The sequence below is a fragment of the Tursiops truncatus genome, chromosome 18 (assembly GCF_011762595.2).
Source record: "Tursiops truncatus isolate mTurTru1 chromosome 18, mTurTru1.mat.Y, whole genome shotgun sequence".
In the NCBI taxonomy this organism is placed as follows: Eukaryota; Metazoa; Chordata; class Mammalia; order Artiodactyla; family Delphinidae; genus Tursiops; species Tursiops truncatus.
In genome coordinates this window covers 17967138-18249389 of record NC_047051.1, presented here as the reverse complement: position 1 = coordinate 18249389, position 282252 = coordinate 17967138, and the positions used below count along the sequence as shown (strand labels likewise).

The 282252-nt window shown below is 38.7% G+C and overlaps 5 protein-coding genes, 1 non-coding gene and 1 pseudogene across 30 annotated transcripts; 5 read left to right on the top strand and 2 right to left on the bottom strand.

The window, feature by feature from the left end:
• The first annotated feature begins 6955 nt into the window (after nucleotides 1–6955).
• MLNR (motilin receptor) lies at nucleotides 6956–11063 on the top strand. Its single transcript, XM_019936595.3, is given in 5 exon segments — nucleotides 6956–7410; nucleotides 7412–7632; nucleotides 7635–7949; nucleotides 8742–8853; nucleotides 8855–11063. Coding segments are annotated over 5 exon segments (1251 nt in total). The 5' UTR covers nucleotides 6956–7063; the 3' UTR covers nucleotides 9111–11063.
• LOC109550222 (uncharacterized) lies at nucleotides 9513–90016 on the bottom strand. 5 transcript variants are annotated; one of them, XM_073795184.1, is made up of 10 exons: nucleotides 89006–89841; nucleotides 50199–50323; nucleotides 34272–34999; nucleotides 33565–33604; nucleotides 23803–24002; nucleotides 22605–22765; nucleotides 19903–20166; nucleotides 19554–19646; nucleotides 13805–16400; nucleotides 9513–10612 (listed from the first exon to the last, which is right to left on the bottom strand). In XM_073795184.1, the coding sequence occupies exons 3-6, from the start codon at nucleotides 34372–34374 to the stop codon at nucleotides 22710–22712; spliced, it is 399 nt and encodes a 132-aa protein (XP_073651285.1). In that variant the 5' UTR covers nucleotides 34375–34999; nucleotides 50199–50323; nucleotides 89006–89841; the 3' UTR covers nucleotides 9513–10612; nucleotides 13805–16400; nucleotides 19554–19646; nucleotides 19903–20166; nucleotides 22605–22709. The 5 variants fall into 5 exon arrangements, 2 of the variants coding, with proteins under 2 accessions (XP_073651285.1, XP_073651286.1); XR_012327657.1 differs by lacking the exons at nucleotides 33565–33604; nucleotides 34272–34999 and adding an exon at nucleotides 38462–47431 and having other exon boundaries at nucleotides 19903–22765; nucleotides 89006–90016; XR_012327658.1 differs by lacking the exon at nucleotides 33565–33604 and having other exon boundaries at nucleotides 19903–22765; nucleotides 89006–89970.
• CDADC1 (cytidine and dCMP deaminase domain containing 1) lies at nucleotides 38641–83160 on the top strand. 4 transcript variants are annotated; one of them, XM_004311556.4, is made up of 10 exons: nucleotides 38641–38771; nucleotides 39505–39602; nucleotides 46028–46102; nucleotides 49740–49917; nucleotides 55268–55837; nucleotides 61747–61796; nucleotides 65022–65191; nucleotides 66886–67075; nucleotides 71253–71313; nucleotides 77406–83160. In XM_004311556.4, the coding sequence occupies exons 1-10, from the start codon at nucleotides 38690–38692 to the stop codon at nucleotides 77477–77479; spliced, it is 1548 nt and encodes a 515-aa protein (XP_004311604.1). In that variant the 5' UTR covers nucleotides 38641–38689; the 3' UTR covers nucleotides 77480–83160. The 4 variants fall into 4 exon arrangements, with proteins under 4 accessions (XP_004311604.1, XP_019792151.1, XP_033699772.1 ...); XM_019936592.3 differs by lacking the exon at nucleotides 46028–46102; XM_033843881.2 differs by lacking the exons at nucleotides 38641–38771; nucleotides 39505–39602 and adding an exon at nucleotides 47226–47322.
• A 9999-nt stretch (nucleotides 90017–100015) lies between the features above and the next one.
• On the bottom strand, nucleotides 100016–200325 carry CAB39L (calcium binding protein 39 like). 9 transcript variants are annotated; one of them, XM_033843698.2, is made up of 13 exons: nucleotides 200214–200290; nucleotides 186631–186778; nucleotides 185938–186013; nucleotides 161456–161654; nucleotides 150861–150967; nucleotides 149036–149177; nucleotides 144205–144369; nucleotides 138584–138702; nucleotides 125147–125315; nucleotides 121143–121202; nucleotides 117523–117588; nucleotides 110535–110678; nucleotides 100016–102047 (listed from the first exon to the last, which is right to left on the bottom strand). In XM_033843698.2, exons 6-13 carry the CDS (start codon nucleotides 149144–149146, stop codon nucleotides 101868–101870), a joined length of 1014 nt encoding a protein of 337 aa, XP_033699589.1. In that variant the 5' UTR covers nucleotides 149147–149177; nucleotides 150861–150967; nucleotides 161456–161654; nucleotides 185938–186013; nucleotides 186631–186778; nucleotides 200214–200290; the 3' UTR covers nucleotides 100016–101867. The 9 variants fall into 9 exon arrangements, with proteins under 9 accessions (XP_033699589.1, XP_033699588.1, XP_019792162.1 ...); XM_033843697.2 differs by lacking the exon at nucleotides 150861–150967; XM_019936603.3 differs by lacking the exon at nucleotides 161456–161654.
• On the top strand, nucleotides 177799–178656 carry LOC101320217 (protein ILRUN). The gene has a single exon (XR_002176639.2). It is a non-coding gene; the product is annotated as a protein ILRUN (transcript).
• LOC101315811 (large ribosomal subunit protein eL37 pseudogene) lies at nucleotides 182863–183191 on the top strand (annotated as a pseudogene).
• A 79-nt stretch (nucleotides 200326–200404) lies between the features above and the next one.
• SETDB2 (SET domain bifurcated histone lysine methyltransferase 2) lies at nucleotides 200405–281341 on the top strand. Of its 10 annotated transcripts, XM_073795160.1 has the most exons (25): nucleotides 200452–201023; nucleotides 206618–206983; nucleotides 212939–213064; nucleotides 214086–214151; nucleotides 217159–217255; nucleotides 227933–228496; nucleotides 232756–232872; nucleotides 233622–233791; nucleotides 235310–235529; nucleotides 236073–236172; nucleotides 237539–237632; nucleotides 240115–240440; nucleotides 244111–244199; nucleotides 244789–244871; nucleotides 256539–256660; nucleotides 265531–265638; nucleotides 269727–269860; nucleotides 273005–273039; nucleotides 273233–273304; nucleotides 274631–274686; nucleotides 275450–275632; nucleotides 276073–276124; nucleotides 276845–276976; nucleotides 278519–278590; nucleotides 280510–281341. In XM_073795160.1, exons 2-25 carry the CDS (start codon nucleotides 206968–206970, stop codon nucleotides 280647–280649), a joined length of 3174 nt encoding a protein of 1057 aa, XP_073651261.1. In that variant the 5' UTR covers nucleotides 200452–201023; nucleotides 206618–206967; the 3' UTR covers nucleotides 280650–281341. The 10 variants fall into 10 exon arrangements, with proteins under 10 accessions (XP_019792156.1, XP_073651258.1, XP_073651259.1 ...); XM_073795157.1 differs by lacking the exons at nucleotides 256539–256660; nucleotides 265531–265638; nucleotides 269727–269860; ... (6 more) ...; nucleotides 278519–278590; nucleotides 280510–281341 and adding an exon at nucleotides 241151–241182 and having other exon boundaries at nucleotides 200422–201023; nucleotides 244789–248416; XM_073795158.1 differs by lacking the exons at nucleotides 256539–256660; nucleotides 265531–265638; nucleotides 269727–269860; ... (6 more) ...; nucleotides 278519–278590; nucleotides 280510–281341 and adding an exon at nucleotides 241151–241182 and having other exon boundaries at nucleotides 200422–201023; nucleotides 244389–248416.
• The last annotated feature ends 911 nt before the right edge of the window (nucleotides 281342–282252 follow it).

Below are 282252 nucleotides of genomic sequence, written 5' to 3'. Positions count from 1 at the left end.
CTATTACAGTTGGGCCGAAGAAGCTCTCCTCTCCTCCAGGCTGATCCTGCACTCCACCTGAGGACCAGGTGGTACTGTGGCCCGCCCCCAGGCACCTGTGCAGGTGCAAGAGGCTGCAGCCTAGGGGCAGCTCCCTAGGGAGGTGAAGGTGAGCGGCAAGGGTCTGCTCAGTGATGCCTCAACCCTACATGTCAGGGATGTCAGGAGGTAACAAGGGCTCCAGGAGCATCAGAGAAGACACTTGCATCCAGATGAGGAGGTGGGGAAACTTGACCTGGAAAGGGTGACATTTTCGGTACCCTTAAAGGGCAATCGGGATGGGCTCTTGAGAGAGAGAGATGGAGCAAAGGCAGGAGTGAAGACGTAGGGACCAGAAAGCACAAGATTTGGCCAGAGAAAGAACTAGATGGGGGCTAGTTTGGACCCAAGGACAGCCTCATTCTTTTGTTATTATTATGATTAATAAGAACTAATAGTTATAGAGAGCTCACTATGTGCCGGTCGCCGAGCTAAGGACTTTATGTTTTCTTGCTGGTACAATCCAGTGAGGTGGGTCCTGGTATTAGCACCTCTATTTACAGATGAGGAGTAGAGACATTAAGTAACTTGCCCAAGTTCACATACTAAGCGGTAGACCGTGCCCCCTGGGAGCACTTCGGCATCCACACTCTTCATCTCTCCGTTCAGAGTTCCCTGAGGAAAATCCCCACATTGACCCCTGCACGGAAGATTCAGGGATTCCCCAAGGACAAACTTCCTTCAATCTCCATTCCATTCCCCAGAAATGCAGTGAGAACACTCATATTCCTAGTTCCTGAGACAGAAAGTTACACCTATGGGGCCCCCTTAGGAGGTAAAACAATAATAAACGATAAAAACTCTGTCCACCTAGGAGATGAATATTGGGGTGAGGGTTGCCCAGAAAACTCTCCTTGTTACTTTACGCAACTCTTCCTTACTGTATGTCCACGGCCACTGTGGTGCTCCGATGGGGCTCTACTGAGGTCTGAAGGGCAGATGGTGTTTTTTTAAACTCGAAAGGAGGGAGGTGGGAGCAGATGACTCAGGGGGAGTACTTGGAGGTGTTTCCAGATGTGCACTTCAAGTCAGTTGCATCATAAACAATGGTTTGAGTGTTCCTTATTTTTATTTTCATCTTTCTGAACATGTTGGGATCTCTGCTACTACAGAGCAGTGAGACTTGTGGCTTCCATCTCCCCGTCTCCTTAATTTGGAGGGCAGCACCACACTTCTAGCAGTGGCGGCTCCACAGCTGTGAGACAGCTGTGTCCCGTGGCTGATGGCTGTGGAAGTCAGTGGAAGATGCCACTGACTCCATCACAGCAGAGAGGGCATGTGAGGGGAGCCTAAGCTGGGCTCAGGTGAGCTGCTGTATTGTGGGAGGAGGATGGTCATTCTTGACCACAGACTGGGTCTTTGCACGTCCTATACCCTCTTCCCATCCACCCCTCACAGGGACTTGCTCCCTCTCTCCCACCCACCTTGATCATCGTGGCCGTGGTGAGCCTGTCTCCCTCTTAGGAGAAATGGAGACCAAGAGGAAACTGCTAAAGCAACAGCTGCAGAGCAATAGGCCCCCAAAGTCTTGCCTTGAATTTGCCCTGCCGTGTCCCTGCTGTGCAAAGAGAAACCTGGGAAAGCCTGAGGCCCCAGCTCCATGCATCCGTCAGGTCCTGGAGGTGAGGTCTGGCCACAGCTGGCCCCTGGTCTTCTCTGTCAGAGGCTCCCCCACCAAGGCCAGCTTTGCCATCTCAGCACTGGATTAAATAAGATGCCGCTTGCTAGCACCTGGAGTCTAGGGGTGTCAGCAGGTCATTCCAAGGAAGCAGGGGCTGGGCGTGAAGCCCACACCACCTCTGTGCAAGCGAGGAGGGCTGCAGGGGGCAGGCACAAGGTGGCCTGTCCACGGGGGCAGCTGCTACTCAGCCTGGATTCCATGGCCTGTGGGCAGTGTGGGACCAGAGCAGATCTTCCCCTTTTGCAAGACAAGCTGGAAATCTGGAACTCCACATGAAGTTTCCCGACTCTAGGAGGTTGGCTCAGAGTGTTATGAGATGTGGGTCAACCGCTGTACAAACTCACATTTCAACCTCTGCCTCATATCCTGCTCTTCTATGGAGAAAAGAGTATAAAACCTATGGAGTTTTTGCAAGTTTCAACAGGTACACTGAAATTTATGGATGTAATGCAATTCCTAACGCCCCTTCAAACCTTCCATATCTTTTCAAATTATGGTTTTCTCTGGATATATACCCAGGAGTGGGATTGCAGGATCATATGATAGCTGTATTTTTAGTTTTTTAAGGAACCTCCATACGGTTTTCCATAGTGGCTGCACAAATTTACATTCCCACTAACAGTGTAGGAGGGTTCCTTTTTTTCTCCACATTCCACTCCTGGGCATATATCTGAAGAAAACCATACTTCAAAAAGATACATGCACCCCAGTATTCATGGCAGCACTATGTACAATAGCCAAGACATGGAAGCAACCTAAATGTCCATCGACAGAGGAATGGATAAAGAAGATGTGGTACATATATACAATGGAATACTACTCAGCCATAAACAAAGAATGAAATGTTGCCATTTGCAGCAACATGGATGGACCTAGAGATTATCATACTAAATTAAGTAAGCCAGACAAAGACAAATGATATGCTTATATGTGGAATCTAAAAAATAATGATACAGATGAACTTATATACAAAACAGAAATAGACCCGCAGAGATAGAAAACAAACTTATGGTTACCAGAGGGAAAGCAGGGGGAGGGAAAAATTAGGAGTTTGGGATTAACATATACACACTACTATATATAAAATAGATAACCAACAAGGACCTACTGTATAGCACAGGAAACTATACTGAATATTTTTTAATAACCTATAAGGGAAAAGAATCTGAAAAAGAATATATATATATATATATAACTGAATCATTTTGCTGTACACCTGAAACTAACACAACATGGTAAATCAACTATATTTCAAATTAAAAAAAAGAAACCAAACTTCCGTTTTCTTCCATTTGTCCACAAAATCTGGTTTCTGGAATCCGAGCTGAAAAACACTTTTCTAGCAGAAGCCGATCACACCAACCACTCCTGAGGTTAGTTGTGCTATGGTCTACATAGCAAGAGGTCCTGTGCCCATGGCCTCATGAAGCAGACAGTACTCCCATTTATTGGCTGCATGACCTAAGGCAGCTTCTCTGTGCCTTGGTCTTCTCATCTATAAAATGGACGTACTACAAGCACCCACTCAAAAGGCTGTTGTTAAAGACTCAACAAGTTACCATATGCAGGTACTTGAAACAGTGCCTTGCGCACAGCATGTGTTAGATTTATTTTTCTCCAGAACATTCCAACCTGTGAGGTCTCCAGCCAGGGGCCAAGTGCCTATTGAGGACACCAACCCTTTGCTTCCAGGTTAACAGGGGGACAGCAAGGCCAGACCTAGACTCAGTTTTGCCCCGCACGATCACCAAGTGTGGAGGTAGAGGAGAAAGGTATCCACACACCTTGGACTACTGAGAACTTCCTCTTCCTCTCCTCAGACGAAGTATGAAGTCATGAGCTGGTGGATGACTTAGAAATACAAAGTACAAAAGGCTTTAGTCATTCTTCAGATGTCTGATCCCGTTTTTTCCTAAAACATGGAAGGCCAAGCCGTTATAATAGGGTTCAGATCTGCTCTAGGGGGCAAGTCATGCTTGAGCCAAAACATAACAAAAAGCCAGCCATGAATCTAATTCTCCATATCAGTATTCTATTTCCAACCAGATTATCAAGGAACACTTGCTGAGCACCCGCTATAATCAGAGTACTGTTCTCAGCTGCTGGGAATTGTAAAGAAAATAATGGTACCTGGTTCTGCAGAAGCTTATTCATTCCCGGAGTTAACAAATATTTGTTAAATTCTCACTTAGTACCAGGCACTAGGGAAAGATTAAAGCCTGCCTCCTGGAGCATGTGATGTCGGGAGATGGAGCGGGGCAGATAACAAACAAAGAGCTACGTAAATTCAATAGTAGGTAATAAGCTATACAGAGAAAAAACAGCAGAACAGGGGAGTGTCTGAATGGAGGGTGTGTAGTACAGAACAGTCAGAGAGGGTAGAGTTGGCATTCGTGAGCCTGATGGTGCAGACACTGTCTGAGCCCCAGTTAGCCTTTCTCAGAGCTGCTGTGGTGGTGGAGAGGGGTGAGGGAGCCTTCAGCAGAGGTGGGCAGGCCACCAGGCCATGGAGCAGAATGGATAAAAGGAAAGAGACTCAGGGGGCTGCAGCCTGTGAGAGCCAATGGGAAGGTACCAGGTGCTCCCAGGAGCATCACTTGAGTCAAAGAAAGAGACCACAAATTCATTGGCCACAGACCTCTGCCTTTGGGTTAGCAAAGCACCTGGTGGCCAAGCGGGAAGGGGACACTGAACTGGAGTCTAGCAAATGCCAGCCTGGTCCCCCCAGGAACTGGTACAAAGCTAGGTACCCCTCTCCCTCCTAGTTTCCTAAGGGCCTTTAAGCCACCTGACCTTCCCTCCCCATCCACCTGGGCCCCCTTAGGGAAAGACAGGGCAGGGGGAGGAAGCCACTGGAGAGGAGAGGATGTTGTTATCCAAGAGGACTGAACACTACCCAGAGGAGCTGTTTAATTCATCCAACTGGACAGTGCTTTACTCAGGCTGGATAATTGCTTCTTGCTACCCAGTAGGTGAGAGTCCAAGGCAAGTTGAGATCAACTAGAGATGGAGAAATTACATTTCCGCTGCTTAGGAGGAGGAGGGAAGGAGGGAGGGAGGAAAAGTGGAGAGAGTGAATGCAGAAACTCTTTTGAGTTTTGCTGAAAACATGGAAATGATCCAGAAGAGGGAGAAAACTTGATGATGCAAGAGAGAGAGAGACTTTCTAAAGTGATTTCTAGAATTTCGAGGAGGCGAATGAAGTGCTGAGGGGCAGAGTTCACTTCAGGCACAAGTACCATCCACTCATTCATCTGTCCAGGGGGTGGACGAGGGGGGTGGTGGTGATGGGAGCATGTAGTCCTCTTCCAGCTGTTTCTATTCTTTCCAGGAATTGGAATGCAAGATCATCACCTGAGAGCGAGGATGGGGACGAGGTCTTGGGGATTAAGGAGAGAGGAGGAGGTACAAAAGAGTGGTTTGGAGGGCGAGAGAGCGAATTAAATAGAATAAGTATGAGGATGGTGGGAGAAAACTAAGCATCCAGCTAGAGGTTGTGAATTTCAAGTGAAACAACTCTAGGTGCTTGGGAGACTGCACAGAGTAAGCAGAGGGTTCCACTTAACCAGGGTTATGGTTGTGCTCTCGTAAGGAGACAAGTATGACAACAGAGAAAAGAGCACGGGAATTGAGGGTGTTTTCCTTGGGGCGATTAGTATTGCTCTCGGAGTTTAAATCCATTAAAGTGGGGAAGCGTGGACTTGAGGCAGGTGAGGGACAAGGAAAAGGTAGGAGGAGAAGCCGAATGGAGGTCCCAGCGCGGTTGAAGGATTGTAGGAGTTGAGGTATTAGAGAAAGTGAGCTAGAAAGACAGAGGGTGAAGGTCAGAATCTGGGAGGGCTGAAATTGAGATGAAGGCGAGCTCCCAGGTACTGGTAATGATAAGGTGTAAGGGATGTACACAGGAACCGCTGCCTGAGATGGGGGGGAGGACAAGACCATTGATAGAAAGGAGAGGCCGAGGAATTGTGCAGGGGTGTGAATTTTAGGAGGAGTGCTTGAGAGAGTGAAGGTAAGGCACCCAAATTCTCAAGAATGAGGGTGAGCGGTGGGGGAGGGGGCTGCAGAGGGCAGAGTGTGAGGAAGTTAGATTCAAAGGTAGGTTTTAGGATGGCTGGGAAGAGCAATGATGAGGAAGGTGACAGGTACCCCTCCTCGCAGCCCATGGCTCTGCTTGTGAAAGAGGACCACGGGGAACGGGGCGGGGATGCGAGGCACTAGAGCAAAGCCTGGTTTCAGTTCCAGAAAGAGGAAGGGAACCTTGGGAAAAGAAGTTGACGATTTAAACCACAGTCGGATGGATGGAAAAACCACTAGAGGAGCGTCTATCCATGAAGAGATTTAAAAAAAACCTCTGTTCTAAGGACTTGAAGATTAAATGGAAAGCACAGCACCAAATACATCCTGAGCTCTCAGTGTCAGCTATTGTCATTAGGACCACAATGAATTGACTCATAAACCAGTTTTTAGTCTTTTCCCCAGAATTTTAGTTCTTTCTGGTGTTGGCCAATACTCTGCTTTATTACATTTATAGCATATTTTGTACACAGGAACAAAACAGCACACGTTTAAGTACGCAGAGGTAAACGTAAATACTTAAGCCTTGTTCTTTAAAATGAATAGACGTGGTCATATCCATAGATTTCAGAGTCATAGACATCGTTGAAATTACTCGGTCAACTCCATCACCGCTTGAAAATTTACAGAAGAGGAGAACTGGCTGGGCAAGCAAGGCTGGGACTGATCCGAGATGATTCGGTTGTTGAGCCGCGACCAGAACCCGGGAGGGGCTCTAGATTCTGGTCTAGTCTCCTCTCCTATTATTGGTATTGCGGCACCTTCCCGAACCGTCAAGACGGAGCCACCAGCCGAGGTCCCTCAGAAGGTTCCCCTCTGAACCCAACCTACAAAAGCCCACGCTCCGCTGGGTCCAGTAACCAACCTCGCTGGGGTTCAGGAATCGCTTCCCGCGTCTGGGTGGGGCTCGTCCGCGGCGACCGCCTCCCGCGTTCAGTTGGTGGGGAGGGAAGCGCCTGGAATACGTGGAATACCACGGGCCTGGGAGCGGAAGCGGGGCCGAGGCAGACTGGGCGGTGACTGGGGGTGGGGACTGCGCTTCGCCCGGTTGACAGCCCTCAAGGCGGACCCTGCGGAGCCACGTTCCCGCGTGCGGTGCCGCTGGACTCGGGCTGTGCAAGCGGCAGGGGTTTGGCGCGCCCAGCGCGCACCGGCCGCCAAAGGAAGCGCTTTTGCCTTGGGACCAGGCGCTAGGCTCCTGGCCCGGCCCGGGGGCGCGGCGCGCCCATGGGCAGCGCCGAGAACCGCAGCGACGGCTCGGAGGACGCGGGGGAGCCGCCGTGGGCAGAGGTGCTGCCTTGCGACGAGCGCCGTTGCTCGCCCTTCCCCCTGGGGGCGCTGGTGCCAGTGACCGCCGTGTGCCTGGGCCTGTTCGCCGTCGGGGTGAGCGGCAACGTGATGACGGTGCTGCTGATCGGGCGCTACCGGGACATGCGGACCACCACCAGCTTGTACCTGGGCAGCATGGCCGTGTCTGACCTGCTCATCCTGCTCGGGCTCCCCTTCGACCTGTACCGCCTCTGGCGCTCCCGGCCCTGGGTGTTCGGTACGCTGCTCTGCCGCCTCTCGCTCTACGTGCACCTACGCCACGCTGCTGCACATGACGGCGCTCAGCCTCGAGCGCTACCTCGCCATCTGTCGCCCGCTCCGGGCCCGCGTCCTCGTCACCCGCCGCCGCGTCCTTATGGTCATCGCCGCGCTCTGGGCCGTGGCGCTGCTCTCCGCCGGGCCCTTCTTCTTTCTGGGCGTCGAGCAGGACCCCGGCCGCTACGCGGTCCAGGACCTTAACGGCACCGCTTAGCTCACCCCCTCGCCCCGCCGCCACCGCCACTCCTCGGGTCCTCGCGGGCGCCACCGCTGTCCCCGCCGTCGGGGCCCGAGGCGGCGGCGGCCGCGGCGCTGTTCAGCCAGGAGTGCCGGCCGAGCCCGGCGCAGCGGGGCGCGCTGTGCGTCATGCTGTGGGTCACCACCGCCTACTTCTTCCTGCCCTTCCTGTGCCTCAGCGTCCTCTACGGGCTCATCGGACGGGAGCTGTGGAGGAGCCGCGGGCCGCTGCGAGGCCCGGCCACCTCCGCTCGGGAGAAGGGACACCAGCAGATGGTCCGCGTCCTGCGTGAGTGGCGCCGCCTCTGTTCCAAACACCCCAACCCACGGTCCAGGCTGTGTCGCCTTCCCCTGGTCTCCCAGCCCTCGGCGCCTCTTCTGGCCACGTTTCATTCTGTCGTTCTACCCCAGCCTCCACCTGCTTCTCCTTCTAGTCTCCAGAGAAAACCATCTCCCGTCCTCCAAGGGCTCTGGGTCACCCCAGGCGTCCCTTGAGAGTGGGATATCCGGGTCCTGTAAACAGCAATTATTTCCCAAAGCCTCTGTGATCAGCGAGCTGGGCTGATCCAAGATGGATAATTGCAGGCTCTTAAGCCAACTGCCCGTCTCTGTTTGATGCTGCAGTTATGGAATTACAGAACCCTGGAGAAGACGGGATAGCTCACGTTAAGATAAAGTTTCTTTACTTAATGTTATGTTATCCTGAAGACTAAAGTGAATCATGCCCATATCAAAAAAATAAAGATTGTGCAGACTTGTTGCAGAGTTCTTTTCAACCGAAAACAGAGAACATGTCAACGAAGTGGGTTTGTGGAAGGAAGCCTGCCAGAACAGCTTGTTAGTAGAAATCACTCCTTCTGGTTTATGTCAGGCCTTGATAGTAAATGTATGAGCCGAATACTCAGCTTTAAAGCTAATATCGATGCTGTCTGCAACCTGGTAGTTTTTCGGGGGTGGGGATTTGGCTAGGCAAGAGTTTTATTTATTTTGCTTTTACTTATTATTTCAGATGGTTTCCTGGGGATGCTTATTTGTTTTCGGATGCTTTGGCTAATTCTGGCGCCTATGTCTTGTTTTGCAGTGGTGGTGGTTCTGGCGTTTATAGTTTGCTGGCAGCCTTTCCACGTTGGCAGAATCATTTACATAAATACCAAAGATTCCGGGATGATGTACTTCTATAGTACTTTAACACTGTGCCCTGCAACTTTTCTATCTGAGCGCATCCATCAACCCCATCCTCTACAACCTCATTTCAAAGAAGTATAGAGCAGCGGCCTGGAAACTGCTGCTAGCCAGGCGGTCCAGACAGAGAGGTTTCTGCAGAAGCAGGGAGGCTGGAGGGGACCCTGGAGGAGACATGGCTGGCTGCACCGAGACCAGCGCTAATGTACAGACACCAGCAACCAGCATGGCCAAACACAGCGCCTCATCCCACAGCTCTGGGACTTAAGGGAAAACAGGTCTGCAGGAAGAAAAGAACTGCGAGGGGGGAACCGAAGCTGTTAGGGAGAATTAGAAAGAGTGGTTGACATTTTGCAAGTTGGTCAGCAACTTAGCATGATTTTTTTTTTAAACAAAGGTATGAAATGTAACTGTACCAGTCTCTCTGGTTTTCCTTTCATGTACCCCCCTGGGGACGTTCATTTTATCCTCCTGATATCCCACATCACAAAATGTTCTCTGGGGAGGTTTTGTAAGTCCTCATTCTTCTACTCTGGGGAAACATGACCACTCATTTTCCAGTTAACAAGTGATCCAGAGAGATGCTCCCGTAAAAATTGTCACCTGTGAGGTCAGAGGTGTATTTTGTTTTATGTTTTGGATATAAATGTGATGGTGCATCTACAAGGAATCCAGGATGATGAGAGTTTTATTCCAAGAAATTACTTAATGCTTATATATGACAGCAAAAAATGTTTAGAAACAAGTGAAAGGAATTCTGGGTAGAGTGCAGTGTTCAGGGGTCCCGCCTCTCTCAGGCTCAGAGCAAATCGTTAAGTTTAGGCACAGTACCCTCTTTCAGAACCTGGGTACCGAAGTCTGAGGGCAGGGAGCTGCAGCAGGATGTAGCTTCCACAAAGCGACTGTTGATCACATTGATAAGAGCTTTAATACGCCTTATTCGCCTCAGCTTGGTGGGATAAGCAATGATGGAACCAAGTCTGGGGTCTGAGTCTGAAAACTTAAGAGCCTTACCCACTCCCACCCCGAGAAGCTGCACTAACAGAAAAAACGAGAGTCAATGGATGTACTCAAGGGTGAGAGAGACTGTGCTGGACATTCTGGCCAACAACTCTGTAACTCTGTTTTAGTTTTTACAGTTTAAAACATAAACCTGTTTTTGGAGGGCTCCTACTGCCTCGCTGGACTCCAAAGGGCCTCAGTCAACCCAGGGTCTTATGAATGGCGCCCCCTGGAGGTAGGCAGGATACAACTAGGTCAGCTGTAAACTACAAATGGTGACTCCATAAACAAGGGTCCGCTCCACACCTGACAAGGTCCTTTGCTTTTTCATGTGATTGACTATGTACAGTGATGCCTTCAAGTCCCCTTGAAGTGTCCTAACACCCTGGCCCTGCCCTCAACTGGTGTGGCAGTGAAGAAGTCCCCCGTCTACACTGTTTCTTCCAACTTGGGGCAGTGGTCCCTAAACTGTGTTCTGCAGATTTTCAGGGAGTATTTGAAAAAAGGATTCTGTGGTCAAATATGGCAGAAGAACAGTGCATGCTGTACCCACCTTCCCAAGAGTCACAACACAAAATATCCCATCAGAGGCTCTGAGAAGTTGTTGCTGGGGACACTGATGGAGGGTCTCACGGTGCAGGTGCCAGCCTTGTGCCACAGCCACTCCCCTGCTTGGTGGCACTAAGTGGGGACGTCCTGGAGATGCAACCACACAGTCTTTCTTCTCTCGGGAGTTCCTCTCTGGGACAGTCAGAAGCGGCTTCTTCCCTGTAGAAAATCATGGCTAAGAAACTTACTGATATGTTATATGTAGTATAATATTTTAGATATAGAAGCAAAGACCTCTCCTTTGAGTTTTCTTGTTCAGATTCTAGAAAAGAGGGATTTGCATCACCCTTTCCTGTGACCTAGGTGTGTTCCCAGGTGTGGGCAGAGAAGGATCATCCTTTCTTGCCACTGGGTCCCTGAGATGGAGTATCTGAATTCCATCCCTCCTGTGGATTGCTGTGCACCTGTTTTCAAAATGCCGACCTTACCCATTAGTGGATTGTGAGATGAGTGGAGTGTGTCACATGTTTCTTTATTGGATTGCAAATAGAATAGAGAATCAGTGCATCATGTGTAGTAAGGCTAACTGTTGTGTTGTGAAACTTTTGTTTCAATTATATATTGGTTGGTATCTTTCATGGTTCGTAAAATAAAATATATTCTCATTGTGGGTCATGGTCAAAAATATTTGAAAAGCTGTTCTAAGGTCTAAAATTGTTCTCTACCACAGAAGAAAGTGTCCTCTGGTGTTGACAACTGGCTATAAAGGGGAGGGGCATCCTGGGAAGACTCGGGGTGGCCAAGTCAGGGATCACTGGAGAGGGATGGCTGGGCTGTGGGCCTCCCTCCACCCTGGGGATGGTATCCTGGATGCTGTGTCTGGGACCTCTCTCTGCCCTCGGACGAAGATGTGTGCTGGGTCCCTGCAGGGCTCTTTCTGTAGGCCAAGTCGCTTTTTTTAGGTGAGGCACCAACCTTGGGGAAGGGTTTGTGTTTCATTCATTCACTCCACAAATATTCACCAAGCAACTGCTAAGTGCTAGACGTGTATGTCAAAATACTCTAGAAACATTAGTACATGTCATGGTGTTGAAATCAATCAAATTTTTAATGGTCTTTTTTGCCTTGAAATGTGTGATTGTTCATCTAGACTAACCTCAGATTCAGCTCACAGGCCAATAAAAGCACTCACATCGGACGGACCTGCAGAATTTCAGGTTAGTGTCATCTACACGACTTCCCTCCACCTTTCTATAGGAGACTTTCCCACTTCTGAAGCAATTGCACAGCACCTCCGAGGACCCAGGAGTCCAGGGGACATGAGAGCAATGTGTTGATGATGTTTGAAAGTCTGAACATGGCCTCTCCTACAATTTCTACCCAAGTAACAGTAACATTTGCTAGTATGTGGAACCATTCACATATAAGTATTAGTGATTGTACAAGTGTTTTAAGTGGAGCTTTAATAAAAGGCTTTTCATAAACTGTGGGGCCATTTTCTATTGTGAGCCAACTTTCTAAAGATTCAGAACTCTAAATATTACAAAGAACCTAGTCAGCTCTGAGCAGCCATCCAAAATCAGCATCCCTGCTCCTAGGAGCACAGGAACCTTTGTCATTGAGAGGCGTGTGCTCTGTGGGTGGCATGCTTTGTGGCAGTCACTCAGCATGTCCCTCACTCTGTGTAAGCTACAAGGAGGTGACAGAGGTAGACTCTACTGGCCACAAGGAGGTGACAGAGGTAGACTCTACTGGCCACCTTCTTAGGAAAACAACACACGCACTTTCGAAAGATTAGCAGACGCTTGTGTCATAAGGGGCCAAAAAGTGCCATCCGGACCAGGAGAGCTGAGTGTGGGCAGACAGTCAGGCAATGCTCTACGTGAATCTTTTTCACGGCACTTGGTCCGTCACGTCTTGGGGACTGGTTCCCAGAGTTTGTAACTTGCTCCCTAAGGACAGACTGTGCTTTATCCCCCTTGGCATCTCTTGCCCACAGGTAGATATGTGTTGAACTCAAGTGGACAGGGATCTTCACCCCAGTGGGTGGACAGAGATGGAGGCTGAGTAAGCAGATGACTGGGACCTCCATTCTGAGCCATCGGTCAGCCAGAGGGAAAGCACAGGACAGGGGCGAAAATGGCACACAGGGGGCGTGGGTGCTGAAGGGAGGAGAGGACAGGGCTCTGAGGAAGAGGAGAGAGGCAAGGGCACTGGTGTAATCAGGAGTTGGAGCCTCCAAAGCAAATGAAGCAGGGTCTGGGAAGGCTGAGCCTGGGAGGCCAGCTGGGACCAGTTAGGTACTGTAATCCAGGCACAGGGCACTCGTGGGGTAGAGTGGTGACACTGGATCAGTAACACAACCAGGTTCAGCACCTCCCATCACCAAGACGCCGGCAACCTCGTGGCCTCAGAACAGGGAGCATCCCTTTCCCCATCCTCAATCCCCAGTGCCAGGCATCCCCACCTTATTTTCCTGCATCTGTGCCTTTGCGCCCCACCCCAGCTCAGGCAGGCCCACAGCATGACGGGTCCAGTAATGACATCTCCTTTCCCTCATCTTTGCAGTGAGTGTGCAGGTCTCGAAAATGTTCCAATAATTCCTATGACTTATGATGATACAGAGATAAAAAAAAAAACTTAAAAAAATTTTTTTTGAAAACCTGCAGTTTTCAAAGTCGTGGTGTCTTAATTTTACTGTAATGGTTATATCTGTTCATAACTGGAACATACATAGGGCTCCACGTGATCTCTCTTTCTGTCTTACTTCCACAATAATTCATTACTTTGTCATTACAGTGATTATTAGCGCCCTTCCCTCAGGCTTTTTATTCCCCTCTGTAATTCTCTACAGCAGTGGCTCCCAAACTTTGGCACGCGTGAGAATCACCTGGAGGGAGAGTTAAAACACAGCTTGCTGGGCCTCATCCCCAGAATTCCAGATTCCGCGGGTCTGGGCTGGGACCCGAGAACGTGCCTTTCTCTCAAGTTCCCGGGTGATGCTGATTCTGATGGTCTGAGGACCACCCTCTGGGAGCCTCTACGTAGATGGTTGCTACAGAAAATGTGAGCCACAGAGCAGTGGCATGCGCATTACCTGGCGTCTTGTTAACATGCAGACTTTCAGGCCCCACCCCGGAGCCTTCTGAGTCAGAACCTGAATTTTAACAAGAGCCCCAGGCGCCTCCGACGCACATTAAAGTTTGAGAAGCACCAGTCGAGAGGCTAGACCGACGGCATCAGAATCTCTGGGGGTTGAACCCAGACGTGGTTTTTACAGCTCCTCAGGCGATTCCAATGTGCAGACAAGACTGCGAACCATCAGTAGGCTCTCCCTCATCGAAATCTCTTCCATTCTCGCTCCACCCTCTTCCCCCGCCCCACCCCTTTCCTCCCTTTCCCCGTATTTACCTCAGGATAAAGGAAAAGATACGAAGCCAGTAAACAAAGATACTGCAGGTGGCTTTGGGCGGTGGATCCATGGGAAAGTCATTTATATTCCAGCAGAAACTGTGGAATGACTGTGGTCCGGCGATGGGTCCCTGACTCCTCAGCCCCCCCGGTCCCCTTAACGTCTCCCGCCCACGCCGAGGTCCTTCCACGCACGGGCCAGGCTGCGCCCACGCCTCCTCGACTGCTCCCTTCTGTCACCAGGCCTCCACCCCGTTTCCTGCTCTTCTAGACATCTTCTATTCTTCCTTTCCCTCAAGTCCTGACTGGCTCCTTGCGCTCTTCCTCCATTCCTCCAGAAAAGGCCTTCTCAGCTCTTCCTGGGGCCTTCTCGGAGGTGAAACCCCATGTCACCTGTGGCCCTGGGGGGCAGCCCCAGGACTTGTGCCTGGTGCTGGTTACTGAGGTCAGCCGGGCGGACGGGCCGGGCTGCGGGTCCCAGGGAGCGGGCCTTGACTCTGCGAAGTCTCAACAAGAGCTTTGCTTCACGCTCCAAAGTCACGTCAGGTCTCCAACCTTTCAACGTTATCGTAACTGAGTCCCTAAAACTCAGAGGCTGACTGCATAGGGAGAAGAGGAAGTCAGAACTCCTACATTTGAGGTCTGTTTGAAAGGAAAGGGAGGCCAGAAGCCCGGGTGCTTGGCGCAACGAGCGGCGCGGGGCGTGCGCGCCGAGGTCTGCCGTCTGCGCCTGCGCGCGCAATCTCTGCGGCGGCCCGGGCCTTGGGGGCGCTGGCCCTGCGGGGAGCCGCGCCCAGTCCCAGCTCCGCTCTCCGCGCGTCAATTCACAGGCGGACGTGGACAGATCACAACAGAAAACGGTGTTGCAGCAGCGGGAATCAGCAATTTTGCACAGGGAGCTTTGAGAGATGTTGCATACTGTAATCTGCCTGAAGTTGGGACAAAATTGAACAAACAAGAGGAGTTTGGTGCTTTAGAAAGTTTGAAAGCTGCTTGTCTGCTCTTCTTCCTCCATCAGAAGTAACTGAAATTAATGAAGCTCTGGCAGAAAATCCAGGACGTGTCCAAAAAATCTTGTTATGAAGATGATTGGCGGATCAATGTGACACTCAGTAACCCTTCAGAACTAGATGAACTAATGAGTGAAGAAGCGTATGAGAAACACATAAAATCTATTGAGTGAAAATGGAACCCCTAAATAAACTAGTATGAAACAATCTAGCATAGTTGTCTTAAATTAGTTGTGGATAGTTTTTTTAAAAAGCAACTTGTAGCAAAGGAAACTACTTGCAACATGTTACCAGAATACCCCCTAACTTCCTAATGACTGCAGATAAACACTATGCATCTTTTCCACAGCACCCTATGATTTTTAGGCTAGGCTCCAGTTTACAATACTCAGAATTCCTGAAATTATCTGTAGTAAAACTAGTTATAAAAATTATGTAATTCAAAGATAACATTGTTATATTAAGCCTTATAACAGTTTACAGTCATCCCTGGATTGGGTCAAAATACTTGATGAGGGCTTCCCTGGTGGCGCAGTGGTTGAAAGTCCGCCTGCCGATGCAGGGGACACGGGTTCGTGACCCGGTTCCGGAAGATCCCACATGCCGCGGAGCAGCTGGGCCCGTGAGCCATGGCCGCTGAGCCTGCACGTCCGGAGCCTGTGCTCCGTAACGGGAGAGGCCGCAGCGGTGAGAGGCCCGCGTACTGCAAAAAAAAAAAACCAAAAAACCCCCCAAAACTTACTGATCTTCCCATTGGAAATAACTGGAGGTGGAGAAAAGTTTTTGTTAGTTGTACAGTGTCAGATGAAGAACAATACTATCTTAATTTTGCAACATACTGTGTTTGCTGGTGCTATTTTTATACAGTGAAGCTACAGCCTTGCAGGAAAATAAGAAAGTTTAATAATAAAATATTCAACTGAAAAAAATTAAAAAGAAATAGGCTGTAGAGGTGGTTTAGCAGGGGACAATAATGAATTCCTTTTTTTTTTTAAATTGAAGTATAGTTGATTTACAATATTGTTAGTTTGAATTCCATTTCAATGCATCTCTTTTCCAGTGACGCCGTCCTGTTGTTGCATCCTCCCACAACCCCTGGGAAATAGGTCCCAATAGTCAAATCTTAAGAAATGCTGCAATACCATGGAAACTGGGTTTTTTTTGGGGGGGGGGTGGGGGGAGAGCAGGGAATTCCCCCATGGAAATTCTTTTTGACCATAGAGCTATGTTTTTTTTTCCTCCCATTTTGTAACATTCCACAAAACACTCCAGTTTGAAATACCAGAGGGAAGTGTCGGTATAAAATCAGGGCTAATGATAAAGATTGGGGAGTCAACAGCTTAGAAGTGATCATTTAAACAAGTGGTTCTCAAACTTTAGCGTGCATCAGAACAACTGAGGGGCTTCTTAAAACACAGATTGCTGGGCCCCACCCCAGAAGACCTGATTCTGTATGCCTGGGTCCGGGCCTGAGAATGTGCATTTCTGTCTGGTTTCCAGGTGATACTGCAGCTGCTAGTCCAGGACCACACTTGGAGAGCCACTGATGTAAGTGACAGGAATAGATGACCTCTCCAAGGAGAAAGCTGAGAGAGAGAAAAGAAGAGGCTTAGGGTTACATGCTGATGTTACAGCACAGGCTGGAGAACTCAACTGAACCAGGCAGGAGGAGCAGAAAAAGGGAAAGTGATGAATTGATACTACCCAAAGGAAGAGAGTTTCAGGGATCAAGTACCCAGAGGATACAAAGAGAATGAAGTAGGGTTATTAGATAAAATACAAGATTACTAGTTCAATTTGGATGAACAACAAATGATTTTTTTAGTATAAGTTTAATAAGTATACAAATGATGTACTTAATCCCAATTTACATGACTCGACTTATGATTTTTCGACTTAATGATGGTGTGAAAGTGGTACGTGTTGTATAGAAACCATACTTTGAATTTTGAATTTGATCTTTTCCCGGGCTACCTATGTGCAGTATGATCCTCTCTCGTGATGCTGGACAGCAAGCCATAGCTCCCAGTCAGACCGTGATCACGACAGTAAACAACCTGTACACTTACAACAATTCTGTACCCAGAAAGCTATTGTTTTTCCCTTTCAGTACAGTATTCAATAAATTACGCGAGATATTCAATAACTTATTATAAGATTGGCTTTGTGTTAGATGATTTTGCCCAACTATAGGCTAATATAAGTGTTCTGAGCACATTTAAGGTAGGCTAGGCCGGGCCATGATGTTCAGTAGGTTAGGTGTGTTAAATGCATTTTTGACTTATGATGTTTTAAATTTATGATGGGTTTATCAGGACGTAACCCCATCACAAGTCAGGGAACATCTGTACTAAAAATATCATTCGTTATTTATCTGAAATTCAAATTTAACTGGACATTGTATTTTTATTTGTTAAATCTGGTATCCCTAAAGGAAGGGTAATGGAAAGGCCCCAGGATTTGGCAAAAGGAAGGAACTTGGAGAACCTTTCAATGGAGTGTTGAGGGCAGGAGCCAGAAGCTGCTAAGTTACAGAGGAAATGGCTGTGGAACAGGGCTGAGGTGGTCCTGCCTTGGGGCTTCCATGAAAAGGGATCCCAGCAGCTGAGTAAAGGGCTTTGCTGCTGGTTCTGCCCTAACTGTACCCCAGGCCAAGAGCCAGTCTCTCTTGCTGTGGCTTGTGCCCAAGCTCCTGGGAGCACGGGGCACTTGTGTGCTGAGTATTTGCAACTCGCACTGATGTTCTTAAGTCACAAAACTGAAGAAATGTGTCTGATTCAGAACCACCTGAAACAGAGTATGTAATCAAAATGTGTTGAACTGAACGCATTTAATTTATATATAATCCATTCCTGGCAACTTTGAAAGGCCTTATTTATTTTTCTTTCTGCAAAGGTGTGGAGTAAAATAAAATTTTGTTAAGTGACCGATTAATTCACAAGGTTGAAGGGGGGGATTCTCATTCTGGAAAAATGTATCTCTGTGTGACAATTGAGACCACAGATAATGAAGTAATATTTAACTGTATGTATAGAATCTGGCACCATGCCCAGCACGTAGTAAGGACTTAATAAAAGTACTTGTATGTGTATAGAGGATACTACACATTTTGAGCAGGGAGAAAGACTGATTTCTTAAAAAGTTAGTGCATTGCAATATTATAATTGAATGTTTAATTACATAATTATTGCAATGTATTTATAATAATAAAATGTACTTGGCACACCGTTCAGCATGCGGTAATCCTCAGTGTGAGCTAGCATTATTGTCCTCAGTTCATATGCTACTAACTTTCCCTCGTTAGAAAGAATCACTCTTTCTCCCTGTCCAGAATGTCCTCCATACACACAGTGGAGCCTGATGGTGGAGTAGTGATGTGGTCAGGTATATATTGTGTCCAGTGAACTGCTTTCCAAAATGAAAGTCCTGCCCACTCAGCTTTTACAGAAATATTCCCAGGGTATCTATACACTCTGCTCTTCATGGAAAGTCAGGGCTTGTTATTGTTATTGCATTGAGAACACCTGAGGAAGACCGTTCTCTTTTTCAACAGTCGCTGCAGCTGCTTATAGGATTTGACAATGTAATAGCTGCCATTTTTAGAGCGTGGAAAAAGGTATACTAACTGAAGGAAATGGGCCTTCTTCAATAGGCAGGAGGATATTGCGCTTTTGAAATGTAAGTGGAGCTCTTGTAAGCCTTTGTTTTATATAAAGACAGTATAAAGAATGACACAGACTGGAGGGAATAGCTTTATAGCTGGTCAAGCATTTGTGCTCTGTAGTATGTTAACAGATTTCTATTTCATTGGTTTCATTTGTCCTTCTTAAAAATGTCCCATCTTAACAAGAGCTGTTGGGGAAAAAAAATCCAGCGACAAACTTCTGGCATCTTCTTGGCAGCCAGCTGCTCGACTACTGTGTCACATTCAAAAATGAAGTGATGGAAAACAGGGAGTTTTATTATGATTTCTGGTTTGAGGAAGCCACAGATTTGGTCACTAAACACGATATTCAAATGAAACTTTGTGGGAAGTTCTGCAGGGCTTGCCAAGGTAACCTAGAATCTCAACTAACCTTTGAGGTTATTATAAACAATGTTCCAACAGTGGAGGACATTATTCAGCAAGTTGGAGAAAGATTCCCAGATCAGCACCTCAAAGCCCTCACATTAAGACACGGATCATCTCCAGCTCAACATGTCAGAGGAGCACTGTGCCAACACGTATAGAGTGACTTACCAATCCTGACACTCTGTGGAGATTCATTCCCAGAGGCTCAAGTGGAAAAAGAGGAAAAGATAAAGTGCTTCTGTCCACAATTTATGATGCTCTACAGCTGCCTGATATTTATGTATTTTTCCTAATGCTTCCGTATTGCTTAAGGTCCTGTGGATTCTTCCCAGGATGAAGATGGAGAGGAAGCACGAATGCAAGCATCACAAAGCACACTCCCAAACACTGACTCAACAGAGGTCAAGTCACGGGGCTTCGTGAACGTAACTCTTAATACAAAACATGATCTGGATTTCATGAGATACACATAGAAAACTCTACACAATGTGTCAGAGCTTCCTAAAGTAATTCAGAAATCACTGAAAATATCCAAGAGAATTTTTAAAGGTGCCTTTTATTGGTTTATTAGGAGGCAAAGTTGTAAGGTACATGCAGGCCACTTAGTCATTGAAGGTAAATTTGCCAACAGGCCTCTCACCAAATCCATCAGCCACTGACCACTCACCTGTTGAACAGCCACAATCTGAACTTGCAGACTTTGAAGACTTCTGTGTTCTCCCAGAAGACGGTATGGAAAGTGCTGCTTTGAGATTCCCCCCTGGTGGCATAATGGCAGGGCTGAAGTCATTTGGGACATGATGTTTATTATCATTGATCTAATGACCAGGATTTGAGTTATCAGTTCTTTGAAGAAATAAATGTTGAGGAGGTAGGGAGTGAAAAGGGAGGAGAACACATTTATAAAGCGCAATGGTGCTTCTGACTTAAGTACATTATGTTTGGAGTATGTTGTTAAAAATCTGTAATGGCTGGTTGTGGAAGTTACCAGAAAGTGACAGAAGCCATGTGCTCACCTGAAGAGGATTTCAGTGTAGGCTTTGTCCTCAAGGGAATGTAAGTCCACCGGACTGGACATCAGCTTTTTAGCAGATGTACCATGAACACTGTTTCACAGGCAAGACAGAATCTGAGTTCGGAGACATTGATGACTGATTTGTCTGGTTTTGCCTGTTTTCCTTTGGGTGTTTTTCCATGAACATATCTGCTTCCTCATCTTGATTTATATGCATAACCAGGAAAACTGGTCTTCTTGCAAAAACAGGAGTTTTGTGGTTTACCTAGGAAGAATACAGAAAATATTGCTTTCTTATTGGTGAAGATGAACAATTTTGCGGTTTATTTCAATCTAATAAAATGTGGATTTTGTTTCAAAAACAAAACAAAAAAGTAGCACTGTAGAGTAACTGTCTAGAGTTCTTAGGCGGGATGAGGTGAGATAGGTGGGATGCACATGTCAGCCAAGAACATTCACCTTTGGTCATACAAGTGACCATCTAAATGTGAGTACCTTATGTTTAAGTTGGTGTGTTAAGATATCACATGTGTTGTTTTCTAAATATGCAGATACCAGCTTCACTTCCCCTTCATCCTCAAGGCACATTGAACTAAAGAATCCTCAAATTTCAACATTCTCTTTTTTTTTTTTTTAGTGAATTAATTAATTTATTTATTTTTGGCTGCATTGGGTCTTCGTTGCTGCACACGGGCTTTCTCTAGTTGCGGCGAGCGGGGGCTGCTCTTCGTCGCGGTGCGCGGGCTTCTCATTGCGGTGGCTTCTCTTGTTGCGGAGCACAGGCTCTAGGTGCATGGGCTTCATTAGTTGTGGCACATGGGCTCAGTAGTTGTGGCTCATGGGCTCATTAGTTGCGGCTCACAGGCCCTAGAGCACAGGTTCAGTAGTTGTGGCACGTGGGCTCAGTAGTGTGGCAAACGGGCTTAGTTGCTCCGTGGCATGTGGGATCTTCCCAGACCAGGAATCGAACCTGTGTCCCTGCATCGGCAGGTGGATTCTTAACCACTGCGCCACCAGGGAAGTCCTGAACATTCTTTTTGATTTAAATGAATTTGTATTCCAAAAAGGACAGGAGACAATTTACAAAAATGCCCCCAAATAAGACAAACATTAAGGAAATGGAGAAAGTAGAAACTAAGTAAAAACTAGTGTAGGTAACATAAGATTATAACACCAGAGAGAAAGTGAGGACACGAAACTCATGCCTTGGTGTCTGGTTAGGAAGGTCACATGATTCACAGGAGACAGGAGAGTTTATCCTGTGGGGACTCCAAGATGACATCCTATAAGCTAGAAAACCGTAATAATCTTTACAGCATAATAATAACCAACAGTAATCCTTACAGCAATCAGCACTGAGTACCATGGGGCTTTTTCTCATCAGGCCAATGAGAAAAGTTATCCCACACTTGGAAAATGATAGAAGGTGATTACTTGATTTTTTTAAATGCATTTTCTGTTATTAGAAAATAATATGGCTGCTTGAGTAAAAGCAGGACCTTGTCAAATGGAACTCTCACTTGATATTCTCGGGGAAGGCAAATTTGTTGGCACGTCTTTTTTTTTTAAATTAATAACACAAATGATAAAAAACAGTGACAATTTATAGCCTGTGAGATGAGAGGTTTGCAGAAACTGATAAAGTATTAGGATTTTATAGCCTGGTAGAAAAGTTACCCCAAAGGTGTTATGGTTTAATCAGCCTGAAGAAAGTTAACTAGGCATATGGTATGGAGGGGGTTCAGAACAGGCTGCCCTAAAAAGTACCACTTTCACATGTGGATTATTTTGAACTGAAAGCAGTCAAGGCCCAGCAGACTCAGAAAAAGCTTTTTACCTCCCTCTTAACTGCCTAAAAGAAATTAGAAAGGGGCCCTGTATGAGGAAGAGAGCTATTACCCAATATCACTTTTTCTTCTGAGAGACTTATCTGCACCTCCGGCAAACATCTGTTCACCAAACATCTGCTCTTCTCCTCTTCCCATGAATGGCCCTCCTCCATTTGAAGGCCCAGACCCTTGTCCCTTTTCTCAGCTCAGGGTGGTATATAAGCCTCAGTTGCCTGGCTGCCTTTTGAGTCTCCTATCTTTGCGGCTCTCCCTTACATAGTAATTAAAATGGTTTTTCTTTTGTTAATCTGTATTTTGCTACAAGGGCGTCTCAGCCAAGAACCTAGAAGAGTAGAGGGGAAACTGTTTTTCCTCCCCTACAGTATGAGCTATTTTACTTAGTCCTCTCCTTTCCAAATGTTAAGATCCCCATTCTTCAAATCCGCTCTGCACTAGGGCATGCTGCCATCACCAGAGGTTCCCTTGGTTCTGAGTTAAAGGAGGGGGAGTTGATTGAGTTTTACTGGAAAACAAACACACTGATTTGTTTACGTACTGACCATGGCTGCTTCTGTGACATGACAGAGACCCAGTGGCCCACACAGAGTAAAATATCTACAGTTTGGGCCTTTACAGAAAAAGTCTGTCAACCCCTGAATTAAAATGGAACTTTGACTCCTGTTCCTAAACTGGTATGAAAATTTTGCTTTTCAATATCAGCTAATGTTGGTAGATGATGTGATGCCAAAAACAACTTATGGAAGCAACTCTACAGAGGGCCAAAATACTGCTGCTAAATACCAGGGACTCAGCATCTCCAAGGGTGGGTGGGGCCCAGGAATCCAGGTTTTAACACGGTCTCTGGGCGACTCACATGCACGTGCAAGTTTGGGACTCGCTGGGCCCTCTGGTCTAGACCGGTGGTTCTGTCCAGATTCTGCCTCAGTAGGTTTGAAGTGGGGCCAAAGATTTTGCATTTCTAACAAGCTCCTGAGTGATGCTGATGTTGCTGGTCCAAGGGCCTTAGTTTCTTGCCTGTAAATTGGAGATGATGAAAATCTATATCATCGGGTTGTTGTGAGTATTAAATGAAGTGATGAACATATATATCCTGCTCCCACCCCTCTCAAGCTGTGTCTGCTTGATCAAGGTACTCAGTGTCTTGGTTCTTATAAGCAGGGATAATAATAAAAATACCCACTTCATAATAAGGTTGCGGAAAGGAGTAAATGAGATAATATATGTAAAGTAGCTAGAACAGAGCCTGGAACATAGTAAATGCTGAGTAATGTAAGATACCATTATTATTACTATCATCATTGTTACATAAGCTGACTGATGCAAGCAGCTATTCCATCAGCATTAGTTTCCTCTCTATTTCCTCTTACCTGTCCTCTCATCCCTACCCCTCCCTCCAAATTCTGTTGATTTCTGACATGTCTAATTAGAGAACCTCTTCAGGCTGCTGATTCAGAAATGCCCAAACCCAGTCCAGAGCATGCCACATTAATGGGGACCCTGACCCCATTTGGACCGTGGTATCAGGCCCAGTGCCTGCCCACTCCCAGGCTGCCTATGGTAGAGTGACCCAGGGTAACATAGGAAGTGGGCTTGCCTGTCCTTCCCATCTCATGGGGCACAGACGTTCTCAGGGTTCCTGGACAGTCTTACTTTGTAGCACATTAATCTATGTGGCACCAAGTTTACTTTTCTGGGGACACCATTAGGGACAATATATGGAAAACCCGAGAAGTCATTTCTCTTTGGCAGCACTGCCCTCCATAACAAAGCAAACGTTCCATGAAGGGTATCTGAATTTTGTTTTGGCTTCTCTTTGCTTCTTTGGGGTTTTAGTGCTGCCAGGAACTGCCTTCCAAGAACTGCTTGGGAAACCTTAATTTCTGGATTCAGGGTGGTGTTTATAGTTACATCTTTGCCTGAAATGACCAAATTAGGGCCAATCCTTTGTACAAGGGTGCACTGGCCACCAGGAGTCCCTATTGGTCCTGTGGCCGCCTTATCTCCAGGCATGCAGAAGACATGGTCACCGGTCATGTGTGCCTTCCACGTACGAGAGCAAGACTGAGTGTGAGGTACATTTTCTTCTACAAGCCAGGTATTCAGTCTCTGCCAAACATCACCAGTATCAACAAATCCAGTATAGATTCTATGTATGGATGATGAGCTCCATGGGACCTCAGCTTGTTTTGCTGTGAGAGGATTCTGTCCAAATAAACACACTGCTAGGACCAAGATTCCCAACCAACAGGACCTAGAATAAAAGGAAAAGATCTGGGTTATCTATAGAGAATAAGCAAATGAAACACAAAGTGGGGAGGGATACTAATTAATGATGCTGAGCACCTATTCTTTGCAGGAGCTGTGCTACTTGGAATCATTTAGTTTTCAAGAAAATTTGTGATAAACATATATCCCTCCCTCCCTTCCTCCATCCCCTCTATCCGTCCCTCCTTCCTTCTTTTCTCCCTCTCTGAATAATTCAGTCAAAAAAACCATTTGACAGGACTTCCCTGGTGGTCCAGTGGTTAAGACTCTGCACTTCCACTGCAGGGGGTGTGGGTTCAATCCCTGTTAGGGAAGTTCCACATGCTGCACAGTGTGGCCAAAAAAAAAAAAAAACAAAGCCATTTGACAACCTCTCCGCCCCTCCTTTTCCCCTCCCTTCCCTTCCGTTGAAGGCAGAAGGGGCTGTAGAGGCAGCAGCACAGGGGCTGGGAAGCCAAGGAGGTAGCCACTGTGCTAGGGAGATTGGTCACATAGTGGGAATTGAGTGGGGGAAAAAAAAACTATATTGAGAATAATGGGAGCCAGGTTTCCTGCTGTTTGGAGAAGAGATTTGCAAGTATGGCAAGGGGGAAGGCTAGAAAAAACCCTGGTGTGCTAGACTGGAATTGAAGGTATTGGTGTGAACTCTTTTAGACAGTTAGCTAGCTAGCTATTGAGAGAGATCCAGTTATATGAGTGTGTGTACATGTATTTATACACACATATATAGATATAAATGTTTTGTAGATCTAGCCTCTCAGAGGGTCTAGTGGTAATGACATACCAGTAGCAATGAGCACACTTACTGCCTAGATCTTAAGTTTTTAAACACTAAGGAGCGGGGGATTGGAAACAAGATGGTGGAGTAGAAGGCCCTTGAGCTCACCTCAAGGTCTCATGACAACATCAAGAACACAACTAACTGCTGAACAGCCATCAATAAAAGAGACTGGAACCTACTAAAAAAAATATTCTACATCCAAAGACATAAAAAAGAAACCAAATGAGACAGTAGGAGGGGCGCACGTGTGATCTAATCAAATGCTATACCTTCCGGATGAGCAACCTACAAACTGAAGAATAATTATATCACAGAAGTCTTCCCACAAGAGGAAGAGTTCTGAGCCCCATGTCAGGCTCCCCAGCCTGAGGGCCTGGCATGGGGAGGATGAACCCCCGGAGCATTTGGCTTTGAAGGTCAGTGGGGCTTGATCACAGGAGCTCCACAGGACTGGGGGAAACAGAGACTCTACTCTTGGAGGGTGCACACAAGGTCTCACATATACACTGTGACCCAGGGCAAAAGCAGTGACTTCATAGGAGTCTGGGCCAGACCTACATGCTGGTCTCAGAGGGGGTTGGGGGGAGGGTGGCCATGGCTCTCTCTGGAGTCATAAAAGCCAGTGGCAGAAATATCAGAGAGTGTTCATCTACTTGAACTCTTGTTGGAGGCAAACATCTTGCTTGGGTAATTAGCACCAAGATCTGGCTCCATCCAGAGCCTGTAGGCTCCAGTGCCTCAGGCCAAACAACCAACAGGGCAGGAACACAACCTATCCATCAGCAGACAGTCTCCCTAAAGACTTCCTGAGCCCACAGCCACATTTAGACATGCCCTGAGACATGGCCATGCCCATCGGAAAGCCAAGAACCAGCTCCATCCACCAGTGGGCAGGCACTGACCCCTCCCACCAGGAAGCCTGCACAAGCCTCTAGACCAGCCTCAACCACCAGAGGGCAGACACCAGAAGCAAGAAAACTACAATCCAGCAGCCTGTGGAACCGAGTCTGCAAAGGCAAGTCAGAACCTACCCTGGGACCAGCTGGTCATTGGCCCTTAGATGACAAGAGGGGAGTGCACTGCTGGGACATATAGGACATCCCCTACAGACGGCCACTTTTCCAAGGTCGAAAACCATAACATTCCACATACATAAAAATACAAATAGAAATTGAGACAAAATGACATGGCAGAGGAATATGTTTCAGATGAAGGAACAAGATAAAACCCCAGAAGAACAACTAAGTGACATGGAGCTAGACAATCTACCCAAGAAAGAGTTCAGAGTAATGACTGTGAAGATGATCCAAGAACTTGGGAAAAGAATGGATGCACAGAGGGAGAAGTTACAAGAAGTTTTGAACAAAGAGTTAGAAAATATAGAGAGCAACCAAACCGAGTTGAAGAATACAATAACTGAAATGAAAAATACACTAGAAGGAATCAATAGCAGAATAAATGAGGCGGAAGAATGGGTAAGTCATCTGGAAGACAGAGTGGTGGAAATCAGCCATGGAACAGAATAAAGAAAAAAGAATGAAAAGAAATGAGGACAATCTAAGAGACCTCTGCGACAATGATAAACACACCAACATTCACATTATAGGGGTCTCAGACGCAGAAGAGAGAAAGAAAGAGCCTGAGAAAATGCTGGAAGAGATAATAGCTGAAAACTTCCCTAACATGGGAAAGGAAACAGTCACCCAAGTCCAGGAAGCACAGAGAGTCCCAGGCAGGATAAACTCAAGGAGCAATACACTGAGACACAGTAATCAAATTGAAAAAAAATTAAAGATAAAGAGAAAACATTAAAGGCAACAAGGAAAAGCAACAAATAAAATACAAGGGAAACCCATAAGGTTACCAGCTGATTTTTCAGCAGAAAGTCTGCAGGCCAGAAGGGAGTGACATCATATATTTAAAGTGATGAAAGGGGAAAACCTATAACTAAGAATACTCTACCCAAGTAAGACTATCATTCAGATTTGATGGAGAAATCAAAAGTTTTACAGACAAGCTAAAGCTAAAAGAATTCAGCACCACCAAACCAGCTCTACAACAAATGCTAAAGGAACTTCTCTAGGTGGAAAAGGCTGCAACTAGAAACAAGAAAACTATGAGAAGACCTAAATAGACACTTCTCCAAAGTAGACATAAAGATTGCCAACAAACACATGAAAAGATGCTCAACATCACTAATCCTTAGAGAAATGCAAATCAAAACCATAATGAGGTATCACCTCACACCAGTCAGAATGGCCATCATCAAACTCTAGAAACAATAAATGCTGGAGAGGGTGTGGAGAAAAGGGAACCCTCTTGCACTGTTGATGGGAATGCAAATTGATAAAGCCACTATGGAGAACAGTATGGAGGTTCCTTAAAAAACTAAAAATAGAATTACCATATGACCCAGCAATCCCACTACTGGGCATATACCCTGAGAAAACCATAATTCAAAAAGATACCACAATGTTCATTGCAGCACTATTTACAATAGCCAGGACACTGAAGCAACCTAAATGTCCATCGACAGATGAATGGCTAAAGAAGATGTGGCACATATATACAATGGAATATTACTCAGCCATAAAAAGGAACAAAATTGAGTTATTTGTAATGAGGTGGATGGACCTAGAGTCTGTGATACAGAGTGAAGTAAGTCAGAAAGAGAAGAACAAATACTGTATGCTAACGCACATATATGGAAACTAAAAAAAAACGGTACTGATGAACCTAGTGGCAGGGCAGGAATAAAGATGCAGACGTAGAGAACAGACTTGAGGACAGCAGGGGAAGGGGAAACTGGGATGAAGTGAGAAAGTAGCATTGATATACATACACTACCAAATGTGAAATGGATGGCTAGTGGGAAGCTGCTGCATAGCACAGGGAGATCAGCTCAATGCTTTGTGACGACCTAGAGAGGTGGGAGGGAGGCTCAAGACAGAGGGGATATGAGGATATATGTATACATATAGCTGATTCACTTTGCTGCACAACAGAAACTAACACAACATTGTAAAGCAATTATACTCCAATAAAGATATAATAAAATAAAAAAAGAGAAAACTATTAAATGGGAAAACTACCAGTAAAGGCAAACATACAGTAAAGGTAGGAAATCATCCACACACAAAAGTGATATATAAACCAGTAATCCTGAGAGAAGAAAAGTACAAATGCAGGATATCTGAAATGCATTTGAAATTGAGAGATCAGCAACTTAAAACAATTATGTATATATAGACTGCTATATCAAAACCTCATGGTAGCCACAAACCAAAAGGCTATAATAGATATACATATAAAAAAGAAAAAGGAACCTAAACACAGCACTAAAGATAGACATCGAATCACAAGAGAAGAGAACAAAAGAGGAAAGGAAGAAAAAAGACTTACAAAAACAAATCCAAAACAATTAACAAAATGGCAATAAGAACATACATATTGATAATTACCTTAAATGTAGACAGATTAAATGCTCTATTTCCAAAAGACATAGACTGGATGAATGGATACAAGAACAAGACCTGTATATATGCTCTCTACAAGAGACCTGCTTCAGATCTAGAGACCCACAGAAACTGAAAGTGAGGGTATGGGAAAAGGTATTCCATGCAAATGGAAATCAAAAGAAAGCTGGAGTAGCAATACTCATATCAGACAAAATAGACTTTAAAATAAAAACTATTACAAGAGTCAAAGAAGGACACTGCATAATGATAAAGGGGGATCAAATCAAGAAGATTTGATTTGGGGATCAAAGGGGGATCAAATCAAGAAGAAGATAACAACAATTGGAAATATATGTGCACCCAACATAGGAGCACCTCAATATATAAGGCAAATGTTAACAGACATAAAAGGAGAAATTGACAGTAACACAATAACAGTGGGGAATTTAACACCCCACTTACATCAGTGGACATATTATCCAGACAGAAAATCAATAAGGAAACACAGGCCTTAAATGACACATTAGACCAGATGGACTTAATTGATAGTTATAGAGCACTCCATCCAACAGCAGCAGAATACACATTCTTTTCAAGTGCACATGGAACATTCTCCAGTATAGATCACATGCTGCGCCACAAAGCAAGCATTGGTAAATTTAAGAAAACTGAAATCAAGCATCTCTTCCAAATACAACATTATGAGATTAGAAATCAATTACAAGGGACTTCCCTGGTGGCGCAGTGGATAGAACTCCACACTCCAGGGGGAGGCTGGGTTTGATCCCTGGTCAGGGAACTAGATCCCACATGCATGCCGCAACTCAGAGTTCACATGCCGCAACTAAGGAGCCTGCGAGCTGCAACTATGAATCCTGTGAGCCGCAACTAAGACCTAGTGCAACCAAATAAATAAATATTTTTTAAAAAATCAACTACAGAGGGGCTTCTCTGGTGGCACAGTGGTTGAGAGTCTGCCTGCTGATGCAGGGGACACGGGTTCGTGCCCCGGTCCGGGAAGATCCTACATGCCGCAGAGTGGCTAGGCCCGTGAGCCATGGCCACTGAGCCTGCACGTCTGGAGCCTGTGCTCTGCAACGGAGAGGCCACAACAGTGAGAGGCCTGCATACCACACACACACACACAAAAATCAACTACAGAAAAAAACTGCAAAAAACACCAACACGTGGAGGCTAAACAACATGCTACTAAACAACCAATGGATCGCTGAAGAAGTCAAAGGAGAAACAGAAAAATATCTAGAGACAAATAAAAATGAAAACATGACAATCCAAAACCTATGGGATGCAGCAAAAGCAGTTCCACAAGGGAAGTTTATAGCGACAAAAACTTACCTCAGGAAACAAGAAAAATCTCAAATAAACAACCTAACCTTAAACCTAAAGCAACTAGATAAAGAGGAACAAACAAAACCTCAAGTTAATAGAAGGAAGGAAATCATAAAGATCAGAGCAGAAATAAATGAAATAGAAATGAAGAAAACAATAGCAAAGATCAATGAAACTAAAAGCTGTAGTGAGGTGGATGGACCTAGAGACTGTCAAACAGAGTGAAGTAAGTCAGAAAGAGAAGAATAAATACCGTATGCTAACACATATATATGGAATCTAAAAAAATGGTCATGGAGAACCTAGGGGCAAGATGGGAATAAAGACACAGACCTACTAGAGAATGGACTTGAGGATATGGGGAGGGGGAAGGGTAAGGTGGGACAAAGTAAGAGAGTGTCATGGACATATATACACTACCAAACGTAAAACAGATAGCTAGTGGGAAGCAGCCGCATAGCAGAGGGAGATCAGCTCGGTGCTTTGTGACCACCTAGAGGGGTGGGATAGGGAGGGTGGGAGGGAGGGAGACGCAAGAGGGAAGAGATATGGGGACATATGTATATGTATAACTGATTCACCTTGTTATAAAGCAGAAACTAACACACCATTGTAAAGCAATTATACTCCAATAAAGATGTTAAAAAAAAGAAACTAAAAGCTGATTCTTCGATAAGATAAACAAAATTCATAAACTTTTAGTCAGACTAATCAAGAAAAAAAAGGGAGGGGGGCCCAAATCAATAAAACTAGAAATGAAAAAGGAGAAGTTACAACCAACACCACAGAAATAAAAAGGACCATAAGAGATTACTACAGGCAACTATATGCCAAGAAAATGGATAACCTGGAGAAATGGACAAATTCTTAGAAACGTACAATCACCCAAGACTGAACCAGGAAGAAAGAGAAAATATGAACAGACCAATTACAAGTACTAAAATTGAATCTGTGATTGAAAAACTCTCAACAAACGAAAGTCCAAGGCCAGATGGCTTCACAGGCGAATTCTATCAAACATTTAGAGAAGAGTTAACACCCATCCTTCTGAAAGTATTTCAAAAAATTGCAGAGGAAGGAACACTTCTAAACTCACTCTATGAGGCCACGATCACCCTTATACCAAAGCCAGACAAAGATACCACAAAAAAAGAAAATTACAGGCCAATATCACTGATGAACATAGAAACAAAAAACCTCAACAAAATACTACCAAACCAAATCCAATGATACATTGAAAGGATCGTATACCATGATCAAGTGGCATTTATCCCAGAGATGCAAAGATTTTTCAATATCTGCAAATCAATCAGTGTGATATATCACATTAACAAATTGAAGAATAAAAGTCATATGATCATCTTAATAGATGCAGAAAAAGCTTCTTATAAAGTTCAATATCCATTTATGATAAAAACTCTCCAGAAAGTGGGCAAAGATGGAACCTACCTCAACACAATAAAGGCCATATATGACAAACTCACAGCTAACATCATGCTCAATGGTGAAAAGCTGAAACCATTCTCTCAAAAATCAGAAACAAGACAAGGATGTCCACTCTTGCCACTTTTATTTAACATAGTTTTGGAAGTCCTAGCCACAGCAATCAGAGAAGAAAAAGAAATAAGAGGAATCCAGATTGGAAAAGAAGAAGTAAAACTGTCACAGTTTGCAGATGACATGATACTACACATAGAAAACCTAAACACATTACCAGAAAACTAGAGCTCAACAATGAATTCGATAAAGTTGCAAGATACAAGATTAATATACAAATCTGTTGCATTTCAATACATTAGCAACAACAGATTAGAAAGAGAAATTAACAAAACAATCCCATGTACCACTGCATCAAAAAGAACAAAATACCTAGGAATAAACCTATTTAAGGAGGCAAAAGACCTGTACTCCAAAAACTATAAGATGCTGATGAAAGAAATTGAAGATGACACAAACGGAAAGATATACCATGTTCTTGGATTGGAAAAATCAATATTGTCAAAATGACTATACTACCCAAGGCAATCTGCAGATTCAATGCAATCCTTATCAAATTACCAATGGCACTTTTCATAGAACTAGAACAAAAAAATTTTTAAAATTTGTATGGAAACACAAAAGACCCTGAATAGCCACAGCAATCTTGAGAGAGAAAAATGGAGCTGGAGGAATCAGGTTCCCTGACTTCACACTATATTACAAAGCTACGATAATCAAAACAGTATGGTACTGGCACAAAAACAGGAATATAGATCAATGGTACAGGATAGAAAGCCCAGAAATAAACCCACACACCTATGGTCAACGAATCTACAACAAACGGGACAAGAATATACAATGGAGAAAAGACAGTCTCTTCAGTAAGTGGTAATGGGAAAACTGGACAGCTACATGTAAAAGAATGAAATTAGAACATTCTCCAATACCATACACAAAAACAAACTCAAAATGGATTAAAGACCTGACTGTAAAACAAGATATTATAAAACTCCTAGAAGAGGGGCTTCCCTGGTGGTGCAGTGGTTAAGAATTCGCCTGCCAATGCAGGGAACATGGGTTCGATCCCTGGCCCGGGATGATCCCACATGCCACGGAGCAACTAAGCCCGTGCGCCACAACTACTGAGCCTGCGCTCTAGAGCCCATGAGCCACAACTACTGAGTCCGCATGTCACAACTACTGAAGCCCACGCACCTATAGCCTATGCTATGCAACAAGAGAAGCCATGACAATGAGAAGCCTGCACACTGCAATGAAGAGTAGCCCCTGCTTGCCACAAATAGAGAAAACCTGCACACAGCAATGAAGACCCAACACAGCCAAAAATAAAAACAAATAAAGTAATTAATTTAAAAAAAACTCCTAGAAGAAAACATAGGCAGAACACTCTTTGACATAAATCACAGCAATATCTTTTTGGATCCATCTCCTGGAGTAATGGAAATAAGAACAAAAATAAACCAATAGGACCTAATTAAACTTAAAAGCTTTTGCATAGCAAAGGAAACCATAAACAAAACAAAAAGACAACCTACAGAATGGGAGAAAATATTTGGAAATGATGCAACCAACAAGGGATTAATCTCCAAAATATACAAACAGCTCATACAGATCAATATCAAAAACAAACAAACAAACAACCCAATCAAAAAATGGGCAGAAGATCTAAATAGACAGCTCCAAAAAAGACATACAGATGGCCAAAAGGCACGTGAAAAGATGTTCAACATCGCTAACTATTAGAGAAATGAAAATCAAAACTACAATTAGGTATCACCGGGCAGAATGGCCATCTTCAAAAAGTCTACAGATAATAAATGCTGGAGAGGGTGTGGAGAAAAAGGAACTCTCCTACACTGTTGGTGGGAATGTAAATTGGTACAGCCACTATGGAGAGCAGTATGGATGTTCTTCAAAAAACTAAAAATAGAGCTACCACATGATCCTGCAATCCCACTCCTGGGCATATACTCGGAGAAAACCATAATTTGAAAAGATATTTGCACCCCAGTGTTCACAGCAGCACTGTTTACAAGACATGGAAGCAACCTAAATGTCCATCGACAGATGAATGAATAAAGAAGGTGTGGTGTGTATGTATATATATATATATATATATATATATATATATATATATAAAAGGGAATATTACTCAGCCATAGAAAAAAGAATGAAATAATGTCATTTGCTGCAACATGTATGGACCTAGAGATTCACTTCATACTAAATGAAGTAAGCCAGACAGAGAAAAACAAATATCATATGATATGGCTTATATGTGGAACCTAAAAAAAAATGATACAAATGAATTTATATACAAAACAGAAACAGACCCACAGACATAGAAAACAAACTTTTGGTTACCAAAGGGGAAAGAGGAGGGGGAGGGATAAATTAGGAGTTTGGGATTAACATATACATACTACTATAAATGAAATAGATAACCAACAAGGACCTACTGTTTAGCACAGGGAACTATACTCGATATCTTGTAAAAACCTATAATGGAAGAGAATGTTAAAAAAAACAGAAGAATATATAACTGAATCACTTTACTGTACACCTGAAACTAACACAACATTGCAAATCAACTATATTTCAATAAAAATTAAAAAAAAAAAACACTAAGAGGAACCAGGGCTACTTGGGGGAATGGTTGATTCCAGGTCTGGGGCAAGGAAGGAACGTGATGAGCCTGGAGCATCTTCTTACACCAGAATGTAAGAAAATGCTCAAAGAATGATAGGGTCACATCAAAAGAGTAAAGGAGTCAACTTGTAGGGGATTTTATCAGCCAAATGTGGGACAATTTGAGGATTAAAATAAATAACAGATTACAAGCCACTGAATGAAATAGGAATTCACAAATCCATACTGACATACATGAATAAACGAATGAATGAGGAGGAGGGAAAAGCTCTTCCTTATAGTAGAATGACAACTACTACATGTAGAAGAAATGATGGAAACAGAAAATCACAATCAGACAACCGTCACGATGGTAGTTAATTCATGTGGGAATCACCAATAGATGTAAAAGTTGGTGCATGTGGGTTTAACATATAGGGTATTGGTATAGTTTTGGGAGTATCTCCCCACAAAATACTTATAAATTACAAAGCGAAAAATAATGACTTTATGGTGTAGAAAACTGACAGGCACTAACTTGCCAAATGATTGAGGTTGGCATCACCAGGGGTAGGATGAGTTAACACAGAGTTGCTTCCTGAAGTCATCCATGGAAAACAGCACAGCATCTTCTGCAGCATTCCCACCTGCGTCTGGTTGTGAGGAAACCTCAGAATGGCCCTCGTTGACAGAAATCTTACAGAATGAAAAGCTTGTACCCTTTAAAACTGTTAATGTTGTGAAACAGAGGGAAGGACTGAGGAAAATGTTCCAGGTTGAAGGAAACTAACAAGATGCAAAACTCAGTGATTCTGGATGGGATGCTGAACCAGAAAGGAAAATGACACGTTGAAACACTTTTTGAAATTTGAAAGGGCCTGTGGGTTGAACAGTAGTGTCCAATCCATGGTGATTTCTTGTTTTGGATGGATGAATTAGCATGAGTTAGAGTCCTTATTTGGGGGCAGGGTGGAATTGAGTATACTGTCTTTAACCTGCTCTCAAATGATTCATAAAAAAGAATGAGGGGGAGTGGTGTGCAAAGGTAAGAGAGAAAGGATTACAAAAGATAGTATAAATGTGGTAAAATGTTGAAAACTGAAAATTTGAGGGGGGAGAAGATATGGGAGCTCTTTGTACTGACAAGAGGTGAAGTAACAGGCAAAGGAGCCATGATTGGTGGGTAATTTAGTAATATGTACAAATTTTGAGAAAAATATAATGTACCAAAAACTGACCAAGAAGAAATAGACAGTCTGAGTAGTCCTTTAACCAAAAAAGAAATTGAATTAGTAGTGAAATATTTTTCCATTTAGAAGACACTAGGCTCAAATGGCTTTTCCAAGAGAATTTTAATAAACGTTCAAGGAACAAATAATTCCAATCTTACACAACTTCTTCCTGAGAAAAGAAAAATAGGAAACACTACCCAACTCATTTAAGAGGTTGCCCTAATCAAGATAACAAAACCAGAGACCATGGTAAATTACACACTAAGCTCACTCATGAACACAGATTCAAAAATCTTAATAGGATATTAGAAATTTTAATCCAGCAATGAATAAAATAATAACCTATAATGACCAGGATGGGTCTACCAAAGGAACACAAGGCTGGTTTAACATTAAGCAATCTTTTAGTATAATTCACCACATCAATTGATTAAGGGAGAAAAAGTATAGGATCATATTATTAGATGCAGAGAATGCATTTGATAAAACTCAACATCCATTCATGATAATAATTCTCAGCAAGACAGTAGAGAAAGGACCTTTCTTAAGCTGATTAGAGGCATCTACCGTGAGCATTTAATAAAGTTCAACATCTGATTAAAAAAAAATAAATAGAAGTGAATTTGCATAATATGATAAAGGACAGCTATCAAAAGCCTACAGCAAAAACCATACTTTAAAGTTTAACATTAAGGGCTTCCCTGGTGGCGCAGTGGTTGAGAGTCCGCCTGCCGATGCAGGGGACACGGGTTCGTGCCCCGGTCCGGGAAGATCCCACATGCCGCGGAGCGGCTAGGCCCATAAGCCATGGCCGCTGAGCCAGCACGTCCGGAGCCTGTGCTCTGCAACGAGAGAGGCCACGACAGTGAGAGGCCCACATAACGCAAAAAAAAAAAAAAAAAAAAAGTTTAACATTAAAATAGTTTCCTCTAAAATCAGGAACAAGAAAAGATGCCTGTGCCTTTATCTCTACTCAACACTTCCCTAGCGATTCTAAAGTGCAGTAAGACAAGAAAATGATATAAAAGGTTTGAAGATTCCAAAGATACAAATAAAATTTTCATTATTTATAGATAATATAGGTTCAGTCTAGAAAACAAAAGAAACTAAAAATAAATAGTATTAGAATTAATAAAATTTAGCAAGATTGCTTAATATAAGATTAATATATAAAAATCACTTGCATTTCTATATATTAGGCACAAATACATACAAATACAACTTTTAAAAAGATGTTATTTATAATAGCAACAAAACATAAGATTAAATCATGAAATATATGCAGAATCTTTGTGGAGAAAAATTTTAAAACCTTTTGAAAAACCCAATATACAAAGTTAACACAGATACACCATGTTCAGGGATGCGAAGCCTCTATATCTCAAACTGATCTATAAATTCAATGCCCTTCCAATCAACATGTCAGAGGAACTTTTTGAGGAATGTGACACTATGATTCTAAAACTTACATGGCAGATTAAAGGGTCAAGAATAACCAAGAGGGACTTCCCTGGTGGTCCAGTTGTTAAGACTCCACACTCCCAATGCAGGGGGCCTGGGTTTAATCCCTGGTTGGGGAACTAGATCCTGCATGCATGCTGCAACTAAGAGTCCACACACCACAGCTAAGAAGTCCACATGCCGCAACTAAGAAGCCCACATGCCGCAACTAAGAAGCCTGCATGCCACAACTAAAGATCTCACATGCTGTAACGAAGATCCTGCACGCCGCAACTAAGACCCGGCACAGCCTAAATAAATAAATAAATATTTTTTAAAACATTAAAAAAAAGAGAAAGAATAACCAAGATATTCCTGAAGAAAATAAGGTGTTTGGGGTGGGTGGTAAGGGGGCAGAGGTGTAATCAACCAATGATATACAATATAGAACCCAGAAACAGACTCATGTGTATATGGATATCTGATACATGACAGAGGTGACACTGTCGATCAATGAGAAAATAGTGCTGGGATAACTGATTATCCACGTGGAAAAAAAACTGGATCCCTACCTTACATCATACACAAAAATAAATGCTAGATGAATGAGGATACAAATATAAAAGGAAAAATGTATGGCTTTTAGAGGAAATATAAAAGTTATTTTTAAAAAATGGAGGTATAACTGACATAGAAAAATTAAAAAAAATTTATAACCTTGGGTAGAAAATGCTTTTTAAAAAGATACAAAACCCATTTAAGAAAATTATTTGTATATTTAGCACATTAAAGAACTATGCACTGAAAAACATCATTAAGTGAAAAAGCAAGTGACAAATGGGGAGAAGATATTTACCGTACACATACCCAACTGAGAATGAATATCCAGGATGTATAAAAAATGCTTACAAATGAATAAGAAATAACTACCAAATAGAAAATGGTTAACAGGTATTTCATAGAGAGGACACATGTATAGCCAATCTATCTAAGTAGAAATCAGGGGGAATCACAACCACAAGATATCATTTTATGCCAACCAGATTGGTAAACATTAAAAGTTTGACAATACCAAGAATTAGTGGGGATATACAGCTATGTAAATTGGCCCAATCTCTCTGGGAAAATTTTCAGCATTATCGGGGAAACTTGACAACAACAACTCAAGAATTCTACTCCTAAGTGTAGTCCCTAAAGAAACTCTTCCATATGAACATAAGGAACATATATAAAAATGTTTAAAGCAGCATTGCTTGCAATAGCAAAAAGCTGGAGATAGTGCAAATGTCTTTTGGCTCAAATACGGATAAATAAATTGTGGTATATGGCTACAATGAAATACTATACAGCAGTGACAATTAATGAACCACAGTCATACCCATCAACACTGAAAATTCTCTCTTTAATCCTTTACAAAATAATGTACTTTCATAATGTTGGCTTTTGCTTTCAGAGTCTCGGAGAAGTTTTTGTGTCTCACTATTTTTAAGTATTTCAAGTTGTGATAGCGCAAGTTGGTGATGGAAAACAGGCTCTGAGTCACTGGTGGAGGGAGTGGTTTCATTTTGAGTCATGCCTAGGACACTTATAAAATAATAAATTGCACTGGGCACAAGTCCACAATGCCAGGTACTTCTCAGATTTTCCAGGGGCCACTTCCTCCTATCTTCAATTTTCCAACAACTACAGTTCTACCTCTTAATGTCTTCATGTGTTTAATAAGAAGCAGAACGTTCCTGTGGTGGTCCCTGGCACTAAGTTCCCCAGGACTGGCCAATCTTTGAGGATAATAACAATCTGGACCGCCCAGCTCCCACCCCGTTTGTCTCCCAAATTCTCCAAGACCTTGACCACGACAGATTGGGCAGGTTTCCATTTCAATTCTCCTTCGCTCTCTGACCAAAACTCTCACGTATGCGAAACCCTCATCACCCTCTGAGAGTCTGCGCAACTTGGGACTCCGAGCCAAGACATCCTCAAGCGACCAGATTTCAGCAAAACCTACGAACAGAGTCAAATACAAGTGTCAAATGATTTATTGTGTTGTGTTTCCTACCCACACGGCCGCCGCCGGAGGAGCAGCCTTGTGTCGCCTCATCCACGCCTCGCCGTGACGTCACACAGGGCGCCGGGAAATGGCCGCCGGGCTCCTACGTCATTCGGTCGCGCAGAGTTGGCTGTTGCTATACAGTTGCTGGGAGGAGGCGACAAGTAGGGTAGCAGGGGCAAAGATCATGCAGGACAGCGAGAGGTTTCCTGGGCAGCAGAGGCCGCTGGGCTGGCGATGAAAGAAGCAGGGCAGATGCAAAATCTGGAGAGCGAGGGGGCCGGACGGTCAGTCAGCACCCAGACTGGCAGCATGACCGGTGAGTGCCCCGAATCCTCCCGCCACTCGCCTTTCGCTCTCCTCTGTGCGTCTCCCGCCGTTTCACTCTGGGTTCCCTGCCTGGCCGTCTTCGCCTGCGTTTCTGCTCCTGGGTGTCCCATCCCCGCCCTGGGCGCGTCCCCACCTCGGTCACTGGAATCCCTTGGCCCGGCTGCACTGGCTTTTGAAGTTGCGCTCACTACTCCCCTTTACTTTTCCTCCCAGGACCTGGAGCTGGGATCGACGAGCCTGAAAATTACCCAAACTGTGTTTTTTATTAGATTTCAAAATTAACCGCACGCGACGCTTTCCTATATTTCAACTGCTTTTCCTTCTAAGGTCACCGTATTTTTAGGTCTGGGTCCTAACCACTGCCCTTGTTGTAACGCTTCATCACAGTCCAAAGTAAAGGTTGCTCCACGATGATCTCAGATGCAAGGACTTTTCATAACTTTTTTTGGAGTGTTCCCATAGCTACGTGTATCAGCTGTACTATTTTTTTCTGCTGGGTGAAAGAGGGCCCAACTTTGGAAAGTGCTGGAAGACGTTGCCGGCAAGGAGGTTGAAATCAGTCTCCTGATAAGAAAGTGCTTTGATTCTCTTGCACACGAATCCTTTTTCTCTGCCTCCTGCTAAAACAGCTGAGCTAAGGCTGCAGCACCCAAGTGGCATTGATCTTAGTTCTTATTTTCATCATTAGTAAAATGTTAAAGTGTTTGCCCTCTCTTTTGCAGGTGAAATACCAAGGCTTTCTAAAGTCAACCTTTTCACTCTGCTCAGTCTCTGGATGGAGCTCTTCCCATCAGTCAAAAGTCAAAGACAAAAGTCTCAGGTATAATTTGTTTCCTTGGACAGTTTTTCCCCTTAGACAAGCGGTGGTCTAAAATTTGATTTTATTGCTCTAGTTTCGGTCACACTTAAACTCAACAAGGCTTCAAATTTGCAAAATACCTTCATGGTTTAGTGTGATACTTGTAATTCATAGCTGTGATAGTTTTTCCAGTCTAAAAGTAGAATATGTAGTTACCCTCTCAGACTGCCATCTGTATTTTCTTTGGTCAGGTGTCTGTTAAGGTCTTTGGCCCATTTTTTAATCAGGTTGTTTGTTTTCTTACTGTTGAGTTTTAAGAGTTCTTTATATATTTTGGAGAACAGTCTTTTATCAGATGTGTCTTTTATGATATTTTCTCCTAGTCTGTGACTTGTCTTCTCATTCTCCTGACATTGTCCTTTTCAGAGAAGTTTTTAATTTTAATGAAGTCCAGCTTATCATTGATTTCTTTCATGCATCATGCCTTTGGTGTTGTAATTAAAAAGTCATCGCCATACTCAAGATCACCTAGGTTTTCTCCTATGGTTATCTTCTAGGAGTGTTATAGTTTTGTATTTTACATTTAGGTCTATGACGCATTTTGAGTTAGTTTTTGTGAAGGGTGTAAGGTCTGTGTGTAGATAAGGAATTCACTTTTCATGATACAATGATATCTCTTGGAGTAGTTTTCTCCCAATACCTATGTAAAATGTTTTATAAATAATAAAACATTATTTAAAATGTTATGCATTTTTATTCCCTATTTTTCAACCACTCCCTTAACCCCCACCCTGGCTCCACATATTATTGATGGCTTTGAGAAAGTTCTTCATTTTCTTCATGGATTTTGAAGTCCTTTATTCTTCCTAGTTATTAACAGCTTAGTATTATTTTATGAAAGTAGAAGACTTCTAAGCTGTTGGGTTTCTTTTTTTTGGTTTGTTTTGGTTTTTGCTAATGAAATTTCTCTTGAAGAGACAGATTAGAAGCAAATGTTTAGAGATTTAAGCCTTTTAAAAGTGCATTTAAAAAGCTGGGCTTTGCAATGGAGTGTTATTCAACCACGGGAAGGAAAGACATCCTGCCATTTGCAGCACTGTAAATGGACCTTGAGCACATTATGCCAAATGAGATAAGTCAGACAGAGAAAGACAAGTACTGTATGATCTCACTTATATGTAGAATCTAGAAAAGCCAAACTCAGAGAGAGTAAAATGGTGGTTACCATGAGCTGGGGCGGGGGGACAGATGTTGTTTAAGGGTACAAACTTATGAGTAATAAGTAAGCCCTGGAGATCTAATGCACAGTGCAGTGAATGTAGAAAACAATATTGTATTATAATCATCAAATATGCTAAGAGATAGAGGTGCTAATTATTATTATTGTTATTATTTTATTTTTTATTTTTTTTGCTGCACTGGATCTTAGTTGCGGCATGTGGACTTGCTGGTTGTGGCATGCAAGCTCCTAGTTGCAGCATGTGGGATCTAGTTCCCTGACCAGGGATTGAGCCTGGGTCCCCTGCATTGAGAGCGTGGAGTCTTACCCACTGGACCACCAGCGAAGTCCCTAGAGGTGCTAATTATTGCTACAATGGCAATCATATTACAATATATAAATGTATCAAATTAATGTATTATACACCTTAATTTTGCACAATGTTATATGTCAAGTATATTTCAGTTAAAAATAAATTAATTAGGGCTTCCCTGGTGGCACAGTGGTTGAGAGTCCGCCTGCCGATGCAGGGGACACGGGTTCGTGCCCCGGTTCGGGAAGATCCCACATGCCGCGGAGCGGCTAGGCCCGTGAGCCGTGGCCGCTGAGCCTGTGCATCCGGAGCCTGTGCTCCGCAACGGGAGAGGCCACAACAGTGAGAGGCCCACGTACAGCAAAAATAAATAAATTAATTAATTAAAAGCTGGGCTTTTTACAAATTGAGTAATAATTTTGAAGAACCTTTTTTAGTATCAAGATTTGGTCTCATTTAAATTCATTCACACCACACACACAGACACACACACACACAGACACACACACACACACACACACACACACACACACACACACACACACACACACACACACACACACACACACACACACACACACACACACACACACACCAAGAATACATCCTGTTCTTTTTCAGCAGAGGCACATTAAATTAAATAAATAAGTCCACTATTAATTGCACATGATGTTCATAAAGTTGATTAAGATCTTTTTCCTATTAAGAGAAGAAAAATGTTCTTTAAGCTAAAGTAATAAATTTGTTTCACTTAAATTATTTATCCTGCTTTTGCTATACAAATTAAGTCACAGAAACTCTAAGATGCAATTTCACAAGTACTTGTATTGGAAACATTGCTTCTGACACTTTACAAACCTTTGTCTTTTTAAAAATAAAATATTTTTATGTGTTATGAAAGTAATACATGTTTATTATTATTATTATTATTTTTTGCGGTACGTGGGCCTTTCATTGTTGTGGCCTCTCCCGTTGCGGAGCACAGGCTCCAGATGCGCAGACTCAGTGGCCATGGTTCACGGGCCCGGCCGCTCCACGGCATGTGGGATCTTCCCGGACCGGGGCACGAACCCGTGTCCCCTGCATCGGCAGGCGGACTCTCAACCACTGCGCCACCAGGGAAGCCCCATGTTTATTACTTATAAAATTGACAGAAGAAAAAAAAATCCCTCATAATTCCACCACCTAGAGACTACTAACATTTTTGTGTTGTTTCTCAATCTTTTTTCTCTATTTTCTTTACTCATTTGATATCATTCAATTCTGGATCCTGCCCTTTTCACTTAACATAGGAAAATCCTCATGCTGTAATACTGTCATAAACACTGGAGTGGCAACTTAGTGTAATGCTTTGGGAGTAGCCAGTGGTTTCGCAATTAGCTTGCCTGGGTTCAAATCCTGGCTCCATCTCTTACTAGTTGTGTAACCTTGCGTGAATTACTTTACCTTTTTCTGTGTCATCTTCCTCATCTGTAAAATGGAGTGTTACTGGTACATACTACATGGAACTTCTATTGAAAAATGAATGACTTGATATTTGTAAAGGTCTTAGATGGTGCTTGGCATATACTATGTACTTTATGTACTTGTTATTTTTATTTTTAAATTCAGTTTATTTAAACTAAATTTTTTTTTAAAGTTCACCAATTTCTCCCACCCCCACCCTTATCTTTGTCAACCACCATTCTGTTCTCTGTGTCTGTGAACTTGGGGGTTTTTGTTTGTTTTTAGATCCCACATATAAGAGAGATCATATGGTATTTGTCTTTCTCTGTCTGACTTACTTCACTTAGCATAATGCTCTTGAGATCCCTGTGTGTTGTTCCAGATGGCAAGATTTCATTGTTTTATGGCTAGATAATATTCCACTGTGTGTGTATGTATATATATGCCACAATTTCTTTATCCATCCATCTGTTGATGGACACTTAGGTTGTTTTCATATTTTGGCTTTTGTAAGTAAATGATGCTTCAGTGAACATTGGGAGTGCATATATCTCTTCAAGTCAGTGTTTTCATCTTCTTTGGATAAATACCCAGAAGTGAAATTGCTGGATCATATTGTAGTTCTATTTTTAATTTTTAGAGGACCCTCCGTACTGTTCTCCATAGTGGCTGCACCAACTTACACTCTCACCAACAGTGCCTGACAGCTCCCTTTTCAGCACACCCTAACCCCAACACTTTTCTAGTCTTTTTGATAATAGCCATTCTGACAGGTGTGAGGTGGTATCTCACTGTGGTTCTGATTTGCATTTCCCTGATGATTAATGATGTAGAGTATCCTTTTGTGTACCTGTTGGCCATCTGTATATCTTCTTTGGAAAAATGTGTATTCAGATCTTCTGCCCGTTTTGTAATTGGATTTGTTGGGTTTTTGCTATTGAGTTGTATGAGTTCTTTATATATTTGGGATATTAGCCTTTTGTCAGATATGTGATTCGCAAATATTTTCTCCCATTCAGTAGGTTGCCTTTTCGTTTTCTTGATGGCTTCTTTTGCTGTGCAGAAGCTTTTTAGTTTGTTGTATTCCCAGTTGTTTATTTTTGCTTTTGTTGCTTTTGCTCTTGGTGTCAGATTCAAAAAATTGCCAAAATCTATGTCAAGGAGCTTACCACCTGTTTTCTTCTAGGAATTGTATGGTTTTTATTATCATTTTATTGTCCTCTTAATGATTGCATAACAGTCCATTGTAGCAATGTAACATGTTTATTCCCTTATTATTGAACATTTAAATTGTCTGTCATTTTTACCAGTCTTATGGAATTATTAACTTCAACCACTTCAGAATATAACTACTATCTGAGTTTTCTATGTTGTCAAATATTCACAGTGTATGAGTGTGCCTTGAGGATTGTTCAGCAAGTTATATATTGAGTATAAAGAAAAAGAATTTTTAATAATCCAGTCTAAAACTAGATAAATGAGTAGGAGAGAAACTATTTATGAGACTTCTGAGTACTTACTTTTAAGTAAGTACTTAAAAGTTTTGAAGTACAAATCGAGTACTGTTGAACATGGCTGTCATTTAAAAATAGTTCTCTCTCCTACTGGTTTATAGTTTTAAATTTCAGTTAAGTAAGACTTACCTAAATTGCCTGAATGTTACTTTAGTAAGAATTAGAATAACTGCATTGTTCCCTCATATTTCTCTGCACATCACATATTTGTCTTTCTCTCCCAGCTCTTCCCATTGTGTCCTCTGGTGTTGTACCTTATCTTTATGCTGAAAGACCTCACATACTTTTCCAGAACAGAAGTAATATAGGATAACAGTGAAGACAATGGATTTGGGGCTCAGATCCTTGCTTACCCATTTATTAGTTATGTAACCATGTTTGAGATATTGAATCTCTATCCACAGTTTCTTCATCTGCAAAATGGGAATAATCATAGCTACTTTTGTAAAGATTACATGAGGTAATTTAGGGCCTGATACATGGCCAACACTCAGTAAATGTTAGGTATTATTATTATTATCATACATATAATCAGCATCACCACTACTACCATCCACACCCCCATAATTACGTTACCAACATAATTACTTCCTCCACTTCCTGTTCTACTTGAACAGAAACCTCATTCCCAGGACATGGCTTTTCTTGTAAATTTCTTAGAGGTTACTCCTTTTCTAGCATCCAGCCCTTGTTTCAGAAAACCAAGAGGTCAGCATACACCGAATTTGTCATTCCCACTTTCAAACTTTCTTCAATTTATTGCATATCACACCTACTTTGGGGCTCACAGGATTCTGCTATTTCATTCTGTCATCTACTTACCTCATAATCACTTTCCTGTGTTCTTAAATCATAAGCTCTGTAAGAGCTGCATCCTGAGCAACTGGCTTTATGGCTGGCACATAGAAAGGGTTCAATAAATATTTGTTGAATTAATAAATGAAAAATAAATCTAAGAAAATTTGTGTTCAAAAACTGGTTGCATGGATGGATGGATGGATGAACGAAATTATCCCCTGGTTCAAAACTTTCTACTTCAAGTTTTACTTTTAGAGGAGACTTATGGACATTCCTATATTAGTGTCAACAAAGCTCATGGCTTAAAACAACACAAATGTATATTTTTACAGTTCTATAGATCAGAAGTCCAAAATGGGTCTCACTAGACTAAAATCAAAATGTTGCCAGGGCTGCATTCCTTCTATAGACTCTCAGGGAGAATCTGTTTCCTTGCCTTTTCCTGCTTCTAGAAGCTGCCCACATTCCTTAGCTTGTGAACCTCTTCTTCCACCTTCAATGCCAGCGATGGCGGGATGAGGCTTTTTCATGTTGCATCCCTCTAGCACTGACTCTCCTGCCTCCCTCTTTCACTTTTAGGACCCTTGTGATTACATTGGTAATGTGATTACATTGCCCAGATAATCCAGGACAACCTCCCCATCTCAAGATGATTCACAACTTTAATTCCGTATGCAACCTTGCCATGTAATATAACATAGCCACAGGCTCCAGGGATTGGGACTGGGAGGTCTTTGGGGGACTGTTATTCTGTTTACCACAATCCATAGTTCACATCCTTGGTACATAGTTCTTCACCTTCCCAGTGCCAGGTAATTTACCTCTATTCCCCTTTTGTCCTTCTTAGCCATGGCCACATTAGGACTTTTCCATTGCTCAAAACTGCCCCAACTCTGAAACCTTAAACTACAGAATTTTATTTTCAGTTCTTCTGTATTTTGGAAAAGTATTCAGGGGTCAGATTATAAAAGCCTTATTTACTAGGTTGAGTAGCCTGAACTTGAACCTGAACAAAGCAGGAAGTCGATACAGAGTTTCATCGAGGAAAAAAATAAATGGCCACAGCCAAAGAAACCAGTTTTTAAATAGGAAATATTGAATTAATCACATCTTATGTACTAATCTTTTTTCCCCCCCTTAATCTGCATTTAATTAGGAAAGGGAGGAAGGAAAGCATGGACCCTTAGGAGGTAATGAAGAGATGGCCAGAGTATCTACTGACAAAAAACAGGTGAATTTTTATGATTTAAAAAAAAAGCATAGGCTCATAATAACAAAGCAAAAGGAATGGTATAAAGTAGAATAAAAGTCTCTTTTATACTCAAGTTCCCCATTCCCACTTCCAAGAGAGTTTTTGTATCCTCTTCTAAAAATCATACATTTACAAGACTATACATGTCTCTCCAAAGGTTGGGGGTGGTGAGGGAGAACAGATGGGATTATGTATTCTGTAATATGTTCCTACATCTTGCTCTTTCTTAAAATTTTTCAAATTTAACTCTTCTCACCTTCCCATATTAGTTTACATAGATGTGTTGAGAAACACTCTTCATGTTCTTTCAAACTCCAACACATCCTGCTGGTCTTGCCAAGAATGCAAGGCCCTAACTGTTCTTTACCTAGGCCATTTCCCAAGAGTTGTGTTTGCCGCAAGCAACCTTGAGGGTTGAGATAATGTCTCCCTCTGGGACATAGAGCAGGTTTGCTCACTATTTGCAATAAAACATAACAGATTCCCGAGCTCAGTGTTCCTCTCCTGTAACACAACCCGCTTCATGTCCAGGAATCCATATGGACCCATCTGCATGACCCCTTGTGGGACTTGGGGGCAAGGGAACCATCACAAACATGATGTCACATGGCTTGCTGTGCTGTGAACCATAAAGTCCTTTGTTTCTGACCCAGGAGTTTCATGTCTTCTGCTAGCATCCATGAAACAGTAACAGGCTAACTTACTAGCTTGTAAGTACGGTAAAATCAAAGCCCAAACCTGGCAAGATGAGCCTTGTTCTTTTTAATATTGCATAGTATTTCCTTGCTATTTTAATCTTTTGAGTTTTCCAGACAGATTCTGATTCATTGGGTGTGAAGTGGAGACATGTATATTTTGAAAAAAGTTACCTTGATGATTCTGATGTACATTCCTGGAGATTTCCTGACTATTTCTGAGAGTGAGTCTCTCAAATGCCCAAAAGAATATAGAAATAATTTATTTTAGAATAGTTAGATGTTTTTAATTATAAGAAAGGCAAAAGGGAAGAGTCGTGAATTGCCATTTAAGTAAATGTACTACTTCATGTACAAACCAGACTGTCCTCTCTTGCCTATGTTTTAATGTAAAACTCTGTGACTAGGATTACATAGACACTTGCCAAGATGTTAGTGAAGTGAAGCAAAATCAGGATCCAGAACAGTGATTCACTGCGAAGATTCAGTCTTCTGGGAGTTGGAGTAAGTGGAAGTATCGAAATGGAATGCAACTTAGGCTTTTATTGGTTTTGTTTTGTTTTCAGTTTGGGATGGAAAAATCTTGGTCTCAAACTTGGTATTTTGGCCTTAACTAGAAACAAAATGGAAAAAAAAAAAGATATTTTCTGAAGTGAAAAGGACTCTAGACAAAAAAGTGATAAACTTGGCAAAGATTGTTCCAATAAAAAAATAAATTGTTGAGTATGTTTCCCATTTTTTAGGAATAATTTTTTTTTAAGTCTTTTGTGGTCAGGGTTTCTGGCTTTATTTCTGTCTGCATAACTACTTAGAAAATCTAAAGCTAAAATCATTTAATTGCAGCCATTTCCATTGGTCACAATTGGTTCATTTAAATAAAAGGAGCTCTAGTCTACTGAGATCTTCTGATAAGGCCTCATCAGTGGCAATTTTTTTAAAAGCTTGCTGGAAGTATTTAGAAGTAGATACTAACATATACTTTATGTTTGAGGAACATAAAGCTCTTAAGAAATTTTGGGATAGGGAGGGGGGGAAGGAGTCAAGGTAAATTTAAGGCTTATTTTAAAAGCCAGTATAGGCAGGTCTTTCATATTTAATCTATGTTTTTGGACATATATTTTGTAAGGGAAGGATTTTTATATTCCTTTTAAATGTCCAGAATGTTTAGGAGATGGTTGATTACCTCTGAAAGGGAATTCTATGAAATCTTCTCTGTTCCTTCACATTTCACAAAGTATCATTCTCCATAGTTTCAAAAATTTATACTCATAATTGAAACCGAAACTTGACTATTTTAGTAAATACAGCTTTGGTCTGATCTTTAAAGTGATTTCAAATGTGTCCTATTGGGAATAACTGTAGAGTAAAATCCCTTTGAAAGGGAGTAGGGAATAATGGACACTGTTCTCAGCCCAAGTCCCCCTCATATTGTAAAATCCCTTATGAACCCAAGGATTAGGTTTACATTCCTTACTTCAGGATCTTTTGCTGTGAAAACAGTGTAGACTGTTTTGTGGCTTATGTAGAACTGATTTTTTTTTTTTTTTTTTTTTTTTTTTTTGGCGGTACGCGGGCCTCTCACTGCTGCGGCCTCTCCCGTTGCGGAGCACAGGCTCCGGACGCGCAGGCCCAGCGGCCATGGCTCACGGGCCCAGCCGCTCCGCGGCATGTGGGATCCTCCCGGACCGGGGCACTAACCTGTGACCCCTGCGTCGGCAGGCGGACTCTCAACCACTGCAACACCAGGGAAGCCCTGTAGAACTGATTTTTAACCTTAGTCTATTCTATCTGATATTAATATTGTTATAGCAGCTTATTTGATTAGTATCTGTGTAAGTTAGGACACTTTAGGTTTAAAGTAACCACTCTTCAGAACTCCAGCCAGTGCTCAGCCTCTGGGGCTTAAAGCAAAGTCGGCCCAGTCCCTTACTGTGGGTGGGAAACTGCTGAGGTAGCTGCACTTTACTGCTTATGCTTTGAGTTCTGTCTTCCTTTCTAACACCTGAGGGTTATGTCTTCCTTTCTTTTGAGCTTGACTATGCATTTTAAAACATTTTTAAAATTATAAATAATCTATATATTTGTAGGAGGTGGGTCCTACCACATTAGGCTAGACTGCCATAGTCCTAAAGATTGTTAGAGTCAATTTTTAGAAAGAAGTTGAGAATTATCTTTATTTTAGTCAGTATTTAAAATATTTAAAAATTTAGTAGATGTAAGCTATCGTATATAGGATGGATAAACAACAAGGTCCCTGTATAGCACAGAGAACTATATTCAATATCCTATCATAAACCATAATGGAAAAGAATATTTAAAAAAAAGAATGTATATATATGTATAGCTGAATCACTTTGCTTTACAGCAGTAATTAACACAACATTGTAAATCAACTATACTTCAATAAAAAAAATTTTTTTGAAAAATTAATATGACCTCTGATTTAGTTCTGCCTTTTACCATCTATGGGTCTTTCAGAAAATCATGTAAACTCTGGGCTTCACTTATTCATGTGTAAAATCACAGGGTTTTCCAAGTTTTTCCTTATTATGTAGAAGCTTAATACTAAGTAGTCTTAGACTAGATTAAGAAACAAGTCAAATCGACTTCATTATTGCTCTTTACTAGGTTAAAATGTATTCATTTTTTACTAGGGTAAATTTATGATAATTAAATGCATAATTGTTTGGTTAGTAAAGTCTAGATTTAGAAAATTTCTGGTAGAAAGTCAACATTAAACTTTCAGAAAAATTTTTGGACCTAATGAGAAATGTGCTTTTGTTCAAACTGTGTTCAGATGAAGAATTAAACAAAACTTTCATTTTATTAATAAATCAAGTATAATCCATGATACGATCATTAGATATTATAACTAATCACATAAATTATAAAATAAATTATTATTTTGTATCTTAATGTAGGTGAAGAGAACTGGTCTTGTGGTGGTGAAAAACATGAAAATTGTTGGTCTCCACTGTTCAAGTGAAGATTTACATGCTGGGAAAATCGCTCTGATAAAACATGGGTCAAGGTTGAAAAACTGTGATCTTTATTTTTCCAGAAAACCATGTTCTGCTTGTTTGAAAATGATTGTAAATGGTAAGTGCAGATAAGGCTTTGTTGGAGATTAATAGCATTTTTCTGAGAACAAATCAAGTGGGAACAAATTGCCTAAATACCACAGAGATAATTTAAAAATATAAATATATATCTGAAGACAGTTTGATGTACTGTAAGAAGAAGAGTCGGAAAACATGGATTCTGGTCTCAGCTCTGTCACTAACTAGTTAGATGACCCTCAGTGTATTGGTAGATTTAATACTAGCTGCTATAACAAATAAACATCAACATTTCAGTGGCTTAATACACTAGATACTTACCACCCATGTAATAGTCCAGTGCAAGTGTTGCTGAACAGCAGACAGCTATTCTCCATGTGGTTGATCCGTGGTTCTAGGCATCTTCTGTCTTGTTGCTACTGTCATCCTTCTGGCCTCCTCTGCATCTAGAGACAGAGAGTAGAGAAGGCATACCTGCTTCTTAAAAACCCTGGCCTGGAAGTCACAGACATCATTTCTGTTCACATCCATTGTGGGAACTGTAGTTTCTGGCTGGGCGGCTGCCTCCCAATGACTACTTTACCCTTTGGAAGGAGGAGAACAAAGTATTAACATATAGCTATCTATCTCTGCCACTCTGGGCTACTCACTAATCCTCTTTGTGCTTATGATTCTATTTTGCACCCAGGTAAGTATTCAGACCACTTTCCTATTTAAAAAATAGTATATCTTTTACATAGGCACTGTGATGATTGTGATTTATAATATGAATTATATACTTAGTCTTCATTCCATTCTGGACACAGAGCAACTAAAATCTTTTGAATTTCCTGAGTGTTAAGAATGAGAAAGGTATCTTTTGTTATTCATAACAAGTCCCTTTCCACCATTACTGAGTTTATGTTAATGAAGTAACTTTTGGGAATCCCCTATGGATGGGGCCTGGTTGCCAGGGGAACCAGCCAGGTGACTAGAGGGTTGGAACTTGCAGCCTAACCCCCACCAGACCTCTGGGGAGGAGAGCCGGGCTATAGTTTGAGTTCAAACACCAATGGCCAGTGATCTAATCAATCATGCCTATGTAATGAAGCTTCCTTAAAACCCAAAAGGACACGGTTCAGAGAGCTTCTGGGGAAAAAAAGGCTAATGTAGTTCCTAATCCTTTCCCTCAAGCTGTTATTTGGGGGCAAAAAGGGGCAAAAACCAATTTAATGTAATACATCATGTAATACCAAATGAGTAATAACAGCTGTAAATGATATATGAGCTCAGAGGAGAGACAAGTGATCTCTGCAGGCTGGCATGTTATAAATAGCTGGGGCTTAAGCTGGACCTTCATGGGTCAGATGTAGAGGAGGAGGAACACATTCCTAGTCAGGAGGACAATGCATGCGGGGTCATCAAGTTGTGAGAAGCAGGGTTCTGGGGGTCAGTGTTCGGGGTGGAAAATTATTCTTGAAGAGAATAGTGGCAGAAGGATTATAATAATAGGTTGGGGCCTTAATGGAGAACTTTGAAAAACTGTCTGGCCTTTGGGCTTTATCTTATAGAACAGAGTTGCTAAATTTGCTTTGAGGAAGAGCTGTTTTTGTTTATATCAAAGTCTTAAGAGTAATGATCAGATCGGTGATCAGGGCAGTTCCCTTAAGCTACAAGTGGAAGCACTTCCAGAAGAAATGGTCATGTGGCTAGAGTCTCCTGGCCTGCATCGAGTATTTCAAGCTGGTAAGTAGGTACCTATGATAAGTTATTAGATTCTGTAGTCTTTCGCCTGCAATTACAAATAGAGAAGGTAAGTGTGATAGTGGTGGTGGCATTTTTTTTCTCCTTTTCCCATTGAAGAGTTTTGAGCAGGATGTAACATGATTAAGATGATTATTTGTTGTTGTTATTGAATTAGAACATGGAAAGATAAAGAGCTTGAGAGCTTGGTTAGTAGACTTGCATTAGATAAGGTGTAAAATAGGGTTCAGGTGGCGGCATTGATCTAGAAAGGAAAGAATGTGAAAGAACCAGACATTTGTCGACTGATCTCTTCTAGAGTCAAGAGAGAAGAATGAATAAAAGTCGTGTTTTGCGCTGAGTTGACTACACTTAAAGCACTCTTAATAGCCTCAGAAGCCAAGAATTAGAAAAATGGAGGAGTACGAGTAATTCACCATTGCTTGTGTCTTTGAGTTCAGACACTTAAACCTTGCAAGAGAGATAATGAAATGTGGAAAATAAGGAAGGACATGCAATGGAAATGCTTTTATGCTGGTATTAGAGCCATATATAAATAAAATTGTTATGTTTGATTAGGCTTATACGTTATTTACTTATCTTGGAAAGGGGCATGGTTTAACCCCATGCTCTAGCTAACTTATTTCCGTTATAATTACTGTTACCTCAGTTACAAAGCAAACATTTCTAAAGCATAGTGGTTCTCAAAGTGTGGTCTGTGACCTCCTCATGGTCCACAAGGTCAAAACTATTTTCATAATAATACTACATTTATGCTAATAGTACTAAAAAAATGTTGAGTAAGACTACTGTTGCAGTTGTATGAATCATGGCAATAGTAGTAGTCATTGTACTCTTACATAGCCACCTATTTGGAGTTTAAAAAAAAGGTGGAGGGTGTGGAGTTTCATGTAAGAATGTCATTGATGAAACAGTTAAAAAAAAAATCAATTTTATTAAACCCAACCCTTAGTACGCATCTTTTTAAGATTCTGTATGAGAAAATAGGAAGTGGACATAGAGCACTTTTGCTATAAACCTAAGTATGAAGTTTGCCTTAAGGAAAACCGCTTATGCAATTGTTTGAGTCACAAACTGAATTATCCGATTTTTTTCATGGAACACCATGAACTAACAAACCATAGTTAACTTAGACTTGGCTATTTGGCAGACATTTTCTCAAAACTGAATGAAGTGAAACCGTCACTTCCAGGAAAACAACTGACAGCATTTATTGCCACTGATAAAATTTGAGCCTTCAAGTGAAAATTAGAATTGAAAAACTCCTGTCTGCCATCATCATAAGCTTACAGCTTCCCACTGCTTAAAGACTCTTCTGATGAGACTGGTGGTTATATTAATGATTTTTTTTTTTAAGTATTGTGAAATCAGTAAACTCTTGTTTTCCAAATGACCAGTGCATGACGCTAGAAAATCATGCGTGAGTGAAAGAGCCATTCTAAGTGTAAGAGAGACCAGAGGACTTTAACAGTACAAAAAGTTTGTTGTGTGACTTCAGATTCCACACTGTTACTCACCTCTAAGAAACTATCCCTTCTCAAAATTTTATGTAGTGTGAAGAATATTCATAATTATTTGAAATGGCTGTTAAAATACTCCTTTTTTAACTGTGTATCATGTGAGGCCGGACACTTTTTATATATACTTCAATGAAAAGCTAAGGCAAGAGGTTGAAAGCAGAAGCAGACTTGAGAACCCAACTATCTTCTATTCAGCCGGATAATAAAGAGATTTGTATAAAGTTTAATGCCATTCTTCTCAACTGGTGTTTGTTTTGGAAAATTGTTATTTTTTATTGAACTATGTTATTTATATTAATTTATGATGGTTCTTATTGCTATTTTTAATGAATTAATTAATATTTTAAAATTTTGTTTAAATTTTCTAATGCAGTAAGTATCAGTAGATATAGTCCACATAAACAAAAACTCTTTGGGGTCCTCAGCGATTTTTAAGAGTGTAACAGAGTCTGAAACCAAAAATTTGAGAACCTTTGCTGTAGCTTCTGCTACTAGTACATGAAAATACGTTTAAACATTGGTCATCCCCTCTTCTTGAATCAAGATTACTAGAAGCAACCAGAATGCTTAGATGAAAGATTGATCATTACTGCTGGTTAGGAAATGAATTATGAGAACTCCAACAGAGGGAAAAAGAAACAGCCAGAGGAAACATTCTGATAGCTTTGAGGCCTTCAAGATTACTTTACAGCCCAAGGCACAGTAAGGGTCAGTAGTAGGAGGGAGTAGATAGAAATGTGTGTTTGTTTAACTCGAATTTTTTAGTTCATCTATATCTTTGAATGAAGAGAACGTGTGGGCCATCTGCCTGTTCACTTCTGGGCACAATTATCAAAAACATAAATGCCTCTCCTAGCAGAAGTTACATGAGACACTAGCAAAGGCGTTTCTTTGTTGTAAAATAGTAACTAATTGATAAACATTTATGTGCTTAGTTTTGTATAAGGCACCTCATCGTTCATTCTCAAACACAAATTAAAAACTTTTTTCATATTTGTTACCCAGTTTTGTTTTCTCTTTTGTAAATTGTTCATATATTTTGCCTCTCTTGGAGGCTTTATTCTTGTCAATTCATATGTGCTCTTAGTGGATTAAAATCTCTGTATATCAAAGATTACTAACCTTTTCTCTGTTACATTTATTGAAAAATGTTCCTTCTAGTTTGTTGTTTTGTCTTCAATTTTGTGGACTTAAAAACAATTAATATTGCTTCCTCTCCCTGCGCTTCCCTGCTGCCCTCACATTACAAATTCTTTGTGCACGTTTTGGATAACTGCATATTTTATTATGAGGAAAACTGTAATGTGTTAAACCATTCCTCTATTTTGGCCATTTAGATTTTTTCTATGTTTTTACTGTTTTAAACAATGCTGCACTAAACATATGCATGCATGAATTTTCTTTTGTCTTTATTTCAAATATTTTCTTAGAAGAGCTTGCCAGAGGAAGAGTTTAGAGTACAGGTACATTTTTCATGTGTGGATGAATTGTTTGTTTCAGGTACAAAACTCTAGCCAGTATCAGTTATGTTATGGTATTTCTAAAAGCTGCCATTTGATTACTTGGAGGACTCTGGTATATAGACCTATCTCTGGGCTTTGGGACCACACTTAGCAGAGGTAGTGATTCCACAGATACCTTCCATGGGTTTTGTTGTCGGCAAACTTTTCCTATAAAGGGCCAGATAGTAAGTATTTTAGGCTTTGCAAGCCGTAGGGTATCCATACAGCCATTCAGCTCTCAACTCAGCTACTCCATTGTAGTACAGAAACAGCCAGAGACAATGTCAAAGATTAGGTTTGTCTGTGTTTCCACAAATCTTTATAGGCACTGAAATTTGGGTTTTATATGATTTTCATGTCACAAAATAGTTTTCTTTTGATTTTCCAACTATTTAAAACTGCGAAATCCATTGTTGGACCTGCAAGCTGTATAAAATAGGCAACAGGACAGATTTGGCCTGTGGCCGTAGTTTGCCAGCACTTGGGCTCTATTATTGGTGACTTGGTAATAGACTTTTATTATATTGGGACCTTTGGACCTACTGCAGTGATATGGTGGATTTATCAAGAAAACCCTTAATTTCAGCATGCATCTGATAACTACCGTTCATATTTTGTGTTTCAGCTGGAGTTAACCGAATTTCCTATTGGCCTGCTGATCCAGAAATAAGCTTGCTTACTGAGGCTTCTAGTTCTGAAGATGCAAAGTTAGATGCCAAAGCAGTGGAAAGATTGAAGTCAAACAGTCGGGCCCATGTGTGTGTCTTACTTCAGCCTTTGGTGTGTTACATGATGCAGTTTGTAGAGGAGACCTCTTACAAATGTGACTTTATTCAAAAAATTTCAAAAACATTGCCGGACACTACCATTGACTTTTATTCTGAATGTAAACAAGAAAGAATAAAAGAATATGAAATGATATTTTTGGTTTCCGGAGAAGAAATGCATAAGCAAATACTGATGACTATAGGTTTGGAGAACCTGTGTGAAAATCCGTACTTTAGCAATCTAAGACAGAACATGAAAGACCTTATCCTACTTTTGGCCACAGTAGCTTCCAGTGTGCCCAACTTTAAACACTACGGATTTTATTGTAGCAATACCGAACAGATTAACGAAATTCACAATCAGAGTTTGCCGCAAGAAATTGCAAGGCACTGCATGGTTCAGGCAAGGTTATTGGCATATCGAACTGGTGAGTTTATACACTTAGTTCATAAATCGGGGCTGCTTGGGTCGTATTTGTCTCAGAAGTAAAGTATTCATTTCATCTATGGTAGCGTTTATTGACTCTTAGATACTAAGGTTTTGTTGGTCATACAAATAAAGAGAAGTTAGTGAGACCCTTGAGAGACAACTCTTAGAGTAGTTTTAGGATTTCTTGTGGCCTATATCAGGTGCTACATTTATAAATCAGGATCTGATTAGGCCCTTTCTGCTTCTTGCTTTTATCATTTCACAGTTGAATGAGCCCTCCGCTAGATAGGACAAAAAGAGAGGGGAGAGAGAACCAGAATTATTCTTTTTTTTTCTTAACTCTTCAATATTCTGTAGGTATTCAGTATTTAGTAAAAACTTAAAAAATCTTTAAACTAAAAATATGAATTCAAAATAACAAATAGAATCAAAGTAAAGGAGATTTTTTCATATTCTTCCAATTTCTGGTATGTCTTCAATCAGCAAGTGGAGAAATCAAACATTTTTACTTTATTATATTAAGTTGTACCTGAGTAAGTATGTGAAAAAGGAAAATATTACTTGGGAATTTTCTCTATCATGATAAAAGGCGGTATCTGTATTTCCAATTATAGAACAGTGTTTTTACATCTCAGCAGACATAACATTTTTCAAAGTAGAATCATGATCACTTTTTTTTTTACATCTTTATTGGAGTATAATTGCTTTACAATGGTGTGTTTCTGCTTTATAACAAAGTGAATCAGTTATACATATGTTCCATATCTCTTCCCTCTTGTGTCTCCCTCCCTCCCACCCTCCCTATCCCACCCCTCCAGGCGGTCACAAAGCACCGAGCTGATCTCCCTGTGCTATGCGGCTGCTTCCCACTAGCTATCTACCTTATGTTTTGTAGTGTATATATGTCCGTGCCTCTCGCTCGCTTTGTCACAGCTTACCCTTCCCCCTCCCCACATGATCACTTTTTAAAATGCAACTTTGAAATAAGGAAAAGAAAATGCAGGCAGGAGGAACAGTAGAGTAAGATTTGGTGAGTAGGCTATAGTAGGAATTTTTAAACTTATCCCAAGAAAGAAGAGAGAAAATCTTCAGAAAAAGTCCATACAAATGCCACTGGTCTGCAGTATATGCTCAACAAAGACCACAGGTTGAAGTAATTTCAGTAAAATGGAGGTTTTCAAATGGCAGCATGTTAGAATCACCCTAGAAACTTTTATTAAAAGTAAGAATGCTCAAATTCTAACCCAGACCTACTAAACCTGGTCCCTAAGGGTATGTCCTAGGTCTGTGAATTTTTAACTTTCTGTAAGGGATTCCAACATTCAGCAGGGTTAATAATCACTTGATTCTTATTAAAGAATTTGATTCTACTATAGGCACAAACTACATGATGCCAAACAACTGTATTCTGTAAAGGTCTGACTTAATGTAAGTATCTTGTATCGTGGGCTCTATGTTAGTCTCTGCCAACTCCAGCTTTATAAAGAATTTTTCTCCCAACCATTCTGGAAGGACAGAAACATAAATGGAAACAGCTGTTACAGCTATACTTCACTAATTCTCATTTGCTAATTAGAATTCAGCAGATTCCAGAGTGAGCGTAAGATGGGAGGTGTGAGTCTGTTTTTTTACTTAATCTCAGGAGCTCCTCTCCTAATACCTAACAATACCGTGTATGGCTTCACTATGCAGTAATGTATAGATATAAATTTGCATATATATTCTTTATTAGATACTCTACTAGTATAGTTATAGTATTGTAAATTTATCTGCTGTTACTATGCAGAGTTTTGTACTTATGCGCTTGATGGGTGATTTAGGTTTTTCAAGGTTAATTTTTTGTCTATGTATGACTTTCTTGCCTGGAACCCAAATCCTGAATAGAATGCGACTCTTATGTCATGTGCTCCTTTCCACTGTGAGCTCTTCCAGGGGAGAGACCATGTCCTCATCATTGTTTTTTCCTTAGCACAAAAGAAATATTTTTATATACAAAGATAAATGGTCCACAGTCCCCTACCCAAAGCTCTTGAAGCCAGATGAAAAGGAATTCAGAATTTTTCAGATTTTAGAAAAATAATAGGTACATGCTATATGTATGTGTGTCAAGGTGTTTTAAAAAAACTTGATATAAGGGATTGCAGATAAGGAATTCTGGACTGATACTCCTCATTGATGATAATAAAAAATTTATTGAGCACCTACTGTGTGTCAGGCACAGAGCTAGGTGATTTATATATGTACCTCACTTAACATTGAGGACAATCCAGCAAGGTAGATATCCCCTTGACTTAGTGTGTTTCTAATAACTCTAAATTTTATGCTGTTCAGCTCACATAACTTTATTTCACTCTAATAGGTGAAGAAATCATTCCGTTAAACCATTTCATTTAAAAATATACATATGATTAAAAAGAATGCCAAAACTTCTAACAGAGTTCTGAAACTAATTGAAAGTAGGTAATTAATAATTGATTTTTGAATGATGAGTAAATAGGATCCACAGAGGTGTCATTAAAAATATGTTTCTAGGGCTTCCCTGGTGGCGCAGTGGTTGGGAGTCTGCCTGCCGATGCAGGGGACACGGGTTCGTGCCCCGGTCTGGGAAGATCCCACATGCCGCGGAGCGGGTGGGCCTTTGAGCCATGGCTGCTGAGCCTGCGCGTCCAGAGCCTGTGCTCCGAAGCGGGAGAGGCCACAACAGTGAGAGGCCCGCGTACGGAAAAAAAAAAAAAAAAAAAAAATGTTTCTAAGCTACTTTGAGGGTAGCAAAAAAGTGACAAAATTTGTTTAGACTCTAGGGGAAAAAAACAGAGATAGGAGGGCATCACATCTTACCTACCTGGTTTAAGTGTGAGTTTTGATTTCTTTTTATGTCCTGTTTCCCATTAGACTAGGCGTTTTCCAAAGCTGACGATTATGCCTTCCTTCTGAACCACAACGCTAATGATGAAAGTAGGTTGGAGTAGCCAAGAAAGTTAACTGTTTCAAATCATAACTCAGCGGTTCTCAACTTTTAGTTGCCTACGAATCAGAGGTGATGCTCATGAGAAGTACAGATTCCTGAGTCTGCCGCCTCCCTTGGAGAGGTTGATTCATGGAATTTCCATGGGAGCCAGGAGTCTGCCTTTGTAACAAGCGTCCAGTCATTCGGATGCAGTTGGTTTGTGAACCACACTTGGACATACCCTGACATGACCACAGTATTGGGAGCTAAAATAACCATGCCTGTGTTCCAGAACCATAGGATAAAGAGTCCTCTGACTTTCAGTGACCGAAGAGTCTCAGGAATTTGGCTCAGTGATTTTAAGTTGACCTTTCCTTCAAGGGTATACAGAGAAAATCCTGTGAATGACCAGATCCTGGGGAGCAATTTACAGACATGAAAGCTTTTTGAGAAACTTTACATAAAAATTACTGATGTGAAAAGATTTTTGAGAAATTACCTCATCTGTCATCCAACCTTGGGGGCTGGGTGAAATCTACTCATCGTATATGGATGAAATTTTATTCTGATTTCAAAAGACATGTAGTAAAGAATATTTTCTTGGTGAAACTAGCCTTAGCTAAGCAGTAGAGCTTTATTTTTGGCTGCGTTGGGTCTTTGTTGCTGCGTGCAGGCTTTCTCTAGTTGCGGTGAGTGGGGTTACTCTTCGTTGCGGTGCGCGGGCTTCTCGTGGCCGTGGCTTCTCTTGTTGCGGAGCACGGGCTCTAGGTGCGTGGGCTTCAGTAGTTGTGGCATGAGGGCTCAGTAGTTGTGGCGCACGGGTTTAGTTGCTCTGCGCCATGTGGGATCTTCCCAGACCAGGGCTCAAACCCCTATCCCCTGCATTGGTAGGTAGATTCTTAACCACTGTGCCACCAAGGAAGTCCCTGAGCTTAGTTTAAAAAATCACAGTTTTTTTCCTCCTGACAAGATTTAGGCTGTCCCTAGACTGAAACAGAAAAAGTGGCTCCTGGACTAAAAAATAATAATATGAAAAATACTTCGTATCAATGGTAGGAAAAGTAGACTCTTGATATGAAGAGTTTCTATTTGAGTTTTTCATTTTCTGTTTCAGATTTATACATGTATTAAGTACAATTTTACTTAAAGGTTTTCATTTATAATATAAATGAAATATAATCTTAGGTTTTTAACTTCTATACTGCTTACCTTAGAAAGGAGCATAAAGCCATAATTATATTCTTTTCCCTTCATGTTGTATTCTGACAATCTTGGAAGGAACAAAACTTTTACCCCCAAATTCCTTTCCTGACAGTCTCCACTCTATAAAGTATGTTTCTCCCATACAGTGTTCCTCAGTATCCTGCTCCTTTCCTTCATAGCCCAGCACAGCACCTAGGTTCTTAGATGTTTCCTTGTTACCATCTTCCTTCTCCATTGGACCATAAGCTTCATGAGTATAGGCACTCAGGTATTCAGTAAAGGGGAACCTTTGTTACAAAATTCTTCACATCGGAGGGAGGCAAGCCGGTTGGGTGTGGAGGGCTAAATTTTAGTCAATTTCTTTGCCTGTTTTCTCATCTAGAAAAGGAAATTTTGTCTGCTTTACCTTTAGGATAAAAATGAGATAATGGATAACAAGTGCTTAAAATAAATTATAAAAATGCTTTGTGGTATAATTTTGAAAACCCAAGCTTGCTTGACCTGAAGATGGGGAATTTCATTATAGTATCATAACTTTCTTTAAAAATTAACTTTATCAGGCATCCTAGTTTTTCATGCATAGGTAGAATAATGTTTCTTTGTACATTTACTAGAAAAGTATTTAAATATGTTATTATTGGAAGGATTATCTTTTAGGAAATTGTGGGGTGAAGCCACAGTTTTGTTTAATCCTCATCAATATGAAAATGCCTGAGGGCAAGTTCACAGATAATTTTCACTTTCTCTGTGTAAATGTACCTACTTAACTATATTGGTCTCTTATTAAGATTTTGATAAATACTATGGTTTTTATAATTTGTGTACAATTGTCCTAGAAATTTTTAACTCACCCTTAGTAGTAGTAGAAAGAAAAAGTCAGTTCTTAATATTTAGAATTTCTATTTTGGTTTTGTATTTTCTGTTGAAGGTTAATAGTTTGAAGAAATACAGCCTTTCTTGTTGCAAAGTAAATAGGTTGGTTCTGCAGGGAAATTATAATGTTATATTTGTGACTTCTGCCACTTGATTTAGAAATGGGCATCATGTCACTAACTTGGCATTCTTTTCCCCTCAAGGTAAACTGTGAAGGTCAGGGAAAGGACATCATTTTATTTAAATCAAAATTCCTTTCATGTACCTTCCAGCAAAAAAAAAATATATGTGTGTGTGTGTATATATATATATATATATATATATATATGAAAGCCCATAAAGATTTATGTTTGTATTATGAGTTTGAACTTTTTTCATAGCAAGAACACTTTCATGAAATGTATTTTCCATGATTAGAGTGCAAAAAATGCTAGAAAACGGATTTGATTGTTGTGAATGGTTATTACACTAAATCCATTAGTTCAGAAACTTCTTTCTTAATTGATTTCATCGTCTATTAGAAATAGTCATTTAAAAACTGACTTGTTGGTGGAGATTCAATAAAGTTACCCTCAGTTCTGGTTACAGCTTTGAAGTCACCTGAGTGCGGGCACTGCCACTGTGTTATCTCTGCACATAGATCACGTGAGATTGGGTTGGTAGTGATACTGTCTATAGTTAGTTCGTACCTAGCTCCCATATAGTCTATGCTTGACAATATTTATTTTCATACTTTTTCCGTAATTAGTGAGGTTGTCAAGGATTGCTGCTACCTTTATGAAGTATATTTCAATAAATACATGTTTATTATTTTTGGAAAAAATGTATTTCTGAAACTAACAAATCATTGATTTTTACTGAGTTACATGCCATGTATCTTTCAGAGGATCATAAAATAGGAGTTGGAGCAGTCATCTGGGCAGAAGGAAAATCTGTGAGTATGAAAATAATTCTTTATAAACATTTAAACTTGATTTTGTTTAAACATATTTCCATGTTAAGTACATGACATTTTGTTGACCCCTGGGGATTAATATTTCTTATTGGTGTATTTATTAAGTTTTATAAACATTTGCATATTCTCTCAACAGTTTTTTTATATAGATTTATTCATTTAGTGAACATTTATTAAACACCTGCCACAGGGTTGGCTCTGTGCCACAGTGAACAATGGGGAGTTAAGGATCACATAGTCCACCCTTCATAGCCTTATATAGTCTAGTGATGGAGACAGAGGTGAAAAAGAGACTGGTGTATAACTGTAATTATAACCTGATACCGTGACAGCACAGAGGAGGCACCTTTACTCTGCTTGGAGAAATGAGTAAAATACTATTAGGGGAGGTCAGGTGCTATTAGTCTTGAAGAATGAGTAGGAGTTCATCAGGCAGAGCAAGTTAGTGGGACTAGAAGGGTAACATGCAGAGGTAGGGCGTGAGAATGTGGGGAAAGGCAAGTAATTTGGCACATTGAAGTCCAGGGTCCTGTGTCTAGCAGAGTAGCAAAAAATTGGGCTGCACCATAAAGAACTCTGTATACCACATGGAGAGTTTAGACTTTATCCATCAGACAGTGGGATACACTAGCACAGTGCTAACCAATAGAAATAAAAGGCAAGCCACATACGTGATTTAAATTTTTTTAGGAGCCACATTAAAAAAATAAAAAGAGGGCTTCCCTGGTGGCGCAGTGGTTGAGAGTCCGCCTGCCGATGCAGGGGACACGGGTTCGTGCCCCGGTCCGGGAAGATCCCACATGTCGCGGAGCAGCTGGGCCCGTGAGCCATGGCCGCTGAGCCTGCGCGTCTGGAGCCTGTGCTCCGCAGCGGGAGAGGCCACAACAGTGAGGGGACCGTGTACCGCAAAAAATAAATAAATAAATAAAATAAAAAGAAACAGGTGAATTAATTTTAAGAATATATTTTACTTGGGACTTCCCTGGCGGTCCAGTGGTGAAGACACCGCGTTTCAACTGTAGGGGGCACGGGTTCGATCCCTGGTTGGGGAACTAAGATCCCACGTGTCACGCAGTGTGGCCAAAAAATATATATGTATGTATTTTACTTAATCGTCTGTCCAGAAATATTATCATTTCAACATGTAACCAATATAAAAATATTTGTTAATGTTTTTAATAAAATATTTTGCATTTGGGGGGAGTATTGATTCTTCACAATCCTGTATGTATTTTATACTTATAGCACCTCTCAGTTTGCACTGACCACATGGTGCTATTGGCTACTATACTGGACAGAGCAATCCAAGAATATTTTAAGTGGGAAAATGATCTGATTAGATTTGCATGTAAAAAATGAAGTGGGGCTAGACAGGAACTAGGGAGGTTAATAAAAAGAGACGATGAGGACTTGGAATTCTGTGGATGGGTTGGGAGGGCATGGAACCAAGAGATACTTCGTAACTATGAGGATGACTAAAAGATGAGTAGGGGGGCCTAAGTGTCCTTCAACAGACTTTATAGCAAGTAATTTTACTATTTGGCTGGATATGTCATGAGCCCCTCAAGTTCAACCTAGCCAATACATTCAGTATCTTCCTGGCTAACCTATTCCTTCACTAGTGGTCACCATCCCATTCCCCATTCCACTTAAACAATCGATCACCAAATGCTGTGAATTCCACCTTCAGACTATCTCTTGACTCTTATTTCTTCCCAAATTGTTAGCACTTATTAGAATAGGTTCCTCTGCCAGAAACTCGCATAGTATTCTGTACAACTCCGTGGTGACGCTCATCACAGTTAAATTTACATGTCCAGTTTCTTATCGTCTCCAGATCAGAAGGTTCATGAGGGCTGGGATTCTCTGTCACATTTACCAATGTATTCCCAGAACCTAGCACAGGGCCTGGCCTATGGTTGGAACTCTCCCTTGGATTTATATAAATGCTCAGCAGCCTTTTGGGTTAACACCTGGTTCTCAACTACTTTTTGGAGAATTTAGGTTTCCAGTTATATTATCTAGAGTGTAGGCAGCATGGTAAAGTGGAAGGACATGGGTTTGGAGTCAAGCAACCCATCCTTGAATTCTGGCTATGTTGCTTACCAGCTTTGTGACTTTGGACAAGTTATTTAATCTCTTTTGGCCTCAGTTTCCTTATCTATACAATGGGAATAGTAATAGTACTACTGTCTAGGATGTTGTGAGGATTAATTAAATGAAGTAACGCATATAAAAGTGAGCATGATGTTTAACCTTTAGTGAATGCTCAAGGATAATTTATTATCAATGAGATAACATATTATTTGTAAGCTTCTGTCGGCTCATCATAACAATGATTTTTACCAAGCTGCTATAGTACTGAGTCTGTTGAAACTATCACATGAGTAACTATGTATAATATATTGAAATTTAGTGAGGTTTATGGCATATTCCAAACTATTATAAACAGTTCTGATTTATAAAATATTTTACTTTTATAGTTGATAAAACATTCATATTGACACCTAATATGCCACTGACCAGGAGAAATAAAAAAACCACTTAAAAAAAAAACCACTTAAGTAGGAAGTTCTATGACACACACACACACACACACACACACACACACACACACACACACAAACACAGTAGAGGCTCAGTAAACATGAAAATTAAAGGAAAGTGCATTATTTATTTTCCAACTATATACACTAGCACATTTTTAGCCCAAAACAGAAATTGTCTGTTCAAAATATTTTTAGGATTTCTGACTTGCTAACCAGTAGCACAACACAGAGCATATAAGGAATTAACAATAATTTATTGTGTACCTGCTGTGTATGGAACACTGTAATAGGTCTACTTTAAGTGGCAGAAAGGAGGTATAAAACATGGTTTCTGTTCTCTAGGATCTTATAACCTATTCAGGGAGAGGTGTCTGAATCAAGTGAAACAGTTTGTGAATTAAGCTACTATTTAATTAACTGCTAAAACAAAGGACTGCCTTGAGATTATATACTAGAGATGATCAGGCTGCCTGAAATTTAACTTTGACAAGACCACACTGTGGCAGGAAAATCTAATATTGTATTTTTCTGATGGCTCAGTTAATCATGGAAAAGTGAATTCATTATAAGTATGATACTAGGCTTTAAAGATACAATGTAAGATGCCTTTTCAGAATGTTGAAAACAGCTTTGTTGGTTTGCTTACTTTTCATAGAGAAATTGTGATGGAACAGGAGCAATGTACTTCATAGGATGTGGTTATAATGCTTTTCCTGTTGGATCTGAGTATGCTGACTTCCCGCACATGGACGACAAACAGAAAGACAGAGAAATAAGGAAATTCAGATACATTGTACACGCAGAACAGAATGCCTTGACATTTAGGTATGAAATTTGTTCGCATGTATTTTCTATAAAATGTAGCAAGGATTAGTTAAAATTAGTTTTCTTTTAGCTGTAATTTATTGCCTTTTTAAAAAATTCCAAGAAATATTCTTTTCAGAAGTATAACTTTGGTCCTACTTGGTCTTTGCTACCTGACCTGAAGCCATTGTCAGGGATCCTGCAGGCTTTCAAATTTATTGAGCAAGTCTTTTTTCCTTTCTTCCTTCTCTGTCCAGTATAAAACTGCTTGAAGTTTGTCCTTAGGGTCTTGCATATTTCTGCATTATATAATCAGTTTTGTTTTCTAAATGTAGAGCCCATATATTTATATTTATGAATATATAGATTTTATTATGAATCAAATTGCTTTAACATAGTTTTTGTTAGAGATTATAACTGGCATTACCTCCTTCTAATGTTAATTTAGATCATTTCCACAAACATTTCTCAGCATTTACCATTAAGTGGGTGATCTTAGGGGATTTAAATCTGCATAAGTCATGGTTTCTGTCCTTGAGGAGCTTATAACACAGTATGGGATATAAGACTGTATTCAACCTAACATGGTCAGTTGTGTGGGAAAGGCCAACACAAAGTGGGTGGAAATTCAGGGGCTGCTACGGATGGAGGGGGAGTGAGAGGGAAAAGCTTTATGGAGAAACTGGCATTTGAGCTGTGCTTTAAAGGTTTGGTAGGATTATGCCATTGGAGATACTTACTTGAAGGGAAACCATTCTTGCTTCAGGCATAGCAGTGGGCTAGAAGTAGGAAAATGCTTGTGTGTTTAGGAACACAGATGTTCCACTTAGGCTGCACCATGGAGCACATGGGATCGGTTGGGACTGACAAGAGAGGACTTTGAGTTTAGACTTCATTTGGTAGGTAGTGGAGAAATTGAATGACATTGACAGAGCCACACTAATGATTACTTAGGTTGCAGGCATATTGTTTGAACAGACTAGATGCATACAATTCTGCTGCCCTAGTACAGGGGAACAGAATGAGAATCTGAACTAAGGACATGGGTGCAGAAGGCTGGTGGTGGGGAATGTAAGACTGAGAGCAGTGTAAACCATAGAACCTAGAAGTACAACTCCTGTATCCTCAGATGAAGCATTCCTTAGTCCTAAACTACCCCCGGCATGTAAAATTTCACCAAACTCCTCTGTTTTTTTTCCTTGTGCTCTTCATTACAGATTACTTGCTTCGTTTTGTCAAATCCAAATGCTTGTTAAATAAAATTATCCTGTGTTAGGGAAGGGAGTAAGGGAACTGTAACTCAAAACAGAACTCTAATATTAATTTATCAATTTAGTAAGCATTATTAAATATCTGTTAGTTACCAGATAAGAGGTAGACCTTTTGGCTACCATGATGACTTAATGTCTAATCACACATGGTACATTCTTAGGGAGGGTGTTAGTTCTAGCCCCTAATTCTGGCATTATAAAGAGTTACTTACTTAGAAAGCATTGTTTTCTCTCTCTCTCTTTCTAGTTTCATTTCCTTTGTAATGTAATACTGAAAATCTTGCCATTGACTAATTCAGCAAGAATAAGGCTTGATCATTATTGTGTATAATGTTGTAAATCTGTTCCTAAAGCAGCTCAATTTTAATGTTTAAAGATTTTTCTAAAACATAACTTACCCTTTTAGAAACTATCTTCCTGATATTTTATATATATTTTTTGTAGGTGTCAAGAGATAAAACCAGAAGAAAGAAGTATGATTTTTGTGACAAAGTGCCCATGTGATGAATGTGTACCTTTAATTAAAGGTGCGGGCATAAAACAAATCTATTCAGGGGATGCAGATGTTGGAAAAAAGAAGGCAGACATCTCTTACATGAGATTTGGGGAACTTGAAGGTGTTAGCAAATTTACAGTAAGTAGATACACATTTTTTCAAATATACTTTTTATTATATTGTTAGGTACTCTGCTGCATATTTTAAATTAGTGATTCTTACCCTTTTAAAGAGTTATCATTGAGTTTATGTTTATGTGCAAGCACTTGCTTAACTACAAATGTTCAGCTTAGGATCTGCCTTATGAATATAGATCTCTATCAAGAGTTGTGCATTGACCTTACAGATCTTGAATTAGTTAGTCCTTTGGTGCCATCTGGTGGCTAACAAAAGAAAATCCTTGACCCACCTCTTCCCTCACCCTTCTTTCTGGATTGAAGTGGTAGACAGAGGTGAAAGTAGTTTAAGATTACCCAAAAGAAGGGGACACGGACACACACACACACACACACACACACACACACACACGTGTGCATTTCTCATGAGAAAAACCAGGAAAAAATAAGAAGAATTTAATATTTGACATTTCCAAAAAAGTGCTGGGGTGGTTTGTGGAAAACTCAGAACTTTAATTCTTTATGCTTTTTTACTACTTTGGTTTCTAAAAACCTTTTTGTTTTTAGAAATAATCTCAAGCATATAGAAAAGTTACAAAGAATGGTTTATAAAAAACTTTTTCTTGGGCTTCCCTGGTGGCGCAGTGGTTGGGAGTCCACCTGCTGATGCAAGGGACATCGATTGGTGCCCCGGTCTGGGAAGATCCCACATGCCGCGGAGCAGCTGGGCCCGTGAGCCATGGCCGCTGAGCCTGCGCTCCGCAACGGGAGAGGCCACAACAGTGAGAGGCCCGCGTACCGGAAAAAAACACAAAAAAACCTTTTTCTTTTTAGAAATAATCTCAAGCATACAGAAGTTACAAAAATACTACAAATAATTTTTTTTTCCAGAACATTTGAGAGTTAAGTTGTTGCTATGATGCCAGATCACTCTCAGATACTTTCTTGTATATTCCCTCAAACAGTATATTATCCTACATAACCACCACAAAACTCAGGAAATTATCATTGATATGTTGCTACCATTTAATCCAGAGTCCAGTCAGGGTTTACCAGTTGTCCCAATAAAGTTCTATACAGCAAAAGGATCCTGTCCAGAATCATATGTTGCTTTGATAATTCTGGCTTTTTTTTTTTAATATTTATTTATTTGGTTGCACCGGGTCTTAGTTGCAGCTTGCTGGCTCCTTAGTTGCAGCACATGGGCTCCTTAGTTACGGCAGGTGGGCTCCTTAGTTGCGGCTTGCCAGCTCCTTAGTTGTGGCATGTGAACTCAGTTGTGGCATGCATGCGGAATCTAGTTCCCTGACCAGGGATCGAACCTGGGCCCCCGGCATTAGGAGCACGGAGTCTTATCCACTGCGCCACCAGGGAAGTCCCATAATTCTGGCATTTAATATAACATTTATATACTGTAGTTTGCAGTGGGTACAAAAGGCATATGATAGAACTGTTTATAAATTTCAACTTTACTTTTCTGTTTGAATCCAGGGTGCCTGGAACATACAAGGCACCTAAAAATTACTTACTAAACCATATATATATTTAAAAATTTATTTAAAAATTAATATAGCAACACAATATTTAGTTTTCTAGTTTGTGTGTGAAGAATCATATATTTTTATCCTTTTTATTTTTGTCATATATTTTTGTTTTTTATTTCCAGTTGTCTTATTTAAAAGACATGATTTTAAAAAGAAAAGGGGGGCACTGAAAGAAGGGAGAGATGGGACAGATGCCTCTTTTGTAAAACTAAACAAGTTTGTATCCATCTAATCAAAAGGGAAATCACCAGTTCTGTATTTTTGTTTTCTGTTCCTTCATTCCTCCTGAAGATTGGGAGGAAATAATTCTCTTTATAAAGTGTAAGTGACCTAGCTCTTCAGGACTGTGAGTGCTGGGTTAAGCGAATTCTGAAATATCTTGCTTACTGGTGGATTTTAGTAGCTTTTCCACCGTAAAGAGAATGAAGAGATCAGAAGAATGTAAGACAGGGCAAGAGAAGCAGGAAAAGACAGGAAGACAAAGGGAGTGAAGGCCCCTTGGGCAGAGATGGGATTCAGAAATACCTGTTGGGCCAAGACCCACCCAGGAGTGCCCTCATTCAGGTACACCTGGTCTCTCTGTACTCCTTCCAGTGAAGATTAGCTCTCCACCCTCTCATCCTTTCTCTCATCTGGGCTGGCTTGCAATATTATGTCAGTGATTTAAACTACTTGGTTATAGCTAAATGCCTAGTTTTGTAAATACCAGTAACTAACACGAACTAGTATTTGTTCGACATTGGAATTTTTATAATGATTATATTGCTTTTAGACTGTCAAAAGTAGCATGAGTACCAGTAAATTTCATTTTTTTAAACATTAAACCAATTAAAATTAATTTTGTTTGAAAATTTTTTTCTTTTCTCTTTGAGGTGTTACCATATGCCTTGAGATAAAAGGTTCTGTTCTGTGGGGTTGTTGCAGACTAGGCTAGGGCTGGGCAACAGTATTTCCAAGAATATATTTTACCTGTGTAAACCCAAGTCCATTTACTGAGAAACTATTTTTTTTTCTGTTTAATACATGTAAATTTTTCTTTTTTAGGTTATATTACTTTTTTTTTAATTGTGAAAGTAATGTATGCTCATTATAGAGGAAATAGAAAAAAGAACAGATATATAGATGAAAATAAAAAAAGAACAGATATTATCCCACAGTTCATAGATACCACTGTTAACATGTTGCTGTATTTTCTGTGTCATTGAAAATTCTTCAGAAATAATTTTTAATGATTACACAGTATTGCAACCTATGGACATAACTTATTTAACCATTCCCTTTTTGTTGGACACCTAGATTGCTTCTGAGTTTTCACAGTTAGACATAGTCTTTTTATGATGATCCTTAAATGTAAATTCAAGGTTATTAGTTTTTACTTTGCCCAAAATAATAGATTTTAATGGTTTGACATGTTTTGAACATGACTTTTTTTTTTTTTAATTTCACATATATCTTCCCATTGCTTGGAAATCCTCCTTTTTCCTGGTGCTAATCCTAACCATCCCATTTCTATAGGTGACCAACCAGTTCTAGATGTCTTCCCCTTCCAAGGACTTTTTTATACATGGTAAAATGTCTGTCTTATATCTCATTCTCCCTCAAGGCCCATGATATTAATGACTTCATCTGATGAACTAACTGATGCTTCTGGAAGAGGCCCACAGGAACTATCCACTTAATTGTGTCTTTCTGGAGAGAGTGCCCTAGTGGGGCCTTTTTGGTTAAGTCATTAGTGTTTCTGATGATGGGGATTTCTAGGCAAATAGGAAAGGAAGGGTGTGCTTTGAGATATTGATTACACTCAGTTTTTCTTATCTGCTGCTCCAGTCTTCCCTGTAATATCTGAGAATCTTCATGCTTCTGTATTTCTTTCTGAATGATTGAGATGGAAAACTATAATCAGAGGAGATGTGATATGATATGATATGATACAATAAATGATATGCTATGATAAAAATAATAGTATATATTATATTACTATATTAAAAGGCAAGATAGTCTTTGTCTTATTTTCATTCTTTCTATGTAGGCCTTCTCTAGCTATTATAAGATTCTGTAGGACCTGGAGCTAGAATATGAAGTGGTAGAAATTCTATAGTATTGGGCATGGGCAGACCCAGGTTCTGGTGCTACTGCTGTCTTTAGTCAGTATGTAACCTTGGGCAAGTCACTATGCTTCTCTGGTCTTCCACTTCCTTACCTGTAAAACGAAGGTAAAGGAGGATTTTTATACTTCCTTCTCTAAGAATATTGATTCTCATTCCAGAAGTCATATCATTCAGGGTCATTCAGAGTCATTATTAGGGCTTGGTTGGTACGGCACACTAACTCTTTTTTCTTACATTGTTTTAAGCTGTTTTGATATTTGAAAGCACAGTGCTGAAATGCTACTTTTTTTTTTTTTTTTTTTTTGCGGTACTTGGGCCTCTCACTGTTGTGGCCTCTCCCGTTGCGGAGCACAGGCTTCGGACGCGCAGGCTTAGCGGCCATGGCTCACGGGCCCAGCCGCTCTGCGGCATGTGGGATCTTCCCAGACCGGGGCACGAACCTGTGTCCCCTGCATCGGCAGGCAGACTTTCAACCACTGCACCACCAGGGAAGCCCTGAAATGCTATTTATTAAACATATAAATAAAATGTTTGTGTCCTTTTACAGTGGCAAATGAATCCATCGAGAACTTGTGTTCTTGAGCAAAATGAGCCTGAAAGCAGAGAAAGTAAGTATTTACAAGTCCTTTACTGAGGTTAACTTTGCTGCTAAGAAGAAAAGAAACATAGTGAATTATAATGATCAGGTGTTGGAAATTGATGTGGTTGGAGATGGAGTATATTCTTTTTGCAGGTTACATTTTTGCCATTCAATTTGTTCACAGACGTTTGTGTATCTACTATTTGCTAGGTGTCATGGAAACTGCTGATTAATGACTAGTCCTATGGGCTCTGCAGTTTAATACAAATAATCATGAACAAATTGAATTTATAAATTAAATTTACATGAGAAAGTAGATGACAGTGCTCTTCTATACCAAAACAAAAGCCTCTTGGGCAGTTAGAAAGGAAAAATACATATAATTAATACAGATGGATCTAGGGCCAAATTATGAGGATATGTACATTCTTATTAGAGTAAAGCCACATTAGCTCAGATTGGTCAGAGAGTGGAAATATTCTGGTTATTTGAATAACCTAATTAAGAGTCATCACAGTTACCATAAATGAATTAGTAATCCTCAGAGCTTTATTATTTGCATATTAACCAGATATTTTTAATGTAATATAATCTTTGGGATATCTTGCAATTCCTCAGGCACATAATTTGGAACATTAATTATTATTAACTGTACAATATTATGTTAAAATATGAGCCATGTTATCTTTCTGTTTGAATTCAATTCAAGGTAAGTAGAAGTTTAGTATAATAAGTAAAATTTTCTTGATAATAACAATGATTTGACTACTCTGAAAAATCAGGAAATATAAGCCTTTATGGGCAGAAGCAAGAAGAACAATCCTGTGGAACAAAAACCACATTCACAGAAAGACAGACAAGATGAAAAGGCAGAGGGCTATGTACCAGATGAAGGAACAAGATACAACCTGAGAAAAACAACTAAATGAAGTGGAGATAGGCAATCTCCCAGAAAAAGAATTCAGAATAATGACAGTGAAAATGATCCAGGACCTGGGAAAAAGAATGGAGGCAAAGATCGAGAAGATGCAAGAAATGTTTAACAAAGATCTAGAAGAATTAAAGAACAAAAAACAGAGATGAACAATATAATAACTAAAATGAAAAATACACTGGAAGGAATCAATAGCAGAATAACTGAGGCAGAAGAACAGATAAGTGACCTGGAAGACAGAGTGCTGGAATTCACTGCCGCGGAACAGAACAAAGAAAAAAGAATGAAAGGAAATGAAGACAGCCGAAGAGACCTCTGGGACAACATTAAATGCAGCAACATTCGCATTATAGGGGTCCCAGAAGGAGAAGAGAGAGAGAAAGGACCCGAGAAAATATTTGAAGAGATCATAGTCGAAAACTTCTCTAACATGGGAAAGGAAATAGCCACCCAAGTCCAGGAAGCACAGAGAGTCCCATACAGGATAAACCCAAGGAGAAACACGCCGAGACACATAGTAATCAAACTGGCAAAAATTAAACACAAAGAAAAATTACTGAAAGCAGCAAGGGAAAAATGACAAATAACATACAAGGGAACTCCCATAAGGTCAACAGCTGATTTCTCAGCAGAAACTCTACAAGCCAGAAGGGAGTGGCATGATATACTTAAAGTGATGAAAGGGAAGAACCTACAACCAAGATTACTCTACCCGGCAAGGATCTCATTCAGATTTGATGGAGAAATCAAAAGCTTTACAGACAAGCAAAAGCTAAGAGAATTCAGCACCACCAAACCAACTCTACAGCAAATGCTAAAGGAACTTCTCTAAGTGGGAAAAACAAGAGAAGAAAAGGACCTACAAAAACAAACCCAAACCAATTAAGAAAATGGTAATAGGAACATACATATCGATAATTACCTTAAATGTGAATGGATTAAATGCTCTAACTAAAAGACACAGGCTTGCTGAATGGATACAAAAACAAGACCCATATATATGTTGTCTACAAGAGACCCACTTCAGACCTAGGGACACATACTGACTGAAAGTGAGGGGATGGAAAAAGATATTCCATGCAAATGGAAATCAAACGAAAGCTGGAGTAGCAATACTCATATCAGATAAAATAGACTTTAAAATAAAGAATGTTACAAGAGACAAGGAAGGACACTACATAATAATCAAGGGATCAATCCAAGAAGAAGATATAACAATTAAAAATATATATGCACCCAACATAGGAGCACCTCAATACATAAGGCAACTGCTAACAGCTATGAAAGAGGAAATCAACAGTAACACAACAATAGTGGGGGACTTTTAACACCTCACTTAACACCAATCAACAGATCATCCAAACAGAAAATTAATAAGGAAACACAAGCTGTAAATGACACAATAGACCAGATAGATTTAATTGATATTTATAGGACATTCCATCCAAAAACAGCAGATTACACTTTCTTCTCAAGTGCGCACAGAACATTCTCCAGGATAGATCACACCTTGGGTCACAAATTAAGCCTCAGTAAATTTAAGAAAATTGAAATCATATCAAGCATCTTTTCTGACCACAAGGCTATGAGATTAGAAATCAATTACAGGGAAAAAAATGTAAAAAACAAACACATGGAGGCTAAACAGTACCTTACTAAATAACCAAGAGATCACTGACAAAATCAAAGAGGAAATCAAAAATACCTAGAGAAAAATGATAATGAAAACACGACGATTCAAAACCTATGGGATGCAGCAAAAGCCGTTCTAAGAGGGAAGTTTATAGCTATACAAGCCTACCTCAAGAAACAAGAAAAATCTCAAAGAAACAACCTAACCTTACACCTAAGGGAACTAGAGAAAGAAGAACAAACAAAACCAAAGTTAGCAAAAGGAAAGAAATCATAAAAATCAGAGCAGAAATAAATGAAATAGAAACAAAGAAAGCAATAACGAAGATCAATAAAACTAAAAGCTGGTTCTTTGAGAAGATAAACAAAATTGATAAACCATTAGCCAGACTCATCAAGAAAAAGAGGGAGAGGACTCAAATCAATAAAATTAGAAATGAAAAAGAAGTTACAACAGACACTGCAGAAATACAAAGCATCCTAAGAGACTACTAGAAGCAACTCTATGCCAATAAAATGGACAACCTGAAAGAAATGGACAAATTCTTAGAAAAGTATAACCTTCCAAGACTGAACCAGGAAGAAGTAGAAAATATGAACAGACCAATCACAAGTAATGAAATTGAAACTGTGATTAAAAATCTTCCAACAAACAAAAGTTCAGGACCAGATGGCTTCACAAGTGAATTCTATCAAACATTTAGAGAAGAGCTAACACCCATCCTTCTCAAACTCTTCCAAAAAAATTGCAGAGGATGGAACACTCCCAAACTCATTCTATGAGGCCACCATCACCCTGATACCAAAACCAGCCAAAGATACTACAAAAAAAGAAAATTACAGACCAATATCACTGATGAATATAGATGCAAAAATCCTCAAAAAACTACTAGCAAACAGAATCCAACAACACATTAAAAGGATCATACACCGGGCTTCCCTGGTGGCGCAGTGGTTGAGAGTCCACCTGCCGATACAGGGGACACGGGTTTGTGCCCCGGTCCGGGAAGATCCCACATGCTGCGGAGTGGCTGGGCCCGTGAGCCATGGCTGCTGAGCCTGTGCGTCCGGAGCCTGTGCTCCGCAATGGGTGAAGCCACAACAGTGAGAGGCCCGCGTACCGCCAAAAAAAAAAAAAAAAAAAAGGATCATACACCATGATCAAGTGGGATTTATCCCAGGGGTGCAAGCATTCTTCAATATACGCAAATCAATCAGTGTGCTACACCATATTAATAAATTGTAGAATAAAAACTATATAATCATCTCAATAGATGCAGAAAAAGCTTTTGACAGAATTCAACAGCTGTTTATGATAAAAACTCTCCAGAAAGTGGGCATAGAGGGAACCTACCTCAACATAATAAAGGCCATATACTACAAACCCACAGCAAACATTATTCTCAATGATGAAAAACTGAAAGCATTTCCTCTAAGATCAGGAACGAGACAGGATGTCCACTCTCATCACTGTTATTCAACATAGTTTTGGAAGTCCTAGCCGCGGCAATCAGAGAAGAAAAAGAAAAGGAATACAAATTGGAAAAGAAGAAGTAAAACTGTCACTGTTTGCAGATGACATGATACTATACATAGAGTATCCTAAAGATGCCACCAGAAAACTACTAGAGCTAATCAATGAATTTGGTAAAGTTGCAGGATACAAAATTAATGCAAAGAAATCTCTTGCATTCCTATACACTAATGATGAAAAATCTGAAAGAGAAATTAAGGAAACACTCCCATTTACCACTGCAACAAAAAGAATAAAATACCTAGGAATAAACCTACCTAGGGAGGCAAAAGACCTGTATGCAGAAAACTATAAGACACTGTTGAAAGAAATTAAAGATGATACCAACAGATAGAGAGATATACCATGTTCTTGGATTGGAAGAATCAATATTGTGAAAATGACTATACTGCCCAAAGCAATCTACAGATTCATTGCAATCCCTATCAAATTACCAATGTCACTTTGTACAGAACTAGAAAAAAAAAATCTTAAAATTTGTATGGAGACACAAAAGACCCCGAATCGCCAAAGCAGTCTTGAGGGAAAAAAATGGAGCTGGAGGAATCAGACTCCCTGACTTCAGACTATATTACAAAGCTACAATAATCAAGACAATATTGGTACTGGCACAAAAACAGAAATATAGATCAATGGGACAGGATAGAAAGCCCAGAGATAAACCCACACACCTATGGTCAACTAATCTATGACTAAGGAGGCAAGGAGATACAATGGAGAAAAGACAGTCTCTTCAATAAGTGGTGCTGGGAAAACTGGACAGCTACCTGTAAAAGAATGAAATTAGAACACTCCCTAACACCATACACAAAAATAAACTCAAAATGGATTCGAGACCTAAATGTAAGAATGGACACTCTAAAACCCTTAGAGGAAAACAGGAAGAACAATCTTTGACATAAATCATAGCAAGATATTTTTTGATACACCTCCTAGGGTAATGGAAATAAAAACAAAAATAAACAAATGGGACCTAATGAAATTTCAAAGCTTTTGCACAGCAAAGGAAACCATAAACAAGACGAAAAGACAACCCTCAGAATGGGAGAAAATGTTTGCAAACGAATCTTAGAACCAAGGATTAATCTCCAAAATATATAAACAGCTCATGCAGCTCAATATTAAAAAAACAAACAACCCAATCCTAATACGGGCAGAAGACCTAAATGGACATCTCTCCAAAGAAGGCATACAGATGGCCAAGAAGCACATGAAAAGATGCTCAACATCACTAATTATTAGAGAAATGCAAATCAAAACTACAATGAGGTATCACCTCACACTGGTTAGAATGGGCATCATCAGAAAACCTACAAACCAAGAAATGCTGTGGAGGGTGTGGAGAAAAGGGAACCCTCTTGCACTGTTGGTGGGAATGTAAACTGATACAGCCACTATGGAGAACAGTATGGAGGTTCCTTAAAAAACTAAAAATAGAATTACCATATGACCCAGCAATCCCACTACTGGGCATATACCCAGAGAAAACCATAATTCAAAAAGACACATGCACCCCAATGTTCATTGCAGCACTATTTACAATAGCCAGGTCATAGAAGCAACTAAATGCCCATTGACAGATGAATGGATAAAGAAGATGTGGTACATATGTACAAATGGAATATTACTCAGCCATAAAAAGGAACGAAATTGGGTCATTTGTAGAGACGTGGATGCATCTAGAGACTGTCATCCAGAGTGAAGTATGTCAGAAAGAGAGAAACAAGCAGGTGCATTTTGTTTCCTCCAGCCTAATAAGAATAACTGTCCCCCCAGAACAGTTTTATGAATTGTTGGCTATACACTGTTGAATGAATCCAGTTTTTAAAAGGTCAGATATTGTGTTACCTGAGTGAGTTATCTAGAATCTGTTCTTCAACAGTTGAGAATTATTTAAGATAAGATCAGTATTCCTTTTTAACTTAAGCATTATTTTGATCTTACAACCTCTGTGACTTTAACAAATAGTCATTTATTTGAAGTGACATTTTTCTGACGTTACATTATTCTTGAACGCTAGATGGTGTGTTGGGACCCATACCCCGGGATGAAGAACAGCACCAAAACAAGAAGCTGCGTCTTGCAAACCACTAAGAAGTCTTGTGTAAACTAGGGTGAAGGCCTCAAGAATTTTTATTGCACTTTTAAAATCCAGCCTTCTTAACTCAGAAAATAAGAATGGATTTTGGATATAATTGAAAAAAATTTTTAAAGAAAGCTAATTTATTACTAGCATATGAATGATATTAATGAGAATATTTTTATTTTAGATTTGTGTGTTTTCCAGAGTATAGTGGTGTGTTTTTTTATTACACTGAATGAGGTATCAATAATTTAATGAGACCCAGTTCAATCGGCCATACAGATTGATTTCTCCTTGTCTTAGCTTTACATTAACCAGTTTGAAAGGGGCTGGTTTATTGGATCACACATCTCAGCAAAGAATTACATACCTTTTCAGAAATATTAATTTTTAAAAATAAATTTATTTATTTATTATTTTTGGCTGCATTCGGTCTTCGTTGCTGCACACGGGATCTCTCTAGTTGTGGCGAGCGGGGGCTACTTTTCGTTGCGGTGCGCGGGCTTCTCATTGCGGTGGCTTCTCTTGTTGTGGAGCAGGGGCTCTAGGCACGCGGGCTTCGGTACTTGTGGCTCGCAGGCTCTAGAGCGAAGGCTCAGTAGTTGTGGCACACGGGCTTAGTTGCTCTGCGGCATGTGGGATCTTCCCCAACCAGGGCTTGAACCCATGTCCCCTGCATTGGCAGGCGGATTCTTAACCACTGCGCTACTAGGGAAGCCCAGAAATATTAATTCTTTTGGATTATGAAGGTGATAATTAGTAAACTACTCCAGGAAAATAAACGGCAACCTGGCCATTTTTAAGTCAGTGTGTGGCTCACAAAAAGTTCCCATTTATACTCAAAGCTTTCTAATAATCAGAATTTACTTAATTAGGATTGAGTCATAAAAATGAAGTTGGTGGACCTGGTCTCCATTATAAAAGTACATTCCTAACAAGGTTATTAATTTTTCTTCAGTCTTTCGATATGTAGAAATCACGATCATTTGTTGGACTAGGGTGTTTTTATATCACTGATTTTGGGTAGCAAAAGGAAGAGAATATAATTCTGAGACAGTATTACTATTTGATATCACTGACTCTTTAAACCACTAACAACAAACTTCAAATTTGGTTATGATGTTAACAGAGAAAAAATATTTTAGTCTGGAATACTGAAACTAGCCTTTTTCAAGTTCCATTCATAAATGCTGCCCATTATTCCCTCCATATAATTAGCACAGAATGTCTCATGGCTTTGAATGGAAAGCCTTATAAAAACACTTGCAAACCTTAAGAATACTGAAAGTCTTGAAAGTAAACGTTATGGTCAGTTCAGTTATTTTCCAAATTGCTCTTCGTGAGTCCTCTCATTTTTATTTGCTGAGAAACTTTCAGAAAATTAGCCCGAGTCAGAGAGGGATTTGCATGGCCTGTGGCCTGCAGGCCTGGGGTGTGACATGCTGAGGAATGACTGCCCTGGTTATATGTGGGGAATCAGGTTCGCCTCTGCTGTTGCCCCCTTTCCAGGGCATCACATATCATCACAAGGCCTCCTATCAGTTTCTCAGAATTTTACACAGGACAGTCCACATGTTGACTGATGTCCCTGCTTGGACAGCAGCGTGCTTAGGTCCTCCGGGGGTTTAGTCATCATACCTGGCAGTTGAGAACTGCTGTAAACATTTCACCACAGATGTAGGACATGGAATAGAGAGGGATGGGAGGAAAGATGCCTTTAGAGGTAATTAAGGCTAATTTGAAAACCAGTGGTTAAGCTATTCTTTAACATTTATCGATATTAAATATTGAGATTTGCTTACATTATGCTTAAGTTCATCTTATATGATGTGTTGTTTTCAACTGATGTCAGCTACATCAACTATTTTGTAAATCAATGAGCAAATGTTTTGCCAGTTTTGTGGATTTATGTGTTGGACATAGTGGGGAATATCAGAAGGGAGAAACATACAAATGGGAAGAGCTATGATTAGGAAATGGAAAACTGGTTATTTCTGTAGCACTATTAAAATGGTCATGATAATGCCATATCTTCTTCTGTACAACTGGCCGGATTTCAACATTTATTGAGAGTTTACCATGTAGTACCAGAAGGAAAGCTCTTTGAGTGTAGGGATGTGTGTATGTGTGTATGTATGTGTGTGTGTGTGTGCGCGCGCGCGCGCGTGCACGCACGTGTGTATTTAAACTGCTGAATCCAGTACCTACAACAGTGTCTGGCACATAACAGGCATTCAATAAATATTTGTTGATTGACTGAATGACTGCTAGACTCTGGCTGGACCCCGTAGATGAGATGTGTAAGAAATGCGTCCTGACCTCAGGAAGCTCACAGTCTAGCGGAAGTTGCAGGCATGAAATCAAGCAATAGAGTGATTCTCAGAAGGGGGTCCCTGGACCAGCAGCATTAGCCTCGCCTGGGGACTCGTTAGAAGTGCAAGTTCTCAGGCCCACCCAAATCTACTGAGTCAGAAACTCTGGGGGCGGGGCCCAGCATTCCCTCCAGGTGATTCTGATGACCCTCAAGGTTGAGAACCGCCCTGTGGATGTAACTGTAGGAACAGTGGTGGCACAAAAGAGGACAAGCATACACTCTGGTGAGTCATGGAGAAAGGGTCTTGTAGAAGTGGAGGTCCTGAAGGGGCTACAGGGTGTTGCCAGGCAAACAGTGGGGGTGAGATGAACTTCTGGGAGAAAGTAATGGAGACAGATGGTCACACTGGGAAGCAGGAAAGGGAAGTGTCAGGGACTCGCACAAAGATTGCTGAGCTGTACCAAGAGCGCCCTGGGGTAGCCCCCTGCCTAAAATCTAGGAATTCACAGTCAAGAGGGTTCATCCCTTAGTGTGAGAAATCAAAATTTACACTTAAAAATACATCATCCTTAATTTCAAAGATGGGGAGGATAATAGTGAATTCATAATTTGAAAAAAAGAGCTCTGCATTTGTTTACTGCCAAGTGACAATATAATATTGCCACCTGGAGGCGGGGTGAGTGTGGGCCTGGCTCGCCACCCAGCTGTCAGGTAGAGTGCATGCAGGTTTACATGTACTGTTTCGTTGCATCACTGCCAAAGCTTTTTCTTTTATTCAGCTTTTCTATGGGTTTCTCTTCCTCAGTTACTTATTGAGTTTGAGAATATACCTTCTCTCATAAATCTTCCTCGTTTTATGCGTGAACAGTTCAGCTTTAAGATCTGCCACAACAATCTGCTTTTGACCCACTTTAGAGCAGTTTTTTGAAGTTCTGGTATTGCCAATAGTGGCCACTTGGCATTTAGCTGAGGCTATTACTGTTGCTTTTTAGGATTAAGCAACAGTTTAGAACCTTCATTTCATGTGTAATATTCTTCAGGGTTTTTTTTTTTTGCTATCATTTAAAATTATAACATTTCTGATATACAAGAAAAGTTAAGAGCCCCATTAATCAGTATCAGTTGAAAATGAGACCCATTTAAAATGGAATACCCTTTAGAACCTTGTCCATAAAAATGTATTTATTCAATGAATTGCATTCAAATAGAGTCAGATTTCAAAGGAACTCAGATCTCATCTGTTTAGAATACTCCTTTATAGTTCTGGAAACAGAAGCATCCAGAAGGTGAATGATTTCTTCAAGTCTAGTTCAGAATGTCACAAGGGCCTAAATCAGTATCAGGGTTTTTTTTTGTCCATTTTCAGTTTTGCTTTTAATGTAAGTGCACATTTGTCCTGTACATGTTGACATGTTGGCTGATTTTAACATGTATATGACAGTAATAAAAGACTTCCATTACTATAAATTATTTTTTAGTAAAATTACACCTACACATTTTAAATGAGCAAATAGTCCTATAAACCTTATTTTGAAACAGTAAGTCTCACGCTGTCCTCTGTATCACCCCACCCCAGAGGCCACCAGGCTCAATTATTTTAGCTGAATTATTTTGTATTTATTTCCAAATCTCCAAATCACATGTTCCTTACTAGTGTTTCAGTTTTAGGTATTTTCTTTTGAATTACCATTATGAAAGAGCTTTCTTTCACCTCACTCTCTCCACCCACTTCCATCTTTCCATCCTCCCCACATTCTTTTATTTTGGTGGCATCAATATTCATTGTCTGGTATTATGACTATGTAAATGCTACTCACAGGTTTGTCATGTTGTGTACTGTGATTACTTTCCCTTTCCTTATAAAATTTATTTTTCTGAATTTAAAATTTGACTTTTTTTGAAGGGGGGGAGCTTGGTTTTCTGTATTTTATTGCTAACCTGTAGCCAAACTCTTCTCCCAGTTGTGTGACCAACTCTTCTCCCAGTTGTGTGACCAACTCTTCTCCCAGTTGTGTGACCTTCTCTCAGTATGTTGAAGCACATTGAGTGTCCTAAAAAGCTCTTCTTATTGAAGAAATCCCTCCTAGAGCCTCTGACCACCTCTAGCCTGGGCTAATTGGTCACTAGACCTTCTGCACTGCTGGCTTCCTGGGGTCTTCCTCCACAGGTCTGCTGGAGGGAGTTGGGGGGCATTCTTCACCCTCTCCTTGAATTGGAACACCTGTTTCCTGGGATCCAGTCTTTTTCTCAGTTTGGTGGGCATATCTTTCAGAAGGGCTCTGAGAAAAGGGTACATGGTGGTGGGATGACTGTCAGACAAGACTACTGTTGGGGAACATTTTCGATGCCATGAGTATCTGCAGATGTCTTTATTCTACCCTCAATTTAATTGATAGTTTGTTGGGTGTAGAATTCTAGATTGGGAATAACTTCCCCTCAGAATTTTGAAGGCATTGTTTCATGATCCTAGTTACACTACTAGAATAAGTTTCAAGGTTTGGGTTGTCAATCAGACTCACAGGAATCAATGAAGGGGGACTTCCCTCGTGGCGCAGTGGTTAAGAATCTGCCTGCCAATGCAGGGGACAGTTCGAGCCCTGGTCCGGGAAGATCCCACATTCTGCGGAGCAACTAAGCCCACGCCACAACTACTGAGCCTGCGCTCTAGAGCCCGCGAGCCACAACTACGGAAGCCCGTGCGCCTAGAGCCCGTGCTCCACAATAAGAGAAGCCACCGCAATGAGAAGCCTGCGCACCGCAACAGAGAGTAGCCCCCGCTCGCTGCAACTAGAGAAAACCCTGCGTGCAGCAACAAAGACCCAATGCAGCCAAAAATAAAAATAAATAAATTTATAAACAAAGAATCCACAAGGGTTACTTGGCAGCAGATGCTTAGAACAATGTAGAACACAGCACAGCCTCATGTACCACAGCAGCCTCCCGAGACCTCACAGTCACAGGCACGGCTTCCAAAATGCCACCATTGAGTCCTCTTTTCTCTTTGTCCTATAAGTTTATGTTTAAAACACAACTCCTTTACTTTCATTTTATGATTTTGGGGGAGAAAAAAGAGGTAAATTAATGTTTGTTCACTTCCATTTTTGTATTTTCTGTAATGTTCTGGCTTTAAGCATGAAATTCCTTTCCCACAGTCATTTTAAACATTTTTATTAATATATTTAGTATAAATAGCCGCCCCCTAATATCATTATGTATCTTTTCCTTGGGGATAAGCCCCAAAGATATTGTGTCAGAGGAGTATGTGTTCTGCTTAGGGCTATTTTTAAGACTTGATGCAGATGAGGAATACCTGAAAACTACGGATTTTCTAAGACACAACCTTTGGGGATAAAGAATTAAATCTTGTTCAACATCATAGCATTTGGGTGTCTTTCTATTTGTTATTTCTGATTGTATATTTTAAAAGGCTTGAAAATAGAAACACTTTACCAGGCTAACCATGTATTTTGGTTCTTGTTTAACTCTCATCTCTGCTGGAATTGGTCCACTAGGTGGCTTCAGGCTCAAGTTTATTTGCAAACCATATATCTGATAAAGAGTTAATACCCAAAATATACAAAGAACTCATAAAAATCAACATTAATAGAACAAAGCACCCAGTTAAAAAAGATGGGCAGACATCTGAATAGACAATTTTCCAAAGAAAACATACAGATGACCAACAGGTACATGAAAAGATGCTCAGCACCACCAATCATCAGGGAAACCCCAATCAGAATCACGATGAGATATCATCTCACAGCTGTCAGAATATTCTGTTATCACAAAGACAGCAACAAATGTTGACAACGATGTATAGAAAAGGTAACCATTGTGCACTGTTGGTGGGAAGTAAATTGGTGCAGCCACTATGGAAAAAAAGTATGGCTATTTCTCAAAAAAAATTAAAAATAGATCTACCATATGTTCCAGCAATTCCAATTCTGGGTATTAAGCAAAAACACTAATTGGAAAATATATATGCACCACTACATTCACTGCAGCATTATTTATAATAGCCAACCCAATTGCCCATCAATTAATGGATAAAGAAGTTACACACACACACACACACACAATAACTGTATGATTTCAATTATTTGTGTAATCTAAAAAACGAAGCAAATGAACATATAACAAAACAGAAACAGATTTGTAAATACAGAGGAAAAAACAGGTGGTTGCCAGAGGAGAGGGGGGGTGGGAGGAGGAAAGAAATAGGGGAAGGAGATCAAGAGGTACAAACTTCCAGATGCAAATAAGAAACAGTCTTGGGTATGAGATTTGGGAAATACAGTCAGTAATTATGTAATGTCTTTGTATGGTGACATATCATAAACAGACTTACTGTGTTGATCATTTTGAAATGTATAGAAATATCAAATCACTATGTTGGGCAACTGGAACTACCAGTGTTGTAGGTCAATTATAGTTCAAAAACAAACTCACAGGAAAAGAGGTTTGTCCTTACCAGAGGCAGTGTGTGCGTGGAGAAGGAATTGGACGAAGGCAGCCAAAAGTTACAAACTTCCAGTCACAAGATAAATAAGTACTAGGGATGTAATGTACAACATGATAAATTTAATTAACACTGCTGTATGTTATATATGAAAGTTGTTAAGAGAGTACATCCTAAGAGTTATCACAAACGTTTTTGCTATTTCTTTAATTTTGTATCTATATGAGATGAATGTTCACTAAACTGATTGTGATAATCATTTCATGATGTCTGTATGTCAAATCATTATGCTGTATACCTTAAACTTGGGTACAGTGCTGTATGTCGATTATATCTCAATAAAACTTAAATAAATAAATGAATAACACATTAATAAACCTAACTTAGGAAGAAACTTTATAGCAAGATTAAGTGAATCCTATGCCAGGACTCCAATGTTTTGGTTGTTAGGAAGTATATTAATATAACTAATCAGCTTACAAATTCAGGAAAGGCATGTGACCAACTTGATAGATACAAATCAAGTAGCATGGTAGAATATTACAGGTAAAAATTATAGAAATAAAGAAGATATTAATGCATATGTACTCAAAGAAATGTCACATACCCACAACACTAGTTCACCTATAGAGAAATAATAGATTAATTTCCTCTAATTGTGAGATCACTAGGAGACATGAACACCTAACTTACTTAACACTTTGAGGTATTAGTAAAAAAAAAAAAACACCACTGGAAAAGGATTAAAATTATCTCCATTTGCAGAGCATATGGATATATATCTAGTAAGCCCAAAGAACAACTGGAAATTTGTTACAGAAAATAAGACAATAAAATATTTTAAAAACTATAACATAAGCATGTAGTACACAGTTCATATAGACATATCGCAAGCAGTTACCAGGTATGTTAAAAGGGAGGCTGCAATTTTTAAAGTATAAAATAAAAATAAGAACACGTGAAAAGCCTACATGAATAAAATTATCATGAACTCCTTATATAGATAATACAGATTCGAAGAAAAGGAAAAATCGATTTCCTTAAATATAATAAGAAATCATATATAGAGAAAAATATACCAATATGCATATGTGTATGTATATATTGTGTGTATATGTGTATGTGTATACATATATATACACACACACACAAGTGTTTTTCTGGGGATAGATAATTTATTTACATAAAATGAGAATATAAAATGTACATAAAATAGTTATTTTATGAAATAAAAGATTAGTTATTAACTTAAATATATTTTATATGCAAGATACTTTATATATGTTTCATGGAAACTACAAAGAAAAAAATCTATTGTAGTTACACAAAAGATTAATCCTTTTTCTTTAAAAAGAATTAATTCATATCACATCAAAAAAAATACAAAGAAACTACAACAACAACAATAACAGAAAATAATGAAAGTCCTTATCAACAATTAAACATTAACAGATGAAATTCTCCAATTAAATGACACAAAGTGGTTGAATTAATTTAAAAAAAGAACCTACAGGGAATTCCCTGGTGGTCTAGTGGTTTCACTGCCGGGGACCTGGGTTCAATCCCTGGTCGGGGAACAGGGATCCTGCAGGCAGCATGGCGTGGCCAAAATAAAAAATAATTTTAAAAAGAACCTACAATATGCTCTCTACAAGAGATTCAATTTAACTTTAAGGACGTATATAGGTTAAAGTGAGAGGATGTAAAAATATATTCCATGCAAATGGCAACCCCAAAGAGAGCAGGAGTACCTATACTTAGATAATACATATTTTCAATCAAAATCAGTCACGAGACAATGTTACTATACAGTGATAAAGGAGTCAAATTATCAAGAGAATATTACAAGTATAAATATGCACCCAACACTGGAACATGTAGACATTTAAAGCAAATATTAACAAAACTACATACAGAAAAAGCAATAAAGTAACAGGGTACTTCAATACCCCATTTGTAAATGTGGATAGATCATCCAGGCAGAAAATTCATGAGAAAACATTGACCTGCACAACACTTTAGAAAAGTAAACCTAACGGAAATATACAGAACATGCCATCCAAGGGCACCAGAAAACACAGTCTTTTCAAGGGCACATAAAACATTCCCAGGGATATGTCATTCCTGGGCCAAAAAGCCAACTTTAACACATTTAAGACTAAAATCTTATCTCAAAGCTTTCCAACCACAATGATATGGAGCTAGAAATCAATAGGAGAAAAGTCTGGAAATTTTACAAATACATGGAAATTAAACAACACATTCCTGAATAACCAGTGGGTCAAAGTAGAAATCGAAAGAGAAATTAGACAGTATCTTGAAAAAATATAAATACAAAATATCACAATTTAGGGAATACATCAACAGTAGTTCTTATGTGCCTACATTTTAAAAAATGAAAGTTTTCAAAAACAACCTAACTTTGCACATCAAGAAAGTAGGAAAATAAAGAATTAAGCACAAGATTAGAAGAAAGGAAAGAGCAAAGATTAGAGGATAAACAATGGATAAAGAGACTAGAAAAAAAAATCAAGCTACGAGTTGGTTTTAAAAAATAAAGCAAACTGACAAACTTTTAGCTAGACTAACCAAGGAAAAAAGAGAAGTCAAAAAATCTGATAAATGGAAGAGGAGACATCAAAGAAATACAAAGGACCATAAGAGTATATTATTAACAATTACATACCAACTAATTAGATAAATTATAATAAATTCCCAAAGCATGAATCTACCAAGACTGAATCATGAAGAGAAAGTCTGAACAGACCAATAATAAATGAGGACATTGAAACAACAAACATAAACCTCCCGACAAAGAAAAGCCCAAGACCAGATGGTTTCACTGGTGAATTCTACCAAACATTAAAAAACTGGACTTCTCCAGTGGCGTAGTGGTTAAGAGTCCGCCTGCCAATGCAGGGGACACGGGTTCAAGCCGTGGTCCAGGAAGATCCCACAAGCCGTGGAGCAACTAAGCCCATGCACCACAACTACTGAGCCTGAACTCTAGAGCCGGAGAGCCACAACTACTGAAGCCCGCGCACCTAGAGCCTGTGCTCCACAACAAGAGAAGCCACCGCAGTGAGAAGCCCACGCACCACAACAACGAGTAGCCCCCGTTCGCTGCAACTGGAGAAAGCCTGCGTGCAGCAACGAAGACCCAATGCAACTAAAAATAAATTTAAAAAAATAAAATAAAAAATTTAAATTTATAAAAAAAATCATTCTCAATGATTTCTCAATTTCATTCTCAAAATCATTCTCAATTCACCAATCATTCTCAAACTCTTCCAAAAAAATTGAGGGAAGACTGCCAAGCTCATTTTATGAGTTCAGCATTACTCTGACACCAAAGCCAGATAAGGAACACTACAAGAAAATAAATCTAGGGGCTTCCCTGGTGGCGCAGTGGTTGAGAGTCCGCCTGCCGATGCAGGGGACACGGGTTCGTGCCCTGGTCCGGGAAGATCCCACATGCCGCGGAGCGCCTAGGCCCGTGAGCTATGGCCGCTGAGCCTGCGCGTCTGGAGCCTGTGCTCCGCAACGGGAGAGGTCACAACAGTGAGAGGCCCGCGTACCGCAAAATAAATAAATAAATCTATAGGCTGATATTCCTGATGAACATAAATGCAAAAATTCTCAGCAAAAGTCTAAATAAATCAATAAGGGTGATACACATTGCTAAAAGAATGAATATATGATCCTTTCAATAGATGCAGAAAAAGCAATTGACAAAATTCAAAACATTTTTATGACAAAAGCTCTCAAAAAATTGGGAACAGAAGAAGCATGCCTCAAAATAAGACCATATAATACACATCCACAACTAACCTTGTACTGTACCTTGTAACCCTGAATGGTGAAAAATTCAAAGCTTTTCCTTTTTAATCAGGAACAAGATAAAGGGTATCCACCCTCACTACTCTTATTAAAGACAGTACTGAAGTCCTAAGCAGAGCAATATGACACAAAAATAAGAAATAAAAAGGCATTCAAAATGGATAGGGAAAAGTAAAGCTTCCTCTGTTTTCAGAAAGCATGATCTTATATACGACCTCTCCTCTCCCCCAATATGGTGAAAATAAATTCAATAAAGTTGCAGGACATAGAACCAACATACAAAAGCCAGTTGCATTATATGCAACAGTAACAAAGTATTTGAAAGAAATAAAATAATTCCATTTACAAGTAATTGTTGTCCTCGACCACCCTAAGGGTCCCCGGGCGTCTGTGACAGCACGGGTCCGACCTCTTTATTCGGCTGAGGCACCCATCCCCCGTCCCCTCCCCCCGGTACTTTATCTAATAGCGGAAGGAGCGCAGAGGCACGTGGCTAAATCAGGAAACCTGCGAGCGCGTGGATGAGTTTTACGCCCGAGAGCTCGAGAGGCAATTAAACATTATTGGAACCCACTGTAAGCGCCGGGAGGGGAGGTTAGGAGGCGGAGTCCCGCCGCAGCGGGTCCCGCCCCAGGACCCCGCACAGACACGCCCCCGCCCCTTCCCCGCCGTCAGGAGGAGGGGCTCTGCACCTCCCCCTCCCTGATTCCCCTCAGGACGCTCAGGTTTCCACCCCCACCCCGGGGCCCAAGCAAGCCGGGCGGAGGTCTGGGGCGAGATGAGGGACCCAAATTCCTCCGGACTAAGGAGGCAGCTCTTCCTAAAGAGCAGTCGCAGCTCCGAGCGAATCCCTGCGGCTCGAAAGTTGGCCTCGCGACCCCCCCGCCCGCCCCCGCAGGAGGTGCAGGGTGCGGGCCAGCTTACCTGGCCCGAGGCCCCAGGGGCGGCCGGGGCCTCAGCGGGCGCGGTCCGTCTTAGCGCAGCGGCCGAGCGGCCATGGACTGGGTCCGCGTCGCGCCGCCCTCCCCTCCGGCTCCCGGGCAACTCAGCTAGGGCGGATGGACGCCAAGAGAGGCCGTGCAGGGAGTTCGGGCTCCATTCCGGGCGGCGGGGCACTGGGCCCTCAGTCACTTGCAGGGCCTTTTATCCGTTCCCTTCCTCGCCCCACCCCGGGCGCTAAACGTCAGGTGCCCCGGATTTAGGGCAGGTGGCGGGCTTCTAGTCATGTGACCCGGCTCCACTCACTCTGCCTCCCGAGCCTGAAACTTCAAAAGTCGGAAACTTCTCCTTGATCCCAGCACCTAACATAACTTTTGACGTAAAGGCTGGGATCAATGACTGTACAACAGATGGATAAGCGAGAACCTTCTGCTGAGGGAAGGGGTGTGGGGACAGGAGGGGGAGGCTCAGATGGAAAGGGAAGAAGGAAGTTGGGGGAAAACTCTCAGAGAGGAAGGGCACAGGTATGAGCACAGCCCACCCACCAAAATACCACCGCTTTTACAGGCTCCACGTTTTACAGGACCACCAGCCCCGTTTCCCAGATGCCAACACCCACGCAGGCTTACAGCTTGCAAACTGCAAGCCCAAGAGTCAAGCCGGGTATTTCTGGGTCCAGAGTCTTGCTTCTGGAGAAGCAAAGGGCAGTCACACCGCAAACAGCCTGTGAGGCTGTCCAGCCACTGGGCCACCTGACCAGGCTGGAAGTGCCCCGTCGGATGCTGAAGGGGCAGACCTCTGTCCTCTGTGTGATGCGAGGCAATTTGGGCCAGAAAGTCAGAAACGCCCGGTTACCAACCCCTCCTCTCTGGGCACGTCCTTGGGGTTCCTCCATCCCCGTCTCCCAGCCTGGCTGGCTGGGCGGGAGCCACAGGTGGGATCCGCCGGTGCTCTGGCGCCCTCTAGTGGCCGTTCGCTCTAAGGCCAACTCTTAGCCCTTCCTCCTGCCTCCCTCCCCAGCCCTGGGGGCTGCACTGACTGGCCTTGGGCACCTGCCAGCCTGATTTTGTTCCTCCTTTCCCTTTAAGCACAATGAAGTGCCCTACAGAGGTTTCGAATCTCTTGAAGAAAGAAGCTCTTTTAGTCAATACACCTTGACCCTGAGAAGGTGGTTTCTAGAATGAACCTGAAATACTGTATTTTTCTCCATGTGTTTCCAAGAAGAGAGAGCTCTAGTTTTCTAAGTCAAAAGAAATACAAAGTTATAAATACGATGTTGTGAGCCAGATGGAAAATCAACATTTTAGAAAGTTTATTCTTTTTGAATGGACCTTTCATTGAAGACAGAATAAAGGATTCCCCTGCAGATTCCTTGAACTGTAAACACATAAAATCCCTCTGGACTTGATTGATTCAGTTGTGACATTTAAAAGAGAAAGCTAAAACTGTGCATGAGCAATTCTTCTTGACAAAACCGTTCGATCAGTCAGCCCCCTTAAATCCCGTGACCCCTGTAGATCAAACAGGCCCCTTAAATCCTGAGACCCCCTTTGATTTATCAGCCCCCTTAAATCGAGTGACCCTTGTTGATTCATTAAGTTCCCTTATATCATGACCCTTTTTGATTAAAATAGCCCCCTTAAATCCTGTGACCCCTGTGTGATCAAGCAGCCTCCTAAAATCCCGTGACCACCGTTAGACCTATCAGCGGCCTTAAATCCCATGACCTTCTTTGATTCAATTAGTACCCTTAAGTCCTGTGACCCCTGTTCGTTCAGTCAGCAAGATAGCGGTTCTGGTTTCACAGGGAAATATCAGGAAGTGTTATCTATCAACAGCACAGTCCTATTTAGGCAAGTTCAGGCAAAAAACAAACAAACAAAACAAACTTTTGAGTTCTGTATACATATCCTACTATTTAAGACTTGCAGACCATTTATCTCTTTTTCCTTAACTTTAGAATTTCCATTCAGCTAAAAACACATTTGAATCTTTTATTCTGGTTGCTTTGCACCTAATGAGGCTTAAATTATGGCTTTAGCATTTTTAGCAAAGTTCTTCTGAATGATAAACGATTTACGATTTTCTTTTGTCCTCAGTTGCTTTACCTGCCTTTCAAGAACCGCTCTCATTTTCAAGAACTTGAGAGTGAGACTTTGTGATTTGAGGAATTCCAGAAGAGGATGCATCCTTATAAGGTTAAAAAGAAAAAATAGTGTCATTTAGTAGTGTACAGAAGTGTGAGGGCCAAGATAAAGGATGAAGTTCCAGCTTCTTAAAAGTGTGGAGGAAGGGGTCTGCTGGTGGCGATAAAGACATGGGTTAGAATGTTTCATGAGGGTCACTCATCACCACCTGGTCCCCCTCCCTCTTCTGGGACCACAAGCCAGTAAAGAAGCTGGTCCCTTTCAAATTGTACACCCGTGTCCCTGAAAGGAACCAGGTGAATGTGCGTGGCTGGATCAGAGTAAAACGCACATCTAAAAGGGTCTGCATTAATGAGGCTGAAGGGCTGGGACTACTGCCTTCGTATACAAAGGACAGTCCTTTTTATTTTATGTTATCTCTTGTCTATTTGATGACAGCCATCCTGACAGGTGTGAGGTATCTCATTGTGGTTTTGATTTGCATTTCCCTGATGATGGGTGATGTTGAGCATCTTTTCATGTACCTGTTGACCATCTGTATGTCTTCTTGGGAAAAATGTCTATTCCGTTCCTTTGCCTGTTTTTCAATTGGATTACTTGATTTTTTTGCTGTTGAGTTGTAGGAGTTCCTTATACGTTTTGGGTGTTAACCCCTTATCAGATATATGATCTACAAGTTTGTTGCCCTGACTTCTGCTTTCTGGGTGACGGGGGTCCAGGCACTCGGGATCCTCTGTTTCTCACACATGTGGTTACAGTAGTGGCCGGGGCTGTGTTCTGATAAAACTGCACATGGCCGGGGATCACTAACCCCTCTTCTAGGAGGCGGCATGCGGAGTGCAGCGGTGGGCGGGCACAATTCCCCTGAAGTCATCAGTCAGATGGTCATGCGCTGTGGAGTTCACATCTCCCAGCCCCAAAGTGATGGGGCAACTTCTAAAGGGAGGACCTTGCAGCTGAAACACTGAGCAGGTGCTCTTGTTCCTTGTTGGAACGATCTGGAAACCAAGTTGTGTGGAACAGGGAACTCCCCCAAGTCACAGAAGCTCAGTTCAGACTTCCTGGGACGCCAGACCTGCTCCGAGTCACCCTCACTGAGGAGCGAAAGCCCTCAGGCAGGGACGGGAGGAGCTGCTGGATTGCCCTTGCCCTGCTGGCCAAGGAGCAGCTCTGCGATGAGTGGCACATGCCTTTTGCTTTGGGCATGTAAGAGGAGTGGTTCTTTGGGGAGACTGGCTTTCTCCTCTGGTCGAGGGCCTCCTGTGTGCCAAGCACAGCAATCCTCTGTCACGGTTGGAAAGCTAGACACAGAGAGGTCAGGGAATGTTTCCAGGTCACACAGCTGGTAGGGGCAGCGCTGGGGTCTGATGCAGACCAGATGCCCAGCCCTCACTCTCTCCACTTTCCCAGGAGCCGTCGTGATCCCACATGTCAGCGTCCCTCAGAGAGGCCCAGGCATCGGCGCTGGGAGCCTTCCCTGCCTAACAAGGCAGGACGCCGTAAGAGGGAGGACAGGATGCCCAGAGACTGCTCTCAGCGAGGGACCCAGCACACACTGGGCTGTTTCTCCTTGGAAACACATGGAGAAAAATACAGTATTTCAGGTTTATTCTAGAAACAACGTTCTCAGGGTTAAAGTGTATTGACTAAAAGACCTTCTCCGAGAGATCCTAAACCTCTGTACGGCATTTCATTGCACTTAGAGGGAGAGGAGGAATGGAATCAGGCTGGCAGGTGCCGAAGGCCAGGGCAGCCCCGGCGCGCTGGGGAGAGAGGCAGGAGGAAGGGCTGAGAGTTGGCTTTAGAGCCTATGGCCGCTAGAGGGCACCAGAGCACCGGAGGATTCTCCCCCCCTGCGGCTCCCCGGCCCGACCTCCAAGGCTGGGAGATGGGGTTGGAGATGGGGTTGGAGGAACCCCAAAAAGGTGCCCAGAGAGGCGAAGCTGGTTACAGGGCACTTCTGACTCTCTGGCCCAAATTGCCTCGTCTTCCTGTTTAGGAAGAGCTGCGCAGCATCCTAGTCTGGGGAATTTAGTCCTTCATCTCGCCCCTGCCCTCCCACCGTCTCGCTAGGCCCAGCGTAGGTGGGGAGGGGGCCCCCCCGCCCTGCGCGTCCCGGGGGAATCGTGGAGGGGGAGGCCCAGAGTCCCGCTGGAGTCGCAGCGCCCCTCCTCCCGACGGCGGGGAAGCGAGGGGGGGTTGGGAGGGCTGTGCGGGGGGCGGAGTGTCCCCGGGCTGGACCTGCGGCGCTGGGACTCAGCCTTTCAACCTCCTAACCCCCCTCCCCCACCCCGCCTCCCTTTCAGTACGTTCCAGTAATATTTAACACAGATCCGTGCGCGCCACCTCCAGAGTTTATGATTCGGTGGGTCTAGTATTAGAGCCCAATAATTTGTCTCTCTGACAGTTTCTCAGGTGATGCTAATGCTGCTGGTTTGGGAACCACACGCTGAGAACCGGCGACTTAGCGATTCACTTAGACAAACTGTGCATTTTCTCTGCTGGGGGGTACAGTGGAGAACAGCACTGGTGGTGAGGAAGCGATCTGCCATCTACTGAGCACCTGTGACATCTGCCGTGTGCCAGGCACCTCAGCAGCACTTTACGCGTATTATCCTACTTAATCCTCTCACCCGGCCCGCCAATCAATTCGTAATTATTTATTGAGACCCCGTCGTGTATCATGCCATGTGCTGTGCTAGGCTCTGAGGATGTGAAACCAACCCCACAGACATAATCAGGGACACATTCTTGAGCAGATAATTATAAGGGCAATTAGCCTAATCCATAGAAAGTGGAAGACCAGAGAGTTGAAATAACTTGGCTTGGGTTACACAGCTAGTGGGTGACAGAGGAGACAAAACAAAAACCACTTCATTCCAAAATGTACAGTCCTTCCGCTAAACCAGAGGTTCTCTGGTTTTTGGTCTCAGGGACTCTTTACACTCTCAAAAATTATTAAAGACCCAAAAGATCTGTTTGAGTCAAATCTATCAACATTTACTGTACTGTATTAGAAATTAAAACAAAATGGTTCACACTTTGAGAACCACTGCACTAAACCAGGCTGCAAATAGTAACATCTTTCTGAATCCTGACTTGTTTTTTGTTTTTTTTGATTTTGGCTGCGTTGGGTCTTCGTTGCTGCGCGCAGGCTTTCTCTAGTTGTGGTGAGCAGGGGCTACTCTTCGTTGCGGAGCGTGGGCTTCTCATTGCTCTAAGATGTGCACAGATCCTCTCAGCTGACACAACCGGGCATGCTATCCCCTGGCTCCCAGGACTGCACTCAACCCTGACCAGCTACTGTGCAGAGGGGGAGTTCCTGCCACTGTTCAGGGCAGCTCATTGCTGACAGAGGTTGGAGGCGGTGTGGGAAGGGAACATCACCCCTTTTCCTGGTCCCTGTTTGGTCTCTGCCAACATGCCATGGCTCCTGTCCTGGGCAGAAACCCCTAGGCTCTCATGGCCTCAGTAAGGGTACTGAAGTGGGTTTGGTACTAAGTAGGATAAAGCTATTCTTATCCTTTGAACAACCAGGTCAATAAGGACTCTTTTTTTTTTTTTTTTTTTTCATTTTGGGGAGGTTTAAGAAATGGCTGGGTGTCTACGGTCCAAAAAAAAAAAGGTGTTCCTCTGCACCAGCAAAGTTCACAGTGATAGGAAAATTCCTTGTGGGTGGGAAGGGCATTGAAGGAAGAAGGAGGAACAGGATGGAAGGAAGAAGTGAGGGGAGGAGGGGAAAGTCCCTAGTTACAAGGTTTTAAATAGTTGCTTTGCTTGTCCTATGTGTTTCCCAGCAGCACTAATGGGGGAGAGTATTCAAGGAAGGGACAGGAAAGAGCAGGCAAAGAGGAGGGGACTCCTCTAACAGCCCAAGACTTTATATTCTGTGGCCGGAGGCCCATTTGCCTCTGTAAACGAGAGGTGCAGGGAAGGTGGCAGGGAGGGCTGAGGGTTGCTGGGTCTAGTGATGAAGATCAGAGACGACAAGGAGAATGGCAGCAGAGTCCTGTTTGGATCCTCACATACCATTTCCTATATGCGAGTCCCAATAACATGCACAGCATGCAGGAGGCGGCTGCGTACCAAGGGGACGCTTTTAAAAGTAAACCTTAATTAGTCCCTGGGACTCACTGAAACTAATTTTTAGAAGCAAATCACCTACTCTGATTCTAATCTTGCCAGACACCTTTATATCTGGCTTTGTCTTGTTGTTTTTTTTTTTTAAGGTATCCCAAACTAGCCTGCCTAAATTAAAACATGCTTATTCACTCCATACTGCTTCCCATCAAGGGCAGGGAGTTACATTTTAAGGTTTTCACCTCAAAGAAAGAGTACTGGCCTGGGCAGAAGCGGAAGCCTGGGTCTTGGACCTGCTCAGTTCCTGATGATAAACCAAAGTGATTTCTAGACAAAAGGGGGAGGGGGGAGGACTGGGAAGGGGGAGTCTGAGGCAGTTCCGTGGTAGTTTGTCCTGAAACCCTAGCGGAGAAGCCAGTATGAGGCACCTGCTGAGAGAAGCGCCCAGAAACTGCTGGCTGCATCTGTAGGAGTTAACAGTAAAGAGGTAGGAGTGTGTTTCTGAATCAGAGTGGAAGTGTCTTAAGAGGGCCCCCACTGGTGGTCCCTGAGCTGCCTCCCTTCCACGAGTGGGAAGAGCGAAGCCCATGCAGAACTGAGATGAAGCAGGGGTGGGGTTCAGCCGGGCAAGAGCTGTGCTGTCTGTGGCAGGGAGCCCCACAAGTCAGAAGAGAAGAACTAATCATTTGTTGCAAGAAAACTTGCTGAGTACTGGGGGCAAAAGTGAGAGGGGCCACTAAAGGAAGGTGGAAGTTCTTTGATGGAGAGCAGAGAAGCCTAGGCACAGTGGCCCTGAGTCCACACTCGCCCTGATCTTTTAAAAGTGATGTGTCCCGGCTATTGTAACTAGTGCTGCAATGAACATTGGGGTGCATGTATTGTGGAACTAAGCCCAGTCAGTGTTAAGTCCTAAGTATCTCACAGATTCTAAAGCTCCTGCCTCTGAGCCCTAGGTTTGAATCCTGCCCCACCATGGGCTCAGTGGACAATCAGGCCGGTGACCCTCTCTGTGCCTCGGTTTCCACACTTGTAAAGTCAGGATAATAAGAGCACGTGCCTCACAGGTGGTTCTAAGGTTTGAGTTTAGTATTTGTGAAGCACCTAGAACAGGGCCTTCTCAGAGCAGGCACCAGCTTGGCCACAGATGTTCTTAGGGGGTCCTCACTGTCTTGCATCCCCTCATTCAGTGCTCCCCATGCCAGGCCACTCTCCTCCTGACCGACCGTGCTCTGACAGGCAGGATGCATGTCACTTCCTGCTGAAAGGCCAGCTGCCTCCATGATGGCCCGAGACCCTTTGGGTGGCATTGAAGGCTCTCCTCCCGGTTCCCTCCACGTGTCCACACGCCCAACACTCAGGGCACACACCTGTCTCTGGCCACACGTGCTTCATGCCCATGGCCCCTTTCGCCCAGATCCCACACTGGAGTGGAATTCCCTCTCCCACTGGCTGTGAGCCCCGCAGGGTAGCTGAGGGAGTTCAACATGGGAGCGTCCCCCGGGCCGGCACATCACAGACTTTACCTCATTGATTCCCTGTGAGGCAGCTCCTCTTTTTGCCTCATTTTACAGGTAGGAAACTGAAGGTCAGTGATTCTCAAGATCAAACACTTGTAGTGGAGCTGGGATTGAGTCCAGGCGTGGCTGTCCCCAATGTCTACATGGGTCCATCGACACTGCACAAACCTCTCATGTCACTTAAGAGGGAAAAACGGCCAGAGGTCTTCAAGGGGGGAAAGACATTAAGAGGATGTGGAAACACCTCCTCCAGTGCAACACATAAGTGGTGGGCTTGGGATGTGTCCGTTTAGCTGGAACACGTTCCCAGTCTCCTCTCCTGCATGGTGATGAATTAGGGCTGGGGTCAAGAAAAAGCTGGCAGCTGCAAGTGGAAATGAGGTGGCAGCCACACTTTCCCTGGGAAGGTCGGGCCATCACAGCTCAGGACGTTGCCGCAGGCCTGCTGGCTCACCCTGCCGCTGGGGCCCCAGCCTCCCTGCCCCTCCTCCGTCAGCTGCTCCAAATCTGGGCTCAGCTGGGGGAGCTGTACAGTGAGTTGTGCGGTCTTACAGTCAGCCACGGCGTCGAAGGTGGAGGCTGGGAGGCCGGGAAGGCAGTGTGGGTTCCAGATCATATCCATGGATTCCAGCTGTCCTCATGGGTGCCCACTTCAATCTATCTTCCCTTCCCTGCTGACTCAGGCCCAGTGCCATACGCAGGGGACAGGCTTACGAAGGCCACGTACCCAGCCCCCACAGCACATAGGTCTGACCCCTACAGTAACCCCCTACAGTAACTCTGTGGATCAACCCCTGACGGGCACAGAGAGTGAGTTCAATGAATGCTGGTTGAATAAATATTTTGGTTGCTTTATCTAGACTTTAAATTTCAGAACTAAAATGAGGGGAACTCATTTTTTCAACCTTCGCTAATGGATAAATTATTAATGTATATTACAACAACATGTTCTTCCAAAAGGCCCCTGTGATCACAGCTTTCACGTAACATAGATGGCTCACAGGGCAGTGATTAAATTACAATTGATATTGAGTTAATTGATGGTAAAGGGACTGGGACTTTTTGTATGGTTCTCTGACTTTCAGGGTATTGGTAATTGTACACCTTCCTCCTGGGAGGGAGTGATGAGGGACTTGGTGATCTCAACAGGATCGTTTGTACATGCATCAGAACGTCTGCCTTGTGGTAGCCCCGTGGTGCTGGGCCGCTGAGGAATCTGAAATGGAGGCACGGCTGGCTGGGCAGCAACCAATCTATCAGGAATCTAAGCTGATATTATGTCCAACTGCAGAAGTAAGTCAGGAAAACAGAAGCAGATGCAGAAGAGTGGTTTGGAATTAACACCTGTGTAGAGTCAAGAGATTGCTCAAAATGATACAGAAATTCAAGATCGAATCCCTTATCCCATGCAGAGGTCTAATTTGATCTTCCAACACCAGACAACCACATGAAGCAAAGTTACCCCCTGAAATGAAACTAGCTTTTGAAATCTTTCTATTGAGTTATCTTTAGGTGGAATGCAATATTTCCTCCTTTCCTTGGGGGCCATGATGAACGAAGTGTCTGCCCCTGGGGTGGAGTCAAAGAGCAGGCCTGGCGGGAGGCGGCCCAGACATGCAGCCTAGTTTCCGAAGACATGGACTCAGACTGGCCCTCAATCCTGGCTCTGCTGCCAGCTGTTTGACCTGGATAAGTTACTCACCCTTTCTGCGATCCAGTGCTCTCCTCCATAAAGTGAAGAGTGATACGACAGGGTCTCTGAAGAGGCTTAGTGCTGGCCAGGCTGATCATTTTGTCATACTTTGCTTTAATTACGGTAGTCACATAACAGCACTTTCTGTATGTCAAAAACAAAATCACATCCTTGTTCACAGCCATCTTCTGTCTTTTCAATCTTCTTAGAAAGACTAAGTCTAGCTTTTCCAGGTCTCTTTTTGTTTCCAGCCTTTATCTAACTATGGGCCCTCATTAAAATAGCCAAAACCTTCCTGAAAAAACATGCAGGAAAAGATGTACGTGCCATATGTACAATATTCTTTTTTGGATAAAACAGAAAAAAAAGTAAGATATAAATTTTAATTTCCTCTAGTATAGTAGACTAGAAAGATCTGTAAACCTATTTTGAAACAACTATCTTTTCATATTTAAAAAAAAAAATCCTAGTGATTTTTGAATTTCATTTTCCTTCACTTTATTACAATCACTTTCAAGTCCTGTGTAGTTTCCAGACGGCACTATGGCTCAGAGCAGCTGCGTCTCACACAGACCAACCAGTGTGGCTGGCAACAGAGGCTTTGGAAAGCTTGCTGCCCTTCCTCAGCATATACTGCTCCCCAGAGCCCTCCAGGACGAGAACCCACAGGGCTGGCAGTTAGAACGCTTGCTCAAAGGCTGAGTGCCCCTCGGCCTTTTCTCCCAGGGTAATAATCCCAACATTTGGGCAGATGCCTGGCTTTACGCAGAGCCTCGTCCAAGAACATTATGATTTCAATCCATCCTGGCTTCATTCTAGGACCTTCACCCCCGGGAGCCTCCCAGGCAGCAGTGGGGGAGGGCACGACATAATTCCCCACTCCCAGGACCTCCCCTCGTTCACAGACTTGAGGATGAAAAAATGAATAAGAGCAGGAGTTTGGCCTCCGGCCACCGTGGCTTTGTACCCCAAGTCTAGTCCACATTGTCTGGTATAAACTGCTCAGAGCCTCAGTTTCTTCAAATATAAAATGGGAATGACTCTGGCTGTGGTGAAGCATCAATCAATAACGTGAGGTGTTTCTATACTGCCTGACAGGCGGCCCTTGGTCAATGGCAGTGAGCCTCACTGGGAGGATAGGACAGCCAAGGACAGGGGAAGTGGGCGTGGGGCCTCTGGGCACCCTGGGGTGCCCTCCGCCTGGGGCTTTCCCTGTTTGGAGCAGTGACAAGAACAGAGAGGCAGGACATGCAGAGGAATGAAACCGACCAAGGAATATGTGGCACCTTTTCATTTAGTCAGTCTTTATTTAAATGTGTGCTTTTGAAATAGCTTATTAAATATGACCTTTTCAAAACCCAATTCTCACAATATTTACAGTGACTTTTACGCAAACATATTTTAACTGTGAGCTTCTTGCTCCCTCTTTCACGTTAATAATCTACAAATTTGTATCACAGCAAAATCCCAGCTACTTCATTTATTGCCTTTTAGACTAGTTTTCTTTGTGAGGTACTAAGCTAGGATAAGGGATTGCTAGGAACGAGCTGATTCAAGCTCAGAGGAAATAAAATATGTTTTATTTATCAAAAAAGAATTATAACAAGACCTTGCTTTCCAACTGAAAACATGTGTCCCATGATGTGTGGAACAGTATTTAAGCAATGAAATACATTTCCAATGGTCATTATTGCGCCGCCTTCTATTTTTAAAGAAATATTTACACTCATCCCTCTTAAACAAATAAAATCAGAAAAGTCAAATTTGAAGAGATTATGGACTGTCAGGGAATGTTATAAAAATAATCTGACCTCAGTGACTGAAGAATGAAGGTCATCAGACGGCCCGGCACTGACCAGAGCTGCTGCAAGAAGGTCCCGCAGGCCTTGCAGCATCTGCCTCAGGATCTGACGCTGGACACGGAAAGACACAGCCAAGAAGGATGAAACCGCACCAGGTGATTCTTCAGATGCTACATCTACAAGGGCACTGATCCTGGAGAGGGATCTTTCCCTCTCTGGGTGGAGAAATATCTGGTTGAAGAACACAGTACCCAATGTTGTAAAAAGTGAAGATGCCTATTGAAGCCATAACTCATGATTTGGAAACAGAATTATGAAAAAAATACAGATTAACAATTGTACCTTTAATGTCTTGTAAATAGCGCTTAAAATTCCGTTTTATACACTTGATGTCTGAAAACAAACCATGGCCTTTTTAAAAAAACACAAATTAATTCCTTAACCATCCTAGTATGCAAGAGAGTATTTGAGACCAACATTTTTATAAGTTTTCTACCTTTTCACTGAGGATTTTGATGTGAAATTAGAATGACAGCTTATTAGAAAATAAAGTGGAGAAAATTTTTAGTCCTTTGAGGATTTTTTTCATGCATTTAATCATTTGCACTTCCAACGGCAACGTTCCCTTATTTATAAAGGCCTGTGCAACCCTCTGGACCCATGGTTTTGCACACGCTAGGCATCTCAATGCAATGATTCCTACGCTAAAACACACTTTCACCACAAAACTTTTTTCCCATAATGAGAAGTATGAATGAAATATTCCAAACATTCACTAACCCGACAGAAGTCTGTGGGAAACAGCAGTGATTTTCGCTAGAGCTGTGGTTCTTACCCATCTGTTCCAAGTTCTCAAGTTAGCAGGTCCTACCCTGTGGGTGCTCTACGCCCATGACTCTTGTTAGTCCATCCTGTCTGGACTTAGTTGGTCCCATGCTAACCTGGTCAGAGTGGAGGAGTGTGTGTGTCTGTGTGTGTACCATGAGTTGGTCATGCTGAGGAGATCCATTGGGGTGGAATGTGGGGCAGTAAGCAGAAAGGTGGGCATCAATTCCCTAGGAAGTTAGGAATGAATGATTACAGTTAAAAGATATAGGCAGGGAACAGAATACGTAATGACTGAAAACATGGATCTTATTTTCTTGGTACCTTGAGAAATTTGTTTGTTCAAGTACAGATGGGCAAAACAGTTTTGTACGTCTTGCCCCCATGCCCAGTTCTCTAAGAATTTAATCTTCTTCGAGGACTCAGTGACGCCCATTCTTTGGGCTCCTACTACTTGGTGGCTCGTGGTGACTGAGGGCTCAGGTCTGCAAGCCCACAGCCTTGTTGCCCTTCATCAAGAAAGGGTTAAAATTGCTTCTATGAATGTCTAAAACAATGGCTCTGATTTCACATAAATAATCACAGACTCAATTAAGATGAATATATTATTCTAAATTAATTTTTTTCTTTCAGACATTTATATTCCATCTACCCTGAACAATGAATTGAGAAAACAATAGCCACCTCCAAAGCCTTCCCAAGAATGACTACTTTTTGAAATGACACTTTTTGTACAAACTGAACAAATGAGACAGTGACGGTGGCAGGAAACTGGGTGAGACTTCAAGGCGCCGTTTTCTTCAAGTCTCGAATCTGTTTAATCAAGTAGTTCTTCTCATCGGTGAACTGCTCATCGTCCGTCCTTTCTTTTTGGAAGCTGCTCAGAAACTCGATGAGTTTGGGTTGGTTTTTTAGTAGAATCTCCACAATAGGCTGTGCTTTGTGAGGACTGGCCACAAACACCTGAAACATGAGAAACAAATACCTAGGACAAGGAATGCACATCAGGGAAAACACGGATCCCACCTGTGTCTCATTTGTTACATGTGTTAGTAAAATACAGAAAGCCCCAGATTATACTTCCTTATTGAGGAAAATGAGTCATTCCCCATTCATATGCATTTTCTACAGAGAATATACAAATATATTCAATATATTTAAATTATATATGTAATCATATATTTAAAATTACCATTATAACTAAATATGTGATTATAAAATTAAATAAATACATATAATTCTATATAATGAAATAGATAATATATAAATATAAAACCATATATATATAAATATTCAATATATATAATATATTGAATATACTTAATATATTCATCTGGCTCAAAATTCAAAAAGGACAAATGTGAAAAGTCCCCCTCTCACCTCCTCTCCCTGGAGGTCACCAATGTTATTATTTTCTTATGTATGTGGAGCTTTAAAATTTATAACTGCCTAGGTCCCACCTCCCAGAGACTCCAGTTCAGTAGATCTAGAGGGGAGGTCTGTCTCTCTGTATTTTTATAAAGTTCCACAAAGATTCTTATGTGTACTCCTAGTTGAAACCATGATCCTGGGCTAATAACTCAGCTGTACTATAAAAGACAGTGACAACTGTAATAACAGGACACAATAACTCAAAACTATAATGCTGGGACTTCCCTGGTGGTCCAGTGGTTAAGACTCTGTGCTTTCACTGCAGGGGGCGTGGGTTCCATCCCTGGTTGGGGAACTAAGATCCCACATGCTGTGAGGTGTGGCCAAAAAAAAAAAAAGAAAGAAAGAAAGAAAAAACCAAGCATATTAAAAAAAAGAAAAACTATAATGCTGACTGGTACAGTATTTTGCAAAGGACACACTTCCTAGTTAGATGCTATATATATAATGACATGACCAGAATATCCATAAAACTGTTGACTGCTATATAGCTCTCTGGTTTCATGTTCTGGGCTCCCCACTCCTCAGAAGGGCTGAGTGCTTCACCACCAGCCCCTCTGCACACTGCCCCCTCTGCACACCGCCTCCTCTTCCTGAACCTCCAACAGTGCACAACTCTACTCCGAACACACTGTGGCCAGTGATCGGTTATGGAGACAGTGGGAGCTACAAGGTTGAACCCTCAAGGTTCCTCCAATCCAGCAAGCATGAGGAAGGAAAAACTACACCAGGATGTAAAGGACCTATGAGAGGGAAATGAAAAGCTGTGGAGGTTCAAAGGAGGTGGAGATAACATTAGATTTCTGAGTTTGGAATAGGAAGGGCTCATGGTGTAGGTGAAATGAGAGTTCATGAATCAGATTTTCTCTTTTTTTTTTAATATCAGTTTGGTAGTTTGTGCATTTCTAGGGATTTGTCCATTTCATCTAGGTTATCTAATTTATTGATGTACAGTTATTTGTAGTATTCTCTTATAATCTTTTTTATTTCTACAAGGAGGTTGAATCAGTAACCAAAAACCTCTCAACGAAAGCCCAGAACCAGATGATTTCACTGGTAAATTCTACAAACTTTTAAAGAAAAATTAACACCAATCCATTTCAAGTTCATCCAAAAAATAAAAGACAAGGGAATACTTCCTAACTCATTCTATGAAGTCAGCATTACCCTGATACCAAAGCCAGACAAAGCTATCACAAGAAAACTACAGATCACTGTCCTTTATGAATAAAGATGCAAAAATCCTCAACAAAATACAAGCAAACGAAGTCCAGAATAATATTAAAAGGATTACCTGCCATGACTAAATGGGACTTACTCCAGAAATACAAGCATGGCTCAACATAATAAAATCAATCGATGTAATACACCACATGTACTAGACTGAACTGCATCCTCTAAAAAGATGAATGTTCAAGTCCTAACCCTTGGTACCTGTGAACATGACCTTATTTGGAAATAGGATGTAATCAAATTAAGATCAGTTCATACTGAGTTAGCTTGGGCCTGAATCCAATTACTAGTATCTTTAGAGGAAGAGGGAATTTTGGACACAGAAACACACAGAGATACGCAGAGGAAAATGCCATGTGAAGATGGACACAGAGATTGGAGTTATGCATCTATAAGGCAAGGAATGCCAAGGATTGCTGGCAACCACCAGAAGCTAGGAGAGAGGCATAGATTTTCCCTGAAAGCTCCAAGAGGAACCAACCCTGTTGACACCTTGATCTTGGACTTCTAGTTGCCAGAACTCTGAGACAGTGACTTTCTGTAGTTTTAGGACACTTAGTCTTTGGTACTTTGTTATAGCAGCTCTAGGAAACTAAGATGACATATTAGTACATTGAAAGAAAACCATATGATCCTTTCAGAAAAAGTATTTGACAAAATCCAACACCTTTTCATAATAATAATAATAATAATAAACACTCAACATGGGACAACTAGATATCCACATGCAAAAAAATAAAGTTGGACCCTTACGTTGCACCATAAACAAAAATTAACTCAAAATTGATCAAAAAACTAAATATAAGAGCTAATAGGGCTTCCCTGGTGGCGCAGTGGTTGAGAGTCCGCCTGCTGATGCAGGGAACACGGGTTCGTGCCCTGGTCCGGGAAGACCCCATGTGCCGCGGAGCGGCTGGGCCCGTGAGCCATGGCCGCTGAGCCTGCACATCCGGAGCCTGTGCTCTGCAACGGGAGAGGCCACAACAGTGAGAGGCCTGCGTACCGCCAAAAAAAAAAAAAAAGAGCTAATAAAACTTTTAGAGGAAAATATAGGGGTACATCCTCATGACCTTGTATTTGGCAATGGTTTCTTAGCTACAACATCAAAAGCATGAGCAACAACAAAAAAAATGGATAAACTGAACTTCATCAAAATTTAAAAATTGTGTGTATCACAGGACACTATCAAGAGCGTGAAAAGACAATATACAGAATGTAAGAAAATATTTGCAAATCATATATATGATCAGCATCTAGTATCCAGAATATATAAAGAACTCATACAACACAACAACAAAAAGACAAACAACCTTTTTTAAAAAGGGGCAAAGGGGGACTTCCTTGGTGGTCCAGTGGGTAAGTCTCCGCGCTCCCAATGCAGGGGGCCTGGGTTCAATCCCTGGTTGGGGAACTAGATCCTGCATGCATGCTGCAACTAAGAGTTTGCATGCCACAACTAAGAAGTTCACAGGCCGCAACTAAAGATCCTGCATGCCACAACGAAGATCCCGTGTGCTGCAACTAAGACCTGGCACAGCCAAAACAAACAAATAAATATTAAAAAATAAAATAAAAAGGGGCAAAGGACCTGACATTTCTCCAAAGAAGATATACAAATGGCTAATAAGCATGTGAAAAAATCCTCAACATCATTAGATCATTAGGGAAACACAAATCAAAACCACAATGAGACTAGGCCAGCTACAATTAAAAAAAAAACAAAAACTAACAATAACAAGTGAGGAATGGAGAAATTGGAACCCTGTACACTGCTGGTGGGAATGTAAAATGGAGCAGCCGCTATGGAAAACAGTTTGGTAGTACCTCAGTAAGTTACACACTGGATTACCATAAGACTGAGCAATTCTGTTCCTAGGTATATACCAAAAGAATTGAAAACATTTGTTCAAACAAAAACTTGTACATGAATATTCATAGCAGCACTATTCACAATAGCCAGAAGTCCATCAGCTGATGAATGGATAAGCAAATTGTGATATATCCTTAAAATGGAATATTATTCAGCCATAAAAATGAATGAAGTACTACTGACCATGCTACAACATGGATGAACTTTAAAAACATTATGCTAATAGAAGAAACTGGACACAAAAGGCCACACATTATATCATTTCATTTATATCACATATCCAGAACAGGTGAATACATAAAGACTGAAAGCAGGTTAGTGATTGCCAGGGGCTGTGGGTAAGAGAAAGCGAGGAGTAGTTGCTGAATGGGTATAGGGTTTCCTTTTGGGGGGATGAAAATGTTCTGGAACTAGAGAGTAGTAACAGTTGTATAACACTGTAAATACAAAATGCCACTGAACTGTACACTTTAAAATGGTCAAAATGGTGAATTTTTATGTTATATGAACTTTACTAACATAAATTAAAATTGTTACTTATTAAAAAAAAGTACCCCAGGCTCGTTTACATTGTTACACAAAATGCCTGATGTTTACAGAACACCTAGTATGTTAGGAAATCACATACTGGAGCCAAACGTGTGGCTCCTCTGGCTACCATTAGTTTACAAGTGAGCTGCTGGGAAGTTTTAGCTAGGAACTGTCTGGCATTTGTGGTAACGACAGCAATAACTCATAACAGTCTTTATTCCCAAAAAATTTTTTTAGAAGATTAAATATATAGAACAAACTAAGCTTCTCTGTTTGAATCCAAAATAAATGTGAAACGTAGTGGAATTTGCAGACAAGGCATCACTGGATCAACTCTACTGAATCCGTACACTATACAACAGACCTAAAAAAATGTTCAATTTGTTTTCAAGTTTAAATTTTTTCCTTATTTTTATTTTTTTATGGCTTCTGAACTCTGCTGCCTCTAAATGTAGTTGCTGATTAGAGGTGACTAATGTTCTAATGTACAATTCCTTTGGGGCATCCGGGACACTGAAATCAAAGCTTGAGATGAACCTTTCATGAGGACAACCATTCTTGTTCTGTATACTTTTTCAGGTGAATTGTCAAGCTGGCCTTTGGATTTTGGAATAAGCTAGGGTGGAGCTTCTTGTTTTCATGGAAATGGCTATTGTGGCCAACTGCTAGGATCTGAGCAACAGAGCAGTACACTCAGACCCATTTTCGGCAATGGCCATGCCTGAGTTCCAGCAGCTCTGAGAGGTGAGCCAAAAGGCACTGGCCATCCCCACCCTCTAGCGAAAGACAGTGGCAACAGCATCCTTTGCTATTAAGGATGTTAACAGGGAAAGGAAAGAAAGATCAGCTCATAGCTGATCCCTAAATTCACGTTGGCCATATCTCTGGAAGAGGCAGGATCACAGGGACAAAGGTCTCCTGAACCTAGTATCTTAGAATTAGACTTTTGACTTTAATTTAACATTTTGCAAGTGAGGAAGCAGATCCAGATGGATTTGCCCAAAGTCACTGGTGGCAACCGAGCCACAACAAAGACCCAGGTCTCTTGACTTCCATGACTTCCATCTAGTCCTTTCCCATCATACCATCCTTTTCTCCAATAGCAGAGAAAACATGAAATGGCAACTCATTCAAGTCCTTGAACTTTTCAAGCAAGCTAATGAAAATTGGCCACTAATAATTTGGCAAAGACATTTTTAGTCATGTGTTCCACATTTTCTGTACTTTATGAAAGGTACCTGGGGAAAAAGACTATTAATAAAGAACTGTGAGAAAACTCTAGGACTCAGCTGTTACTTTTTCTAAATAACAAAATATTTTTGGCAAGTAAACAATTCAGTTTGCCCTTCAGTGCAACGAACATAGTTAGGGTCCAGAGTAAGTCCAGTTTATACACATACAAGTAAACAAGTGGTCAACTATTTTTAAATGCACCTATTCTGTCCAATAATGAGATGATCCAAATTCTGATCTCAGAGGATGGAAGTAGGTTATTTCTATTTTGCCACCCACTGAATACTTCCATAATACTGCATTTTGGAACCAAGTTATATGAAGCATGTTCTCATCTAGGATGATATATTAAAATTCTGTGGGAGCTGGAAAGACAAGACACACAGCCTTCTATAATTTCCTCAGTCAAAAGGCAAGGGTCTTAAGAGGGCCTATCATTTTATACTCTGCAGGCATTTTCCTGTCCTACAAGAGCCTATTTTTGTCTCCTCCAATTTGTGTTTATTCTTTATTAAATAATTCTAACACAGAGAAGAGCACAGCAATAACATATGAGATTTCAAGTTCCCACCATAGAGCTCTATCATTTTTGCCAAACTTGCCTTCAGAATTTTAATAAAATAAAACATTACAGATATAATTAAAGGCTATTAGACATTTCTTCATGATATCATTCTCTTTCCTACTCCTCCCCTGAAGTGACTGCTATCCTGAATTTGGTATTTATCATTCCCATGCAGGTTTTTAGACTATAACTGTATATGTCTGAATCCATACATAGCGTTGTTTTGCATGTTTTTAAACTTTAAATAAATAACATCCTTTTAACATTTGCTTATCCCACTCAGTGTTTCTGATACTTATCTACACTGATCCATATAACTCTATTAATTTTAACCCATTACTATATGCTATTGTATGAATACGTCACAATTTATTTTCCCAGTCTCCTGTAGATACCCATTTTTTTTCCCATTTTACAACATGCGAAACAATGTTGCAATAAACATTTTGGTACAGGATTCCTTATGCATGTGAGCAAGATTGTCCCTAGGAAATTGCCAGAAAATGAGATTTCAGGACTGAAGAGTATGGACACTTTCAGTACTTTATTTTGCTAAATTGCTCTCCCAAGTGCTTGTACCAATTTACAGTGTATGACCTACTGCCCTCCAACCTTACCAAAATTTGATGTTGTCAGACTTAAACATTTTTGTCAATATGAAAAATGTAAAGTGATATCTCGTTGATATTTTAATGGCCATTTCCACAATTACTACTAAGATGAGCATCTTCACCTATTTGTTGACCAATCAGGTTTCCTCATCTATAAATTACCAACTTGTATGCTTTGCCTATTTTTCTATTGAATTGTCTTTTTCTAAATGATATGTCAGTTACATGTGTCACATTCTGTCCTGTTTTTCACTTTGTTTATGATGTCTTTTCAAAAAGAAGTGTTAAATTTTAATGTAGTCAAACTTATTTTCTATTATGTTTTGTGATTTTTAATTCTTTTTAAAAATTCTTCCTTCCCCAACATCATAGAAAGTCTCCTATTTTCTCTTTTAAAAGTTAAAAAATTTTGCTTGTCAAGTGTAGATCTTTACCAGAATTTATTTCTGAATATAGTGGAGAGTAGGGTTTTCTATATGAATAATCTATTACCCTAGAACCATTTATTAACAGTAACCCTTTCTTCACTGATTTACAATCCCTCCACTATGAAATATCAAATTTCATATTTGCACAGGCTTATTTCTAGGCTTTTTACTCTGTTTTGTTGTTCTATTTATCTATCTGTATGCCAATACAATATTGTCTCCATTTACTATAAATCCATAATAAGTCTTAATATATGGTAGGATGGATTTCCCTACCTTGTTTTCCTTGAAAATTGCCATAGATAATCCCAGGCCATCGTTCTACCTTACAAATTTTAGAGTCAGCTTGTCAAGTTCCAGGAAAAGTTCTGCTGGGATTTTGATTGTAATTAAATGGAATTCATAAATTAATTTGGGATTTGAACTGCTCTAGTGGTCTTTTGGACAATAAAGATGTGGTGGCTGAAAGATGGACTAAAATTGTTTTTTACCTCTCAAAGCAACAATTACATACCTTATAAACTGCCATGTCTCCCATTTATAGACTTATAAATTCAATCACTGAATATACATTATAAAGGCCAAAAAAAGAAAAAAAGCCTGGAACTCTCTGAATCCTTAATTCTACTCTAGATACCTATCCTAAGAAAATAATCCTAAATATGGAAAAAATTAGCTGAATACATAAAATGCTCATTGTAGCTACAAATTGAAAATAACCTAAATATAAATGACACAGGAATATTTAAGTAAACTAGAGTAAGTATACCCAATGAAAAACTATAATGCCAATAAAACTACTGGCTCTTTTTAAACACTATATATAACAACAGTGAATTAATGTTCACTTACGGTATAGCATTGAGTGATAAAATTAGTGTATCAATTGTGTGTACAATGTAAATACAGCTGCAGAAAAAACCTTCAAATATGTGCACAGGAAAATAAAATTTACTAAAATCTTTACAATAGTTAAGTCAGGGGTATGGGATTATAGATTAGATTTCTTCCACCTACCCTACTTTAAACAAATCTATTGTTTAAAGTTTCTAGGAGATGATTTTATTACTCTTACATCAAAGAAAAGATATTAGAAAGAAAAAGCAGGTGTTATATGGACTACTTTTCTTTCAAAACGAATTAAAATATTTCTAAGCAAGTAACAAAGCAAGTAGTACTCAGTGTTTCTTTAGGTTTCACTTAAAGTTCAAAGAAACACTTCAGGCAGAAGCAAAGCATTCAAATTCTGACACAGGTTTTCGGCTTCAACTCAATCACTGATTATTTTAGTAACTTTTGGGAAACAGTATTCCCGTATTTTCTCAGTGAAAAAAATGAAAATATGTCGAGATATGGATTAGTTAGCAAATCTTTTAGAAACAAATGGGCATTCATTAAAATAACTCTAAAATTTCACCTAAGTCATGCAAAACAGAAAGACTGCCTATTTAATTTTCTCTCAAGTATAAAGGAGGGTACACAGTAGGGAGTTTGCCATTTGCGACTGGAAAACAAATGCCCACATTATTTCTGCAGCTTGCACTTTACCTTAAAGACATGAAAGGCTTCAAACTGGATGTTGGGACTTTTATCCCGGAGGAGGTTCATCATCAGTTTGAGGTTCTCTGGCTTGCTGATGTACTTTGTCATGATGGCAAAGTTGTGCCGGTCCAGGATCAGTTCACCTAGCAGCTACAAAAAACACAGAATCAAAGTAGAATCTGTCCGAGAGTCATCTTATTCAAAATATATCCCACTTCTTCACACCGGAAAACAAAATATAAATGTGAGTTATGAATGTTGATATGAAAAAAATTCAGAGTCCTTAAGTACATCTTAAAGCATAGGCATGGAAGCTGTAGTTATTATTAAGTTATTTTTAAACTTTTCATACAGTTTTGCTAAAGTCAGTGCTTAATGCATTTCTGAATCTTTTTTTTTAAGCCAGTCATTGCAACTGCTTAAAAAAGCTTTCTCTACTGCCCTCATCAAGAGCTAGCCATAAATAAATTTATTATTTTCATCCCTTATTTTAATGTGCTTCCCAGTAATGTACTGCTCCTTAGGCGTTGAGGTAGGATAAGAATAAAAAAATTGACTTAACAATTATACCTTCCTTATCTGAATAAATATACTCTAGTAGCTTGCTGGAAAAACAGGTTATATTAAGTGACTCTTACCTTCTCCCTAAATTTTATTGCAAAACCTGATATAGAGCCAGAAAAAAACTCTGACCCTGAATTCATATGAAATTTAATATGTGCAGCAAGTTTTTATAAAAAAGTAAAGCAAAACATTTTCTGGTGACAAATTATTAATTCCTCAAATGCAGCATTACTCCATGTTATGAACTGGATGTTTACGTCCCTCTAAATCTATATGTTGAAATCCTAATCCACCGTGCGATGGTATTAGGAGGTGGGGCCTTTGGAAGGGGACTAGGACATGAGGGTGGAGCCATCATGAGTGGGTTTGGTGCTCTTATAAAAGAGATCCCGGAATGCTGCTGGCACCTTGATCTCAGACTTGCCAGCACCCGGAACTGTGAGAAATAAATGTTTGTTGTTTAAGCCATCCAGTCTATGGTATTTTTGTTATAGCAGCCCAAACAGGCTAATACACTTCAAAACAAAATAAAAATACCAAGAGTGAGAATAGTTGAAGACCCCCTAGCAGCATATGGCTGAACTTTTATTCTCACTGTAGTGGTAGCAATTCCTAAAGCTTCAGCAACCAGGTGGCTGAAATGTACCCTTAACATAATTTTATATATGATATACTTAATGATGACCAGTGTTGGATGTTAGATGGTCACCAGTTAGTCTCAAACATATGCAATAGCAATTGTGTAAATTTGTAGTCTTCATCTTTCTTAATCTCTCCTCAGCAACTAAAGCTAACTGGATACTCTCCTGGAAACTTTCTTTGTTCCTGGTTTCAAGGCCACCGCTTTCTTCTCTTTTCTTACCGCTTGAAGCGAGTTCCTATGCTGCCTGTTACTGATTCCCCTTCCCTTTAGGCACTATACATGCAGGGATTTTCCAAGCTGTATTTTATCTCTTTATCTCCCAACAATCTCATCTATGCCCGTGGCTTCAACTATGACATCCAGGGAGATGTCTCCCAAATCTATTATACATCTATGTTTTAATTTCCTTCCTAAACTCTATACCCACATTTTTAACTCCCCGCCCCCCCACCCCAAGCCCTGGTTGAACACTTAGCTGGCCTATCACACTCAACATCTCTACAACCAATTCCCTTTCTTCTCCTTGTTAATAACATCATGATCTGCTAGTCCCCTGGGGAAGAGAGTTGAAATCTTTCTCAGCTCTTTTCCTTCCTTTACTCCTCATACCAAATCTATATCTAAGATCTGCCAATCTTCTGTTTTTAAATGTCTTGAACATCCTTCGTTCCATTTTTACTCACTCAGACCCTCCTACCTTCCATCTGGACTACTGCAACAGCACACACAATGGTCTCTTTTTCAGTCTTCACCCAATCCAACCCATTCTGCACATTATGTCAAATGAATCTTCCTGATGATCAGCCTTATTCATGTTACTAATGCCACTTATAACATGAATGAATAAACAAACAAGTATCTAGATTCCTTTGAACTGGGGATAAAAATTGAAGTCCTTAGTCTGGCATTCAAAACCCACTGTGACTGGAGTCATTTCTACTGCATCCTTTCCTCTGCCCCCTCACTTATTCTTTCTCATTCTTCTGCTTCTGTGGCTTCACTACCCTTGCTCCAAATTTTTCCCAGCTTTACTGAAGTATAACTGACAAAACTGTGTACATTTAAATTGTACGTCATGAAGATTTCATATGTGTATACATTGTGAAATATTTACCACATGCAATTTAATTAACACATCTATAGCCTCACATAGTTACCCTTTTCCTTTTTGTGGTGAGAATGCTTAAGATCTACTCTCAGCAACTTTCAAGTATACAATACAGTATTATTAACTATAGTCACCATGCTGTATGTTAGATCTTCAGAATTTATTCATCTTATAACTGAAAACTTGTACCTTTTGACCAGCATCTCCCATCCCCCTGCCCCCCACCCATAACCACCGTTCTACCTTCTGTTTCTATAGTTCAACTCTTCTCCTCAGCTGAATTTCCTCTCTTGCCTCTGTGCTCTTTATTTTCTCCTAGTTGTACTCACTTTGCCTTGCAGTGCAGAGTTACTCATGAGCTTATTTAGAATATAAGCTCCATAAGGGCATGTGTCAATTGCTACTAGTGTTTGTATCCCTTATAACCTAACTGTGTGAGGTGTATGGATATTGTTGGGGAAATAAAGTCCAAGCAACACAGAATCCTCTCTACAAAGTGTAGAAAAGAAAGAAAGCAGTTTTATTATCGAATACGCGTATTCAGAGCACAACACTGCAGGTAATCTACAAAAAAGGCATTACGAAGACATAAAATTCTACCTTATTTAAACAACCAAGCAGCTACAATCCAGTACATATATATACTCTCAAGATGAAAGATAACTGGTCCCCTATAAGAGGACCAGACAGCGCCATTTGCTGTGCACCCTTTCATAGTTCACCCTGAATTCACCTGGCCATTGAAGTAGCCATTTGTTTTACCTCATTGCTTTTATCCAACTAATGTAGAGAATAATAAAACTTCTCTTATCTCTCTGACAAGCAAATGGTTACAGCTTGGAGAGGAGCATCAAGGTTAAATTTTCCTGTGATAGAGAGGAAGGAGAGCTATCTTCCTAGATGTTTACACTCCAGGGGGATGGCTCCCGGATTCTCAAAAAAAAAACAAACCAAAAAACATTCTGGGTTGTAAAGCTGACAAGAAGCTTCTAAAGATATATATGTGTGTGTGTGTGTATATATATATATATATATATATATATATATATATATATATATATACACACACACATATATATCTTTATATATATACACACATATGTGTATATATGTAGCATCTATGTAAATATAGATTCTATGTAGATATATATTTATTTAAAATATAACATATTTTATATGTTATAATAAAATATAATTATAATATAACTCTGGTGGTCCAGTGGTTAAGACTCCATGCTTTCACTGCAGAGGGCATGGGTTCGATCCCTGGTTGGGGAACTAAGATCCCGCATGCTGTGTGGCATGGCCAAAAATACATACAAAGCATACACACATACACATATCAAAAGGTCTTATAGCAACAGAGCAATTTCATTTAAAAAATTTTAAATCTGTATACATACACACATTCAATAAATATTTGTTGAAGTGACATTTATGAGTTAAGTTCAGATTAAGTCACTTCAATTCTTATTACATGGGGATGCCTATATATAAATTCTACCCAATCTATGCTCTGTTTATATAATTTCACTACTTTTTGGAAACAATCAATTATGTTAAATCATTTGGCCAAAAACACTGAATCTTTTAGCCATTAAATATTAATCTATTAATTAATACTGACAGTGAAAAATGCTGCATTTCATAGTAATACAAAGCATTATACAGCAATACTATACTAAGTAAAAGGAAAAAAATTCATATTTTTTACTTCTTTAACTTTCATGTTATAGGCTTCATAGTATACAGTGAAACCACGCACAATAATGAGTTTTTTAAAAACTCTGTGTTTTAATGATATTAACCAGAGCTCTCCCCAAATCCAGAATTCCACCAAGCTTCTTTTGAATTATAATCTTTCTAGTGATCAAACACCAGGCCTCTGAAGAAGATAAGAAATAAATTCCTAAGCTATGTCACATAGTGAAAGGAATTTCTCTGTTAATTATTTTTTATTGACACCAGGAACCTAAGCACCCCAAGATAGTTCAGAAAAATTTAGAATTTGATTAACAAAAGGCAGGAGGTAGCAACTACTTTGGAATCAGAAAATAGCCTAGTAAATACACTGTTACAATAATCTAACCTCTCTTGTTTTCTAAAATCATGAAACATCTATGTGCAAAATATTACAGAATCCAGAGATATAACCATAGTAAAATCAAAATAGAAGATACTGCTACCACAGATCTAATTACCCAAAGGAAAACCCAACAGCACACAGTGGAGCTCTGCAGACAATGTTCTGATGAAGAAAAGAGCAAACAATACTTAAGGAGCTCTTTCCTTGAATAGACTGATACAAGACCATCTTAGCAATATCTCTGCCTAAATCCAACATTCAAAAAAGGCCAACTCTTCAGTAACGATTTTAGCAATTTTTACATTCTTGATATACTTTATCTACCTTTTACTAGTGCTTTTCACTGTCTAACCAGTGCTTGGTTTTACCACATTGTAAATCAAATATTTGTGAGACAGTCAACTGTAAAGGATTTTAAGTGGGAATAGCAGCTCATGTAGTATGTGTGGGTGCATTAATAAAGAAAGAGGCCTTATGAAGTGGGCTGGGGCATCTGTAAATAAGTAGAAAACAATCAGCTTGAAAAGGGAGAGTTTAAAGGAGACTTTCTATACCACATGCGGTACAAAGTCAGATGCTCTTTGCCATGTCACTGGAATAGCGCTGAGGTCTTCAGCTGGAGAACTATGTGAAAAGGGAAGAGAGGCTGGATGGTGGACAGCCAGGTGGCAGCAGACAGAGGTGAGAAATGAGTCTTTCTTGCTCCCCTTTGCTACCCGCTAAATTTGTATTACATGTTGTACTAATCATACATCTACTGGGTTAACAGCCTTCGATTTTTAAATGCAAATGCATCCTGGTAGGAAAAAGTCTAACTCAGACCCTAGTCCCAATTATTTATTTAGAATAGATCGGTGCCTTCAGTCCAGAGACTGAACTCTGGGGACAGTGACGAGGAATATTTATTAATGAAATTTATTTCAATTTTCTTTAGCAAATATATGCAGGTCTTACCATGTGGTAGGTTCTGCTCTAACCATTTTACAAATATTAACAAGGGAACAGGACAAGGTGGGGTTGAAGGCATCCTGAGAAGAGAATGAGGGCAATGGGCACGTGGGTAGGAGGGGATGACAGGACAGCAGGAAAGAAAAGCAGGAAGAAGGCCAAGAAGGGAAATGTCTGGGTAAAAAATTGTAAGCTTTATAACTTTGCCTAAGGCCCTAGAGACAGTCAATCACAGAAAAATTTGTCACACGTTCTTATCACTGTGGAAAATGGTACAAGGATAAATTCTAAAGTCCATGACCCTCAGCTTTCTTGATCCCAGTTTGGTTCAGTCACCTTAGTTCATATCAACCCCTCTACTTTGGCCCAGTATCTGACAGGTTCCACTGAAAATAGGAAGGACTTGGAAAATTTATGAGCAGTTAGCTATATATTGGCCCTTCAGAGCATCGTTACCTCTGTTTACTGTTCCAATTTCCAGTCCCCGCCAGGATGACTACCTCTGTAACACAGACAAGCTTTCCTGGTTTGACTGTCCTTGTGTCTATTCTTTAAGTACACGGCTGTCCCAACAGGATGTATCCTTATCTTCAACTGCTTTTAAGAAGCTTTCTGGACATGGGAGAGCACAGCATTGATGTCTCTGCCTTTGCCTGGAGCTCCATCTCATTAATTCAGGCTCCAGCACAGACAGCAGCACACCCATGATATTTTTCTTCTATGTGGATTACTCTGTATGGGTTTCTGCACAAGGAGAAACTCAATCAAGAGTGCTGAATGACTGGCTGAAAATAGTACACTGACCTCTCCATCAACAGGTAAAGCTGGAGCAGCAAGGGCACAAGTACAGGGGAGAGTGGTCAAGGCTGACACATAATCATGGGGAAAGTGAATTCACAAATATGCGGTACAAAATAGATTTAATTTATTGCTTTAGCTTAAAACTATCAAATATTTAGAAACAAATGCATTGTTCTACAATGTCATCATTCCAACATTTAAAAAATAATACTATATTTTTATAATTAATATATAAAATAATATGATTATATAATAATATAAAATAATATTTAGTAAGCTCAAGCATCATACAAATTGCTTGACTAAAAACAGCCAATTATTATCTGCCAAAAACATTCTTTTGGATATCTGAGTAGGATCTGAAGGGCAGAGATGCAGCTCTAGCCAATGTCCTACTCCCTCAGGACCTGTCCCACCTCCTCTTGACCAAATGGCTACTTCCAGGCACCTTTTCACTGAGGGAGGGAAGGCCACTCACAGATGGATGTGGCCCAATTCTGCTGGGTCCCTGTCTGATGAGGGAGAGAGGCATTTCAACAGGCATTTCATAGGAGATAGAATCTCAAATCAGAAATGCCGTTTGGTTACATACAAATAAAAACATACCCCTCATCCTGTATTTATTCTGTACTTATTACTTATATTGTTACTTCCAAAAAGTATTTGAAGCAGGGCACTTACCTCGTTTTGCTACAAAGTACAGTCATAACGTTGAATGCACTTCTCAAGTTACAAAAAAAGAGAATAATTTTTCTCTATTTATTTGTCCACTATTAAACCTTAGTCATCTACTAACAAGAATATCAACTTCTGGAGACTCTAACTTAAAGAAATTTGATATTACCTTTAAAGATTGTCTCTTAGTCACATAATTCTCAGACTGGAGCAATTTCTCATAGTCTCCAAAAATCTAATGAAAAGAAAAGAAATATTAGAGTGTAAACCCAGCAGTGATTTCTCTGCATTAAGTTTGTTACTTCTCTTTGTTTTATTTTAGTTCTGTAAATTAGAAATTGAGTAGAAAATGAAGTAATTGAGTCCTCCCAATAAATCACTTTGAATAAAACATCTGTTAACTCATCTAATGAGCTACAGGATAACTCATTTTATGACATTTTAAAGACATTTTAAAGAAATCTGTTTATGTAGTCTTGCTGATAGCTATTAGTCTGTGAATAATTTGAGAAAAGATTAAATACACTTAGCAACTCATAAAGAATCAAACTGTCAAATTCATAGCATGAACGGGTAGAGGAATAGGGCTACTTCTGCCACATAATGGCCATGTTAATCCCAAGTGGCCTCTCTGGGGCACTTCCACTCTCCCCAGAAGCTAGGGGACGCTGGTGATTGGGGTCCGTTTCCTAATGTGATTGGTCGTCAATCACTGCCCAGTCCCTTTGGTTGAACACAGAGTGCCAGCGGCTGGCAAAGCTCAGTGTCAACCTCCCATCACACATAGACACACTCGGAGACCACTCAGGTGGGAGGAGCAAGCCTGGCAGAGAACTGAAGGCAAGAGAGCTCAGGGGCTGAGGAGGGTAGAAAAGGGTCCTGGTCCTCAGAGGAGTAAGTGCCAGGTGTGTGTGCGTGTGCGTGATGAGGGGAAGCTGTGCACACTGAGGATAATTCCTGATAGAGAATTAAGAAAGTGAAAAGTAAAAACAAAATCATGTAGCTCACATTAAAGTCACAGTAATTATACTCTTTTACATAAAGGACTTGTTTATTCTAATTGTCATGGAACACAAGGAGGATTTTTCACTAAATCTGTCACACGAATGTCGTGGTAAATTTTAATTGTAACTATAAAATGCAAATACACGCAGATAAGGTATTGTTGACTCCCCAAGCTACCAGTTTCATTATTTTAGGTCATATATCATGTTCTCCAGCTTCAGGTTTACTGCTAAAGAAATATGAAACTCAAGAAGTATGAAATGTTTAGGGAGTATGAGTTCTCAGAGCTAATGTTCAGGTCAGTGTAGCAGGCTCAGCATCTGTGAAACTACTAAATTACACATGAAGTGACTATAGATACAGAGACAAATTTAGGTAAATAAGAGTCAAAGAGAATGAGTTTATGGTCTCTCAGATTATTGCTTATTATCCTTGAATGCAAACTGCACAACACATTTATCTCACTCATCCTATAGAAAAGATTAGTAGTTAACACTACAGGTTTTGTCATAAACTATCTTTGCCCTCTTTATTTTCATTTATTATAAATGTAACATCTAATGAGTCTTTAACATTCCATCCAGCATCTATAGTTACTGAACAACTAAACTATAATAACAATTCATTTCCTAACTTCAAAAATATGTGATTTTCTTTTAATCTTTAAGCTTTTGGATATCTCTGGCAATAATCTTTTTCTCCCTTCATGTTTTACACTTTGAGCAAAGTTCTCCAGTTGATCCCACGGGTATTCTCTTGATAATTTTAGGATGTGAAAATCACTTTTGATTTCATGATTATATTGATAATTCTTAATCTCAAACCAAAGGAAGATCAGCAAACAACTTATGAATAAAAAATCCATAGTTTAATTTCTGTGACTTGGATGTATGAAGACATAGGATACTGATAGGGTATTTCATATCTTCCCAGAGTCATCTGTTTCCTTTTACATTTTTGTGTGGCTAACTAGAAAATTTTAATTTACATAGTGGGTTGCATTGTATTTCAATTGGACAGTACTGGTCTAAAGCAGCTAAACTAATACTGGAATAAACCTTATAAAGTTTTGCTTCTAGGTTTGTGCTACGTTTCACTTTAATTATGCTATTCCTATTGCTGATACACTTAGCAAAAGCAAAGCAGCTCTTGGATGGGTCTGTTCATTCAATATTCATTTAACACCACCAAATGTATGGCACTGAGTTAGGTATTAGGGATGTAAGTAATAATGATAAAAATTAATACATGGTACTATCCTAAAAACTTTAAATCTTGTCAAATTCCTACAGCAATCCTATGAAGCAGGTATTATTAATATCTTCATTTTTTGGTAAGTGCAGTAACTTGTCCGGGATCATACAATTAGTAAGAGGTAGAGCAGGATCCTGAAGCAAAGCAAGTGGACACTAAAGTCTATACTGTATTCTGAACCACCATGTTTGACAGATAAGGTTCCTGCCTCCCAGGGAGCTTAAGAACTAGTCAGGAAGATATAAAGACACACCATAATAATACAATGTGAAAAACGTGTGAGAGAGAAGGAGAGAGGGAGAAAGGGAGGGAGGGAGGGAGGGAGAGGGGGAGAGAAAGAGACAGAGAAAGAGAGAGAGAGAGAGAGAGAGAGAGAGAGAGTGTGTGTGTGTGTGTGTGTGTGTGTGTGTTTGGGGGTGGGGGGATTACAGAAAGCTTCCTAGAAGAGTCACATTATGCAACCAGGCAGGACCCTGAGGGGCCTTCCCAGGAACACCCTCCTGAGTCCCCCACTTCTTGTTTGTAAAAAAGCTTCAGCCTCCTAGGTCTTCCCCGAGTTTCAAAGAGCAAATTTAATCAGAGAAGTGAGAAAATGCAGAAACAAAGGAAAACAGCCAAGCAAGACAAAATAATAATAGTTTAGCCATAAAACAAAGTCAAGGATCTTTTGTTCCTCCTCAAGGTCTACAGATAATATCCTGAGCCATATCCTTGAGTTGTTTTGCAAATACTGAAACCCTCACCAGGTGGAAGAAGTTAACTGCATACTGTCCACAGGCATGTAGACCTCATACTGGTTGGAACCAAAAGGTTGATGATGTTAACCCCTGAAATACCACCCTGTCACCTTACCACCAACCAGTCAGAAGACTGTCCATGAGCCAATGAGGCACCCTGCAACCCTCACCCCTTCCCTGAAAACCATTTGGGATTGGGGTCTTTTGAGCATTAGCCGCCCCACATTCCTTGCTCAGCCTTGCAATAAATGTTGAATTTTCCTTCATCACAACCCGGTGTCAGTAGACTGGCTTTGCTGCATGTTGGGTGAGTTTGGTTCAGTAACAATTATAGCTAATTATCAAAAGGTTGAGATGGATTCACCCTTAGAGAAGGGAGTTGGAAGACATATATGTATTTTGGTATTTCTACTAGTAAGTAAAACTAGTTATCAAACCAAGTAAAATATTTATATTAGTAAGATGGGGTGCTCTTCCATTTGGAGTTTCCTACTGCCTCTTAAGGGCAACATGGATGCTCTTAAGTCAAGATCAAAGTGAGCAGGTACTAGTTGTTTCCTGGAGCTCCAGAGCACAACAGGAAGAGATGTGAAAAACGAGAAAGCCCTGATCTCCTGCCATCCTCTATTTTCCATAGTTTCTTGATGACCTGACTTCTAGGTAATAAACCAATCGGGTGTATGGTTGGTTTCAACTGTGTATCATAAATAGGAGTAAGTGCTAACAGATCTAAGAAGGAGAGAGAGAGAGGAAGAGTGAATGAGGTAAATACTTAAAAATGACTTCTACTTACAGTGTCATAATTTTGTTCTAAGAAGTCTGCTACCAGCACTTTATGTCTGGTCAGTAAATCCTAGAAAAAGAACAGTCAAGTGAAATAAAATTATTATAGGTAACAAATTTTATAAATCTTTTTCTTCTAAGATTTTCCAAGTCCATTAATTTGAAACATAAAAGTTTCAGAATATTTTCATTTACATCATTAAATTACTTCCATTCTTAGTTTAAGATGTGAAATACAATTTGTTTCATGCTAAAAACAGCAGAGTGCTTTAAATTCATACCATAGAAATAATTCAACTAGTGAAACAAATGTCACCTAACAGACAAGTGTACAGTATATTTCTTCAAGCCATAACTCTACATTGTGAAAATGATATAATAAATATTCAAATAAAGTCTATGACTATCTTTTTAAAATGTCGTTAATAACCATTTATTAAAAAAAGAACTCTGAATGTACTAAAACCATATCTCACAAGTTAACAGATTTTCAATGATTAATCTTTAATTTTTCTTAACCACTTTTGAAACGTAAGTGCCTAGGATGCTGGGAAGCACAAGAATGACATTTAACAGGGCCATCTCAGCATCATCCTGCTCTTGGGTTAATGGGCTGGGAAGTGTTGTTCAGTTACTAAGTAGCACAATGCACCCTTTCAAAGTTGAAGACAAGTAGCCTGATCTAACTACAGACATAACTCTCGGAAAATTGAACAAAAGCATAAAGGAATGTTTGACTGAAAATTCACACCTAAATTATATCCTTAATTCACCTTAATGTTGGAAGAAAACAAGCGTCAGCTAATCCGTTTAACATGCTTAAGGGCTAAATACCCTGTCTAGGTACTATGCAGAATTTAATTAAAAACCTAACAAGAATTTTCAAGTTTTCAAAAATAAATTCTTATACTTTAATACATATTTAATTAAAGCTTCTTAAAAGCATATACAAGATACACAACATAACCTCACAGAGAAAAAGAAGGCAGCAGCAATGGTAAAACTCACTTATTTCTATTTCAATAAAAAGTTAAATATTTAAAGCACTTTGCACTACAATTTTCTTTTTTTTCAGTTTTATTTTTATTTTTAAAAATTTTTATTGCAGTATAATTGATTTACAATGTTGTGTTAGTCTCTGCTGTACAGCAAAGCAAATCAGTTATACATATACATATATCCACTCTTTTTTAGATTCTTTTCCCATATAGGTCATTACAGATTATTTGAATAGAGTTCCCTGTGCTATACAGTAGGTCCTCATTAGTTTGCACTACAATTTTCAAGTTCAAAAATAATGAGACTGGCTATTAATTTCATTTCATATTACCTTTCATCACAACTTGATTGACCATTGGGCCTATCAGTGGAGAAATGTACTTTTTTCCTCAGGGGAACATGTAATACTGTTCTGGAATCACAATTTTAAAATGGGAAAATCCTCTAAGGAATTCATTCCTGGTCCATCCCAGGTCAAAATTCAAACCAGTTCCTATGTCAGGGGACACCTCAGAGAGTAAGGTAGTTCCACAGCATCCTTTGGGGTCCCTAATCTTTTTCTAAGTGGATATTCGGGACGCCTAGTTTTCAGATACTCTCTTCCCCAATCTCCTGAGCAGTATCAGTGATTTTCTAAGCTGACCCAGGTTAGAAAGTTCTCTCCATGGGCTGCAGCAGACACTGTGGATGGCTGCACCCATGGGGTTCTGCATCTATTATGACAGTCATCAGCCTCAGGTATGAGGACCATGATCTCCCATGGCCTCAGGCCCTGCACATACCCTGATGGTGGCAACGGAAAGAGTACTTTGCAGATGAGTGCTGCTTGGAAAGGTTTTCCATTCACTATACATTAGTGTTACACCAAAGAAAGAGGAATAAGGAGGGGGTTCTGTTAGTAGCAGCTCCTTCAAATTCTAAGGGAAAAAAATAACTTTAAAATCCAATAATAGAAAATATAATATGGTAGGGTAGAATTCCTCCAGCACACGTGTATGATGGATACAGCCAATAAGTGATTCGTGCACATACACTCTTACACTTGAGTGTGTATACATTATATATACATAGATATACCCTCCAATTTATATACATAATAAATGTATGCACAAAACTGGAGGGATTATATAATATATATATACACACATATATAGCATAATACATAGACAAATACAGATGTTGCATTATTATAGATCAAATAACTGAGTGGGAGAAAAATTGCTAAGATCCTACCCCAAAATGAAAAAGCAGAAAATTGCCAAGAAAAATAAAGTTCAAATTTTAAAGAATTCAAAGTTAAAAAAAAGTATTTGAAATAGTGTACTCTTTCATCCCACCTCCTAACAATTGTTTTGACAGGGCTAGGTTCTGCATAGTCTAAGTATAATGCTAAAAAAATGTTGATATTGATATTTTAGTGAATTCTTCACAGCTTGGGAGAACTCAGGGTGCAATGACAGAGGCAGACATGCAATGGCAGGGACACGATACTACATCAGCCAGCAGCAGCTGCATTTATTGAGTTTTTACTACGTGCTGGAGAGTGTGCCGAGCACCTTACATACGTTATTTCTAATCTTCACAACTCCGCAAAAACAGAGATTATTTTCCTCATCTCACAGATGAAGGACATATAGCAAGTCAGGTGCAGAGAGAGATGGAATTCATACCACTTCTTATCATGTTGATTCTTAGAGGGAGAGGTGAAAGAGATTGTGGTTGTAAGGAATCTTTTTTGGGAAAGGACAATTTGTAAATACCATGACAAAAACATAAGCCAACAATGTGAAAACACCAATGACTAACTGGGCAGTAGTTATCCTGCAGTTCAAAACAAAAAAGGTTAAGCCTAAGAAGTTAAAAACAAAAGCCCAAACCAACCAGCCAACCAAGTAAACAAATCCCCTTGAAACCAGCTACTTAAAAAAAAGTGACTTATGGTCATTACATTATATTAACCACAGCATTTTGGTAAAATATAGATAATAGGCATTTTCAATATCAGTAGCATACTAGGAAAGTTTTTAAGGTTATTTAGATTTTCAAGGACTTAAGTTCAACGGAAAATATGCTCATGTACAAATCACCATAGTTTATTTTTGTGATTCAATATTGTGCTGAAAATTAAACTGAGCTGAACATATGATGCAAGACACTATTATCAAGTATAGTTTATTCTATTAAATGTTGAAAAATCTTTGGGGAAATTTTCAAAAATAAATGCTCAATTGAATTTGATCTTCCCCCTCCATTGAGTTGTTCTATGTTTACAGTTATTTGTGAAGTCTTATTTAAGGATTTTTAAAAAAGGAACTAACTTGCTTCCATGACAGCAAAGAGTCATCAGATTTGAAAAGGAAAAAAATGGCACTACAGTAGCTACTAATAGAGAACATCTCCTCAGTTGTTTAGGAACAGATATTTGCTAGAAAGAAATGGAACCATCCTTTGTGTTAAATGTCCTTCTTCCTATTTGATGCACCAAGGCCCCTCCTACCATGTGTTCTAGATATACTCTTGGGGGCTTCATCTATAGCCACTGTACAACTGTTGTTTTGCCGGGTGAGACTTGTCGCCTATGAAACAGAGAAGGCTACTGGGGTTTCTCAACACCCTGAGCACAAGTCCATGTTTCTTGCCCTCGCTGCTCCTCTTCTCTCCACCCACCGCCAACTCTCCTTAGAGTCTGTCCCCTGTCCTTTCCTCCTCTTTTCCTTCCTTCCCTCACTCTTTGCTCTTCTCACTGGTTTTCTTCTTCCTTACTCTGTGTCTTTGTCTTCTTCATAAGCCCCTATGAGCTTATGACAAGCATTTTGAGTTGCTTTTTCCACAGTGTGACAGACGGGTCTAATTGCATTCTATTTACTGAATCCTCTTATGATCCACATCATACACAGTTGGCTATGCTCTGACCTAAGGAATACAACTTTCTGCTTTTAAAAGTTAAACTGCCTCTTAGAGGCCAAATGACTAAATGCTGAAGTTAAATAACCCAGCTGATTCAGAAAAAGTTACCTTAAAAGTAGCAAAGGCGTCTGAAGCAATATCAAATGTTGACAACTCCACATACTTAAAGAAATCTCTGAATTGATTAGAAAAGAGGATGATTTTCGCAAGCGGTTCATGTCGAATACATTCTCTCAGCATAATCCCACAACGTAAGGCGATCTGTGGGGTTTCATATCTAAAGCATAAACAAAAGAGAAACAGAGAACTATGTTGTTTTATTAACAAAATAATATTAATGGTATCAAAAGGACCATTTCAATACTACTGTTAATGGAAGCATAGATACCATTTGTCACAGTTCATTCAAACACCATTCTTTCAATACCCACTAAATATCCACAATGTGCCTGGCACTATTCCAGATGTTGGGGACAGAATAGTAAGCAGACAAGGTCACTGCCTTCCTAGCATTCACAGTTTAGTGCAAATGTTTCTGGTGGGGGAGGAGACAGACTATAAACAATGAAAAGATAATTTCATATACTTCAGTGCTGTGAAACTGAAGACAATAAAATAGGTATACTATAGAGTATACTTAATTTGCTTTACTTTAGACTGAGTGGTCAGGGAAGAGGCAAAGCATTCAGGCAAAGGGAACTAACTGCAAAGGCTCCAAGGAAAGAAACAGCAGCTTTGTAAACCAAGGTAAGGAGTTTCATTTTTAAGTGTGATAGGAAGCCTTTGGATAGTTTAAAGAAAGCAATTAACACAGTCTGTCATATGCTTTAAAAAAGATCACTCTGGCTACCTGTGGAGAATCTTGTAAAACAGGGAAGAATGAGCTGGGGAGCTAGAGTGGAAGCAGGGAGACTAGCTATTAGGAGGAACAGAAGCCCAGCTAGAGATGATGGGGACTTGGATTGGGGTGGCAGTAGTAGAATAGAGGACTGTGGGCAGGTCATGCATATTATTCAGGGGAAGAGTCAACAAAACTTGTACATGTTGTAGTTTGGGTAGGGTGAGGAATAAATTTGGGGTGAGGGAAATTGAGGATTCAAGAATAATAAAATAATATTTACATGAAATTCAGAATCAAGAATAAAATCTCTTTCCCACAATTTAGGAAACAGGCTACTTTGTAACATCAAATTTATAAATACAGTAGGGAAAATAGCAAAGAAAGGTATTTGAGAGAATTCATTAAACCAGTGTGGTATTTATTCATTTTTTTCCCCATTTTTATGTGGAATAATATTCACAAATATCATCTGAATATTCCCTGAAAAACTCATATTGACATTAAATGTTAATATATTCAGATAGGCACTATTCTTTGCAGAATATTAAAAAATGCCAATTTATAGTGTTAGCAATTTCTCTTATCAGAAGAATTTGAAAATCAGCCTATTGGCATGCATGGAAGAGTTATAAGGTGGGTTTTTATTAAAGATGTTATAAAGATGGGTACGTTTTCTGAAATGTGAAGGAGAAAAACACTATCATTTATTAGTAGAGTACTTAGGAGAATATAAAATGAAGACTGTTGACCTAGAGAAAGAACCTAAGGGGCAGACAATTAAAATCCAGACTTATTAGTAAGATATTTATGGACTTTCATAATTTTGCTTTAAACTTAACTTTTCAATTTCATCTCTCATCACATTCCTTAATTCCTTGGGGTATGCCATTCTCTCAACCTAGAATGCCCTTCTCCTTAAGTTTCCACCTCTAAGATTCTCTCTCGTCTTTCAAGACTTAGTTCAAATGCCACCTCCTCCTTGAAGTGTTTCCAATCACCTACCATTCAGAATCACTCTCCCCTTCCTTCATACTCCTACAACAGCTTGTCTGTAATTCTACTTCAGCACTTTTCTCATTCTACACTATAGTACATTGCAATTAATTGTTATAAATCTGTTTTCTTTACCTCATTACAAACAACTTAATTGCTAAGGATATGTTTTACTTATCCTGTTACCTTCTCCTCTCCTCCATATGGTGCCTATGTCTTATTTACTGTTACCTTCCCCCATCCCTACCCCAGTCTCCGAAGAGTGCCTAGGATAATGCTTTTCACAAAGGCATATAATGAATTTAATAAACTTCAAACTCTGATTAAAATTCTTAATACTAGAGGACTCTAATGAGACACAAACTTTGGCTTAGAGAAAAAGCTGTATGATCTCTAGCCAATGTTTTCTCATTTCTTAATTCAATTGTCAAACTGAAACTATCTATAAAAAAAGTTTCTACTCCAACTTTTGTGTATAATTAGTTCTCTTTTTTCTTTCATTTGGTGAAGTTTATTGGAACCATCTGTGATGCACTGACTATTCTTGAGGACCAAGAGAATATTTTAAAAGATGCTACTCTAGGTCAGAACACTTGTCATCCCATCCTAGTAGTTTGTGCCCAAGAGTGGAACTGTCATTTCTCTGAGATGACAACTTCTTAAAGTTAGGAATATATTGGGATATATAAGGAAAGTCCTAATTTTCCTCAGTACCTTTAAGGAATTTATAATTCACATACATCATTTCAACCTGACTACCCTCTAGGATATTGACTTTTGATAGTTTATTGCCTACTATATAAAGAAGTGCTCCATAAGTTAAGCCTACCTTAAGTTTCAAATCCCAAGAACATTAATATACTTAGGTTTGGTAAAGAATCAATATTTGGGCTTCCCTGGTGGCGCAGTGGTTGAGAGTCCGCCTGCCGATGCAGGGGACACGGGTTCGTGCCCTGGTCCGGGAAGATCCCACGTGCCGCGGAGCGGCTGGGCCCGAGAGCCATGGCCGCTGAGCCTGCGCGTCCGGAGGCTGTGCTCCGCAACGGGAGAGGCCACAACAGTGAGAGGCCCGTGTACCGCAAAAAAAAAAAAAAAAAAAAAAAAAGAATCAATATTTACCTCATCTATTTTATTCTACTTGTGGATAAGTGTCTCAAGGACAAAAGACCACGACAAATCACTATGTTCTCCATAACAATTAACTTAATGGCAGGTTGCTGATAAAGGTTAATCCAATGAATGTTGAATCACTATTTTATAGAATTGAATCATATCTTCCTACTGATTTGCAGTTTGGATCATATAGTCCAGACTATATAATTAACTGTGTCATTGTGCAGAATGCACACTACTTTTATGCATGCTTATTCAAATAATAACACTGTGTAAGATCTGTTTCAAATTTAATAAAAGCCAAAGTGTAAGAGAAATGATCTCATCTAGCAGTGAGCTACAGTAAACATTACACAAAAAATGGTTAGAAGAAAGATCTTGTGCAAGAATATCTCAATTTAAGAACACAGATTATATTATGTAAGGAGAAAAATGACTTTTGTTGTTACTGATGGAAGAAACAACGTCAGCCAGCACTAGGAAAAGTTTTGTAAAATGCCATTCAGCAAACACTTGGCCTCCTCAATATAATCAAGAAGTTTTGCTTCTAACCTAGAAACATTTGCTTACTTTAAAAATAGTGAGCTAACTCTGTCCACTGAAAAGGTCTAGAAGCAATAACAATCCAATGTCAATGAGCATCCCTAGCATCCAGATTATAGTCCCTAAGAACCATTTCTAACTAAAACGAGAAAGAGTCCTTGGTAGAGATGGCTAATTCCAGGTCTGTGTTAGAAAATGTACAAGATGGGCCAGAAAGCAAGGAAACTCTCACAAACTAATGGGAGTGATATCAAAAGGACATGGGTCAACTTGAAGAGGCCACAGACAGATAATCAAGCATCAAAAAAAGTTTTTAGGGGCTTCCCTGGTGATGCAGTGGTTGAGAGTCCACCTGCCGATGCACGGGACCGGGTTCTTGCCCCGGTCCGGGAAGATTCCACATGCCGCGGAGCGGCTGGGCCCGTGAGCCATGGCCGCTGAGCCTGCGCGTCCGGAGCCTGTGCTCCGCAACGGGAGAGGTCACAACAGCGAGAGGCCCGCGTACCGCAAAAAAAAAAAAAAAAAAAAAAAAATTTTTAAGTACGACTATATAAGATGTATGAAAAAACACTAAGTCCACTAGTTCATAATGATACTACAGGGATACAGGGGTGAGGAGGAGGAGGAGAGAAGAAGAGAGGAACAAGGGGGAGAGGGAGAAAGACAGGGGGAAAGAGAGAGATAAATAAATGGACACCAATGAAGTTCCTAGGTTAACAATTTATTACTTTCTAAACTGATAATTGAAGGAAAAGAATTAGGCATTTATTCTTCCTCTCCAGTATGGACTGTACTTCAGACTAGTTAAATTGTGGTGGAAGAGGGAAAGTTATTCTCTATAAAACTAGTCCAGTCAATAAATACATAAGGAATAATAAAGTTAGAAAATCACCTTTTTGTAACCCCTAAGGAAATGACTGAATCAGGCAATGTTCATCAGTGGATGATAAAACAATTAAGTGTAGTTGATGGGGAACTTTATAATGGATTAGGCTGCCACCATCTGAACTCATTGCTCAGTCTTAGCATTACTAAATGTATGTCTCCTGATGTGATGAAACACAAACTACACAGCACCACTTACAAAATATGACTGCCATAATAAAACTGAATCTGAATCTAATCAAGCCTTTAAATATAACCTCCAGTGAAGCAATCTGACAAACCTAGAATAAAGGAAATTATGTAGGATAACTCATGCAGTTTTTCAACAAGTCAATGGCATAAACATGGGAGAAGGTGCTGTTTTAAATGAAAAGGGACTTAAAAAAGACTTAAGTGACATTATAAGCAAATACAATAAGTGGACCTTATTAGAATTCTTGTTTGAACAAACCAACTAAAATTTGGGGGGGGCAATCAAGGAAATTTGAGTATGGACTGGGTATTAGTTATTAATGAATTATTATTAATTTTTAAGTGCAAAATTACATTGTAGTTATGTAAAAATTATCTTATTTTTGAGATGCGTATTGATGCGTTTAGGGTTGATATGATGATATTACATGAGATTTGAGATTTGCTTTAAAATACTCCAGTCAAAGAAAAAAAAGAAGAAAAAACAAGGGAAGAGGTGTTGGGAAGACAGATGAAATAAACACAGCAAAACACTGACAGTTGTTAAGGCTAGGAGATGAGTACATGGGATTTCTTTGCACTGTCTTGTTTTGTATATGGTTGAAAATTTTTGCAATAAAATTTTTACAAATAAGATTATTAGGAGAAATTTATTATTTTAATATTGGACTTCTGGAAAATCTTCCACGGGCAATGGTTCTTTATGGATCACTGAGAGCAGTTTAGTGACCTCACTCTCAAGTTCTCTCAGTACCCTGAAATGTCATTTGCGTGGGCCAGGAGAAAAGTTCGTTTGAAGTGAGAAAGTCCTTTTTAATGATCTTTTCATAAAATTTGGGTTCCAAATCCTTTTACTGTGTTTTGTATCCCATATCCAAATGATTCTCCTTGATAGACAAGAATCAATTTCTTTCTGTCTTACATTCTTTATGGTTAGACTTAGGTCCAGTATAGCATGTTACTATCATATCCCTAAATGACATTATTTTTTTTATGATTTCTGTCTTTTTTTCTTTTTCTTTTTTATTATTATTTTTATTGGAGTATAGTTGATTTACAGTGTTGTTAGTTTCTGTGGTACAGCAAAGTGAATCAGTTATACATACACATATAACCACTCCTTTTTAGATTCTCTTCCCACATAGGTCATTACAGAGTATTGAGTAAAGTTCCCTGTGCTGCACAGGAGTTTCTTTTTAGTTATCATTTAATATATAGTAGTGGCAAAGCACTTAGTTCTGTTGAGACATGTTCTTACTAACATGTTTAAAGAATTGAGATAATTTCAAAGAGCAATTCAACTAACAGAATAATGCTGACCTCCATCTTGAGCCATATTCATCATCTGACTCCACTGTCTAATCTTCTTTTTTTTTGCATTTCTTTTCTTTTTTTTTATTTTTTAGATTTTTTTTTTTTTTTTACGGTACGTGGGCCTCTCACTGCTGTGGCCTCTCTCGTTGCGGAGCAACAGGCTCCGGACGCGCAGGCCCAGCAGCCCTGGTTCACGGGCCCAGCCGCTCCGCGGCATGTGGGATCCTCCCAGACCAGGGCACGAACCTGCGTCCCCTGCATTGGCAGGCGGACTCTCAACCACTGTGCCACCAGGTAAGCCCCTATTTTTTAGATTTTTATTGGAGTATAGTTGCTTTACAATGTTGTGTTACTTTCTACTGTACAGCAAAGTGAATCAGCTATACATATACATATATCCTCTCTTTTTTGGATTTCCTTCCCATTTAGGTCACCAGAGAGCATTGAGTAGACTTCCCTGTGCTACACAGTAGGTTCTCATTAGTTATCTATTTTATACATAGTATCAATAGTGTATATATGTCAATCCCAATCTCCCAATTCATCCACACCCCCTTTGCCCTCTTGGTATCCATATGTTTGTTCTCTACGCCTGTGTCTCTATTTCTGCTTTGTAAATAAGATCGTCTATACCAATCTTTTCATATTCTACATACATGCGTTAATATACAATATTTGTTTTCCTCTTTCTGACTTACTTCACTCTGTATGACAGATTCTAGGTCCATCCACATCCCTACAGATGACCCAATTTCATTCCTTTTTATGGCTGAGTAATATTCCATTGTATGTATGTACCACATCTTCTTTATCCATTCCTCTGTGGATGGACATTTAGGTTGTTTCCATGACCTGGCTATTGTAAACAGTGCTGCAATGAACACTGGGGTGCATGTGTCTTTTTGAATTATGGTTTTCTCTGGGTATATACCCAGTAGTAGAATTGCTGCATCACATGATAGTTCTATTTTTAATTTTTTAAGGAAACTCCGTACTATTCTCCACAGTGGCTGTTATCGATTTACATTCCCACCAACAGTGCAAGAGGGTTCCCTTTTCTCCACACCCTCAGCAGCAATTATTGTTTGTAGATTTTTTGATGATGCCATTCTGACTGGTGTGAGGTGATACTTCATTGTAGTTTTGATTTGCATTTCTCTAATAATTAGTGATATTGAGCATCTTTTCATGTGTTTGTTGGCCATCTGTATGTCTTCTTTGGAGAAATGTCTATTTAGCTCTTCTGCCCATTTTTTGACTGGGTTGTTTGTTTTTTTGGTATTGAACTGCATGAGCTGTTTGTATATTTTGGAGATTAATCCTTCGCCAGTTGCTTTGTTTGCAAATATTTTCTCCCATTCTGAAGGTTGTCTTTTGTCTTGTTTATGGTTTCCTTTGCTGTGCAAAAGCTTTTAAGTTTAATTAGGTCCCATTTGTTTACCTAAATGACATCACTGTTTGATATCTGAATGCACCAATCAAATTATGTCCCCAGTTTTCAAGCAACTTTACAAGAGATAATTCAGTAAAAATGTTGATTTTTAACAAAGAGCTAAACCTCTAGCATTTCAAGCTAACCTAGAAAATGGTAATGGGTAAAGCTGGTTCATTCAGGGCTTCTTGTCTACTCTGTCCTCAGGGTCTTCTATAATTACCTCTCCCTTCTTATCTCAAGGGCTTCAAATCTTATTAAGGACGTATTAATGGTTAAGAAGATGGGATTTGGAATCAGATCTGGATTGAAAAATTGGCTCTGTTACTTATTAGCTGTATTTATAACCTTGAGCAATAGTCTTACTCTAAGTTTCAATTTCCTCATCTGTAAAATGGTAAGGATAATACCTAGTCCTCATAGTATTGTTAGAAGGATTAAATGAAATAACATAAGACGTTGAATGTAATACCTGGCACACAGCAAACACTCAATAAATGGTATCTATAAAACAGGAAGTGAGGCAATGAGTTTAAAGTTTGGGTTAAAAAATAAAAGAAGAATCATTATAATATAGGATAAAAACCAGAGAAGTCATCACCAAATTGTTGATAATGGTTTCTTTGGGAAGGATTATGGTATGCACTCCCTTTCTATATTATAGATTTCTAAAATGTTTGAATTTTTAAAATTTATTTGTATTGAAGTATAGTTGAATTACAATATTGTGTTAAAATGTCTGAATTTTTAAATAATAAACATGTATTACTTTGAATCAGAAAAAATAAAATGTTTTAAAAATATCTACTCTTACACAACATTGTAAAGCAATTATACTCCAATAAAGATATAAAAAAGAAAATAAAAGTAAATAAATAAAAATATCTACTCCTCTTCATCCCCAATATCACCACTAAAGTTCTGGCCCAATTATCCCTTGCTTGGACTCTTCCAAGCTGGAATCTCAGACCCCCAATTCTCCAAGCCATTTTCTATACTGCCACCAGAACTCATCACATCTAGTCCCTGGATGGCTCCATGCTGCCTTTAGAATAACATTTAGACTCCTTGGTAGGACTGAAAGACTTATGAAGGACTCTTCATAACTTGGTCTTAGCCCTTCCAGCTTTACCCTCATCCCTACTTTCCATTCACACTAGGTTCCAGCTGCATCAGAATTCTTGTCATCCTCCAAACACATTGTGCAATTTGATGCCTCTCTGGCTTTGCATGGGAGGTACCTAATCCTTCTACTCTCTGTGTCTATTTGGAAATTTTCTACTTTAAGACCTGCTTCATTTTTGACATCTCAAGCAGAGGTGATGACTTCTTCATCTGTGCACCCACAGAATATACTGGTAAAGAAACAACAATGAGTTGTAATGAGTTATCTCTGCTCACTGTAGACTATAACTGCTTGAAGACTGGAAAGCTGGATATTGTTCTGAGAGCACAGATTCTGGAGTCAGACTACTAGAGTTTAAAGTATACCGGCTATGTGACTTTGGACAAGTTACTTAACCTCTCTGGGCTGCAGTATCCTCTTCTATAAAATAGGTATAATAAAAATAACAACAACAAAAACAACAATAACTATCCACAGGACTATTATATAAATACAAAGCAGGGCCTGACATATATTAAGTACTATGTTAACTACTACAATTACTATACTTACTATTATTAGTGCTATTATTATTGTAGACCCCTAATAAATGAACTAATAAGCAGTTTTAGCCTGACAACCTAATCTAATTATTAACTTTTCAGAAGATATGGAAAGACGGTTTATAAAACTTTCCTGATGAATCAGATTTGAGGGAATTATGCTTAAAATAAACAATTCCTATTTTTCTATTGTGTGCTATAATTACATGAAAATGGAGTCTTAGAAATCTGTATATTGAGAAAGTGTTTTTTAAATTAAATGACTCAAAATTACTTTTTCCACATATGAGAAAATAAATGAAAGCTAAGTTTTTTCTTAAATACAGAAAAAATGACATATAATTATTATAAATTATCCATTATAATAGGATTCCTGGTAAATACAGGTGATTAATGAATAGAAGAGTTCATATTTGAAATATAAGGAAAATTTCTACTTACATCAATTTAATAGTTTGTTCAGAAACTGAGTGATCTTTTGCAACAACTAATTTGTAAAAGAATAGTAGTCATTTGAATTCATCATAAAGTTCACCACCAAATAGGACAGAGACACATTTTCAAATAATTAAAGATAAAATAAAGATATACTGATTATTCATACTCAGTAAATTTTATATGTAATCATAACTGCAAAAGTGCCAATGCCCCACATGTTTTATAGAATCACATATAAATAAATATAATCTAGTAGGAAAAAGTTATTAAAAGAGATTCCAACCTTTATCATTTGTCTCTCAAAATTATTGATTTATAACTTACAGCACCACTTCTCAAACTCCCTTCCCTCCTCTAATTTACTCTGCAGCTACTTTGGAGCCTCCCACTAGTAAACCTCCAAAACCCTCTCCTGATATTAGTGGGTTTTCTCCCTCTGATTCCTTCCTCCTCATCTCTAAGTCTTGTTTGTGCCAGTGGACATAACCTTCTAGCTTAGTCTAATTCCCCTGCCTGGCTTCCTATCACTAGGTTTTTTTCTCAACTCTCTCTACTGAAAAAGGGGAAGGGGTGGGAGAAATATAGGGGACAATTACACATTAATGAATCCTGTGCACATCACAAATAATAAAGGCTCACTACAGATCTGTAATATGTTCCAGCAGATAAATTATTAATGAATAACAATTAGAATTAGTTGTTTATCTTGTCTCATTATTTCTAGAAAGGGAAAATAAAGTTATATTCTCCAATATAAGTTGTAATTCTTCACCAACTTAATTTAAAAAATAAATATCCCATTACGCTAAATTTTCACACCTTCCACAAAGCATATATAATGTGTCAATGTATAAAATGTATATATATTCTATCATATATAAAAGGAATGAAAAAATTACCCTACAACCATACTTTATAATTTATTGGATTGCTTTTATCTGAATTCTTAAAGCTTAACAGTAATAATTTTCATGTGTTTATAATTTCCTTGGTAAGAAGACACTAAATTCATATCTTTAGCAGAGCCACTTGTATCTGGTGCAGCTCTTTGACAAAATAAATACAAGGCAGTTGCCATCCCCTGACTGCTATTCAGTGACAGCAGCTACATGAAGGAGATCCTCCAAACAAATAATTCCCACTCCAGGAATGAAGTCCGTGGAGTTGCGTGTATCCTTCACATAACGACCCCATGGTGGAAGATACTGTTTTAGAACATCCACACAACTTCTCTTCCACATCAGCTGACAGGCTCTCCAATATATTTTTAGGACAACACATTTTAGCATTCTCAAGGGATCATTTATTTACAAACTAACTTTAAATGATTATTAATTTATCTTCACTTCCTGAAACACAAATCTGATATTCTTCTTCCCAAACTCTCCAATGACTCCCCATTTCCTACAGGATAATGTCAAATGCTTTAGCTTAACATTTTAGAATCTCCAGAAGGGGGTACAAATTGATCATTCCAGCCTTATCCACCAATGACCAGCTGGGCAGATCATAACCCATTACATTTTGTAGATCTTATCTGAGCTAGAAACAAACACTTCCCTTTATAATATTATTCTGACACTTGGGTATGGTCTTAATTGTATTTGTTTAAAATTGCACATATATCTCAATGTGAACTGCAGCTCTTAAGAGGGATAGGGATAATAATTTTTTAGACTAGTAGTTACTGAGTACTGAGTACCATGTGCTTGGTGCTATGCTCTGCAAGAACTACCTCAGTAAAGACTCAAAATGACATACTGAAGTAGGTTTTATTATTGTCTTCATATTACAATGAGGAAATCAAGACTTAAGGAAGCTAGGTAACTTACCCAAGGTCTTAATAGCAGAACCCTGACTGAACACACAGGTCGGTCTGACAATGCATAGTCTAAGGCATATAATGCAAAATTATTTTAGCGCAAAGGTAATATTACAAATTTTATAGATAAGAAAACTGAGGCTTGGAAAAGTGCAGTGACTTGCCCAAAGTCACAGAGCTAAGAAGTGGAAGAGACAAGAAACAGGAAAAATCAGAGAGCAAAAAAAGAGCTCTTATAAATTAAAAATAGGGTCGCTGAAAGGAGAATTCAGTAGAGTTTATCTTCAATGGAAGATACAATTAAGAACATCTCCTGGGTAAGCTGGGACGAAGTGAGAGAGTGGCATGGACTTACATATACTACCAAATGTAAAATAGATAGCTAGTGAGAAGCAGCCACATAGTACAGGGAGATCAGCTCGGTGCTTCGTGACCACCTAGAGGGGTGGGATAGGGAGGGTGGGAGGGAGACGAAAGAGGGAGGAGATATGGGGATATATATACGTATAGCTGATTCACTTTGTTATAAAGCAGAAACTAACACACCATTGTAAAGCAATTATACTCTAATAAAGATGTTAAAAAAAAAGAACATCTTCTGACAAGTAAAACAAAAAGACAAAGAAACAGAAATAGAAGAGATATGAAATCAACCCCAGAGATTTAACTTTGACTAACAGGAGAACGAGAAAGTGAGAACAGAGAATATAGAAGGGAATAAATTTTCAAAGAAACAGTATGTGGCAGAGAATGTTAACTGTCCACAGAAATCCTTTCTCCTCTTCTTCCTGGGCACTAACTACATTTCTCAGGTTTCCTTAAGAATTAAGAGGTCAAGTGACTAAGTGCTCTCAAATGGAATGTGAGTGCGAGTAATGCAAGCCATTTCCAGGCCTGGCTCATAAATTCTCCCAAGTACTTTTGCCTTCTTGTGGGCTGAAATGGCAATCAACAAAGTGATCTTAGGAACCACATGTTGAAGGAAACCCTGCTGACCTAGAACATCTGTTCTTCTCTATTACGTGAGAAATAAATTTATCTTGTAGTTGGCCACTCTATTTTGGGGTCCATTTGTTATAAAGCTTAAGGTTTGTTATAAGTTTAGCCTACCCTAACTAATACATGATACAAGTATATTTCCCTTTCCAGAACTGAAAGACTTAATTCTCCAGTAAAAACAATATTTTGTACTAAAAAACAAAGTAATTATAGTACACTACTTTGTTCAACAATGAATAATAATTACATAGCTATAATAATATAAATGTGACTAATAAAATTAAAAATTGTGATAAAGTATATTGGGAGGGTTAAGAGAAGGAAAATGGAGTAACAGTGGTGGTGGAAATACTAAATTGTCATCTAGTCTATGAGAAAGTTAAAAGATATTTTTTAAAATTGGTAAATCAGAAGTTAGTAAAAGCCCATTATTGATAATATAGAGGTAAATACCAGATGAACAAATAAAAAAGATGAAAGTGGTTGTCTTTGGGCAATGGGACTGAGGAATAGAGAAGGAAGAGACAAAGAGCTGATGTTTGTTGATATTTCTGATTTTTAAACTATGTGGTATGTATTATTTTGATACAATAAAATGTTTTAAAATGTACAAGAAAGGATTCGGGAATTGAACACAGACGAGATGGACTAGAAGAGCATGCTAGATTCAAGATGGTAAAGTAGAAAGATAGAGAAGGGGAGACAAAAGATAGTCTGCTATCCCCAAGCCTTTCTACATCCATATTTCTGGTTTTAGGAGTTGGAGCAGCCTCAGAATGCCCAAGAAACATTTGTAAATGAGTATACATAAAAAGTAATAATCAGGAATTCTATTACCTGACCCAACTTTAGTTTTTTGGCTGCCCTGTGGTCCCATATACATACAGTGATATTTATTCTATCCTCACGTGAAGCATGTCACCATAGTAGATGCTAGCCATTGAAAGGATATCGTGTGTGTGTGTGTGTGTGTGTGTATTTGTGTAATGAGGGGATTCAGTCTTATGCAAAGAGGCTAAGTGGGCAGCTAGAAAAAGGGCAGATTGGAAAGCACAAGCAATAATGTAATAGGAAGAGATAACAGGAAAGTGGAGGAAAGAGAGGCAGTAAGTGGAAGGGAATTTATTTAAAAAGGATTTTGCTGCAGCCTGAGTAATCCCAGAGACATAGATTTGGAGGGCTAACTTCAAGCATGGCAAATATGAATCCAAAAGGGATCGTTTTCTCAAATGAGGCTAATGCTATATATTACTTTTAACAACTTTTCTAAACTCAAACCTACTTTAAAGGAAAGCACGCACCTACCCTTTGAGGAGCATAAATAGGATATGAGGATGAGCACTAATGTACTCCACAGTAGGACTCCGAGTGCCTATCTGTCGTCTCAGGATGTTGTTAAATATCTGGGTCACATCTTTTTTTCCCTGTTAAAGAAACAACCAACCATTAAGTTGTATACTTTAAATGGGTGAATTGCATGGCATGTGAATTATTTCAAAAGCTGTTTATACACACACACACACACACACACACACACACACACACACACATTCCATTTAATATGACATAGTATTTTCCCACCTGAGATTGTGAATTCTTTGACTTAATTTGTCTAATGATAGGTACAAAATATATAAACAACCAAAAAAATCAAGATCAAATAAAATCAATGCCCTACACATATAGTAAGCATTTCAAACTGTTAAATGCATGAAGTACAGTCAAAGCTTGTGTCTCAAGGCTTTCTGATTTCTCATTTTTATAGTAATAAAACCAAAGGTTAAGGACCACTTTTTAATGAGGGCCAGGGAACAGAAAAGGATATTTAGGGAATGGAAATTTTCAAAAACTTAGGACCATAAAATGGCTTATTGAGAAGCTGATCCTGGAGTGCTTATTTTGCTTATTTTTTAAAAAACGTAGCTTATTTTTTTTAAACGTAGCAATCTCTAATAATCATTAGAGATTAAATTAGAGATGGACTAGAAGAGCATGCTAGATTCAAGATGGTAAAGTAGAAAGATAGAGAAGGGGAGACAAAAGATAGTCTGCTATCCCCAAGCCTAGAGATTAAATTATCACAGTAGGAAGTTTTCTGCCTTTCTTTTTTTTTAAACATCTTTATTGGAGTATAATTGCTTTTCAATGTTGTGTTAGTTTCTGCTGTATAACAAGATGAATCAGCTATACGTATACATATACCCCCATATCCCCTCCCTCTTGCATCTCCCTACCACCCTCCCTAGGAAGTTTTCTGCTTCTTTGAGCTGTTTTCTAATTCAAACTGAACAGTTGACTTTGCATCCAGCCTATTTTCACAAGGCACACCTACCTTTAAAATGAATGCATCAACTCTTACATGCAATACATTTTCATCCTTTGATCTCTTATCACATTGTGTTTAAAAACATCAAAGAGTCTAAAGCTGTGTCTTGAATAGTGCCCAAACATCAAAAAACACAGCTCTGAGTTTGATCCTGAGCCCACAAATCAGAAACTTTGCAATCTCAGCCATAACTCTTTTTTTTTTTTACCTCATTAGAATATGCTGAAGTATTTTTTTTCGTCAGCAATTTTAAGGCTTAAAGGATTAGACAAAAATTTATGGCTATAAAGTAATGAGATTTTCTTTCAAACAATTTTAACCCAAAGGTCTGTCTTCTAACTAGCCGTTATTCACGTAACAGCAGGATCCTCCAATACTTTCCTCACCCCAATGGACCACTTTCCTCTTGATTCCTGAAGAAGAAAATGGGTTTGCCACACAGATTCCTGAGTCAGTCTCTGCTACCCAATCTAAACCAAGGCCTTGGGCCACCATCACTGTTATCAGCTCTGGATTTCAAATCCCTGCTCCTAGCTCCTCTCAGCCCTTGTTCATTGTCTTGCCTTCTACAACTAGTTATTTTCTCAGCTAGTTATTTTATATACTGTTTATCCAAGTATAGAAAACCACCTCTTCTCCTTCATTTGACATATACTATTAGTACACAGTTCTTTTATCAAGGGTTTAAGGGTAACAAAGGGTAATTATAGTACAGTGCAGAAACAACTTCAAATTGAATCCTATACATCATAATTAAAGATTATTAAAGATTCCTCAGCATTCCTGATCATCTTTTTCCTTAAGCCCCTTCCTCTGTCATGGCTCTGGAGCCTTCTCTCTCCCTTACTCCAGACCCTTCTCCTATCTCTCTTCTATTTCCTACTCCTATCAAATTTAGCCAAAGAGACAGCATTTCTCAAATTTCTGTTATTTTACTCTGCAAAGGGAATCTAAGCTCTTTTCTTTCAGTCTTTTTCCTTCCAAACATTGCCTAGAGACCTCACCTTTCACAACTAACAAAAAAGCCCATGTAGGTGTCTTCTAAACAAAAGTTCTTTTTTTTTTTCTGTAAGGAATGCTCCATCCTTTTAGGTTATCTGGCAAAAGCTGCAGCCCTTCCGTAAAGTAATAATTTTCCTTTCCTGTTATAAAAATATAACAAAGATTTTACAGTCAAATGACTGTTATACTCTTCAAAGAAGCCCCAGGAGAGGCTATTCACTTACTGAAGTATTATCATTATTCCTGAATTATGCTCTACACATTTACTAATTCTTTAAGAAAAGTGGCTTACTGCTGTGCTTCAGGACATCTTCCTTTGCTCCAATTCCCTTACCTCTGCTTCTATTTCTCACTCTCATACCTACATTGATTCATTCATCCAACCAATGGATATGGAACTAGGCATGGGAAATGCAGTCCTAGTACTCAAGATACTCTCAATCCAGAACGAGCTGTACCAGGGCTACCTAAGAACCAAGAGATGAGGAGGGTGGGGTTCTGTGTGATTAGACGGAGTTTTATCAAATGGTCACTAGTTTATATGGATACTTTAAGCTTGAGAAGGAAAGTTGCTGCCTGTGGGCTGATCATTCATGCTTCCAGTCCATAGAAATACACAAAACATTTCTGCAAGTGGGCTCATAATGCTAGTAATGGTGCATCCTTCCTGAAAATACTATGAGTATATAGTTGGTGGAATGCTTAAAACTGAACCATTTTCAATTTTAACTGTTTTTCATTCATTCATTCAACCAAGAGTATTTATAAGTATTTATTTGCTATGGGTTTGATTGAGGAGGACAGCTTCACCTACTGAATATCACATTCATTTATAACTATGTTCTAGGCATCAACTAAATGAACAAAGTCAAGAACCATCTGGTCAATTATTCCTCAATAAAGCTGAAAAAAAGAACTGTCTGCAATTATCATGATAATAGACCTTCATAATGATAGTGTTGAGTCATCAGTAAAAAATGATTACATCTAGTATATAATTTTGGAGGAGAGGCAAGTATACAATGCATGTTATAAAGAAAATGTAAAGTAATCCACAAAAGTAGTCTACTTAACTTTCTTCATTTGAAGAGTTAATCTTTAGCTACATGGAAAATGCACATATTCAGAAAGATAATTTTTTCCCCAAGGATTCCAGAGAATAAAAGTTTACTCTACTTGATAATGTATAAGTCAATTTTTAGGCAATTGAATGTCTTAATCCCCAAATAATTTTTAAGTAAACTTCTCTATATTTATTTCTAGTATACCATGTAAAATAAGGGAAATTTGCATAAGTGTTTCTTACTGTTCCTCTTTTGTTTTCTAAGCCAAAGCTGCACAAAATTGTGAGGCACCCTAAGTTTTTCTCTGGTCTACTCCCACCTCCCCAATTCTTGGAGAGCACTTTGAACCTATGCTATTCTGTGGTCGCTCAAGGCTTCTCCAGGTCACTGGACCTGACGACATCTCATCCCTGACTCAAGAGGCATGGACATATATACACTACCAAATGTAAGGTAGATAGCTAGTGGGAAGCAGCCGCATAGCACAGGGAGATCAGCTCGGTGCTTTGTGACCGCCTGGAGGGGTGGGATAGGGAGGGTGGGAGGGAGGGAGACGCAAGAGGGAAGAGATATGGGAATATATGTATATATATAACTGATTCATTTTGTTGTGAAGCTGAAACTAACATACCATTGTAAAGCAATTATACTCCAATAAAAATGTTAAAAAAAAAAAAAAAAAAAACGTAACCAACCTTGGTCATATTCCTTCCAGCATCCCATTGCAAATTAAGCTAATCTCATAAACTAACTCAAGCTAACATATTAATTAGTGATGATAATAGCTTAATACATTGCTGCTTTCAGGGAAATGTGCAAAACAAGGGGAGATTTATAGAAATATAATACTGTATTCCAAGAGCAGGGAGTTTCCCAGTTATGGTCACTCACCAACTAAATTTAAAACTAAAATAATAAACACAGAAACAAACATCAAAGGTTATAACAAAAATAAACCAGCTTACATTTAACTTAAGTTTGAGAAAGAGAGAAGATGAAAATATACTATCTGACATCTGTATATATCTGCACATGTATTTAGTGTTCTTCCATAACATGTATATGTATATATATTTTACTTTGTTTAATATTTAAAAACAATGATATAAGTTCATATTATTCCTATTTTATAGATGAGAAGGTTTAGTCTCAAAGAAGTTATGATACTAACTATCAAATGGCAGAGCAGGGACTCTATAAACATTCCTAAATCCAAGTCAAGTGTTTTTCCACTATGCACAGCTCCTACAAATGTCCATAATACCTCATTTTAAACTAAATTTAAAAAACATGAAAGTATATAAACACAATGATAAAACTACACTTTAATTCCACATATGCCAGGTTTAAAAAGGAAATAGGGAGTAAGATGGGGAGGGAGAGTGACAAGCCAGGCAAGAGGAAAAAGTAGGAGATTATTGAGCAGAAAATGTCAAGGTTAGAGAAACAGGTAAGAGAGGGAAGGAAAGAAAAAAACAGGTGTTTCTGAAAGGAAGGCTGAGTTGAAGTCTGGGCCCTGAGAGGCCCTCAGTCAGTGTAGTTTCTAGTCAACACACTTGACTTCACTGTCCAGAGCAGTCTTGCCCTGCATTCCTCCTCCTCTGCTCCAGTCAGCCAAAATCTTCCCCTATCTAAGCCATCCAGAGAGCTGTGGGCTAGTATTTCCACAGATCCCCAGAGCCCTGACCTTATCTTGGTCTAATCACTGTAATGAGTTTCTTTTAACTTCCTTGGTGACAAAACACAAAGCAATTTACTTCAGAAATCTCCATTCTCTTCTATCTTTGAGAATTAATGGAGATCCAAGCCCTTACCTGAGAGTATCAAAAGCCTGATAGTGGTAACAAAACAGCAAACAAATCAAAACCAAGACTTCCATCATTGAAATGTGCCTTACGTATATATATTTCATTGAAAAACCACTGATGATAAAATGCTTACACATATTCACCACTTATGTTTCTAGGTGTTGTTTTATTTATTATTTAGGCAATTAGGTATAATTGCTTTCAAAATGAGATAAATATCCTATATTAGTAGCATTTAACAAACTTCTTAAATCATTGGTATAAATATTTCAATTAAAGAAACAGGTCTGGAGAAAATAAGTTTGAATCTCAGCTTAGGCTCTTAGTAACTGAGTGACTTAGGGGAAATTACTTAATATCTTTGAACTTTAGGGTCTTTACCTGTAAAACAAGACTAATAATATAGTACCAATCATATATAGGTTGCTTTCAGAATTAAATGAGATGAGTGCTTGGAAACTGTACAACATGCAGTAAGCACTCAACAAATGTTATCTATTATTATTATTATTATTGACCAGTAAGTTTCTTACTTAGCTGCATAAAACTTAATTCCAGTATACCTTTTGCTTTTTTAAAAAAACGATTAAGATGATTTTAGAACTTTCAGGGGAAAATGGGATTTTAAATAATATATAAACAGTAATAATAAAAAATTACAGTCAAATATTGGTATGTATATAAAAATTGAAAAGCAGAATTGTCATCCTTTTGCAGATAGTTTACCTCAAAGTCTATCAGCTGCAGGTCGGCTATCAGTGTCACCAGCAGCCCACTATTGTAGAGTTCTTGTGCTAGCTGAGCCACAGCTTCTGTTGGGGGTTCCTTGTCACTTGTCCCACACAGAATTTCTTTCATTGCTTGCAGTGATTTCGACACTTCTTCTGAAGCCTAGTGACCAAAAAGTATGCTAATAGTTGAGTAATAAAAAATTTCAAGTTATAAACAAACAAACAAAAACCACTTATTGAGCCCTGCTTATTTATGATTAAAGAACTGTGTACAGTTACAAACAAAAACCATTCAGTAGGCACTGCGTTTTTTATTTCAGAAAATGTTACTAAAGTTAATTTATAAAAGAGAGATCTTCAGTATTTCTACTTAGTTAGAATAATTGAAATGATCTTCCTTTATTTAAAAAAAAATTTTTTTAATTAAAAAAGTGTTTTTACTTTTTGGCTGCACTGTGCAGCACGTGGGATCTTAGTTCCCTGACCAGGGATCGAACCCACACCCCCTGCAGTGGAAGTGTGCAGTCTTAACCACTGGACTGCTAGGCAAGCCCCCAAGAACTTCCTTAAATCATACTCATACTGAACTTTACTAGTAATTAATTACAAATTTAATTTATAAATTAAATTCAGTCCATTTTGAAGACTTATCAGTAGCTAGTAGTCTTTATTTAAATCATTTGTTAATGTTTTTCAACAAATCCCTATTATTCTGTTTTTTTAATGGAGTAGGTACAAAATCATACATTGTCAAAACCCACAACCTTTGTCAATCCACTGATCCCTCACACATAACCATTATCTTTTTGTTATCTATGAAACTTAAAAAAAAGAAGCAAAAGATCTCACATTTTTTTAAATGGCCTCATATTTTATATGTTTTTATTAAAAACATATAATTTTGCTTTTATTAATTCTTAAAAAATTATAATTAATTTATTTTATTTTAGGTTGTGTTGGCTCTTTGTTGCTGTGCGCAGGCTTTTCTCTAGTTGCGGTGAGCGGGGGCTACTCTTCGCTGTGGTGCACGGGCTTCTCATTGTGGTAGCTTCTCTTTTTGCGGCGCACGGGCTCCAGGCGCGCAGGCTTCAGTAGTTGTGGCTCTCGGGCTCTAGAGTGCAGGCTCAGTAGTTGTGGCGCACGGGCTCAGTTGCTCTGAGGCATGTGGGATCTTCCCAGACCAGGGCTCGAACCCATGTCCCCTGCATTGGCAGGCAGATTCTTAGTCACTGTGCCACCAGGGAAGCCCTCATTGCATTTTAAAGAATAATAGGAGAATACATAGAGGTAGAAAAGTACATTAGTGAGTATTAGGGCTTGGGTAAGGGAGAAGGAGGTGCTGAAAATGTTCTGAAATTAGATAGTGGTGATGGTCACACAACCTTGTGAATAAACTAATAACCACTGAATTGTACACTTTAAAATGGTGGATTATATGGTATCTTAATTACACTCAATAGAAAATTTTTTTAAAAACAGGTGAAGATAAATAAATAAATAAATAAATAAATAAATAAATAAATAAATAAAGCAAGGGCTGCCCTGGTGGCACAGTGGTTGAGAGTCCGTCTGCCGATGCAGGGGATGCGGGTTCGTGCCCCAGTCCGGGAAGCTTCCACATGCTGCGGAGCGGCTGGGCCCCTGAGCCATGGCCGCTGGGCCTGTGCGTCTGAAGCCTGTGCCCCGCAAGGGGAGAGGCCGCGACAGTGAGAGGCCCGCGTACCGCAAAATAAATAAATAAAGCAAGCAAGCAAGCATGGGATACCAAAAAAAAAAAAAAAAAAACAGGTGAAGAAAAAAAACAGGCCAATTAGTTAACAATTTGCTGTTTTTAAAGAAATATAGTTTTATTACTTTCAAGTATTGTATTCTAATCATTATAATTGAAGAAGGAAATGAGGAGAATAAGGCAAAATAATAAAAGTAACTCATAGTAGCATGACACTACTTAAAAAATTAGTTTCCAGATACATTTTATGATATTGCTAAAGCAATCCTTAATTTATTAAAGGTTGGAAGTTCCTTAAATTGTGACATATATCCACAGAAGATTACTTTAAACATATATAGAGTTAAGAATAATTATAAAGCAAACACCAGTGTGACCATAAGAGAGGTCAAGAAATAGAACATTTTTAGCATCCCAGAAGTCACTTGAATGCCGCCTTTTCAGCCGGAAGTAAATACTTTTATGTTTTTGATGACAATCATTTATTTACTTTTCTTTATAGTTTTCTCACCTATGTTTGTATCCCAAAACAACATAGTTTAGTTCTGCTGATTTGGAATAGTACCTGTACCCTCTTATGATTTGCTTCTTTCACTCAACACTATATTTGGGAGGTTCATCCTTGCCGCCGCATGTAGCAGCAGTTCTTTAACATTCATTGCTCTGTAGTATTCCATCAATGGCTGGACCACAACTTCTCACTTCTACTGTTGATGGATATCAGGGTTGTTTCCACTGAGGGGTTACTATGAACAACAATGCTACGAACATTCTTGACATGCATCCTGGTGCATATTTGCAAGAACATCTCTAGAGTTTATACTAGGAGGGGAACTGCAGGGTCTTAGAACATGTATATCTTCATATTTAACAGATAATATACTTAACTCATTTCCAAACACCAATTTATACTTTATCACTCATAGTGAATGAAAGTTCTTATTGCTCTCCACACTTGTCAACATTTAATAGCATCAGACATTTTTCATTTTTGACAAGATAGTAGGAATGTAATACGAATTTACTGTTGTTCTAATTGGACTTTTCCTGATCACTAATGAAAATTAGTGTCTTTTTATGTCTTTTCCTTTTTCCTCTCTTTTGTTATTTAGATTCACTCTTATATGAAGGTCATTTCTTCATTCTATTGAGCCAATATTTTGCTCAATATTACAAAGTACACTAGAAATAAAAATATATTTCTACATTCCTTACAAGATGTAGGATAAAAAATATATTTCTACATCATCACAAGAATACAATATTGTATCATTCACTGGGACAGAAAGATACCATTAACTCAAGGGTATTTATTTTACAGATATCTTGAATCTTGCCATAAACTAGTCCCTTTAGAGACAAATTATATATGTAGGATTCAATGTCCCTTTGAAGGAATAACTGAATTACTAAAAACCCCTTCCTCTGAGGAAGCCCTTCTTGGTAGGACTTTAAAACAATGTTAAAATGAGGCTGCACTGGGAATTCCCTGGCAGTCCAGTGGTTAGGACTCCGCATTTCCACTGCAGGGGGCGCGGGTTCAATCCCTAGTCAGAGAACTAAGATCCCACATGCTGCGTGGTGTGCCAAAAAAAAAGAAAAAAAAGAGGCTGCACTGTAGTAGAAACTATCAGTTGATCTTTAAATATAAACATTTTACCCTCTATGTCAGTATAATATTATATACCAGTATAACCCCTTAGATTTTTTCTTCATTCTGAGTTTTTTTCCTTCCAGTTTTATTAAAATATAATTGACATTCAGCACTGTATAAATTTCAGGTGTACAGCATAATGATTCAACTTACATACATCATGAAATGATTATCACAATAAGTTTAGTGAACATCCATCATTGCATATAGATACAAAATTAAAGAAACAGAGAAGAAAAGAATATATTTTTCCTTGTGATGAGAACTCAGGATTTATTCTCTTAATAACTTCCATACATAACATACAGCAGTGTTACTTACATTTATCATGTTGTACCTTACACCTCTAGTACCTACTTATCGTACACTTGGAAGTTTGTATCTTTTGACTGTCTACATCCAGTTCCCTCTCCGCAGTACCCCTGCCTCTGGTAACCACAAATCTGATCTCTTTTTCTGAGTTTCTTTGTTTGTTTTTGAAGTATAATTGACCTACAACACTGTTAGTTTCTGTTTTACAACACAGTGATTCAACATTTCTATACATTTCAAAATGATCACCACAGGACTTCCCTGGTGTCCAGCGGTTAAGACTCTGAGCTCTGAAAGCAGAAGGCCCGGGTTGGATCCCTGGTCAGGGAACTGGATCCCACATGCCACAACTAAGAGCCTGCATGCTGCAACTAAAAGATCCTGCACACCGCAGTGAAGATCCCGTGCGCCGCAACTAAGACCTGGCACAGCCAAATAAATAAATAAATATTTAAAATATATATATTAAAAAACCCAAAATGATCACCACAATAAGTCTAGTTATGATATGTCACCATACAAAGGTATTACATAGTTATTAACTATATTCTCTACACTGTACCTTTCACACCCAACTGGAAGTTTGTACCTCAATCTCCCTCAGCAATTTCTTCCCCCTCCAACGCCAACCCACCTCCCCTCTGGCAACCACCTGTTTGTTCTCTGTATCTATAACTCTGTTTCTACTTTATATTTGTTCATTTGTTTTGTTTTGTTTTTTAGATTCCACATATAAGTGAAACCACACAGTATTTGCCTTTCTCTGACTTATTTCTCTTAGCATAATGGACCTCTAGGTCCATCCATGTTGCTGCAAATGGCAAGATATCATTCTTTTTTATAACTGAAATGGATTGGTGGTTGCCAGAGGTAGAGGGTGGGGTGTCACCCCTTAGTTTAAGTCTAGAGGGATCCAAGGTTGGTCAGAGGCTCTAGAAAGTGAACGAAGAGTTCAAGACAACAGACTCAACAATTATCAGTTGCATAAAACCCGGAATCAATTTAAACGTACTTACAAAGAGCCTACGAGTGCATCACAGACCATGTTTAGGATTCTTCATGAAGATTTTACATTAGCTTTTTTGGTCTATTCATGTATTTTAATAAAAATGTTATTATTTTACCGCATACCTTATCTGTCTTTCTGTCTTGCTTTTCCAAAACGGCCATGTTGTCTTTCAGAATTTTCACGATTTCTGCTGGATTTTTGTGCGATTTACTAAACAAAGGCATTTTTTTCATCTATAGAAATCTCTTCTTCCAATGTGGAATGCTAAAAACAAACAAACAAATAAACAAAAATTATAATTATAATTCTTAACATGATTAAATTGTTATACCAAAATGTCTTATAAGTTTTCAATAACCAATTCAGTAATATGAAACATTAAAATCAGTCAAACTAAAACAAGTTTCATTGGGACTTCCCTCGTGGTCCAGCATTTAAGACTCTGTGCTCCCAATGCAGGGGGCCCAGGTTTGATCCCTGGTCAGGGAACTAGATCCCACATGCCGCAACTAAAGGTCCCCCATGCCACAACTAAAGATCCCACATATCATCTAAAGAATCTGCATGCTGCAACTAAAGATCCTGCGTACAGCAACTAAGACCCAGCGAAGCCAAATAAATAAATACATAAATATTAAAAAAATAAAACAAGTTTCACCAAGTTTTGTGCCAAATTTAAATTAATATAAAATATTTTAAGAAAGATATTTTTTAAAGTTTACCTAAAAGTTTTTACTCAAAGTTTAAAATCTTTCCTAAAATAGAAATTCAAGATTTATGCAAGAAGGGGAAAAGGAGTATTTTTAGAGAATAACCTGATATTTAAAACTAGATATTTTGACTAAAGAGAGTGATGATGATGATGGTGATAATAATAATCATAGATAAAATAAAACATGTAAAACAAAAGTGGGATTAGGATCCACATACTTTGGTAAAGCAATGTTTAAAAACATGCCACTCCACAGCAACAAAATTACAATGTAAAATTGTTTAGAATCCGTTTTTTATTTACTCTTCAAACATTCAGCTGGCATACTCACTGATGAAATGAGGACTACCATGATGGGGGGTGAGGTGGGAGGGGAACAGGAAAATCAGTTCTTCTTTTTGAGAACATCTATTTACATAGAGCAGAGAAAGCCAAATATAGCTGTCATTGCCCTATTTACACTAAAAATGTGTTATTTTTTTTTAGAAAAAAATCTAAAATTAAAGGCTCCAGTTAGTAGAGGCATATTCATTTACTTTACATTTATTAGCAAAAATATTTCAAACATTACAGAAATATGATGTGATAAATCAAAGGCTCCCATTAACCAGTCATCCAGAGGCAACAACTATTATCAGTTTTGATACATATTCCTCCTGAATTTTTTCTATGTATATAAAAATATATTTTTTAAAACCAAAATAGAATAAATACTAAATATAGTATTTTTCAACTTTTCCCCACTTTTTATATCTTGAATATCATTCTATGAGTATATATTTAGATGCACTACAATATTTTTATAGCAATATCCATTATACAGACATATTATGTAATTACTTCTAGTATTTGGTAATTTCTTATTAAATTATTATATAATTTATTTTACCAATACCTTTATTTTTTTTTTTTTACCAATACCTTTATTGATAGACTTTTGGGTTAATTCCATTTTTCCTCATATTTTTCTTATTAACAATGATGCAATTAATCAATAAAGAATATTACACACAAATGTACACAGCAGTCGATAGCAATACTCTAAACAGTTATTCCTCTGGCATATCCTTGGCTATGGTTCTAAATATTTACTTCATCTCCCTAGACTCCTACTTCCCAAATCTGGTTCCCTAGGACTTCTGTCAAATCTCTGAGTTACCTTATACGCTTTCAAAAACTTTCTTCAGTATTTGTTGTTTGTGATCAAGAATAATGCTAAGTGGCACTCAACATACCTGCTAAACAAACAGGAGGTACTTAAACCCCCAAATTGTTCTGAGTTGGTAATTCATCCGCTATGATTCCGAAGTTATCATCCTTGTCTGCATGTCATTTGCTCTATCTGTAAAATGAGTGTTCTGTTTTTTAACTGTGAATTCACCTAGTCATATCATTTAACTCATATTTTTTTTCATCTCATTCACCAAGATATCAAGAAAAATTTTGCCAAATGTTTTGGGAAAGCCCAGATACATTATATTTATTTGTTAGTACCAGTTTAGTTACCTTATTTTATTTTTTAATACATCCCCATGACTCACTTATTTTGTAACCAGAAGTTTCTACCTTTTGACCCCCTTCACCCATTTCATCCACACCCCACCCTCCACCTCTGGCAACAACCAATTTGTTCTGTGTACTTATGAGCTTGGTTTTTGGTGTTTTTAGATTCCACATATAAGTGAGATCATATGATATATGTCTTTTTCTGATTTATTTCACTTAGCTTAATGCCCTCAAAGGCCCATCCATGTTGCCACAAATGGCAAGATTTCATTCTTTTTATGGCTGAATAATATTCCATTATACACACACACACACACACACACACACACACACACACACACATAGAACATATGCTTTATCTGTTCATCCATTAATGGGCACTTAGGTTGTTTCCATATCTTGGCTATTGTAAATAATGCTGCAGTAAACATGAGGGTGCATATTTCTTTATGAATTAGCATTTTCATGTTCCTCAGATAAGTACCCAGAAGTGGAATTGCTATATCATATGGTAGTTCTATTTTTAATTTTTTGAGGAAACTTTATACTGCAAGGGGGATTCTTAAAGAAAGATAGAGCATGATATTTTGAATTAGATAGGCCAAATATAGCGAGCTCTAGCATATTCATCACTGGTCCACACCCATTCTAACTCCATCAAGGCCAAAGATAAAGTATGTAAGATGGGAGTCCTGAAAATGGTGCTTCCTTGGGATAAAGTGGTAATAGTAATAAATTCTATGTCAGAGTTATAGAACACACATTATATTTCAACAACACAAGAAGCAGGAACAGGAGAAGATGCCATGCTAAGTCCAACGGACTGACACCAGGTGAATGCCTCCTGGGCACTGAAAGCTGTGGTGGGGTTGCACACATCAGCCTGCCCTCCGGCGTTAGTGCTGACAGCAGGCCATGCAGCACACAAATATCAGAGGACTGACATGGGCCCTATTGTACTTTTCCACTTTCCAAAGTAAGTGAACAGAATAAACAACAAATAAATAGTTTCTACTAAAAAAAAAAAAAAAAGCACAAGCAAAGGGGAGAAATGCCCTGTGGACTTCGACAGGAAAGGTTACTTCCAAAATTAATTCCCTGTAGGAGATAGAATAGATATAATTGGTAAAATAAAAATTATAAAAAGGAAGAGAAGAACTTAGACAAAAAGAGAGTTGGTCAAGATAAAAGATCAAAAACACATAATATACACACATATACAGAAACACCCCAAAATGCAGCATGGCAATCCAAATCTGCATACAACAGAAATGACCCCACAGAAAATTGATTGAGGACAACCAAAAGGTACACAATTAGTTAGTCTATATTTATTCATTCAGAAAATATTTACTGAGCACCTGTAAGGTGTGAGGCGTTGCACTAGTAAATGCAAAATAAGCTTCAGAGGGTGCACAATGTAGTGGGAGACACAGCCACACAAAGGGTTTTGCCAGAATGCCAGAAAAGGTTAAACAAACTTAAATGATGGAGAAAAGGTACTTGGTGTGTGTTCGTGTGTATGTGTGTATAGTATATATTATGGAAATATGGAGAAGATACAGTGTTCTATCTATAAAAACGGGTATTACAACAATGAAAAGAGGTGGAGGAAGACAACAAATGCAAAAGGAGCTAAAAAATGGAGAGAAACAACAAAGATAAAACAGCCTAAGCAGAAAAAAAGATCTAAATGTGGTCATTTACAGAATTTTTCTAGTTGAGATTAATGATGAGACCCCAAATTCAGTGCCTTGTGGCTTTTAGAAGAAACCAACATTCTTCTCTTAAAGCTCATTCCTACAAAATGACTGTTAACAACAAAAAGGATAAAAATTAAGCTGTCTTTGGACTTCCATAAAACTACATGTCATAAAACCATGGAGAGAATCTACAGAGTTCTGAAAGGGAAAGTCTATAACCTCACAATTAACTCTCTAGCCAACATATTTATGTGTGAATAGACCGTGTACACCTACTAAAATTCTTACAAAAAGATGAGATGGAGTCAAACCCACAAGAGTTCAAGAAAATAAATGCTAAAAACCAGAAATAGTTCTTGAAAGGGAGCCTTGATAGTGCTGGCAGAACATTTGGGAGGGTGCAAATCTACAATGCATTCATGTGGGAATAAAAATAAATAAGGATTCAACTAAATAAGTTAAAAAGGAAACTGCCTCAAAAATCTCAAGAAAAGAATGATGGAAATAACAATAGAATTAGAAATAACTGAATCAGAAAAGTAAAAGAAAAAGAAAATCTCTGGTACTTTTTGGTGCATGTTTTTTCTGGTGCTAGACCTGTCTGCTCTCCTTCCCACCCCACCCTACCAAAAGGGTGGGAACATGACCCAGGCGGGGCCAGAGTATTCCTTCCACTGCCCTGGCTACAGCAATTGGCTCACAAATGGATTGTGACACCATCAAGCTAATCAAAATGCTTCAACAGGACCTTTTCCCCTAGGTATTTTAATTTAATTTAGTTTAAATAAAATATTTAGGGCATCTAGAAGAAGAAATAGAGAACAATGTAACAAGTTCCTGTATATTTACCACCCAGCTTAAAAAATAAAACAACTAAAGCAATGCTCTTGGTACAATTTTCTGATCCCATTTCCCTCTGGCTCATACTGTACCTATTTATCATTACCCTTACCTATATATGCTTTCACACTTCTACTAATATTACAGACAATATGTGATATTGTTGTGTATGCTTTAAAGCATTATAGAAATGGTATTACATGGCCAGTTTCTTTTTTTCTCCCTCAACACTGTGTTTATGAGATTTATTTGTGTTAATACACAAATCTCACGTTTATCTTACGTGCTGTATAGCATCTCACTGTATGACTATACCACAATTTATTTATCAGTTCTCCGAGTTCTAATTGTTTTCAATTGTTTATTATTACACGCATGATCATAACACAGATTCTTTTGCCAGTCTACTTATACATTTGTATGAGAATTTCTCTAGGGCAGTGGTTTCAACTTTTTAAATAGTGACTTGTAGTAAGAAATGCATTTTATATTGTGATCCAGAGCAAAGGAATGTATAAATGATTGTATAATTGTTTCATGAAACAATACTTGCCCTCTGGATAGATTCCATTCTGTTCTATCTGTTCTATCCTACATTATTTTTTTAAAAAGTGCTGATCATTATCCATTAATTCACTACCTGCTAATTAGTATGCAAGATGTCATTACAGGGGGAAGCTAGATGAAGGGTATACAGGATCTCTCTGTATTGTTTCTTATAACTGCATGTGAATCTTTAGTTTTCTCAAAATAAAAAGTTAAAAATAAAGAATCCATCACTATGGAAAATGGACAGTGATAATCCAACATAAGGATAATTACTGTTCCTGAAGTAGAAAACTAACAAATGAAAGACGTACTTAAAGATGTACAAGATGTGTCTATTTGTCTACTCAATCCTTCAGCAAGCCACCCTTTTAATTGTATACAGCCACAGAACTATTTCTGGAATGTGGCTCAGCTAATGTTAATGGTATTATATGAATGAGATTTGTGATACATCTAAAATTTTTTCATCTTGATATTTTTCTGTATTATCTATAATAGTGGGGAATAAACCCATGTAACTAAGAAAAGAACCGAATAGAAAAACCTATTTTGTTTTTGAATAGAAAAACTGAATATCATTAAAATGTCAATAATCCTAAAGTCCATAATTTGATACAATTCCAGTCACAAGTCCAAAAAAGTTTTTAGTAACTAAATTAAGCCAAGAATACCAAAAAAAACTCACAAGGATAACGAGTTTTAAAAAGGAAGATTTCTTACGAGGGAATGAAATTAAACGTGCTATCAAGTGCTATAAGTGAAAGTGACACAAGAAAAACAGACCAATGGAACAAAAGAGGCCAGATATAGATGTTACTATAAGTGACTTTCAAACTTCTGGATGTAAAATAATTTCTCTAATTTTAGAAGTGATGAAATAAATCTCAAAAAAAAAAAAAGACTGACAAATCAGTTAATATAAATATGTTACAAATCTAATAAATTGTTTTGAATTTTTATGGATAAAATAATAAAAACATTGTAGGCAAACAACAAATAAGAGAATTCTGTGACATGAATATGAAAGACAGAGGGCTAATATCATTATAAAAAGAGATCTAAGACAAATAAGAAAATCATTAAGAAATAATGCATAGATATTAGAAAACCGCAAAGGAGGAAATACAGTTAAACACATAGTAAATGTTTATTCTCTATAATGGAAAAATGCAAACTTAAAGTGAAGGACTATTTTGCCCATCATATAACAAAGTTTTTTGTTGTTGTTTTGAGAAAATTCAATTCTATTGATGGTGAGATGCAACAGGCCCTCTCTTTTCTTACTGGTGGAAGTATAAATTGGATAATAATTTGGCAATATGGATCTAGAGCCTTTAAATATTCACAACCTCTGACTTTAGTAATTCTGCTTCTATCAATCTGTCCTAAGAAAATAAACTAATAAAGGTTATCTTTATAACTTTTTTTTCCATATTTTAACATCTCTAAAATGTGCATGTGTCTTACAATTGATGGGACCTTATACTAACTGGCAGGGTTTGTTTTTGTTTTTGTTTTTTTTCTTTCTTAGTGGTACAAGAGTATATGCCTTACAACCAATGGCTTCTTAGATTTGATGAAATATAGTATATGGCTATGAAAATGTTTACAAAGAATATGAAATGTACATGTTAAAAAAACACCATCCCATAATATAGAGCATAACTACAACTATGTAAAAGCAAACAAAACCACAAATACACAAAACCTATGCATAGAAAAAATCATTTAAAAAAGTTAACAGTGATTGCCTCTGGGTAGCTGGCTTATAAATACTTAGTTTTCTTCTTCCTTCAACGTTTTTCTTTTGTCCCCAAACTTTGTTAAATAGATCATGCAAATGTTTTTACAATGGAAACACCTTCTCATAAATGATACTTTTAATGACTAAATCACCATTTTTTAAAGTTCAAACTGTGGAATATCTGATCATCATGTCTTTTCAAAGCACTAGTCAAACAAATATGATTTCTTTTACTTGGCTATGAAATTTCATTAAGAGTAGCACTTGGCTCAGATTCTGGAGAGAAAGCCAAAAAAAATTCTTCAGCTCTGCTCCCAGGGAACTCAGGCCCTGTAGATTTTTAGTAGACTTTGCCAGCTTGGCAGCATTCCCTTTCCTAAGGCACAGTAGAATATTTCATATTCCTAACTTATGTGTGAGCGCCTCTAAAGATGACCCAAAGTCAATCCCTCAAATACCTCATCTGAACATGTTCAGTGACGTAAGTGGAGAGGAGTGTGTTTGAAGGGGGCCAGGGAAAGGGAAGCTAGGAGAAGAGGTCATTTGGGGCATTAAATACCCTCACTGTTATCCCTTAAAGTATTTTAAAGGGGAATAAATGTCTATCTGTAGGTGGCTAATGAGTATCTCTAGGCCTTTATGTCTAACCTCCAAATGTGCTGTTCAATAATAGTTTTCAGTTCAAAGATTTTCCACGAAAGCTTAATGGAGTGGGAAATTTATCATTGAAGACAAGAGAAGTCTCAAGATTTCCATAGGTAAAACCATAAAAAACATAACCAAACTGCTAACTCATTGTAAGAAAGTCAACTCAAAATTGAGCCTTGTTTTCCTTCACATAGGTTATTTTACAATGAACAATAAGTAAGAAAGGAAGATTTCCAAAAGCCTTTCACAGAGCTTGCTAATTTAAACTTAGTCACAGGTACCTTCGCTCAAACTAAGAAAATTAAACCATCACATTAAAATAAATTTCAAGAAAGTTCAGAAATTACCATTCTTTTATGTTTTATTCCAAATAGGACTCACAGATAGAACTAATGCAATCAAAAAGTACACCTATGGCAAATAATTGGGCCAATAAGATTCATTTTTAAAAATCAATGGGATGGAGATTACACGAGTATATGTATTTGTCAATATTCAGTGAACTGTTCTCTTAAAATGGGTACATTTCATTGAATGTAAATTTTAAAATAAAAAAAAGTACACCTAAATGTTCTACTGTATTTGTTGCATCCCAAATAGGCCTCTTCCCACCACAAAATCATTGATTACCTTCACAGATATAATAAACTACAAAGCATATCATTATTGTTATATATGTTATGATATCAAATCCATTATAAAACATATTACATATGTCAAAGTACCTTCCAATCAATGCCCGCTATCCCTCAACCATTCCATTTTAAAATATACTTCCCAGATGTAATTAGAAGATACCACAATTGCATTTTGTACTTGAAGACCTATAGAAACAAGTGAAAATCAGTGGACAAAGTATAAATAAGAACTTTCACTGATCATCCTTTTTCTCAGTTCAAAATGACTAAGAATGGATCTGTTTTTATAAGTTTTGTTAACAGAGTTTGAGGGAGCACCATTTTCAAAAATGAACAATTTACATAGAAATGAAAAACTTGTAAGAAGTGTTTTATGTACCCTTACTCATTTGGAAGCCTTGATCAGACTTACATCAGAATAAAAACTCTTTTACAAGAAAAAAACCCATGTCCTTGGGAATTGCTCCTTAATTCTAATGTATTGTAACCACTGAAACAATTTAAAAATAGAACTAGTTTATGAAATTAGGAAGACATACAACTACCAATTTATTATTATAAATATTAACCTACTAGACTACTGTTCCAGGAAAAACAACCAGAAACTTCATTCACAGTAATGTTTCTGTTGACAGCTCCAGTCATTTGTTGGAGTTAAAATTTTCTACATCTATTAGCTAATAAAGATTGTCAATGGATAATCATTTTACATTTGAATTTCATAATCTCAATTTATAGCAGAGATCTGAAGCTAGGTCAGTATTCTCAAAGACTAGGAAGTGTAATCAAAGCATCAGTTCTCACTGAAATTCACAAATGGCTATTTTTCACAACAGAATTATCAAGGGAAACTTGTAATTCTTTTTTTTGGGGGGGCGTGTCTTTCTTTTAAGCACATACATATACAAAATAATCATCAAATTTTGGTTAGATACTGTTACTGGTATTAAGGCAAAGTTTATAGTTACAGTGTGAAATACAACCATTTCATAGCTTCAGTAAGCCCTGTGCCTATCTATGAACTCTCAATCTATAAAACATTAACATGGGAGAGTAAAGATGCATGTGATTTAGCTGAAATTATCTCTCATCCTATAGACTTCCAGGATTGTAAAGTTCTTCTGGATGGGTAAGTTAATATGACCTCTCATCCTTCCACAGCTGGAAGAGACTAGATGAGTTTCTGCTGGAAATTTAAGACATATAAGTCATAAAATTAAATATTTATTATTTCATTTAGAAACAGCAAAGATTTCATCTTAAACCAACTATTTTAATTACCAGTGGAACACTAAGTATGTCCATAATTAAAAAGCATGCTAACAGAGATTTTTTCCTTCTTAAGGGAATCTCAGCTAAATATTATCTTTAAGCTGCATTATAAATCTATACATGCATGTACACAGACATCCATACCTCAGAAATGGAAAATTGTCCAAACTATTCCACATTATTTCATTCAATCATTCAACAAATATTTATTAAGCACCTATTATATGCCACTTGGAACTACTCAAAATCATTACTTTTAAAATATGATTTGAAATAGAACATAGAAAGTATTTTTTGATCAGATGGAAAGGTTTTTCTGCCACTAAAAATCATCTAAGTATAATCTGCATTCATTGTATTGTTTATTTCATTACATATGTTTACTGCAGTACTAACTTTAACATTTTATATCTTGGCCTTTTAGAGAAACTTTTTTTAAAAAATTGAAGTATAGTTGATTTACAATATTGTGTTGGTTTCAGGTATACAGCAAAGTGATTCAGTTATATCTATATATATACATTTTCCACATTATTATCCATTATTGTAGAGAAACTTTTAGGGCCAGCGTAACTAAACTTAATTTGGATAGACCTAATTTGAGTTTTCCGAATAGGCCACATTTCTTCATATGGGTCCTAGTACACATATGCAAATACATAATTCTTCTGAGTTAAAGTTGACACCTTACTTCAGAATGTCCCATGTACTCAAGATACCAAGCTTATAAATTGCCTCCCCTCATCATCATCCCTACTCATTCAAGATTATCCCCAAGTTACACCACAGTCTTCTCTTTTTCTCTTAACAGTTAGGCCTATTCTGTACTAGTATTGCTTTGTTTGCTTCTTAAAATTCAATTCTTGGCTCTCTCTTTCTCGTAATGAAAACTGTGTGCCCCTAAACCCCTTTCCTTTTTGGGGTACCTTGGAAAAACTACTCAGTTCCATTTTTGTATACCAAAGAAAGAGTTCAGTCCCTATCTGGTAACTATTTATTAGGTACCTACTTATATGCCAGACACTGGGCTAGATCTCAGAAATGGCTGATAAGCATAAAAGCAATGGCTAGAAATATTCCTGTAGCAAGGAAAAGAAAAATCACTGATTTTAATATAAGATTAGATCTCATAAACAGTGCAATTTATCTTGGAAGCTCATAAAAGTACCTAGAAATGCTGTTTATAAACATACTGCTTTTCTTCAAGTATTAATATTTAGGAAAAATAATGTCTTATTCAACTTGTAATTGTTTTTATATTTAGTTTCATCACTGTAATTGATTTTCTAATATTTTTCAGGGTGGTGATGGTTTTTCTATTGTGTAAGTGAAATATAAACTTAGGCTATAATAAACACCAAGCAATCATTATTTGTTAAATTGTTTCCCAGAGAAGATGGTTCCCAAATTCCCAACAACCCACTCACAAATAAACTTCTAAGGTACAAAACACTTGGAAATTGGGGATGGCTTATTTTTTATTTCTATATTTACAATCCTATAGGCTTAAGAAATGGTGCCACTACTAAGATAATACCAATGAATTACTAGTTTAAAATAAAAAATTATTTGGAAGATTGTGAAGCTATGTGTAAATCTTCCATCAGTCTAAGGACTGAGTGTGGGAAATTCTGTAAAGAAGTAAAATTTGGCTTGTGATATAATCTCTATTGTATTTACTTTTGACTTCAAGTATAAGATACTAGTCCTAAAAAGGTTTTCACAGACAAGCTGAGTTTCTTTTTATACACTGGTCAATAGGTTAAAAAAACTCCACAAAACAAAACCTGTTCTACAGGCTTCTGCACACATACAGGAAATATTAGAGAAAGTACAGTAGTTTTACATTATATCTAGAGTACAAACCCTTTTAATAGGTTCATTGACACCTTGCTTAAGTTTTCATTTCTGCTAAGTTGTTCTGCCTTAAAGGACTCACTTGAATCAATAACTAAGGACATCTTTTTTGAGGCTGGCAAACTAGAAACATTGCTTAGAATGATGCATCTTTAAGCAATGACTCACTTCTGCAGCTAACAATATATACTTCCTTCTTACACAGAAGAATGATTACATGCCTTCCATCGATGCCTTTAAAAAAACATATAAAATTAGCATACAATCTCCCAAGTTAAGATTGTACAAATGAAGTTTTTATTGGACTGTGAATATATATTTTAAGAGTTTTTTCTTTTTTCTCTTCTCTATTGTTTACATACATATATGCATCTGGTTAAAATAGTTCTTCAGCAGAACAACAATATTATATAAGAGTTTGGTGCCAGCTATAAGAACAAAATAACTGCCTTATTCCTTAATTTGAAATGTGCATTCATTTTGTATCAAATGGTAAGTTTGATATGTAAATTGTCTAATTTTTATTTTCACTCCAGAACTTTGAAAAAAATCATGTGTCACTTATTGGCTCTAACAGAAGCATTCAACATTCAAATTACATATCCCTTTATTTAATGGCATCATTAACATTTCTAATTGAATTATGAGGGAATGCTGTAATTGATAATATCAAACATCACAATGATTATTTTAAATTTACTGAAAATAGACGGAACGAGGTAACTTTTGAATTTTTATTCAGTTGAAAGAGAAACATGAAAAATGGTATCCTGCCACTATTTTATTTTTGGAAACTCTTTGTAAATAAAAACCCATTTCCAAAATAAGATATTCCATGGACACGGAATAGTTGGTAATGATTCAAGTGCCTTAGGCAACAGAGAAGTATTGTTTTGTAGTTGTTTTTTAAAACCTCTCCTAGTAACAGCAGTTTATCATGCACAAAGAAACAAGGTAACAGCACAGTTTAAAATGAAAATATAAGCAATAACTGTAAAACCTCAGCTAAACTAAAGGTTATCATATTAATTCCATCTCTGTGAACCATTATAGGTAACCTGGTTGATACTCACCAAATGTTACAGAAAAGCCCAGGCTCGCCTAAGCAACGAAAAGTAGACACGTGGTGAGGTGCTGAAGACAGCTCTCTCTGGGGCTCAAAGCACTTTAGATGAAGTAGCCTTTATCTTCCATTTAATAGAGGGTGCCTCCTATTACCAAAGCGTGGCAGAGAAGAGTTTCCACAATCCTGTCTTGACTTTCTGTCTCCCTCTTTGAAGAGTAAGTTACCACCGGAAAAAGTTAGCAGAAAATGATCACTGAACACTCACACAGGGCAGCTGTAAATTTCCACTCTCTTTGCTTGCTCTCAGATTCCAAGCCTTGCTTGTCTCTTAATCTGTCACAGGCAGTTCTGTTTCTGGTCAAACCAGCTTGCTTATGCGTTCTCCTCTCCTCCTCTAATGCACTCTTTTAGATACATACCACACAGTCACAGCTCCCTCTTTTTCTTCCTCCTTCCCAATCATGCAATGTCACAAGAATGTGTGTAAAGCAATTAAGTTGAGGCAAATTTAATTCTTGGCCAAAGGAAAACAAAAGAGTCTAGGTATAAACAAAATTTTTTTCTCATCACATTTTTTCCTTTTAAGTCCTATACTTGTTCATGCATGGTTTTGTCAACAAATTAAATTGGCCTGACCATCTTGTTTAAAAATTTAAATAACAAAGGCATGTTGATAGTGATAATAACAGATTCATTTGCTAATATGTTAGATTCCCAGGGAAGATGCTATTCCCAATCATAATAAGAAAGTGTAGCAAGTAAATACACAGTATTATTAATTTAATCTTGAGATTTTAAAAAGCAAGGGAGGTGGGGGGGAGGGGGCGTTGGCACAATGGATAACGCCTCTGACTACGGATCAGAAGATTCTAAAAAGCAAGGGAGGTGTTAGAATGAGTATTCATAATTTAATTTCAGTGTAATTTTGTGAAAACTTAATTTATTAAAAAATACGGTATATTTTGAAACTTAGAATCAATTTAGTTATAAAAAGGAAATTATAAAGAACATAGAGAAATATTAACACCAAAACTATTAAATGGAGCAGCTTACACCATTTATGTGCAAACCAAATGTAACTATTTGGTGTAGAATGTCTCCCCCTCCCTCCCCACCCCATCACACAAAAGCACTATTTGTCAGGATACGTAATACCTCTTCAATGAGAATTTTAAAAGCTAAAGGTTTCAAAAAACATTTTTTCATTAATATACATGTATAATTATAGGGTAAAATTTCTTAAAATTATGGATCTTTCTGCAAGGTTTGAGGATGAGGAATTAGGTAGAAGGCTGAGTGGGATGGCTAGTGACAGGCTTAGATGGCCTTTATTAGATTCTTTGGAGTTAAAAGGTAAGCTTGGAATACATGCTAGCTCTGTGAGGATGCTAGTCAGAGCCTGCTTTGGGGTTTTCTTTTTTTAATTAATTAATTAATTAACTTATTTTTGGTGTTGGGTCTTTGTTGCTGTGCGCGGGCTTTCTCTAGTTGCGGCGAGCAGGGGCTACTCTTCGCTGCGGTGCGTGGGATTCTCATTGCCGTAGCTTCTCCTGCTGCACCAGCTCTAGGCGTGCGGCTTCAGTAGTTGTGGCACGCGGGCTCAGTAGTTGTGGCTCAATGGGCTCTAGAGCGCAGGCTCAGTAGTTGCGGTGCACGGGCTTAGTTGCTCCACGGCACGTGGGATCTTCCCGGACCAAAGATCGAACCCGTGTCCCCTGCATCAGCAGGTGGATTCTTAACCACTGAGCCACCAGGGAAGTCCTCTGTTCCAGTTCTTTAGTGCCAAAGACTTTTAGGTTCTCTGTCTCCCACTATGTTTCCACTCAAAAGTCTTGTGCTCTTCTAACAGATCTCCCAATTATAGAGCTGACAGAAATAGTTGTTAGACCTATTATTACTTTAATCTTACTCTCTGCAGAACTAAAATATGAGCTTAAGAATATGAGCTTAAATAAATTGAAAGGTAATTATTTGTACTTAGTTGTTTATCCTTATGAAAAATAAGTGAATAAATCTTGGCTTTATTACTTAATCTATATATCATATATATTAAATATATATTTCTTAACATATATACTTATTTTAAAATTATTTCTTTATCTGGCTTATTTAAAGTACAGTTTAGAAATTTAAATATGTTACAAGGAAATTTTAACACCTAAAAATTAGGCATCAAGAAGACTAGGGCTTCCCTGGTGGTGCAGTGGTTGAGAATCCACCTGCCAATGCAGGGGACACAGGTTTGATCCTTGGTCCGGGAAGATCCCACATGCCACAGAGCAACTAAGCCCGTGAGCCACAACTACTGAGCCTGTGCTCTAGAGCCCGTGAGTCACAACTACTGAGCCTGCATGCTGCAACTACTGAAGCCCATGCACCTAGAGCCCATGCTCTGCACCAAGAAAAGCCACCACAGTAAGAAGCCTGTGCACCACAACGAAGAGCAGCCCCTGCTCACCGCAAGTAGAGAAAGCCCGTGTGCAGCAACGAAGACCCAACACAGCCAAAAATAAATAAGTAAATAAATAAAAGAAGCCTAGAGATTACTCTGCTGTTTGTTACTTCAAATTAGTAGTTCTGTAAATCTGGAATCTTATTTCCTATTTTTAAAGAAACAATAAATAGAAATTATCCCAAAACCCTAAAGGGTATTAAGAGCCTACTATCTTCTTAAGATTATACTCAAAGAGTTCTGGTATAACTGAAGAAGTTCAGAATTTGTAAGGGTAGAACTTAGAATAACTATAAGGCTGATTTTTTAAAAGTCACTTTAAAATTAGACTTTATATCAATCTGTGATGGAGTCTAAGGCACAAAATAAAGAAAAGGCATTTAATACATAATTAAACAGATTGTCTGCATATGAATGTATGTTTACATTTGATTCCTACTAAATACCATTTTTTAAGATGCATACAAAGAAATCACAAAAAGTGACCTTATATTAGGCCACAAAGACATCAGTAAATTTTCAAAGGAGAAATAGTGCAAACTTCATTCTGTAAATACAACACAATAAAACTAGAAGTTATTTTTAAATTTTTCAGAAGATAAGCAAACTGTTCTTTAAAAATACCCTATTAATACGTGAAAATTAAAAAAGAACATTCTTTCAAAAATTATTTGGACAGAGAATTAAAAGTACAATTATAGGGACTTCTGTTTCAGACTATGATGGAGTAACAGGGACTAGATTTACTCTTCTATCTTACATAATTAAAAAACTGGACAGAATTAATAAAACAATGGTTTTCAGACACTGGACACCAGGCAGCTCAGCCCAGTAATCCCTAAGAGAAAGGAAACAAACAAAGGTAAGCTTCACAATTGTCCCAGTTTGCAGAGCAGGAAGGGGAACCCAAGCAGAGCATGGCAGTCTCCCTGAGTTCAAAAGACAGAGTTGATAATTCAAGAAGGCCAATGTGGCTAAAATTCACAGGGCAAAATACCAGAGAGGGAGAGCTACAAAGAGAGCCCCAGAGATCTGCAAAAAGTTCCCCTCAAATCTTCACTGAGAACTGATCAGTGCACGTCCATGAGAAAACTCTCCAAGGCCAAGGAAAGAACCACTGGAAAGAAGCAGGCTGAAGAATTCCCACTACACACACAGGCTGAGAATAAATAGGTCATGTTCCCAACAGTCAGAATAAAGAAATCTCATAATAAATGGGAGATTGGGTTGAGTACTCAGAAAAATATTGCCTCAGTAGCAGGACCAAATTAGTCCTAAAGGTTGTTCTGGTCCCCCCCAATAGAGGTTACAAGAGAGCTTGAAAGGATCAAATTGTTTCCAAATAACTTAAGTGTATCCTAGAGAAGAATTAAAAATTTTTAGGAATCTAGCACACTACAACATAGAATCCACATGTCTAGCATCCAGTCAAAAAGTACCAGGCATGCCAAAAGCAGGAAAACACATGCATAATAAGGAGAAAAACTTAATAGAAAATAGCTCAGAAATGACACAAGTAACAGCATTAGTACAAAAAGACATTAAAACAGCTATTACAAATATACTCCATAAGTTTAAGAAAGTATAAAAAAGCATAAGTATTGTTAAGGAGAGCCCTGGAATATATTAAAAAGACACAAATCAAATTTCTAAATATTAAAACTACAATTCTGAGATAAAAATTACACTAAATAGGATGAACAGATTAGACACTGCAGAAGAAATAATTAGTAAACTTGAAGACAAAACAGAAGTTATCAAAATGAAACACTGAGGGCTTCCCTGGTGGCGCAGTGGTTGGGAGTCCGCCTGCCGATGCAGGGGACATGGGTTCGTGCCCTGGTATGGGAGGATCCCGCATGCCACGGAGCGGCTGGGCCCGTGGGCAATGGCCGCTGGGCCTGCGCGTCCAGAGCCTGTGCTCCGCAACGGGGAGAGGCCACAACAGTGAGAGGTCCGCGTACTGCAAAAAAAAAAAAAAAAAAAAAGAAACACTGAGGGAAAAAAAAGACCAAAAAAAAAAAATTAACGAGCATTCCTAACTATGGGAAAACTTCAAGCAGCCTAATGTATGCATTGTTTGAGTCCTAAAAGGAGAGCAGAGAAAAGGGGAAACAGAAAACAATGTTTGAAGAAATAATGACCAAAAATTTTCTAATTTAATGAAAACTAAACTGAGAGAAATGAAAGAAGAAAAATACAAATCTACTACTATAGTCCAAGATATAAATACTCTTCTTTCAATAATTCATAGAAAACGTAGAAAATCAGTAAGTATATAAAAGACTTGAACAGCACTAAAACCAATTTGATCTGATATATATCAAACATACAAACATAGAAAATATGTTCTCTGATCACATTAACTTAGAAATCAATAATAAAAGATATGAGAAATTCCCAAACATTTGGAAACTAAATAGCACACTACTAAGTAATCTATTGGTCAAAGAAGAAATAAAAGCAGAAATTAGAAATTATTTGGGGGAATTCCCTGGCAGTCCAGTGATTAGGACTGGGCACTTTCATTGCCATAGACCCAAGTTCGATCCCTGGTCAGGGAACTAAGATCCTGCAATCCATGCAGCATGGCCAAAAATTAAAAAGGAAAAGAAAAGAAATTACTTTTAACTGAATGAAAAGGAAAACCTAACAACAAAATCTGTGGGATGCAGGTAAAGAAGTATTTAGAGAGATGTGTTTAACATTAAGCACTTATATTAGAAAAGAAAGCATGCCTCAAGCTAATGACCTCAGCTTCCACCTGAAGAAACTAGAGGCGTTAAGCCCAAAGCAAGCAGAACCAAGAAAATAATAAAGAGCAGAAATCAATAAAGTTAGAAACAGAAAAACAATGAAAAAAATCAATGAAACAGAACCCGATTATTTGAAAAGATCAATAAAATTGCTCAACATCTTACAAGACTGACAAAGAAAAAAAGACAAAAATATCACTATCAGGAATGAAACATTAAACCATAAAAAAGCTATGAGAAAATGCTGATATTTATTTGATCTCTGGGTAAGATAGTTTTTTCAGACCAGGTCTATTTAAGAATAATGTTTTAATTTGTTAAGCCCTCCCTCCTCTTCCTTTTTAAAAACTGATTCTGGACTTTTCAAAAGACCAAGAGAATTCTGTTACAGAAACTTTTGAGAATGTGTTTTGTGGTGCCATTTAACTTGTTCTTCTATCCCCTGTATTTCCTATAAAAAGGAAGTTAGCTCTGAAAGCATAATAAAACATAAACATTTTTTACAAGATAAGTTCATAATGAATCACACCAAGAGGCAACAGTCTCATTGTCCCACTATTAGTGATCTATGTTTGATGACTGAGTTAGGGTAATAATAGCACATTTCTTTATTGAAAAGACATTTCCCTTTTTGACTAGCTAGTAGGGTATAGACTGATATTTTTTTCAACCTGCAAATATGCAATTCTCTCTCAGTGCTTCCTCCAATGATTTTAGTATTCATTGGTGATCCTTCCCTAAATCAATTACTTCACCAGGGTTGCAAACCGGTAATTTTAAAAATTCTATTCTTTCTATGTATATTGGCTGGCACTGTTTTGTAGAGAAGAGCTTCTCCTCAACTATACTTCTAATTGTTTAATTCTCTTTATTTAATTACCAATTTTGAGAGTAGGAAGCTAGTAATATTCACTTCCAATGGTGGCAAAGAGAGATACGTTTTTTTGGTGGGGGAAGTCTTTCTCTTCTCTTGAATATCACTATAGGTTCACAAATTTTTACAAATTCAATGTTTCAATCAATTACAGGCATTATTCTTTTTGGTGCTGTCCTTGTAGCCTGGGTTGTCCCCCAAAAGCAGGGTCTGAAGCAAAAGCCTCATGTAATATTATTTTAATAAGAAATCCAATCACAATGAGCAGGAATGAGGAAATAGGGGAATAAAACAAAGAAGGAATATGTCAGCCAATATGACAATGCATCATCAAGCTGGCCACTTGTTAAATCTATCAGACTGAAACTCTTAGAAGCTATATGAACTGCATTTCAGGATCACCCCTAGGGTTCGGGGGTGGGAGGGTGGGAAAGGAAGAGGAAGAATTTATCTACTGGTTCTCATCTTGGATTGATCAAAGTCTTTCCCCAAAGGGAACTAACTCCCCTACACTTGAGTTTAACTCCTCTATTCTTCCCGGTTGCACATGTGTGGGTCTGGGCACTGAGTGGACCCCAGAGCAGTGGCCACATGGAAGCCCTGCGACACGTAGCAAAGGGCTTGCAGAATGACAGGAGATGAAGCTATAGTTATGCCTGCATGAGGGTTTGCATAGAGGTGAAATGAGACAAGTGAGTCCTAGAGGATCTGCAATGGTATATAAGAGGTATCTAAAACAATTGCTAAAACTTCCACAAATTAGGCCAGCGGGAGTCCTTTCAAGATAGCTCATACAACCTTCTGATACAGTTTCAATAATCCTTGAACTTTCATTGCTTTCTTGTTCAACACAATGGTGCAGGCTCACCTTGTATTTACTTTCTCCCAGATTTGGGCCATTTCTCCAGAGAGAAGTTTTCCAAATGTGAGGAACAGTGCACTTACCCTTGCTCAAAAGTGTTTACTTACTGCATCCAGCTCCAAGATCTCTGTTGGTTTTATGCTTTTTAATCAAATTTGAAGTAGCTCCTTATGGTCTAGCATTCTATGGCTCAATTATAAATTTACTCCCCCACCCACCCAGGACATCTAATAAACAAGGCAAAAGGAACACAGGATACCAGGAATAAATACTCCCACATGAAAAAGGGTAAGTGAGGAAACATTAATCTATAATATGTATGATATTTTGCTGGACAGGAAGAGCAAGCTTCCCTGCCTGGGGATGAGTTCCTTAGCTACCAAACTGGTTGCCCCTGGTTCTAATCTCTCTAATCCCTGGGAGAATCCTCCCTATCAATTGTCCTCCAACGTCACATTTGAGAGGGTCATTGTGGATGGTTCATGACTGACAACTTTCCTGCTGAAGCCAGTCTACCTGTTTGGGGGCCAGATTTAGGGGTCTGGGAGTTGCCAAGGGATGACAGAACTTTATTTCTCAGGCTTGAATTTCTTTGACAATACAACAGTCTTGGATTATCATTTGGCTTTTAATCACTTTGCCTTTTGTCTTCTACTCATCAAAGCCAAAAACTGTTGAATCTGTTGTGATTTTTGTCTCTAACCAGCTTCCTTGGTCTGCCCATTACTCAAGCCCCCAGGTTAAAATGCTTCCTTCTTGGTCTCTTCTTCCAAAAAAATGGGAGAACTTCCCCTTACACCCAGGCTGCATCCTATTAGATTGCTCTGTATTCCGGGGTTGACTGCCCCACAAGGCAGAAGTAGAAAAAGATGCTTGGGTTTTCAGGCTTCTCCTAGATTCTAATCATATCTTTCTCACACTTTGTGCCTCCCTACTTTTGCTCAAACTAATTTAGCTCATGGCTGTGATCACACTGGAGAGACAAATACGCAGGCATAATGCTTAGGAAGTTCTTAGGCTCTCAGGTTCTGTATATGCCTTTTTAGTTATCCTTTTCCATATGAGCTCATTATCTCTTACTCAGAATCCTTTGACTCAAATTCTACCCAGGTGGAGCTCTGCAAAATCACATGTTGCTCCACTTGAATGATTATGATTCATTTCATTAACCTGTGACTTTGCTTATTTACAATATCATTATCATGAGGAGGGTGGCTTAAAATCTGGCAACTGGAAGTGATGTCTGGAAGGTCTTAAATAGACTTTCTCCCCCTCACCCCGCCTTTTTTTTCTACTTTACTCATATCATTGGGTCATTCAGCATTTTTTTTTTTCATTCAGCATTTTTTATTGCAAGAAGGCAGAAATTTTATAGCCTCCTTTTACCCTTACCTTGCGTGCATTTTCTTAAAGACCTCTTAGCCTAGTACACTCATTTATTACTTAAATAAATTCCTATTTATCAGTTCTATCCATCACTCCACTTCCCATGGTCCACTTCAATATTTAACTCCCTATAGAAAGGGGTCAGCCTCTATTTCCCCCACATTCTTCTCTCCTGATCAATAACACTGTAGTTACCTAAATAGATAATAAAGTTTGTTTTTGTGTTTGCTTTAATTATACTTCTAAGATTGGTGAGGGTAAAATAAAACAAGAACTCTAGTACTTTAACACAGAGTGTAAATTAACATAACTTTTTCCTGTAGGGATATTAACAATAAGTTGCAAAAGGCTTAAAATATTCATATTCCTTTTTATTTAGTAATTCAATGTCTACAAATTTATTCTAAGAATAAGTATGCAAGGAAGAATATACAGGGATATTTATTACACTACTTATAGCAAAAAAACCCCAAAACTAAAGTCCAAAGTATGTGATTGATTATAATCATTGGGGTCCACGTGGCATGGGCATTGGCCAACCAAAGCAGATGTCCAAACAACCAGCATAGTTGCAGGCCATTCCGCATGCCTACTGAATATTGAGCAGGGTTCATTCATTAATACAGAATAACATGGTCAAGTTGTTTAAGAACATTTAAAGAAATGGGGATATATTTATTGCATAATATCAAGTTTAAAAATTCCAAGATGCTAAACTTAGTAAAGAATATGAGCCCCCAATTTTTGTTCTATTTTTTAAATAAATATTTCCTTCTATTTGGACATGGAAACAATACCAAAGGTTAACATTAGTTGGAACACCAGTGGTTACATTCATACATTCTTGTGTTTTCCAAATGTTCTAAAATTAACATGTACAGTCAGTTTTGCTACAAAATGAGGTAAGTGTTCCTAAAAATCTCCATGCTATGCAATATCATGCAATAAGAACCACAGGAATTCTGGGGAAAACCGGGTTGGAGCTCAATACTCAAAAATTTCATCAGAGACATATTTTTTCTCTTAAAGTAGGAACCTAATAAAAATAGTAGCACACTTTTACACGTTAAATGGTTTAAAAAAATACATAAATACCACAATAAATATGGTACTTTTTCTTGAAAAAGACCTGACATTTTGCTTATGGCGGTGGATGTTAGGAGACTTATAGCTTGTGAATTATTTCAAAATAGTGGAAATAAGATTATCTGAAATCAGCTGGAGAGTTGTAACACCAAACATGGATGAATGTGACTCATATAACATGTGGTACACAGAGACAGCTGGTACATGCTTGAGGTGTGTGCATGTCTATGTTTTGCGCATTTCTCCATGGTTTATGTTTTGTGCATTTCTCCATGGCTTGGTTCAGCTCGGTGGTTTTCTGCATTCGTAAAACTGTACAAAAGCAAATGAGAAATCTGCATTATGCTCAAATGTTTCCTAATATATCAATCATATTGGAACAAATTTGTGTTTTCAAAACAAGTGTTAAAAGCAGAAATGACTCTTTTACCACTGTAAAATATATGTATATGTTGAGTATGCTAACAAGTACTGTGAACCTATTGTTGTAATTTTGCTAATTTGGGTAACTACAGATTTTTTTTTTTAAGTGGTATTTACCTCTTACTCTCGCTGTTTTTTTAAACATCTTTATTGGAGTATAATTGCTTTACAGTGTTGTTTTAGTTTCTGCTGTATAACAAAGTGAATCAGCTATATGCATATGTATATCCCCATATCCTCTCCCTCTTTCGTCTCCCTCCCACCCTCCTTATCCCACCCCTCTAGGTAGTCGCAAAGCACCAAGCTGATCTCCCTGTGCCATGCAGCTGCTTTCCACTAGCTATCTGTTTTACATCTGGCAGTGTATATATGTCAATGTTACACTCTTACTTCGTCCCAGCTTACCCTTCCCCTCCCCATGTCCTCAAGTCCATTCTCCATGTCTGTTCTTTATTCCTGTCCTGCCCCTAGGTTCACGAGAACCTTTTTTTTTTTTTTTTTAGATTCCATATATATGTGTTAGCATACGGTATTTGTTTTTCTCTTTCTGACTTACTTCACTCTGTATTACAGACTCTAGGTCCATCCACCTCACTACAAATAACTCAATTTTGTTTCTTTTTATGGCTGAGTAATATTCCATTGTATATATGTGCCACATCTTCTTTAGCCATTCATCTGTCGATGGACACTTAGGTTGCTTCCATTCACTGTTTTTTTCTCCTCGCTTCTCATCTATGCTTTTGTTTCTCTATTTTTCTCTCTTCCTAAAGATTACAGTATAGGTACAAAATACCACAGCTACAACTTCAGGTAGCCCAGGAATAACATTTGACTTTTCTTCAATAGTCTTATGCCAAAAAGGGAGACCCAAAGCAAAGAATCTATTTATTATCTTAGGAGTTTGTCATGCTATGCATGTACCATAGATAGCTCTAGTTCTTCTCATAATTCCCATTTCAGACAGAATTAACATCGTGGCCCTGGAACTTGCTTAAAGATACTCAAATTGCTTTCATAAAAGCAGAATACAGAAGAAATGCCAGAGGACAAATGCTTTAGAGGTGTCCAAGTTGCACTGAAATAGGGGTTAATTGATAGAATGAAAACACGTTTCCAATTGTCCATTAATTGCTAATCCTTGGCCAAATTTGGAAATCTTTAAAAGTTCTTAACTTCAGCAAGATAACAAAGCTTCTTCATTAGTCTGTTTTCTCTCTTATACTAACTCTGCTTCCATCTCCACCTTCTGCTTTTTTTAGGAAGGAGGAAGCTTGAATTACAAAATTTAGGTGACACCCCTGCCCATTGGCTGTATTTCCAAAATGTCAGAGCAATCTCTCAAAGCTGAGACCATCAATCTTTTTCTCACTTTCTAGCACTACTCTGGCCCCCTACTGGTACTGCACTGCAGTGGCAGCTGCAATATTTGGCCCTCAGCAGTAACATCTACTATGCCAGTCCAAGGAATGACTGCCTTGTTTCCCTAATGCCAAGATAAAATATATCTCTACATATATCTATTTAGTAATAAATAAATATAGACATATAGTCTCTGAAGGCCTTTATGTGATAAACTATTCTGAACACTCTTCTCATATCAAGTGCCTAGTTTCACAGTCCATAAAATCTTTGAAATTAGGCAGACCCAGATTTGAATGAAAACAGATTGTACGTAAGTAACATATCTTTAAATTGGAGATAACAGTATATACTCCAGGACTAGTTGTGAGCATCAAGTGAAATAATATACATACATGCCTGACTCAGTTAACTGTTAAATGTTAGACACTGCTCCACTCATAAAAAACAAACAACAACAACAAAAAAACTCTAGCATATATTAAAAGTACATCATCCAACTTGCAGTTGCTCTATCACTACTCCTGAATGGGGCAGATCCACTGGAGGAGTCACAAGCAGTTTGTAGTCAACCTCAATTACGAAACACTTAGTAGATGCAAAGTGCTATAGTAGGTGCTCCAGAGATACTCATAACCCACACACCAACAAGTCATTAACTATGTGTTTAAGGACTTTTAAATTTGTCTTATATACCAACTAGACCAAAAGAATTCCGTTAAAAGAATTTTGAGTGCAGCCTTTTTTTTTTTTTTTTGGCCACACCACGAGGCCTGTGGGATCTTAGTTCCCTGAGCAGGGACTGAACCCGGGCCCTCGGCAGTGAAATCACAGAGTCCTGACCACTGGACCGTCAGGGAATTCCCTGAATGCAGCATTTTTAAAAAGCATAGGATAGGAGTACAGAAACCCTGGAGTTTAGTCTAATTTACTCTAAGCAAAAGACAGAGTTGGGGTGGGGGCAAGGGAAACGGGACCCTTAACCATTTGATCTAAGTAAGAAAATTACAAGAAGTCTCAGAGGTTCCAGAAGCGGTGCAGGGATTCCAGAATATTTGTGAATTTGAGATTAATAGCGAATTATCAAGGAGATGCTCTATAACAATGCTTTATTTTACACTCGATTAATCCACATCTTTCATTCTAACAAACATTTTGAGGGTATTTTCTATGTGACACAAAGTAGTTTTCATAATGAACTTCAGTTAATACTGTCCATACTTTCAGGGTTGCTACTAGCTTATATGGTACTTTGGTAAAAGTCAGAAAAAGAGACAGGTGCAGTCAAGCAGGCGCATAGATTAACCAGCAGATAGCACCTTCATACAAAGAACAAGTACCCTTTTCACAGGCAGATGCAGCCCTGCACCAGCCTGGCACATAGTTTGATGTGACAGAAGTGGGGATGTGAGCTGGATTTCAGGCCCCACTCACTGCCCTGGCCAGGAGGCTTTGGGCAGTGGACAAGCCATACAACTAAATGCAATGGCCCTGAACACTTGACAATGGCAAGGCTCTGTTACAACTTTCTTATCACTTCAATGTATAGGATTCATTCATCCAACCATCTGAGGGAAATCTGCTCTTTGGGGGTACAGAGTAAAATAAGAAATTCATATTTTATTAGGGGATATAAGACATGTACTAAAAATAAATAGAGTATAAGGCAAAAAGTTATGAATTACCAATGAAAAGACTAATGAAATACCAAAATATTCAGAAGAGCCAAAAAAACATACCTTGAGGAATCACAGGTTTCATAGAAAAGGTGCACTGAACTCAATTTTGAATGATGGGTATGATTTGGTCACATGGAGATAAGAACACAGTATTAGGAAGTACAAGATATAAATAACAAGCAATAATTTAGCTTATCAGAAGCAAATGCTATGTGAATGACACTAAAAAAAACTGAAAAAAAAACAGGTTGGGATCAGATTATGAAGAGCTTTAATACTAGGTTAATGAGTTTAACTGTTAATTTGTGGGCAAAAGGGAGCCATGATGTAATCAAACTCTCTTTCATGAATATGAATGTGGCAGTGTGTAAGAAGAATCAAGAAGGCAGAGAGACAGGAGGAGATGAAATTAAAGGCAATTGCACTAGTCTAGGATGGCAATGAAAGTAACTAGGCAGTCTACCTATCAGAGACAATAGGTTTGGCAACTGAATAAATGTAGATGGTAATTGAGAGAAGAGACAATATGATGAGTTTCCATGCCTGTGTGAAAGAGTAGATGGGTAATATTTTCAAAATAAATAAGGACCAACGAAGGAAAAACAAATTTTTGCAAAATAACCAGTTGCTTGATATGTAACAAGTTTGAGGTGCCAGCAAGACTTCTGGATATAGATGCCTACAGAGGCAGTTGAACACATAGCATAGAACTTGGAGAGAAAACAGAGCCAGAGATATATTGGGGGTCACTCATTCTGCCAGTGCAATATGAGAGACCAAAAAGAAAGCCAAGAACAAACCTTTAAGGAACGTCTATAAGTTGTGATAGAAAAAACTGACTAAAGAAACAGTAGTTAGAGAAGGACAGGAGAACCAGAAAAGTATACTATCACTATGAACAAAAAGGAGAACATCAAGAATATGAAGGGTGCAACAATATGGAATACTGTAGAGCAGTGATGAGCATCCTGCCTAAACCTGTAATCTAATTTCTAAGGCCCTCTTTCAATTCTTACAAACCAAAGGTATTAGGGGAAATAGGTATATTCAGAGAACCACTTAGGACAAGGAAAAGGACCTTTAAGAATTCATATTCCCCTAAAATCCTAAAGACATAGGCTGATAGAGAGGCCAAAGCCAGGCTGGGATCACCAGAGCATACGGTACTACAGCAAAGCATAAAGCAGGCAGAGGACTCCAAGCCAGTCCTCCTGGGAAATTGGTAATATTCGTTCTGATCCAGGTAGCATGGCTCAACTGACTTGCCTTGAACACTGGATGAGAGGTTGGAGTAGTAGTCCCTGACACACAACAAATATTCCAGGGCAAAATTAGGATTGTAAGAGGTTAGGAATGAGGTAACGGAGGCATGAGCATATATTACTGTTTCCAAGTGTTTTGATAAGGAACAGAAGGAGAGCTTGAAGGACTAATGAAAGGTATTTTTGTTGCTTGCTTGCTTGCTTTTTTTTTTTTAAACTCTCAGTAGATTGGGTGGAACAGATATCAGAAAGATGCAAGATAAGAGGATAATTAGTGAGGCAAGAGTCTTAAGCCCACAACGGAATATGGGATCAAGAACATAAGTGGAAAGTTTAACCCCCAAGAAGAATGATATATATATTTCTAAAATGAAAAAGGAAGAGAAAGTATGAGTAAAATAAACTGTCCAGGTAAAGAGAAATAAAGTTAGAAAGCACATGATTGTTTCCATTTTCTCAGAAAAGAAGAACTCAAGATCATCTGAAGAGAATGAGAGTGGAGTAATAGAATGTGCATTTGAGCAGAGTGAAAATTGATGTTATCAAAAATCATATAGGGACTTCCCTGGTGGCACAGTGGTTAAGAATCCGCCTGCCAATGCAGGGGACATGGGTTCAGTCCCTGGTTGGGAAGATGCCACATGTCACGGAACAACTAAACCCATGTGCCACAGACACTGAGCCTGTGCTCTAGAGCCCAAGAGCCACAACTACTGAAGCCCGCGCACCTAGAGCCCGTGTTCTGCAACAAGAGAAGCCACTGCAGTGAGAAGCCTGCACACCACAATGAAGAGTAGCCCCCACTCGCCGCAACTAGAGAAAGCCTGAGCACAGCAACGAAGACTCAACACAGCCAAAAACAAAATAAATTAAATAAATAAATAAAGAAAAAGGAAATAAAAAGAATCCGCCTGCCAATGCAGGGGACACGGGTTCAATCCCTGGTCGGGAAGATCCCACATGCTGCTGAGCAACTAAGCCTGTGCACCACAACTACTGAGCCTGCGCTCTAGAGCCTGTGAGCCACAACTACTGAAGCCCGAGCACCTAGAGCCCATGCTCCGGAACCACAACAAGAGAAGCCACCACAATGAGAAGCCTGCGCACCGCAAATGAAGAGTAGCTCCCGCTCGCTGCAACTAGAGAAAGCCTGCACAGCAATGAAGACCCAACAGAGACAAAAATGAATAAATAAATAATAAGTTAATTTAAAAAAAAAAGAAATGAAGGGGTACCAAAATAAATAAATAAATAATAATTTTAAAAAATCATATAAATGTAGTAAGAAGAAAAGCTAAAGGCTATAACTTGCATACATCAAATTCTAAGCTCAATAGTTACAATTCCACTTACAATTGCAGCACAAACAATAACCAGGTGAAATACATGCTATGGTATTCCTCCAACTTCCCAATTCAAGGAAAAACAAAGAATGAGGTAAGAAAGAAATCATGGAATCCTCAGATACAATATATCAATACAATATCATCATAACCAACAAAAATGGGCTTAGTGCTATAACCATAGTCAGATGGTAATGACTCTCTTATTTCCCTGCCCTTCTTTGATGGATCTATTTTCTGTTTTTTTCCACAGTTGATACTTGTATGAAAAGTTCTTCCTTGAATCAATTAAGAACACAACATAGCTTTTAATGAAAGAACAACTCTCATCCTATCAAGAACTGACACATGTTCGTTCTCTTTTTATAAAGTACGTCATCTTCCAATTTTCTGAGTTTTTACAAACTTTCACTTTGCTACAAATTATTGAAATCAGAGCTATACAAAAAATTTTATGTTGGAAAATCATATTATTTCTGTTATAACTCTTTAAAAGTACAATTTGTAAGCTGGTGCTTTAGAACCAGGAAGGAAAACAGGATCTAAAAAGAACACAGAAAGGACAAAGAGAGAATTAGGTTGAATAAAGGGACAGAAGACCTTGAGTTATAAATTATTCAGTTTAAAATGTCCTGGGAGGGAGAAGCGAGAGGAGGCGTTGGCGGCGGCACTAGGGGGGCGCGGGGGTGGGGTGCGAGAGTGAGTGAGCAGCTGAGTGAGTTTATCCCTATGGTTGGTGAGAGGCCCGGGGCCTACCTCCGAGGAGCGGGGTCGCAGCGCCAGCTAGCAACGGGCACCTCCCGGGCCCCGGCCCGGCGTCGGCTCAGTTGTGAGGAGGAGGGGAAGCGAGTGTCCGGCCCCAGTCATGGAGGGCATGGACGTGAACCTGGACCCCGAGCTGATGCAGAAGTTCAGCTGCCTGGGCACCACCGTCAAGGACGTGCTCATCTCTGAGTTCCAGCGGTTGCTCGGCTTCCAGCTCAACTCGGCCGTCTGCGCCCTCTTCCTGGACATGACCAACTGGAACCTACAAGCAGCAACTGGCGCCTATTATGACTTTGAGAGCCCAAACATCAGTGAGCCCTCTATGTCCTTTGTTGAAGATGTCACCATAGGAGAAGGGGAGTTGATACCTCCTGATACTCAATTTATAAAAACATGGCAGATCCAAAATTCTGGGGCAGAGGCCTGGCCTCCAGGGGTTTGTCTTAAAAAAACCCCTGAAAGACCAATTTGGACATGTGAACATGGTAATGGTGAGATCGCTAGAGCCCCAAGTGATTGCAGATGTCAGCGTCCAGATGTGCAACCCCAGCAGAGCAGGAATGTATCAGGAACAGTGACAGATGTGCACTGCTACAGGACTCTACTATGTAGATGTCATCTGGGTCATTCTCAGTGTGGAGGTGGGTGGACTTTTAGGAGTAACACAGCAGCTGTCATCTTTTGAAACGGAGTTCAACACACAGCCACATCACAGGGTAGAAGAAACTTCAACCCGTTTGCCTCTCCCCAAAAGAACCAACAATCAGATGAAAACAACTTAAAAGACTCTGGGGGTTCCAGGTTCGACTCAATCAGCAAAAACACATGGTCTCCCGCTCCTGACCAAACCGAGCAAGATGAGAATAGACTCTCACAGAACTCTGTAAATCTCTCCCCCAGCAGTCACGCAAACAACTTATCAGTAGTGACTTACAGTAAGGAATCTCCTCTACCCTAGGAGATGGCCATGAGAGAGCTCTGTCTGCCAGCATCTCACCTGGATTCTAGCACACTTGCTATTACATGAGATCTTGGGGGCTAGAATTTCAAATAGCGAATAGCCTTTTCTGAAGTCTTTAATGAAAGGAAAGTCAAACTCAACCAACATCCTTCATCTCATTGTAGGACTTTAAATAATATGTTTTCATTCACAAAAAAATAATAATAAAATAAAATGTCACGGGAAACTAGTCTCAAAGTATCTCTTTCTACAGTTTGAAGATTGTTGATAATGGAAAGTACTTTTTGACAAGATATTTAATTTTCAGACTCAAAGACATTGACAGCAAACAACACATAGAATTATAATAAAACATATTCACTGAATGGAAAAATCTCTATGGAATTAGTTCAGTAACTACAGTTGGATTTCATTATCTTTATAAAACACATTTTACCATAACTCTGAAGACTTATAAAACATGATCTAGAATAGGAGAAATGATTATAATCTATTAATAAATACTGACCACAGAAAAATACCCTTAATAAATGCAAACACAGAATGGTATCTCGTTTTACAAATAAAATATGAACTAGTGTACTTTTCTTGCTATATTAATTCTTTAAAAATATATCTTTTAGGGCTTCCCTGGTGGCGCAGTGGTTGAGAGTCCGCCTGCAGATGCAGGGGACACGGGTTCGTGCCCTGGTCTGAGAGGATCCCACATGCCACGGAGCGGCTGGGCCCGTGAGCCATGGCCGCTAAGCCTGCACGTCTGGAGCCTGTGCTCCGCAACGGGAGGGAGAGGCCACAATAGTGAGAGGCCCGCGTACCGCAAAAAAAAAAAAAAAAAAATTTATATATACATTATATCTTTTAGCCTTTTGATTTCAAAATAAATGCTCACTGTAAAAAAAAAAAAAAAAAACAATGAACTTTTAATTTTATATGCTTCTCTATTGTTTGAAAATCCCCTCCCTTCCTCTTCTCTAATTACACTCCCCAAGGTTAACTACTAATAATAGTTTAGTTTTATTCTTCCTGACATTTGTTTCCAGGCAAACACAGACAGACATACATGTTGTTCGAGTATACATACAACTTTTAAAACATGGGATCATACCACACATACTGTTTTATAAGTTATTTGTTTTTCTTAATAGTAGATCCTGGATTTCTTTACATGCCAGATTTGATAGATAAACTTCATTCTTTGGGCCTCTCACCGTTGTGGCCTCTCCTGTTGCAGAGCACAGGCTCCGGATGCACAGGCTCAGTGGCCATGGCTCACAGGCCCAGCCGCTCCGCGGCATGTGGGATCCTCCCTGACCGGGACACGAACCCGTGTCCCCTGCATCGGCAGGCAGACTCTCAACCACTGCGCCACCAGGGAAGCCCCAAAACTTCATTCTTTTTAAAGAGCTGCATAGTGTTCCTTAATATTGGTGTACCAATTTTGTTAACCACTTCTCTACATGTAGATATTACAGTAGCTGCTGCTCCCCCGCCCCTTCTATCTTATAATCTATTTTTAACTTATTCACTGACAATACAAGTATAAATTAGGATTTAAAATTATGATGCCAGTTCTCCTTTGAAAGAAGCTGTAATGTGGTCATCTAATAGTAATAAACTTTTTTTTACTTTAAATAAAGATTTTGGCCTTTCATCACTGATAATCACATACAAAAGTTGTCACTGTTTTCCATGCAGTGTTATCAATAACTCTGAAAATTTTCAAATATAACTGATTTTCAAATTAACTACACATTATAGCCTAATTCTCCACTATCACTCAATTACATGTAACAACTCTTTATTGGTGTTTCTACAAGCCTACTGTAGTACGGCGTTGTCTAAGGAATTAAAAATAAGTCTTTCACAAAGGACTTGCCTTCAGGGAGCTTACAACTTTTGGGGAAAAAAACTTATTTACGTATATGAAACAATTACACCAGAATATAAAGACTGGAGAAAATGTAAAGGGAAGAAAAAATAACCAAAGGACCAAGTATTATAAGGTACAATATAGAGATTACCTAGTGAGGAGAGAAAAGATAAAGAACTAATGGAAGAAATGGGAATTTAGATGCACTTTGGAAAAGTACTAGGATCTGAATAGGGAGATAGAAAAGGGGGGAAGATACTCCCGGCAAGGGAAAATGTTTTAGGAAAATCTTGAAGACTGGCATGAAAAAAGAAAGAGGAAACAGTAGGAAAGGGGAAAGAAAGCGAACTAGGAAAAAGGGAGAAAAGAAAATCATGGTTAAGACAGAAGCATACAGGAAAAAGTTTCTGAGATGGAGTGGTGGGCAGGGAGGGTTGTTTGTTGCTTAGGCACATATATTTACTGTCAGAGGAAGAAGCCTGGGGAGAGGTAAAACTAAAAGATCCTAGTGGGAAAAGAAGTCAGTGGTAAAGGAAAGAGTGAAGAGAACAGTGAGACACAGAGATATCTCCTAGAGGGAAGAAGTAACCCAAATGGTAGCTGCTCCCTAAACACTTGGCCAAATGTTTTAGTCGCATATCAACCAACATTTAGCATTCAGCCCCTTCACTGGCTTCTGCAAGAAATCCAGGTACACCAAGGATTTCCTAATTTCCATACGTTTTTATTTGTGGGGTCACAGTGAGAGTCACATTACACAATATACAGCATTTCACTTGGAAAGTCTATTTAAGGGGCTTCCCTGGTGGCGCAGTGGTTGGGAGTCCGCCTGCCGATGCAGGGGACACGGGTTCGTGCCCCGGTCCGGGAGGATCCCACGTGCTGCGGAGCGGCTGGGCCCGTGGGCCATGGCCGCTGGGCCTGTGCGTCCGGAGCTTGTGCTCTGCAGCGGGAGAGGCCACAGCAGTGAGAGGCCCGCGTACCGCAAAAAAAAAAAAAAAAAAAACCAATTTAACAATCATCTTCTCACACTTGAACAAGCCCCTTGTAGACTCAATATTCATCACAAATGAATTATCAAGGCATTTCTTCCAAACAAATTCAGCATTTTCTGCAAAAAAAAAAATTCTTGTGCCAACTACTAAAAGACCGACAATTTCTCCATCTCAATACAAAATCAAAAATACAGATGAAAAGTTTTCACCTTAGTAAAATAAGCATAACTGTTATAAGAAACAGAACCAATCTTCCTAAGAAATAGAAGAAAGATTTTTAAAAATATAAACTATCATTGGCAAGAATGTGGTGAGACAAACTCTCATATGCTGCTGTGTAGAATAAAATCACTAAGAATATATCTAGAAAACAATTTATCAGAATATTCATGCTCTTTAACAGACTATTTCTACTAACAGAAAGCTATCCTGAGAAAATAATCAGAGATATGGCCAGATAGTCAACGATGTTATCGTAATGTTATTTATAATAGGAAAGCCTGGAATGTTTACAAAAAGAAACTGCTGAATAAATTATGCTATGCTACCATCTTATAATAAACTTAATAGAGGTGTCAAAATAATATTTTAAAGTGTCATATATTCATATAAGAAAAATATGTTAAATAAAAATAAAAAATAGAATAAATATGAGTATTTCAAATTCACTTTTATTTTTTAAATGTGAGCAGTTTATTAGTGTTGCTTTGAAACACTATCCATCCCTTTGATTCACTCATCTGACACAGCTGATTACCCCCTTGGTTTTCTTTTTGTTTTTTTAATTTATTTTGGCTGTGCTCGTTCTTTTCTTTTTTTAATTAATTAATTTTTTTGGCTGCGTTGGGTCTTCGTTGCTGCACACGGGCTTTCTCTAGTTGTGGCGAGTGGGGGCTACTCTTCTGGCGGTGTGCAGGCTTCTCATTTCAGTGGCTTCTCTTGTTGCAGAGCACGGGCTTTAGGCGTGAGGGCTTCAGTAGCTGTGGCATGTGGGTTCAGTAATTGTGGCACGTGGGCTCTAGAGAGCAGCCTCAGTAGTTGTGGCACATGGGCTTAGTTGCTCCATGGCATGTGGGATCTTCCTGGACCAGGGCTCGAACCCGTGTCCCCTGCAGTGGGAGGGTGGAGTCCTACCCACTGGACCACCAGGGAAGTCCCTCAAATTCACTTTTAAATTATATATATACACACAACTATTTGTGTGTACATACACACATATAATTTTACATAGATAAAATTAGAAGGAAGTACAATGAAATTTTAGAAGTAATTTTCTTTGGGTGTTAGGATTGATTACTTTTTCTTCTTTTATTCTTTTCTGTAATGATCAGAAGCGAGATGAGGAAGGGAATGTCGTCATTTGCAAAGCATAGCAATAAGACACACATGCTGTGCCACTATTGTGGCTCTAAGGCCTACCACCGACATAAGTCGATCTGTGGCAAATGTGGCTACCCTCCCAAGTGCAAGAGAAAGTATAACTGGAGTGCCAAGGTTAAAAGATGAAATGCCACTGGCACTGGTTGAATAAAGCACCTAAAAATTGTATACAGTAGATTCAGGCATGAATTCCCTGAAGAACATCACCTAATCCCAAAAGAGCAGCTGTTGTAGCATCCAATTCATCCTTAAGGGTTTCAATAATTAGTCACTCAACAAATGTTTAAAAAGAAAAAAATCAAGTTTTCAACCATAGCATTCATAAGTGGAAAAAAATGTTTCTTTTTTTTTAAAAGCAGCAGCTACGTTTCTCTATAAACAGGCATTTTTAATTTTTTTGACACAAGAAATAGGCATTTTTTTAAAAATGTAGGCTCTGATATATATAATGTATACACTCTACACTGTTGTATTCTATGACTATGGTGAACTCTGCATACCCCTGAGTTTCCATTATAACCCCATGTTGAGGAAAGTTATGAGTGAAAAGGAAAGGAATAAGTTTGCTGTTGTCCTGATTTTTAGTTCGTAACTGACAACTTTAATGACACTAGAACATAAACTAATGTGAAGGAAGGGAACTTTTGTGTTTTGTTTACTGCTTTATCCTCAGCAAATATTTGTGAATAAATCTCCAATTGATTTTTTAAAATTATGAATCACATTCCTGTTCTACTATATTCTTTGTCTTGAATAAAAAAGTAAGGGCTTCCCTGGTGGCGCAGTGGTTGGGAGTCCGCCTGCCGATGCAGGCGACACGGGTTCATGCCCCGGTCCGGGAAGATCCCACATGGCGCGGAGCGGCTGGGCCCGTGAGCCATGGCCACTGAGCCTGTGCGTCCGGAGCCTGTGCTCTGCAACGGGAGAGGCTACAACAGTGAGAGGCCCGCGTACCGCAAAAAAAAAAAAAAAAAAAAAAGTAAGACAAAGAGGAAGTGCTGACTTTTAAGTGATGAGTTGGGGAACCCATTAAAAACAAATTAGTTCTGGTTTTGTTTTTTCATTCCTGCCCGTACAAAGGGGATGATGCTTTCTCTCTAGAGAAGCTCATCTTAGGTTACTCTGAAGTGTTCTACTTTAGTACTAACTTTCTTCATAAATTGTATCCTGCTACTCTGATTAAATCATCTCGCCATCTCTTTTATTTTTCCTATATCTTTTTTCTCTGTGTATGGCCTTCCATGCACAGTTGACCCTTGAACAACTTGAGGTTTAGGGGTACCAACCACCAACAGTCAAAAATCTATGTTTAACTTTACAATCAGCTTTCTATAACTGCGGTAACCACATTTGTGGATTCAACCAATTGCAGATCATGTAGTACTCAAGTACGTATTTACTGAAAAAAATTCACACATAAGTGGACACGTGCAGTTCAAACCTGTGTTGCTCAAGGGTCAACTATAGTTTCTTACTCTTTTTAACTGTGCCTTATATGCTGGTTTAACATATTATTTAATTTTTAAGTTCTATTATGGGATTTTTCATTTCTGATATTCTAATTCATTCTTATTTTAATGTGCCTTGTCATTTTTATAGTCTATTACTCTTTATTTATGTTTTAGAATCCCTCTTTTTTTAAACATCTTTATTGGAGTATAATTGCTTTACAATGGTGTGTTAGTTTCTGCTTTATAACAAAGTGAATCAGCTATACATATACATATATCCCCATATCTCCTCCCTCTTGTGTCTCCCTCCCACCCTCTCTATCCCACTCCTCTAGGTGGTCACAAAGCACCGAGCTGGGGACTTCCCTGGTGGCGCAGTGATTAAGAATCTGCCTGCCAATGCAGGGTACACGGGTTTGAGCTCTGGTCCAGGAGGATCCCACATGCCGCAGAGCAACTAAGCCTGTGTGCCACAACTACTGAAGCCTGCACGCCTAGAGCCCGTGCTCCACAACGAGAGAAGTCACTGCAATGAGAAGCCTGCACACTGCAACAAAGAGTAGCCCCCACTCACTGCAACTAGGGAAAGCCCGCGCACAGCAACGGAGACCCAATGCAGCCAATAAATAAATGAATTTATTTAAAAAAAAAAAAAAGCACCGAGCTGATCTCCCTGTGCTATGTGGCTGCTTCCCACTAGCTATCTATTTTACATTTGGTTAGAATCCCTCTTTTATTTATTAAATATATTTATCTTATGTATTGGATATTTCTAATAGCTGAAATATCTGTAGATCTGTTTCAGTTGTGATTTCTGCTGACTCTTGCTCATAGTGTTTTGATTTTTTCCCCTTGTATGTTTTGTGTTTTTTTTTTTAAAAATGAGTATATTTGTTAGAATTTTAACTATGATTATTTGATAACTAGGTTGATAATTCCTTCCATGGAGGATTTGTGATTGTTTCTGGCAGGTACTGAAGAGTGTTACAGACCCAAGTCTATTTTAAATTAAAATTCTCAATTTGTAGAGTTTAAGGATCATGAAAATAGTATAAAATAAGGCATCAAATCCAAGTGAATGTAAGCAGGAATTATTCAGGGGGATTTTAACTCCACCCAGAGCTGTATGACTCTCCAGGATGGTCTCTGATAGGCCCCCTTCACTTTGCAGAACGCAGGGAATTTTCCTCCGTCTCCATTCTTCTCCATGCACAAGTTTCTATGCCAAAAGAAACTGATGGATGCCCCCAAAGTATTCAGTGATTTCAGCACTCGTTTACCTCACAGAATATACTTGCTTGGTTTCTAGCCCCAGAAAGTTTCCCTTATTTTCTTATAGGTTCATCCATTCATTTTAAAGGATTTTTAAAATACTGAATCTAGTATTTTACATATTTGGTGGATGTCTTGTCTATCATACTACCAGAAATGGAAGTCTATTTAATACTCCTACAATTGCTTTGTAAAATTTAAATCAGGATATAATAATTACTCCTGTAAATTTTATTTTAGTGTGTTAACTGTAGTCTATAAGTCTGTCAAGGGTACTTATAATCTTGACTGAGTTATTATATTAGCTTACCTTAGAAGTTGTGTATCATCTGCAAATTTTCTTCAACTTTCTCAGCCTTCACCAAAGTCACTGATCAACACAGCTTCTGACAAAAAGAAAAGCTTAAAAATTAATTTAAAAAATCTTTATAGAAATTTCAACGTTTTCCTTATTATCATGTACATAGAATTATAAATTGAATTTCCATCAGAATCATATAAAAATGAATCAAATTAAAATATGAATATCTCCCTACCCCAATTAGTTCAAGTGGCAGACTTTTTAAAAATTAGTACTGAACCAAATAAAAATATTTCATCATTAGGGAAAACCAGTATAAATGTGAAGGGGTGGCTTAGATGAGGGGAACTCTAGCACCACTGAAATCTCCATCAGCCCTAACCTTCCACAGGAGGAAACCACCTTATCTAAACTAGTATCTTAAAGGCCAATACAAAAAGGTTGTGCAAAGCTTAGAAGAGCTTTAAAGTGTCACGAAGGGAAGCTCTGAAAGGTTTTTTGCTTTTAACAGCATCATGAAAACCCATGCCTGCTAGATTTTTTCTTTTCTGCTTTGCCATAATTTTAGTTCACATCTGTCACTAATTTCAGTCATCAATGGCAACTTTTATAAAATTTCTATCTCCAACATCAGTATGAGGGCGTGTATGTGTGCATGTGTGTATGCTTACATTTTCCCATTAGAAATAAGAGAAAACTTACACTCTCTCCTTTAATACAATGCTCTTGCATGAAGAACGTATAAACAACTGACTTTGGGTCTGCATCTTTATTTTCTGAGCAGCAACTACTGGTTTAAACAGAACATTTAGCTCTGGATGTTCTTTCTTCTCAATATTTGATGTATATCCTGCAATAATGTAGTAGAAAAAACACAGGCTTTGGAATCACATAGATCTGGGTTTAAATCTCAACATCCCTCTTAGGAAAATAATATCACAAGTCTCAACGGGTAGCTGCACGAGCCAAATTATATAGCATATATATAGTGCCCAGCACAAAGCCTGCTACGTAACCTGTACTCTGTTATGTTAGCTGTCCTTCTGTGTAATTTTGTACTTCATTTCCACTTTGCTCAATCTATCAAAGGACTTTCCAGACTAAATTTTCTAAGTCATAGCCCTGATAAACTACTGTGGTTTTGTTCAACAATTAACATTTTGCAACACTTATTTTACCCAACAATAGACATAAAATACTTTAAAAATAGCAATACATCGGCTTCCCTGGTGGTGCAGTGGTTGAGCGTCCCCCTGCCGACACAGGGGACACGGGTTCGTGCCCGGGTCTGGGAAGATCCCACATGCCGCGGAGCGTCTTAGGCCCGTGAGCCATGGCTGCTGAGCCTGCGCGTCCGGAGCCTGTGCTCCGCAACTGGAGAGGCCACAACAGTGAGAGGTCCGCGTACCGCAAAAAATAAAAATAAAAAAAAAAGCAATACAACAATTATACTACTGAATATACCCCGCTAAGAAGATACAGTTATCCCTTGCTATCCATGGGGGATTGGTTCCAGCTCCATCCCCCCATGGATACCAAAATCCACGGATGCTTAAGTTCCTTATATAAAATGGCATAGGGTTTGCATATATCCTATGCACATTGCACATATACTTTAAATCATCTCTAGATTACTTGTAATACCTAATACAATGTACATGATATATAGTTGCCAGTAAGGGGTAAATTCAAGTTCTGCTTTTTGGGACTTTCTGGAATTTTTTTCCCTGAATATTCTCGATCCATGGTTGGTTGACTCTGCAGATGGAGAATCTGAAGATACAGAGGGCCAATGTACAGTCCAAAATCTATGTTCTAAAGTCACTAAAATTGTTGCTTTTCTTGTGTGGCTATGTCACCAAACTTCTATATAGTTATGTAAATTTATTTCCTTTGTAGATTTTTCTTCTCTTTCTACCTTTTTACTTAATTTAATTTTTGAATATGTAAACATACATGATTCTAAGATTGAAACCATGTAAACAAGTTATAATTAGAGAACTCTATCATTGGCACCTTTCCCATTCCTTTCTTCTACATATTTAATAGATTACTCTTCAGTGTCTTTGTTTTTTCCACTTTGTAATATATTCTGCAGATCACCCGATATTGGTACATGGAGACTTTCTACATTCTCCTTATGCCTTCTAGTGAAAAGGGTAACTTGGAAGGGACACCATCAACCTGAAGATTATTCCATTGTTGCATGTACTTTAATCAGTTCCCTATTAATGGGCATTTTGGTTATTTCCAATCTTTCGCTAATACAAGTAATTCTGTTGTGACTAAATTGATACAAATGCCAGTTTATATTTTATGCCTGTGTGTCCTTAGAACAGATTCCTATGTTTGGGTCAAAAGACACACGCATATGTGATTCTGCCAGATACTACTTAATTCCCTCCTGGGCTTTGTGCTTTTGTATCCCCACCAGAAATGCATCAAAGTGCCTGTTTCCCCACAGTCCATAGAATATTTTATATAACTACAGATTTTGGTGAGAAAGGCTTTAGTGTAGTTGTGGTTTTTAGAATAGGTTTCATTTGTATTTCTCTTTGTATGACTGAAGTTGAACATCTTTTATATGTTTTGTCATCTGCATTTTTTTCCATGAAATCTATTTTCATATCTTTGGCCTGTTTTTCTACCAGGTTGATGGTAATTTGCCTTGATTTTTGGAGGTTATTTTCATTAAGGAAATGAGCTCTTTGTGCTGTATATTCAAATATTTCTTCCCAGTTTGTCACTTGTCATTTGACTTTGTTCATGGCATTTTTCACCATGTAAATATTTTTTTAATATAGTGGAATTTATCATAGTTTTAATTTTCTTCTGAGATTGAGTCATAGTTATAAAATCCTTGGCTTACAATTTCATAGACTTTAAATTTGTTCCATGCCTATTTTGCTTTGTATGTTGCCATTGAGAAGTTTGTTGCTAAACTCTTCTTTCTGCCTGGAAGCCCAGAGGTACTTTTCATTATCTTCAAAGTCCAATAGTTTTATTAGGACATGACTTAGTGTTGACTACTTGGGATCAATTTTCCCAGTACACAAGGAGCATTTTCAATACATAGATTTAAATCTTCTGTTACTTCCAGAATGTTTTCATGGATTTAAGTTTAAATATTGCCTCAGCTACTGTTTTTTTCTTCTTAGGAACTCTAATTTTACATATAATCTATATAAATCATTTTCTGACTTTTTACCTTTCTTCATTTAATTTTCATTCTTTTGGCTGTCTTCATATTTTTTCTCAATGCCCCTTATATTCTTTCCATTAGGTATCTTGGACTTCAGCTTCATTTTAAAAGATGATTATTTTTTGTCTTCATTTTGTTTCCTGAGTTCAGTAAATTCACCTTCCATTTCTTCCCTTCTTTTTTTGTCTTGGGGTTCTGAATTTGAAACTTTATCTCTGCAAATGCTTGTTTAAGGGTATTTCAGTTAGGAGTACTTAATTCAGGTAGTTTTCTTTAGCTCTTTAGTTGAGTAAGCTTTGGGGGAGACTTTCCATCAGCTGAAATATTTTGATTCTCATTTTATTTTTTCTACTTATAGTAACCTTATATGGGTGTTGCCTGCCATTTTCTGTTCATTTTGAAGGGTTTCAATTTTCTTAAACTAATTAACAACGGTACATAGACAGGAGTGAGGGATTTGGAAGAAATACTGGATTTTTTTAGTTCAACAGCACCTTCTGTTGGTTTAATAAAGTACAGACTTTTAAAAATCAGTAACTCCTTTTTGGGTGAAAAAGGGTTCATCTATCTTCTACTCTGTTTCACCAAGATCCTTAATTTCTACTACCTCTTCATTCTCTTTACCACCGAGCCTCCAGGTAAATGGTGACCCTTCCAAGTCATTCTGTTGCCAGAAGCAATACCTTTCTGAGATGGTCTCTTTGATCCTGTGTACTTTCAAGTCCCTTTTGTCTAAGGAGTCTTAAACCTTAGTATTTCCCTCCTTAGGGTGGGGTTTTCTCTTTTTGGAGTTATTTTACTTGCATTCTACTGACGCCAGTTCCTGCTTCCTTTTTCTCTGTTCTGAAGTCTCAACCTCACTTGTCACCTCAGCATGGGGTCCAGAGCTGAGTCTGCTCATTTCAGTTTATCTGCCTACATAACCATAATTTGAAATTAGTTAGGCAAGGGTGGTGGTGATATACTTTGCTCTCCTTACAGATCTGTATGGTTTTTTTTCAAATAAATTTATTTATTTTTGGCTGCATTGGGTCTTCGTTGCTGCGTGCGCTTTCTCTAGTTGCAGCAAGTGGGGGCTACTCTTCGTTGCGGTGTGTGGGCTTCTCACTGCGGTGGCTTCTCTTGTTGTAGAGCATGGGCTCTAGGCATAAGGGCTTCAGTAGTTGTGGCTCACAGGCTCTAGGGCGCAGGCTCAGTGGTTGTGGCACATGGTCTTAGTTGCTCCTCGGCATGTGGGATCTTCCTGGACCAGGGCTCGAACCCGTGTCCCCAGCATTGGCAGGTGGATTCTTAACCACCGCACCAGCGGGGAAGCCCTGTATGGTTTTTTAAAAGGATGTATGGAGAGATTTGGATTTAGACAGTTGCCACCATCCTACAGAAAACTTGACCCAGGTTTAATTTTAAAATTTTTAAATTATTTTCTAGTCTTATTACATGTGGTCAAAATTTTGACTTTTTATATTTTGGAACTGATATATTCTTTGTGGTCTAATACATAATAGATTTTTATAACTGTCCTATGTGCATTTGAGAAGACATATTCTCTATTAATGGATTCAGACTTTGATACAAATCTGTAAGATCTACCTTACTGATTATGTATAATAATGACTAATTTTCTTGGTCCACTTAACCTGACATTTTGAGAGAGGTGTGTTAAAGTCGTCTATTATTAGCAGGTTTCTATTCCTTTTTACATCTAGTAGTTTTTACTTTATGAAAACTATTGATGTGTCATTTGGTAAATAGATATTTTAAAAAATCTTCATTGTAAATATAACCGTTAGCTTTATATGGGCTATTTTATAGTATCCTTCATCTTAATGCTTTTTGAACTAAACTCTGCTTGTCTGATACCAAGATGATGAACCTTGCTTTTTTTAAAATTTGCATTTTTCTGATATGTTTTCACTCTTCCCTCTATTATTGTTATTTTAAAATTATCCTTCATTTCTTATGAACTCCTTTTATTATTCATACTTTTTACAACTGTATCTTTTGCATACAGCGATCATTAAGTTGAGCCCATATACATTTATTAATACACCTGATATATTTAGTGTTGTGATAATGATTCATGTTCTATTCATTTTGTGTGTGTGTACAGATAAGTACGTATAGAAAATAAATACATATAGAAAATGTGTGCATATCATTACATAGTTCTCTTTGCTCTTTTTAGGGTAGGTATTTCTTTTAGTATTTAGGAAAGTTTTTGTTATTGGGGTTAACTCTATAGTAATATTTTTATACAATACTCTTCATTCCCCTCCCCTCTTTTTAAGATACTGTTATTTAGGAAAGTTTTTGTTATTGGGGTTAACTCTATAGTAATATCTTTATACAATACTCTTCATTCCCCTCCCCTCTTTTTAAGATACTGTTCCCTGCAATTAGCAGTAACAAAATTAGTAACTTCCTCTTCTCCCCCACCATCTAGTTTTGATCACGGGTATTACTTTTATTAGCGTTTTATCTTACACATCTAAGTATACATACTTATTTATAGTATTTTATGTCCATCAGTCAGCTTCAAGTGCTATCCTTTTCCTTACAGCTAATTCCTATGAGGCAAACAACCACTTAATTCTACTTTTCACTTATACTCCCCTTCCCCCCTCCCTTTTTCTGTGGGCTATGCTATTTCTACATCATCAGATTATACAACATTTACATACCATTCTACCACAATTATTCCCATCTTACAATCTTAGTGCTACACAAGATATACTCAGTGCTTACCACCTGACCTCATGTCAAAGATTCTCCAGTCATTTCCTGGTTGTCTGAAATTTGTTCTCTAGTATATTCTTCAAGAAAGATTCATAGGAACAATATTCTTTGAGTTGTTTCATGTTCATATATGCTTGTTAATGGCCTGAATTCTTGAAGTATAATTTGGTGAGATATGGAATATTTATTTCCTTGAATATTTAAAAAATGTTGCTTTGTTATTATCTGGCATGAAATGTTGCTGCTAAAAAAATCTAATCCAGGGCTTCCCTGGTGGCGCAGTGGTTAAGAATCTGCCTGCCAATGCAGGGGACACAGGTTTGAGCCCGGGTCCAGGAAGATCCCACATGCCGCGGAGCAACTAAGCCCGTAAGCCACAACTACTGAGTCCATGTGCTGCGTCTACTGAAGCCTGTGCACTTAGAGCCTCTGCTCCGCAACAAGAGAAGCCACCACAATGAGAAGCCCGCACACCACAACGAAGAGTAGCCCCCGTTCACTGCAACTAGAGAAAGCCTGCGCACAGCAATGAAGACCCAACACAGCCAAAAATAATAAATAAATAAAAATAAATAAATTTTTATATTAAAAAAATCTAATCCAGTCTAATTTTCTTTCCAGGTTTACTTGGTCTTTTTTCCATGGGTGCAGAAAGATTTTTTTTCTTTATTTTTAAAATCCAACAGTTCTACAAGAATCCTTCTGTGTTAACTGACTGGTCTGGGTTGAATTCCCCAGATGCACAGTGTGTCTTTCAATGTATATAGACTTAAACCTTCTTTAAAGTTTTCCTGAATTATAGTTCTAATAGTTGTTCTGTTCCACTGCATTGGTTTACAATTTTTTTATCATGGTAAAATAAACAACAAAATAAACAATATAAAACGTACCATTTTTAAGTATACAATCCAGTGGCATTAAGTATATTCACAATATACTTGTTAATGTTACATAATCATCACCTCTATGCTTTGGTTTAACAAAACCAAATACATTCCTAATACACTTATTTTGGCTCTCTTTGTCTTGTCACTTTCTTTTCTTTAAAAAAATATTTATTTATTTATTTGGCTGCGCCAGCTCTTAGGCACAGCACATTGGATCTTCATGGGATCTTTGTTGTGCCATGCGGGATCTTTAGTTGAGGCATGCAAGATCTAGCTCCCTGACCAGGGATCGAACCCAGGCCCTCTGCATTGGGAGTGTGGAGTCTTAACCACTGGACCACCAGGGAAGTCCCTGTCTTGTCACTTTCTTTTGGCCCCTTTTAAAAAAACTTTATCTGTTTGATTTTCTTCAATTTTCTCTTATCTACTCTTTATTTCTCTTATTGTGCTTTCTATGATGTATATTCACTCTTGTGTTTTTTCTAATTTAATCATCATTAGAAATATCCTTTTTTCTAATTCTTTCTGGAGTTCTGCCAGCTCTCATTTCACATCCTTCTATATAGCTTATTCACCTCATCTCTGAGCTCCTTTTATTTCTGATTTGTGTGGTTCCTTCAAAGGTTTCATCTTTCCCTTAATTTCTCTTTGCTTTATTTTGAAATATTTAATTACCATTTTCATCTGCTCTTTGGCCACTTTTTTTCTGGTGTGTTTTGATTATATGATGCAATGCTCCATGGCTCATTTGGTTTTTTTTCTTATGATAACTTAGTATGTAATTATCTCATAGTCCCTTTTCCAATATACTTATATGTTATCCTAGACTAAGAGGTTCGTTCCTGTGTCACATTGTACGGACATACTTCGGTTTTTAAAAATCCATTCCCCAGTTGAGATATCTGGGTTGTTTCCAGTTTTTGGTGATTACAAATACAACTGCTATAAATATTTGCAGAGGGGAGACTACAGGTTTTCATTTCACTTTTCATAAGAAAAGCATACAGCAGTTGTGGGGGAAATGCAAATTAAAATCATAATAAGATGTCACTTCATATCTCATTATAATGGCTAAAATTAAAAAAAAAACTGATAATTCCAAATGCTGGCAAGAGAGAGAAGCTAATGGAGCTCTCATATCTTGCTGGAAAATTTCAATCTAGGAGTGGGATTGCTAGGTCATATAATAAAGGTATGTTGGATTTTATAAGAAACTGTCAGTCTTCCAAATGGCTACAGTATTTGCAGTCCCACTGGCAAGATTTGAGTCCTGTTGCTTTGTATCCTTGCCATCACTGTGTTCTCTTCTTTTTCTTTTGTTTTTTGCCATTCTAAGAGGTTGTATAGTGGAATCTCACTGCATTTCCTCAATTACTATTCTATACTTTTCTCATGTAACAAAAATAATGATCATTTTTCTATGTCATTAAATAGCCTGTATCACTAAATACCCTTTGAAAACAATCCTTTTAAAAGGTTGAAATATAGCCTATTGTGATGGGTGTGCCGTAATTTATAAAACCATTCTTCCACCATTAGGTAATTTTTATTTCCAATTTTTCACAAGTACAAAATTACATTGTGATCAAAAAGTTTTGACTCCATCTCCATTTTCACAGAAGCTTCCTAGAAAGGGTCAAAGAGTATACATATTTATGTCTCTGATGCATTCCAACAAATTGCTTTAAGTATTTATTTCTTTAATTACAAGTTAAATACTTTTCATGGAAGCCGTTTGTACTTGTACTTTTGTCACCATGAGTCCATGTCCTTTGCTCATTTTCTGTCGGGTACTGATGTTTTTATATGTTGATTTGTAAGAAATGAATACACTCGCCAAAAGTATAGACCACACTTCACATGTAAAGCAATATAGGCCTACCTTTGACCTCCCCACTCAATTCTTTATTCTATTTGAAAAATGAAATATACTTCAAATGAACAAACATTTATCGAATATCAACTACATACAAACATGTGTTCATCAGACTCAGGAAGTAGTCTTGCCTTCCAGGGAGTTATTTTGTTTCTCACAAGCTTGTAAGAAGCAAGTACCATTGTATAAAATGCACAATTTGAATACAGCATGATTAGAAGAGACTGTGATTGAATGAAACCTATTTATACTTTAAGAGGAAGTTGAGCTAGGCATTGATTACTTTCAAAAGAAAGTAATTTTGGACAATGTAAATCATTTTTACACACAGAGAAAAGGAAAGTACCAGTCCCTAGGTCTGCAAGTGATAGGCCATGAGCACAATATTTGAGGGTCACAGCAACCCACCTTACTTCTCCCAAATGTAACTGAATGAACCTAACAGAATCATCAAAAGTTCATGAAATCATAACAGAAATGTTGAAATTGTTACTTTATTTTGTAAAGATATTAAAAATAACTTTCTAAAACCCAAGGTTGAAAATAAAATCCTACTCCTACTACCACTTGCAAATATTCTGCCCACTCCCCGCCCCCATATATTTTAGCCTTTAAGTTAAAAGCCTGTGGCATATAATGGCAGGAAGTGAAGCAGCCATCTTGGTCCACAAGATGGAGCTGTATGAGGATAGCAGAGCAACAGGTTAGAAAGAGCTTGGGCCCCTGACAACTTTTTCTAGCAAAGCTACCTGGTCAGCTCATACTTTTACACAGGAAAGAAATAAATTTTTTATTTTATTAAAAAAATATTATTTTAGACCACAATTATTTTTCAGTTTCTCCATCACAGAAGCCAAACCTGTATCTTAACTAATACAAATTTCAAGTTAAGGAGTATGGGCTTTGTCAATCATACAATGGCATATAAAATGTTGTTAAGAAAAAGAAAAGGAAGGCCTAAATTAGGGCAGTGGCAGTGAGAGCAGAAAATGAAGAAAGCCATTTTGGAGGCTAAAGCTACAGATTATACAATTGGGCAAAAGGAGAGGTAAGAATTTGAAGTTTTACATCTGAGCCACTCAGAAGATGCTTATCCCATTAATCAAGATAGGAAACCAGTAGTCATTTTGATCTTTATATAGGTTTTTTTTGTTTTTCTTTTTTTTTTAAATTGAAGTATAGGGACTTCCCTGGTGGTCCAGTGGTAAAGAATCCATCTTACAATGCAGGGGATGCAGGTTCAATCACTGGTCAGGGAACTAAGATCCCACAGGCTGTGGGGCAACTAAGCCCACGTGCCGCAAACTACAGAGACCACATGCCCTGGAGCCTGCGTGCTACAACTAGAAAGAAGCCTGCACACTGCAAGGAAAGATCCCGCATACCTCAAAGAAGATCCCGTGTACCGCAACTAAGACCCAATGCAGCCAAAAATAAATTAAATAAATAAATAATAAATCATCTTAAAAAATAAAAATGAAGTATAGTTGATTTACAATGTTCGGTTAATTTCTACAGTACCACAAAGTGATTCAGTTATACATATATACATTTATTATATTCTTTTCCATTACAGTTTATCTCAGGATATTGACTATAGTTCCCTGTGCTATGCAGTAGGATGATCTTTATATAGTTTTAAGTCATTTTTTATTTTTAGTCACATCATTTAATTTATTCCCATAATGGACCTTATTGGTTGAATACCAGAAAAATAATGGTGAAACACACCAAATTAAGGAGGAATATAGAAATATTTCTGAAAATCTCAAAATGTTCCCCCAAAGTGACATTTGTATGGTCAAAATTATTTACGAGGCCCAGCAAGGTATTTCTGGTACTTCAAAAATAAATTTAAAAAGAGGAATGATTATTATATGCAATTTAGTACGAGGGGAAAACCTATCACATTTTAATTTTTTTTTTAAATAAAGAGGTGCTTGTATTGTTACTTATATGTGGAATCTAAAAAATAAAACAAAGGAACAAATATAACAAAGCAGAAACAGACTCAAAGATACAAAGAACAAACTAGTGGCTACCAAAGGGGAGGGGCGTAGGGGAAGGGGCAAAGTAGGTGAAGGGGATTAAGAGGTACAAGCTACTAGGTATAAAATTAAAAAGTTACAAGAATGTAATATACAGCACAGGGAATATGCAACTGAGTCCCCCTAAAACTGAGTTCCTCTGCTGAGTTTATTATTAACCTCTCTATCCAAAACTTTATTCCATTTCTTGTCCCACACCTGTTCCTCTCAAGATAGAAGAATATCAAACTAAAGGGGGTACTGAAATCAAACAGGTCCTGGGGGGGGGTCCTCCTGTGTACAAAAGCCCCTCCATTTCCCCCATTTTTTGTTTGTAAAAAATGTCTCTAGTCTTCCAGGCTTTCCCTGAGTTCCAAAGAGCAGGCACAGGCAGTTACTAATTAGGGAAATGAGAGAATGCAGAAACAAAGGAAAAGCAGTTAAACAAGAAAAATAATGGCAGTAATTTGGCAATAAAGCAGAATCCTAGTTCCTCCTCAAGGGATATATATAACAATCTGACAGATATCTTTGTCAGGAACTAAGGCCCCCCACTCACCCAGGTGGAGGACAGTGACTACATTCTCAAGCACTAGACCCCAGACTGGTTGGAACCAGAAGATTGATGATTGAGATTCCTGAAATGTCATCCTGCTACCTCACCACCAAGCAATCAGAAGAAAGTCATGAATCTTGCAGCTCTCATCCCCAAATGTTGCTTTTAAAACTGATCCCCTGAAAACCATCCAGGAGTTTGGGTCTTTTGAGCATGAGCTGCCCATACTCCTTCCTGGGCCCTACAATAAATGGTGTACTTTCCTTCACCATACCCAGTGTCAATAAATAGGCTTTGCTGCATGGCAGGTGACCAGACTCAAGTTTGGTTCAATAACAAATACAGTCAATATTTTATAATAACTTCGTATGATGTGTAATCTATAAAAATATTGAATTACTGTGGTTTACACCTGAAAATAATATAATAAGTCAACTATACTTTAATAATAATAAAAAAGAAGTGCTTATAATCACTCTAAAACCTTCACTCATAAAATCTTTTGAATTTTTTAAGTACCAAACACAAGAATTCCAAACAGGTTCTGAGAGCAGTTTTTATTGACTTTTTTATGCTCTATTAGATAAAGAGATTCTAATAAACATTCTGTCACAAAACATATTCATTTAAAAGGTATCATCAAATTTTTTCTTTTATAATTAAACGGTGCGTCACTTGATAATGGGGAAAAAATCTAAATTTGTATATATGAGATTGCAAAAAAAAATAATCTCTAACATATCAATCTAAGTTAAATGACTTTTACTTAGTTACTTAACATTGTTCATGCAAAAGTGATATTTTAAAAAATTTCTACAGATCTTCAGATTATATATTATGAAATCTAGAGAACTGTATTCTTCAAAGAAAAATCTGAAGACAGTTACCTAATTTGTTATTTTAAAATTACATACAGAACATATTTACGCAATATAGTAAATGTAGTATTTTGACTTTAAGTTGTGTTAAAAAGAAAATAGTTTGGGATTGATATATATACACTAAATGTATAAAATGGATAACTAATAAGAACCTGCTGTATAAAAAAATAAAATAAAACAAAAAAAGAAAATAGAAAAGCAATAAATTTTCTTCAGCAGAAGAGATCGAAGGCACTAATGTTTGGTATCATTTACTGAGATTGTACGCTTTCAAGAAAAAATGCAACTACAGCATTATTACTTGAGGGTTCATTTTCATTATCTAAATTTCCTTATAGTAGGATCTCATAAACAGACCTCACAAAAGATTTATGAACCTGTCCTCATTATTACTCACATGTATAAAGTGGAAGCAACAAATAAATTTAGTTCAAACAAATTGAAGGTCAAGTTTTCCAGAAAGCAGGTTAAAAAATTATGTTTCAGTTAGGCTAAAAAAATGTATATATCCATACCTCCCAATTACTGTATGTTTTAAATGTATTCAATCAACAATTACACTTTTGAATGTATGCCAGTAACTATGATATGTGAACGCTATCCAAAAGTTTTTGCAAACATTTACTGAGCAGCTCCTTTGTGTTATCGCTGTTTGTTAGCCACCAATCGCTTACTTTTTTTTTTGGCTGCACTGCACAGCTTGCGGGATCTTAGTTCCCCAAACAGGGACTGAACCCGTGCCCCCTGCAGTGGAAGCACAGAGTCCTAACCACTGGACCGCCAGGGAATTCTCACCAACTTTACTTTGATAGCCTATACAGTCCTCCCTGGAAATCCGCCCAGGGTTGGTTCCAAAACTCTCCGCAGACACCAACATTCCTTATGTACATAGTACCTAGCGATCAACTCACCACTAAATTACTGATACTGAACTCTTGCAACTTAAGTTTTTAAGACTCATGAATAAAAAGTAAAATTGTAAAAGAAAATTAATTTTCAATTATTATTTTACTGCTGTTCTCTTTGGTATTCCTGCCATGGTACTTTTGAGTTGGGTTACCAGTTAACCTTGGATAAATGAAAACTAAACTCAAGGCAATAAGTGTCTTTGCTTTCTTCTCATGAGTGTCAAAACTGCTGAAGTTAATCACAAAATATTAACCTTTTAGCTAGGTTTTCAGATCCGATAAAATTTCCCCTCAAATGAATGACCATGCGTGCATTCTACTTCGATTTTTTAAAATAAGGAGGAAAAGGAGGTAATTCCTGTCTCCCTCCTCCCATCCCCAAAGAGCTGAGAAGTTAAGATGCTTTTTCTTACAAAAACCTCTCCCTACCCATGACGAAGCAACCAAGGATGCCAAGGCAAACCCGGAGATTCCTAAATCTTTAGCAGATTGTAACAAGGAAAACCAAAATTTGACAAAATTCTTCCTTCATTTCCACTGTTTCTGCAAAGATCAACTACTTTCTTGCTTTTAAAAAAAGACCACTGCAGGAATGCTGGCTGTACACTTAATGAATAAAACTGCCCTAACGCAGAACCTGACGCTCACTACTACCAAAAGAGGGCCTTAGTCAGAGGTTAACTACCGAGTAGGGCAAACACTTTAGCAGTCACTCCCTTGCAAACGACAGAAAATGAAGACGTCTCTTTCGAATCTGAGGACAGTCGTGAGGTATCTCCCCCTGTCCCCTTCCATTACCAGCCTTGTTCCTTTCTGAATCAGGCAGTCCATCAGCCAACCTCCTTTGTCAGTAAAGAGGGTTGATGGTCAGAATCTTTTCGAGACAAAGATTATTGGAATAGTTCCCTGGAACCCAAGGTATCACTGTTAAGGCATCAGAGTCCTCGCCAAGCCCCGACAATAACCAACCAACCAAAGCCTGCGCTCCCCATCACCGCCACCATTTATCGCTCTTCCTAGCCAGGGCTGAGACTCAGACCAGGAAAACCTTTCCCTTTCAGGGAAGTAAGAAGGCGCCAGGTCTGTTTCCTCAGGCCCTTCCTCTCCTCCACTGCTCCCTCGGAACACCTCTACATCTTGAGCTGCTAAGTACGCTTTCAACCGCCAAGCAGCCCCGTCCCAGACACACCCAAGATGGCTCCAACCACCTACCAGAGGAAAGAGCTGAGCCACCACTCCAGCGATGCCGTCCTCTCGACTGCGGATATCCCCATTGGTCCAGCCAGAGAGCGCGAGACAACCCGAGAGTTCTGACAGCCAATCGGGAGACGGCGCGCTCCGGCGCTCCCGCGTTGCCGACGGTACGCGCGCGGAAGTTCTGAGGCGTGGACCCAGTGGGTGTGCAGCCAATGGGCTCCGGGCCAGGTGGTGGGAACCTTCAGTGTCCGACTCCTCGCATTTTGGGTTCGCGTTAGGCCTGGCCGTTAGGGTTTGGGCGGTCCTCCGTCCCTGCTGAAGCGAGGCGGGACTGTTTTTGTTGAGGTGAGGTCTAGTAAATGGTGAAGTACTTCCCGGCCAGAGGGTACCTGGGTCCGTGGGGTCTCGGTGGCGTGCAGTGGGAGAGGAGTCCGACCCGCGGGGGAACCCAGCCTCGCCAACGGAGCGGGAGGCGTGGAAACCGCAGTCGAGCCGGTGTAACCGAGGCACGGTCGTGGTTGGCCCTCCCGACGGCTCTTTCGGCCCAGCACCCGGGAACGCGGCGGAGCTCTCGGCCGCGTGGATCCCAGCCCTTGTCACCTCCCTTCTTTCACCCACGTGCAGTCCCGGGCTGGAGAAGGGACTGCGGGCGCTCTGAGTTCTCAGCCCGCATTCCAGTCTCTTGTCACCCGGTGCACATCTTCATGTGAGGTGATTCCTAAGCAGCTGGGGAACCTGAGGCTGTAAAAAGGGCTGCGGGGAGTGGACTGCAGTCCAAAATCCAGAAGCAGAATTTGATGGTTTAACCACTGACCCATTTCACAGGTAAGACCACACAAACCCTAAATAAGTAAAATCATCTACCCAAGATCACGGACTTGAGGTCAGATCCTAAGAGCTCCTGACTCTCGTTAACCACAATCCAATAAGAAATTATCCCCAACAGGTAGTTAAATAAGGAACAGTACGTAATTGTGCTCTTCGGCACGTGGAAACCTGCAGTGAGCTCTGCATGTATTAATGAGGCGGTAGATTGAAATAATCAAAAAACGGGCTCAAAAATCAGACTGCTTGGTTCCTTAGTTGCTCTCTGCCACTTACAGTGTGGCGGCTTTAGCTTCCTTGTGAGAAAAACGGGCATGCTAATTTATCCCACATGATTGTTAGGCACATTAATACGAACACGTGAAGTATTTAGAAGCCTGCCTGTCACATGTTTTATATGCAATAAATGTTCATTACTGTCATCACAATTAAAACATAACAGAAAATGGTCACAGTTTCCTAAGAGCCTATTTGTAAAAACGAAAAGGAACCATAAAATGAAGCGAAACAGACTATTTTTCTGCCAAAATGAAAAAGAACGGGAAAAATATGAGCAAATTTTAAAATCCTGTTACACTCTCAAATAACACTGGTTGTCTCTGGATGATGAGATTATGAGTGATTTAAATTTTCTTTGTGCTTTACTATATTTTGCAAATTTTCTTCAGTAAACATGTTTTAATTTTGTAAGTTCAGTTACTTTTAAATTTTCAGAAGGTATGAACAACACTGGTGAGAGCTTTCTTTAAAACGAAGCTATTAGTGTGCTTATATGCTACAGGTGGAAGTATAAATTGGTAGAACATTTCTGGAAGGCAGTTTGGCAATATGCTCCAGAAGGCTTTAAAATGGACAGTCCCTTTTTGAAAGTTATATACTTAATTTTTAAATTAGTGCATTTTTACATTCTCCTTTTATGAAATTAGAACCTTACAGATACAGAGCACAATCCACAATCCATTACCTACCCCCTTCTCCCATTCCACACTCAAGACTTTGATGCAGAGCCTTCAAGTCCTTTTTTACACTTACATATTCTCTGTAGGTGCATATATGCATTTGTAATTCTTAAAAATCGAAGTGGTATCATACTATATAATTTTGTAATTTTATTCACTTGACAGTGTTTTTGCAGTGTAAACGTGTTATTTTATAGCTTGTTATGTTATTTACAGCTCGTTTCTTTCACCTGCTCGATAGTGTTCCAATGTATGACTGAATTGTTCTGTTAATGTAAAATATTTATCTTTGTCTCATTTTCATGTTAAATTATATTTTGTTTGATATGTACTATGTAGCGCATTTTATTTACCATTCTCCTCTTGATGGACATTAGGTTGTTCAGTTTTTCACCTTTCAAACAGTGCTGCAGGGATATCCTTTTATTTGTTTTGCTGTGCACATGTGCTGTTTCTCAAGAATATATACCTAAAAGTGGAATTGCTTGGTTTTAAGTTATGAACATTTTTAATAGGCATTGCCAAATTTGCCTCCAAAATACTTCTACTAATTTACACATCCTACAAAGTATGACAGTTCAATTTCCCTACAATCTAGATCAACATGAGATACTATCTTTGTACTTTTTGTCCATCTGATGGATGAAAATTATACTCATTTAAAAATTTTTTTCATTCTCTGATTACCAGTAAAACTGCAGTATCTATTCATATGTTTATTGACCTGTAATATATATGTTTCTGTAATTTCTTTTTTTAAATTGCCCATTTTTCTATTGAATTATCTTTTTCCTAATGATTTGAGGAGTTCTTTTTGCGTCCTGGTTACTGTGTATCCTGTATAGTTTTTAAAAATTTCTTTAGAGTCTGTGGCTCTGTCCACTTTTTGTTACCATTGTTAAAAAATGTTACAGACATTTTCTCCCAACTCTTTGGTTGGCTTTTAACTTTAAGTTAAAATTTTAAGTTTGTTAGTTTTCAATTATTTATTCTACAGATAGATTTTTCTCTTCTTTACAATCTTTAGGTCTCTTTTTATTTTACTGTATTTCTCTAAGACTTCCAGTACCAAACTTCCATTGGTGGCAAGTGTCCCCATCTGGTGCCTGACTGTAACGAAAATGCTTCTGATGTTTCCTCATTGAATATGATATTTACTTCTTTGTTTTGGTAGGTAGTCTTTATCGGGTTAAAGAAATTCTCTTTTATTCCTAGTTTGCAAGAGTCCTTGTCTTCCCCACCGCCCCCCCCCCACGGCCCCCGGCCCACCCCAGAATAGTTGTTGACTTTTATTGAAATTCTTTTGTGTGTCTTTCTGTATTTAAGATGATAGTTTTCCTCTATTTATCTGTTAATGTAGAAATTTACATTGAGTAACTTTACAATGCTAAACTTTTTGGGTATTCCTGGTATAAACCATACTTTGGTAACATACTTTTACTCTACTGCTGCATGTTTTTACTTACTATATTTGCTTCTATACCAAGAAGTGCGTTTGGCCTTGAGTTTCTTTTCTTATGCGTCAAGGTTACAGTAACCTCAAAAAAATGTTGAGTAGCCGCCCATATTTTTTCTGCTCTTGAACAGTTTGTATACTATGGAAATTATCCATTCCTTGAAAGTTTTGTAAAATTCTTCTATAAAACTTTTTGGACCTGGTATACTGGGAGTGAGAGATGGGGATGTGTGGCATGCAGCTCTGGTAAGATCTTTAATTGTTTTAATTTCCTTTTCGTACTTATCCCTCTAATTTTTTTTTTCTTTTTTTCTTGAGCCTAGTTGGTAGTCAATAAGTTCAATTAGATATTCATGGTGAATTGTTCTGTCAGTGTAAAATATTTGTCTCTTTTATTGGTTTTCATATTAACTTCTATTTTGTTTGATATGAATGTTTCTTCTTGTATTTGCTGGTATGTCTCTTTTTCACATCCCTTCATTTCAACCTTTTGATGACATTTTGTGAGATTTAAGTGGGTCCCTTATTTTAAAATATAGCTAGGTTTTGCTTGCAATTTAATCTGAGAGTCTGTCCTTTAATAAGTAAGACTGAACACATTAACCTTTTTTGTGATTATTAACATAATTGGCCTTTTTCTTGTCCTCTTATTTACCTTGCTTCCCATTGTATCCTTTATATCTTATATTTTTCCATTTCTCATTTTAATTGAGGTTTGCCCCAAGGTTTTAATTGAGGTTTTCTTTGTTCTGTTTTCTTTTTCATAGATTACTTTTACATTTTTTTTAAAGATTTATTTATTATTTTTAAATTTTATTTATTTTGGGCTGCGTCGGTCTTAGTTGCGGCGCACGGGCCCTTCGTTGTCTTGCGCGGGCTTCTTTAGCTGTGGCTTGCACGCTCGAGGGTGCGCGGGCTCTAGTTGAGCTGAGTAGCTGCGGGGAGAGGGCTTAATTGCCCTGCAGCATGTGGGATCTTAGTTTTATGACCAGGGATCGAACCCACGTCCCCTGTATTGTAAGGCGGATTCTTTACCACTGGACCACCAGGGAAGTCCCTACTTTTACATTTTTAACACAATTATTAAATTTATATTTTCCTAACAAAGTCTGCATTTCGTTTGTATTGATATCCTCCCTACGAAGAACTTAGTATGCTTCTACTTTATTTTCTCAGACATTGCAAGAATCCTCTTCCATCCCTCCTTCAGAAAAGAATGTAAATTTCCTATGGTTATATCTTCCAGCAATTTGGTTTCGTCATTAAAACCCATTTTTAATCTGTAATTATCTAGCATTAATGTGTTTTACTCATTTATTTGCTCACTTTTGCTTCTTTTACCTCAGTACTTCCTTCTACGTTAGTTTTTATTCATGAAGTACTTCTTTATTTCTTTCAAAGTCTTTGAGTGTCTGTAAAAGCCTTCCCCCCAACCCCCACGTTGAAAGATACCTTGGCTGAAATATTATTCTGGATTCAGACTTATTTTCCCTTAACACTTTGCATCTGGCATTTCTGATGAGAAGTCTGAGTACCAGTCTAATAAACATTCCTTTTAGATAATCTAGATTTTCTGAAAGTTTCTGAGACTTTGTCTTCTTGATATTCTGAAGTTTATCCATGGTTTGTCTAGTGGTATGTATTAAAAAGTTTATCTTGCTTGATACTCAATGGACCCTTACCCACACTAGCCACATTAGTAGGCTAATGTGTTTTCCAGTTCTGAGAATTTTTTGGTCATTATTGCCTCTTCATTCTAGTTATCCCTCCTTTTTTTTCTTTGCTCTGTGTTCTGAGTGAATTACTCAACTCAGTCTCTCAGTTTACTAACTGGCTCTTCATCTGAGTCTATGCTATTATATCTATCTGTTGAGTTTATTCAATAACTGTTTTTATATCCAAGATAGCCAATTGGTTATTTTAAAAAATTGTATGTTTTTTCATAGATGAGGTTTCCTTCTTTAGCTCTTTGATATTAAATACAGTATTTGCTTTAAAATTATTTTCAGGATGCTCTATTAATTCTCCTCCTTAATATAAGTTCATCAGTTTGGTAGGCTTGTTAAGTCTTTTTCATGGTGTAGCTTTCTTCATATGTTTGATGGTTCTTGGTTGTGTATTCATCTCCTCTGAGAGGATTTACTCTTCCTTTTGCCATGGTGATGTTTGTGGTTGGCATTATCTCTGCAACTTCCCATCTGTTTCCTTTCCCCAGAGAGGTCGCACAGACTCAATCTATAGAGAATTCCCTTTTTGTTTTCAACATGACTTTATATTTTTAATTACAAAAAAAATTACCATTTCTGCAGATTTGGTGTGGCAGTGGGAGAAGAATGTATATGTTGACTAACACCTTGAGACTAAAATTGCTGATCTCTTTTTGACCTTTTAGTTCTACCTCTAGGTGTATATCTTCAGGAAATAATCAGATATGCATCAGATATATTCCAGCCTTATTTATTATACTGGAAAAATAGAAATAATCTAAATGTACACTATACAGGTTTATAGTACCAATTATTAACTTATTAAATTTTAATAATTGCATAATTATTGTTTATAATTGTTCATATTACACTAAAGAACATAATAGTTGTTCTTTAGTGTAATTTAATATATGGATTATTGACCAAAGTACATTATACAGCCACTTAAAAGTCATATTACAGGAAAACATTAATGACGAGAGAAAGTACAGGATATATTATCAATGAAAGATTATAAAAAATTATACATACTAAAATTCAAATTTTGTTTTAAAAGTATATATAGTGAAAGAATAATAATTGCTAGCATTTATTGAGTCCTTTGTAATGTGCCAGGTATTCTAGGTGATTAAGTCTTAACCTCACAACAATCTTTTGAGGTAGTTAGCATTATTATCCCCATTTAAAAAGTTTTTTAAAGTTTTATAAAATGGAGTTAATTTATATTAATTAACATATATTAAGTAGATAGTTCTTAATTTTTCTGTTAATTAACATATTAAGTAGATGATTCTTAATTTTTCCGTAATTTTCCTAATATTGATATTTTACATTTTTCCAGTTAATATGTATTCTTTTTTCATAATAGTTCATGCTGTTTTAAAAGATAGCGCTATTGTTATAACAATCTCTTTTTTCTTATATATTTTATTATTTACCAATATGCACCATTCCTTATTGTTTTCCTTACAGAATGTTTCATGCATTCATGGACCGAAAGATGGAGTTGGTTTTTATTTTTAAAATAATATTGTCAATGATCTGATACGACTATATGTATTCACTTGATGAAGATGCATGGACTTGTCATTAAGTTGGACTAGTGATCATTTCTGAAAGTTTCTTCAACCACAATTTCTACTTGAAAATTCAAGTATCAAAGAATATTTGGTTTAGAGTGGTATAATGATGTATTTTCTCTGAGTACTGCAAATTTCATAGAGACCACAGTTGGATTCCAGTTATATTCTACAATCAAAGTGATTCAGTTCTTTGATAAAGTTAATTTCGAAGAATTTTATGTTTGTAAACAACACCAAAAGATGGGAGAAAAAAATGGTAGGTTGAAAAACCATTGTTAAACTTTATGTTTAAAAGTATATAGACTACTTAATGAAGCTGAATTGTGGAATTTTCAAGGTTTTTCTGTGCAAGTAACTTTTCTGAATTAGAAAGAATTAATAGGATTTATAGGACTTACTCTCATGTAGCAACAATTTTGATTGTCTTTATAATTAGTTGTGTATCTGTAATACTAAGTCAGTACCTTAATGTACTTTTAAAAAATATACTTTGGGCTTCCCTGGTGGCGCAATGGTTGAGAGTCCGCCTGCCGATGCAGGGGACACGGGTTCATGCCCCGGTCCGGAAGGATCCCACATGCCACGGAGCCGCTGGGCCCATGAGCCATGGCCGCTGAGCCTGTGCATCCGGAGCCTGTGCTCCGCAACGGGAGAGGCCACAACAGTGAGAGGCCCGTGTACCGAAAAAAAAAAAAAAATACACTTTCTTCTTTTTAGAAAACTTACAGATTTACAGAAAAATTGATAGTACAGAGAGTTCTCATATTCTCTGCACCCAGTTCTGCCTGTGATTAAAATCTTACATTTGGCTGGTACATTTGTTACAATTAATGAACCATTATTGACCCATTATAATTAACTGAAGTCCATAGTTTATTCTTATTTCCTTACTTTATGTCTTTTTCTATTCCAGGATCCCATCCAGGATACATTACATTTACTTATGTCTCCTTAGGGTCCTTTTGCATATGACAGTTTCTCAGACTTCCCTTGTTTTTGTAAGATTTTGTATCCAAGTGTTTGTAAGATGCCCCTTCATTGGACTTTTTTGACTGATTTTTGTTTTTCTCGCGATTAGACTGGGGTAGTGGATTCTGGGGAGGAAGACCATAGAGGTAAAGTGTCAGTTTTATGAAATGATATCAAGGGCGCATGTTACCAACATGATTTCTCACCTGCTGTTGTTGAGCTAGATCACCTGGCTGACATAGTGTTAAGTGGCTTCTCCACTGTAAATTACTACTCTCTTTTTTTCTCCCTTTCTCTACTATACTCTTTGACAGGAATTCACTGTGTGTAGCCCATACTTAAGGAACATGAATTTATGCTCCTCCTCTTTGAGAACAGAATATTTACATTAATTTTTCAGAATTCTTCTGCAAGGGAGATTTGTTTCCTTTCCCCAGTATATGTTTTATTCAATCATTTATTTACATCAGTATGGATTCATGGATACTTATTGTGTACTTTGGGTTATAAGCCAGTACTGTTTCATTTTGTTCTTCAAATTGTCCCAGGATTAGGCATTTGGAGCCCTTTCGGTCAGCTTCCTGTCTCTTTGACATACCCCCATCAATGTAGGTGGTTTTTGTTTTGTGTTTTTGGTTTTTAGCACTTCCTTATTTTCTGGTACTATATGATGCTCCACGCTCATCTTGTATATTGGCATAGTCCTAGAATGAGCCATTTCTTGAATGAGCCTTCCTGGTTCCTTTTATTGGAGAATGGTATTACAAACTAAGATCTGGGCAGTAGGTGTATTCATTTGTTATTGGGTTGTCTTGCTTCTGGCCCTCTCAGCTGACAGAGCAAAGTATATATAAATATAATTGTATATACACATATCTATAAATATTTCTATATGTAACCATCTGTATCTGTATTGAGCTAAACATGAGTTTATACTGATGTTTCTGGCTCTAATCCATTACCACATGGATTATTCTAGCTTACTCTCCTTGCTTATCTATAAATTCCCATTATCCATTTATTTAATTGCGCGATTCTAGTATATGTGTATAGCAGTATCAGAAGTACTGTAAACTTATTCCCAGGTGTGACACCTCAGTGCTTGTGCAACTTCCTTTTGCCTATAGTTTTACAGAGTCCATTTATTTCCAAAGTTATTTAGGTCAGCACCTTTTCCACTCAGCCCTTCAGAGAGGTTGTGTATACATTCCTTCCTGGGATCCCTGATCTCTTAAATGATATTTTAAAATTTGCATACATTAAGCTTCACTCTTTGTGCTTTCAAGTTCTATAGGTTTTGACGAATGCATAATGTCATGTATACACCACTACAGTATCATACAGAATAGTTTCACCACCCTTTAACATACTTGTAATATGCGGATTGTTTACAGATTGTAGTACTAATTTCACTGGACAGTTATCTAGGCCAGCGGTTTCAAACTTTCTTTTGGTCTCAGGACTACTTTATACTCTTAAAAGTGTTTAAAACCCCTAACAGCTTTTGTTTATGTGGATAATATCTATTCATATTTACTATATTAGAAAACTGAGAAGCTTCAAAAATGGTAATTGGCTTATTTTTTTTTAAATAATAAACCCAACATGTTAACAAATTACATTTTTGTGAGACATAACTATTTTCTGAAATGAAAGTAATTAGTGAGAAAACCATTGTTTTATATTTTTACAAATCTCTTTAATAGTTGGCTTAATAGAAGAGAGATTCTCAGGTCTCCTTCTGCATTCAGTCTGTTGTGATATGTTGCTTTGGTGTAAATGTATAAAGAAAATGAAGCTTCACACAGACAAGAAGTTGGAAAAAGGAAGAATATTTTAATAGCCTCTCAGATAATTATGGATATTTTTCTTTGATACAACTACAAAACTCAACAAGTAGTCATTCCTTCAAGGTTAGTTATAGTGTGGAATCTGAATTCTTATCAGTGAGCTTTTTTTTACACTGTTACATTAAAAATCCATTGGTTTGTCTTGCACTTTGATGGGCCTTTTACACATGTATGATTTTATAACATCATGCATTGGCCACTTGGAAAACATTGGTTCAATGAATTATGCAGATTTTTCCAAATGTTGACACATTTAATCATACAGTATTTAAAAATTACATTTGTTAATATTGCTACCAATCTCATCAAAAAGTGATTAGTTATTGAGAAGCTCTCAAGCTTACCATGGCAGATGCAAGTTTTCTAAATTTTCAGTTTCAACTTGATAGCTTGAATTTTTCATTCGCAACAAATGCTGTTACTTTTGTCCTTCAAGTGATAGGCTCCCTTTATTCATGTTTGAGAAAATGTGTACCAAACACCCAAGTTGGAAAAAAACAATTTTTATTAGTGGTTCTTTTAAGGAAAAATGGTTTTCTATGAAAAAAAAAAAAACCCAGCTAGTTTAGCTTACAACTCAAACAATCTCCCTAGCGCTTTTCCTTGAAACAGCCATTGTACTGTGGTAATTATTATTTTTTTTGGTAATTATTTATGTTGCTTTATCAAAGACCTTCTTAAGTGAAATTGGTGGTAAATAATAATAATGACTTACTAGTAGTTCGGTGCAACTGCCTTGATTCACACTAAGGCTCCAACATTTTTACTCACCAGTGCTTTTGAACCATCAGTTAATGTCAATATAGGGAAGAAAAGGGCAAATAATGTCTTGATATTACTATTAAAATAGTTTGACCTAGCGTATTGTCTGAAAGGATTTGGGAACTCCCAGGAGTTCATAGACTACAGTTTGCTGATAACAGGCTCAAAGGTGTCCAGAGATTCTCTGTACCAATGTCCTGAAGCTCTTCAAGTGATGGATGGAGAAATATAGATATATACATGTACACATACCTAGGTCATTATCGATGTATTTAGTAAGCACTCCATGTTGATGTTCTACAGAAGACCCTCTTCTCATTCTACAGATTCTCTCTAATCACATCTATTTTGTGGCTTTAGCAAGAATTTGTGTGCTATTGACTCCAAAATTTGTATATCTGGATCAGATCTTACCCTGGAGCCTGTGCATCCAGTTTACTCACCCTACTTGAATTTCTCACTTGTCTCTCTACCTTTATTCCCTATCGCAGTGGATACCATTATTATACATATGGTTGCCTGAGTCAGAAATACAGAAATCATTCTTGTCTCGTCCCTCTTCCCACTGCCACTTTAGTGATTTTTTAGAAGCAAAATTAGTAACATAATAAGATGCTTAAACCTCTTGAGTGGCTCCCTATAGACTTCCATATAAAAATAAAGTTGCCTAGCATGGCACTCAAGGCTATGTCAGCCCCTATCTGTCTCTAAAACATAATTTCTCATTCCTTTTGTCCTTTCACATTGCATTTTTTTCAAATGTTGAAACCTTTGTCTGAACTGTGCTATGGGGAAAAAGGAAAAGTAGGCTTAGTCTTGTGTAGTACACATCAGGCCAGAGAGTTAACAGGGAAACAGCACCCCTCCTGAGGCTTCTATGGTAGCAGCAGCCCTAATTAGCCAGAGGTCCCCCTTTGGTTAGATGACTGCCAGGGAGAGTTGGGACTCTGAGTCCTAAGCCTCTTTTGAAGAATCTCACTCCATTACCAACTTGGAGGTTCTGGGTTTAATCTTTAATATTAAGGAAAATGTATTTTTTGTAAACTTACTACACTGTCTGCTCATTAATCCTCCCAATGGCTTCTCAAGTGACCTTTCTACAGTGCAGTTACTGTTATGTTTCTCCTTTGCTTAAGGCCCTATTCATTTTAAACATTTTATACATTAATTTTATATATTTTATAAATAATTTGTGTTTAACATTTTAGGTATTTTTTGTTACTTTTATTTTTATTTGTTTATTTATTTTTGCGGTATGAGGGCCTCTCACTGTTGTGGCCCCTCTCCCGTTGTGGAGCACAGGCTCCGGATGCACAGGCTCAGCGGCCATGGCTCATGGGCCCAGCCGCTCCGCGGCATGTGGGATCTTCCCGGACTGGGGCACGAACCCGTGTCCCCTACATCGGAAGGCGGACTCTCAACCACTGCGCCACCAGGGAAGCCCCTGTTACTTTTAAACATGGTGTAAGATTTGACTTTCGCCAATTTATTTTAATTGCATTTCTCGTATTTCTGTTTTCAGCTTTGAAAGGATGATTTCGCTAGAAAATTTTTAAGGTGTTAGCTTGCTGGGCATCTGAAATGTTGGCTTACCTATATAACTTTATCTATAAAAGCTTTAAACATATTTTGCCTCCTGTAAGTGTGAACAAAAAATGTTACCTGCCATTTCAGTAAACAGTGAATATTGCCTGCCATCAAGCCATCATCCACTGCATCTGCCCCCAGCAGCACGCCCTGAGGGGAATTCAGAGTGTAGAAAAACCGGATACTAGTCCTAGATAGTTAAGATGCATGTCTGAGGAATAACTTCAATGAGCCCAAACTCTTGCATCTCCCCAGACACAGAAAAGCACTAAAATCATTAAACTGAGATGTCTGTCTTTTGTGATTAGCAGTAATCTTTTGATGTTTGACTACATGTTTTATTACCACCACCCCCCAGCCCCCACTCCCCCCAGCAAAAAACTTCTGTATATCCTGGCTCCTCCCTTACCTCTTCAGAGAAGTTCCTCAGAGCTGTCTGAGAGGCTGTTTCCCAGGCTGTGGTCCTCAGTAGTTTGCCAAATAAAACATAATGTGCAACTTGTTTGTGTGTTTTTCTTTCAGTCAACATAATTATTAAAAAGTTACTATCAAAGATAGTTTTTAAAGCATTATTGTTAGACATTTAGTTATTTCAACAATTGTTGAGATGTTTCCTTCTGGAACCCTCCACTTCCATACTCAATGGAGGTTATGTCCTTGAAACTTTTAAAATGAATGTGTCTATAAATACACCCACTCCCACCCCTAGAATGAAGTCATTCCTGCTGTTTTCCAGTCAAGAAATAGTGTCACTACACAGAAAGAAAAATAAATTGTTTAGGCATTTAAAGTTAAAAAAAAAAAGTGTCACTGAAGTTTTCAACACATTTTTTTTTTAATTATCAGAAATAAGTGAGATACCCAGGTCATATTTTTTGCTTGTAGGTCGTTGTAAAGAAACAGTGACCAAAATCTTTTTCTTCAAGGAAAGTAATAGGCCAGTTAAATTTTGATTTTTATTTAGAAACCAAGTATATTTTTAATAACATGTGCCTTAGGAAAATTATGTCTACTGAGCTCTTAGGCTATTATTTTTTCTTTAGGTGATGCAAAAACTTTCTGGATGGAGCTAGAAGATGATGGGAAAGTGGATTTCATATTTGAACAAGTGCAAAATGTGCTGCAGTCACTGAAACGAAAGATCAAAGATGGATCTGCCACAAATAAAGGTATGAAGCAATAAAAACGTTCAGTACATTTAATGCTGAATATTACCCACTGATAATATAATATAATTCTGTTTCCAGTATTGCTGTTCGTTTTAAAAGTCAAATAACTTCTTTTGTTTTTTAAGAACCTAACATCAGTTCTACCTGCTTTTTGTGTGTGTGTGTGTGTCCTGCTTCTATAAAAACTTGTTTTTACCATACTGTGGACATTTTGTAAAACTGGATGAAGCTGGTTACTTTGAATAATAGCTGCTGAATTTATCTCTATTTATCTCAGGCTACCTTCTTCTCCCTCATTTTATCTTTTTTTTGGGGAGTGTATTGCAAAACTCATTGTAGAACATTTGGTACATATAGAAGAATATAACAGAAATTATGTATTACCCAATCATTCAGAGATAACTTATTTTCTTTAATATAAAAGTAAATATATAAATATATTTTGCCTGCTTTAAACAGAACTTGCCTTAGTAGTCTTCAGAAAGCAAACCTTGCGTTCTACATAGGCAGTCAGTTCAGTCATCCCAGTATTTTTTCTGCTTCTTTGTCTTCAACCTAAGTGGTTGTAGAACATAGACGTTTATATGGAAATTTCCTTCATTCCATCAGAACATATGATTTTCAAGCAAAATCTCCCCTGACTATCCTTTATTTTTCCCCAGGATATTCTTAATACTTTATGGATGTTCTTATGACATTAATCTATGATGTGCTTGTCCACTAAATTAATAGTATTTTTCATTTTAATATTCCTTCTCATTCCTTCATGAATCAGATATATCTAGGTTTGAATCCAGTTCTGCCACTTCCTAGCTTATTGACCTGGAATAAACAGCTTAACCACTAGGCCTTAATTTCTTTGTCTTTAATGTATTTAGTAGATAATCATAAGAACCTCTTAGAGGAGTTGTGAAGATTGAATGAGATAAAATATGTAAATTGCCTAGTACAGTAGCTGACATCTTGAGTGAAGGTGATACTGCTGCTGATTGTTTTCATTCTTTTTTCCTTTCCTTAACAGAATACATCCAAGCAATGATTCTAGTGAAGGAAGCAACTATAAATAATAATTCAACTTTGATAAGGGGTATGTACATTTCTAATCCCAATCTAGAATATTCTCTGCTGTTTTCTTGCTTTGAAGCAAGCCAGCCTTAATTATGTCAAGTTAACTGAAGACAGTTTAAAAATAAAACTGTAAGATCCATATATGGAAATCAGTTTCCCTAGTAAACGAAAAGTCCACCCCATAGGAAATGCATACTCTACTAAACCTCTCCGGGAAGAATTGTATCTCTTTTTCAAAATCGCTTCTACTATAAGAAGGGCAAATAGAATTCCAAGACTCCAAACCACTATAAACCTATTGATACTTTGTGTAAAGAACAATACTAAAAGGCACATTCTGGTATAGATAAATTGATGGAAATTTTTTTCATTTCTAGATTATTATTAGACCATCAGTCTAACAAATTTATTTTAGAAGTAATTGAACAAAGATAATGTACCAGGATTATAAAAAGAAAAATTGAAAAGTTATTTTAGATAAACAACAAGTCCTGTATAGCACAGGGAACTATATTCAATATCCTATAATAAACCATAATGGAGAAGAATATGAAAAAATATGTGTGTGTGTATATATTTATATATATATATATATATCTGAATCATTTTGCTGTACACCAGAAACTAACACAACATTATAGATCAACTATATGTCGATTAAAATTTTTTTTAATTAAAAAGCAAGTTATTTTATCAGAATCACTGTCCTATAAATCTTAGACTATCATTAATTTGCTAAAGTGTTGAGGAGGTACATTTACTAAATTTTAATTAATATTGGTAAATAATTATTTTAACTCATAATTTGGAGCCATAAGGTTTTAAATCTCTGAAAAATGGCTTAACATCATCAGTTTAGTTTTATTGATTGATTGATTATTGATTGCTGTGCCGAGGCATGCGGGATCTTCGTTCCCTGACCAGGGATTGAACCCATGCCACAGCAGTGGAAAAGAGGAGTCTTAACCACTGGACCGCCAGGGAAGTCCCAAGTTTATTTTAAAGAAAGCTTTTGTTATTCAAAAGTATTTTCAATTTCAGTAGCTAATGTACAGTTTTAGAAGAGTAGATTCTTTAAGAAAACAGTCTTTCAGTATCCTTCAATAGCACTTGGAATCAACACATCCTTAAGGGATTACATTTGCTTTGCAAGAGAAGCTTTTAAATGCAGGAGGTGCTAAGAGGAATTAATTCTAAGCAACTTTTTTTTTTTTTCCTTTCTGAAACAATCTTTCCCACTAAAAGAATATAGGTTGGGTTTTGTTTTGATTCTTTTTTTTTTTTCTCCTGCGGTACGCGGGCCTCTCACCGCCGCGGCCTCTCCCGTTGCGGAGCACAGGCTCCGGACGCACAGGCTCAGCAGCCGTGGCTCACGGGCCCAGCCGCTCCGCGGCATGTGGGATCCTCCGGGCCGGGGCACGAGCACGCGTCCCCTGCACCGGCAGGCGGACCCTCAACCACTGCGCCACCAGGAAAGCCCTGTTTTGGTTCTTTTAAAGATTTCATCAATAGAAATACTGAGTACTATAGTTTCATATTTTTATATATAGTTCATCTGAAGTGTAACAAATTTATCAAAATAAAAGTGTATGTTTGCTAGTGGTAGAGCAATGTTTTAAAAGTAATTGGGGAGTTACGTAATTGACATTGCTAGCATATGTACGGATTAAACACTTTCTAGTAATAAAGATTCATGTTAGTATTTATATTAAAAGGAATACTGAGACTGGGGGAAACAAAAGGACTTGGTGTTGAGGTCAAAACAAGCCATCCCAGATCCAGCCTGAATTCTCCAAACCACTAATTACCTTTAATTTTCTTTGATTGTGTATAATTCTGTAAATATCTGCTGTATCCCCATACAAAGACTTGGATACTGTTTTCTTGAAAGAAATTATTATTTCTCCTTTCTCCCCTTATCTAATAGTTAATTTAAAATCTCCATGTTTTTTAGTAAATCTTATTTCTAACTATGCTTATATTTATTTGTTTTGTTCCTATTTGTTAATATGGCTTTATATGGCTCATTCAAAGAAATTAGCTGGGAAATTCTTAACTTGTTAAACTTATTTAATTTTTAATCAGTTATTATATTATTTACTCAGCTCTCTTCCACTATCAGATTTTAAATCTTCTTTTTTCACCTGTACAACTAAAGAGGGTTTTTTATGCTAATTAGCCAAGGATGACCTTGGATTATAACTTAAACTATTCTTTTATTTACTTAAACTTTTTTTTTCTTTTTAATAAGAGTGGTGTGCACTAAAGGACCAATGCAAGTTAATAATCTAAGGCAGGATGAGAATCACTTTTTTTCTTAAGGTCCACTACTACATAGGAAGAAGCACAATTAAAAACAATTTTTTAAAGCCAAACATAGACTATTCTACGTATCCATTTTTTTCAAAATAGGAGCAGGAAATCTATAACTTTTTCATTAAATACATAGCTTATTTCTATAGTGAAGTCATGTTAGAAAGAATAGATGAACTTGAAAAAGAAGAGACAACAAATGAGATGAAATTAAGTGTGGAAAGATATAGGAGAAACTAAGAGAAATATGAAAATACAAATGGAAAGACAAAAAGAGATACCCAAATACCTCCCTCTCTCCCCCAAAAGTAGATAGTAATAGAATAATGAGAAAACAAAAGATACATAAACTTTCAATTTTGTGACCTTAATAGAGCCTTTAAGAGTTATGTTTTTTTGTAAAATACAAGCAGAAATAGGGATACTTGATGTTTCACTTTAAAGGTTGATTAAAATTCAGATAAAGGTCGGCCAAACTACAATTTCTGCAGTAGAAATCTCTTCTATCCTAAGTCTTTTATTTTATCCTATCTTATTTTCTTAATGTTTTTGAAAATGTTGACACCTAATTTTTTGGCTCAATCTTGAAATCGTAATATGTTTTCAGATTTAAGGGCTATATATATATCTAGTCAATAAAGATACTATTTAGATTTTACAGTGAGTGATTTTTAACTTGGCATTCTTGTTAAGTTTGTAATTTTTTCATGTAGATCATACGTCTGTGACCCAGAATGCACAGGAAAACAAATCAAGTTCATTGCCCTCTACATCACATGAAGACTCCTTTCCAGAAGACTATACCTCTCTGTATGTATATAAGTTAAATTTATTTATGTCATTAATGCTTTTGCTCCCAAAAAGGGATTTACTGTTGCTAATCATTTGACGTAAGAGTAGATAAAATATATAAAAAAGGATGCTTTCCCATCAAAAGTTTTAAAAGTTGTGTATTTTATGTACATCAGACTTGTCAAAAGCTGGGAAATCAGTTGGCATTCTGTGAAGCCATGTTCTGCCTTGTAGTTCAAGGTGTCTAATGACAAAACAGTTCTCAAGCCAGATAAAAACAGAGAAGCCCCTATAGTGACTGATAGAAGTAGTCACTATCATCAGTTTACCCCTACCCGGAGACTGGCAGAAAGATGCAGACAATACCAGATAACCCTGCTTTACCTACGTATCCGTTGTTTACTTACAGCATTTTTGTGTTTTTGCAGGGTCAGTAACTAGATCTACAGCACTGTGCATAGGATTGGTTTTCTTTATTTTTGTTTTTTTTCCAGTAAAGTATCTTCATACATGTAAGAAAGTTGATCTTCCTCCCCACAAAATTGGATTGAAATTAGGTTACTTAACTCCTGAGATTTGTAGTAGGTTGGTTTTCTTTCATTTGTTTTATGAAATGAAGCTTAGATAAGAAAAGAATCATTTCTTTTTTTTTTAAATTAATTTTTAGGAAAAGAATCACTTCTGAGGTTCATATCAGTATTTCATTTCCATGTTTTTCTAACTTTTCTTTATAAATATAAAAAGATTTTTTCCTTTGTTAATTGCCTGATAACTTGAGCCTTACACCTCTTGATTTTTATTAAATTAGTCACCAGAAGAGTACTTGTAAGCCAGCTTAGCTAACTTTCTTGAAACCCTAAATTCCAAATTACAGATTTTACCAGCATGTTTACTCTTACATTTTAGTCATAAGTAGTTCTAATTGTCTATTGTTCCAGTAATGACTAACAGAGCTGTACTTATTAAGTGTCACATGAGGAAATTACATAAAAATACATTGTAAACTGTAAATTACTGTACAAATTTTAGTTTTTATTTAAGAACTAATGATAGCTTATATACAATTTTCTCTCTTGCATATACCCTAAGTTAATCCCTTCATATTCAGAGAAGAACTTTTTGAATCTTCAAATTGTATTTCATAGTCCCCTTCCCCCAAAATAGGGGAAATCAAATGATGACATTTGTAGAAAAGAATGCCACAGAACCCAGTTTGGAACATAATTTAGTTGGTTAAGTCAAGCTGAAAAGGGAAATGAAACATTCAGTTTACTGGTTGTACAACACTGTAGCTATATAAATTACTTGAGAGTAAATTAGCCTATATCAAAACAAAGAACAAAGCTGTGAGAGCCTAAGAGAATTTATTACAGTGAATACTGAGTGAAACCAAACAAAGGGATCTATATCTTAGGTAGACAAGTAAATAGTACTGCTTATAGTTCAGAATACATTATAATGAAAAAGTGGTAGAAAGGAACTTGGCACTTAATAATAGGGGAAAAGCAATTCCAGGCACAGGCTTCAAAAAACAAGGAAATATTGGATACCTAAATAAATAAATAAATAAAAACAGAAACGTATTATAGTAGACTAGGCTAAAGAAGATAGAAGTTAAATGGAAGAACAAAACAAAAAGTACATTATAGAATATATTTCTTACTATGGGATGTACCCCCAGCATGTTTCAAAAATACTAAAACAGACTGAAGTTATTTAAGGGAAAACATAAGCTTACCTCATTTTTTCTGCTTTTTTCCCCCCCTCATTTTTAATGTATTAGTTGCTACTGCATTATAGTCCATGGGTGGTGATGGATTTGCATTGATCTTTTAGCTGCATTCTCATCCACTATTTTTTGCTACCTTTTTGAGAAATCTTAAAGATTGAAAACATAAAAAGGGATATGGCAGAAACCCATACTCACACCATCCAGAATTAACAGCTATTAACCTTTCATTGTATTTGCTTCCAGTCTCTTTTTTAAAAAGAAAACAAAACACTATAATCTCTTTGAGCCATACCTAACTTCTCACCATGACAAAGTTCCGTTGCCCTCTCTGCTTCTCTAGGAGCAGTCACTATCATCAGTTATTTTTCTAGTTCATTTTTTAATATTTATATAGCCATAAATAATATATAGTGCTATTATAGTTTTTAAATTTTACATAAATATTCATATATGTACCTTCTTACTTGTTTTACTCAGCATTAGTTTTTTGAAAGTTTTTTTTTAAATTTAATTTATTTATTTTAATTTTTTTGTCTGCATTGGGTCTTCATTGCTGTGGGCGGGCTTTCTCTAGTTGCGGCGCAAGTGGGGGCTATTCTTCGTTGCGGTGCGTGGGCTTCTGATTGCGGTGGCCTCTCTTGTTGCAGAGCACAGGCTCTAGGCATGCAGGCTTCAGTAGTTGCAGCACATGGGCTCAGTAGTTGTGACTCGCAGGCTCTAGAGCACAGGCTCAGTAGTTGTGGCGCACGGGCTTAGTTGCTCCGCGGCATGTGGGATCTTCCCAGGCCAGGGCTCGAACCTGTGTCCCCTGTACTGGCAGGCAGATTCCTAACCACTGTGCCACCAGGGAAGTCCCTACTCAGCATTAGTTTTGAGATCTAATCATGTTGCTTCTGTGTTATAGATCTATTTCATCTCCTTGTTTGGATTTCCATCATGTGAGAATACATTTTATTAATTCCATTCCTTTAAGGATGGATAATTAGATTGTTCCAAATATTTACTGTTACAAATAGTAGTGCAGTGATCAGTTTTATCCCAGCCTTTCTTTTAAGAAAGTATTCATTGTGAAAGTCAATTAAGGAAATTAAAGGTATAGTCTGGGATCTTTAAGATTACCCCAAATCAGGACTTCCCTGGTGGCGCAGTGGTTAGGAATCCGCCTGCCAATGCAGGGTACCCAGGTTCGAGCCCTGATCCGGGAAGTTCCCACATGCTGCGGAACAACTAAGCCCGTGCGCCATAGCTACTGAGCCTGAGAAGTCCTCACACCTCAACGAAGAGTAGCCCCCGCTCGTTGCAGTGAGAGAAAGACTGCGCAGCAACGAAGAGCCAATGCAGCCATAAATAAATAAATTTATTTTTAAAAAAAAAGATTACCCAAAATGTAGAAGAAAAGGGCAAATGAGTGAGAAAAAGAAGAGAATGATGAATAATGTTCTCAAAAAAGAAACTATTAGCAGAAAACCAACAATTTTAGTGAACACTGTAAAGTATTTTCAGGATCATCCATATGTTATAATGCTCTTTACAAAATGTTAAGAATTTCAAGCTAAGGCGACAGAGTTAGGACCAATGTGCTGCTGCTTACAAAGGCAGTGCAGGAAATCTCAATGTCTAAACTAGGATTCAGAATTGTTCCAGTAGCTAGAAAATGAAAATACATATATTTTCCATTAAAAAATTTGGTACTTAAATAAATATGAAATGTAGATGTTCTCAATATATTAAAAAATAATGTAAACTTGCCTAACAGAATCATTGCTTTTGGAAAAATCTGCCCTGTTTTTTCTGAACTAGAACAAACAAATGAACAAAAACACAAGAAGCTAGAATAAGTGAAGCAGAAGCAATGGTCAAAGAAGGTAACTTCTGAGTATAAGGAAATATCAGGTCTGGAGGCAAAAGGTTTTACCAAATACCACAGAAATGAAAATTACTAATAGATAAGTATTGATTTTTAAAAAGTTTTAATATCAGTCTTAAAGTATAAATATCTTACAAGTATCCAAACAAACAAAAAAAGCCAACAAAACAGCAAAAATCAGGCTAGCACCTTTGCAAAAGCTCAGAAAACATCTATATACATAACCTTCTGGGAAATTTTCTCGAAAATCCTCTTGCTGACCAAAAGAGGAGTCAGAATGTATAAGATATAGTATTTAAGAAATGGCAGTAGCATAGAAACCATCTAAATATAGAGTTAACTATAATAAAGATGAGTCCTTAAACTAGAGACAATGGAGGCCCTGCATGGTATGCAAAGTTTTATGTTTATAGTGTATTTCTAGAGAGGGTTCATAGCTTTCATCGGATTGTCAAAGGGTTTATGGCCCTAAAAAGTTTAAAATATCACTATTGTGGATATGGAGCTTCTAAATAAAATTTTAGCAATTCTAATCCAGAGAAATATTAATGAGATGACTTAGAATTTACACTAGTCAAGCAAGAATGATTTAGTATTAGGAAATATATTATTTTACAGAAGTAAACCACAGGAAAAAAAGCTTATCTTAAGATGCCAAAAGACTTTTAAAAGTAATATGAACCATTAGAAATAGAACTTTTTTTTTAATTTTTGAATTTTATTAATTTTTTAATACATTATGTTCTTATTATTTATCTGTTTTATACATATTAGTGTATATATGTCAATCCCAATCTCCCAATTCATCCCACCCCCACAGCTTCCCCCCTTGGTGTCCATACGTTTGTTCTCTACATCTGTGTGTCTATTTCTGCCCTGCAAACCGGTTCATCTGTACCATTTTGCAGAATTTTTTCTTAATGTGGGAGAGAATATGTTTCTTAAACCAGCATCCCTGTCCTATATACTGGTGAAACTTAGAGACATTTCCTTTAAATAAAGATTAAGACAGAAGTGCCTGCTATCATAATTGTTATTCAGTATTTTTATGGAAATTCTAGCCAGTATAATAGAATGTAAAAGAAAATACGATTATTGAAATGCACAAAGTAAAATTATTTGTAGATAGTCTTATCCTTCTAGAAAATCTAAGATGCAAGTGTAAAATTATTAAGCTAAAACGAGGGTTTAGTGACATAGTCACATAAAATAAAAATATGAAACTCTATACCTTTAGAAAATATGAAATTAAGTCCCCATTCACAACACCAGAAAGTAAAATAAATGAGACTAATTACAAGAAGTATATACCTGAGGAAAATTAATTCTAAAGATTTTAATGAATGGATAAACTTACTATGTGCCTGGATAGGAAAACTGCATATTGTAAAAATGGTAATTCTTCCCAAATTAATTTATAGATTTAATTTCATATGAAATCCAAGCATTTGGTTTTTTTTAACTTGGCGAGCCATTATAAATTTAATCTCAAAAGATAAAAAAATCAGAAAACACCTAGAACATGTTTAAAAGGCAAAATAGTGAGGAAGGACTTGCCCTGAGAAATATCAAAATGTTCCATCATAGTATGGAAAACAATGTTACATTGGTATAAGAATTAACAGTTCGATCAAAAGGCAGAATAAGTCTAGAAAATAAGAGGACATTTTTATGTATTTCTAAGAACTTGAGATATGATTAAGCTAGTAAGTCAAAAGTCAGAAGGTGAAAGAAGGAGGTATTCAGTAAAAGACTCTGGAACAATTGGATATCATTTGGAGAATTTAAGTTAGATCTTCGTGTTACGTCAAAATAAATTCCAGATGAAACTGGACTCTCAAACCATAGAAAAATTAATTATAAAATTAGAACCCTAAAAAACAGAAAAATAATAAATATTAGATATCTTTCTATAACATTATGTGTCATGGCATTATTCATAATATTGTTTATACTTTATTATAAATACTTAGTTCACTGCCTAGAATGTAAGCTCCTTGAGATCACAGAGCTCTCATCTTTTTTTCCGTAGCACCTGGCACATAGCAGGCACTCAAGAAATCGTTGATGGAAGAATGAATGAATGAATGAACGAACGAATGAACAAGCCCCCAATAGGAAAATGGACAAAGCATATGAATAGACAGTTAGCCAAAAGGAAAAAAAAAAAAAAATCAATAAACATGAAATTATGTTCAAACTCCTTATTATTTAGAGAAAAAAATTAAGGTAATAAAATATTTTTCACCTATCCAATTGATGAAAAATTTTAAAATAATATTCAGGTAGATGAGCACTCATCCGTGCTATGAGAGTATAAATTGGTCCAGCCTTTTTGGAAAGCAGTTTGGCATCTTTTATTGATTAAAATATGTGTACCTCCTAGTACCATGATCGTAGTCTGTAAATGCCATTTCTCATTAAATGGAACCGTAGTCCCTTAGAGAAATGGCTGATTCCAGACCTGAGATATCTTGTGACAGAAAGCAAAAAAGCTATCAAAAAAAAAAAAACTGTATGCCAACACATATATATGGAATTAAAAAAAAAAAGATTCTGATGAACCTAGGGGCAGGACAGGAATAAAGACACAGCCATAGAGAATGGACCTGAAGACAGGGGGAGGGAGAAGGGTAAGCTGGGACGAAGTGAGAGAGTGGCATGGACATACATACACTACAAAATGTAAAATAGATAGCTAGTGGGAAGCAGCTGCATAGCACAGGGAGATCAGCTGCTGCTTTGTGACCACCTAGAGGGGTGGGATAGGGAGGTTGGGAGGGAGACGCAAGAGGGAGGGGATATGGGGATATATGTATATGTATAGCTGATTCACTTTGTTATACAGCAGAAACTAACACACCATTGTAAAGCAAAAAAAAATCTGTCACTTTGGTAGTTGCTAGGATACAACTCATCATTCTGAATATTAGTAATTAAAGAAAAGAATCAAGCATTTATCCGCCTGCTTATACTAACTGTATTTTAGGATAACCCAAGAATTGATGAATTTCTTTATGAAAGCACTCTAGCCGGAAAATGCAGTAGGAATGATAGAATTAGAAGATTGTTATTTTTACAACTACTACCCCCACCCCACCACACCCCAAAGAAACAGTGGCCTTAGCCCAGTGGTCTCAAATGAATTGTGGTCAGAACAGGTGTTTTGTTTTAAACTTCTAACTTATTGAGGAGTGATGGTCTTGTAAAATGCATAAAATGTTGCAGCAATGTTAAATTGCTGTAAAAGTTTCTAAACTTTTGCACTTTGAATTTTTGTACTTACCATGAATTGTTAAAAAACCACTGGGAACTGGCATCACCACACCTGAACGTAGCACTGGTCTAGGCAACGATCATGAGTGAATGCCAAAACTGTTAACTGAAAGTGAGGAGCTTTAAAATGGATGGAAACACCCAAACCCACTTATAAATCTAAGCATCGCTAAATGTGAACAATCAGACATTGTTTGTCTCCTTATGTGATGCAATAGGAAATTCATAGCACCACATGTGAATTATCTCCCCTGACCCCCCACCAAAATTGAACCTGAATCAAATCAGGCTTCTAGAACTGACTACTGCTTTGCCAGGAATGGAAGGGGTGAGTTAAATGACAACACCACATGGAAGGCATCAGCCAGATTCCAGAATGTGGGAACTACTATAGGACAAGTGACACAATTTATTTAACTTTAACCAATAAATGTCATTAATGAAGAGGGAGGGAGCACTACATAAGGTTAGAGACATAAAAGACACCTGAATCAAATACAGAGTGTAGGGGTTGTTTGATTCTGATTCAAACAGATTTTTTTTTTTTTTTTCAAACAGATTTTAAGACAATCGGGGAAATGTGAAGATGAGCCATTGAGATTATGTATTTTTAAAAAGACTTATTTGTTAGAAATACATACTGAATTATTTCAGATAAGTGTTTGCTTTAAAATACTCCAGTGTTTCAGGGTGGGGCAAGAGGGGTGGAGAATAGATTAAATAAAATAGGCAAAATATTGATAATTATTAAAACCTGGTAATAAGTGTCAAACATAAAGCCAGACATTAGCTGTAGTGGTGAAAACAGGTTTTATTCACTAACTACTGACAGTAGGAATACGAGCTGAGCTCCATCGCGATTTGTGCTGAGGTGACTGGCGTTTTAAAGGGCAATGCGGGAGTAAGGAAGGGAGTACAAGCTGGGGCTCAAGTGAAAACTTACTGAAGGTTAATCACTGTGAATGCCTATGAGGCCAGCTGTGTGTTCTGGCTGGCAGTCATCAAGTTAGGATTCTGTCCTCCCACAGAGACTGGAGGACAGAGACCCTGTCCTTCCTGATGATTACCTTTCAAAAGAATGGCTTTCAGGTTTTTGAGAAAAATATTCCTGAGTTATAGAAACATACATCTCAGAGAGACCCAGAAAAGATTCATAATTTTAAGACCTTCTTAGTAAATGTTCTAAGAAAGGTCAGGGGCTTGTCTTTAGGTGTTGGCTAGAAGAAACAGCCTTGAGCTTTCTCAAGGAGGCATTTTTTTGAGAGGCTGGGGTTATCCTAGGGACATGCATGTCCTTATGCTGCTAGAAGCCTTGCTAGAGTTTGGTTATCAGCGCAGAGGGTTGGACAGAGTCATTATGTGCTGGGAGTTCTGGAGTTCTTACAAGTACATGAGGTTCCAGTATATCAGTCTTTATGAGAAAAGAATACTCTTAAGTGTATGTTTGAAAGTTTTTTAATAAGAAGTTATTCTTAATGTATATTCCCCTTGACCAAGTAATTCCTCTTAAAGGAATGTATCTTAAGGTAGTAATCAGAAATTTGCAGGGCTTCCCTTGTGGCACAGTGGTTGAGAGTCTGCCTGCCGATGCAGGGACACGGGTTCATGCCCCGGGCCGGGAAGATCCCACATGCCGCAGAGAGGCTGGGCCCGTGAGCCATGGCCGCTGAGCCTGCACGTCCGGAGCACAGGCTCCGCAGCAGGAGAGGCCACAACAGTGAGAGGCCCGCTTACTGCAAAAAAAAAAAGAAAGAAAGAAATTTGGTCAAGGACTTATGTATGAGGATATTCATCAAAGTAGTAACACAGAAAAATAGGAAACAAATATTTCCAACATTAAAAGATTTATAAATTATAGGACATCCTTTCACCTACTAGATTATCAGAAATCCGGAAGCATCAAGAGCCTCTGTGAAAGCAGGCGCTCACATAAATTGCTGGAGAGGCTGACCCCATGGAGAGCAATTAGGCAATCTTAACAAAATTACTAATCCATTTACCCTGTGACCTAGCATTCCGGTTTCTGGGATATCTTCACATGTATGAAATTATTATATATGAGGTTTTTTATTACATCATGATTTGTAATAGCAAAAGATTGAAAACAATAGAAGACTAGTTATATAAATTGTGGAATTTATGTAGAGGATTACTATACAGCTGAAAAAAGGATGGGGCACCTCATATCTGTGCATTCAGTATGGTACCAACTAGCTACATGTGGTTAGTTAAATTTGAATTACTTAAAATGAAATTTAAAATTCAGTTCTTTGGTCACAGTAGCCACATTTAAAGGTGTTCAGTAGCCGCATGTGGCTAGTGGCTATGCCACTGGACAGCACAGATATAGAACATTTCCATCAATGCAGAAAGTTCTGTTGGACAGTGCTGCTTTATATAGTGAGTATAAAAATTTTTCTAAAATACCTATATTACTTTTATAATAAATAACAGATACCTAGAGATAGATTGAAAATATTAGGTAACACAAAACAGGTTTTTTTGTGTGTGTGAAAGTTTAAAACCTGAGTTTGGAACACATGGAATCTTCACAGAGTTTTTTTCTTAAAGTCAATAATCTCTCCATTTTCTCCTGTAGTTTACCATTTTCAGATGTGTATGAGACCAGGTGGGTTACATATTATGGGGAAAGTTCACTTGGTACAGTTGTTGAAGGTAAAAAGAAAAAACAGCATAAAGGATTCTTAATTAATTATTTTTTTACCTAGCCTTTACTGTTTTTTGCTTGAACCAAGTTTGTCTGAAGACATAACCTTCCTCAGGTCTTTATTGAACTCATGTCCTACATGAACTCTAAATTTGCTAGGTGCTATTGGTGTAGATGTAGCAAAAAGTTACCACTGTAATCACAGCTTTCTGGAATACTCTGAAATTAGACTGTGATATAATAAAGATACTTGCTTTGTCTGGGTCCCCAGCACACAGCTTCTAAAACCTTTGGAATCTCCTGAGTGGTAGGAATGTCTTTGGCATGCAAATGAGATGACTTGGTGAGGCGCTCCTAGTTAACTTAAGGATGGGGTTTGGACGCCAGAAAGACAACCTTGGTTAGAAGCCTAAAACTTTCAGCCCTACCTCCCAACCTCCAGGGCAGGGAGAAGGGCTGCAGGTGGAGATAATCACCAGTGGCCAATGATTTAATCATTCATGCTTAAGCAGTTAACCCTCCATAAAAAACTTTAAACAACAGGGCTCCTGGAGCTTCCTGGTTGATGGACAGTTTGAGGTGCTGGAAGGGTGGTGCATTTGGAGAGGGCATGGAAACTCCATGCCCCTTCTTACCTACCTTGCCCCATGCATCTCTTCCATTTGGCTGTTCCTGAGTGTATCTTTTATTATAAACTGGTAATAGTAATTAAAATGCTTTCCTGAGTTCTGAATCTTTCCAGCACATTATCCGAGAGAAAGGGGTTGTCAAGAGTGTGGGTGACCTGGAAACTGCATTTGGCATCTGGCATGGGGGCAGTCTTATGGGACTGAGCCCTTTAACTTGTGGAATCTGTTGCTGACTCTAGGTCGATAGTGTCAGAATTGAACTGAATTATTGGACACCCAGTTGAAGAAGTGGTGCTGGAAAAAACACCACATATTTGATGTCCAGAAAAAAAACAACCCTTCAGGTGTAACTTTATGTGGCTGCAGAACATAGTAAGATGTTGATTTCAGAGTCTGGCTTATTTTAGTGTTGTCTAAGAAGAAGCTAATAGGAGTTAAATACCACCTTAGTGTGCAGTGTTTTTTAAAAAATGGGGATTGTGCTATACATTTGAGATACTAATAAATAATTAATTTTAAACAGATCTACAGAAAATAAGGAAATTCCCCCTCTGGAAAATAAAGTTGCAGACTTTAGAGAAAAAGAATCATCTTCAAATTTATCTTACCAAAAGCATGACTGCTCTAGTGCCTGTCTGATGAAAATGCCACTTACCTTCAAGGGAGAAAACCCTCTGCAGCTACCAATCAAATGCCACTTCCAAAGACGACATGCAAAGACAAACTCTCATTCTTCAGCACTCCACGTGAGTTATAAAACCCCTTGTGGAAGGAGTCTACGAAACATGGAGGAAGTTTTTCGTTACCTGCTTGAGACAGAGTGTAACTTTCTATTTACAGATAACTTTTCTTTCAATACCTATGTTCAGTTGACTCGGAATTACCCAAGGCAAGAAGAAATTGTTTCTGATACGGATATTAGCAATGGAGTGGAATCAGTGCCCATTTCTTTCTGTAATGAAATTGACAATAGAAAGCTTCCACAGTTTAAGTACAGAAAGACTATGTGGCCACGAGCATATTATTTAAACAGCTTTTCCAACATGTTTACTGATTCTTGTGACTGTTCTGAGGGCTGCATAGACATGTGAGTAGAAAAACATGGCATTTCAAAAAAATCTTCTGAATGTAGGGGTACTTGTCAAGAAGTCCTGCTGTGTATCAGTTTGTCTGTCTATCTAAAACCAGTTCATCGAGAATCTAAAATAGAAAGATGCATCTCATTAGCAATAGGAAAGAAAACTCTTTGCCAGTTATTTCAGTAATTTGGGAATTATTTCTTCCAAGGATAAGTATTCCCTTTAATCTAGTACCATACTCCTAATAGCAGCAATTACAGCTAATGCCATGGAACTGTGCCAAACACTGTGACAAGTGCTTTACATATATTTTCTTGTTTAGTTCTGACAAAACCCCATGGGGTAGGTAATATTATTTCCATGTTACAAATGAGGAAGTTGAGAAGCCAAGTGTAAGGTCAACAAATTTAAGAACCAGAATTTGAACCCGTGCTCTTAACCATTATGTTATATGTTGTATTTTACTTTTGCAAATCATTTCCTTGCTACTTTTTTTAGAAAGTTAATGGTGCCTCTCCTGATCATAAAATTGACATTCCATAAAAAAAAAATGAAAACATGTTCTAATATATTAAGACTGTGAAAAACATTTTTTTTCAGAGTGTGTAATTTATTGGTATTTGTAGGTTTGCATATGTAGAGCGGACTTGCATTATATGTACATTTAATTTAATGCAAATTTAGCTGCCTTTACTAGGAAAAAGAAAAAGCATGAGAGAGATAAAGAGAAATAATTTAAATTATATACATAGTTCTCACCATCCTCTCAGAAGGAGTGTGAGATATCAATCTGCTGTTACCTCAGTTTGGCTCAGTTCCTTTAGATCTGTCATAGAGGAAACCTCTCACTGTGCCAAGTTTTATTCTGTTTAAATATAAGTTGTTGTTTCTTCAGCATTGCCTCTAAACGTAACCCATCTACATCTGGCCAAGCCCAATCTCTTTCAGTGATGGAGGAAAAAAACTAACTGTTGGACAGTGTTTACTATACTTTATGGTCAGTTTAGTGGGGTTTTTTAAAGAATAATTTTGACTGTTTGTGATTTTTGCCTTAGACTGTAGAAAGTAACCCCCATGTAACATGCACCACCAGCATATATATTTTCATCTATTGGTCAGAAATTACAAGAGAAGTCACAAAATAAGCAAAAGCTGAAGCCCACTGGGATCTGGAATTGGACATGAGCACTGGGGCCAGAGATTCTAATCCTGACAGGATGGGAATTAAACATGTCCCATGCATGGCAGAGAGTGGGCGCTGAGCTCTTTTGGGGGACAGAAACAGGGACCTGCACAATGCTGGGAAGCAGGCTAATAACTCACAGGGCCTGGAATTGTGTTAATAACAACTGGGTTTAGAGCTGTGAAACCCATAGGTCAGAGCCAGAGCAATGAGGAAAGCAGCCAGTGTAGAGGAGCACCCAGGAGTAAATTCCACGAAAAGTATGATTTCAAACAGTCAGAACACACGAAGACATTTAGGACCATGAAGGCAGCATAAGTCCCAACAACTGGCAGCATTCACACCTGAAGAATCAGAGGTAAATGTAGAATCTGACTGAAAGAGACTTTAAAATAGGTATGTTTAAAATGTCCAAAGAGATAAAATATTAGCATCCATGAAACAAGAAAAGGAGATTATTTTTTAAGTATACTGTATATGTAAAAGAACCATTTGGAAATATGGGAAATAAAATATATGGTCATTGAAATAAAAACTAAATAGATGGACTAAATGGTAAGCATTGGTAGAGCTGGAGAAAGAATTAGTGAATTGCAAGGCAAAACTAAAGAGATTCCCTCAGAATGCAAAGAGATAAAGATATGGGGAAAATAAATTTACAGGTTAAAAAATATGGAGGATAAATGAAAAATTCTAACATACATCTGAGAAGAAAAGAGCATTGTTCAGAGATAATAGCTGAGAATTTTCCAGAATTGAAGAAAGACAGGAGTCTTCAGAGTGAAAAAGCCCACTGTATACTAGAAATGGAAAATAAGATAACTATATCTAAATATATCATGATGCAACTTAAAAAGTATCTAGGGCAAAGAGTAAATCTCACACTATCAGATAGAAAAGAGGAAGAATAGATTGACAACACACTTTTCATCAGAAAGAAGACAAAAAGGAGGCATATTAGCTTAAAATGCTGACGGAAAATAAAGGTAAAACTAGAATTCTGTACCAACCCAGATGGTCATTTGTGGGGAGGGAGGAGGGTTCTTACACAATTACACAGCAGTTGAAGACATGCATAACTGCTTTCTAGCAATAGTACTTTTAAGTCTATCTAGAGCATTGTTTTTCAAGCTACAGGTTTAGTAGGATGTAAAATCACTTGTAACTAGCATTTTAAAAATTAAATCATATAGAAGGTACCCATGTGCATCACACATGATAAGGTACTTCATGCCACTGTTATTTCTGCTTGTATGCATACACATATAAATATGCATGCCTCTGTAGGATTGTGAAGAAAATATATTTCTTACTGTGAGTCATAGTCAAAAATATTTGAAAGCTACTACCCTAGAGATGCTTACACATGTGCATAAGAATAAGGATGTTGTAGCATTTTTGGTGTATTGAAAACTAGAAGCAACTTAATTGTATACCAAGCAACTTAATTGTAATCTAAATGCTGTGGAAAAGTTAAAAGGAAATAACTAGATTTGTATATAACACAGATGGGTCTCAAAAACATATTGAATGAAAAAAGTTGTAGGATAATAACTATAGTACTTTTTAAAAAAATACAATATATTGTTTGTAGATAAATATGTATGTAAAAAGTATAAAGGATGCCTCACCAAACCTCTTGAGAGTTTAGTTTTATCTGTAATGCCTTTTTTTTTTTTTTAAGGAAGATCATATATACAGTATATATGTTTTAAATTACAGTTGGCCCTTGAACAATGCAGGGGTTAGAGCTGCTGACCCTCCATGCAATAGAAAATATAACATATAACATAGTTGGCCCTCCATATAAGGGGTTCCACATCTGTAGTTCCACATCCGAGCATTCAACCAACCGTGAATCGTGTAGTACTGTGGTATTTACTCTTGAAAAAAATCCATGTATAAGTTGACCCATGCAGTTCAAACTCATTGTTCAAGGGTCAACTAAAAGGACTAGACAAAATGATGACAGCTAATTCTATATGGTCAAAATATGAGTGTTTATTGTATTATTGTTTGTGTTTTTCTGTACTTTTTAAACTTTGCAAAGTCATACTAAAAAAAGCAACAGTAGATTTCTACGTCTGTAAATAGAATCCAAATTAATGAATTTATTGCTTGTTTTTTTCTGTTGCAAACAGTAGTTACCACTCTGACATGTATTGTGTATAAACAGAGAAATGCAGAAGCAAATCATAGAGGAAAAGACCTTAAAGTCACTTACCATTCAACATACGAGACAGGATTCAGAGATTTTAACCAGCTTACCAGTGGTTACATACCTAGTTTATAGCCGAGATAACCAGGTTCTTTACTCCCTATCGATTTACAAGTCCCTGTCATGTTAGATAGTTATCTAAATAGTTAGAGGGAAATTTTTTTTTTTTTTTTTTGCAGTATGCGGGCCTCTCACTGTTGTGGCCTCTCCCGTTGCGGAGCACAGGCTCCGGACGCGCAGGCTCAGCGGCCATGGCTCACGGGCCTAGCCGCTCTGTGGCATGTGGGATCTTCCCGGACTGGGGCACGAACCCGTGTCCCCTGCATCGGCAGGCAGACTCTCAACCACTGTGCCACCAGGGAAGCCCGGGAAAATTTTTTTATGGTTGCATGTTTACTGCTTAGCAATGTTATGAAAAACAGATTGTAGTAGCCAGATACCCAGCATCAATCTCCCCAATTTATTTTCATGTCACTGGAGGGAGAGATAATACAAGACATATGCAATATGCCCTTTGAGTTTGACACATATAAGTTTATCCATTGTAAGAGAGCAGACATAGGAGAATTTTTACAAAGAAGGTTTTGCAGAATAGGAAATGAAAGGAATTCATTTTGAAAAGTTAGAGAAAACTCATAAAGTTAAGTATATCATGAGCAAATAGAGGTACAGGGCAGTTTATAATTATTTATAAATTTTTGGTAGATGTTGTCTTTCAAAGAGGTCTTTTTTATTTAGGGAAGAAGTCTAACAGTCCATGAACCAAACAACTATTCTAAATACAATTACATCCTTTACACTTTTGTCAAGATAGTCTCTTAACTTGGTGCTTTTTTATTCTGACTTCTCCATCCGTTGCCTTTTAGAACAAAATGTGCATGTCTTCAACTGACAGCAAGGAATGCCAAGACTTGCCCCTTGTTAAGTAGTAAAATAACCACTGGATATAAATATAAAAGACTACAGAGACAGATACCTACTGGGTAAGATACCTTGAGGATCCGTTGCAGGGTGTTTATATCTTTGAAGAAGGGTGCTTTATCATTGTGGCCTGTAGTCTTATAAATGTTGTTAAATCTTAATTTCTTATACCAAAAATCTAAATTAAGGAATTAAAAAAACAAACTTGTATATTGTTCTTGGAAATGGAAGTCAGAGAGCACACATGTAACATGCAGACTGTTTCTAACACTCATCTGCTTTGAGTCTGACTCTTTCCCTGCTAGGGTTAGCTTACTTTGGGTAGACGGTTCCCCATTAAGATGTATACTGTGCAAAGCTTGTCTGAGAATTGGGAATTTTCAACTTCTCATGGCTGTTATTAATAAAAATAAACAGAAAATTTTCTTCCTAGACTTTCCCTTCCTAGACATTTCCTTCGTAGACATTGCTAGACATTTTTAAAGAGCTAACCTTTACTATGTGCCAGGCATTGTCTCAAGCACTTTGTAGATACCAACTCATTTAATCTTCACAAAACAACCCCAAGAAGTAGGTAGTATCATATAATCCCCATTTTAAAAATGGAAAATTGAAGTACAGAGAGGTTAAATTCAAGGTCACGCAGCTAGTAAATGCTGGAGCTATGTTGGAAACCAGGCAGTCTAGCTCTAGGAGCCTTCACACTTAGTCTGTCTCTCTTGGTAATTATTAGTGACGTAGCAATATAAAGTGCTTATGCTTTTAATTTAAGATGTCTGATTGATTTTTCTCTTGTATGTTTTATTGACAGCATTTATGAATGCAGCCTGTTGTGCAAATGTAATCGACGAATGTGTCAAAACCGAGTTGTCCAACATGGACCTCAAGTGAGGCTACAAGTATTCAAAACTGAGAAGAAGGGATGGGGAGTACGCTGCCTAGATGACATTGACAGAGGGACGTTTGTTTGCATCTATTCAGGTAAAGCAAAGGTTTACTTTCACATTACTCTATAGTAAGATCTACATTTCTGAATCTCCATTTTACTAGTCAGGGCCACTGAGATCTTATAGCAAGGACAAGAGCAACAATATATAGGAGGAGCATCAGAGGAAGACAGGTGACTGGGAAATTGAGCACTGAAGGGATGAAATGCCTTAGGAGGAGGTATCAGGTGTTCCAGAAAAGAAAGGCTAAGGGATAAAACTTGGGTTATTGTGTGAGGCACATTTTTTGGTCTCTGTGGCTGCAGATGCTTTGGGGTAAGGTAAGAAAGCTTCCTATTTAAATAGGAAATCTAAATGACTGATTTGCTAAGATAAAGATTATTAATCAAAGACTGTCTTGTTCAGTGTCTTGAGCTATTAGAATTTAATAGGTTAACATTGTAATAAATACCTTCAGATGATGATTCAGGCAAAGCAGTTCACTCCATTTCAGGTACTCAAGAGAGTTGCCCATGTTCTGAGTGAAAGTTTCCAACCAGTGTGTTACAGTTGTGCAATTACTGATTCTTTCAGGCCATATCCCACAGGCCAGACACGTTGGTCTCTAGTTGTCTCTTCCTTTTACCCCAGAGTGTCAGGCAAAAATCCTCACTTTCTGTGCGTACCATGAAATGAGAAAGGTTGGAGAAACACGACTCTCAACGCCATCTAAAGGAAATGTGCTAGGCAGCAGGGACTAGAGCAACCCTCCTCATCTGAAATTCCAGGTTCACTTCAGTGAGGGCAAGAATTATCAGAGTTCAGAATAGTCACACCTGGATCCCTACCACATACCACTTACAGACACACATACTACACAACTTACCTAGACAATTCATCTCTCGTATTTCTCAAAATAACTCTTTGATGCTGCCCGTAAAATGCCAAATCGTGTCCAGAAAGTATCATTCATTGGCTTTATCTGCATTGCTAGAAAATGCACCTAAATTATCTCTCTGATCTAGTTGCTAATTTTGACTTGTTAACTATAATTTTGAGTTCCTTGAAAGAAAATGCGTAAGCTTCAGGTGAAGATTTTAATTACACTAGGGCTTAATATGAGAATAGGCACATATCACTACAGATTTAAATAGGTCACTTTATAAAAAGAGTAAAGGTTTTAAATGATAAAGCATTTATAACTAGACACAAAAGCTGAAATTTTAAGACTAGAGTTCACCTCTCTAATTTTCTAGAATGCTTTCTGATCTGTATTTTTGTTTTATATTATTGTAGCTAAATCTCTTCTCTTTCATGTTATACCACAACAGACAAATACTTCTTTTAGATGCCCTGTATTTTTTCATGTACTGGGAGATACGAAATCTCTTCTTGGTCTTTTATATATTATTTCTTACAATAGCTTTCTAGGATGAGTTAGTGTTTATCTTCATTCTAGAAATAAGGTATACCCTATAGGGTTCTTTAGTAACGGAGCAGAAGAGATGCCCTTTTGTTGCTAGTAATTGTGTTATTTTTTGTTGTGTTAAGCTCTTTTACCTTTTTCTTTTAGGAAGATTACTAAGCAGATCTAACACTGAGAATTCTGATGCTATTGATGAAAATGGAAAAGAAGAGAATATTATGAAAAATATGTTTTCAAAAAAGAGGAAAATAGAAGTTGCAGATTGTGAGGTTGAAGTTATCCCATTAGAACTGGAGACATATCCTAGAAGTGCTGTGACTGAGGAGTGTCCACCTAAGCTCCATAATAATCCCAAAGAGCCCATTATGTGAGTGAGATCTTATGAACCCAATCAAGATTGATCTATGCTGTATACTATTGATCAAGAGTAGTTCTTTCTCTTTCATCTTTCTTTCTTACTTTCCACTTCCACTCCTATGTATCTCCTGTATGTCAACTTGCTTCACAGTTGTAAGTTTAACACTGTGAGAAATCTAGGGCACTTAGATTTAAAAATCTAGCCAACATACTTTATTTCCTCAGTTTCCATTTGTGGAGTTTTACCTTTAAAAACTTTGACTTTAATCAGGTTCTTTATGGATGTCGTAACTTTTGCAGTTCTTTTTATTTTCTATTACTGTTTTATTTGCAAAGCTTTTCTTAGGTTTTCTTCAGTTTTTTAATATACTTCAAAAATGATTGACTTTAAAATATGATTATACTTTTTTCTTCTAGTGAGGGGTAGGCATAGATGTTATAACTTAGATTAATTTCTAATGGATATTTATGTAACAGTGAAGCTATCTATATTTCAGGGCACAATAAAGAGCATTTTTAGTGATATACAGAATAACTTTTTTTTCCTTTTCAGAGAAATGAAATGTAACAATATTTCAAGAATTCAGTATCATTCAGTCATTAGAAGTCCTAAAACCAAGACGGCCAGTATTCAACACAATGGGGAAAAGATGGTAAAAACTGCAAAATGTAGATGGTGCCCTTCTGAGAACATTAACTATTACTTAGTTCAAATTGTGTTACTTAATAATGTGTAGGATTTCTTTTATTATTTTGTAATGTGGTGCTGTTAAAGTGTTAGGACTATGTTTTATTTACTTAGTATCTTCCATGGTGGTTGGCATGTTCCCAACTTAGATATATAAGGAGAATGTTGGTCATGATCTGACAGTGTATTCTACTGAGACCTATCCAGTCTAAGAATTTGTAGAAGAAGCTAAAGTGTTCAAGAGTTGATAGTATTACATAATAAGAAAAAAAGGATGGAGTAATTTAAGTTAAGGAGAGATGGTGTGAGATGTAGGAGAAAGAAGAGAAGCAGCCTAATGAAAGAATCATCAAGAAAGCAACATTTTACATGATAGCCTCTGAAGGTACACTTTTCAGTCTGTACTGAGAAGAATAGTCAGACTGTAACTTCGAAACAGAATGATGCAGGAAGAAAAGAACAGGCAGACATAATGGTAGTTCACGGTAAGGCTTGTTGATGAAAAATAAAAACTCTGCCCTAGGTGGTGTGCAAATATTTGCCCTCTGCCTAGTAACATTCAGTAGGTACCTCCTCAGTACCACATGATTATGAAAAGATTGGGCCGGGGGATCACATAGGCTTGGGTTTGCCCTCCAGCACTGCAGCTTACTAGCTGCTTGACATCTCTCTGTCTACATTTCTTTATCTGTAGAATGAGAATAATAGTATCTGTCTCAGAGTTAAGAGGATTAAATGAGATAAACATCAGAAACTTTGTGTAGCACAATGCTTGACACCCAACTAAGTGCTCCACACATGTTGACCATTGAAGTACCTAAATAATAATAATAATGGTCAACATGTATGGAGCACTTAGTTGAGTACCAAGCATTGTGCTCAGCATATACCCCTTTTTGAAAGTTATCATTACCATTTAAAGTGACTGCAGTGTCTGCAACTCATGGAGACAGGCAATTCCTTTAACCTTTTCTTTGAAGTAACTAGCCAAAGAGTGTTTTTAATCTTTGCACATCTTATAGTTGAAGCCAAATTTATAATCTGGCATCAGAATTGAGGGATACAGACAGGTGTATTTGAATTTTATTTTGAATTTATAATGCCTAAAGAGTGTCTTGACAGTCCTTATAATTTTCATAGCTGTTGCTCACTAAAGTGCCTAGGAGTAAAATACAGCCATAAGGGCTCCATCACTTCAGAGAGGCTTTCAAAACTAATCTAGTAGCTATAGCCTGTGAAGATTGACACTTGATGAAAGAGCCCTTACTGCTAAATTAAATTTTTTTTTCCTGACCTAGGAAGTAAAGACATCTTCCTTGTTTTCTTTTAAGGGATTTACTTCCTCAGAGTCTGTCACCTCAGAAGATAATGGTGGATTTAAACCAACTCAAGTACATCTGAACTCTAAAGCCAAGGAAATGAGAGGTAGGCTTTGTTTCAGTCTGATTGCCTGCCTCTTCTGCCTTTTTGTCTCTCTTGCTCAGTACTTGTGGCTTATTTTCTCAGACTCCATAACAAAAATGTGGCATTCATCACAAGAGTTTCTACTTGTTTAGATCAGAGGTTGGCAAACTATAATTGGTGGGCCAAATCCAGCCCACTACCTGTTTATGTATAGCCTATGAGCTAAGATAATTTTTACCTTTTAAATAATAACTGAGAAAAAATGGGAAGATAAGTAATACTTTGTGACACTTGAAAATTATAGGAAATTATAATTTCAGTGTTCCTAAATAAAGTTGTATTGGAACAGAGCCACACTCTTTCGTTTACATGTTGTCTCTGTCTACTTTCACACTAGAGCAGCAGACTGAATAGTCACAACAGAGACCATGTGGCCCACAAAGCTTACAGTATTTACCGTTTGGCCCCTTACAGAAGAAGTTTGCTGACCCCTGGTCCAGATGCCAACCATGACTTGATGCGTGGCAGGAGAATGGGGTGGTCAGCTCCAAGTCTGCATAGTCCATGTATGGCTTTGGAAGCATTGTCCAATGCAGCTATTTCCTAACCCTTCGTTTAGGCTCCTTAAAAATGAAGACACATCATTCTCCTGCAGTATTCCAGCCAGTGCTGCTGCAGGGGATGCTTAGCAAAAAGTGTAAATATTGCTACCCTGAGTGCTTATCTTTCAGTGTTACCGGACCTGCCATGGTTAATATTACAACCTGACAAACTTGGATTTTGTTCATTTGCATTTCAATATATCCCTCAGTGGAGAGGCATTGCTGAGACATGACCCTTTGTGAAGAACTGACCAACCATTGCCTCTTCTGCCTTTGGGCTTCCTTGCATCTGCACCCCCAACTCCCCACCTGGTCTTAAAGGATGGAGACTGGGGGAGGCAAGGCAGCTCCTTGACAGAAAAGGTCTATCAAGAAAGGGCACTTATAATAATTTCACCTGTAGAGGAGGAAAATCTCTTTCTACCCATCTTAAGCTGTCTAGCCAGAGCCCTGTAAATTAGACTGACAAAAGACAGATTGACAAGAGAAAAACAAAAGTTTATTAGTATGCATGTTATACACATAACACATGAGTACTCAGAGATGAGTAACTCAGAGAGGTGGCTTAGAACTCTGGCTTATCTAGTATCTTAGTCAAAGAACAATAAATTTTTAGAGGAATATAACAAGACAAAGGAAAAGGGCCTTGAATATCTCGTGGTGGAAATTGTGGGAACCCAGATATATGTGAAACCAATGGTAGATAAAGTCAAGTATGCTATGTAGATTGCTTTGGTTCAGTCTCCAAGCTGACAAAGGTCTATAGTTATCTCTGGTAATTAACTTTTGTCCTTCCTAGTATTATAGATGGAGGGACACCTTTGTAGATTTATATCCTGCTTTTAGACACATGGGGGGAGGGCTGAGCTTTTCCTGTATTGCTACTTAATTGCCCTTAGCTCAAAATAGTCCTTATGTCAGAGATGCATATTTTGGGATGACATTCTGATATATCACCATTTAATGCATGTGAGCCATACGACTACTGTTACTTTTGGTTCTTTTGTCATTTCCATTGACTACTACAATGTATATAGCAGGCACCACAAAAATTAGTTATGTACTATTATAGCTCACAAGTAACCCATGATTAAAATATGAGTACATGTAGGAGTAGCAGCCAGCAACAGTGATGATTACATCAAAAACATTAATTTTAGAGAAGTATAATTTCTTCGTGCCACTGAATTAGGTGACACAAATGACTTTTTAAAAATAAATCATTTTATTCCATTTGACATGCATTCATACTTTTGAATATTTTCAAAAAATTATTTCCATTATTCGATAAGAAAAATAAGTAGTTCATCTTCTTCTAAAGTACTGTTGTTTGTAAAAGTGTAATTATTGAATGATCATCTAGTAAAAACTCCAAACATTAATGTATACAAAACCCATAGCAATAGTTATTACTATTGGGACTTATAGAGGGTGACTCCATCAGGGTCTCCTCAGGCCTTTCATTGGTATATTAAAGGCCTAAAGTGCTCCCTAAATACCCTCTCTGTTACAGCTGTTTAGAATACACTTAAATGCAGATTCCAAAGTTGAAGAGAGGTAAGTCAGTTTCTAAGGAGTAGAGATTAAATACAGTAACAGGAAGCAACATGTATACAGATTCATAAAAAGGCATTGTTATGTAGTAGAAAGAAGGCAGGCTTTGGGGTCAGATATTTCTGGGTTTCTTACCCCACTTCTCATTACTATTGCTAGTTAGGTGAATCCCTTAAGCCTTCAGAGGCTTGAAGTTTTCATTTGTAAAATTGGAGTACTGTCTACCTTAATACATTGTAAGGATTAGCAATAATTAGCACAGCTTGCATTTAATTAGAATTGTTACTCTCACCACTGTTGCTCAGCCAATTACATTTCCTGACAATTCCTTCCACAACGTTTATTAGAGGACTCAAGCTCAAACCAAGCTGAAGATTCTGAAGACAACCCTGTGATTGAATCAGATGTGATAGATATAACTAAATGTAGAGAAGAAACTCCACCAGGGGGCAGATGTCACCAAACAGTCACACTGGATGATCAGAATGAGATTCAAATACAAAAGCCCCAAGAGGAAAAATCTCCAGCATGTCAAAACCAGCAGGTCTTTTGTGATAAAGAGTTACCAAGTGAAACCAAGAATGCTTCATCTGATTCTCTAAAGAAATTCAATAAAGGGAGTGTGTTTTTATTGGATGCCACAAAAGAAGGAAATGTGGGCCGCTTCCTTAATGTGAGTATATGGGCTGAGGTTCCTATGTCTAAACACATTTTTTTTTTCCTAGGCTTCTTAACAAAATCATGAGGAAAATATGATTAAAAGACTCCAAAGCCAGACTACCTAGATTAGAATGCCAGTCCTAACCAAATATACTTCAATTAAAAAATTTTTTTAAAAATGCCAGTCCTCCACACATGACCTGGGGCATGTTATTTGACCTCTCTATGCTGTATTTCCCACCCCTATAATATGGAGATAATAATAACTGTCTAGGACGTTATGAAGATTAAATGTATTATATATAAAGTGCTTAAAAGGTACCTGGCACACAGTAAACATTTGCTTGAGAAAGCTATAAGAAATAGTAAGAAAATCATATATGTTTATTGAAAGGTTTTCAAGATTCATTACTTCAAAAAAATATCACAATGGGACTCATAGAATAAGCTTCTCTTTTGTGTCTTATATAATACAGTGAAATGCCTCTATCTATTCAAAAAAATCAGTTGGGAGTACTTATGTTTTGCTTACTCTCACTAAGTTTTGAGTGGTTTAGTGGCTTAGTACAGAAAACCAGTACATTTATCAGAATATTGCATTTTACTATCTTACTCCTTTTTTATTCCTAAACCATAGTCGTTTTCTGTTTCTGTTTGGGATATATGTAATGAGATTTATTTTTGTTTATACAGAGAAATATTTATGATTTCTCTGATTTTAAGGTTCAAGACTTAAGACTCCTGGCATCTTCATGGTAAGAGGGATAACTTGTATTATTGGCCATAACTACTGAGTAGTGTGGAGTTACCTTGTAGCTTTCCCATCATACTGCTATTCTATCCTGCCTCCTACCGTCATACATGTTTATCAAAGAATGTATGGTCTCAGGAATCCTACAGGAAAAAAAATCCGCTTCAACCTCTAGTCCCAGTGTGTATATAGACTCTCTTTGGCCAACTGGACCATGTGGAAGCCACCTGTATGCCCCGTACTCTCTGGGCTCCACTTTGTCCTTGCTTATCCTATCCAGGAGAGTGAAGAGGAGTCGTGGAAGGAGGATGGGAACTTTGATACCCTCCACACATCTTTGGAAAGGTCCACTCTAGTACTCTGATCCCTGGATATGGCCTTAATTTTTCTCTTTGATCTGTATCAGAGCTCTTCTTCCTCTCTGGGGTTGAATTAGTGGGATGGGCAGCTTTGCTTTTTCCCTTAAAGTAATGGGAAGCATGCATGGCCCATGATTCTTTTATGCATTCCCTTTGCGAAGCTCAACACTCCCTTCCCCCCCGCCCCCCGGCCACGCCGCACAGCTGGCGGGATCTTAGCTCCCTGACCAGGGATCGAACCTGTGCTCTCAGCAGTGAAAGTGGAGTCCTAACCACCGGACCACCAGGGAATTTCCTCAACACCTCTTTAAAATGACTTTTGAGTAGTTTGAAGTTGACGTTCAGTGATTATTTTTATTTTATTTTATTTTAATTAATTTATTTTTGGCTACGTTGGGTCTTCGTTGCTGCGCGCGGGCTTTCTTTAGTTGGGGCAAGCAGGGGCTACTCTTTGTTGTGGTGCGTGGGCTTTCTCATTGCGGTGGCTTCTCTTGTTGCGGAGCATGGGCTCTAGGCATGCGGGCTTCAGTAGTTGTGGCTCGTGGGCTCTAGAGCACAGGCTCAGTAGTTGTGGCGCACGGGCTTAGTTGCTCCGTGGCACGTGGGATCTTCCCGGACCAGGGCTCGAACCCGTGTCCTCTGCATTGGAAGGTGGGTTCTTAAGCACTATGCCACCAGGGAAGCCCTCAGTGATAATTTTACATGTAATTCAGGTGCCATCAGAAGAGAAAATACTCTTAAGTCGGAAAATCTTTAAAACCAAAGAGCTTTTCTCCTTGCTAGATAAATCTTTATTTGGCTTTTTTCTTTTTCTCTGTCCTAGTTAGGAGGATACTTGGTTAACAGGGAACAGAATCCTCTCCTCCCTTCCTCTTTCCTACAACTGCTTTTCTCTATTCCACTTTCACTACTTCTACACTATTGCCAAACATGCCAGGAGCTATTAAACATGCCAGGAGAGCCAGAAGATCATTAAAGAATGATCTCTAGGACTTCCCTGGTGGCGCAGTGGTTGAGAGTCTGCCTGCCGATGCAGGGGACGCGGGTTCATGCCCCGGTCTGGGAAGATCCCACATGCCGCAGAGCGGCTGGGTCCGTGAGCCACAGCCGCTGAGCCTGCGCGTCCGGAGCCTGTGTTCCGCGACAGGAGAGGCCACAACAGTGAGAGGCCCACGTACCAAAAAAAAAAAAAAAAAAGAATGATCTCTAGCAAAGGACTGTTGTGGCTTCCTTTCTGGTAGGTTGTGTTGAATGGTGGCTGCACGAGAACTATATGGTTGGTTTCACCAGCTGGGTCCATCCCTTCTTTATAGGAGGAAAAAAACGGGCTTTTCTTTCTTTTTAAATTTAATTTTCTACTTAGATAATACATTCACAAGATTTCAAAGTTTAAATAAAATAAAAAGCCTTAGAGAATACCTACATACATACATACAGCCAAACAGAATTCTGTATCAAGGTAGCTCTGACCCTGCCAAGTAGGCACCATGAGTAAAGCTTACCAGGCCCAAATTGAAAAAACTGTGTGGACAGGAAGTTATCATTGAAATTTAATGGTGGCAAATATGTCTGAGGAAAATTGCTGGGATTTGATCCCTTTATGAATCTGGTGATAGATGAATGTGTAGAGGTGGCAGCTAGTGGGCAACAGAACAATATTGGAATGGTGGTAATAGGAGGAAATAGTATCATCATGTTAGAAGCCTTGGAGAAAGGAGAAGGTCATGTTCAGCAGAGAAATCAGTTACGTATACAGGTACCCTTTCCAACAGGTCTGTTTGACTGTGTTGTAAAACTCAGGTCATATACATTCTTCATATTAAACTTTTTGTTTTGTTTAAAAAAAATGTACTGTGCCCACATTCACCCGGCCCCCACTCCACCCTCTATAGTTAAATCATTTTTACTACTTTTTTGTGTATTCTTATAGTTTCTTTATGCAAATACAAGTAAATATAAATATATGTTCTTATTCCTACCCATTACATAAAAGATAGCATATTATATTTACTATCCTACACCTTGTTTTTTTTTAATTAGCAACGTGCCCTGGAGATCTTTGTAATCAGTACACAGAGCTCCTCGTTCTTTTTGTTTATATTAATAGCTGCATAGAATTCCAATGTGTGGATATGCTAAAGTTCATGTAACCAATCCTCTTTAGGTAGATATTTGGATTGTTTCCAAACTTCTACTGTTAAAAACAATGTTCAGTGAATAATCTTACACATGGATACATGTGCAGATATATCTGTCGGATACATTTCCAGATACTGGATTGCTGAATCAAAAGATATGCATCTATAATAGCGATAAATACTGACAGATTATCTTCTATAGGGGTTTGCACCATTTTGCCTTTCTACTGGAAAGATGTAAGAGTGTCAAAACAGGGCTTTTCTGAATGGATTCCTACCATCAACAAAATTGTAATGAGCTATACTAGTCAGGAAAAAAAGATATAAACAAAAATAAGTTAGATGTGTTGGAAACAGAATGGTATTCTAATGCTGCAAAGAACAAGGTATCAAACTTGATGCTATGTCTAACCTCTGTGTTTATTTTTTTAACAGCATAGTTGTTGCCCAAATCTTTTGGTACAGAATGTTTTTGTAGAAACACATGACAGAAATTTTCCATTGGTGGCGTTCTTCACCAACAGGTTTGAAAATTTTTTTTATATGATTTCATTTTGAAATTGTGACTTTAAAAATAACAATAGAAAAATATTAAGAGAAGATATATGCTATAGCCCCACATATCTGGCACCCTAGAATATTCAGTTATCCCAAACTGTTTGTGGTCAATAAAATTTTAAATAGCTGAAATTTTCATTCTTATTTCCTCTTAGAGTTAATGCCTGAAAAGGCTAAGGATGGCAGGCCTCAGCCAGTTCAGTTCAGAGGATAAATGATGCAGAATGCTACATCTTTGAGTCCAAACTGCCCCCAACTACCACACCACATGCCTCATCACATTACTGGGTTCCACTGTTTGCAAAACACACTTCCTTCCTTGTGGATATTGACAAGTTTCTTCTTACTTATGATTTTAGTAGATTTGAAATAAAACTTAAGTGATTATTCTTAATAAAAGAGCATTCCTAATTGGTTGTTGTTGGAGAGAGAGAGAAAACCATATTTTTGAGGATGGTTAATGATGTTAATATGAAAATTGATATAATCAAACTTGGTTCATTTGGTAGTTATTCAGGGTAATTTATGATTATTTTTAAAATTTCTACTTTCTAGGTATGTGAAAGCAAGAACAGAACTAACGTGGGATTATGGTTATGAAGCTGGGACTATGCCTGAAAAAGAAATATTCTGCCAATGTGGGTTTAATAAGTGTAGGAAAAAAATATTATAAATCTGTAGCTAGTGCCTGTTCATGAAATTAGCTTATCAAGCTGAAATTAGAGTCATGCAAAAGAAACCCCAGTGGTCAGTGGCATTAATTTAGGTTATGATCCATCAAGAGAATTCCTCTCAGTTTACCCTTGTTGGGGGGTCCATTTGCATTACTTAGAAACACTAGGAACAAAATAAGGACATTTTCATATGCATAGGGTATCTCTTTATTCTTACTGCTGTTCAACTGTACATGAGTAGGATGGAAGTGTATATTTTATATGAAATACTGCTATATAATTTGTAACTTATTTGTAAATTATATATTAAGAAAGACAAATGTCACAATTGATTTCAGCACTTCTTATTGCTTTTGGAATTATCTTTGACTTTCATGGCCCCAAAGGGCCAAAGCTCACATCTTTACCTACAAAATTTATTTATGTTTAATTCCTGGCAAATAATTTACCATTGTGAACCATAAGGTGGGCAACAGAGCCTGAAGCATCTGTCGAAATTCACTTCATGCATATTACTTCCAAGTATTTTAGTGCTAGTTGGAGAAGCTGTATCTGGCTCAGTGAAAGTGTCCCATCAGTCCGTTTGAATGAGAAGGGGTAGAAGCTCTCCTGTGGGGAAGGTTTTGGCACACTCTTTGCGATTCAGTTTCTTTTCCACAGATTCTCTTCACTCCTTCCACATAAACACGGACAGGAAAGGAGGGAGTAGAAACTTGGAGGAATTAGAATATTTTTGTTCTAGATAGAGCCTTATGAAAAGGAAACTTAGAAAATAGTCAGACATGGCTTATTTAAGCCAGAAGAGATTGTGCTGGGCAAGAATTTCACTTAACAAAACAATTCTACTGAACTGCAAAGTCTGAAACAGACCCTTGGACTCTCCTAGGCATGATGTGCAAATTATTTTCCTAGAGAAAGTTACTTTGCTCTAGGTTACCTGACCATGATTGTCTAGTGGAAAGAGGATGAGAATCTCCAAGAGTTAAAACTAATTTTATCTATAACAAAGATATACATTTGGCTGCCAGGAACTTCCCACTAGGAACCAGGATGGGAATACTAGCTCAAAAAGGAGTAATTAAAAGTAGTTCTGGTTTTTGAGGGGTTTTTTTTCTTTTTTTTTTTTTTTGATCTTGATTCTGGGTTTAGTTTGGTTACCTTTCAAACAAAAATCTCTTCTAAGTTTGGACCCGATTAATTTCTTTAAAATATTGAACTAAATAAAAATTTAACTTGAAATTGGTTTAGAGAGTGGGAAACCAAAGAGCTAGGAAAGGGAACAAAATATTATAACCCAAACAGCCTGTAGACAGATGAGGAAAGTTGAGAAGTCCATTTATTCACAGTAAAGATGCAGGAATTTTAGGCAATGCACTAAAATAAAGTGAAGACACTTGATAAGTATGGAAAATGTTTTTGTGCAGAAATCAACATCTTGATCTGCTTCATTCTGTACTGGTTCACAGCTGTCATCTTCCGTCAGCATCCTAGAGATTCCCTTTGTCTTCCCTATGTCAGGTCTGTTGCCAGTTAAATCCCGTTATTTCCCCTTTCCTGGATTTACTCCCACATATTGGTGAAGCACATCCTCCAGTAGCTTTTGAAAGGGAGAAATGAGAGGTGAATATTTTGAGCCCTTGTATGTTTGAACATGTTATTTTACCCTTACATTTGATTGCTATTTTGGCAGGGTATGGGTACTCAGTTCGTGAGTAGCTTCCATACCCAATTTTGAACACATCTGCTACATTCCAGTGTTGCTGCTTTGAAGTCTGAAAATGTTCTCACCTCTGGCCTTCAGGGTGACTGTTGGAAGTCAGATAAAGCCGTTCTTTATCTTTTGTATACGTGGCCAGTTTTTTTCAAGCTTATAGCATTCTCTTTGTCCCAATGTTCTGTTCCCAGTAAGAGTTAGTTTTCATACCTCATACCAGGTGCTTGGTGGGAGGGATCTTTCAATCTGAAAACTTTGTTCTTCAGAGAAATTTTCTTGAACTATATTTCTTTAATGAAATAGTTCTGTTGTCTGTTATCTGTTGTCTCTTCCTATTTATCTAGACATTAGACCTCCAGGATTGGTTCTCTCATTTTCTTATCTTTTCTCTTAATTTCCAGCTTTGTCTTCTTGCTCTACTTCCTGGGAGATTTCCTCAACTTAATCTTACAATTTGCCTATTGTGTTGGGTTTTTGTTTGGGGGGTTTTTGCGGGGTGGGGATTGGGTTTTGTTTTGTTCTGGTTAGGTTTTTTTTTTTTGGTCTCATTTTAAATTTCTAGAGCTCTCTTCTCTGAATGTTTTTTTTCTTCAATATCCTATTTTTGGTTCATGGTTGCAGTATCTTATCTCTTTGAAAATACTATTTATATAGTGTAACATACATACAGGCATTCATATCTATATTATCTTTTTCCTGAATATTCTGTGACCTGCAAGGTTTGTTTCTGTGTTTTCCCTGTATGTGTCCTTTGGTCTTTGTCGTTCATGTTTTAGGCTTTCCTCAGTTAGTTAGTTAGATCTTGGCAGTCTGCTCTTTCTTTTTTTTTTTTTAAATAAGGGATTTTTTTTAACATCTTTATTGGAGTATAATTGCTTTACAATGGTGTGTTAATTTCTGCTGTATAACAAAGTGAATCAGCTATACATATACATACATCCCCATATCTCCTCCCTCTTGTGTCTCCCTCCCACCCTCCCTATCCCACCACTCTAGGTGGACGCAAAGCACCGAGCTGATCTCTCCCTGTGCTATGCGGCTGCTTCGCACTAGTTATCTGTTTTACATTTGGTAGTGTATGTATGTTCATGCTACTCTCACTTCGTCCCAGCTTACCCTTCCCCTCCCTGTGTCCTCAAGTCCATTCTCCATGTCTGCATAGAGGACAGCATCTTTATTCCTGTCCTGCCCCTAGGTTCTTCAGAATCATTTTTTTTTAGATTCCATATATGTGTGTTAAGTCTGCTCATTCTTAAGAGTGGAACACTGAAAAGCTGAGATTATAAACTGAGAGCGGGGTAAGGGGCTCTTCAACTGCTTCACCTGACCTAGCTGAGCTCTTCAGTTTCTTATCCAGTCTCTTTAGGACTTTCTTTCTGGCCTGGCAAGGTGTACTCTTCCATCTTACTGCTTGAAAGAAAAAAAAACTTTGCTGCCAGAGCGTGCTCTTTTCTCCCGTTTTGCATCTCCACACTCTTGCTTCTGTAATCCATTTGTGTTTGTCAAGACTATCCAAGTTATCCTTTTTAATATTGTTCTCTTTTGTCCCCAGTTTGCCTCCTTTCCTCTCTTTAAAATCTGCTCAAAAAGCAAGACCTCCAGGAGTTTTCCTTTGATTAGTTCCTCAGCAAACCACCAGCTATTACATGCTGCTTTTACAGAGCAACTTATTTTTTAACTGTAATTTAATTCTATGCGTTTGTGTTCTCTACATGTGTGATTCCATGCACCAAAAACCTTGTCTTGTATGGTGCTGTGTACCCAATGGGTGCTAAATAAAGGCTTGCGACTGCAACTGGAATTACTGTCAGTTAATTCTGCGTCCGTTTATGATAGACCTGTTTAGGCCAGACTTGGTGTGATACAGTTTTTAGAAAATAATGGATAAACCCTCAGAAGAACAATCATTTCTCCAGCTGAGTCCAGGGGCTTCGGCCACCTTTACTCCGACTATCGCTTAAGTGGGCGCAGGGTGGGGAGCTCCTGGCATGATTTTTTTTTTTAAAAAAAGCAATTCAAATTCAGACTCAGATCTGGAGAAGTTGCGAATTTCTGTTTGAGAACTGCATCTACAAAGCCGACGGGTCTCTTCCTGCTCGGGACTTTTCCCGCGGGTAGGGGAGATCAATCATCATGATTTCGCCGAAACGGACTTCCGGCTGCGCGGGCGCAGTGCGCAGATATGGAGCCGGCGGGACCTCCCGAGCCCGAGTCGAGCTGCGGCGCCAGCTGGTCCGAGGCCCGGGCTGGGCGGGACGGGGTCCCCCACCCAACCGGTGAGTACTGCTCGGGGGGCGGGGGGCGGCAGGGGCAGTCGGGGCCCAGGGCAGCTCCCTGGTCGCCGCCGCCTGGGGGCCCGCGAACCCGCTTCCCGAGACAGCGCTGAGGTCTTGGCTCAGCAGCCCCTCGGCCGCCGCCGCTTGGGGGCCCGCGAACCCGCCTCCCGAGACAGCGCTGAGGTCTTGGCTCAGCAGCCCCTCGGCCTCTGGGCGTCCACCGCCGGCGGCCCGGCTCCCAGACCGCTGCCCAGGGCCTCTCGTAAGGAGAGGGTTTGCCTTCCGTTTACCGTTTATTTACCGTTTACCTCACCCACTGCTAATGGAACAGCCCATTGCTACAGTCCTACAACTCTAGGAATACAGCCAGCAAGGAAAACCGAAGGAAATGCCTGGGAGTTTACTCTCCCAGCGCGGTTTCACCCACCCCTAAAACAATGCAGTCGGAGAAATGCTCTAGGGAGGAAGGCTGGAGGGGGACCCCTCTTGAAGAGAAGTGGTCAGCTAGGCCTCAGGAAGCAGTTTGAGAAGTTTCCACAGAGAATGTAACGTTTTGGAACCATCCCCTCCTTTCCATGAGTAGTTCAAGTCTGTGGCCCTCCCCATTAAGTGAGGCAACAGCCTTCTGGCTGGGCTCCTTCCCTGCGTTTCAGCAGATGTAGAGCGCTTACCCTGTGCAGGCTCAGCACCAGGTGCCGGGGATGCAGAGACGAGTTAGGCAGACCTTGCCCTAGAGAGTCTAATAGGCAACTCCTGTGTGACCTGCTAAGAACCACAGAATCACAAATGAGGAGCTCCTCCAACTCAGCCTGGTGTTCAAGGAACATCCTTAGTTTTAAAGAGAAAGCGTCACCCAGAGATACAAAGCTTGAAAAGGTGGTCCAGAAAGAGGTGAAGACTCGAAAAAAGGCACCAGCCATAAAACATCAGATGTGGCAACCACAAGCCAAGCAGTTGACTATTTCATTTAGCTAGTGTGTATACAGAATGCAAGATGAGGAGTTACCGGAGGTGAGGTTACATCCTGACCTTTTCCCCAAACTCCAGACTTGTGTAACCAACTTCATTAATGCCAGGAACGATCTCAAACTGAATATGTCCCAAAGAAGACTCCTGTTTGCCTGCACACACCCACACACTCCAAACCTGCTCAGCCACTACCAGCCTTCCCCATTCCATTCACCTGGTTGCTCAGACCAAAACCCCAGTGCCACTCTTGGTGCCTCTCTTTCCTCCTTACCTCCCAACTAATGCATTAGTCAGACCAGTCAGTTCTTTCTTCAGAATATATCTCAAGCCTGGCCTCTTCTCACCGCTTCCATCACTGCCATCCAAGCCACCATAATCTCAGGCCTGGACTATTGGTCCCCTGGCTTCCACTCCAGCCTCTCATACAGACAAGCCTGCACAGTAGCCAAAATGATCTTTAAAAAACAAAAAGTAATGTGATTCTCCTACTCAAAGCCCTCCAATAGTCTCTCATTACTTTCAGAATAATCTTACTGTGGCTACAGTGTACCCCATGTCCTGATCTGATCCAGCCCCTACCCATCTTGATGACTCTGCTACCCCTCACTGCACTGTGAGTCCTCTAAGCCCCCCACCATATTCAAATATCTGCTCAAATGTACCCTCCACAGCCTTGCCTGCCCATCCTGTTTAGAAGAGCCCTCCCCACCCTCATTAATCTCTACCTCCTTCCCCTGCTCTTTCTTCATAGCACTTAACCACATCCTGAAATAATACTTGTTTGATGTCTCTGTACTACTAAAATGTAAGTTCCATGAGAGTTGAAATTCACATCTTATTCCCTGCTTTATTTCTAGTGCCTAAAACTCTACATTAAGTATATGTTGAAGGAATGAACGGGGTTGTATGTAGCACTAAAGAGCTTGGCTTCTGATCTTTAGGTGATAGAGAAGGGTTTTTAAGCAGGAGAGAAACATGGGCAAATGTACATTTTAGATAGATCACTCTGGCAGCAACGTGAAGAATGAAGTGGTGTCATGACAGGGAAAGCAGAAGGAGGGAAATGAGATTATCAGAATGAACCAGGTAGAAAACAGTGAAGGCAGGGCAGTCCACTGTCCACGCTGCTGCTGAAACTCACTCTCAAGTGCACATGTGCGCACGCACATACGTTCACACGTGCCTACACACAGATCAGGTCATGGTACTTCCTGTGTTAATTAGGACTTGTTGGCTACAAATAGTACAAAATCAACTTGATGTCATTTAAGCAAAAGGGATGTTTTTTCTGGAAAGCAGGGAGACCACACTCACAGACCCCAGGAACATGGATGCTATAGCATTTATCAGAAAGAGCCAGGAAATAGGGCCTGAGAAGCTGTCATAAACTTTGACAGCACTCAGAATATCTGCTTTGTTCTCTTTCTTTGGTCCAGTTTTCCTGATAATGGGATAGAAGATGGCTACCCTCACAGCTTCTCAGTTTTTACATCTTCAAGAAACCAGCCCAATCTGAACTAAAATCTTCTGTTCTGAATTCTGTATATGTGGGAGATGGGCAGGTTGGTCCTCTGGGACTGTCAGCTGTGTCTAGGGAAAGAGAGTCACGTAGTATAAACATACCTGCTGGGGCTTATCCCTGTGTATGATTGTGAGTCAAATGGATACCCTAAGGAAGTCCACTGAACATCCTATTCCCTGGCTGCCTGCCACCCCTCCCTTACAACACAGACATCCTTATTCCTCTTTTCACATTCTGAAGCTGTCCCCAGTAATGCCTTCTGGCTATCCCAAATATACTTCCTGCCAAACTTCTCCGAAAGTTATGTCCAGTCACACCATCCAGAGACAATGTGATAAAGCCATTCATTTTCCAAGTCCATTACCAAGCCTCTAGGTAATATCTACTCCCCTTCTGTTTTGGTCAGTTCAGGTATGCAGTCACTGGACTCAGTAATAACGTCTACACATCTGATATACAGTGGCAGAACTAAAATAGTAAACTGCAATGAAAACTATTGATCAAAGGAGAAAAGAGGAAAGAATTTCCAAGCCAGCACCATAAATTGGTTGCCAGTCCAGAGCATAGACCATACCCTATTGGAAGGGGATTGTAAATGGAAGTATAGGGTTAGTGAATCTCATTCTATCAGTTTCACTCATTTCTTTAGTGGTGGAACATGTTCCTTGGCCATCCTATCCGACTACCCCAGATTCAATCCTCTGGGTGGATTGCCCTTGTCTGGTGAGCTTTAAGACCGTCTCTTGGAAGAGAAGCATTGGGAAGACACCCCTGCAGAGGCTGTGGCCTTAATAATCCCTTCCCAGGTGGAGCTGAGCCTGGAGATTGCTGGCGAGACTGCCACTGTTGGTTTGAGTTAGTTGTAGTTCACGTATTCTTGGCTTATAATTTTTCTTCGGCTTCATTCTATAGAACCTTTCCTGGTTACCAGTTTCATTTTTGAGAATTCTCGTTGAGTCAGTCTCTGTGAGTCCTTAGGCCTGCTAGACCCAGTAGAAAGACCTTGGGGAGACCTACATATCTTCATTGTTCTTGGTCTCAACTACTGATGGAGACCAATGGACTCTTCCCAGCCCCCATGATACACCTGTCCCTCACTGTCTGAATCTATACAGTTCCTGAGTTCAGATAGTGAGGAATATCAAGTTATCCAAATGTATTTGGTCCATGAGTTTCAGATAATGTGTAGCAAACGATCAGATGTGAGGGGTGCCTGTCTGTGTAAAAGCCTATAATGTTACTCTCCCAACTACAGAGAGTTCTGTGATCCCCCAGTCTAGAAGAATAAACAAGTTAAAATAGCCAAGCTCTTTTAGGAAATTGTGATGAGGGGGTGTTTTAGCAGGAAAAAACTCTTAGGTGGAGCCTGTGTGTCCACCTTGCGTTTCTGTCCATCAGCACTGGAAACTCCAGATCAGAGGACAGCAACGTTGCCACCACCTCTGTGTTCCCAAGTGCCAAGACCCTGCAGACTTGGGAGTGTAGCTCAGACAGGCAGAGTCCCCAGAGCAAGCACAGGGGACCACACTCAGGTATCAGCGGCCTGATAGCTCAGCCCAATGCAGTTCACCGGTCTGCAGGTGCAGCTCTGCACAGGAAAGGGTGACAAGGCAAAAATACCTAGCTCTTACACAAGGAGTGCTGCATAGCCTATCAAACATTATCATATTTTTTTATTAGGGAATTTTAGCACTAGTAATTTAACTGCCTGAAACTTTTTTTAGCCTATGCTTTACAAATTTTAATGTCCAGTTTGAGTGTTCTTTTAAATAAGAGCACGGTATTTAGTCGAAGTAGATTTTGGGCCCAAGGTGAATAAAATTTGGGGATTTTTTTTCCCATTTTCATCCTAGGATGGAGGCTTTGTGTGGTCAAATATTAAAATATATTCTAAAACATTGAAAATTGTAAAGTGTTGTATTGGTGGGGGAAGTGACAGATCAGTGGAACAAATAGAAGTATGTAGAACAAATCTAAATATATGTAATAATTAAATATATGAAAAAAGATTTTAAATTAGTGGCTAGCCATTATGAATATAAGTTAGATCTCCATCTCATACTTTACAATAAAATAAATTCCACGTTAATATTATAATGTAAGAAATAAAATTCTAGAGGAAAAGAAGAGGTGTCTTCTAAGTTATGTTCCCCCTACCCAAGAGTGAGAAGTGATAAAGGATTGATATAATTTCATCAAACAAAACCTTTAAACATTCTGTATATCAGAGAACATTATAAACAAAGTTAAAAGTCCACATATTTGACTAACAAAGAGTGAGTATCCTGGATACACTACAAGCTCTTATAAATCAGTAAGGAAGTAGTGAATAAACCAATAGAAAAATGGGCTAAGGACATCAGTGCCAGAGAAGAAATGCAAATGCCACCTTATGGTAACTTAAATTCATAATTAGAGATTATGATCCACTTCTCTCTGCACTTTGTGTTCTTTCTTTTGACATGGTCATCTAACCTTCTGTCCCAGCTATACCTTTATAGTATGTTTTTAAATCAGGTAGACACCCTTTCATTTTTTTTTTGAAAGTGTTCTTTACTGCCCTTGCTCATTTGTTCTTCCAAATAATATTTTTTTTCAAGTTCTTTAAAATAACCTTCTTGGGATTTAAGTTGAAATGGCATTAAATCTAAAACTTATGTTGACTGAAGAAAAACACAACCTAAAAATTGCGAGATGTTTTATTTGGGGAGCTTACTGAAGACTGTGGCCTGGGAGACAGGCTCTCCGCTCTGAGGAACTGATCGGAAGAGGTAAGGAATGAGCCAGGATATATAGGAGTTTTTGCTGAAAACAAACATGTAGTTAGACATCAAACAATTACTGCTAATAACAAAAAACAGACCTCTTAAGTTAATGATTTTAGTGCTTTTCTAAGTATGGGAAGATGCAAGAGTCTGGGCTCGTTGAAATTATTCCTTAGAAATGTGTGGTAACTGTCTAGGGCCAGTATCCTGTTTTTTCTCGATCCTGAATTCCCCTCAGGACACACATTGTTGGGGGGACAGGGTTTGCTGCAGTGGCTGATGGCTTGTTGTCGGGCAACATTTTTTTGTCCGCACTTATCTGAGATAGAGTTGACAGCATTATAATGTCCAGCCTTCCTATCCAGGTGCACCGTATTTCTCTCCATGTTGAAATGGAGCTTAAAACAACTCTTTCATCATGTTATCCCCCTGCTCAAAAAATCCTTCCTGGCAGCCTTTCACCATCTGTTTCTCAAATTCTTTTCCAGCTTCCTTTGCATGAACTCTCCTCTTCAGCCTGGCTGGTTTTCTGTCTCCCAGTCAGACCTCTTGGTCTCTTATATATCTCTGCTTCTGTCTGCAATGTCCCTCCCACCCCGACCCCGCTTCCTCTCCATCTCAAGGTTGTACCAGCTCAAGGAAGTGTCCTTGACAGAACTCCGTCCCACAAGGAGCACTTCCTCCTCTGTCCATAGCGTATATTGTATTTCCTACTCAGCAGTTACTTGTGCCACGTATTCTGTTATTTTCCAGAATACTATTTGGTCTCCTTGTTTATTTTGTAAGCTTCTTGCAGGCAACAGTTCTGTCTCATGTTTTTTTTATATGCTCTGCTGTGCCCTTCCGTACAGTAGCCACTCTCCACATATGGCTCTTGAGCATTGAAAATGTGGCTCGTCCAGTCGAGAGGTGCTGTAAGCACAAAATACACTGGGCTTCAAAGACTCAGTACAAAAGAATGAATTAATTGTTTCCTTAATTAAATGTTGAGAGGGTAGTATTTTGGATATGTTTAGTTGAATAAAGCATAGTAAAATTAACTTCACCCATTTCCTTTGACTGTTTTAAATGAGGCTCCTAGAAATTCTTTATCTGCACCTGTGGCTCACACTATGTTTCTGCGGACAGCGCTGGTCTAGAGCTCTCAGCGCGGTGACTCTCGTACAAGAGGAGCTCCCAACTCGGTGGTGGTTTGAGATGAATGAAAAGCAGCAGTTCTCCCATTTCATTTCATCTGAGGAGTTTTGTCTCAGTCTCCCCCCTTTTTCTTGGTTGATGTGGAGCAAGAGGACTACTAATTTGTAGCCCTACTAATAAGCAGGACCCAAATCCAGGAGACAGACGTTAATTAAGGAAGAAACTCATCTGAATGTGAAAGAAATGCTAGCTCCAAAGTGAGGTCTTCTGACATTGTGAGATGCAAGATGTAGTTTAAGAGAGACATCAAGAGACCTTACACTTTTAAGTAACAAAAAGGACTTTTAGGAAGCGCTTAAGCGGTTAACCTCATTTAAATTTAAACCTTTCGCCATTAAATGGTTAAATGAATTTTTGTTTCAAAACTAAAATTTGAAGGTAAAATTGAAAGTGCTTTCTGCCACAGAAAACTAAATGAATAACAGGATGAGCATTGGAAAAGGCAAAGAAATGTTAAATGGATGCTTGTGGCCAAATTAATAGCAAACTAATAGGTTAGAGAAGATTGCCTCTCACCCATGCACCCAGTGGATATTGGGAACAGCTGGCTTTTTTCCCCCCGTCTCTTCCCTGTTCTTCCTAGCTCTCCTTCTCTTAAACTTCTTTCCTTTCTTTATTCCGCTCTTAAAAAAAAAAAACTCCTGCCTTCGTGTATCTTTCTCTCCTAATTTATTATAATGCTAGATTACAGCACATTTAAAGTATATTGCTCATTTACTTCTTTAATTCACCCCAAATTTATTTATTTATTTTCCCAAATTTATTTTTGAATATAGTATGATATAGGGATCTAAATTATTTTTTACAGGTAGTTAATCAGAGCATTATTTCTTGAATACACCATTGTTTTCTTGTTGATTTATAATGTCAGTAATCATTATTGAGAGCTTACTATGGGCAAGGCAATGCTTTGAGAGCTTTGTATTTAAATTCCTGCTTATGTTTCTTAAGTAAAGGTTTTCCTCATGTTTAGACATTTTAAATGAAACATTTTTTTCTTTTCTTTCATTAAGCCATTAAGAAAATACAAAGTTGCTTTTCTGCTTGGGTCCCAATTTTTTTTCTCCCTGGGAGTTGAGACTCTCTCATAAAACAAGTTCCCTGCCCTCTACTTTAAGATGGGTGGAGGAGTTGCAGACACCAAGAAATTCCACTTTTCCATTTCTCATCAGGGATGTTACTTTATAGGTGTCTTTCAGGTTGCAGAAAGGTTGCAAAAAAGGATATGCGCACTTTGCCCCAAAGACCTCGAGTGTAGTGTCCTGTACTTTGCACAGTCAGAGAATATAGCTGCTCATGAAAACTGTTTGGTAAGTTACTTGAAAACACATGAGTCCTTTTAGGGAAGGACATACCAAAATAGATAAATGTACTCTGGATACAACAAAGAGTAACACGTTGGCTGCCCATGGCTTGGGCTTTTTTTTTAATGAAAGCTTCTTTATTTCTTTCTTTATTTTTTGGCTGTGTTGGGTCTTCGTTTCTGTGTGAGGGTTTTCTCTAGTTGCGGCGAGCGGGGGCCACTCTTCATCGCGGTGCGTGGGCTCCTCACTATTGCAGCCTCTCTTGTTGTGGAGCACAGGCTCCAGATGCGCAGGCTCAGTAGTTGTGGCTCACGGGCCCAGTTGCTCTGCAGCATGTGGGATCCTCCCAGACCAGGGCTCGAACCCGTGTCCCCTGCATCGGCAGGCAGACTCTCAACCACTGCGCCACCAGGGATTTTAAGTGGGGATTTGGGGAGCATATTTTTCCCTTTTTAAAGTTTCAGATCTTAACACCTTATGATTACTTTCAGTTTTATTTATAACTGATCAAACACACAAAGAATTATGATGAAGTTCCTTTAAAGATACTTTAATTATTTCAAATATAACAGATACCCATAGACACTTCACCCAGATTTATAAAATCATGATAGTATATGATACTTGCCTCAGCTTGATTTTTTTTTTTAAGAAAAAAAAAAACATAGATAGTTAAGGACTCTCTCTTCTCTCTGTTCCCTTCTCTCCACCCCTCCCCAGAGGTAATTGCCATCACAAATTCGGTGTTTCTTATTATCTTGTGTTTTTAATTTTATGCTCCCACCACGTTTAAGTATTTATAAACAAATATATTGTTTTACATGTTCTTGGACTTTATAGAATTTCTATCAGATTCTGTAGATTATTGATATATATCCATGTTGATAAATGTAGTTCTAATCTTTCATTTTAAATGTTATATTATTCCATTTTATGACTATAATCACCATTAAAGTATTCTGTGAATGACCATTTATGGTTTTCCAGTTTTTTATGTTACTGACCAGCTGTCATAAATATCCTTGTATAGGTCTCCTAATTCACGGGAGAATTTCTCTGGTCTAGGGCACTTAGAACTGCTGGACACAGGAAGGGAACATTTTGCACCTCACTAAATGTGCCAGATTGCTCTCCAAAGGGATCGTACCAAGTTTGACTTCCACTATTTTGGAGTTTGCTTCTCTTCTTCCTTGTCAACACTTGATTCTATGAGATTTATTTTATTTTTTGGTATGGTAAAAGTATGTTTAATTTTGAAAGAAATTGCTGAACTGTCCTCCACTGTGGCTGTACCATTTTATATTCCCACCTGCAATGAATGAGAGTTCATGTTGTTCGTATTTTTTTTAATTTTATTTTATTTATTTATTTTTATACAGCATGTTCTTATTAGTTATCTATTTTATACATGTTAGTGTATATATGATGTTCATATTTTAATTTGTAATTCCCTGATGACATATGACATGTGGTGTTGAGCATCTTTTCATATACTTATTTGCCATTTGTATATCTTCTTTGGTGTTGTCTGTCCAGATCGTTTGTCCAATTTTTAATTGGGTTGTTATTGTTTAATTGGGTTTATTGGGTTGTCTTATAATTAACTTTTAGGAGCTCTCTATATCTTGGATACAAGTCCTTTATCAGATATATTTTACCAATATTTTCTCCTAATCTGTGGCTTTTCGTTTCATTCTCTTTACAGTGCCTCCCTGGATCTGTGGTTTGGTGTCTGTTATGATACTATGAGATTTTCATGTTTTCCTCTCTGATGGGTGTGAGATGGTCTCTCGTTGTTATTTGCATTTGCAGTTCCTAGATTACTTAGTGAGCTTGCACCTCGTTTGCTGTGCTCCTGTGTGGTTCTTTTTTCGATTCTGTGACTTGTGTTCATAGACTACACTTTATCTTTGAGATCTTAGTTTTGCTTATATGTATTTATTCACATATAAATAAATTCTAATGCTTTATTATATATGTTTGCTTTTAATTTTATTTATGGTGCTTTCTGTCATACAGAAGCTTGTGATGTAATTAACATTCATCATTATTTTCCTTTATAATTTGTAGGATTTTTCCCCTAAGAAATTCTTTTCTGAACTAAGGTTCTGTCTTTATTCCAAAACGTTTAAAAATTGTGCTTTTCTCATTTAGCTTCTTGATCCAACTGGGATTTATTTGGATTATAGTGTAAAGTACAGACCTACTTTTAGTTTTTTTTTTTATGCGATTAACCACCTTCCCCAGCACTATGATTGAAAAATCTATCCTTTCCTCACTGATTTGTAGTGATAATAATGATAACTGTTGTTATTATTTGGTGTTCACTGTGTAAGGTAATGTTCTGGGAGCTTAACCTAGGAGCTCTGGGAGATTAACAGGATTAACTGTTAATCCTCACAACTACCCTAAGAGGTAGGTATTATAATTATGCCCAAACTAAAGGTGGAACAACTGAGGCACAGAGAAATTAAATCACTTGCCCAAGGTCACAGGGCTGTAAGTGACTGAGCCGGACTCTCACCCAGCTATCTAGTTTCAAACCCTCATGCTAATCTGTTGCTCTAACAGTATTGTCATACGTGCACAGATCTCTTTCTGGCTCTCCATTCTCTTCCATTGGTCACTTGTGTATTCCTGAGCTGGTACAACACTCTTTTTTTTTTCTTTTAAACAAAACTCGCATTTTATTTAGGTTGAAATAAACTATACGAAATTGATTTTCTTCACCAAAAATAACAAGGAATATTTTCTGTATTATTCCTAGATAAACCACAAAACACTTATTTTTGTAGGTTTTCTAGGTTTTGCTTGTAAATCAAGATGAGGCAGTAGATACAGTCATGGAAAAAGAAGAAAACAGACAAATCAGTTGTCAGTATCCATGGCCTCTGATCCTGTCTTGACCATGAAACAGAAGTGTTCAATGTATACCTGCCAAAAAGCTTATGAAGATGTAGGCTCAGTAAAGGAATGTAAACAGCAAGAACCAGATGTGGAACAACAATGGCAGGCTCTTCCATTCAAACTTTAACTGTAACTTGTTCCTTTAACTTCATTTGATAAAGACAGAATCTACACTGAAATCCTTGTTTGGCGAGCTCACACGTTTCTCTTACAATCTGATAATTTTCTTAACTGTCCCTTACAGATTTTTAACAGCATACTTAAAACTCCTACTATTCAAAAGTCAGTCATGAGCTTCATTGTAATGTTTTATGAAACGTATTCCTTCCTCCGATACCTCCTCAAAATTTATTTCTTCAAATTGCTGATAACTCAATACCTGACAGTTGGATCCACAGTGATGTTATGTCTAAAATGACTTAACTAATACAATTCCAAAGTGCCATTAGCAGAGATCACACAGAGTGTAACATGGTACTCTCAATGCTATCTTTTGGAAGAATAGTTAGGTCTCCAAAGCATGAGAGTTCAAACAGGCCATCTAAACAGGCAGATTATCAGTGACTAATGAGCTGGTACAACACCCTTAATTACTATGATTTTATGATAAACCCTGGCTTTTTTTTTTTTTTTTTTTGCGGTACGCGGGTCTCTCACTGTTGTGGCCTCTCCCACTGCGGAGCACAGGCTCTGGATGCGCAGGCTTAGCGGCCATGGCTCACGGGCCCAGCTGCTCCGCGGCATGTGGGATCCTCCCGGACTGGGGCATGAACCCGTGTCCCATGCATCGGCAGGCAGACTCTCAACCACTGCACCACCAGGGAAACCCAGGTCTTCTTTTATGAATTTCAAAAATGTCCAACAATTTTTTTTCTATAGAGGTCTAGAACTTTGGGTTAGGCCTATTCCTGGGTTTGTTTTTTTGTTTGTTTTGTTAATACATTTTTTTAAAAAAATTTATTTATTTTTGGCTGCGTTGGGTCTTCGTTGCTGCACGTGGACTTTCTCTAGTTGCGGCTCTAGGCGCACAGGCTTCAGTAGTTGTGGCACATGGGCTCAGCAGTTGTGGCTCTTGGGCTCCAGAGCGCAGGCTCAGTAGCTGTGGCGCATAGGCTTAGTTGCTCTGTGGCATGTAGGATCCTCCCGGACCAGGGCTCGAACCCGTGTCCCCTGCATTGGCAGGCGGACTCCCAACCACTGCGCCACCAGGGAAGTCCCTGTTAATACATTTTTAAAGTGAGCTATTATTGGTATACACAAAAACTGTCAATTTTTATTTATTTTTTATCTCATCCAACGATCTTGCCAAACTCTCAAATCTAAAAGTCAGATTCACCTGGATATTTTATTTGGACGATCCTCATCTTTAAATAAAGATGACTTTTCTTCCTTTAAATTTTTGGGCCTCTTAATTTCTTTTTCTTATTTTACTGCATTTTTCTAGAACATTGTGTTATAGTGGTGATTAAAAGCATTTTAGTGAGCCTTGTCTTGTTTTTTATATTACTGGGATGCTTCTAGGTTTTATCATTAAATTTGTGCATACTTTTTAATACTTTTACTTTATTAAAATTAGGAAGTTTCCTCTTATTTCTAGCTTGCTACAAGTTAAAGTATTGAATATTATGAAATGCTTTTTTCTGCATCGATTGTAATGCTCTTCTGGCTTCTTTCACTCTCTTTCTCTGGCCATGCACAATGCTAGATGCTTTATTTTTTTTTTAATTTATTAATTTATTTATTTTGGGCTGTGGTGGGTCTTCGTTGCTGCGTTCGGGCTTTCTGTAGTTGCAGCGAGCGGGGGCTACTCTTCGTTGCGGTGTGCAGGCTTCTCATTGCTGTGGCTTCTCTTGTTGCAGAGCACAGGCTCTAGACGTGCGGGCTTCAGTAGTTGTGGCTCTCGGGCTTAGTTGCTCGCAGCATGTGGGATCCCCGGACCAGGGCTTGAACATGTGTCCCCTGCATTGACAGGCGGATTCTTAACCACTGCGCCACCAGGGAAGTCCGATGCTTTATTTTTTATATACACAACTTTTTTTAATCTCAAACTTACAGAAAAGTTGCACATACAGTACAAAGTACCTTTTTTGTTGGAACTGATGAAAGAAATATTCACATATTTAGATATAGGGAAGTCATTCTGGCTTATACATGAGTTAACTTGAATTTTATGCTAACTAAAATAGCCTGTTTGTGGCCTATCGAATATACACTGTACATTTGCTTTAATTATTAGAGAAAAGGACACATTGACCAGAAGTAAAGAATGTCCATGTTAAAAATAAAGATTATATGCCCCTCCTCCTGGGATGCCAATGCTGGTACTCCTTTGATGATAAAACTCCCTTCCCAGGTTCCAAGGCCATACTGAGTCACTGTGTACATGCTAGTCTGTTCTTTTTTTTTTTTTTTTAATGTTGAAGAAATGTAACCCTGACTCGTTTATTGCTCTTTGTTCTGACAAGATATAAAACTGTGCTGGAAACAATGCTTCTCCAGAGCAGTTTCTCAGAGTAATCTGGGAAGTGGGCTTCTAGGGTAGTCCTCAGTTTGGCTCAAATAAAACTCTTTTCTATTCTTATCATAGACTGTTTAGTGATTATTTTCGTTTACAGAACCATTTGAAATTAATTTGAGACATGATGCGTTATCTTTCCTGAATACTTCAGTATGTATTTTATACAAAGGACATTCACATAATCACAATGTAACCATCAAAATCAGGAGTTTAATATATTACTACGATCTAATCCTCAAACCACCCAGGTTTCAGGTTCAAGTGTCCTAATAACTTTATAACAAAAGATTCCGATTCACAGGTTACATTTGGTTTTCATGTCTCAAATTTTCTCCTTTTAATCTGTTAGTGATAAATTATGTGCTTGTTTATTTTCTGCTGTTAAACCATTCGGAGATTAACACTATTTGATTGTGATGTTTTATTCCAATATACTGTTAATGTTAATTTGCTATTTTTAGTTAACGTTGTCAGTATAATTTACATTTAAAAATCACCCATTTTGGGCTTCCCTGGTGGCGCAGTGGTTGAGAGTCCGCCTGACGACGCAGGGGACACAGGTTCGTGCCCCGGTCCGGGAAGATCCCACATGCCGCGGAGCGGCTGGGCCCGTGAGCCATGGCCGCTGAGCCTGCGCGTCCGGAGCCTGTGCTCCAAAACGGGAGAGGCCACAGCAATGAGAGGCCCGCGTACCGCAAAAAAAAAAAAAAAAAAAAAAGCACCCACTTTACGTGTACAGTTCAGAGAGTATTAAGTCATGTATTTACCAACGTAACCACCACCACCATCAAGATGTAGAACATTTCCATTACCCCAGAAGGTTCCCTCATGCCTCCTTGCAGCCACTTCCTCCCCACCCCAGCTTCTATAGCTTGAGCCTGTCTTTCTCATCTCACATGAAAGGAATCCTACAGTATGTATTCTGTGTGTCTGGCTTCTTTTGCTCATTACAGTATTTGGAGATTCATCCATGTTGTTTCTTGTATGTGTATTTTGTTCCTTTTTATTTCTGCACAGTATTTCATTGTATGGCTCTATCACAATTTGTTTATCCACTTGCCTGTTGATAGACATTAATTCCAGTTTGAAGACACTAGGATAAATCTGAAGATCTGAATATGTGTCTTCATGTGGACATACACTTTTTTTGTGTTATAGTCACTAATTTTTTTAGATTCCACATATAAGGGATAACATGCAGTATCTGTCTTTCTCTGTCTGACTTATTTCGCCAAGCATAATACCCTCCACATCCATCCATGTTGTTGCAAATGGCAAACTTTCATTCTTTTTTATGGCTGAATAGTATTCCATTGTATGTATGTGTATGTGTGTGTATGTATACATATATATATATACACACACACACACACACACACACTACATCTTCTTTATCCATTCATCTGTTGATGAACACTTAGGTTGCTTCCATACCTTGGCTACTGTAAATAATGCTACTATGAACACTGAGGTGCATATATCTTTTTGAATTCGTGTTTTCATTTTCTTTTATGTATACCCAGCAGTGGAATCGCTGGATCACACGGTAGCTCTATTTTTAGTTTTTTGAGGAACTCCATACTGTTCTCCACAGTGGCTGCACCAGTTTACGTTCCCAACATCAGTGCAGGAGGGTTCCCTTCTCTCCACACTCTCAACAACATTTGTTTGTGTCTTTTTTGACGATGGCCATTCTGACAGGTATGAGGTGATATCTCTTTATGGTTTTCATTTGCATTTCTCTGATGATTAGTGATGTTGGGCATATTTTCATGTGCCTGTTGGCCATCTTATGTCTTCTTTGGAAAAATGTCCATTCAGGTCTTCTGCCCATTTTTTAATCAGGTTGTTTTTTGATGTTGAGTTGTATGAGCTGTTTGTATATTTTGGATATTAACCCCTTACCGGTCATATCGTTTGCAAATATTTTCTCCCATTCAGTAGGTTGTCTTTTTGTTTTTTCAATGGTTTGTTGATGCAGAAGCTTTTAAGTTTAATTAGGTCCCAGTTGTTTATTTTTGCTTATGTTTTCCTTGCCTTTGGAGATAAATCCAAAAAAAAAAAATTGCTACGATTTATGTCAGTGTTCTGCCTATGTTTTCTTCTAGGAGTTTTATGGTGTCCTGTCTTACACTTAGGTCTTCAATCCATTTTGAGTTTATTTTGGTATATGATGTGAGAAGATGTTCTATTTTCATTTTTTAACATGTAGCTCTCCAGTTTTCCCAGCACTACTTATTGAAGAGACTGTCTTTTCTCCATTGTATACTGTTGCCTTCTTTAAATGTGGACAGTAATGCTTTTATTTCTTGAGTGAACACCTATAAGAGGAATGCTGGGTCAAAAAGTAAATGTAAAAGTAAAGGTAATTGCATCATTTTACACTTCTACAACAATGTGTAAGAGTTTCATTTGCTCCACACCCTCATTGATACTTGGTATTTTCAGTCTTTTTAATTCTAACCAGTCTAGTGAGTGTGTATTGGTATCTCATTGTGGCTTTGATTTGTCTGAGGGTTAATGATTTTGAGCATCTTTTCACGTGCTTATCCACCATTTGTAACTCTCCTTCTCTGAAGAGTCTGTCCAGGTTTTTTGCCCATTTTTAACTGAATTATTTGTCTTACTGAGTGGCAAGCGTTTTCCCTATATTCTCGATATAATTTTTTTGTCAGATATATGAATTGTGAATATTTTCTCCCAATTTCTGGCTTGCCTTTTTGTTTTCTTAGCAATGTCTTTCAAAGAGCAAAACGTTTTAATTTTGGTGAATTCCAACTTAATAACTTTTTCTTTATAGTTTCTGCTTTTTATAAGAAATCTTTGCCTGTGCCAGTGTGAAAAATTTTTTATCTTATGTTTTTCATGCCCTTTATTATTTAAGTGTATGTGTAATGTTGATCTTTCATTCAGAGGTAGTTTGGATTCTTTTGGTTTCAAGAAACTTTTAGAAGCGCGAGCCAACCTAAATATAAAAGGGGCTTTGCAATAAGTTGCAGGGGCAATTTTTGGCTCCTGAAGACAGGCACACAGGTGGGTATAAGAAACAGGAGCTGGGAAGCCATCAGGAACCCAGGATTTCCTCTCTAGCCCTCATTTTTGTTTTCCTCTCTTTGTTGACTGACTTGCTCTGACCATGTGGCTCAGAGCCTGTTTTAGTCCCCTAGGATAGGGACTTTGACTGGCCCAGCTTGGGGTCAGGGCCCCGACCAGGTCCAGTTAGCCACTGGGGGTCAGGGTTATGCAGTATAAAACATGTCTGGGGATCAGGACAACTCCCAAAGAAAAGCAGGGTGACTTGAGATCTGCTCACACACGCCAAAAGGTGGTCACTGTTCTACGCGCAAGCCATCTTCCACTCCTGGTGAGTACTTTTTGGTACCATTTTCTGACTTGCAGCTTTCAACATTACTTTGCGCATACTCTGGCTTTTTCTTTTCCCAATCTGCAGCTGTATTCCTCGGCGCTTGTGGAATGTGAGGATCATGATCCATTCAATCATGATAGAAATTTTGATGTGGAATCGGTAAAGAAAGAAGTCAAGAGAGGAAGGAAGTTGGTAAGTATAAATGATTCTATTACTCAGATGAACAGACCCTTGGTGACGCTTTCAAAAGAAAGTCTATTTGATTGATAAACCAGGGGATAGAGATGCAACGTGGAGAGCTGAAAGAAGTAGGACCTATATTGGAAACTTAGATTCAGTTGAATATTTTAATATTTTAAAATAAACTGCAATATGCTTCATCGGCAAAGTAGATATGAGTTAGAATGCTTTGGCTATAAGTGGAAGGAACAAACTGGCTTTAAAAAAAAAAAAGTGATGCTTATTTTCTTAACTTAGAGGAAAAATTGACTTCGCAGTTGGTTGATTCAGTGGCTCAATGATGGATCATGCCCATCATCCTTTCTGCCCTCCTGTCCACAACATCAGCTGGTCCCTTTGTGATCATAGGGTGGCCACAGGCAGCGGCTGAAGCATCAGGCTTTCTTGCTCTTATCACAAGAGAAAGTTCATCCCCAAGCATGGATTAAGAGCCCTTCTGAAAGTTTAATTAGGCCACACCCCTCTTTCTGCACCGATTGCTAGAGGCGACCATAACTAATCAGGATCTACCCTCGGAGCTGGGGTCAGCTCCCCCTGGGAAGGAAGAATGCTGAGTAGTTGCTCTACTGGGTCTGCTGTAGTAGACTCCCTCCGTGACAGGCCCTTCACAGCTTAATCAGTGGTACAGCAAGCGTGAGCGCTAACACCCTACCCACCACCACAATCCACAGTCAGGTTAGTGACCTGGAACAAACATTTTTTTAGTCCTTGCAGGATGTCAGCATATACATGGGCAATTTCCACATCGCCTGATGTGCTTTGAGAAACATCAGCATGGGCCGCTCAGTGAGCAGGCAGATCAGCACAGCTGGGGCTCAGGAAGCCTTCCTAGTTGGGAATGTAGGGGGGAATGAGGATGGGGACGGGGGAAATTCAGAGAGAGGGAACAGGGTGTGCAAAAGCGTGGAAGGCAAGAAAGAAGATGTGGCACATTCATGAAACCATAAGCATAGGACTGTCCCTGGCATTCTCTTCACTGACCTCATGGAATTCCACAGGATGTACTGGAAGGCGTGAAGCCATTCCCTGCCCTTAGATAATGAATTGACAGTTTTTCACTGTGATAGTGAATGCTGCAGAAAACATCTTTGTGCATTATCCTCGTGTGTTGGTTTGATTGGTGCTATACAGCACATTCCCAGAAGTGGAACAGCTGAGTCAAAGAGAATTCCCTTTAAAATCTTTGAAACATGCTGACAAACTATCCCCCAGAAAGACTGTACCACTTTATGCTTCTGTACATAGTGGATGAAAGAGCACTTCTCCCAGCCTGTGACGAAAATGAACATCTCAAACCTCGTTAATTTTTGCCGGTCTCAGAAAGTTTTCCCTTGCGTTTCCCTGATCACTGGAGAGGTTGCACGTTACCCCTCTTTAGTAATCATCCCAATCCTCCCAGTTCACCCAGCTCCAGCAGCTCTTCAGTGATCCCTGGCCACGGTCCAGCACAGCAGTCACTCCCTTGCAAACCCCCTGGACACCCTCCTCACTCACTGAGCAGAGCCCCAGCCTGGGGAAGTGTGTCTGTCTGATGTCTGCAGGAGCTGAGTAGCGCTGGTAGTTGAGCAGTTAACTGGAGAAAAACCCACAGATGTTTTGACTGATCTTAGATTCATGGCCATAAACCTCAAACAGACAACCAGCACTTCATCCTCCACCCTCCACATTTACTCTTCCACATCCTATCATCTCTCTTTAAAACCTTGCTCCACCCCTACTTCTCCTTGCCAAGTTGAGGACTATCCCTGATTTTTTTTTTTTTTTTTTTTTTGGATAGACTTTCTTTTTTAGAGCAGTTTTAGGTTCACAGGAAAACTGAGGGGATGGTACAGAGAGTTCCTGTATTCCCCCTGCCCCTACACGTTCACAGTCTCCCCTTTATCAATACCCTCCACTAGAGGGGACATATGTTACAACTGATGAACCACATTGACACATCAGAAACACCCAAAGGCCATAGTTTACATTAGGGTTCACTCCTGGTGTTGTACATTTCTTTGCCAGATTCTTACTGAGAAAATGGAAGCGACTAGACAGGAACCCCTACTGTCCAAACCACTGCCCACCAGCCTGTCCCCAGACTCTCAGACTTCCGTCCTGTCAAAGCCAACCCTGCACATGGGCTTTGGAGCCGTCCTCCTTCCCTCCTTAAGGACTAGGTTCTTGCATTTTCCTCTACCCGCTCACATCAGTATCCCTTCTTTCTAATTGATTATTCTTGTCAGCATATAAACATGATCAACTGATCATGTCATCTTTAAAAAAAAAACCAAAACTCTCCCTTATACACAAAGAACTGGTCATTTACAGTGTCACTTGTCTGACCTTAGTTAACCTGTCAGCAGTATCATCACACAGTGGTCCCTGCCCTGCATCTTGAAGTAGTTCCTTCTTTTGACTTCCTGGACATACACTGCTAGTATGTCTTTTACCTTTCTGGCTGCTGCTTCTCAGGTGCCTTGGCTGTTTTTCCTCCTCTGCTCAACCTCTACAGTTTGGAGTGCCCAAGGCTCTTTCCTGGGCTCCTTCCTCAATCCGAACATCCTTCCTACATGACCTCATCCAGTTCCCATGGCTTCAATACCATTCTTATGCCGAGACTCTTATCTCCAGCCCCGATGACCAACCTGACATACCTACCTGGATAGGTAATAGCCTCTCATGTTAAACTGGCCGGAAAAGAATAGTTCCATCCCCTATACACTCATACACACGATCCATCCAAACCTGCTCACTTCTCCTCAGTAAACAGCACATCATTTGTCCGCCATCATCCCCGTTTGTATTCTCTTCCCATTTTTCTGTGGGCTATCAGCGTCTTACCCTTTATCTACTATGCAGCAAACAGTCTTTTCCCTTTTTTTAAATGGTATCTATCACCTTAAAAGTCGAGCTTAAATTTTTTATATAGTCAAATCTGTCAGTCTTTTTCTTTTTCAAGGTGTCTCCTGCCTTGCTTAGAAAGCCTCAGTACTGTCCTTTTCTTCTTTCTCTTATATTTTCTAATTTTTTGCAGCTTTTTAAAAATACTTATTTTTTATATAGTTAAAGCTTTAATCCACGTGGAGTTTATTTGGGAATATATTGTGAGGTAGGGATCTAACTTTCTTTCCTATACATATAGTCAGATGGCCCCCCAACATTAAATCATTCTTTGTGCTCTGACTTCAAATTCTGCCTTTTGCACAATCTAATTTCTCACCCACAATTAAATTTCCTTTATTTATATAGTTGCTTGTGCTGACCTTGGGATACTGTGTGAGCTGTCACCTCCTGTTTTGCTAGGTGGTTTCATTGTGCGCCGTCATTCAGCCAGAGCATGATATAAACCAGCTGTGGTCATGGCTCAGATTCCTCCAAACAGGTTTCTGTGGCCACGTACTCTCCTCCTAGCCATCTCTACGCCACCTTCCTAGCAGACCAATAGACTGATATATAAAAGCAAGAGATCAAATGAATTGAGCTAAGAAAAGAACTTATTCCTCAGGGGCTTTTTTGTTTTTGTTTTTTTTTTTTTTACATTTTTGGCCTTTCTACATAGATGCCAAAGAGATTTCACTTCCTTTCTCTCACGTCTCCTCAGTAGTGCCTCTGTAAGACAGGCACTGTGATCCTCAGGGAGGAATTCAGGTCTAAGAGAGGGGAAGGGACTGGCTTGAGATCACACAGCTGTTAGTGGCACTGCCAGGAACTGACCTTGGTCACAGGCTCAGTGTCCCCAACAGAACCTCTTGCCTAGAGCTGGACAGTGTTGCCAACCCTGCTTTTTAGAAATCTCTTTTAAAAAGAGAGGAGAGGGGGTTTTTTTGGAAGCAAAAAGGGTTTTCTGCTTTTAATCAGATCATTACAAAACATTCCAGTTAGTTGAGGTTTTGCTGAAATTTCAAAAAGAGCAGCTGAATGTCAGGACCAGGTGTTTGTAGCTGAGGACATTAGGACTGCCAACTTAAAAATAATATTTGATGACATCTTTAACTTTAAATTTTAACAAAGATTCTGAAAGATCAGGTGCTTACTCAGTAAAATCTGTTCTTCTGTAGAAATGCACATTTTGTGGGAAAGCAGGAGCCACCGTGGGATGTGATTTAAAATCCTGTCTCAAGAATTACCACTTTTTCTGTGCCAAGAGTGACCATGCAGTTCTACAAGCTGATGGATCTAAAGGAACTTACAGGTATCTAATAAAACAGTTTTAAAGCCACGTTTGGGGGATGGAATAAGGACAAGGAGACTTTTTAAAGCTAATTTTATGCAAATGATTTCCAAGTAAGAATGTGGTTTGGGAGATGCCCAGCTGGGAACCTAACTTGAAAGTACCTTCCCTAAGTGTCATAGGAAGAAAAGAAGCAGGGTTGGTTTTGTTTTGGGTTTTACTCTCCCTGCATCCTTTCTTTCCTCATAGAAAGCACTGGTTGACATGGTAGCACAAGTAACCTAACGGTGGCCACGAGGCTGGGAACCAGTTCACACTCGCTCTTTTCTGTAAACAGGAAAGGAGCCTGACTTGTTAGTTCTAGGTCCATGCTTTACCCATCTTGTCTCCAAATGAATGTATTTTCCCATCACTCTCACCACCCTCTTAACTATAAATAGTCTCTAAAAATGATAAAGAAACTATGCAGCAAATACAGTTATCAGTCATTAAGTCCTTGAAGAAATTTACACCTTGTTTGTGTTGCCTTTGGCTTTGAAATCTTGCTCCTTGTTTTTCAATAATTCTTTAATGTTAACTTTGATCCAGTAAGGCATATTTCAAGTCCAAAACAAGTATATTTGTTTTATCCAGGAAGAAACGTGATCTTCCTTCTGATGAAAGAAGTCAGTTCAGTTAAGTCATTATACAGTTTAGTCAGAAGAAATCAGTAACCCAGTTTTTAATTGATTCAGGTCATGTTCAGCGAACTTTTTTGTACATAGATGCAGTCTAGAATATGTCATATAAAGGTGAAGGAAATAACAGTCAAAAGGTTAGGTTTGACCTTTTTAAAATTATGAGATGGAATAAAACAGAGAATGATGGTCTAATGTTGACGAGCCAGGCAGACACTTCTCACTTCTTTGGGGCATATGAATAGATTCTGATTGAACTGGACATTTTAAATTTCAGTGAAACATATACATTTTTTTTCAGGCATAGTATCTGAATAATAGGATTAGTGTTATGAGAGAATTATTTTTATTTTTTTATTTTTTTAATTGAAGTAGTTGATTTACAGTGTTGTGTTAGTTTCAGGTGTACAGCAAAGAGATTCAGTTATACCCATATATATATATATATTCTTTTCCCTTTATAGGTTATTACAAAATATTGGGTATAGTTTCCTGTGCTATACAGTAGGTCCTTGTTGGTTACCTATTTTACTGATATATATAGTAGTATGTATATGTTAATCCCAAACTCCGAATTTATCCCTTGCAGAGGATTATTTTTAATATGATTTTTGTAAGATCTGTTACATTCCTAAATGATACTTTAAAATTCCATATGGAGGGTAGATTTTTTTCCCCCGTGGGCATATATCCCCAATTTTATCAGTGTGTTCCAGAACTATTTTATTTTATTACTTTATCTTTTAACCACTTACTTTATGCCAGGAATACTTCAAAGTACTTTACAAATGTTATTTCGTTTAATACTCTAATAGCCCAGTAAGGTAGGTACTACTATCCCCATTTTAAAGATGAGGAAACTGAGGCCCGACAGTAATTTGTATCCAGGCCACACATTTGGTAAGAGGCAGAGCTGGGCTTCAGGGCTCCAGAGTCTTTGCTCTTTGACACCATATCCTCTTTAAGCTTAGCAGCCATATATCCTAAAATGTGGGCAAGCCTAACATTCAAAGAAGTTTGTTAAATAATTTAAAATCTGATTTTACACAGGTATTTTCTTGCTTGAGACTAGACAGGAAATGTGTAAATATGTTAATTTTATATTCTTTTTATATTTGATTTGCTGAGAAACTCATGAATTGAAATATTCTGTTTCACTTTTATTATTTACCTTCCCAAAGAGCTTATTTTATTATGACTTCTCCAAAGACCTAAAACACCCACTAAAAAGACTGTTAGCAGAGCTACAAGGTCAAACAAAAAGGAGTCAAGTTCCTGCTATACCTTAAAGTCTGAAAAAATACTGATCATATATTAGTAGAACCAATGAATAGAGACTCATAAAATAATCTTCTTCGTCATAGTTTTATCAGGTATCAGGTGAAATTTTTCATTTTTAAATTGAATTTAAGCATTTGGAGTGGCTGTCACGCACGAGACCCCTTGTTAGGTATAGTGAGAATATAAAGAGAAACAAGATGTGAACTAAAACTATCACCTCACAGGAGGACCAGAAGGTCAAACCTAGTAGGAGCACGTGGCCTGATGGGAGCAGGAGGGGATTTACATGAAACTGGCTTGGACTTCAGTTGATAATTGTTGAAAACGGGTGATGGGTTGGGGGCATGGGAGTTCATCACATCTCCACTTTTATATATGGTTGAAAAAAAAAATTAAGTACCTGGCAAACAAAAGTGCTGAGAAACCAGAATCTGAAGGGCGAGGAGATTAATATCGATTGGGGGTGGGCGGGTGGGGTGCTGGGAGGACTGCATGGAGGAGGCGGGAACTGATGTACGACAGGAAGAGTTCATACATTCCCCTAGGTGAGGGGGACCCTGCATCATGAGGGTCAGCACCGTAAGGAAGGGAACTGGGGGCTGCGGAGGAAGAAAGGCTGGAGAGAAAACAGGGCCTGAGCAGCTCCTTCAGGTTTACTCACTGCACTTCTTTGCTCTAGCTGCTCTGCTTCTTCCTTCTCTTCTAGGGCACTGATTAGTTCTAAGCTCATGCAGTTCAAATCTAAGATCTGGGGGAGATGCCTGTTGAGTTAGAAAACTACTTTCCCGTCACATAATGCATGCAATTTTGTGCTTATTGTTGAAAGTCAGCAGAACTTTGTGTAGTCAGATGAAAACTTGTGTCTTAGCTGTTGGATCTCTTAAGTATTTTCTTTATACAGTAAAATCTTACTGACCACTGTATATGAACAAGTATTGTTCAAAATACGTAGTCAGCACTCACCCCTGCAGAGAGCACGCTGACCTGTTCAAGGGCACAGGGGACGCTGGCACAGGGTCCATCTACACTTGATGTCTGTCAGTAACTACACAGGCTTGAACAGCAATTTTGTTTTTAACAAATAAATATTTAAGGTTAAGCCCGCATGAAAAACAGATTAGTTCCCTTTTAAATTACAGTGCAATAGGCATAATATTTGAAAAGTGTAAATACAATTATTTGACTCTTTGAAATTTCATGTTTTCAGAGTATTGTGCCAACAACATGCTGACCTTCAAAATGGTAAGTCTATAAAATTTAGTGGTGTGGGTTTAAAGAAAGGTAAACCTTCGGTAAGACATGGAATAATCTGATTTACTGGCCTCACTAAGTTAAAATACAAATTTTTGAGTCAAAATGTTACATACTTTTAAAATTGTCAGTCCCTGTGCAGTGTGCAGTATAATGAACTAAACTTTTCTTCTTCGTGAACTAGACCTACTCTCAGTGAAGCCTTTGTCTGGTGTCCTCCATTCTCACTCCAGTCAGCTGACCAGACCAAAACATGGTAAGAAGCTTTGACTTTTGTGACTACTTGTCTTCTGAGAAGACTATCAGAATCTTCAGTAGATAAAACTGATAAAGTGCTGTATGTTCCCTGAATGCAATTCTCCTAAGAATGCATGATTAGCCTTTCCGTTCTGAGGAAAATTGGGTCCTGGCTACCTGGGGTTACCTGACCTTTGTGTACTGCCGGAAGAGCAGTCTTGCCAACACAAGATGTGGAATGATCTCTGTGGACAGGAGTCGGCCCTCTTTGGGAAAGGCTTATTAGTTCCCTGTCATGCCAGCTGCATTTTGTGGTGTAAGCAACGCTCTCTAAACAATAGCGTTGCCCTTCAGCCATTCCCCTTGCAACTTATCAAATACTATCAAAAACATTGCTGTCAGTCAGTGTTCACTGACAGGGAAAGATGACAATAATGTATTCGTTTTAAAAAGCATATTATAACACTGTAACGAATCCTCTCCCCAGAGGAAACCATCGTTGTTTCTTTTGAATTCTTCCAAAAATGTTCTGTGTATAGAAACATACCTACTACTATATTTTGCTTTTTCACTTAGTATATCTTAGAAATTCTTCTCTATCAGTGGGTATAAGTAGATCTTGCCTCATTTTTAAAAGGCTTCATAGTATTCCACTATGTATATTATTCAGTTGTATAGCTGAACCACAGTTGAACTAGTCTCTGCGTGACTGACATGTAAGTTATTTCCAGCTTTTTTCTATCACATTTAATACTGTAGCTAACATTTTTCTCCACTCATCTTTGTGCCTTTATGTAACAATACTATTAGAAAGACTTCCTGTAAGTAGATTGCTGGGTCAAAGAGTATAAACAATGAAACTCTGGGTAACTGTTGGCTAATTATCTTCTAAAGAGGCCGCACCAGCAGTACACACTGACCCAAATCCTTGCAGACATTATATATTATACATCTTAATCTGATCAATGAAAAATTCTGTTTTACTTTGCATATCTTTACTTACGGGTGAAACTGAGTATACTCCCCTATCTTTTGATCAATTATATTGTTTCCCTGTGATCCAATTTATTTTTCTGTTTAATGAACCCTCTCTCCAGAGTTACCCATTTGCCCATTTTTCCACCCAATTGCCTTTTTTGTATTGATTTATAAGGTCCTTTTATATTTTAAAAATTGGCCTTTTGTCATTTTTTTTGCAAACATTTAATCTAAGTTTGACATATCTTTTGACTTTGTTATAACCTTTGGTATATAAGAGTTGTACATTTTCTGTAGTCCAGCATCAGTCTTTTCCTTTATGGATTCCACTATCTACATAATTTATACTTTTCTGCTTACTTTTCAGGAGTGAAAAGTAAAAGGGGGAGGAAAAAATATCTCTCAACAGGCAATCCTGTACAGGTAATCTGAATTAATATCATTATAGCTTTAAGTTTCTCCATACAATGTCTTTTTTTAACCTTCTGAATTTCAGGTGACACAATGATAGATGATGATGAATATTAAAGAGAAGTTGGATGTGTCTTGGGTATCCAAGCACATAACCTCCAGGAGATGACTGTCCCCTGGCTCCTGTAACACATCCCTGGGTACCAAATCAGTGAGAGGATCTGAGCCCACAGGGTGTTTATGGTCTTAAAACAGGCATAGGTGCAGTGGAACATCCTTACCTAGCCAAGTATTTCCCGGCTGTAGGATCCACATTTGACCTAATTTGTGATTCATAATTTTCTGGATTCCTATTCTGTGTAAAGCATATGAAAATGTTTTGGGGATTTGCAACAGCTCGTGTAAGCTTTAATTAATATGAGCCAGCAACTTCTCACCCTATTTATACAAGAGGTGCTTGTTACACCTGTTAATGTTTTGTTAGACAAAAACAAAACTACATTTGATGTTTACATCTACATATGAACATGGAACATGATTTTCACCATAAGTAGATCACTGAATTTGGTTTTCACTTTATGCAATACAGTAAGTCCCCTACACACGAACCTTCAAGTTGCGAACTTTCAAAGATGCAAACGTGCATTCACACGTCTAATCACATTCATGTGTCTGGAGTACATTGTCACACGTCTGCATCCTCTACAAGTGGTTGTGCTTTTGTGTACTCTACAGTACTGTATACAGCAGTACAGTAACTTTATTTCAAGCACAGGACCCGAACGTAGAACAGTACACGAAGACTGCAGCAGCTGTTAAGAATGCAACCCAGTGCTCCCATGTCATCTATGACAGGAAAAGAAGAGCTACTACCCAGACATCAAGGGATCGTTTTGTCAAGAGGGTAAAGAGAACTGAATCCAGCAAGGAACCAGAACCTGTGCCATCACCGTCAGGCGTGAGTGAAATTGCACCTTGCCCTCCATCTCCTATTGCTGACGATCCTTCAGCTCTACCATCTCCCACCTCCTCTCCCTCCTCCAGTCAGTAACTCTTCTTGCCTGTTCATTCGATGCCAGCCCCTGTGTGCCAGTTGTTGTACTGTACTACTGTACCTTTCAAGGTACTGTACTGTAAGATTAAAAATGTTTTGTTTTCTGTTTGTTTTTTATGTATTATTTGTGTGAAGAGTATTATAAACCTATTACAGTACAGTACTTACTATATAGCTGATTGTGTTAGTTGGGTACCTAGGCTAACTTTGTTAGACTTACGAACAAATTGGACTTACAAATGTGCTCTCAGAATGGAACTCATTCATATGTAGAGGACTCACTGTATTAAATGTCAACAGTAAAAAATTAGTGTAAAGTAATCTTGATCTTTCTCTCCTTTTAGCCACCGGAAAGAATGGAATTGGATAGGAAGGAAAAGGATGGCAGACACACAGGTTTGCTATAAGTTTTGTCTGTTAACGAATATGACTTACAGTACTTAGTACCATTTCAGAGCTGGTATCCCACTTTATTATTTAGAATTTCAGAGTTGGTATCCCACTTTATTATTCTAGACTTGTAGTAATGAATTATAAGAATAGAAATCTTTTATCATAATTATTCACTCCATCATAACCCCAACAGATCAAAATAACTTATAACAGGTTGGGATGGTCCAACTGCTCTTCAGTATTAAGAAAGGATACAGCTCTTGATATAGAAGCCAGAGTTGCCTGAGTTCAGAATCCAATGACATGCCACCCCTCACACTGTGACCCCCCCCCGCCCCCCGCCAAGAAGCTTAAGCCAGTAATTGTAACTTTCTCTTAAGGAAACAGACGTTCCATAATAACAGTCAACTGTGACAGAAAAAAATGAGGGAGGCTGTTATCTCAAAGATTTGAAGCTAAATTTTAGAAAATTCTCTTTATTCATATAATTATTCTAAGCAGAGAAGTTTTTATTTTCACTTTTTATAACATTTCAGTGTTTCAGCTTGAAAAAAATGAGGTATGATGAAATTACAATTAATAGAAAAGATAAAGGTGCTGTACGTATTACCTAATAATGCTCATCCACCACTAGGCAAAGTCTGAAGAAGTGACCATAAAGTGATGTATGATTGCTGTCCTGAGACAGACGATTTCCTTCTGAAATGTTTTTTTTATTCTTAGATGCAATTGTGAAAGTTCCTTTTCTTAAGAAATGTAAAGAAGCGGGTCTTCTTAATGCTTTATTTGAAGAAATAGTAGACAAACTTCATTTGATTCACGAAAGACTCAGGGATGACACCACTTCAGAATCAGGTATTGAAATAACAAAATTTCTACATATAGAGACTTCTCACAGACCTACATGTTAAACAAAACCAACACCCCCCCCCCCCCCCCAAAAAAAGTAAACATTCTTTCTGCGCTGTTTCTTTTTTCTTTTCCTTCTTTATCTCATTCTTGAGAGCCTGTTTGGAGGTTCTAGCAGGGGAGTGCAGCTACTTGTATACCCTTGACCGAAGAACGGTCCTCTTCTATCGGGGAAGGTCATCCTCTTCAACCGAGCGCGCAGCTTCGGGAGGGACGCACGTGGAGTGGTGAGGGAGGAAGGGGACACCCGCCTAGCCAGCCAGATCAGCCGCATCAACCCTGGCGATCAGTGGGGTGACACATGTCGCAGCCAGATCGCCTTCACATCCTTTATCTCATTCTTTAATACAATTTATTGTTCCAGATCTCTTGTCTTTTTATAAATCAACAGGAGGTAGGTAATTGACAAAATCATTACTTTAGTAAAAAATACCCTGATTCCCTGAAAGTTTTAATGTCTTTTCCAGAGGTTCATAACTGAGTGACCATCAAGAGAATGGGCAAGTTCAGAACCAGGTTCAGTCACACACCTGCGCTCCCCCCGCTCCCTGCGGCTGAGCACGCTTGCTGCTAAGATCTGAGAATGGCATTCATTATGCTAGTTTTGATTTGACTCTAATTCTGTTCCTTAAACAAGCAAGTGCCTTTTTTGATACTGTAAAGTATAGAAGAAAGAAGTAATTTTAATGTTTTGGTTGATGTTTGGTTTAGTTAAATGTGGCCTTTCAGAAAGAGCTCTTCGGGACGCTGAAGTTCCATTTGTACACGCAGGTATACAGCCACTTAGCCTTCTCATAACCTGTGTTAGGAGCTTAAAAACTTTATTATAAATACAGTCGACACATAACATGAGTTTGTACTGTACGGGTCCACTTATACCTGAGTTTTTTTCAATAAATACTACGCAATAAAATACTATACAATCCGTGGATACAGAACCACAGATACAGAGGAACCACATATTTGGGAGGCTGACTGTGAAGTTAGTTATGCTTGGATTTGTGACTGCACGGGGGTCAGCACCCCTAACCAACCCCACATTGTTCAAGGGTCGACTGTATAGCTGTCTTAGAAGGAAAAACCTCGACAGTCTGTATTTTGGGTAACAATGTAAAATATATGATTATTTGAAAGGGATTTTTTTCTACAGGACAAAACCAAGAAGTGAAGAGCAAACAGACATTTGACATTCTTTTGTTCGTTTACTCTTGTCTCTAGACCAAGCACATCTCGAACTTGAGCATGCCCCTCAGAACCACCAGGGGGGTTTGTTAAAACAGATGGCTGGGCCCCATCCCTGGAGGTTCTGATCCAGTAAAGGTGCTAAGAATCTGGATTTCTAACGAGCTCCCTGGTGAGGCTGCTGCCACTGCAGTCCACAGGGGATGCCTGCTCTGTGTGCTTTTCCTTTTTGAGGGTTATTCTGTGAGGTGTTTCTGCCTATGTAAGTTATTTAAATTAAAACTGAAAATGTTCTTCTTCCTCCAGACTATGAAGAAATTGGGACTTCACTTTTTGACTGCAGATTGTTTGAAGATGCATTTGTAAATATTCAAGCAGGTAAGAGTTATAACTGAGCAGCAAAGTTTATAAACATTTATCATATATATTAAAATAACACTATTCAGGTGATAAAAATCCTATTTTAGAAGAATGTTCACCCTTGCATTAAATGAAAAAGCCCATTAAAAAACAATATGAGCCCTCACACACAGAAGAAAAAATATATATACACAGGGTCACACATGCACACAGAAAAACTGCACATAAATGGAAACAGTAGTTATCTGTAGGTGACTGGATTATAGTAATTTCTTTTGTCTTAGTGCTCATTGTATTTTCCACATTTTATACATACACACAATGCTTTTGTAATCAGAAAAAGAACTCATCTAAAAAAGTGGAAACAAAAAATTAATTGCAAAATGGAAGTATTTGGGCACCATGTTTGGAAATCAGCAGGAACTGGTGAGGCTGTGATAAACCATGCTGCACTGTCTCCCTCTCACTTGGTATGATGTGTATAAATTTCAGTTCTTTCAACATTAATCTTCAAATCTAATGGGAGAGGAAGGGTTGTGATTGATTCTAAAGTTCATCATCAAAAAAAAAAAAAAAAAAATAGCCAAGAAACTTTTGAAAAAGAAAACCTAGTGGAAACAGAGAGTTAACCTTTCCATAAAACATCAAACAGTGGTCCTTTCACCACTATTTCAGATGCCTTCAAAACAGGCTAAGTTTCCACATTGATGAGTCTGACCTGACTTCTCCATCAAGGCTGCCCCACACAGCTGGGCAGGCTGTGCACTGCACATCCCGGTGGGAGTGGAGGGCACAGGTTGACACAGAGTTTAAGGCAGATGGCTCCCCCTGAAGTTGTACACAAACAGTGCCCTAAACTCTGTTCTTTTCCAGAGATGTATTTGTCTTTCCAGCAAGTATATTAGGAAAATAGATTTTCCCTGTGGATAAAATATTAGTTCATATTCCTGTCTCAGTATACACAAGCCTTTCTCATTTTTGTTTTCATATTACACATTTCTATTTGAATTTTGTATTACATTTATAATCAGCAGAAAAAGTCAACAATAGTGTGTTTTTTTACCAGTCTCTTGAGAATGTCTGCATACGTCTTATGGGAATATCCTTTTTTTTTTTTTAAGAGGCCTTTAAATTTTTTTTCTAAAAAGCTTTATTTTGTAGGTGACTTTCATGTATGTTTATTTTTCTTTCATATAAAAGTAACATGTTTGGAACATGTCACTACCTAGGTTAAGTTAGTTGGGAGTACATACAGTATAGTGTAGTATTTGGGGGGTGTGAGCTCCCGGGGGTGACACTATTTGGAATCGCATGAGAACCAACTTAAAAGACTTAACTTCTCACACCCCAACTGATAAAGACTCTTTTGCTTAATTCATCTTTTTCAGTGTTCCAGAAAGTTAACTGCAGGCATACAGATATTCTTGAGGTGTTTAAAAAATTGCCACTGAGTAATATTATAGTTTATAACGCCTAACTAAAGTAGCTTCTAAGTTTCCACAATGAAAGCATTCCTATTTCTAAATAAAACCGAAAGCTTTTATGTAACATTAAAAATTGGATGCATTTCTCTGAAAGATTTGCCCTTAACTCTTGATAGTCTAATGGCATCCTGTCAACATGGATATTGTGTAGCATGAAGGTTATTTAGTTGCTGCTTTCAAATCCTCAAAAGTATACAGAAGTGCCTTTTCTGCTATAAATGTATACAAAATTTTAAAGATTTACAGACCAGCTTTATGTGTGATAAATACTAGAATTGTATCCTGAACTAGAAGAGGAATCAAAAGCATAAAAGCATCAATTCCTGCTCACAAGACCCTAGATCCTTTTCATTTGGGGCACCGCATTGTGTACTATGCACTTTCAGAAGAGGCTAGAAATAGTGCATTGTGTATAAAACTACTGAATAACCTGAAATAATTTTCTTATTATAGCAATAGAGAACAAAATTCATCTATCTGAACAAAGGCAGCAGCAGCTGAAGGACGAGATTGAGCTACTTCAGGGCTTAAAACAAACCTTGTGCTCTGAGCTTCAGTCAAGTTCTACTTCAGATTCTTCTCTGTCTTCTTAAGAATGACCATTTCGTAAGCCAGGAATCAAGCACAGTTGCAAACAGGCTGAAAGCTGGAGAGGGGCCTGTGAAAGCCACACATCTTTAGCACTAGGGCCCTCGAGTCTCTCTGGCCCTCAAACTCTGATCCTCACCAGCCCTTAACTGTTCTTGCTGATTTGGCATCTTATTCCTTTTTATTGCCTCCTCTTCCTCATCATCATCTCACTTCTACCCCTCCCCCCCAGTAAAATATTTCTGATTCTACTTGAGTAAATTGGGCCATGCCTCCCATCGCTCTAAAAATCCTTTGGTGGATTTTTAGATTTTTAGTTCCCCCCTCCCCCACCCCCACTACAGTGAGCTAAGTGGATTCCAGGTGCTCCTGCCCCCAGGGCCTTTGCACATCCTGCTGTGAAGTCTTCACTGCTCCTCCTGCTGATGTCCTCATACCTATTCCATCTGAGAGTACTTTCTCTTCATATCCCTTTCTCGGTGTAAGCCACTCTATCATACATCAAACCACTGGAGTATAAGCAGTCTGAGGGCAGAAACTCACTATTCCTGTGTTTTCCTCCCTATCACATTCCCAGCAGCTAGCATGCTCAAAAAATGTTGAAAAAATGCATAAACTGTTTTTATCTTTTGAGACTAGTTCCAGCCCTTTAATGTTTCTTTGATATAATAAATCTGAATGTTATACCTGTACCCAACATACCTGTGTGTGTTTAAAATTTCTCTTCAGCCACAGCACATGGGCATAACATCATCTTCAAAACAAACATTTAAAACTGGATGGTCTCTCTGAAGGTTTTTCTCAACCTAACAATATACAATTAAGATTTGTATGCCCTACTACCATGTCTGACCTCTGAAAACTTCACATTTCTACTTTTCTACTACACTACTTTGATCCACAGTAGTGCTACATATTTCAACATGAGTTTGATCTGAGTCTCCAACATGGTATCTGGCACATAATATGCTCAATATCTGCTGAAGAATATGATATAAACGAAAGAACATGTCCATTCCTGTTGTAATGGCAACCCCAGCCCAAGTCATTAATAACTGAGGGGCAAAATCTCAGTGGTTTTCAAATTTGGCTACACATCAGGATCACCTGAGGCACTTAAAAAACTACGGAAGCCAAAAAAAGATTTTGAAAGATGGCAGAGGAGACAGACTCTGAGCTCACCTCATCTGACAGGCACACCAAAATTACAACTATTTATAGAACTATGGATCAAAAAGACCGAAGCAAACAGAAAAGATCTTCTACAACTAAAGATACCAAGAAAACCACAACCAGACAGGGGGTGGGGTGGGGTGCAGAAACACAATACAGTCGAGACCCACACCACTGGGTGGGCGACCCACAAATGGGAGAATAATCACAACTGCAGAGGTTCTTCCCAGCAAACAATGGGTCTGAGCCCCACATCTGGATCCCCAAACCCAAGGGTCTTGTGCCAGGAAGACAAGCCCTATTAACATTTGGCTTTGAAGGCCAGTGGAGCTTACCTTTGGGAGTCCCAGAGGGCAGGGGGAAATAGAGACTCCATTCTTAAAAGGTGCACCCAAAAACTCATGCTCCAGGACCCAGGGCAGAAGAAGTAATTTG

What these genes read in the sequence shown, in the direction of transcription:
- LOC109550222 (XM_073795184.1), bottom strand. Translation starts at nt 34,374, where the DNA reads ATGCTGCAGAAGATGCTGTGCTGTTTTCCATGGATGACTTCAGGAAGC. An exon ending in CAACCTCAATCATTTGGCAA is followed by an intron (nt 33,605 to 34,271) that starts GTTAGTGCCTGT and finishes CTTCCATTATAG; the next exon opens with GTTTTTACAAGATATCGAGT. An exon ending in ATAGTTCCCTGTGCTAAACA is followed by an intron (nt 24,003 to 33,564) that starts GTAGGTCCTTGT and finishes CTTTTATTCTAG; the next exon opens with GTCCTGTTGGTTGGGAATCT.
- CDADC1 (XM_004311556.4), top strand. Translation starts at nt 38,690, where the DNA reads ATGAAAGAAGCAGGGCAGATGCAAAATCTGGAGAGCGAGGGGGCCGGA. An exon ending in GTCAAAGACAAAAGTCTCAG is followed by an intron (nt 39,603 to 46,027) that starts GTATAATTTGTT and finishes GCATTTAATTAG; the next exon opens with GAAAGGGAGGAAGGAAAGCA. An exon ending in CAGAATGCCTTGACATTTAG is followed by an intron (nt 65,192 to 66,885) that starts GTATGAAATTTG and finishes TATTTTTTGTAG; the next exon opens with GTGTCAAGAGATAAAACCAG.
- CAB39L (XM_073795177.1), bottom strand. Translation starts at nt 149,146, where the DNA reads ATGAAAAAAATGCCTTTGTTTAGTAAATCGCACAAAAATCCAGCAGAA. An exon ending in CTATTTATGCTCCTCAAAGG is followed by an intron (nt 125,316 to 138,583) that starts GTAGGTGCGTGC and finishes TTTATGCTTTAG; the next exon opens with ATATGAAACCCCACAGATCG. An exon ending in CTAAGAGACAATCTTTAAAG is followed by an intron (nt 110,679 to 117,522) that starts GTAATATCAAAT and finishes TGTTTTTTGTAG; the next exon opens with CTGCTAGGTGAACTGATCCT.
- SETDB2 (XM_073795160.1), top strand. An exon ending in AAAAGAAATATTCTGCCAAT is followed by an intron (nt 244,872 to 256,538) that starts GTGGGTTTAATA and finishes GTTACTTTATAG; the next exon opens with GTGTCTTTCAGGTTGCAGAA. An exon ending in GCTGACCAGACCAAAACATG is followed by an intron (nt 273,305 to 274,630) that starts GTAAGAAGCTTT and finishes CTTACTTTTCAG; the next exon opens with GAGTGAAAAGTAAAAGGGGG.